General features: G+C 40.4%; 14 protein-coding genes and 5 non-coding genes across 37 annotated transcripts; 13 read left to right on the top strand and 6 right to left on the bottom strand.

Annotated features, from left to right (window-relative positions):
* The first annotated feature begins 1,478 nt into the window (after window positions 1-1,478).
* On the top strand, window positions 1,479-21,300 carry eif4g1a (eukaryotic translation initiation factor 4 gamma, 1a). Of its 6 annotated transcripts, none has more exons than XM_074688185.1 (33): window positions 1,479-1,931; window positions 3,672-3,799; window positions 3,878-3,964; window positions 4,217-4,249; window positions 4,786-4,806; window positions 5,124-5,300; window positions 6,190-6,289; window positions 7,031-7,141; window positions 7,819-7,970; window positions 8,216-8,308; window positions 8,786-8,861; window positions 8,936-9,856; window positions 9,954-10,042; window positions 10,695-10,896; window positions 11,061-11,194; window positions 11,305-11,424; window positions 11,688-12,077; window positions 12,300-12,446; window positions 12,552-12,785; window positions 13,003-13,107; window positions 13,252-13,542; window positions 13,753-13,870; window positions 13,955-14,057; window positions 14,345-14,694; window positions 14,821-14,942; window positions 15,073-15,245; window positions 15,404-15,529; window positions 16,226-16,307; window positions 16,428-16,526; window positions 17,064-17,207; window positions 17,301-17,382; window positions 17,788-17,928; window positions 19,874-21,300. In XM_074688185.1, the coding sequence occupies exons 2-33, from the start codon at window positions 3,725-3,727 to the stop codon at window positions 20,053-20,055; spliced, it is 5,280 nt and encodes a 1,759-aa protein (XP_074544286.1). In that variant the 5' UTR covers window positions 1,479-1,931; window positions 3,672-3,724; the 3' UTR covers window positions 20,056-21,300. The 6 variants fall into 6 exon arrangements, with proteins under 6 accessions (XP_074544286.1, XP_074544288.1, XP_074544290.1 ...); XM_074688186.1 differs by lacking the exon at window positions 1,479-1,931 and adding an exon at window positions 2,443-2,523; XM_074688187.1 differs by lacking the exon at window positions 4,786-4,806.
* On the top strand, window positions 12,122-12,198 carry LOC141804949 (small nucleolar RNA SNORD66). The gene has a single exon (XR_012599670.1). It is a non-coding gene; the product is annotated as a small nucleolar RNA SNORD66 (small nucleolar RNA).
* Window positions 12,840-12,915, top strand: LOC141804950 (small nucleolar RNA SNORD66). Its single transcript, XR_012599671.1, has one exon. It is a non-coding gene; the product is annotated as a small nucleolar RNA SNORD66 (small nucleolar RNA).
* A 2,195-nt stretch (window positions 21,301-23,495) lies between the features above and the next one.
* On the top strand, window positions 23,496-31,094 carry fam131aa (family with sequence similarity 131 member Aa). Of its 2 annotated transcripts, none has more exons than XM_074688372.1 (5): window positions 23,496-23,802; window positions 26,262-26,373; window positions 26,483-26,665; window positions 29,610-29,747; window positions 29,912-31,094. In XM_074688372.1, exons 2-5 carry the CDS (start codon window positions 26,283-26,285, stop codon window positions 30,451-30,453), a joined length of 954 nt encoding a protein of 317 aa, XP_074544473.1. In that variant the 5' UTR covers window positions 23,496-23,802; window positions 26,262-26,282; the 3' UTR covers window positions 30,454-31,094. The 2 variants fall into 2 exon arrangements, with proteins under 2 accessions (XP_074544473.1, XP_074544472.1); XM_074688371.1 differs by lacking the exon at window positions 23,496-23,802 and adding an exon at window positions 25,754-25,982.
* Window positions 31,095-31,421: 327 nt separating this feature from the next.
* clcn2a (chloride channel, voltage-sensitive 2a) lies at window positions 31,422-100,949 on the bottom strand. Of its 7 annotated transcripts, none has more exons than XM_074688366.1 (25): window positions 100,137-100,949; window positions 77,058-77,226; window positions 64,540-64,671; window positions 60,832-60,960; window positions 60,322-60,455; window positions 59,932-60,012; window positions 56,727-56,750; window positions 56,089-56,167; window positions 53,580-53,705; window positions 53,364-53,448; window positions 52,920-53,021; window positions 51,066-51,168; window positions 48,036-48,191; window positions 47,889-47,958; window positions 47,695-47,805; window positions 46,846-47,059; window positions 46,589-46,722; window positions 44,576-44,814; window positions 44,093-44,204; window positions 43,929-43,975; window positions 41,517-41,585; window positions 40,625-40,663; window positions 40,435-40,539; window positions 37,643-37,729; window positions 31,422-37,470 (listed from the first exon to the last, which is right to left on the bottom strand). In XM_074688366.1, exons 2-25 carry the CDS (start codon window positions 77,224-77,226, stop codon window positions 36,955-36,957), a joined length of 3,063 nt encoding a protein of 1,020 aa, XP_074544467.1. In that variant the 5' UTR covers window positions 100,137-100,949; the 3' UTR covers window positions 31,422-36,954. The 7 variants fall into 7 exon arrangements, with proteins under 7 accessions (XP_074544467.1, XP_074544463.1, XP_074544464.1 ...); XM_074688362.1 differs by lacking the exon at window positions 100,137-100,949 and adding an exon at window positions 93,557-93,942; XM_074688363.1 differs by lacking the exon at window positions 100,137-100,949 and adding an exon at window positions 93,557-93,942 and having other exon boundaries at window positions 44,591-44,814.
* Window positions 79,035-81,848, top strand: LOC141804767 (zona pellucida sperm-binding protein 4-like). Its single transcript, XM_074689382.1, has 8 exons — window positions 79,035-79,386; window positions 79,485-79,672; window positions 79,960-80,057; window positions 80,147-80,304; window positions 80,371-80,563; window positions 80,640-80,787; window positions 80,870-80,945; window positions 81,683-81,848. The coding sequence occupies exons 1-8, from the start codon at window positions 79,098-79,100 to the stop codon at window positions 81,796-81,798; spliced, it is 1,266 nt and encodes a 421-aa protein (XP_074545483.1). The 5' UTR covers window positions 79,035-79,097; the 3' UTR covers window positions 81,799-81,848.
* Window positions 100,533-105,678, top strand: thpo (thrombopoietin). Its single transcript, XM_074688592.1, is given in 9 exon segments — window positions 100,533-100,620; window positions 101,041-101,136; window positions 101,812-101,828; window positions 101,830-101,885; window positions 101,887-101,951; window positions 102,069-102,193; window positions 102,350-102,436; window positions 102,574-102,738; window positions 103,578-105,678. Coding segments are annotated over 9 exon segments (846 nt in total). The 3' UTR covers window positions 103,725-105,678.
* A 237-nt stretch (window positions 105,679-105,915) lies between these two features.
* Window positions 105,916-112,743, top strand: LOC141804101 (solute carrier family 12 member 9-like). Its single transcript, XM_074688370.1, has 14 exons — window positions 105,916-106,356; window positions 106,939-107,073; window positions 107,210-107,347; window positions 107,514-107,611; window positions 107,746-107,947; window positions 108,182-108,289; window positions 108,469-108,580; window positions 108,685-108,842; window positions 109,393-109,475; window positions 110,245-110,369; window positions 110,492-110,684; window positions 110,782-110,956; window positions 111,330-111,476; window positions 111,566-112,743. Exons 1-14 carry the CDS (start codon window positions 106,152-106,154, stop codon window positions 112,507-112,509), a joined length of 2,823 nt encoding a protein of 940 aa, XP_074544471.1. The 5' UTR covers window positions 105,916-106,151; the 3' UTR covers window positions 112,510-112,743.
* Window positions 112,744-122,295: 9,552 nt separating this feature from the next.
* per2 (period circadian clock 2) lies at window positions 122,296-153,733 on the top strand. Of its 4 annotated transcripts, none has more exons than XM_074688293.1 (24): window positions 122,296-122,549; window positions 127,883-128,448; window positions 138,169-138,261; window positions 138,488-138,642; window positions 138,780-138,901; window positions 139,002-139,203; window positions 140,041-140,092; window positions 140,621-140,763; window positions 140,901-140,979; window positions 141,074-141,180; window positions 141,274-141,427; window positions 141,793-141,907; window positions 142,069-142,218; window positions 142,411-142,501; window positions 142,594-142,771; window positions 142,905-143,029; window positions 143,163-143,369; window positions 145,287-145,550; window positions 145,855-146,771; window positions 147,150-147,266; window positions 147,897-148,134; window positions 150,494-150,701; window positions 151,654-151,804; window positions 151,933-153,733. In XM_074688293.1, the coding sequence occupies exons 2-24, from the start codon at window positions 128,000-128,002 to the stop codon at window positions 152,131-152,133; spliced, it is 4,518 nt and encodes a 1,505-aa protein (XP_074544394.1). In that variant the 5' UTR covers window positions 122,296-122,549; window positions 127,883-127,999; the 3' UTR covers window positions 152,134-153,733. The 4 variants fall into 4 exon arrangements, with proteins under 4 accessions (XP_074544394.1, XP_074544395.1, XP_074544393.1 ...); XM_074688294.1 differs by having other exon boundaries at window positions 142,591-142,771; window positions 150,494-150,620; XM_074688292.1 differs by having other exon boundaries at window positions 142,591-142,771.
* Window positions 153,734-155,961: 2,228 nt separating this feature from the next.
* Window positions 155,962-157,688, bottom strand: hes6 (hes family bHLH transcription factor 6). The gene is made up of 4 exons (XM_074688338.1): window positions 157,555-157,688; window positions 157,374-157,460; window positions 157,157-157,238; window positions 155,962-156,850 (listed from the first exon to the last, which is right to left on the bottom strand). Exons 1-4 carry the CDS (start codon window positions 157,627-157,629, stop codon window positions 156,432-156,434), a joined length of 663 nt encoding a protein of 220 aa, XP_074544439.1. The 5' UTR covers window positions 157,630-157,688; the 3' UTR covers window positions 155,962-156,431.
* itm2cb (integral membrane protein 2Cb) lies at window positions 157,006-164,015 on the top strand. 3 transcript variants are annotated; one of them, XM_074688336.1, is made up of 7 exons: window positions 157,006-157,140; window positions 159,522-159,769; window positions 161,548-161,685; window positions 161,820-162,011; window positions 162,105-162,215; window positions 162,320-162,470; window positions 163,098-164,015. In XM_074688336.1, exons 2-7 carry the CDS (start codon window positions 159,683-159,685, stop codon window positions 163,187-163,189), a joined length of 771 nt encoding a protein of 256 aa, XP_074544437.1. In that variant the 5' UTR covers window positions 157,006-157,140; window positions 159,522-159,682; the 3' UTR covers window positions 163,190-164,015. The 3 variants fall into 3 exon arrangements, with proteins under 3 accessions (XP_074544437.1, XP_074544438.1, XP_074544436.1); XM_074688337.1 differs by lacking the exon at window positions 157,006-157,140 and adding an exon at window positions 157,707-157,803 and having other exon boundaries at window positions 161,823-162,011; XM_074688335.1 differs by lacking the exon at window positions 157,006-157,140 and adding an exon at window positions 157,707-157,803.
* Window positions 164,016-166,096: 2,081 nt separating this feature from the next.
* Window positions 166,097-170,799, bottom strand: LOC141804085 (G-protein coupled receptor 55). Its single transcript, XM_074688334.1, has 3 exons — window positions 170,749-170,799; window positions 169,378-170,122; window positions 166,097-167,060 (listed from the first exon to the last, which is right to left on the bottom strand). The coding sequence occupies exons 2-3, from the start codon at window positions 170,104-170,106 to the stop codon at window positions 166,854-166,856; spliced, it is 936 nt and encodes a 311-aa protein (XP_074544435.1). The 5' UTR covers window positions 170,107-170,122; window positions 170,749-170,799; the 3' UTR covers window positions 166,097-166,853.
* Window positions 170,800-173,438: 2,639 nt separating this feature from the next.
* snorc (secondary ossification center associated regulator of chondrocyte maturation) lies at window positions 173,439-180,198 on the bottom strand. Its single transcript, XM_074689456.1, has 3 exons — window positions 180,027-180,198; window positions 174,840-174,998; window positions 173,439-174,763 (listed from the first exon to the last, which is right to left on the bottom strand). The coding sequence occupies exons 1-3, from the start codon at window positions 180,100-180,102 to the stop codon at window positions 174,654-174,656; spliced, it is 345 nt and encodes a 114-aa protein (XP_074545557.1). The 5' UTR covers window positions 180,103-180,198; the 3' UTR covers window positions 173,439-174,653.
* A 2,736-nt stretch (window positions 180,199-182,934) lies between these two features.
* gigyf2 (GRB10 interacting GYF protein 2) lies at window positions 182,935-199,532 on the bottom strand. Of its 2 annotated transcripts, none has more exons than XM_074688356.1 (29): window positions 199,418-199,532; window positions 197,395-197,446; window positions 197,049-197,211; window positions 196,806-196,901; window positions 196,003-196,111; window positions 195,388-195,493; window positions 195,250-195,290; window positions 195,120-195,152; window positions 194,815-194,991; window positions 194,467-194,678; window positions 194,227-194,365; window positions 193,435-193,686; window positions 193,164-193,336; window positions 192,928-193,081; window positions 192,645-192,811; window positions 192,202-192,296; window positions 191,882-192,010; window positions 190,617-190,747; window positions 190,434-190,534; window positions 190,210-190,350; window positions 189,957-190,115; window positions 189,628-189,876; window positions 189,422-189,544; window positions 189,047-189,292; window positions 186,252-186,454; window positions 185,995-186,146; window positions 185,697-185,890; window positions 183,833-183,980; window positions 182,935-183,743 (listed from the first exon to the last, which is right to left on the bottom strand). In XM_074688356.1, the coding sequence occupies exons 2-29, from the start codon at window positions 197,430-197,432 to the stop codon at window positions 183,676-183,678; spliced, it is 3,999 nt and encodes a 1,332-aa protein (XP_074544457.1). In that variant the 5' UTR covers window positions 197,433-197,446; window positions 199,418-199,532; the 3' UTR covers window positions 182,935-183,675. The 2 variants fall into 2 exon arrangements, with proteins under 2 accessions (XP_074544457.1, XP_074544456.1); XM_074688355.1 differs by having other exon boundaries at window positions 182,936-183,743; window positions 192,928-193,084.
* A 1,825-nt stretch (window positions 199,533-201,357) lies between these two features.
* trnaw-cca (transfer RNA tryptophan (anticodon CCA)) lies at window positions 201,358-201,429 on the bottom strand. The gene has a single exon. It is a non-coding gene; the product is annotated as a tRNA-Trp (tRNA).
* Window positions 201,430-202,809: 1,380 nt separating this feature from the next.
* On the top strand, window positions 202,810-202,883 carry trnai-aau (transfer RNA isoleucine (anticodon AAU)). Its single transcript has one exon. It is a non-coding gene; the product is annotated as a tRNA-Ile (tRNA).
* Window positions 202,884-203,177: 294 nt separating this feature from the next.
* trnag-ucc (transfer RNA glycine (anticodon UCC)) lies at window positions 203,178-203,249 on the top strand. Its single transcript has one exon. It is a non-coding gene; the product is annotated as a tRNA-Gly (tRNA).
* Window positions 203,250-204,187: 938 nt separating this feature from the next.
* On the top strand, window positions 204,188-211,396 carry kncn (kinocilin). Its single transcript, XM_074689426.1, has 5 exons — window positions 204,188-204,562; window positions 206,019-206,087; window positions 207,395-207,466; window positions 207,993-208,086; window positions 211,220-211,396. Exons 1-5 carry the CDS (start codon window positions 204,415-204,417, stop codon window positions 211,293-211,295), a joined length of 459 nt encoding a protein of 152 aa, XP_074545527.1. The 5' UTR covers window positions 204,188-204,414; the 3' UTR covers window positions 211,296-211,396.
* Window positions 211,397-215,924: 4,528 nt separating this feature from the next.
* Window positions 215,925-222,132, top strand: tmem275a (transmembrane protein 275a). Its single transcript, XM_074689529.1, has 2 exons — window positions 215,925-216,452; window positions 217,391-222,132. The coding sequence occupies exon 2, from the start codon at window positions 217,507-217,509 to the stop codon at window positions 218,122-218,124; it is 618 nt and encodes a 205-aa protein (XP_074545630.1). The 5' UTR covers window positions 215,925-216,452; window positions 217,391-217,506; the 3' UTR covers window positions 218,125-222,132.
* Window positions 222,133-243,827: the final 21,695 nt, after the last annotated feature.

Genomic DNA, 243,827 nt, shown 5'->3' with positions numbered 1-243,827 from the left:
TTTTTCCTGCTATGTACATATTCACGCTTTATTATTTAAAGGAGAGAATCATGGTTTAGGTTTGTATTTGCTGCATCAGACATCAGAGCGTAAAAAAAGAAAGATCTGGTAAATAAACAGTGACGACTTGGGCAGTCTGCAGGAGCCTCCAAGAATGCTACATCTGATATAAATGGAATGGAAAATCTCACTTGGACGTCTGGCAAACAACAGAAATGAGATCTATAACCAGGGAAGTTAACACTGTACATTGACCCTATCTGGATCATTAATTGACAGTGCAAGAACTTAAGCAATGAACAAACATTTGCTCATTGACTGATGATATTGCCATGGCCAAAACAAACCTGATACGAGGCCACAAGGCAAAAATTAACTTTGGGCCCTTATTGAACTGCATTTTTTTTCTGACAAACTATTTTGTGACCACTTCACCTCATAAATCAAGTGATGACCCCATTCTCTAGAGTAAAACCTCACTTTTCATATACCTATACATGCTACCTGAAAACCAAACATTTTAAATGATCAAAGATGTGGGCAAGTGAGTGTCCTAAAACACGGTCACATGACTATGAGCATGTGAAATGGTATATATGGCCTTTGACTCTTGTTAGATTAAATGATATTTGATGAGATTTACCTTAAGACAGAAAAAATATTTTGCATACTGCAAAAATCTTTTTAAAGCCTTTTACTTTTTTTTACAAAACAAAACAGTAATTATAAGATATGATAAGATCTACATTATTAATCCCTAAGAAATTACGGAAGTAGTTGGGGTCACTAGTGAGCCCCTACTGATCCATTAATTGTTTTAACCCTTCAAAACTTAACACAGGATAAACAGGTCTATTAAAAGAAATATTAATATTGCAGATTTAAAAAATCTATTTGACAGTTTTCAAAGCAGAAAATGACTGTTTTGTAAAGGTTTTCCAATAATTTTCCCTTTTATTGGTCACTAAAAAAAGCAGATGAAGAAAGGCTTTTTGGGGATTTGGGGAGCTTAATTTTTTCCCCCCTTGAGTCTCTTTGAATTACACTTTTAAATGAAAATTAATGACATATGACAATTAAAAAAAAAAAAAGTAACTACTGTCATTTTTTTTTATATTGTTCTTTTGTGGACTTGAACAGATTGTAGTAACTTTTGTTTGTATCATATTTGCATTAAAAACATTTTAAGCTTAAATTTGATGAAAATTAATTTCATAAACACAGTTCTTCTCTCCTGCTTCTGGTTAATGGAGAAAAAACTAAGACTGTTAGATAGTTTATATTGTATTTTGGTGGGCCAATGTTTTTAAAAAAACGAGTATATTTACATATTATATAACATTTCTGAGGTTAATTTTTAATATTTTTTTCAGATAATATCTTGAATTGATAACTGAACGACAATGGAGTGCATACTACAGCGGACTTCAGCTCCTGTATCATGTGATCAAGGAGCCGGCATCACATTTTGATTTTCCCGGAAGTTACCCATGCGACTCTGAGGCGCACCGGCTCCATAGAGCAGAAACATCATCGCATTATGGCCTCTCTCTGAGCCTCCTGATGTCACAGCTGTGTACCCTAACCGGCAATCCGTCACCATCGACGCCTTGATCATGGACCTCCGGTCCAGAGGCTTTTTTCGGGGCCATCGGAGTTGTCAGTAGTACTCCTAAAGTACTATATTATTTGATTTTGGGCACTGTCACTTTTGCATGCCCAAGGATTTAAAGCGAAGTGACAGAAGTAGTACTCACCCCATCTGCCGGGCAGCTAACAAGCTAGCTCACTAAGTCAGTAGCCAAGAAGGGCATCACTTTTTTGGAGTAAAGGACAAGGAAACTACAACAGCACTATCTTCTGTAACAGAAGACTGATCAGAGGCCGATTCCCCGAGTTATCACCTGCAACACAATCTCTATTGATTCCTGGTAAGAATTCAAACTGACGGCGTTTCAGCTAGCTTAAGTGCACCGAGCCTCGGTTCAGATCTGTCGACACGCTAGGTGGCTAACTTTAGCTGGTTTCACGGGCCCAGCCGGCAGTCAAGCCACACTAGGACAGCTAACCAGCTAATCGCGGCCAGTACTCGATAACGTATGCAATAAAATCTATCCAAGTATATTGAACCCGCGTAGAAGTGTTTTGTGGATAAAATTTAATTTAGAGCCAAAGCCATTCCACTGTTTGCTCAAATGACAGCCCGGGTATACGGCTCTCGTGGCTAATCTTCATTCGGTCAACATCGTCGTTGTCAACGGAGGCTTCATGAGGTTACGCTCGGTACCCTTGACGCTTTATGTTTCGCTGTCTAAATATCAAATTTTACTTTGTTTTCAACAAAGCCCTGAAGTAAACATAAGGACACTTCACTTCATATTTACTGGCTTGTTTTTATGGTGCAGATTGAAATGAAGCATGAGGTTAAATGTCGGGCCTGTAGGTGAATACATCTAGCAAGGATAGGGCAGGGCTAAACCGCTAACATTAACCAACAATAGCTCAACTGTAATCTAAAGGGTGGTAAGTTTTCCACATAATTTCATTCATCTTCAATTCAACAGCATTTTAGCATTAATAATGGAACACATCATCTTCAGACTCCGTAAAATGACCAAATTTAGCTTTGTGTTGGTTAAGGTTAAATGTGGATCAGCCACGTAGCGTATTCAAGCAAAGTGTCTGTGATAGTGGGACACGTAACACTAGCCGGCAGTCTGCTAACGAGTTAACCTTCTTCGGCCGGGAATACCGCGTCGCTAGCAGGCCATGCAATATCTTTCTTCCTATGAAAAGTCTGTAAGGCAAAGAAAAACTTTCCTAACATTGTCATATCTAATAAATGCTCATAATTTTGTTAGCCCTTGGTGCTGGCAGAGCCATATGGTAGCCTATTACATGCTCTGTCTGAAAGAAGCATGGCACTAGCTAGCAGCTAACGACAGTTCCCGTGTCAGCAGGTGGATGTTGTATGACACGTCTGCTCATACTGCTTGTTTCATAGTTTGTGTATTTCAGCGTGCTTTTTCTGTCCCTGTATCTACTCAATCGTAGGTTTGCTTGTTGAGAAAACTGTAGTCAGCTTCTAAATTGATATCAGATGGTCGTCAGACTGAATGAATCATCTGCACATGTAGCCAGCACAACCAGGGGGCATTGAAGCCACTGTTAACAGAGTGAATGAACTTTGACCTGAGGTATCCATTTTCTGCATTCACTCATACTTGGCCATATCCAGGTGATGTTGTGGTAGTAATAAGTAAGTTACAAGTAAATCTCCAAATGTTTGTATTTGATGCCCATTTTACATGTTTTTCTCCTTTATGTCCTAGATGTACTGTATGGCAAAGTAATAATTATAAAAATATATATTTCTTATTAGTCACAGACAGCTCAGTCAATTTCCAGTTGTCATTAAATATTCGTAATGCATTTGCTGCTATAAGTGAACTACATTGTGAAAGCTGGTGATGTTATCATAGGCGCAACCACAGGCCACACCCTCCCTGCACAGTCAGATGTTGCTACATTTGAAGTTTAGTGCACCTACATGTTTCATGGTATTTTATCCTCTCTTGCTGCTTTTATTTATTTATACTTAATGAAATCATGATGAATTTCAGTCTTGGCTTATTGTTCTTTGTAACATATCTTGTTCCTCTCTTCTTCAGAAAAGGTTGGCAACACAACGCCACCCTAATGCAGAACCATAAAAGAACGTGAAATGAACAAACCACCACAGCCTATAACGGGACCCACCTCTGTCCCAAACCCTGCCCCATCCCCTGGACTAACACAGGTGAGTACAAATAATCTTTTAAAATGTAAAGATAATATATTGAATTATGATTGATGATAAGTCTTCTTTCCTCTCAAGGCTGCCTACGGCCCTGGACAGCCTCCCTCTCTTGTTTTTGCCACCCCACCACCTCCACAAATGAACTCTGCACCACAGCCAAGACAGGTATTGTTAAGAGCATGCTTCTTTTAGGAGAATTCTGTGTTAAGGCATACGACTGTATATTACATTACTTAGAGAACCTCCCTTTTATACTCTGTCCCAAAGATATCTGACATGGCTTCCCCTGCTTCAAGGCTTCAGCTTGTTGTGTGTTTGTGTGCCTGTGTGCCTGTGAGTGTTGTAGCCTATTTGCAGTCTTTCTCTACTTCGTATGTCAATCTTGACTTCTTTCCTTTTTCTCTGCTGTCCTCCCAGTTTGCTGCAGGCCCCCGTACTTTACACCAACAGGTACTAACACCTCTCAGTGTTCCTTACAACCCCTCTGTCTCCTTCGTTTAATGCATGCTTTCAGTTCTACATGTTAGAGCATCGATTAAGAACAACACAGTTAAGAGTCTGCTAAGCTGACTTCTGTGTTTCACCAACAGGGATTTTATGGCACCTCTTAACAATGCTAACGTACATAAACACTGGCAATCCCAAACTCATATTCAGCTTACAGTTTTATAATTAAATCATCTAACTTTTAAAACCTGCAGTGGTCGTACTTTGTCTATGTGCATCTGTCTATGCACATCTGCTGTCCCCCTGGTCCCATAACTGGGACCAGGAGGACAGCAGGGTCCCCTTACTTTACAAAGTGTCATATGTAGCCCTAGTTCTCCAGTTTAATTGTTCATGTCTTGGAGATACTTTTCTGCTGCTTCTCGTGCGCTTCCTGCTTGCACCTTGTATTCTCAATCTTCCGCATTGTCTCATGTCCACTTTTTCACCTTAATCTCACTCCCTCTCTTGCTTTCTGCTCATGTGTTGCGCGGCTGAAGGGTGGATACAGAGCGTTACAGGTAACAGCCTCTCTCTCTCTCTCGTCCCCCTCCTTTTACTCGGGCTAACCTCAGTCTAGCAGAGAGACTTGACATTCAGTACGATTGAGACTCAGTGTAACCCAAGAACTGAACTTGCTGTACACATTGGCAGTTGCTGAGAGTACACTGCTACCAGCTGAGGTCAGGGTGTGCTGAACATACACACAAGCTGAACATTTTTATACTCAAGACAGGAATATCACAATCAAGATGCAAAATGGACACATGGTAAAACAGGTTCATTTGTGCTTTGATACACTTTAACCCCCTCCTCTTCTTCCTCATCTGTTCTCCAGAGCTACTATCAGAACCGACCGGCCATGGCCACCAGTGCTCCAAGGGTACAAACGAGTAGTGGCCCACGACCCGTCGGACCTCATGTGTACCCGTCGAGCTCCCAGATGATGATGATTTCCCAGCAGCAGCTGTCTTTCGCTGGCTCTCCTCAAAGCTACTTCATCCCCTCTGGACAGGTTGGTTCAGCACTTTTTTACAATGTCACATTAGCAACATGCCTACCCAACAAATTGTGCATACAATACCAAGTTTTTGGTCATGATGTATTGCTCAAGACACAATGTAGTACTTTGTACAGACACTGAGTGTTGCATTATAGGTCATTTGTAGTCTTCATCGCTTTGTGAGCAACTATTTTGATATCAGTTTTGCTTTCAATTTTTTTAATGTGGATTTTATTTTTGTATGGTTCTCAGCTAACGAAGTGTGACAGGTCAGATTGATGTACCTGTGTAGTTGCGTTTTGTGATAAGCTAAATATCACTAGGGACAGGTGCCTTTCACATTTGAAACGATACAGTACCGATGCCTGGTACCTGGCAATTGGTATCGGTACTCAATAGTACTAATTTCCAGTACTTTTGTGTGTTTGTGTGGTAATAAATATTGATTATTTTAACAATAAAATTTCAAAGTTTTTTTTAATTTAACACATTTATTTCTCAGTATATAAATTTGCAATGCTGTGTTCATGCCCAGCATGGAAAATCACCTATTCTTCTACTCCCTCACAGTCACAAGGATGCTTTCAGGTATCTCAACATGGTACCTTTCGATTTTATGTGAATCAGTACTTTGTGCTACAGACAGAATTTGGTCGGTACCTGTAAAAGTACCTTATTCAGTACCCACTCCTAAATATGACTGAGGTTTGAAGAATACCAGACAAAAGTCTTTTAATTGAGGTGGAAAGGAGAAAATGAAACAAAGTAGGAACTTCTCTTAGAAAGGGAAGAGAGTCATCTTCCAGTCTGTTACAGTTAAGGTGACAAGAGCAACAAAGCTCCCACACTGAATTGTTCCATCTACTGTTATTGTTTCTGACTCTTTATGTTGTTTCTGCAGTACCGGCCCCCATATATGCCTCCCACTCAGCAGTATCCTGTTACCAGCGGTACAGCAGGATTCTATCCTGGAACTAGCCCTGCTGAATACTCAGCTTATGGTAAGGGGTTTAGCCTAAAACCAACAACAACCAAGCCCAACCAATAACACGAAGAGTTATCACTTTAAGGGAGGGCATTTCAAACAACTTAAGCACAGATTTTATGAAGAGAACATCCAGGTTCCTCTCCAAACATCCACACACCTCTGCCAGGACGATCTGTCTCTGGGTGTGTTGTGGTTTTGCTTGGCTTGTTGGTGTGTTTTATGGGTTTTGTACACGTTGAAGTGCCAGTTGCATGTGGTCTGGCTTGATTCTGCTTTGGCCTGTGGTCTTTCTATCTGCAGTCTCACCTGACGCTGCCTTTTAGGTTCCATGAAATGACTGCAAAACAAAGATGCTATTCTCATGTTGAGTTCTTGTCAGAGGAATCATCTCTGAATAGGATTTGGCTCAAAGAAGGGATTGAACTGGACTGAGAAATGACAAATTAAAACTCAGGAGTATTTAAAGAAAATCAACTCCAAAAATTGAATGAACTGAATTTTATTTTCCACTAAGTCCAAGAACAAGATTCTAACTTTAGAAGAGTACAGATATGAAATTATGCAGCTCTTTAAAAAGAAGATGTAGTATAAAAAGATGAACGATATTGGTCATTTCATGGGATCTTTTTAACACCCTGCTCCCTCTGGATCCTCTCATTAACTCATTCTGCATCTGTCTCTTCCTGCCCTCTTCTCCTTCTTTCCTCCCTCTCCCGTCCCTAACTCCCTCCTCTCGTTTGCTGCGTTGGTTCAGAGCCCTCTCTTGCTGCGAGGGAGAGGCGGGGTGGCGGGGGGAGAGGGGGCGGGCGAGAGAACGGCCGTCTCTCTCTCCACGGTGCTCCTCTCACCTCCCAGCGCTACCCTGGTGAGTAGTGTGTGTGCTTGTGTGTCGGCCAGCGGGCTTTAGTGGCAAAACTCTCTGTGGCACTTTCTGTCTCTGAAAGTGTTGAATGTTTTATTTTTTTTCTCTGTTTCTCACACTTGCATACTTATATGTTCAAATGATTCACGGACTTAAGGTCGCTTATATCTATTAACTGATTTCATTAGGAATATTTAACAATAATACTGCGGCAGTGTCATTAAAATCCACACCAGAACTCAACCCTGTCAGTGGAACAGGGTCAAACAGGATGTCAGCTGGAAGTAGTGCTGTTGAAGAGTTAAAATGTTGGTGTGCTTCTGTGTCGCACAGTTTTTATTGTTGGAATCCTTCCAGTTTGGTTTTTGTCTGGTTTTAATGAATGACATGTTCAGTAAGTTCTCTATCGGAGAATTAATGAAATGCATGCTCAGTGAATTGTAATCAATAACTTTTGGAATTCACTCAGGCTTCCTCCTGTTGTTAGGCAAAATATCCGTGGGTCACATAGTTCAGTTCAACTTCACAGCATCAAATAAACGCACTTCTGAAGAGTCTATACAAAGACCAAAGCCAGCAGATCAGTTTGTTGAAATCTTGGTGTATCATGAAGCTGCATTGGGGGCTTAAAGTGTGGTTTCCTCTGCATTTATACTCTTCTTTTTTTTCTCACCCTCCAGCCGGGGCGTACTATCCAGCTCAGCCGCAGTACTCACCATCTGTCCAGCCCGCGCCAGTCATGATCAACCCCGCACAGCAGCAGCAACAAGCCCCGCCCCCTCAGCAACCACCTGCACAGTCGCAAGGCCCACCAAAGAGGGAACGCAAACCGGTAGTGTGTCACAACAAAAGAGCTGCACGCCTCATATCTGAGGTCAAAAAAAAAAACTGAATGGGCAGAAGTGTTTTGTCTGTTCAATGTGGAACATTCTCTTTTACCTGAAAATAACAATAGTTCTTGCTATCCCAGCTGGCAGCTGTAGACCAGCAGCAAAAGGAATTTTTTCACACTGTTTGTGCTTTTATTGGTCTAAATATTTTGATGAAACTGAACTTCTGTTCATTTTTCTGTTTTAGATAAGAATACGAGACCCTAACCAAGGCGGGCGGGATATCACAGAAGAGATCATGTCAGGGGGAAGGTCCACAACCACACCAACTCCCCCACAGGTGAGCAGGGTTTGATCTCTGTTGACTGATTCAAAAGCTTTAAGACTCAAGACTTTGGTTACAAGAGAGAATTCAAGTATGTTGAATACCAAGGAATTAATAAGTAGTTGAAACAGAAGCAGAAAAGTAAGAGTAAGAGAATTTTCTTGCCTTCTAAAGCTTTCAACGTACATTTATGACAAACATTTTACAGAAAAAGAAAAGACAAACTAGAATTTTGTTGATTTGTCTGAACAAAGGGCACATTGTCAGAGAAAACAATGCTCTGCTTAAGGGTTTTTCACAGAGGTGATTGTACGTTTTCACCTTCTTTGTGTTAACACCTCATTATCCAACCGGCAAAAATGTAGTGACCGCGAGCTTCGACTGAAAAATATGCACTAATTCCTCTGAACTGTGATCATAGTTTTTGTCTGGTTTAGTTTTTTGAATTAAAAGAGCAGTTAAAGAACACCGAATACATTTTTATTTCTGCAGGCTTCAACAGCAGATGGAAGTCCTGCACAGACCAACGGCGAAGTGATTCAGCCTGTTACTACAGCCACAAGAAGAGGTGAGTGTGGTTTCGGTTTGGTTCTGAATTCATTGAATTCTTCTCGATCTCATATTTTTTGTTTCTCCACACAGATGATAGTATTGAGCCTCCCTCCAGTGCTGACACCCCACCGCCCCCTGCCACAGAAAACACAGAGCTAATGACTGAGGCTGAAGAGGAAGTGGACAACCAGATTTCACCCCCTGCGGCGTTAGCGTCACAAACTGTAGCCCCTGGTGCTCCTACTGAGATACCACAACCACCTGTAAAAGACCAGCAGTCTTCCTCTTCAGTCCCTCCTGCAGCAGCATCTACGACCCCTCCTGCTGAGGGTGCAGATAAAGTTGATACTCAAGTTGGAGACACAGTAGACGCTCCTGTTGTCCCCTCAGTGCCGCCAACAGCACAAGAGGCACCTGCCAAAATGGAGGCCCCACAGGCCAGTCCAGCTCCAGCTGAGAAAGCCTTAGAAATAGAGGAAGAGAAAACTGATGAGGTAGGAAAACTGGAAAAAGAAGAGCAGGTGGTCAGCGCTGTAGAGGAAGCTGCAGCTGAGGTTGTATCCGCTACTCCTGTCAGTGAAGAAAAAACAGAGACAGCAGCTAAAGCAGAGACGGAAGTTTCTCAGCCTGCACCCTCTGAACAGGACCCTGCTGCTCCACTGACTCAGAGTGAGGCCCCAGTCCTCGCCTCTGCTCCTGAACCCTCACCTGCCCCAGAACCTGAACCTGCAGTCGAACTCAAACCAGCTGAAAAGACAGAGGCTCTCCTCTCCAACGGCCTTCCTCAGGACACTGAAGAGCTGTCTGAGGAATTGTCGTTTTCAGACACTAAACCTGCTGACAAGCCAGATGCTTCTCCATCTCAGGAACCCACACCTGTGGCTAAAACAGCAACGCCAGCCCAGGAGGCAACAGAAGAGGAGAAGGACAAGCAAGAGGAAGAGAGCAAGGAAAAAAGTGAAGATGTCTCACCCAAACCTGTCCCCACAGAGGAATCTACTACTATGCAAGGTAAGATGGAGTAAATTCACAGCCATTGGTGGTTGTCATTCGTCGATGCTGGTCTTGAATGTGATTTTAATGTCAGTACTGTGTGCTTGTCTTTAAGCTGCTATGTCTGTGCCAAAGAAGAGGAAGAACATGAAGGAGTTCAACAAGAAGGAGGCCATAGGAGACCTCCTGGATGCCTTCACAGAGGTGGGTATCAGACCAGATGACGGCTAGTAAGAACTAGAAAAGCACTCAGAGCACAGACCTCCGCCAAGCATAATGTGATTGTCACGCAACACTTTAGTCCTACTTTAATGTTATACTCCCTTTCAGCAGACTGTCTGCTTCAATTTGGTGCTAGTTGCAGGTTTGTACAATGATTTGTTACCTGACAGTGTTAAAAATTAGGATGAGCCAGTACATATTTCATATTCTGGATTTCAGTTTCCAGAATGTTGCCAGGATCTGGATCGTACTTTTACATCTGCCAGAAATTATGGCGACCGTGTCTTGTATTGTTTTGTAAAGCAATCCAACCATTTATTGTTGAGTTATATACACACATGGTGAAAACGGCCCTATCTCACAATGATAAAGAATCCTTTAAAAAAGTCCTGGATCCAGACGGTGATCCGGATCACCTCCAAAATCGAATCACTTATTCCTTTTCCCATTTTGAACATTTCCTGAAAATTTAATCAAGATCTGTTTGTTACTTTTTGAGTTGTGTTGTTCACAGACAAACAGACAAAATCTCCCGAAAACCTCCTTGGCGGAGGTAAAGAACGCAGGCTTGCATCAGAAGGATATTTGTTTCCGCGAACAACTGAATCATTGTTAAACTCATTCATCTCTGCAGGAGCAGGGTGCCAAACCTGCATCTGAACCCTCGTCTACTCAGCCCGACCCTGTCCCTATTGCCCCAGCTGTTGCTGCACCTGAACCTCCTGCTGAGGTTGCTGACGAGACCTGGGAGGAGAAAGAGGACAAGCAGAATGCAGAGCCCGAAAAGACTAAAGCCACACCTGAGCCAAGTGGGCAGAAATACCAGTACAAAGAAGGTAAGCTGGGACCAGAAGTGGTAGCCAAACTGCAGGCAGTGATATTGATATTCCACCTGTAAGTGGTTTTAGGTGCGGAGGTATTAAGTTTAGAGTCAAGAGGTCAGGGAGGTTTTCTCTAGACCCCAGACATTTAATGTTAATATGACTCTCCCGTCTCCCAGAACAATGGAAGCCAATTGATCCAGAGGAGAAGAAGCGGTATGACAGAGAGTTCCTCCTGGGCTTCCAGTTTATCAGTGCCAGTATGCACAAACCTGAGGGCCTTCCTCTTATCAGTGATGTGGTCCTGGACAAGGTACACTCAAGATTTCTGTCTTTTGGCTGTTCATGACAACAGATAAGGAAACCTGACAGCCTGCATTTGTGCTAACTATTTGTTTTTCCTTTTTTTTTTTTTAATCACAGGCAAACAAGACTCCTCTGCGGCCTGCTGATCCAACACGACTGATGAATGTTGGTCCTGATTTTACTCCCTCATATTTGGGGAACCTTGGGAGCAGATCAGTGGGAGGACCACGAGGCCCGGTGAGCGAAATTTGTTTCTCTACTTTCTGAGTTTGTTAATTGTGAAGAAAGAACCACTTTTTTGTCATATCCTGTTGTCATTATGACTTAAGTTTGTCAAAAACAGATTTTTGTAGTTAACTCCAGAGCTTGTTCTTGTGTTTTATAATGTAATAAACTGGGATTAAGTTTTCTATGTGTGAACCTACATCAATCACTTAACTGTGAAGGTGAAGGTGTTCTGTCCAGCTTTTTATAAACATGCCTTCCTCCCTCCCCTTCAGCCTCCTGGGCCGCGTCGATCCCAGCAGGGTCAGAGAAAAGAGCCAAGGAAAATCATCAGCAGCATGTCCCTCAGTGATGACGTGCAGCTCAACAAGGCAGAGAAGGCCTGGAAGCCCAGCACAAAGAAGGCAGCTCGTGGCCGGGGTGGGGATGACGATGAAGAGGATGATCCTGAAGCTGCCAAGACTCAGGAGCTGTTCAAGCGCCTGCGCAGTATTCTCAACAAGCTGACCCCTCAGAAGTTCCAGGAGTTGATGAAACAGGTGACAGATCTGATGATAGACACCGAGGAGAGGCTGAAGGGAGCCATCGACCTCATCTTTGAGAAGGCCATCTCGGAGCCTAACTTCTCTGTGGCCTACGCCAACATGTGCCGCTGCCTTATGGGGGTAAGTAACACACAAGTGCCTGGATGTACTGCTTCTGTCTTTCGCTCCTGTGATGACTTCTGTTATGAGCCACGTGTCTGGGCCACTGAGTGTTTGTGATGGTGTTGAGGAACTGATGGAGCAAACTTTCAATTGTTTTATTTTTCAGTATTTAACCATCAAGTTTCTATTTCTGAGCTTTAAATGTGTAACCAGAAGCTTTGTCATTGATTTTTCCTCCAGTTGAAAGTCCCCACCTCAGACAAGCCAGGACAAACTGTGAACTTTCGCAAACTGCTGCTCAACCGCTGCCAGAAAGAGTTTGAGAAGGACCAGGATGATGATGAGATCTTTGAGAAGAAGCAAAAAGAGATGGAAGCTGCAAAGGAGGTATGACCCATAATCTTAGGCCTTCACTGCCCAAACAGTTGAAGTACCACAAGATTTGGCCGCTGATTTGACCTTGTTGCTTAACCCATCTGTATCTGCCTTCAGGATGAGCGAGAACGTATGAGAGTGGAGCTGGAGGAGGCTAAAGACAAGGCCCGTCGCCGCTCTCTGGGAAACATTAAGTTCATAGGAGAGCTGTTCAAGCTGAAGATGCTGACAGAGGCCATCATGCACGATTGTGTAGTGAAACTACTGAAGAACCATGATGAAGAGTCTCTAGAGTGTCTCTGCAGGCTGCTCTCTACCATCGGGAAAGACTTGGACTTTGAGAAGGCCAAGGTTGGAAAACTTTCACACAAACTGTCGGACATTTGTTTTTCACGCTGTATTTGTCTCTAATGATGACTCTCTTTACGTGCCACGTGTCTGGGCCACTGATTAGTAGTGATGGGAATGAGGATCTGATGAGACAGCTTGACATAAAAGCTATTCACCAGCCACATTTCTTAACCATCTTAAATTAAAGCTCATCTTTTTTTTTCTGTGTCCCTTTTAGCCTCGTATGGATCAGTATTTCAATCAGATGGACAAGATCATCAAAGAGAGAAAGACCTCATCCAGAATCCGCTTCATGCTGCAAGATGTCATAGACCTCAGAAAGGTAAATAGAAATTTCTACCCAACAAGATATTACAATAACAGTACATGTGTTTTTACAGCAGTGAAAGTGTTAATCAAATGACCTAAAAGACGAATTCTAAATGAGAATTTTTTTTCTTAACCACCGAACATTTTTGATCCACAGAATAACTGGGTTCCTCGTAGAGGGGATCAGGGTCCCAAAACAATCGACCAGATTCACAAAGAGGCTGAGATGGAGGAGCACAGAGAGCAGATCAAAGTCCAGCAGCAGCTCATGTCCAAGAAAGAGGGAGGAGGAGGAGGAGGAGGAGGCAGGATGGGGGGAGGCATGGGAGGCCGAGGCCCTCACACACCAGGCGGCAGGAGCAGCCAGCCTCAGGATGAAGGGTGGAACACGGTGCCCATCTCCAAGAACAGACCCATCGATACCACCCGTCTTAGCAAGATTACTAAGGTAGAGCCAGAGTCTAATGCAAATATTTAAGCCTCGCCTTCAGGTCTGTCAGTGGAGTCACATTTTTTTCTTGGTTTCTGTTTTATTTCACTTTTATTTTTGAAGTTTGGGTTATTTCAATGCTTAACAAGATATGAGAAAAACACTTATAATCCAACACTGGTTTGAATGGAGAGTTGAAAAGAAGATATTCCTTTTTTCCTCCATCAGCCCGGTGCTCTGGACTTCAACAATCAGCTGTTGGCTCCAGGAGGAAAAGGCATGTGGGGCAGCTGGGGCAAAGGCAGCAGCGGAGGCACCGGCGCTAAACCAGCCAGTGGAGAGCAGGGTAAAACCTCATTCAAACAGACTGGCAGCGTTTTAAGTTTCTCGTCAGTGGTCATTGTGTTAATCTGTTCTCCTGCGTTTTTAGAGTCTGGTCGTCCCGCTACCAGCACCCTCAACCGCTTCTCAGCCCTGCAGCAGTCTGGATCGTTGGTGTCTTCATCAGAGTCTGACCGGAGAGTTCCTCAGAGGTATTTTGCTTCTGTCGATTTATTTTTTATTTTTTTATTTTTTTTCCAAAAGATCCTCTCTTTATTGTGTCTCTTATTGGATATTTGGCTTTGACTGAGGAGCTTTTCAGAGACTTTTTAATTAATGAATAAACCCTCAATTTGGTTTCTTTATAAATCAAGATACTTCTATGGATCTTCAAACAGTCATTTTTTTGGTATTAAAATATTTCTGAGATTTCAACGCAGGCTTCTGTTCAACGAACATTATTTTAACCTTGAGCCTTCATCTCGCTTCTGTTCTTCAGGTTGAGCTCCAGCCGTGAGCGCGGCGGTGATAGAGACCGTGGTGATCGCGACAGGGATCGGTATGAGCGCTTTGAGGGGCGGGAAGGGCGCGACGACAGGTACCAAATCACCAAGAGAAGCTTCAGCAGAGAGTCCCAGGAGCGTGGCGGCAGGGGTGGAGAAAGCAGGGCCACAAATGAGCCTGTGCGTCGCGTTGCTAGCATGACCGACGATAGGGATCGAGGAAGCCGGGACAGAGGAAGTAAAGACAGAGGAAGCAGAGATAGAGGAAGCAGAGACAGGGGAAGCAGAGACCATGGAAGCAAAGATAGAGGAAGCCGGGACAGAGCTCCAAGCAAAGATCTTACAGGTAAAACACCAACACAAAAGGAACAGTTTGGAAAGCATTGGCATTAAGTTTTGAGATATATTTGTTGATTTGAGCTTTCAAAAGATTTTTTATGTCACAGCTAAAATGATTAACTTCTCCTTGCAGCTAAACGTGAGAGCGCCCCCACTCCTCCTCCCTCTCTTCAGAAGCCTTCCCTGACAGAGGAGGAGGTGGAGAAGAAGTCTAAAGCCATCGTTGAAGAGTACCTCCATATCAACGACTTGAAGGTACAATCAGGCCTCAGTAGCACTGTCTGCCTTTCACTCAGTGAACTGCATTTGAATGTGCAAAAACCAGTTCATGTTTGAGCTGTGGAAGGGCTCTGATGCTCAGCATCTTTTTCTTCTGGTGCTGTAGGAAGCGTTGCAGTGCGTGGCAGAACTCAACTGTCCCTCGCTGCTCTTTGTGTTCGTGCGGAACTGCGTGGAGTCGACACTTGAAAGAAGCACAATTGCGAGAGAGCACGTGGGGTTGCTGCTTCACCAGCTTGTCAAGGCAGGGTCTTTGCCTCCTGCGCAGTACTACAAAGGGTAAGCTTTAAGGGCTGAAAGAACATGATCACATTGTGTGAGAAACACCTGTAAAGTTTAACTTTATAGTATGATAGTTTGCTTTTAATATTTGGTTGAAATAACCTGTGTGGGACTGAGGGATTGAGTAGTGTGTGTGTGTGTGTTTTGGACTGTAGGCTGGAAGAGACCCTGGAGGCAGCAGAAGACACAGCCATAGATATACCTCACATCTGGCTCTACCTGGCTGAACTCATCACCCCCATGCTCCATGAAGGAGGCATCCCAATGGGTCAGCTCTTCAGGTGAGCAGCAGTGCAGGAAATGTACATCAACAATTTTATCAAGGAAAGCTCCCGACAACTTCCCTTTGAGTCTTCATTAACCAGTAAACTAAACACGTTTCCTCATTTCTCACAATATTTGAACCAGACTCTAGTGAAGAGTCACTTAGACGACGGCTGGCTACATTGTCAGTAGCCTATTGTTCCAGAGAAAGATTGCCCAGGACCACAACCTTTTTTTTTTTTCCTGCATTCTGAACTATTTTAATTCATAAAATTTTGTCTTTTCCTGCAAAGTTTCATAATTTTGATCTAGTCTTTTGTTCTGTCTCGGGTCTTTTTAAACTGTTTGTAACCACATTTTGACATCAGGATAATAAAATTGATTTAGATCTGCCAACATTAAAACCCATTTGAGCCAGCAAGAAAAATTCAAACAGCTCCTGAAAGAAGAAAAGTCGAGCTTTATGGTGATATATCCGTGGTATTGCGGTCCTGCATAGGAATCCACATAAAATAAAGATCCAGTCACAGGCAACAATTGTAACAAGCTGTTGTCATTTTGCAAGTGTTTACATTTCAAGCCCACAATGTACATAAAGACATCAAACTAGGAAGCATGAGAACTGGCACCGTTTTTCTCATCTTCTTATGCTTCTTTTAATTTAGCATCCAAAAAAGAGTTGAAATTTGAATTGGTCTTGATTTTGTTTGCAGGGAGATCTCAAAGCCTCTTGTGCCTCTGGAGAAAGCTGGCGTGCTGCTGGTACAGATCCTCAAGTTACTCTGCAAAGGAATGGTGCGTCTTCAAACTGTCTATCTCTCTTCTTGTTCACAATATAGTCTCCATATTTTAAGTTTCACCTTTTGTAGCTTTATTGGTTTGGATGTTGATGTGTGATTTTTATTAATCCTTCAGACCCCAAAGAAGGTCGGCGCCATGTGGACGGAAGCTGGCCTGAGTTGGAGCGAATTCCTGCCTGAGGATGAAGACGTCAACAAATTTGTGACTGAACAGGTCTGTGTGATAGCGTTAAGCAAGGAACAGTAAGAAAAGCTCCAGTCTTAGGCAACAAGTGTTTATTTCTGCTGTCTGTCTGAAGTGTTTAGAAAGGAAAATGTTTTTATAGCTGCAATTTACAAACTCCAATAGGGACATGATGGGAATAAATATCCACTCATTAAGTGATGTACATTCAAACCCAAATCTCTGTTGAAGGAAGATTGAGCAAGTAAAAGCTTTTTTTGATAAGTATTTAAGAAACAAAGCATTCAAATTATTAATTTCTGTTGGGATAAGAGGACAATTGAATTCTCTTTAAAAGAGTAACACAAACGACTTGCACATCAATCCTTCAATTAATATTAAATTTAGAAAAAAAAAAATTAACCCCACATTTTTTTTTTACGTTATTTTCTGGTTTTGATCTTATTTTGGTAATTAAGAAAGAAAGAGATACGCAAAGCATTAGGAGTGAAAGGCTTAAGAATAGATAATTTACCAGAGCAACTTAAGTGAACTCTTATTTCTTTTTTGTTTGTTTTTTGTTTTCAGAAAGTTGAGTTCACCACGGGAGAGGAGATGGAGTCAAAGGAAGAAGGTAAGAAGAACATCATGAGCCCAGAGGAGCTCAGCAAACAGCTGGACAGACTTCTGCAGGACAAAGCCAACAACCAGCGGATCAGAGACTGGGTGGAGGTGAGTTTAATTCAGCTGATTTTCTTCAGTTAATGAGCTTGATGTTCTTCACTCTTACTGAGAACATTTGAATGATTTTCCTCCATATTTCAGGCTAACTTGGACGAACAGCAGAGTTCATCTAACCAGTTTGTACGAGCGTTGATGACATCAGTGTGTCAGTCTGCCATCATATGTAAGTATGAGGTTGAACACAGAAAATCTTATGTGAATCTTCTACTGCCAGTCATTATGTTTACAAGCAGCTTGAGAAAATGGAGTATAACTCAGTGAGCACAAGATCAGACTGTGTGAAGTGCATGTAAACAGCATAGTCAGACTGAGAACAGACTTGGCATTGCTGGATCAACACATGTAGACAATGCAACTGCTATTGGACTGTACACAGACCAGACTAGATCCCCTGCTGTGATTTTACGGTGGTTGGACTGCTTTGTGCATGTAAATGTACTGAATCTTAATATTTCACATCACAAGAATCATCTTGTAGACCTGGAAGCTGTTTGTGTTTTTTCCTGCACATAATGTTATGTCTCCTCCCTCATTGAACTAAAGTTTTTTTTTCCTCTCATCATCTTAGGCGACAATCCATACAGAGTGGATGCAAAGCAGATAGGCCAGAGAGCCAGTCTGCTGCAGAGATACCTGCATGATGAGCAGAAAGAGCTGCAGGCGCTGTACGCTCTCCAGGCGCTGATGGTGCACATGGAGCAGCCAGCAAGTGAGTGTCCAAAACTCCTTTTGCTACTAGGATTTCACTTCCATTAAGTTGAGTTTTTCTCCAAGAAATGTTTGTTTTTGCAGTCATGCTAAACTGTAGTTTACATTACACCTATAATCAGTGCACTTGCTGAGTAACCAGTCACCACTAGGGGTCACCAAAGCACCAGAGTTTTTTCCTCTGCGGGGACCATAAAAGCATCATGTGAGCCTGTTTCTGCCAGGTTAAAAAACAGTGAAACTTTACCTAAATATGTGATGCTAAATTGAAATTATAACCAGTTTAATTAAAGTTCCTCTGCCTCCTTTTTCTTTTTTTAACCTGTCAGGAATGGGCAAAAAAAAACCTATCTTACAAAAAAAAAAGTAAATTGGGATGATGAAGCCCGTTTTTTGTTTTGGCACAACATGTGTAAATTAATCAAGTTTGCAACAAGGATATTTTTTGGCTATACATCTAAGTCAGGGGTCTGCAACCTGTGGCTCTGGAGCCTCATGCGGCTCTTTGACTCCTTTGCAGTGGCTCCTTGTAGCTTTGAAATATTAAAATACAGGGTCTTTTTATTTTTTTACAGAGGGTATTTATGAAAATGACACAGAAACTAAGTATAATTATGATTAAACATTTTGTACTAAAAATGCATCACCCCTTGAAATAAAGCTTTTCATTTTTTTGTGATTTTTTTTTTGCAATTTTTTGAGATTTTTTTAATATATATATATTTTTATTTCCATTTTCTGACATTTTTGCAGATTATGAAAAAAAATCCCCTTTTTTGGAGATTCAACAATTTTTTGATTTTTTTTTTCATATAAATACCCTTTTTTTTCAATTTTAGAAAGTTTTACATTTTTTAGAAACTAAGCAAAATTTTGAAAATGCATTATTCAGGTTTTTTTTTCTTGCAAATTTATGACATTTCAGCATTTTTTTTTTGAAATAGCAAAATTTTGACCATTTTTAATTTTATTTTTTGTCAGCTAATTGAATTTTCATAAATTTAGCATATTTATGAAATCTATCACATTACAAATTTCTTTTTTTCCTTAAATTTGCAAAATTTTTTGAAAATAAAAAACTTAAAATTTACATGTACAATTTTATTAAAACAAAAGCTTATATGATTAATAGATTACAAACTTTTTTGTCTTAATGTGAAGATGAAGTAGATTTTTTGGCTCCTGAATGACTTTCACTCGAGTGAGCTGACGCAAAACGGCTCTTTGCAAAGTAAAGGTTGCAGACCCCTGATCTAAGTCATCACTTTTCTTCTTACCAACCCGCTCCTCTTTGGCAGTTGTTTCTGTCTTGTCAACATTTGGCTGTTGGCTCTGTGAAAGAAAAGTGAATTGATTTTGGCACAAAATGAGCTGTATTGATCAATTTATCTTTAAAACATGTGCTTTTTTGAAGCTAGAGCACAGCACCAGGTATGAGGGACTGTCGCCTGAACACTGAAATACAGGAAAGAAGAACATCAATGAAAACTTCTGTGTGATAGACACATTTGTAAATAAGACTTTATGGATTAAAGTGAGAACCGCTGCACAGTTATACATCGACCTTGGTTTAGAGATCAATCCAAATGAGACACTTTAGAAGAGGGGACTTAAACCCTCGAGGACTGAATGGAGCTCTGAGACAGAACAAAAGAGATGTCTGCTGTTTGGCTGTGATTCACTGTTATTCAGTTGCCTTATCCAATTTTGAGCATTCACATAACTGTACTATCTTAAAGTGATGTTATATGAGCACTACACTGCTGTACAAATTCAGCAGCCCGACCTCATATTGACTGCAGGGCTGTACTTTTGTATGCTTGTGTTATCAGCTCTCTCCTTCTGCAGCACACTGTGCATGCTGTTAAACCCACTGCAGCAGAATAAGCAGTCTGTCTCTTCTTCCATTCAGTCAGTATTGATCTCTCTGTATTGTGTCCCTGCAGACCTGCTGCGGATGTTCTTCGACCCCTTGTACGACGAGGATGTCATTAAAGAGGAGGCCTTCTACAAATGGGAGTCCAGCAAAGACCCCGCAGAGCAAACGGGCAAAGGTGTGGCCTTGAAATCAGTCACCGCCTTCTTTACCTGGCTCCGTGAGGCCGAGGAGGAGTCTGACAAGGAATAGACTGAACTGAAATCTGCCGCCTCCCTGTGGTGAAGCAGGGGCTATGCAGGCGGCTCCTGAGATCCATGGACAATATTGCCAGAGGCAGACTCAAATCAATCCTCAATGAGGATAAATCTTTATTGTTTTCTTTTCTAAGAGAGATGGACTCAAAGAAACAATCATTTCTCTCTACCCTCCTTCTCTTGCTTCCTCATAATTTCCCCACCTGCTTCTGACAGCAAGTGTCCTCGACAAATAAACTTGAAAACTGATTGAGCAGGATTGCTTGTTAACGAGGTGTGTAGTATGCCACATCACTACAAAAACCTTTTCATTTTTTACTTTGGTCACAATAACACAAAACCAAACTGGCTGCTTTTTTATGGTTCTAGATAATTTTGCCTATCATCTTCTCTGATGTGCGAGAACAGAACGCGGGGTGTGTGGTGTTATGGGTTCCCTGATACATTGGTATCATCATGTGTGTTCATCCAAACTCAGCTCTTATGTCTTTGTCCCTTACTGGAGTGCACAGCATGACTGAAGTGTGTCTATTACTGAAAACCGTGGACGAAATGTTGATAGACAAATGTTCATGAACTAATTCTAATTTGATAGATGGAATTTTTAAAACATAGGTCACCTAATTTCTCTCCCCGTTTGCCCATAATGAACTCTGAGGCATATACACGGAGGACTGATACTGACCGTTGATCCTGACTACTAGGGGGTGGTCTTAATGCTTCCTCCAAGCCATCCTCTCCATCCCTAGTAGTGAACCACACTGACTCTTCATCTTTACCTCTTCTATACTTAAACCTGAACTGTCGTAGAGGACACTTAATGATCCAATCACCGTTGAAACTTGAAATCTACAGAAAATTGACTTGATGAAATATATAAAGAAAAAAAAAAATCGCAGAAATGATCCGAAAGCCTTTTCTACTGTAAGTGGAAACTTATTTCAGGAGCGTTCTGTAAATATATAATAACAATTACAAAACTTTTTTCTTCAGTTTTATTTTTCAGAAATGATAAATTGCTGATGTAATTGCAGTGTCCTTTTCCAACTGAAGCCACAGTTGTCCAGATGCAGAGAGGTGCTTTAGATAATCCATTGATTATTATTATTAGTTGTATTGGAATTTTGTAAATATTTTTTTTTTGCTTTCTTTATTTAAGAAATTATCGCTTCTTTTGCATCGGAAACTGGAAAGATGAGGTTACAGAGCATTGCAAATAAAGGACTTACTAAGTTGCAGAGCAGTTTTCTAGTAGTATGTTTGAAATGTGCCTGATGAAATGGTGTTTTTATGGATGTATAACAGAATTGTTTTATGGCTGATTTTATTTATTATGGGGGTACCGTTAACATTGTCGCTTTAACGTTTGATCTCCATTCATTCAGGGGCTATTTTAACATGCAGTCAGTATTCCGGTCTCTGAAACATCTTGACGCACAAAGAACGCCATGACACAATGGGCGTCATTTCCGCTTTTTCTTCCTGTATCTATAGCAACAGCAGCAGCAACAACAGCAGCAGTCTGCAGACTTCCTGTCCTCAAAAGACCGAGGTTCCTTGTAAACAGAACATGTGCAGAACACAAATGAATGTTCCTTTGGATGGGGATATCCTGATAGGCGTATATATGACCAAATATTTGGGTAAGAAAAGGAATAACCCAGGGGTAATATTTCGAATTTGAGAGGGTTAATGGCTGATTGTAAATGTTGCCTTTGTCTGCAAAGTAGCAGCCCCTGGTTCCATGTGTGTGAGAGAAATTTCACAGTGGTATGATTTAAAATTAAATCATCCCAGTCAAAGTCTTCATAACGATAGGTAAAATAATATTTGTATGATAAAGTCAGCACCAAGTATGCACAGGTTAAAGATCCTATTAACAGAGTCCCAACAACTACAACCAACCGTACAAGTTTGTTGGTGAAACTCTCTAAAAGTTGCTGCATTTGTAGCACAATATTGTCGAGTCACAACAACAGAGGATAACTAGAGTGTCTGTCAGTGAAAGAAGTGGTGAGAAGGAGTCCCAACATTGATACCACAATCAGAACAAGTGTGTCTGGAATGATACACAATCAATTAATCAAAAGGATTCTGACTCCTCTGTTTGAAGTCCAAACCAGCGGAAGCCTAAAGGTAGGGCCCTAAGAACAGAGGAAAAACCAGTTTGACTTGAAGTCCCTTTTTTTAACCAGTTTGTAAGTCAACAAAAGTAAGAGTCCCCACAAGGGTTCATGAACAAAAAGTGTTTGTTGAAATCGCAATAATATCACAAATTTTAGTTATCGAAGTCATTTCAACACCAAGACAACAGGGTTTCTACATAACTCCCAATTTCTAATTTGGGGATATGAAAATTATTGAAGCTGCTGTTTTATTTGATTTATTTTTATTCATTTCCAAGGAGAGTGGAAAACATATTTTTACATCACCAGTGGAGAACTGTTAGGTTTGCTTAACACAGTTCCATCTGTTCTCTGGTTACTTGTTGACTGTTTGTACAACCAAAGTGCACAGTGGTAGAAAAAAAAAAGAGCACAAACAAGAAAGAAGACACAAGGGGAAACTAAAAAGGTGTGTCTTTTTTGTGTTTGCATTTTCCTTTTGTTTTAGCAATTCTCTTTTTTTATTGTCATGTTTCTTTAGTTGATGCATTTTCTTTCTTGTTTTTTTTTAAACATTTTTTTTAGCATTTTTTTATTTTTGTTGTTTTTGTGTTTTCTTTCTTATTCACTTTTTTGTTTTTGTTTCATCATATTTTTACACTTCAGGGCCACCATAAAAGTGGGTAGCTCACTATTTTAAAGTTGGCTGAACTATAACCTTACCCCCAGGTTACCCAGACATTACGATCTTCAATTAATGTAAACAGAAAGTCTAGAGGGCTTCTAGGAAACATCCTGTTGTATGTTGTTGACTGAAGGCTAACGCAAGAAATTGAATGACATGGTTTTCTAGAAGATTCTGGCGAAATTTGAATGCAACGCTAGCTGGCTCAAAAAAAAAAAAAAAAATTAATCTATTATTTCTTTTCCCATGCGTTGATCTGACTTCATCATTTGTAGGACTTAAATAGAAATAATGGATTTAATTGTATTTTTCCTTATCCCCCCTTTCATGTCTTAGTGCTTTGTGTGCCTGACATCAGTGTTTCTCAGTTGGTTGACATGTTATTTATACAACGTGGCTTTTTCAACACCAAACGACCACCGCCACCTCAAAGACAAAAACAACAACAACAACAAAACAGGTTTTGATGTGACAGTGCAATAAATGTATCCCCGTAACATCTTAACCTAACATGTTAATTTATCATCACATGAGCTATCTTCGGTTTTTGAATATCAAACTTGGAGACAGACTGAAATAAAAACAAGCTGCTGGGCTTTACAGGGCCAGCAGCAGGTTTCTGCCTCTTGATCTTGGCTTCATGCGGAGGAGGAGAAGGGGGAGGACCGAGGAGGGGGTGAGAAGGGATGTGACACCGCCTTGCATTGATGACGCTTGTCATCGTAGACATTTGGACAGCCTGTGTAACCCATACACCGACCGAGCAACAAATGGTGTGTCTGTGGCGGAGACCCAATGCTGGAGTCAAGGAGATGTTCCCGCCGACTGCGTGGCATTGATGCTGCTGTGCTGCAGAGGCTGCAGGGGGAGGACACACCGCGCGGTGTCATCTGTTGATCGGATTGGAGACAATTGAGCGTATTATCATGAGCCGCCACGGTCACACTTACAGGTAGGTGCTGAGAGTGGTTGTTGTTGACAGATTGATAATACACACGCGTGGTTCGAGCTGCGACGATGAATGTTAAAAAAAGGGCAGGGAGCTCTCGGTGTTTACCCGGTGCAGGTATGGAGCTATTGGTATGCAGATGGAGACTTCTGAGGTTGCCAGGAGACACGCTGCTGCATCGCGCCTCTGCGTGCCTTCTTCCCCCTGTAATTGCAGGCTACAGGCCTGTACACATCAATGGCGGGGTGATATGTTATTCAACCACCGGCGTGTTGCTTCTGCTGCTTGAAATAAAACCAGAGAATCCACATCAGCACTGCGGCTCGCTAAAGATAATTGGCTGAAGTCATATACTGGCTTAACTTAATCCCACTTGTTGGCCCTGTAAGTGACATCATGGGCTCCTCTCAGGGTGTCAGACAAGCATGTTGTCAGGGAGATGAACACCAGTGTGCTCCCTCTGGAAGATGGAGAAGAATCCATTAAAACGGCATCATAAGATGTTTACTTGCATAAATTGTTGTTTCATTAACTCATATTAGCAGCATCTGTCAGAGGCCATGTACTCAGGATGCTGGGTGAGAAATCACACAAACAGAAGCTCCGCAGAGGTAATCATGCTAGAAAAAAAAAACAAAAAAAACAATAACACAATGTAGTAGCAAAAAAAAAAAAAAAAAGCAAACAAAACTAAAATTTACTTAAATTATTAGGTCATTTCTGAAAAAAAAATGTCTTGGTTAAAATCTATTTATAAATGTAAGGAAGTAGCACAAATCTCAAGATGTTTGGGGGATTGCTGAAAATGACATATTAAAGATTTTCAGTTCACAGTGACAACAGAGGAAAAAATAGGTCACTGGGACGGTTCAGTATTCACCACATTAATGTCTAATTAGATTTTTAAAAACCAATAGTTTTTAATTTTTTTGTTGTCTTTTTAAATCAACAAAACAGGTGACTAGACCCATAGATGCAGAAATAGAGTTAGAACCAAACATCACTGACGTGACCTACATGCAATCTACAGCTGTGATTCTCAACCAAAGGGTCATGACCCCTTTATTGGGTCACGAGATTAACCTGAGAGGTCACGTGATGATTAATCAGAGAGGGAAAAAACAGACTTTCTCACGTTTATGTTTCTATTTTATTTTATTTTCAAGATATTCCTACTAAAATTAAAACAACCAGTGTTTGAAGGCAGAAATCTGTGTTTGAGAAACAAATATACCTTGACACTGCTTTGTATTTTGGAGCTATGCAATAAGGTCACTGTGTGTATACTTGCATAAGATTAAATATGGTGACTTACATTGTTTTGAGGCTTGACGTGATTCAAAAGCTGATCTTTCTGCTTTGAAATCCTCACATGTGGGTTTCCTGATGCTGAGCAGGAGGTGTGTTTACCACTGATGAGCTGGAGTGACATCTGCACCGCTGACAGGTGTGCTCTGGTCGCTGGAAGCTGTTTACACGACACATCCCCTCCCTGCACGTGTGCCACTGACATACATTAGCTGTCACTTTTGACTTTACCTTATAAGCCTTTGAGTCAGGAGCCTCTTCTTACTTCTCTCTTAGCTGCTTTGGGAGCCAATCCTCTTAAGGATATTTGTCAAGTCATGCACGTGCAGACAGAGGGAGAAAGAGTTGAGTTCAGGCAATGTGTTCCCTGCATGTTAAAAGACTCACCTGCTTTAAAAACAAGACACACACACATCTGCTTCCTCGTGCTGCAGGCAGGCAGGCACAGATTTGTCTGACCCACTAAGCGCAGCCAGCCCTGTATTTATTCTGGATGTGGGCTTGGTTAGGTAGCACTATCATTTTTAATAGGGATCAGCAGCTTTGGGGGGTGAGCGGGCCTGTCTAGAGCTGCTTACCAGAGCTGGTCACGCGCCATATGTCTGCATAGAGAGACAGTCAGCACTGCCCTCAACTCCCTCAGCGCCAGCCATTCAAACCGGGTTCGCCGGCTTACCATGGCTTTAGCATCTGTGCAGTAAATGTAGGGCATAGCTGTTTGCTCGTCTGCCTGCTGCTTTAAAGGAATAAACCCCAGCCGTGACTTTTAGTTGTGTTGGTTTGCTGCGCTGTGTCAACATCTCTGCATGTCCATCATGAGGCTGAGGTCCAGGAGTAGAGAGAGAAGCGAGGAGCAAATGGAAGAGGATGTGGAGGTAGAAATGTTTGTTTATATTTTCCTTTTGATCAGAGATTTATTTTGACATTCAGGCCGCCGCTGTGTGTTTGTCAGTCTGTGCTGTGATTTATACTTGACTCAGGGCTCTTTAAACAGAGATGGAAATGTTGTTTCTAACTAAGAATGCTGCATATATTCATGCAAAGGAAAAAAAATCTATATAATTTGGAATAGTGAAATAGTTTGAGCTGGGTGTGATTTTAAAGAGCTTATTTTTTCAGCGTAAAGATCTGGTTAAACCTTTATTAAATTTCAGGTGAAATTCGAGGAGACTGAAATGATTCCAAAGGCAGGAAAATCTCCAGCAGACTCAAGGAAAAGTGTCGGCATCCAAGAGTTTGCAGCACTGGCCAGATCCTCCTTAAATGGTAAAAAGACATTTTTTTTTAATTTCTTGTATTTTTTTTTTACTCTGAGGTTCAGAGGTGTTAAAGCCATGACCGTGTCTTCTTTCCCTCCTCCTCCCTTTGTGTCCAGGTATCTCTCAGGCTGTCAGGGATCATGTGACTAAGCCCACCTCTCTGGCTCAGGGTCGGGTCGCCCACCTGATCGAGTGGAAGGGTTGGCCCAAACCTGCAAACCCACCCCCGGCCGCCCACTCCCACTTCAGCTCGTACAGCCACCTGACAGAAGGAGAGAAGGAGGCGCGCTTTGCTGCAGGTATTCATGTCTGTGGATGATCTGTTTCCAGCTGCAGCAGTGTAACTAGCTGTGCGGGGGCATCCTCTTACTTAGCCTTGTTGAGCTCCAACATCATCTCCCCACCTTCTGTCACTCACTTAATCCCTTAAAACTTCTGTATGTCGGCGGCCGTTCCTGCCCTGCCCAGCCCAGCCCCACTCACCGCGGTGTCTCTTGGGTAGCGGCTTGTCTTGGCAGCAGATGGTGGCCTATTAGACACTCTCCCAGAACACTTCACTGCCCACCAATGGTACAACGGCGCCTGTTGTTTTGCTGTGACTCATCCTCTCTGCTGGTACTGTCCACATCGGCGTGGTTTGAGCAAAAGGGAGAATGAGATGGAGGGAGAGGAACGCAGCGTGCAGAGTGATCATACATCATGTACTGCGTATAATCTTCTTTCTCTACACGAATCAATCAGTTCTTGACATCTGAGGATCATCTTGACTGCTTTGTCATTTTTATGAGCGCATTCAGTGGAATCAGTCAGCACAAGGAAAAATTATTGGAATTATTGAAAGAAATGAACAAAATCTTTTTGAGGAACTTCTTAAAAACATTTGTTGAAGCTGAGCATCTTTAGATTTCTTGCAGTTTGGACTATCAGCATGACAAAACAAGCAGACGGAAATTTTAATTTTTGCTCAGGGGAAATTGCTTTTTCTGTCTAATAGATGAGGGGTTTTCTCATTTTTATCAGCCTGAGACCACTATTGATTATAGATAGACTAATGATTAGAGATAGACCGACATGTGTTTTTGGGGGCCGATACTGGTTGTTAGAAGGCAAGGAGGCCGATAACCGATATTTGAAGCCGATATTAATTTGCAGTTAAAGTGAAAATATTGGTGTAAAAATTTTGAACAATACAAACTCCAATACTTAACTGCAATCAAATGCTCTCAAGCACATTTTTTTTAAACAGCTTTCAGGCTTAGCAGCATGTTTTATAAAGTTAACTGAAAACTTAAATAAAAATAAATAGCTAAAGTTTTTTATAGACAATAAAGTTTTCCAAAATTCCAATGTTACTTCAATAAAACTGGACAGAATTGAGTAGAGCCGAATCGATTCCTCGAATGATTCGAGGTACTCGATTACAAAAAAGTACTTGAGTAATTTTTTCCGCCTTGAGAAATCGTGTCAATTTAAAAAAAAGATCAAAGAGTGGTATTTCAAATAGAGCTGAGGCCATATTAAGAGAGTTTTCAGACCCCTCAAGCTACCTCTTATACAAAATAGCAACTAGCAACAAATCTAGCTTCTTTTCTGGAGTTTGGAGACTAATGGGTCATTCTATGAAACGGGTGCCATTTGGGTCCGCAACATTTGATGACAAAGCACAAAAAATGTGCCAAAGTGTGTTTACAAATTTTGGAGCTACCAAAGCAAGTGCTCTTATTGACATGCTGTATCAGAAAATTCTATTTCTTAAAGAGAAAAATTTTCATTAGAAAAATAACTGCTCTTTAACTAAACAAAAATGTATTTTATCCGATTACTCGATTAATCGATGGGATTTTCAATAGAATACTCGAATACTAAAATACTTGGTAGCTGCAGCCCTAGAATTGAGTTTGTTCTGTCTTTCACAGGCATGTAATGCAGTTGAATTAATTTTCTGTTTGGTTTTACATGACTGATTTTAAATTTTTTGACCATCTAGGGCTTCCATAGTGTAGACAGGGAGAAATTCTGTGCAGAGAAGCATCAGCAAGCAGCTCCTGAATATCTGCAGTTTAAAACATTTCTTAGCATTTTTATGAGACAGAAAAACGTATTGCAAACATATAAAAAACAAACATAAAAAACATATTGACTGCAGACAGCGGCGCGGCTGCATCAGAGCCGAAACAACAGTTTTGAATTGGTTCATATCGGCTGTCAGATAAAAAAAAGGCCAATGCCGACATGCCCCAAAATGCCAAATATCGGCCCCGATAATCGGCTGGATGCTTAATTAAACTCATCCGAAGCTGATTAGAAAATTAAATGGCCTATGTGCACTTACTGTAAAATTAATAATCTGCCACTGACACTGTTGCTTTTCTGACTTAGTCACCTGAAGGGTCTTGTAGCAGAAATGAAATGTAGAGGTTTAGGTGCCTAAACACATCCTAGCACATATATGGAGAAATAAACATGTTAAATTGAAATAGTTTGAGATTTTATCATCAAATGAATAAATATTTATTACCGAATAAACACACTAAAGTACCAAAAATTGGTACAGATACCGATAGCCTATCAGTGTTTAATGAGCATACAGGCGAATGTTTGACTGACGACATAGCGTGATGTATAACTCAAGTGTGAGGAATCAAGCTTGTGTTGTTTAATCGATCATGATGTCAAAAAACGTATCAATTTAATGTTAATCTATTCTGCGCTTCGTTTCTAAAACAGTGTAAAGCGCCCATGTTGAATAATTATATTAGTGAGGAAATATTTTCCCAGGCAGTGAGTCATATGTCAGGTAGTGAAAATAATTCAAGGTTTTCAATCATTTCTTTGGTGTAGTTAAAAAGCTGTGAGGTAAATTGTAAAATTAGTGTTAAGAAATGAAAACAGCTCAGTCTGTTTTGACTCTGAGAGATATGACTGACATTTACCTCCTGTTTCCATATCACAGCTTTTAGCTCCACTGCAAAACAACTCTTCACCTGAGGTTTCTGACCCAGGTCTCACTTTGTTAGGCAAATCAATTCAGTGGTTTCTGCTCGTTTAAAGACTCACATGAAAAACCTGAGGCCTCATGAGGTCACCTGAGGGATGGAGTTTCCTGTAAATAACAGCATTGCATTGATTTAGAATCCATAAAACCACATTTTGACACATGAAATCATTCATCCACTTATTCCTCTAAGCCTGGTAATAAATCCACCGCTGGGTTATTTCACCGGGTGTGTGTGTTTGTGACAGGAGTGGCTGAGCAGTTTGCCATCGCGGAGGCTAAGCTGCGTGCCTGGGCATCCATGGATGACGATGAGGAGGACGACTCTAACGATGAGGACTCGCACACCAACGGACAGACAAGCATCTTCACCAGTCAGAGCTCAGGTACTGTCACTGCTGCTGCTTTAGTCAAGTCACCTCATGTTCATCTTCTCATCTTCTCATCTTCTCATCTTCATCATCACTGACAAAACGCTTCATTTTCCCATCCCCACACCCAAATTATCCATCCAATCCCCAGGTGTTCTGACTTTTTGCTCCTCCCTCAGACGTCGCCACGTCCAGTCCTATCAGCGGACAGCCATGCCAGCCTGAGATTGACATGGGCGGCGAGGCCCCGCCCCCTGACAGTCCTCTGGGCCCGAGCAGTGACAGCCTATTCTGTGACAGGCCTGTTTCTCACAATGACCCACATTCATCCCAGACCAATTCACCTACTTTACCCAGCAACTGCACGAGCCCCTTCTTGGAGGAAGAGGAGGAGGACGAGGGGAGGCTGGATGGTCTGGAGGGGAAGCAGGTCCCTCTGCAGGAGCAGCGCAGCGAGGTCTGCATCCACCACAAGCCTGAGTGGAGGCCTCGGGCCAGGAGCAGCAGGTTCGACTCCTGCTACTCCACCTCTCACTCCGAGTCTCCCGGAGAGGAGGATGAAGAGGACGAGGAGGAGGAAGGCAGCGTGTTCCACGATGTCCGTGTGTGGCACTGCAGCCCGAGGAGCTTCTTCTCTGACAGGGCTTCATCTGGAGTGGCGTCATTCGAGGAGGAAGAGGAGAGGGATGAAGTAGAGGAGAAGAAAGAGTTTTTGATGTGATGTGCTGTCTAACTTTCTGTCTCTTTGGGTCTGTGTTGATTCTGAATATGACGTCATCTATTCTGCTTTCATCATTAACCTTTCCTCTTCACACTTCCCTCCTTCCCTTCTGATCACTTCCACTCGCTGCCTTCTGTCTCTCATCCTCTGAGCTTTTCATGCACTGATCTCGCTCCACTGTTAACCGCTGCTGTGAACTGTAAACATGTCGGAGAGCTCCACCAGAATGTAAAGCTGTCGTTCAAACTGAGTTTCTGTAAATTTTAGTGCAGAGTCATGTGTTGCTGTTGTGTTTGTTTTTCTATTAATACTTTGTAGTGTTGTTTTCTCCAGGTCATGCTGTGTCATGTGGGTCGGGTAATGTTTGATACTGAATGTCCTGCGTATATAAATATGATTTTTTTTGAAGGAAAACTGTTGTTTTTCTCTCCTCCTCCTTCAGACACACAAATAGAGCAAACATGATTGAAAGAAGTCTCTTTTTTGTTATTTAATCATTCACTCATGTACAAAAACAATTTAATGTCCTCTGAAAAATAACAATGGCTGTCGGATTTTAAATGCATAATTCTCCTATGTACAAAAGCATGTATGTAGATCTCATCCGTGTATGTTCATATGTACAAAGCATGTACAGGCCAGTGCCATATAAAGGGAGATACTACAGACTTATTGCTTAACTAGATACGCTGCAAATTAGCTTATACACTCTCTACATTGACCTCCTTAGACGTTACCTTATATGGCGAGCACTATTTCACATTCTATATGCAAACAAAATGATCAAGACAAAAATAAATGTTAACACGGACAAAAAGGATGCAGCAATGCCATCACAGAAGATCCAAACAAGGCTCATGAAGCTAAAATACTTACATCCATTGAAAGCTGGAACAAGGACTCACACACACTTTTGCTCTACAACAGTTTTTGAACTTGTTTGTGCGTGTGCGTATGTGTGTGTGTGTGTGTGTGTGTGTGTGTGTGTGTGTGTGTGTGTGTGTGTGTGTGTGTGTGTGTGTGTGTGTGTGTGTGTGTGTGTGTGTGTGTGTGTGCCACTGTGCTTCATACAGAAGTTACATCCTTATACATTGCATTGGAGGCCAGGCTGGATTAAGGTACATATGAGATATCATGTTGTTAATATCTACAGGCCGCATTCAATACATGTGTGCACATAACAGCTTTTGTGTGTGTATGTGTGTGTGTGTGTGTGTGTGTGTGTGTGTGTGTGTGTGTGCTCTGTACATCATCCAGTGTCTTCCTTTCACCCAGAACTCAAGTTTAGTCCCCTTGTCATGCTATAAATACATTAAAAACATTAAATACTCACATAGCAGAACTCATAGAGGCATTTCAAGTGACAAGACTGAGAGTCTAAGTTGCCCTTATTGAAACAGCCCCGAGGAAGCCAAACCAGGCTAAGTGTTTCATAAATTATACTCATGGTAATTACAATGTGCTTCATTATTTATTTGGAGCCCTGTGCTAAGCTTGTGGACCTTTGGAAGCTGCCTTGGTAACTGTGTGGACAGTAGTGGGTGGGAATATTTGGTAATAAATACAAAAACACTGAGGATGAACTGCTGTGATGTGAAGCTCTGCAAACACCACAGTGTTGTAAACAAGTGAATCTGGGAAACTAATGAGAACAGTGGTGCTCTTAAATCAGCCTTTACTGCATTATTACTGTTTGTTTATTGCATATCAGCCAACACTGAACCAACACTACCATGTGTTTGTATATCAAGCTGTTACCCCTCTGATGTCCAGGTCCAGTGCTGGTGGATAGGTAGTTTAAATTCATACCATCACTGTGCTCGGAATAATTTCCCCGTCTTTCTGTGCTTTCTTCAGGATTATTTACTCCTTTCCCCCACCTCCTCCTACCCTGTTTGTGCGTGGCTTATTTTATTCTTTGTGGTGTTTGTCGTGAAACTAAAAGGATGTTGTTTTGGCATGAAGACTCACTTATGATCATGAGTCCACACAGAGGAAAAAAAGTGTCTCACATACATATTCACACACAAGCAAAACCACATTCATGTTATAGATGAAGCTGGTTACAATTCAACATTTCTCTCAACAACAAATCCAATGACAGACCTAGGTAGTGTTGTAGAAGATGGCTCATATTTCATTAATATCCAAATCTCTCAATCAGTGAGTCTATAGCTCTGCCCTCCACAGTCCTTCAGTCCTTTCAGTCAGAGGGAAGAGGTTTGTATAGTGCTGAGTCTTAAAGAAACAGCAGCTCAATCAGAGGCTGAAAGCAAGGTTATAATAGTTTTGGATTTGTCATTATAGTTTAGTTTTAGTTAGTTTTGACATTTATTTTTTTCCCATTACAGTTTAATCCCTAATTAGTTTTAGAGTGGGCATTCTAGTTTTTATTTAGTTTTGATTTTAGCAACAAGTCTTAGTTTTAGTTTAGTTTTAGTTTTTTCATATCTTATTAACCAGGTGCAGGATTCAAAATGGTCAGAGTAAATATTTTGTCATACTGTTTATTTTCCAGTCCAACATAGTGCTCACTGCTCAGTCAATGCTGATACCGAAATGTTGGCTGCCGCCTTAAACACATGAAAATAATATAAACTTAATATAAAAAATATTAATATAAATTACATAAAATAATGTTGACATAAATTACATAAAAATAATATTGACATAAATTATAAAAAAACAATTTAATATGAGCTTCAATAAATAAAAACTTGGACTCTGTAACAATAAAGGCAGACTCAAATACAGTAAATTCTTGGACTCTGTAACAATTAAACCATTACAGATGCTCTGATTCATTGCTACACTATGTTTCGTCGCAGCACAGCGCACAGCGCACAGCTTGTCAGTGCAGTAAACAAGCACGTCCCAGTACGTCACTATGATGGTGCTGTGTGGCACTGACAACTGCCGAAAACTGTCGTAAAATTGGTTGGGAAAATGTGTCGGATTAATTCAAATCCTAAAGGCTATTAGTATTGTCAAAAAATATAACTAAGGGAATTTTGTCTATCATTTTAGTTAGTTTCAGTTAGTTTTGTGAACACAAGATACAGTTTTAGTTTAATTATCATTTTTGTTTTCTTTTCTAGTTTTTATTAGTTTGAGTTAACTGCAATGTGTTTAAAATTTTAGTTTTCCTTTTTAGTTTCATTTTAGTTAACTATTACAACCTTGGCTGAAAGAAGGGTTTGCTAAAACACTAGCATGAGGAAAGATACTTTTTAAGCTGTAAATCCTGTTAAGCCACTATAGGGACACAAGACGTCTTTGAGTTAATGTTTTACAGTGAAGGAGCATCACTGGTGCTGGAAGTGGAGTAGATCCATCTATGTAGAGAGGAAGCAATAATGACTGACTTTGAATGGCCGTGTTTGAGTCCATTATACAACAACGACCTGAAATGTAATAATAGAAATATAAGAAAACAAAGTAATAAAACCTGAAACATTAACTGGTCGATAATGTAACAAAAGTGCGGAGCCTGAAATGTAATTAAAAAGTGTTATAAAACCCAAAATGTAATTACTGCCCCAAAATTTAACATAATGCCGGGGCCAAAATGTAACAACTTGTTACAGTTTGGGCCTTATTACATTTTCTCTTATCATATTTCATGTTGTTGTTACAAATGGGGCTTTAACAGGCTTCAAACAAAGTTCTGACAAGTATTTGACGAATCCCTGCCACAAAGCGTTAAAACATACAGAGTAAACCAAAACAATTGATTTGTATGTTCTACAGATTGTATTTCCTTGGCTGTTGTCTATGTTACCCACAATGTTACTTTACTGCCATCAGTTTTGTAGGAGGTCACTGTGTCCTATGCAAGTAATGGCTGATGTAGCTCAAGCAACATGCCTCAGAAACTAAAGGAACTGTGAGGACTGTCTGAAGTGGACTGCAGCATCACTTTTGGTCGAAATCTTGCAAACTGTCGTGATGACATGACTCTTAACAAAGTGTGTGTTTGTTTTGCGGTTCAGTTCAGTCTGTCTCAGTATGGCACACATTTTGTGGCATTTTCTTTGACTAAAACCAGGACAGGCCTCCTGATTACCGACCTGTACCGTCTGACTTTTGGAACCCTCCTAATGGGGTGCCAAACATACTGATCTGACCCCAGAAGGTGGAGCTAGAAAACACTGCAGTCCACTGATTGGTCGAAAGAATCATCGCTTCCTGTGCTCCCTGTGCTACAGCAGTAACAAAGAACAACACATAACCCTGCCGTGTTTAAATCTCCAGTGGACCTTCTGATGAAAATACTTGAGGGTGAGTAACCATAGATATGAAGCACATGCAAGACAAACAGAAAACTACACTGAGTAAATTTTCAAATCATGCAAGGCATGCAAAGAAACAACAGAATAACACAAGGTACAAAGCCATGCAAGTTACACACAGAGCACATCAAGGTATTATTAATAAAGGACACTGGACAGCTCTATACTAAAGCATATGATTAATAAAACGAAGCATGCATAAGCATGTTGAGCACCATTAGTTAGGTCATAGTACAATAATACAGTACACATGCAATTAGTATTGTAAAGGAAAGAAAAGTAAAAACAAAAACAGAAAAAAAATAAATAAATAAACGCAGCACAGGAAAGGAGCACCATAAACAGTCAGTGCTAGCATGCAACAGTTGTTTGTACAACACAAGGCAAATTCACAGAAGGCAGACACAAGGTGGCAGGGACAGGGGGAACGGTTTTAGTGCTGACAGATTTGATCGTTAATGAGTCACTATTTTAAATAAGACCTGAATGGCTGATATGTGTTGAGCTCTCTGACAAAAGGTGGTAAATTGTTCCCTTTTCAAGAGGTTTGGACGGAGAAGACTGACTGAAAGTACTTCTTCAAAGAGGGATAATGCAGTATCCTTTTGTGACTCCTCTCTTGTCGTGTACAAAGATCGAAGTGGTTATTTGACCAGCCTGGGACTTAGACAGCAGGTCATGTGAAAAAATACTGAATACATGTACTTCTTGGCTGCTTCAGTGGACATGGAGTTCCTGATAAATCTGAAGTTTTCAAAGTTAAATTTCACCTGTTTACAGCCTTTTTGTACATATTGCCTTAATTTTAGAATGAAAATAGGGTTAATACCCAGGTATTTAAATTCTTTTACAATCTGTAGCTTTTCATCTGACACAAAAATAGCAGGGTCTTCCGAATTAGTTACCTTTTTTAAGTAAGAAAATTCCAACTATTTTAGACAAATTTAGTTGGAGACAGCACTAATTGAGCCATGCTGTGATTCTAACTATTGCATCGATGAGTTTTGGAGCTACTTCTGCGTTGGTCAAACCATATACATACAAAACAGTATCATCCGCATACATTTGAATGTGAACATCTGGACACACAGATGGCAAGTCACTGATGTAAAAAACAGAATAAGAGTGGGCCCAATATAGAACCCTGTGGAACACCAATAGACAAGCAGAAGGGATCAGACTGATGATTTACTGATATCAAACTGTGCAAATACATAAAGAGATATGATTCTACCCACTTAAGGGCATCAGCAGAAAAATTAAAGGTGGATAACTTGGATAAAAGAACCCTATGATTGACAGTGTTGAAGGCTTTTCTGAGGTCCAAAAAACAGCACTGACAAAGCCCTGACTGCCAAGTGGTGACTTGATTCTTTCAATAAGGAAGCAATTTGCTGTCTCGGTTGAGTGGTTAGATCTGAAGCCAGACTGTATTGAATGCAGACGAAAATAACTGTCGTTCAGGTGGTGTATAATGCCCTCAGCTGCCCATTTCTCTGCAACTTTGGACAATGTCAGTAGACGACTGATAGGCCTATAATTATAGATTTGTAAATTGGTGTGACAACTGCTGATTTCCATACTGTTGCATATTTTTGCAGATATAGGGAGGTTGACTATATTAGTGATATTTTTGAGTGTTGGAATAAGTTTTTTAAACATGGTTGAATCCATCCCAAACACATCTTTTGCCTTGTATGATTTGAGAGGTTTGATGATTTCTGAGCTCTTTGAATGATCAACATTTTCGAAACTAAAAGGTAGCTCCATTGTGTTTACTGTGTGCCCACTTATGAGGTTTGTTAAAAATCTTTTTGCAACACCACAGAATCAGCAAAGAACTGATTAAGAGCTCCTGCTACCTTCAGATGAAGTGAGGAACACAAAGTGCAAAAACAGGGAGAAATTGTTATAAGAAGGAAAGAGAGCCAAAGACAAAGCAGTGAAGTCAGAGCGAGACGAGCCTATTGTCTGTTTCTGTCTGTTCATGGGATTTGTTAGAAAAACAACAAATTGAATAAAACCAGCTTTATCCACACATTTACACAGTCGGGAACACGACACTGAACGTCACGCTCACACTCATGCTCGCTCCTGTCACAACCACATTAGAAACACTGGTGTCTAGGCTGGACTTTGAGGTGAGAGCGACCTCGAGAAGTTTAAGAAATATTAACATTCATGAGGCGACGACATGGATCCTCGCTGATTACTCCGATTGATCCCCAGAGTGGGCGTGGCTACCCTCACCCTCAGGTTCTGATTGGTCCTTATTTGGAGACGGACTCCCCTGTTTTTGCTCCGTTTCATCCGGCTCAGGAGTTTGGCTGGGGGGTTCATAGTCACAGGCCAGGTCTGTTTCCTCAGTGTGGGAGGGGCTGCAGTCAAAAGTAAAATCTGATTGGTCCTCAGCAAATGAGGGACTGTCCTGGAGTGCCAGCTCCGCTGAATCGTTTGTCACGTCCCCTGGGCTGGTTTCAAACTGCAAATCTGATTGGTCCAAGAAGTTGACAGGGATCTCTTTGTAACTGAGATCTGGCTGATCCTCCACGTCTGGAAGGTTTGGTTCCCGTGGTAAAGAGAGCCCTCTGTGGCGGATGCACAGCTTGTGTAGTTCTGTTACCTCGGATACATTCGTGGTGTTCCCAGAGTCACGGAAACTGGCCAGTGGGGGGCGCACTTTAACTCCAGTCACTGTCACTGAGCCCTCGATGGCCTTACGCAGCTGGATAGAGCAAGAAAGCAGGAAAAGAAAGCCAACAGCCCAAGGCAGTGAAACAAGAGGGGAAGAAAGAGAGTGGGTAACAGGGAGAAAAAAAGTGAGCATTAATTATTGTTGATGAAATCATTTCTCATCTAGAAGCTTTGATGACTGGAGTTAATTCAAACATGCACACCTCTTTGAGAGAAACCACTCCAACCAGGCGTCCCATGCTGGTCACATAGGCGTGATCCAGACCCAGCAGAGAGAAGATGGTGTGAGTCTGTTGGAGAAGAGATGGATGAAGGCTTCAAAACTTACTGTAAGTGTGGTGGGTTTATTTGCATTTTGTGGCAAGATTATCAAAATCTTCTATCTGGATGAGACAACGTGATTTTCCTCTTCTGACTCAGTGACACATTAGTTAAGCTCTCAGTTAAGTTCTCTCATGTCCCTCTGCATAGCTGTTAAAGAGGTCAAATGTGTGCTGATTACACTCATGTGCAGACCTGGTTAGTTTTGATACTAAGAGGGAAAAAAAACAATTTGCATAAACTTTTACAAGCCCCCTCTTAACACAGTTGTGCACAGTTTTTGACTGAACTTGAATTCCCAAAACACGAGACAACCTACTTATCTCCAAGGCTACCAAGGCACTACACCTCTATTCTATTCTATCTATTTCTAGGATGATCAAAATCAGCATTTCCAACATGACCCGTATATTGGACTCCAAAATGTCTCACTAGAAACCAATGGGATTCCTTCAATGCACCACGGTTAATATACAGCAAAAGCTGAAATCTGACGTTCTGACTGAAATCTAATAGACTTAATACGAACCACTTTTGCCAGACCAGAAAAATGTCAAGAAACTTTCTACATTTCTTTTCAGGAAAATGAACATCAGCCAATAAGGCGGGAAAATACACAGTTTAGAAGTTTACTGAAACAGGAATAATGTCTTAATACAAGAATCAGAGTTAACATTGTTGTCACATCATTGGCAGTCTCTTTTACTCCTTATGATACAGCCACACCAGACGCGAATTTGCATCGAAATTACAGACAAAGTCAATGCGAAGACACGTTTGGATGCCGATTCGCCCCGGGCGACGCGTTGGATGCGTTTGGGGTGTTGGCGCGTCAGATGCCTCTACGCTCAAGTTGAAAATATTGACCTTTCAGCGCAAATTTGCGTGAGGCTGTGCCGCGGCAGCCAATCAACAATGACATTCCTCTACAACGTCATTGATTCGATGACGTTGGGGGGTTTTGGTGAAAGTTGCTGAGGAGACAGATTTTGAAGGTAAGTTCTGTAAATATTCATTTCCAGCTGGATTTGCCTGCATGGGTCATCACCGAGTCCGACTGTGTTTTTCTCAGTTGAGTCTTGTCATAAAAGTTGGAAGAGCCTGATAGAGAGGAGGACGGAGCGGGGCAAGGGCAGAGCCAGGGAAAAGATGGAAGTTCTCTGCGGTCCTCTCTTTCCTCGACCCCTTCATTATCCCCAGGGAGACCTCTGGGAACATGGGTTGGGGATCAAGGATGAGGTCGCAGGGAACAGCCAGGTAGGGCCAGTGGAGGTGGATTACCAGGGAGAGGCAGCAGGCCTTGATTGTGATCTCCAGAGCTTTCACACACTCTCCTGTCACGCTTTTCAAACCACAGCTCATTGTTTTTCAGATGCTTTTTTGGGCTTTCTGTCTTTAAACGAGCGGGCTCTCTACTCCGCCTGCACAGTGACGCACGTCAACCCCTCAGCTCGTCAAAATAGTCCAGCGTCCAGACTCGGGCGTTCACGCGAAATTGTGTCCGGTGTGGCTGGGGCATGACTAGCAACTTAGTCGTCATTCTTTTCTTTAAGTGTCTTGACATGAGAAATTTTTCCTGAATTTGTCAAGTGAAGTCGAAGACGATTTATACAAAAAGTAAAGTTAAACACATGTCTAGACATCCATTCTTGCAGCGTACAGTCTGTCACTTGATCATGGAAATCCAAAAAGTAGAACCAAGGTTAATTACTTCGTAGAGGACATCACAGTTGGGCTTTAACAGGTTAAATTTTTCTCCTCTCTGTGTGCCATCTTTTATCCTACTTACTGGCCACTCCATGTCCTTTTCCTCCAGGTTGAGGTGGACACACGTTAGAGTTACAGTTCTAGGTTTAGCATCCACTTCATTGTCCCATTTTTAAATGTAAAAATCACTAATTGAGTTTAATCATTACCTAGAGGCATATCGTTTCAGGCAAGCTCTTTCTCTGTGTCTAAGTTTTAACAACGATCCATATTTTTATGTAGGCCGATGCATAAAAACAACAATCTGGATCAGTGTTTTACTAAAAGCTCCTGCATAAAATTTATGACCCTATGATTTTATCACAAGCACTTCACTGAAGAAACGCTCTGTGTGGGAAGAATACTCCCTCATACACACTGAAAATAATAAGAACAGCTGATTTCATGTGCACTGGGTCAATGAAAACGTGTAGCGGGGAAGGCTAAACACCACAGCAGTAGTAACAGAGCGTAAACAGTTCCAGCGTCTATAATCCCTGCTCCTGGTAAATAAATAAAGAATTGCTCCAGCTCTGACACACATTTTCTGTGTCATTAGAGGACAGGACTGCATTTACTACGTCTATCAAGAGGGATAACAACATCCAGAAGGTAACCAGTGAGGATCAGCCACTCATCAGATTGAGATGGCTGCAGCTGAACTCAGCGTCCGTCTGACAGAGAAACAAAGCTGAAGTTGTCAAAAATATGACAGAAATCAAGCAGTCGTGCTGGTGTTGTGAGTCATCCCCCATGCTGCATCAGTTGTCATCCAGAGTGACGCACAACCAGATCCAAAAAGGAAATAAAGTTCAAATGTGTTGTTTACCAGACAACTTCCGTTTTCAGGCGACTGACAGGAACAGACATGTTTAAAAGCTTCCAGTTTGATCCAAAGTGTGGTGAAAGCTCTTTGTTGATGTTGTACCTTGTGCAGAGACGTTCGCTCCACCAGCTGGAAGGGGGCAGGATCAATCTTGCAGTTCTTAAAATCGACTGGTTCATCAAGCTGCTGCTCCTCCCACTCTGCAATCTGCAACGCCAAGAATGATCAGAAACTTTCACTACTACACATCCTGAAAGTCAACTTTGAGAAGTTTTTGTTGATTTGGTCTCACCTCAGATGGGGTCATACAGTCTTCCACTTCAGTAGAGTCCTACAAAAGGACAAAAGAAAAATGAGACAGAATGAGAAATGCAACTTACATGTAAGTGTAGACAAAAGTAAAGGCCTTCACCCTAATCATTAAATCTGTCACAATATACAGACTGCAAGCAATCTGAAGGAACAGAATCAGAGTCAGCTTTATTGGCTGGGCATGTGTACACATCAGAGGAATAAGCTTCACTTTTTAGCTATCGATGTGCCACACAGATCCAATTAAAATAATAATGGTACAGATTAGATCAAGTACAACAAAGCTCAACCAAGAAAGGTCAAAATAAACATGGAGCAGTCAAAGAAGAAAAACAGAAATCAACAAAATACAATGTCCAAAACAAAGCAGGCTTTGGTGACACACAATCAAAGAAAGAAGAGAGAGAAGTAAGTCAACAAAAGGTTTTGTTTGTTGGTGTCAGTGCAGCATGTTGGACTCAGAGGAGCTGAGATTGGAGTTGGAGGATGGTGGTTTGATTTAGTGCTCAAACAGAGCAACGGGGATCCAGAATACCAGAAAACAATACTGACAACACCAATGACACCATTAACTCTAATGAACTTAAAACCAAACACACAACAATGTCCCGCACAATCCCAACACACACCAAATGATGCCACACATCAGTAAAACGTTTGCTTCAGACTCATTAAAAAGGCAATCAAACCTTTCACCACTTCAAGCAAATTGCCTCGTCTCTCTCATCCACACAGTTGCTCTCGCTAACTCTGCTTAGCTAATCCAAAGCTTTAGTCTTTGCACCACCAATGTTTTGGTCCAGCACTCACTACGTGTGTGCCGCAAGGCAACGGTTACTAGGCAACAGTCTCTAGGCGGCAGACAATCTTACCGCCATGGAGATCCTCACTCGTTTGGACTTGGGCTTTCTTTTTTCAGGAGGAGCCGGCCCAGCCGGGCTCTTCCAGGTAGGGAGAGAAGGCATCAACACAGCATAACATTAACACAGCATCAGCACAAACCGGACAGTTTTAGCCCCTTCCAGGTTTTTACGGCAACATTGGATCCCAGTCTGACTTCTGCTGGGAGAAGTGGCTGAGATACGGGCACAATGTTGCTGAAAGGGTATAACTACTACACCACTAATGAAGATGGGGGCACTACGTCTGAACAAGGAACCAATGTTAATGCAACACTGGATGATAGATCCACTGCCAGAAGATTTTCAAACATGTTGCATTTAAGCATTTGTGTCCAGCACTAAAGCCCTGTGCGTGCATTTTCCTTCAAATGATCATATAACTTTCCGAAAGATAAAAAGAAGCATTTACACCTATGGAGGACAATTTTACAAATGATTTTTTTTATCCTCTCCTTCAAATCCCAGAATATAAGTGGCTCAGACACAAGGTTAGAGGAAAGAGCATTTGTTATTTAACTTTCAGAGAAGAGCCTAAATTTTAAGATACATTGACATGAACGTTTGTTTTCCTTTATGACAAAATTTATTATTTCTCATCTTTTGACCATTTATTAAAAGAGAATCATTGGGTTAAGCTCTAATTTCAGCAGGATGTGTGTTTGTTTTGGAATTGAATGGATGTTGGTTTGAAACAAATTTCTTTGTTCAAGACAACTTTTTACTGGATACAACGCACTGAGGTAAGGTATTTATCAGTACAGTTATGTAGCGCTATGGTTTGAAACAGGACATCAAGCAACTGTTGTATTAGCCTGCTATATGTAGCATTACTGGCAGCCCAGTGCCCCAACATATGCGCAGGGTTACACGATAAATAGCGAAGTGTCAGTTCATACAGTAGTTTAGTAGCCATCCATATTAGCCATATTAAGTGCTGCTGACAGCCCGGTGTTCTGAGACATGTCTGTGATGTGTAACGTTAGTGAATCCTGGTTATGTCCTCCCAGTCATCTACCAAGCAGAGCTAACGTAACCGCACTCTTCATTTCACTGACAGGCTCTCAAGTTTGAACAGACCACTGCAGAATAACTGCTGCAAGTGGGTTGGAATGAAAAATATCAAAAACAGTTTAGCCCCTGTGTTAGCCTTTAGCTTGAGCTGTAGGCTTAGGCTCCTGTGTCCACCACCACTACACAATTAATCACAGAAATTGTTTTCAGCAGAGAAAAACACAGATCTCTGTGTTTTATCTCTTCTTACTACTAAATTTTGTCAGCTGGAGTGGTTTTGTCATAAGGACCTAGATGTGCTGTAAATCAATCCAGTCCTGCTTGACCCAAGCTAAGAAGTAGCAATTTAAAATAACCTGTAACCAGCAATGTTGGAGCTGATGATCTCATTTCAAAGTGTGGATTTCAATCAGGTATATATCTAAAAGGGTGCCTTTTTCAGGACTACTTTCAAACTCCTCACAGACCCTTCAAATATGAAACTAATAAATATCAAAGTCCAGGTTAAAGCTTCATTATTGCATGTTGACAATGCAAGACCCTCATAATAATAGAAACACTTCAGGTGCTACACATACTGGAAAAGAAGTTAGGTAGGTCTGAAGAAGCCAGTAGGTTTTTTTTTCTCAATTCCAACCAGTTTTCATTTTGAAATGAGTGCATCAAGGCCTTAAGCAACTGACTTGTTTGGTTTGAGTGTTTGTTTTGAGTTCAACCTATACGACAGCTCAAGTCCATCTGTGGAGAACAATTAAGCTCATGTTACTGATAACGTAATTCAGTCAACTTTCAACAGGGATTGACTTAATATTGTTATTGTGCTTATTCTTTTTAATATTAATATGGTTTTGGCAATTAAAGAATGGTATGAAAAAATATCTAAGAACCAAAAGAACAATGAGTATATAATTCGCACATGACTACATATTTTGTAGCTGCATTACTCTAACAAATGGAAATATATTCATTAATTAGAATTCAGATACATTTCTGACAAACGAGAAGTTTACAATAACAAGTGGTCAAGTCTATTTTTATTTTCCTGGCACCAGCACATATTGCTTAACCAGAAATGCTTAAATGTGGGATGTTCAAAAGGCTTTGACTGGCAGCGAATGTGTTGTGTGGCGAGGGGGCAATGACTCACAGAATTTGTAAAGCAAAACTCAAAGACCACAGCATGAGATCCCACAGGAAAACCCCGCTGCCTGTAGGAGGATCCTGCCCGTACGCAGGAGGAGCAGGAAGACGAGGTGGGCGGCTTATGCGTGGACTTGGAGAGAGAGCACACACCCACGCATACCAAACGTGTCGCATTCATACAGCACACTTGCACCCACACGAACATCACTTCCTTCATTACTTTCTCACCTCCAGCAGCTCCTTGTCTTGGTCTGCGCAGGAGAGGGTCTGAGAGCCTCAGGGAGGGAAAAAAAAATCAATTTCTATTCAATTTAGTCAGGAAGTATTACATTTTTCAATCAGTTTGTGTCTTTTCCTCTGTGTGTGTACTTGCTGCGGTGTAAGGTACATACTATTTGGTGTTTCTGTGTCACTGATGGCGGACACTGTTTTCAAGGCAGATTTCAAAGGAAGCTGGACATTGGACACCACTGGGCTGAAGGAGGAAGACTCCTCTGTGGATATCTACAGGGAAAATGTGTAAACAGAGAAAGCCAGACACAAGCGCGCACACACACATAAACAAATAGTCACCAGCAGACAACGCAAAGAAGACAAATACGGGCACATGCATGTAAACAAACGGGACAGCACAGGTAAGGGCACAGACGACAGAGACACAGAAGACATTTGTTAACAGGTGGACTAAGAAAAAAACTTTTTTCAAACACATTTCAAAGACTTACCATGACAGACGTCCAAAAAATAACCCCATCTGTGCCTTTACCTACTGTTACATGCTCCACACATGCTGTCCTCTTTGTTCTACAGCTACAACCCAACCCAATCCAGACTTTGCCCAGCCCAGCCCTGGCGCCCCCGGACGCCTCTCACACCTGTTGGGTGCTCACCAGGAAGCGGACCACTTGGCGAGTGTTGGGGGTGGCGTTGCTGTGGGTGTGGGCACAAGGGGAGCTAGGGGTGCTGTCAGAAGTCAGGCTGGGTAGGTGATCATTGGTGCCGTTGTCCTGGGCCAGCTGGCGAAGGTACTCCAGTCTCCTCTGGCGGCCCAGCTGGAGGGCCAACAGAGACTGGAGCTGTAGTCGTTCGATGGAGCCCAGCAGGATCATTGACTCTGAGGGGAAGAAAGGGGGGTCAAAGGTGATGGGAACTTGAAAGGGGGGCAATGTATTATTTAGTCTAAACAAAGTTAGTTGTTGGTATTAATATGACTCTGACTGTATAAGACATGGACGGCACATGACTCTCCCAAGGTGAAGCCAAAACTCTTGGGGTGTATTCCCACGCCATTTTTCTGAAACAGTGAGAAGCCCTCTCAAAACCACGCATATGTGAGAACAGCAATCGTGCTTGCATGTGGGACAAAACAAGCGGGTCGAAATTGCCAAAAATAGGTGGTCTCGGCTCACTTCCATTTGAGCCCTGTAGCTGTTCCTTTGCTGTGAGAACAAAACTGGCACAACTGACTCATAACTGTGGCTCACACTGTTGTGATGGGGGCAGTAATGAGCCCAGTGGACAACTGTACAGTCAAAACAGTAGAAGAAGAAGGAGGAGAAGAATCAACCACAGCAGCAGAAGAAGAGAAAACCAAAGAACTGAAGAAAATGAGTCGTGGGCTAACGTGGAGTGGAAAAAAAATAAAGTGCCTTATCGAAGTCGGGACTCTTAAAAACTACATATGTTGGTCATATATCGCACACTGGCTCATGAGCCAGATAAAAGCTAACAAACTAGCCACGCACATTGTCGATGCTCCATGCCTGTTCTTCCCTGTGGAAAGTGCGTAAGAACATGAATGATTGAATGAATGAAGATAAGGAAACTCCCCTTCTAGGTATGATTTCTGACCAATGAGAGAAAAAAAAAACGATCACATGTGGCATTCGTTTACAACTTTGGACTGCAAGAGACTTTTGCCATGTGAACACAAACGAACCAAGTGACAACCGCTACAGCTGCATCATTTTTGCCCCTGAATCAGAACAAAGCAAATGAGCCACAGGTGTGAATACACCCTTAGATTAACTGAGTGTTGGTTGTTAAGCTTGTCCTCTTCAATGCAACAAACCAAACATGGGCCAAAACAGAAAATTGAAACACATGTTGCATAAATCTTCCTCTAACATGCTTTCTGTCTTTGTGAAGAAGTTTGGTTTAACCTCTTAAGACCTGAACTTTTGTCTGGTGTGCATTTTTTAATTCACTTTGCTATTTTGGAAAGGTAAGACCTAATAAGTAAAATAACTAAATTTGGTCTTTGTACGGGAAGTTGGATTATTTGTGTTATGATTTCTCTGTTAGTTGTTTAATAGTTTTATTGTACTTAAACGTATTGTTGTTTTCACTAAAATGGGTGTAATGTTGTGATTTCACTAAAAGATGATGCGAGCAGTGTCCCTTAATGTGGCTAATAGGTTTTAAAACATGAAGTATCATGGGTCTGAGAGGCAGAAATGTAGTGTCCACATATGTGGACACTGGGTCTTAAGAGGTTAAATTTGTGAATTCATGTTTAAAAAAGGGTAAGCTGTCATGATGTGTCGCTCCATTGATAAATGTGGGCTCCTACAACGTTTTTGACTGGATTAGCAAAGTACAGTGAGGGAAAATGTGACCAACACTTTACCGTAATCACTGAACATTCCATAACAGCGAGTCTCTTCCTAAAACCAACCTGTATCAATCTGTTCTGCTTGGACCACACTGATAAGAGATGTTTGATGTCTTATTGGTAAGTTAGTTTTGTGATTTGGTTAACAAGAGATGTGTGATGCCACAGCCTTCCAACACATACAGTGTTGAAGTTAACACTCTAAAGCCTCCCTTAGCTCTTTCTAGGAGACCCTTAGGAAATTCTGAGTGACTGTTTTTTGCCCAGTGCTCACCTCTAGATTCAACCAGGGCCAGTGTTTTGAGCTGACCAGTCAGTAGCACCTCCTGCAGATCTCGATAGGAAGCACTGAGCGTAATGAAGCGCACATCCCTGACCATGATGTCCTCTACACGGATGTTATACTTCCTATAAGATGTAAAGGTAAAGATAGAAAAGAGGGTTAAGACCTGAAAAAGACATGGGATTAAAATGAGCTCAAACTTTTGAACAAACATGCACATCCTGCAAGGGTTGCAAACAAAGACTCACTCGTGATGGCCCATGCCCAGCTCAGGCAGATAGGGAAGTTTCTTGATGCGGATGATGGAGTCGTACAGCGATGGTTGGAGGGATTGGGCCACGGCGTTGGCTAAAATCACAGCAATCATCACAGGCAGGATGTGGGAGATCTGACCAGTCAGCTCAAACACTATGACCGCTGTGGATACAGTGTGGGTGACTGCTCCAGACAACGCAGCAGCACCTATGTGGGAGGAATTAAAGAAACATTTTTCTGTCTGGTCACTTAAAATCTATTGACATTCAGCAAGTAAAGGGTTGATGACTCAGGTTTTTTATGCCTTTATTTAGAGAGGACAAGGCCGTGAAGAGCGAAGGAAACGGTGAGAGTGGGGGAAGGAGGCTGCGGGTTGGATCAGAGACTGGGGTGCACAACTGAACCATCAAGTCATACTGGTTTCTTAAACACAAAATCTTTTTATTAATGTGGAAAAACTCAGCAATATTAATCAGAAGTCTCTACGGTGAAACAGTGAATCATAGTAAAAGATTTCCAGCAGAATGTCACTCCAATTCATAACATTTAGCACACTCCTGTCACACTAAGCAGTGAGTCACATCCATGAAGGTTTTGTATTCAACGACTTCTTTTTTTAGACCTCAACTTCAGTGGAACCAATTTTCATCAGTCACATTTTTGAGCTGGTAGAAAGTGATGAAAATGGCTGCAGGTTGGCAGCAGCGACAACTTCAGTCACAATGGAGAGAGCAGGAGGAGGCTTAGGACAGCAATATGGAGACAAGTGACATCAAATTTCTGAAATTAGAGGACAGTATGTGAAGATATGCCCGTCTAAATAAAGGAATAAAGCAGCTCACCTACGACAGCATAACCACCGGGGACTATGGGATACACGGTGCCGTCAGCATGTATTCCATCTGGAAACATGGCTGCCATGATCTCTCCAACAAGTCTGCCAAATGCTGCCCCTGTCAATCACACATAACGACGAGAAGTTATTTTTAGGTGACTATGACTGTTGCTAAAGGAGAAAAAAGGAGGCTGGACTCACCGATGAGAAAAACTGGCATGAAAGCTCCGCATGGAACAGGCATGGTGGTGGCCACAGCAGACATCCAAAACTGAGGAGAGAATAGTGCATTCATCAGGAAGAAAACATCCTCGCTTCCTCTAGATCTAAACATATATGAAAACTTACCTTCATAATGATGAAGAGGATGAGTGTGATGAAGACGTTGACTTGTGGGTGTTTCCAGGCATGGTGGTGGCTGATGTAGTCAAACTCTTCAGCCACGCCTTGACGGCACCATGTGCGGTTGTCAAAAAGTGCGACCAGAGACTCGTGTTGTGTCAGCTGATGAATCAATACACAAACAAAAAACCTTAAAGGTCTTTTCCCAGATCACCCCACAGACAGTTTAAGAAGGCCTTTACTGTCACACAGGGTCAACAGCAGAAAACAGAGGACACAGGGTTTAATATGATTGGTTGTCAAATGAATTCTAACTATTTTTCTGTCTTTGATTTCTCATACTGTTTCAAGGACAAACTCTGTGAAAATACAGTAGATACTGAGTAGAAAACCTGAGAAAGGTCTCCAGCTTGACATCTTTTAATTTTGCTATAAGCTTTTTCTCCCTACAGCCAAAGCCTGAGGGTTTAACAGATTTTAAATATTTTTGAAGCAAACTCAGGCCTGACCATATGAGTCTGGTTTTGACTCTAGGGTTACTATTCTACTGATTAATCAATATCGGCCAAAATGTAGCCAATTAAATAAAAAAATGTATAGGCATTGTATAAAAACTTGTTTTTCTACTGTGTTTAAAGTTTGACTTATTTATTTAAGGTGTTTACTTTTATATTCTGTATTTATTATTTGTGTTTACAGCTTGTTCTTATTTATCATTAGTTTACACTACAGTTCTTATGTTGACAGTTTTATAATTTAAGTTCCTTGTTTTAATTTAATAGTGTTCTGTCTCTGTCTTGAATCATATGGGAATTATAATAATTTGTGTTTATATACAGTATAAATCCTGTGTATATCAATAAATTTGTTATATGTATCAGCCAACGTATCAGATATCGGTCAATATATCTGATATCAGCCGATAAATCGGATATCTGCTTTTTTTTTGCCCACAGTATCGGTATCAGCATCCGCCCCAAAAATCCCACATCGGTCGGGCTCTAATTTATTTCATATATTGTACTTACGTAAAGTTTTGGTCTATCTTATAAGTCTTATTAAAAGTCTGTCTCATTTTAGTTTATTATAGATATATATATACCAAACACACACACACACACACACACACACACACACACACACACACACACACACACACACACACACACACACACACACACACATATATATATATACACATATATATATACACACATATATACACATATATATATCCTTTTTGAATAACTTCCTATTTTTTTATTTTTTTAATCTCATCTTGTTGAGGGCTGATTTTGGAAAAAAATCTAGTTGGGATATTTTTAGTATGTAATGTTGGCAGTGCGATTCAGAATGCAATTTTCTTTTTCTTTTTTTTTGGTGGTGGGGAGGGGGCATTTATCTCCTACATTTTTCACTTAACCTTATAAATCATTAATACATTATTAATAAATCATCAATAAATCATTCTAAGGTATGAACAACATTACAAAGGATACAATTATCATATAAAGAATTCTTTTTCTGCACTTTTAACTAGAAAAGCAGAAGAAACACTGTGGAATTTTACTGACCTTCAGTTGTAAGAGTAACAAACCATACAGAATGGAGTGAATAAGGGCTTTGGCACAGCCAGCTATAATCATTCTACTGGATGGATCTCTGTAGCTCACAGAGTTTTTGCCAGAAAAACCAGCATATTGACTTTTTCCAGTTTCAAGGACGTAGGAGTACAAGTTAATATGTTCCCTCCAGGCCTGTGTACATTTTTTTTTTTTTAATTGCAGCCTTTTGGGTTTGGAAATTGCTTTCTATTACATAACAATGTCAGTTCCAATTCGATTAATTGTTCAGTCTTAATCTTGTTCCAGTGACTTCTATGGATAATCTCCCTGCATTTAACAACTTTTTTCTATTTTACTTTGTTGTACTCATTTGTAACTTTCAACTTTATTTCAACTTTATTTTATTTGTATGGCACTTTTCATGCACTTGTGCAACACAAAGTGCCTCACAGAGGATAAAAACAAAAGGCAAAACCAAACAAGAGAAAAAAAAAGAAGAAGAAGAAGAAAAGTGTTGCATCTTATTCTGCTTTAATAGCTAAATCTTTGAGTCATTTCTTTTCTCATTTATTTCGTTCTTATCCTGAGTTTTAATGTTTTAATTTACCTCCAGGGGTTCCTCATTCAGATCTAATGATCTAAGTTTGTCAGTACTGTTTGTGTGTGTGTGTAAGGGGGTTTATTGTTTGGACAATTTATTTTATTCATATTTTATAATTGTTTTGTCTATATATAGCACTTTGTTGCTTTATGAAGAAAGTCAGATCAAAGAATTATTACTGAATAGGACAGTTTGAAAGTTTGGGTTGGTGTTTTTTTAATCTCTGGCTGTCAAAACTTTTGGGCTTTTGGTTTCTATGTCACAGTGAGAGCAGAAAGGAGACAGACTCAGAAGTGGAGAGTTTGAAATATCACATCCTCCTCAAGATGTGCTGTTAAGCTCCCAGAGATTATCATTATCGTTTGATTTTCTTAGAGTGGAGTAAAGGATCCACTATCAGGGTGAGATTATTCAGTCTTTTCCTGGAACCTGCACAGAAATCAGTATGATTCTTTTTTTTCTGCAGTTTTTTTTCTTTAAAGAAACTTCTTTGATTCAAGAGAAAGGAGAGCTGAGGACAGAGAATGGAAGATTTTTTTTTCTTGTGTTTTGGCTTGAATAAAAATAAACGGCTTGTTATGCTGGGTTAAAATCTATGCTAGCAATTAGCAAGTTTTTGATTCAGCTCCCCTCTCTTACCACCTATGGATTGAGAATCTTGGTATAAAATCCCGCTAATAGAAGACACAAACATTGTGACAACAAACTTCACCTCTCTGTCGTAAACATTACAGCTATGAGATGGATTCTTCAACCATAGAAGAAGAGCACAAATGACCCTCAACCTGACATCAGGTCTCACTTCAAATCACCATCAATCCTCTAACAGCTCGCGTTCATACTGACATAAGTGTGAAAGTATTTTCTCACCTGTCCAGCCATGAACTGTCCAAAACCCGGAGGGAACGTGAGAGTGGAGACCAGCAGGGTGACGAGAGCCGGATACACCAAACGCCTGACAGGAAGAGATGGACTGTGGGGTCATTAATAGGTGTGTCTGTCACACTGTTCTGTTCTTGGTTTTAAGTTGGTGAAGAGGAACGAGCTAAAGATAGTGAGGCTGACCCAGATGATACAACAAATTTACCTACATTTCCCAAAACTCCATTAACACTGACACAAGACATCAAGCAGAGATTAAACACAAGTAAAGGGGCATATGAGCTGGGCTTCGAGCTTGCTCAGGTTTATTTACAGTTTGACTGGTTAAAGGGGGCTTTTATATGCAGCTTGAATATTTCTCAAAAGTCAAAGCCAAAAAGTGCAACTTAAAAAAACCCACTTAAATCTTAAGGATGTTATGAGGATGATCTGTTTTAATTGGACTGCCTCGCCACTTTCTGGCCAGGAGTCTCAACACACTGTTGTGAAGACGTACAGATATTTAAGACAACCCTTAACTAAATGTGACAACAAGCAAACGTAAGTTAGCACCATAGTTAAGAAGCTGGCAATATTTAGCGCAGCTGGCAACCCGATGCTCTAAGACATGTCTGTAATGTATAACGTTACTGAATCCTGGTTATGTCCTGCCAGTCACCTACCAAGCAGAGCTAACGTAACCTCACTCTTCATTTTATTGATAGACTCTTAAGTTTGAACAGACCACTGCAGAATAACTGCTGCATGTGGGTTGGAGTAAACATTATCACAAACAGCTTAGCCCTTGTGTTATAGAGTGATACAGCCCAAGCTAAAGGCTAATTAGCCTTTATCTCAGGCTGCATCACTCTCCAGTTTAGCTTTCTTCTTCTCTTTTTCTGTCTGACAGTTAGGTTCCTGTGTCCACCATCACTACAAAATTAGTCATAGAAATCGATTGTAGCAGAGAAAACACAGATATGTGTTTTATCTCTTCTCACAACTAAACTTTGTCAGCTGTATGTCATAGAGACTTAGGACGCGGTCACACTGGCCAATCGTGCTGTGCCTAAGCACGCTTCAGCCGTAAAGCACGTTTGGAAAGGCCACTTCAACTGTGCCGTGCTTAAGCACAATTCCCTTCCGCGCTTCGGCACGCTTCGAAGAGGTGGGCTTCGGCACGTTTACTTCATGCACGAGCACAAGCACGCGGACAGCGCGTGCGATCCATTAGGTATAATCACTGCGAGCGCATCTCTCAACAATCATTTTAAACAAAGCGAGAGTGTTAGAGGGCTGTGACGGGCGAAAATGACTTAATATAAGTCCTAATGTCTCTAAAGTTGTAGCAGTACTCTCTGTGTCTCATTGTGCTGACTCTGATGAGATCGCGCTTCATGTAAACAGACGCTTCACGATGACGAAGGCGGGCCGTGCGTGTGTCTGATACCCGCTTAAGTCTGGTTCATATTTGGGTAGTGTGACCGCCTGCCGTACTCTCCAGCTGGGGAACAGCGCTGCAGGGGGGCAATCGTGCTTAGGGCACGTTTTGGATGGCCAGTGTGACCGCGCTCTTAGATGTGCTATAAACCAATCTGGTCCTGGTCGACCCAAACTGGGAGCTAAGAAGCAGCAATTTAAAATAACCTGTAACCAGCAATACTGGTGCTGGTAATCTCATTTTAAAATGTGTGAATTACGATCAGGCATTTACCTTTTTCAAGATCACCTTTAAACTCCTCACAGTACATTTTAAAGTACCCAGAAAAAAAACAAGAGTGATATATTTGCTTGGTTTCTACAATTCATCAGTAAAATACTGAGAACGTTTCAAAAATTCACAGTCAAGGAAAAGATACTCACTTCCGTAACAAAAACTTGTTAATGGTCTTCTGTTTCCTCATGCACTCCACAATCAGCCGGTTCAGGTAGACAAACAGTGCTCCACCAAAACCACAGGCAATCCTTCAGAGAGAAAAAAACCCATGAGCAGTCTGCTGAAGGACAAAAAGCACCCTGGGACAAAAGGAAATCATAACAGCTACACTCAGGAAAAATGGTGGTTTGTAATAATGATTATGTATTGTTTTTGCCTTTTCATATGCTCTGGATACAACCTTGTGTTGTAATCAGCAGAGTAAAAAGTTAATTTCATGCCCCGTTCATCAAGTACAAGTCAACCTTCAGACTCTCAGTAAGAGGCCGCAGAGGAGAACAGGGCTTTATTAGAGCTCAGATCTCTCGTGTAACTCGGTTGACAAACTGCTCTGGGATCAGTTTAATGTGGAACAAACGATACACACTCACCCGAGGATGGCGAACGCAGGCAGCTCCTGAAGGTCAAACGGGAAGTCAAGGCGGAACCGGGTCTTAAAGAGAGCAGTGATGGTCTCTGAAGGAAAGAGGAGCATTTTCACTCTGTGCAGACTGTACTCCAATACATCAGCTACAGGTGTTCACTGTATGGTTGAATATATTTTAAGGCAGAAAATGTTTCTTTAGAAGTGGATAAATGACTTTTACCTTCCTCTTGGTTCCACACAGCTAGCACTCTGAATATGAAGGCACTGAAGGTGGCAGCAAAAAAGCCCCTCCAGTAGTTTCTCACAGCGAAAAAAGTTGAAGTGACTTCAATACTGAACAGCACCCCTAAATAACACAAACACCTTTGTGAGGCTTTGTTTCAGATAGACTCTGCTTTAAGAAGGATTTAAACAGCTTCATTACTTTGTTTTTAAAAAGATTTCACATTTTCGAGCACTTCTCTGTCATCATCTTTAAACAAATCACAGGGATTCACATAAAAACAAAGAAGTCACACAGTTTACAGTCTAAAATCTTTCTGGATGTCATAGGATTGGAAAACACAGGGCTTTTATCTCTTTTTAATCTCTGCAGATTATGACAAACTACTCCAAAAACACCATATGATTTCATTCCAAATGATAATTTTGATGTTTTAGAAACAAAAACAAGCATAATGAAAGCTTCAGAGGAATAACGACCAAATTCATTAAGATTCACTACCGTATTTTAGCGCTAAACATCTACACTTCAAAAACAAGAGGTGAATATTTTGTGTAGCAGATCGAAAACTGGGGATAGGTCCTTGATTGAAATGGCATCATGAATCTAAAGGCCAAAGTTTTCAGTACCTGTCTTTCTACGGGGCAACCACACCAACCACTGCACAGCCAGAAGTCAAACAATTGTAGTCTTTGACTCTGAATTGGTCCTTCCTAATTCTATTTTTTATTTCCTAGGCATTTTTTGGCTGCATATAAAAAGAAAGCTGACAACTGGCGGGAAATTTAGAGAAGAGAAGGGGGTGACATTCAGTAAACGGTCAAAGGTCAGACTCAAAACCATAGACTGTATATAGAGTGGACAGTGTGGCTCCGCCATTTATCATTGAAGCCAAAATTCCCCCGTCACAGGCGCAGCCATTGGCAGCAATTGCAGCCAGAGTCTGGGCAGTAGAGATGATGAGGGATTCTGGGAGAATCTGAGTGGAGCTTGGTGACAAAAATAATAATTGTTTTTTTTTTCTTTCAAGAGTCTAATCACTTCTTGACTCTACCCACCAACATATTTTACAACCCCTGAAAAAAAAACACGAGAACGGCAGCTGTCAATCATCGTTTAACGTTGCATAAAACCTTGTTTTCAACATCGTATAACTAATGAAAACGAAAATTTTCAGAAAAAAGAGGACTTGGATACAAGACAGCCAAATGATATCTTCAAATCATCACAACAATCGGACTTGAGAAACATATCTACGAGGTGTAATAATTTGTTAAAGTTTGACCACAGCCCATCTGGATTGGCTGGAAAGCTGGATTTTTTTTACCTATCCTGCAGCCAGCCACCAGGGGGAGCAGTTTTTGTGGAGACCTCACTTCGAGCTGAGCAAGATGATGTCCATTTTTTTACAGTCTATGGTCAAAACTAGAGGTGTCCCAGTCCGATATTAATATCGGATATCGGCCCGATATCAGCAAAAAAACAAATATTGGTATCGTATCGGGATGCATCTAAAATCTCAGATATAAGCGGTCCATTCCAGACTCCGCTCCTGCTGTTTTTATTTGATTTATTTAGGTTATTTTCTGGGTTTTCTAATTTATTCTTTATTTTATTCAATTACTAGTGTTTTTTATGTTTAATGTTAAAATTTCTATTACCCATTGGTTAATAATAAATGGGTCAATTTTTTCCTCATACCTACTGTTGCTGATTACTGTTCTTTGTTTGAATAATATCACTTAATCAAGCCTTTTCTAGCATGACAGACATACTACAAAATAAGTAATAATAGTATGCATGTTTAATGCTGATATCGTATCGGATTAATATCGGTATCGGCCAATACTCAATGCTGCAGTATCGGTATCGTATCGGAAGTGAAAATGTAATACCGGGACATCCCTAGTCAAAACAGGTGTGACTGCGTTGACAACTGTAGCTTGAGTATAGCGCGTCTTCTCTACAATCGAGCCATGCCTTTGCCTCATCCCTCTTCACTTCTTGGGAAAATAAATTGTTCCTAATTGTCTTTATTAACCACTTTATTCCTGAGTTAGTCGCCAAGTGTCTCTGTCTGCTACTTTGTGCTGAGGAAGTTCGGTGTAAAGAAAATTTTTCAGGCCTTTTGGTTGAAAACAGAACCAAAAAAAAGTTGCTCTGGATAAAGCAGACACTTGAGGGATAAACTAAATTCTATTTCACTCTGTGAGGCACATGAGATTGTTTTGACCTAAGAGTGGTGCTAAAGGGAAAGACACAGGGTTACCTAAAAAAGAGTGGAATATCCTTGGAGATATATTGGTGCAAAATTTAACACCAGGGTTGGCCAAAAGTGGCTCGGACACAGTTTTCTGCTCTGAATCAAAGAGTCAGATGGATGACTGATCAAGAGTGGCACCCACTTTCCTGCCTGAGGGGTAAATATTCTGGTCTAATTAGATCCCATAACAACCAAACACAATTAGACAACATTCAATCAGAGTGTGTCACCACGTCTCCTTACCTCCAATCGGGGCAGCGAAGCAGCAGCCAACACCCACTGCACAGGCAGCCGACAGCATCTCTGTGTTTCTCAGCTCATTCTGTCCAACAAGAACCACACAAATACACACACACACACACACACACACACACACACACACACACACACACACACACACACACACACACACACACACACACACACACACACATTCAAGCAAACACACATACACACACACCCCCAAAAGCCAACAGATGTGCAGTACATATACGTGCAAATGCCACAGACACACATTAAGAGAAACGTATATCTCATGAAAAACAAAGTCAGCAACTGTTTACAAATGCATCAGTTTCACTGTAAAAGTTGCAGCTGTATTTCTTTTTCACATCTATCAGGGTTGCATTTATGATCGTCGGGATGTGGGAAGCAATAATTGAAAAGCTAGGATTGAGTGTTGCAATCATGACATGAGGTGTTTGCACAGGAGCAAAGGCAGCATGGATCAATGCCTCGCTGTGACAGTTCACTGAACCGTATCAAACAGCACACACAAATGGGAATGCATCAATCCATCGCAGCTTCTGAAATGGACAGCATGGATTATTGATGATGATGGAATTGGCAATAAAGAAGCTATCTGATACGTGCAATCGTACCTTGCTTCCCTCAAAGGGCTCTTCCTTTAGCAGTGAAGGTGAAGAAAAAACACAAAAGGAAGAAATATGTGTGAGTGTGATCTGTGCAGATGTTGAGGTTACCTTTTGTTTTTTGATACTGGAAGTCATCCAACTTATTATCCAGACCACACAAAGTCAAACAAGCAGAGAGAGCTTCAGCAACTACAGTCTTGATTCCACTGTGAGCTGGTTTAACTGTTTTTCAGAGTAATTGTGTTTAACGGCCATATTGTTTGGACCACTCCTAACAAAGCTGACAGTCACTGCAGTCTATCCTCTTCCTACTGGTGCTGGTGCTGGTCTGTCGGTTCATGGAGGAGAAACACAAAGGCCAAAGTCCAGAGCGGGAATAAAGAGATGGCCAGGGTGAGGTCTCACATGAGTGGAGGTGAGAGTGTCAGTCCTAGAAATGGCAGAGAGTCAAGGAAACATCAAAAGCTATAAAAATGTTAAAAAAAAAAAAAAATCAAAAAACATTTGTGATTATTTGTGCCTACCAAAATCAAAGTAAGAGACCAAAAGATCAAGAAAAACCCATTGTTGGAAGAATTCGTGATGCCTCTTACTTTTTGGCAGCCATTAAAACCTGAGGAGTAAGTCACTGTCTGCTGCTGGACGTTTGAACTTTTGCCTCATGAATCTGGAAAATCTGGTTTGTCTTCAGAAATGATGCATTCAGGCATCCCGAAGCATAGCACCCCCCAAACAGTTAGTCTATAACCTCTCAGTGGCCTTTCAGCGCAAGCAGCAACCGCAGGGGGTTAAAAAATGAAAAACAACCTGGTATCAAAAAACAGTTTTGGTGTTAACGGTTAATTTTGGTATTTGTACAAATTGGACAGGAAGTGAATTTCTAAAAAACACTTTTGTTTTTAACAACAACAACAACAACAAAAAAACCCTCAGAGATCAGAGCTTGGTATGATATCAAATACATGTTGACTGGGTCCCAGTTAAAAGTATAAAACAAAGTTGAAAAGTTGATTAGCCATTAGCTCCTATAAGCATCATTAGCCAACACAAGCTGCTAATAAGTCAATGGCCCAGTTTCGCAGACAAGACTTAAGCCTCGTCCAAGACTAAAATGTAGTTTAAGCTGGCTTAACTTTAAGTCACTTGCAGAGATTAATCTTAAAATAGTCATATATTTTGTCTGTTCTGGATTAAACAAAGACAATTGCAAGAGGGTGGATTAGAGCTACTCCAGGACTAAATTGAATTTATATTAATCCTGCAAACACGCAGGTTTAACCCAAGCTTAGTGCCTTTAGTTCCCTTAGTTTGTGAAAGGGAGCACACCAATGGTTTGGGAGCATGGAGTATTTGGAATATTGAAATGAAGACTATTATCCGCTGCAGAGGCCAGCCAGACGAGCACTTGTGGATTGGAGTAATCCACTGAATCAGTTTGATGAAAATGACCTCCGAGACCACTTTTTTCGAGAGGACGTATTGGAGAAAATCACTTTGCTTGAGCCTAGACTTTCCTCCATGTCTCAAAGAGGAAGGTCTGCACCCCGTTCTCTCCAAGTTCTGATCGCTTTGAGGTTCTTGGCATCCCAAGCACTCCTCTTTTCGTGTTCAATGGCAGTAGTATGACCTTTACTTTTAACAACAGCATGTTTTCCCACAATTTGTTTAAGTAGAGTTTTTTCAAACTCTGTAAAGTTCTCTAAACGTATTCTTCTGGTATCACTCATGTTTGGTGTCAAAATTCCCTCCAGCAAAGCTGCCTTCAGTTCCATTCCAGGTTTTTATAATCACTGTAAGGCTGATGGGCTGTGCTCCCACTTAGGCTGATGAGAATTGATTCCTGAAGCTTACTCCAGGACTTCATAGTCTGGGACTAACTAAAACAAATGTAAGCTACTTAAATGACCCAGCTTTACTAGTCTGACTTAGGCCTACTCCTGGCTTTATATAAGCCTTAATATAACCGGGCTAATATGTAATAATTTATGGATGAAAGGAAAATGAAAACATGTCCATGAATAGAACTTGTACAAAAAGCGTGATTGATTTCTGTTTCAAACAAGAATAACTTGTTGATAAACACTGTTAAAAGTACAGTTTTGCATTTTTATGTTTTTACTGTAGACTCAAGGTGCAGCCAACTTAAACTTTGAGCTTGGAGTAACTTAAGTTCATCAGAGTCTCAGAGTCAAAACTTAGATGACTGGGATCATCAGGCAACCTGTTTGGAGAAACGAAATAAAAAGAGACACGGCCAGCTTAATCGACAAGTGGACACAGTGTAGCTGTAAGAAAGCTAAAGGCCCATCTCTGCTCTCTATCTTTGGCTCTTGTTAGGCTAGAGTTGGTAGGATGGAGTTCATAAATGTCAGGTTTACAAAAGAAATCTGTCTTCTGGGTTTCTTATTCTGAAAGAACAGAAAGGAGAATTTTGACTTTTTTCAACATTTTTTAAGAATAGAGTCAAATTCTGGCATTAAATCCAGAATTAAGAGAAAAAAAAATCTGCGTAAAAAGTTGGAATTCCCTAAAAAAGATCAGACCCCACCACACACACACTAAACACCCTTTTGGTGTCCCTTATCCTTTTCTGTATATGTCACTGACTCCATGTTAAATACAGTCAGTTTTTTAGAGCATCAAAATGTGTGACACAGGAGACTTTAAAGTCCAAATCATCCCACTGTCTAGAAGTTAGAATACAGTTTGTCAGGACAGGATAGTGTATTCATTATTTATTTATTGTTTGTGGTGTAAACTACATTTCAGTTTGAAGCAACAAACATTTTGCAAAACTACAAATCTGCACCACAAAATCAAGGTCCTGACTTTCACTACTTTGAGGTACATGGCCTGACAATGAACCAGAGAGACAAGAAGTCAGTTATTGTATTTCTGTGGTTCAGCTTCCCTGACCTATCACCACTTATGGACTCACACATTTTATGCATAATACTCTGTCTTGAATATGACACTTACAAACCTGGAGCATCATTTATTTCAATCTTAAATCTGTGATTCCTTAAAATTTTGTATGTAAATTAAAGTTGCATTACTTCATGGAGAGGTATGATAAAAAAGGCATATAGTCAGAGCACCACCACCTTGTTCCAATGTTGAAGAGTTGAATAATGTTTGAAGTCCACGGAGATTTAAAACTCAAAACTGTTTAAATTTGTACATCAATGTGCTCAAAAATCTGCATCCTCACCATGTAAATCCCTCCAAAAAGAGCAGCCATGAATTTGCTGAGGAGGGCAGCGCACAGGCTGGCAACATGAACAAAGGGCCCCTGAATGACAGGATAGAGAGATATCAGCATGTGTTAGCAGACAGGATGTGTCTGAAAGAACCTTTCAGCTCAGAGCAGAGCATGGAGTATTGAAGTTAAGATTTATCTTTTAAAATATAACTCAGTTTTAGATGAAACAACTATACTGCCCCTAAAAATAGGAAACGTTATCATCAGTTAAAAAAAAATGAAATAAGAGCCATGACTTTCACAAGACAAAGAAGAAGCAAGATTAATAGAACACAACAAGCAGTGCAATCCATCGTTTTTACTCTGATGGGTAAAGATAAATGGAAAAACACTGTGTACCTCCTTCCCCAGAGGCATCCCACTGCCGAGAGCACAGGTCAGGCCGATAACTTTGGCCACAAACGTCTTAAAAGTCAGGTACTCCTTCAGGACCACCCCCCTCAGTATGGTCTTCATCTCTGGAATACCTGAACCTGGGCAGTGAAAAGAAAGAGGTGACAGGTGGGATGATGGAGGGACAGGAAAAGAGGGGTTGAAAGGAAGTCATTTCAGAGAAGGATGAGGAGAATAAATTAAGAGCGGGGGGTGGGGGTCTAATTGATATTCATATAGGTTTCTGTATGCACATCCCTTTAAAAGGTATATTTTATTAACGTCCTGCAGAAGTGACCAGAGAGACTTACAGTGTATGTCCTTGGCATTATGCAGCCGATTACAATATTCAAACAAAGAAATGTGATAATGAATTACAGAAATGTACACATACATATTTGCATAATACATCTTAGAGTGTGTGTTTGTTCATGTGTGTGTGTGTGTGTGTGTGTGTGTGTGTGTGTGCCTTTTTACCAACAGCCTGAGGAGACAGTATCTGTGTGAATCCCGCTGAGAAAGTGATGAGCACTACGGGGTAGGTGACCCAGGCGATGTACTGCAGGAGCAAGTTACTGTCCAGTCCACCGTACATCCACTTCTGTGCTGCACACATGCACACACACGCACACACACACACATACAGACACACACACAGGTAACTTTCTCTCAGTACAATGCAATAGAAAAGTGATCCATTCTAGCAGATTTTTTTCCAGTTCCATTAAAATTCATCTGATGCAAAACAGATTCACCTGATTCCTAATTACCTCGACCGCCTTTTGACCTTCTCTCATTTTCTTTTATCCACCCCTGCTTTATTCATGCACTTTTCTTCTCTACCAGCCAAGTGACCTCCTCATCCTTATTCATCATTAAGCTCTTTCACTGTACTGTTTTGGTTTCAATTACTGTTTATTTTTATTTCACGGAGCACAGCAGAGCAGTTGTTCTAGGATCAAGAGAAAATATCTGTCCTGAAATGCATCACATTTTACAACACCAGGAGTTTTTTTCTTTTTTTTGCCGTTGTTGTTTTGTTTTTGTTATTTTCTTAACAACACTTTCTCAATGATAAATACATTTCTAGACCTCAGAGGTCCTCTGCCTTTATGGTTTCGTAAAGAGCTGCTACACAATGTGGGAGTAACAGATAATGTGGAGTTCTCCTGTATTATACTAACACTAAAGGTATGATGTGCTTACTCTTAAAATATAAATGGCATCAAAAGGTGGTTAGTGAACTGTCGTTTTCACTCTGTTGCCTGAAAAGGCATCAATTTAAAGTGGCCCCAGCTTTCATCAGTCTAGGTATAATATATCAGCATTACATTTTTGCTGCAAAATGAAAATTTAATCTGAAGACTCCTATATGAAAAGAAAAAGTAAGCCAGTTGTAACTCTTTGGAGGAGACAGGTAACTGTTAGCATAATAAAAGAAACTGTCAGAATGGGTTAAAGCTTTGCAACAGCCTTGTGGATAGCACATGGATTAATACATAATACAGATTCAGCACAGAATTCAGACATGTACATTACTTGTGGTTTTATTAATTTTTATTCTATTAAATAAAATGTATTTTCACCAATAAATTCAATAGTGTAAAAAATCGAACTGTTACATTTCAATGCTGGTATCTGTACACTCAGCTTAAACCCTGAAAATCTCTCACAGTCACAGATATCTAGTCGGTGTTAGAGGCTGTTTTCCAAACCGCATACTACAAACTACATGTGAATGTAGTATGTATTAGGCACTACATATTACCTACTGCTTTTGCTTGTATGTAGTATGACTGTTCTGTTGGGTCTGTTTTGTAGTATACTACTCTGATCTCCAGACAGATGATGAAGGTTTTTTTTGCCTTTAATACAAATATACAAAACAAGCAATTGGCAGATCTTGGCATTTGGTTATTTTGTTAATCATATCAAACAGAATAATCATTCTTGGTTTCTAATCTTACACCAAAATTTATATCTCTTACTGAAAATAAATCTGAAAGGGATTTTTATTTTTTTACAGCTGATGAAAAAACCACTTCTATATCCACATATTGTTTAGTTAGTTATTCTTTATTCCAGACCCTTAGGTCCATATAAATACAACAAATAGTCAATAATAATAATAAAAAGAAATTAAAAAAGAAAAACACAGTTCGTATGTTGACAGTGTTTAAAAAGTGAATTAGTGATTTATGTGGGCTAATGAATTTGTAAAAGTAAACACCTCTTCTACGACTGGAAGTGGCAAGATCTACAAGTGTTTCTTTGCATCACTTTACATCTATCTCATGGATTGTCTAACGTTAGTGTTGTGTTGTAATTATAATGTTAATTAATTCCAGTAGATGGCAGTAATTCACCAAAACCTGCCACCCATATTGACAAACAGCATTAGCGCTGTGCATTGTAGGAAACAGTATGCCAGGTAGACTGGTCCATTGCACACTGAGAAATTTTCCTGGATCATTAGGACGTCCGTGGATTTTTTAGTTTTTTTTAGTTTTTTAGTTTACTGCAGATTTTGCAAGTTTTCCCATACTACCTACTTCATACTGAATTTCAGCCCAAATAGTAGGCACTGCTCGTCTATAAGGCGGTTTGGAAAACAGCCAGAGTATTTTGGAAGCAGACAGCTAACGCTAGCTAGCAAGCCATAAACTGGCTTCAGTCAACAACAGTAGTTTCTTTCTAACATTAGCAGATCAAGCAAGGACGTGTATCGGATGAGTTCATGAGTAAGATATTTAATATTGTCAACATTAGACAGAAACTCGCTATGTCAGTAAAGCAACAGTTAGCAACAGTTAGCAAGCTAGCTTACAAACAACCCAAGTATTTTCATTTAGCCATTAAAGCAACAGTTAGCAACAGTGAGCAAGCTAGCTTAAAAACAACCTAAGTATTTTCATTTAGCCATTAGTGGCTTCATAAAATGGGATGTATAATGTATAGCTTCTGTGCTTGGACACAGGCAGGTCATCTGTGTGGTTAACACGGCTTGTTTGTTGTCTGATACTTCTGGAAGAAAGCTGTAACTCTACTGCAGCATTTTGGAAAATGCAGATGACAACAAGCCTATTAAACATAACGCAGCAGGTCCTGTAAGTATGATTAGTTGAGCTAGCTAAGCAACAGCCACACACCAAAACTGATTGACAGGCATACAGACAAATCTGCACTGAACTTTTTCACAAGCTTTTGGGTTGTGTTTTTCTCTTTTCATCAGTAATTTAGTAACAGCCTAAAAACGACTTTGATTGACACAGAGACAAATAGGTGCTGTAAGCATAGTGCCTTGTTTTGGTGTTTCACTTTGTTAAACCAGGGCAGAAATTAATCAAAACTTGGATTTATTTGAAAAGACACAGGACCCATTGCTTGAAAACAGGATGAAAACAGCACCATGGTGCACACCCAACAATAAATCCTATCTAGCAGCAGCTGTTTAGTGAGAAATAATTCCTCCTTATGTGTAATATGTAAATATTTCATATTTTCACCACAGTGACTGAATTTCTCTTTTTGCTGCATAACAGAAATGGATAAATATGTGGGTGGGAATGATTAAATAATGACTTTGGCTGCATTTCAGCACAGTGAAGCTATTACAGAAGGACAAATGCTAAAATTGAGTAGAATAACCTTCTGTCAGACGTTAGCTGGGATAGATGGTAACGTTTTGTGCTTATGTTTTAGGACTTGGTCAGTGTTAAATAAATAATATGCTCATGGTTTGCAATAAAAAAAATCCTTAGAAGGAAAATTCTGTTGTAAGTTTACCACCTTCTGTCTTTAAAAACTAGTTTTAGTAAAATCTTAAAAACTGAATGTTACAATTTAAAAATAGTATAAAGCTGCTACTTGGTCATTCATTCAGATGTCCAGGCGAATTTAAAGCAAATTCTGAGAACAAATCATTTTTTACTGAGCTTTTAAATTTTGACGACAGCCAATTTTTTGCTAGATCAATAAAACTTGATGGCAGAATGCCAGTCAATCTGTATTAATAATTAATTATTATTCCTCCTCTGGTACCATGACTGTGCCTGTTCGCTCTTCATTATAAATTAATTGTTTCTTCACAACTTGGCTGCCTCCGTGAGAACAGTCTGTTACTTCACTCTCCTTCTGTCCCTACAACTCTCTCCCTCTCTTTGTGGCTTTCTGTCTCTTTCCTACCTTCTTGGCAGAAAGCGATGGCGTAGTCCATGACCCAGCTGACCAGAGCCATGAGCAGGCCCAGCAAAATGAGGAAGATCCAGTCCTCCCCCACCCGAGAGATCAGGAACTTCTGACAGCGAGAGGCACACGCTGAGGGCACAGAGATAGAGAGGGGCAGAGAGGACAGTGGATGTAAAAATCTGAAGAGTTATTTATGGAAGCCTGGGGGGAGAGACGACAAATGAGAGGAAAAATAAAAGGCAACAAGAGGAAAGAGGGTAGGAAAGCAAAATATACTCAGAGCAGAAGTAAACTGTACTTTTTATTTAACAAAACAAACAATTACAGAAATAAAACCACGAATAAAACATAAAAACTTACACACACAACCCCCATATCAATAAAGTTAATTCGATAGACTGTATATAGAGTGGACAGTGTGGCTTCGCTATTTATCATTGTATGGTTTGGAAGCCAAAAAAAACCCGTCACTGGCACAGCCATTGTAGCAGTTGTGCAGCCAGAGTCTGCGCAGTAGAGATGATTAGAGATTCTGGGAGAATCTGAGTGGAGCTGGGTGACAAAAATAATGATTGTTTTTTTTTCTTCAAGAGTCTAATCACTTCCTGACTTTACCTCCCAACATATTTTGAAATACCTGAAAAAAAATACACAAGAACGGCAGCTGTCAATCATCGTTAAACGTTACGTGAAACCTAATTTTTAACCTCGTACAACTAATAAAGACGAAACTTTTCAGAAAAAAAGAGGACTTGAATACAAGACAGCCTTCAAATCACCACAACAATTGGACACAAGAAACATTTTTACGAGGAGTATTCATTTTTTAAAGTTTGACCACAGCCCATCTGGAATGGCAGGAAAGCCGAATTTTTTAACCTATACTGCAGCCAGCCACCAGGGGGAGCAGTTTTTGTGGAGACCTCACTTCAAGCCGAGCAAGCGGACGTCCTTTTTTTTTTATTATTTATTTATTTATTACAGTCTATGAGTAATTCTCATTGACAAAAGCAACACCAGGTCCAACCTGACAGTGCAGGAGGTGTGGCACATTAACCTCTGCCTGTTGACACTGAGGCAAAAGAAACGTTACTTTTCTCCAGGATTTTAAATTTACAAACATTCACAACTGTGAAACAAAGATCACGAGAATCATCTCTGATAGAAAAAAGAGATGCTGTAATCCAGGCAGCAGAAGCAGAACTGGTGAAAGAATTGGTTATTTGTTGGTAGCTTTTAAGTCACCTCAACCATAAGTTGGAGTGATCGCACGACAGTGTTAAAAATTGGGACATTCATATTTATATAAAGACAAAGGGAGAGCTGAAGGTTTTCAATAAGCAGTTTTACTTTTTTTGTGGGAAGACCTGTCTTAATGATGCTAAATGGCATCTGTGTGAGAGAAAAATAAACTTAAAGGCAAAAGAGAAGATTTCAATCAAAACAGTGACTTCTAAAGTCTAATCACAATAAGAAAGTTAAAAAAATTCACAAATTCAGCCTTTACTGAATTGTGACATTTCATCTGAGCACTGTGTTTGCATTTTCAACTGCTGTGAGGTAGACAGCTAGCTACCATCAGGCTAATACTGCTTGCTGAACATTTTACTCTTGCACCACTGTGCACTAGGACAGTCAGCTAAATGTAAGAATAGAAACATGGCACAAGAAATATACATGACTTCAACATTAACAGGCATAGTGCTAACAAGGTCATTTCACACATTAATGACTTACTGTTGGTTACATCCCAATACGCCCAATACGTTTGGCAGAATGATGAATTAGTCAGAGCACTTTTTAACCTCCAGAGTTAAAGTAAGTACTCAGATTTTAAAGTAAGTTTCAAATTTAGTAACTTAAAATAAACAAGTCATGCAAGTGTGAGTTTTACATTCACTCAGTGAGATTTGATCCAAGTTACATTTATCTTATTAAATTATTGAGTACTCTGTCCATCATAGTCTTAGAGAGGAAATACCAATATAAATATGTCCACAGAAGCCCTCTTCATAATGTTGAGCATTGGCTTCGATGGAAATGTTCAGTGTGATATAACTCATAATAATCGTGCACGCTAACTTTTGGACTATGAGACACTGGCACGGTCGCATTGATTTCTACATCCCAACATAGACTGTCTTCACATATGCAGTGCTGACTCATCCTCACTTTTTGGTCAATCTAGCATAAGTCAAAAATGCAGAGTTGAGGCAGGTCTTTAACCTCCTCACTTAAAGGATGCCACCTGTAAGTCAAGACAGCTATACTTTTTTTTGCCAAAATCTTTTGGTTAAAATTTTGGCAGACAGTGAAAAAGATTCCACATTTGAATAACTCAAAGTCTCTGCATAGAGTAAGCTATGCTTCTAATGGTGCAAAACTTACATTCAAAATATTTTCTTAACCAATGACGTCTGCATTTTTCTTCCCTTAATGTGCATGCAAAGAGAAATGAACTATTTCAGACCATAATCTTTTTTGAATGGGGCTCTAACACGTTTATTTTTGCTGTGAGTATTGGCTTTTTAGGGGTGTTGAAGGGGGTCTCCTTGGCTTTTGAAGCGTTTCTCAAGTGTTCACTCGAGAGACGACAGTTTTTAGCACTTAGACACGACTGGCTCAGTTTCTTAAGATGAGAGGATACCACTTGGCTGTAAGTTGCCCAAGGGGCTGATAATTATCTGAAGTGTTAGCAAACCATGGAATTTGTTGCTGCATAACTTAATAATTTCAGGCCAATAAAATAATCCTTAGGTGAGTATTTTGTGGAAACTTGTTTGTCTTGGTTGGCAACCACGTAATAAGTGAGTTCATGTGTCGTGAACAGGTGATCACGAGAAATATAGTCCCCTCAGAAAAGGAGAAATCTCTCCACTTCCCGTTTGTGTATTCATAAATACTCACTTATACTATACTATGTGTGAGTGTAACAGCATGCTTTCCAACATTAACAGCCAGTGAAGGTTCAAGTTGAGTCAAATTTCAATGTTACTATAACTGGAGCTTAGCTTTTCGATGTAACTCGTGGATGTGTACGCTGGCAAGGATCCTGTGAGTCACACTCAATCAGCTCGTGCTAATTGACATCTTGCACTCAGAGAGCAATAAGCTTTATGTCTGTTGTTACTGCCTTGGTAATAAATTTTTATTCATCTGGGAAGTTGGTTCAGCAGCGTGCCGTATGCTCAAAAAGGGCTAAGAGTTTAATGATTGTTGTAAAATTCAGAGTAGAATGTATTATGATCTTAAACTACTGTATATACTTTCGTCTTTTGTCTTTCATTTTTTGCTCTCTTGTTTTGCCTTTGTTTTTGTAGCTTTTCTATATTCTTATTGTTCTTAGCTTTTTAAGTCCACCCTCTTTTATTTATATGTGTTTATTTAATATATTTTATTTTTACATTATTGTAAATACCTTCTACTCATCCTGATTTTACCTAACTTATGATTCACACTTGTTTCACTTAACATTTTCACTTATACCCTTTAGGCCTTTATTTTCTTTATCTTTTGCTCATATCTTTGCTTAATTAAAATGATTCTTTCATTATTTTGTTCATATTTATTTTAATTTTATATATTTATATTTGATGTTCCAATTTTGTCTGTAACTACCTTTTATTGCCCTTTCCATTGCCTTTTCCTTCATTCTCTTGCTGAGTTTTATATTTTTAGCTTTTATTTCTGTCCTCATGGTCTCATTTTATTTGTATGGTTCTTGTCTGTGTCCCTGACTTTGTTTCAGGATGTCTTCATGCATATTGTCATTCTGCTCGAGTGCCTCTTAGAACTGTGTGTTTTGTTTTGTTTTTGTGTTTCTGTGCTTTTTTGTCGTTTGTTAAAGCAGTTTGTAAACTTTTGTTTTTAAAAGATGCTATACAAATAAACATATTATTTTTATTTTTATTTATTATTATTATTATTATTATTATTATTATTATTATTATTATTATTATTATTATTATTATTATTATTATATTGAAAGATAAATGGACCAGAAAATTTAATGTACTTTAATGTGCCTCTACTATACTCAAGCAGGATCAGTGTCTATGCTGGTGTTTGGTGGAAATAAAAGTATTGAAACTTTCTGTCTGACACAAACAAAGAAAAATAAATGACTCCAGCACTGTGTGGATAAAAGCTTCAGCATCACCTAAGAAAAGAGAAACTGATGAGACTGAATTCAAATCAAAGCTAGGTCACAGTTATAAATTCTACCATTATATCTTAATCTATAACTCTTAGCTGGGTCGGCTAAAAGAAGCGTCCCTGGACTCATTTCTTCATTTTTGTCTACGGACATTGGCAAAGCCTGGATTTTATGTCCAAATCCAGAGCATTCATAGATGTGCTCGTCCCTGGAGATGCTGAAATTGTGCTACTAACACATTTACCAGATCCATATTCCAGGAAAATACAACTGTTGTCACAGACGCTCATTCACTGAGCTTAACTACAAAGAAAATGACTTATAAATGAATTCTAAGAGAAGCAGACGGAGCAACAGGTCTGTGAGTGACAGCAAGGCCGAGGAACAGACAGGAAGAGGGACAGAGGAGAGAGACGTGTTCGGAAAGAGAGTTTGGTGTAATATTTCTCATTGTTGGAGAGTGACAATAGCCAGATGGGAAGCAGGGACTTGTAATTATTTTCATCATTTCTCCAAATTATTTTCCTCCTTCATCAAACAGTGAAAAATTTCTGTCCCTTTTTTCTGTTATCAGATATAATTCTCTAATTATTCCCATCTATTTTGTGCTGAGAAATTACACAAAGCAACAAATTGTTTTGGAGAAGTTGGGAATTTCTTGTCAATGACTTATCTGCTGGTTGAGTTCTTCTATGCTTCAACTGATTAACTAATCCTCGTAATACAAGTGGCCTTTATCACAACAAATATGAGCAACCAAGTGAGTGGATCCCAGACAAATCTGCCATAAAAGCCCTCGAGTTGAACAAACATTAATCTGCCTCTATAAATACCCCCTCAGTAAACACATTTTCTGTTTCCCAAATATTATTTTAAGCCCTTGAATGAATGGGTCCCAGCCTCATAGTATTAACAAATAGATTTACACACTCAAGGGCTTTTTCCATTGGATCATTCAGCTGTAAGAGCTGGTTGCTGCTGCCAACTTGTCACATTTAATGATTTTTTAACACTGTGCTGCTGCTGCCTCAGCCAGGGTTTCCTTGAAAGAATTATCTTGTAATTTTAATGGTAGCCTTGTGGTTTCCAAGTAACATTTCTGTACATTTATTAAGAGGAACCAAAACAGAGTCAAATTCAGTGCAAGTGCTACTTGGCAAATAAGCCCATTCATGAGTAGCATAAAGTGTTAGTATGAGAGTGGACTGAACCTAATGTAACTGGCTTTACAAAGGAGAGTTGACAGGATTATGTTCAACAAAACAGTAACATGCAAATAATCACCATCACTGTTTGTAAGATGCATTAAAGATTAGACAAATCCAAAACCAGAGACTCTAGTCCTGGTAAGGATACAGGTTCAGGGATGAGTGTATGTCCCTGTAGCATTCAGTATAGATGCTACAGCGGTTTGATGGTGGGAAAAAGTCAAACGTGGTATCTGAGGTGTCAAACAAACAGGAGCAAGCAGAGTGGTACTGTGTGTGTGTGGATGTGTGTGAATCTGAAGCTGTGTGTTTACCTCTCATGCTTCTGAAACTGAAAAACAAAATATGAGATCACACACTGGGATAGGGATGCACTAATCCGATCCAGGCATTGGTTCCAATACAGACTCAAAAGGTAAGATCATTTATTTGATAAGGGGCTGATCCAAAGAGCAGATCTATTCAGCTCAGTTCTATGCTCCTCTGCCTGTGGATTTGTGTGAGGCAGAGCTAAAACATCACAAAGGAAGATAACTAAACCAAGGCAGTATTTTTATGTCTGGTGAGTCAACAACTGACAGCAGCTTGCAATATGTGCGCGTTTGATTCCTCATTTATCCACTACTTCGGTTTACAGTCATATTGTATTGTCTGTTAGTAAAGGGTAAAGCATGATTTTGACCATAGTACAATAAAAATATGCCTGGATTGTAGTCAATATTCTTAATATTCAATACCTATTCACAACGGTCAGTTACTTTTAACCATAGACTGTATTAAACATGGACGTAGTCTCGCCGACGTCACCTGTCTGTTTCTGTTTCAGCTATAGCGGCCATATTGGTAGTGGCAAGGGCTTCGCGTACAGCCATAGGGCGTCTGTCGGTCACGTGACCCTCAGCTGTGCCTCTTATTGGAGGAGCATGCGATCTTAATATCCTCTGAACGGACGAGTTAGAAAAAAAATCACCCCCTGTACAGTGGGTGCCAGTAGTAAGATTAGCAACTCAGACAGGAGACGTTTTTTGAACCAGGCTGTAAATACTTTTATTTTTCCCGCATTGTCTCATATTCTTAGACCGGAGGTTGCCGCTTGCTTTTAACGCATAAGTGAGCTCTACATTTATCCTCTGCCTGTTGACACTGTGGCAAAAACTATAAAATACTGTTTTAGGCTGGTCTTCAGTCGGGAGAGAGTAAAAGTTTCTGGGCACAGATGTGAGAGCAGCCTGAGCAGCTGGTGGGTTTCAACCATCTCTAACAGGACAAGATGAAGCAAGAGTCTGCTTTGTGTCAGGACTGAATGGCACAACCACCAGTTCAGTGTAAAGTGTTTCTTAAATATTAAAAGCCTTAGCAATGTCTAAGAGGTTTAAATCTTTACACACTGCTATCCCCCTTTCTTTGGCTGTTTTTTCAACAGCTCGTCCACTGAGAGTTGACTTGTTTAATCCTGCAGATTCATGGAAGATGTCACGTTTTAAGTTACTGTGTGGAGGACTTTGAAAAATCTAATTTCCCTCAGCATAAAATTCTGTATGACAGAGGAGCATCCAAACTGATTTGTCTTTCATTTGAAAGTGAAGACAGAAGAAATTGTAAATCAAAAGGAAAGAAGTCAGACATTGCAGTTGTCTGTCTGGTTCAGGATTCAGGTCACAGGGGGAGGCTGAACAACCAGAGGGAGGCGGGGCTCAACTGTGTGCATGGTGGGGTAAGCTGCCCGGCCTCCAGGCCACCTGCTGGATGGCAAGTTTCCAACAGAGGACGCAGAAACACCACACAAGCACAGTCATATGAATCCACGTGTTACCCAGAAACATCCAAAGTAAATCCATGCTGGTTATCAGCCCACCATTCACCTGGACGCATTTCTATTTAAGATCATTTAGTGTTGTCCAAGAAGCTGAGGATCTACTATTCTTACAGCTTCACCCACCCTCTCTCAGAAACACACACACAATACTTTTCGCCTGGAACCTGCAAAGCTACCGTGTGCATCTTGGCTTGTGCTCACATCCGCAGGCTCAGCGGTGTCCACAGATGTCTGCTTTTGATCTTGTAATGAAAATCTCACCCATACCAGACATTTTTTGCACCTCTGGTAGCCCTGCATTGCAACACCTGAAGCTAACAAGCTGTGGTTGGAAATAAATAATAATGAATAGTAAGAATACAAAAGAATATTTTATCAGTAAACAATATTTTTAAAGCCAAATAGGAAAAATAGTTAATGCTGGCCCATGGTGCAACTGAAAGATAAGAAGTCTGGGTAACATTTCAGCTTAAAAACTGCAGAAAGATTTACTCTGGGAGTCAAAATAAACACAGTGAGCCAGTACTTTTTTTGCTCTCCACCATGACCGTCAGCAGAGCCTTTGGCAGCGTGTGTAGGCTGTCTTGTTCAAAAGCTGCGGCTCCTGTTACAGAGCTGAAACACTCGTAGTCCATCACCCACAAAGATGATGCTCCCACACAGATACTGTGGATACATGTGACGAAAAACACACAGAAAAACTCCCACTGCCAAACCAAACTGAGGGTTCTCTCTTTACACATTACCTAACAACAACAGCAGAGCCTGTCCAGCCTGAGTGTCTATCTAAAGACGAGTCTAAAAATACAAACACCTCTTGATCTACGAGCGCACACCGCACGCAGACGGCCAGCACACAAATCACTCCGGCTGGCTCCTGATCTGAGAGTGATTGTTTTAAATGGCTCCCATTACAGCCAGCAAGAGAGCCGGGCCGGGCCAATATAGTGTGGCTTTCACCTATGGTGCAATTTATCGAGCTTTAATCAGATCACTAGTCACAAGGGCAAAGAGGCAGAGACTGAGCCTGGAAAGCAGCCACACCGGCTCACTTGTACAAACACGTGTGGGGACAGTTGCTCAGCACTTCACGTTTTTTTTTTTTTTTTTTCTAGCAGGCAGTATTTATTCTGTCTGTAAGACTTTATGTGCTGATTCTTGACTCTCAGGAGAGTCAGCTGTGAGTGTCACAGGGACTACATTCATTACCAGATAGACAGTCTGATCAGTGTCTAGATGATGTTAAAACAGGTTACTTTCACTGTGAGGTTGAATTGTTTTAATCATGTGTTGATTCACATTCTGGAGCTGAATCTGATATCAAATGTTCTGAATACAGCTGCACTTTGCACCACCATCAATGTTAGGCGTGTGCATTGGCAAGAGCAGCATGATACAATATGCATCGGGATACCTGGGTCACAATACAATTAGGGCAGCAGCTATTGAATATTTTAGTATTCGAGTATTCTACTGAAAATCCCATCGATTCATCGAGTAATCAGATAAAATACATTTTTGTTTAGTTAAAGAGCAGTTATTTTTCAAATGAAAATTTTTCTCTTTAAGAAATAGAATTTTCTGATACAGCATGTCAATAAGAGCACTTGCTTTGGTAGCTCCAAAATTTGTAAACAGACTTTGACACATTTTTTGTGCCTTGTACATCTCATCAAATGTTGCGGACCCAAATGGCACCCGTTTCATAGAATGACCCATTAGTCTCCAAAATCCAGAAAAGAAGCTAAATTTGTTGCTAGTTGCTATTTTGTATAAGAGGTAGCTTGATGGGTCTGAAAACTCTCTTAATATGGCCTCAGCTCTATTTGGAATACCACTCTTTGATCTTTTTTAAAATTAAACGATTCCTCAAGGCGGAGAAAATTACTCAAGTTTTTTTTGTAATCGAGTACCTCGAATCATTCGAAGAATCGTTTCAGCTCTACATACACTAGTATCAAGATGTCACAATACGGTGATATTTCTACACAATTGACAAAGAAAAACACATAAAGTTCATGTAAATCACACACAGTGTTTCCCATTAATTAATGAGACTGTGGCGGCCCGCCACAGTCTCATTTGGCCCCGCCACAGTCTCATATGGAGACAAAAATACGATCCGTCACTCGGTCAGACCATTACACAGCTGTACTTTCCTACCGCACGTAAACAAGAGAACAAGAGTGCGCGCGCACTGGTCACACTCGTAGACGTCACTCTTTACCTGTTACGTTTGGCGCGAACCAGATTCCAGCGAAGTTAGAGCGGGGCGTCTGACTCTGAGGTACGTGTAACTTCTTTTTTGGGCATTAGCGACCATGCTAACTGCGGCCGTGGACACAGTATCTCACTGCGCTGTCTGCCTCCCTTCTTGGGAAGACGAACGGCTGCACCGCGCACGTCTCTGTTCAAGAGTTTCATTATCACAGCGCATTCAGAGTCAGTGTCAGGCACACAGTACAATTACCTGTACGATACCAACGAGCTGACGCGGGTTATTATTTCATAGTCTCCTCTCCTGGGGCCTACATTTATTACAGCGAAGTCCTCTTAAGTTTCACTTACGACGAAAAGGCAAAACGTGGATACGACCAACACTCTTTTCAGATCTATCAAACTCTGCATACACACGGCTGCACGCTATTCCCTGTGATAAATCACACTGCGACGAGAAAAGCTTGAATGTGGTGAGCACGCCTCCTTTCCCACCTTCAGCGTGCCCGAACGTAACCATATATGGTCAATGCAAATCAGTACGTGCATATTAAGTAGCCATGGGCTACTGCGATTTTTGTACTGACGTCAGCGTAAGACGGTGAACACCACAGACGGAGAGAGCATGGAGGAAGATGAATTTCTCTCAAAGTCAGATACACAGAAATATCAGGAAATAGTCAGAAAATGATCTTGCATTGATTTAGGCTACATTTTGTGATGAAGTGGGCCGCAGCAAATTTAGGAATCTTTATTCATTTAGACTATTTTCAGCAGTCACTATAGAAAAAAAACAGAATGAAAACACTACACTCCCAAATCCAAATAAGGGAGCAGAGAGAAGAAGAATCGTAATCAGACCCTTTATCCCAAAAAATATTTTTTTAAGATGTTAAAACAATATAAGGGGTTTCTACTTTGCTTCCCTTTCACCTACTCATATCCTGGTGCTCTCTTTTCTTCATCAGCTTCAAACACACACCTCGTTAACTCAGGTGAGAGAATAAGGGTAGGCTACAGTCTCAGTAGCCTGATAACGGATCACAGATCATGGAAATAGTGTAAATAACCTGTTGTTGAAATGTTGTTCAGTAAATTGTTCAAAATATTGTGAGAGAGTGAGTTTTTGGTTTTGTTTCTGAATCAAATTGAAAATATTTCTGATATGCCTTTGTAAGTTCTTATTTATCAGTGTACGTTCATGTCCATGGTCCCACACTGCACTTACTGTAAGGGCGATACATCGCGCTTAAAAACGTACACACACATTAAAACCGCCGAGGGTCAGAGACTCCCCCACCACAGTCTCCTAAAATCCTGTGGGAAACACTGACACAATATTACTTGAAATTAAAAGGAAAAATTAGGTCAAAACTACCTGATTAAAAAACATCTTTTCTATTTTATTATTTTTGAACTAAATGTCAAATGCAAAGTTATATAAACTGAACTTGAAAATATAACATGCATTCATTTTGTCACTCAAATTACTGTAACATTGGATTAATATTGCAAAGAAACTATTGAGTAAAAGATAAGGTCAGTTGGTGAAACTGATTAATGTAAATTGGTGTAAACAATCTTCTCATACAAAATCTGATATTGCATAAAAAAATTACTATGATTATGATTTCTTAAACCAACTGACCCCAAAATAGGAAGAAAAAATTCACGTATACAGCAACAAAACCATATCATAAAGTTTAGTAATAAGATATTTTTTATATACTTTGAGGTAATATTTATTATACAGTCTATGAGCAACATACAGCATAGTAGCTCAGCGCCATCTACTGTAGTGGAGGTGCAGAAGTTGGATTTTACTTCCAACTCAGCTAAAATATGTATTTTTTTAAACAAAAATATCAATATTCACAGTTGAAATATTGACATTGTATCAGAGGTCAAAGTATTGCGATATATTGCTGTATCAATATTTTTTTCACACTTGTTGTCGGTGTACAGAGTAACTATTCCTGAAATGCTTTGATGCTAAGGTGGTGACCTCTATCACAATGTGCATGTTAATCATAATTAACAGCCAAAACCTTCAAAATATTTTTCTTTAATATCATGAAAAACAAAAAAAAACAAAAAAAAAAAGAAAATTCTGTCATTCAGAAAGATGGACCGTGTTATTTTATTTTCTTTGTAAAATGAAATTAAAATGAAAAAAACTATAAACACCTAGCATTTTAATAACAGTTAATGTCCTTCTAAAGGTTTGGATTGCAGGAGCTAATGCTGTTTAGATGCACTGAAATTGTTAACAGACAGAAGCCCTAATCCAAAGGGGAGAAAAAACTTTGTTTATACAATGTAACGCTGGAAAATGACATTGTGATGAGCATTTCACACTCACACTGTCCTTGCTACTGAGGATAATCCCCAGACGTCAGCGTAAAAGGATTTTTTTTTGTACACAGGCCATTTCTACAGCAGAAACAAGCTCTGATCTTTCAGTATGGATGAATGATCCTTTGAGAGTGCTGCTGCTGTTTTGACTCCAAGAAAAACAAACTTATTTCTGCAACGCGCAAAAATGAAGGTTAGGGCTGAGGGTGAATAAGAATGAGTACATTTCGGGGATTCAGACACACACTCTCGCAGAGTAAGACTTCTTGTTGTTGTTGATCACATCAGTCTGAAGGAGAGCTCTTTTCTGGTGCCACTCTCTTATCTGCACTCATCTAGGAGGACTAGACATAAAATAATCTGACAGTTCAGATCAGAGATTGGCTCACACAGACTCCTCTCAGACATGGTGGGCCACTGGCAGCCAGCAGAGGGGGCTGTGTTAGCCTGACATTGAGGCAGCCCTCGTTGGCTGCAGGTCATTGCTCAGCTCAGACAGATTTAACTGTTTTTACATCCTCTCCCTCGTGTCAGGAATCTGCTGTGCTGTACTTCAAGAAATCAATGTTTTCACACAACTTTCACACTTAGTGGAGCACTGCAATCTGCCACAAAACACACAACCACAGGAACCACTTAGCCTCCAAGCACTGAGGCCTCCTCTGTATGACCTTCACATCATTTTGAAACACAACACTGTCTGCAAATGTTGTCCTGCCAGCTCTGGAGAAGACTTAGAGCTTGTTGTATGAACATCACTTACACTGGCACTTTGCACAGGGGTCTTTCTCGTACTCCAGCAGATCTGCAGCACGGCTACGGACGCTGGTGTTCCTCCGCAGTCCTCCGCCATCCCGTGCTCCTCCATCCCGTAGGCGGGCTGCTTCCTCTTTGGCATACACCCCCAGCTCCTGGGTGTAGCGCCCATACATCTGTTTGTAAAGGAAAGACAGGAAAGAAGACTTTTATACATAAGGTGCAAGTGGGGATGGGTACCTTTCAAATTTGAAACGATACGGTACTGATGCCTGGTACCTGGTAATCGGTACCAGTGCCCAATGGTACCACTTTTCGGTACTTTTTTGGCTGTATGAGGTAAAAAATATCTTTTTTTTTTTTGCATATAAATTTTATTAGCATTTTCACCTTTTATACCTCCACCAGTAAATAACGAAAATATAAACACACAAACCAGTACACTGCCAAACTCCCACCCAAAGACCCTCCAACAAACAACAAAACTATCTATGAAAAAGACAGAGTTGTTTTACGACAATTCCAAAAGTAGAGAAAGAAAAGAGAAGTTAAATAATAAAAACTCAAAATACAGCAATACTGAGCAAATAAACAAACAACAACAAAAAAACAAAAATAAAAAATAAAATAGATAAAATAAAATAAAATAAATAGAAAAAAATAAAAAAAACAAACATGAAAATTCAAGAACAGCATTTTAAACCAAAACATACATGTAGGTTCATACAGTCCTTTTGTGCTGACAGGAGTCTATAAAATGCAGATTTGTCATAAACTAACAACCATTGCTAATCCAGGGTTAAGTTCATGGAGTACAGTAGATACATGGCAATTTTAAGCTTTACTGTCTCTACAAGTTCCCTTTTTGGTTTTCCGTTTCCCCCAGGTACGTCCTTTAGGTTTTAGTTGATAAATTTTCCAGGCAGGTTGCTGAAGGGAGCCAAAGGTCTTGAAAAATGTACCCCCGATTATTTTTTTCTAAAGTCAGTCTCTCTAAAGGTAGAAATTCAGAAATCTTCCCAAGAAACATCTTAAAAGTCGGGGGGAATTCATTTTTCCAATATAAAAGAATACACTTTTTGGCAAAATATGTTATAGTTATTAATAATCTGCTTTTTTCTGATCAAACTGAAAAACTGGTTTATCTAATAAATACACACTGGGTATTTGATCAAATTCTGTTTTTAATACTTTTTTTTGTGAAAAAAATGAATTGAATTCCAAAAACTTTTCAACAAACCACAATACCAGAAGAGGTGCATAAATGTTCCTTCTTTAGCTTTACATCTTGGACAGTTTGGAGAGATATCTTTGGATATTTTATGCATCCTTACTGGAGTTAAATAGAGACGGTAAATTAATTTAAAATTTGCTTCTTTAATTTTGCTTCTTGTAAATGGAAAATATGTGTTCTCAAAAATGTATTGCCATGTATTTTCAAAAAATATCATTTTTTTTTTATCATGAATTTTTTTTTTTTTTCAATTTAACAAATTTCTTTTTCAGTGTATAACCTTGCAATGCTGTGTTAATGTCCAACATGGAAAATTGCCCACTCTTCCACTCCCTCAAAGTCTTTTCACAGAATTTGGTCAGTACCTTTAAAAGTACCTAATTCAGTACCCATCCCTCGGTGCAAGTGAGAGATATTTAAAAAAATTTAACAGGTTGCTGTATAGGTGACACACATCCAGAGGTTGTCCCCAGTAAGAATTTCATCAGTGTTTAAACTCAGAGAGAAACAGATTACATGATAAGATGTACAAAAAATTCTTTGTAACTCCACATCAATCTTTGGAGGGAAACAAATCAACTCAGCTCTGACTCAACAGTCATGTGCTGATTTGTTTTCAGATGGATGAGCAGACAATAAGCTCCACCTGTCAGCTCCCAGCTGATTAACTCAGCAGGGCTGCCATACTATTGACTGCTAACGACGGGAGGCGGAGTTCTTAGCAAACCATACATAATCAATCATGTATAAAGCCTTCTCCTTAGCTGTGGATGCTGTTTTCGCAGAGTGGCCCAGTGTGTTGTTACAAACACCATGATGGAGTGGTTTAGGTGTCTGTTTGGTGTTGTGGTGGTTGCAGTTTTGGTTTGTAACGTTACTCCCCAGCATCACTGGGCAATGCCTCAACAGCAACATCAACCTCCTCTTCCTCCTCAGCAGCCCCAGCAACAATCCAATGTCCTTCCACCTCCAGCTCCCTTTGATAAGTGCCAGGTTGAAGAGGGGGAGAAGATCCAGTGTGGTGCTCGAGATATCACCACTGAGCAGTGTGAAAACATAAACTGCTGCTATGACGGGCAGCAGTGCTACTATGGGAAAGCAGGTATCTGTACTCTGATGTAGTTTCTCATGCCTCTTCTTCATGATGAGTCAAATATCTGAGAAAATGCAAATAAAATTCATCTCTCATTTCTCTCCCAGTGACGGTGCAGTGTACCAGGGATGGCCAGTTCGTAGTGGTCTTGGCTAGAGATGCCACACTTCCGCCCATAGATGTGGAGTCAGTCAGCCTGTTGGAAACTAATGACCCCCTGTGTTCACCTGTTGACTACACCTCTATGTTTGCCATTTTCCAGTTCCCAGTGACTGCATGTGGAACGACAATCAAGGTGATGAGTCCCTAGTTTGACTGCCTCATGAGAACTTCAACTTATGAAGTCTGACTGATTAATTCATGATAAATTAAAAATCATACACACAAGTTTACCCAGCTGGTGATGACTCAGTGTACCTCAGATCCAAAAGATCCACTGGCAATTGTATGATTGTTGAAAATGCAAATTCTCACATTTGCAAATCTGATGTGAATTTTTCATCTTTAAGCTTCATTTCTGATGCATTGTCTAAATTCCTTACAGACAAACTCATTTGCATTCAATTTGTTGCCTCCCCACAGGAGGAGGGGGGTTATGTGGTGTATGAGAACCACATGTCCTCCTCATACGAGGTGGGAATTGGACCCAGAGGATCAATCACCAGGGACAGCCATTTTGAGTAAGCGTGCTAAATCGATCCTCCTTTATTGCATTTGTGACCCTGCGAGGTCTCCCGAGCTGTAAAGCCCTCTGCTCTTTTTCCTGCAGATTATTATTCCAGTGTAAGTATTCTGGTAAGGCTGTGGAGGCTCTCGTCATGGAGGTGAATGCCGTTCCTCCACCAGTGCCTGTGGCGGCTGCGGGACCCCTCAGAGTGGAACTGAAACTGGGGAATGGAGTGTGTCACGCGAAGGGCTGTGCGGAGGGTGAGTGGCTCCACAGTGTGAAAACCATGCAGGACTCTGTGAGCTGAAGCTGTTTTCTGTTTGCAGAGGAGGTAGCGTATAGCTCCTTCTACACTCCAGCAGACTACCCGGTTACCAAAGTGCTGCGGGAACCAGTCTACGTGGAGGTGAGCATTGTCGAGAGATCTGACCCCAACATCATCCTCAACCTGGAGCACTGCTGGGCCACTTCAACCCCTGACCCTCAAAGCCTGCCACAGTGGGACCTCCTAATTAACGGGTATAAAACAGAAACAATTGTTTTCTTCTTTGTTTTTTAATCTTTCCCATTAAGATTTTGACTCTGTTGCCTCCAGCTGTCCCTACCATGATGACCGGTACTTGACCAGAGTGGTGCCAGTGGACGACCGCTCTGGATATCATTACCCCACGCACCACAAACGTTTCATTGTGAAAATGTTTACGTTTGTGGATCAAAACAGTTTCACTCCTCAGAAAGACACGGTACACTTTATCATGCAGCATTACTCAACAATTACGTTAAGATTTAACTGAACCCACTTTAGTAAAAGTACACTCTTTCCAGGTATTCATCCATTGTGCTACTGCAGTGTGTTACCCCAGCAGCACTAATTCCTGTGAACAGTTGTGCCACAGACAACGTGAGTAGATGTTAAGCATTTTATCTGCCTTTGCTGTCTTGGACACCCGGGTTAGATGTTTTTTCCATATCAGAACTTGGTGTTTGAGGATCGAAAGACTTTCACGAAAGTTTCTTATGCCAATTGACTTTATTATAGATTTACAATAAAGTTTGAATTTAAAGAAACAAAAATTTACCTGATTATAAATCTGCACACAGCAGAAAATCAGAAGCAGCCACTTCACTGCCAAACTGCAAAAACCTGAAATCTTATCAAGTGTCTTAATTTACGTTAAAATTTCCTCATTCCTATATTTTTTTATTAAACTTTGTAAGAACCACATTCACCAGGCCAGTCCAGAGAAATGTCTTGTTTCATGTTATTTAAAGATAAAAATGAGGTCTAAATTGCTTGTAATGGGTACAACTGGGATACGAAAAATGTGCTTGTCAAGTTTCTTGAAATTAGAATGTCTTTGTTCAAATAACTTTTCTCTTATGCCATCGGCTGATTACTTTTCTTGTTACAAGCAATTAAGGCCTCATCTTTGTCTTTAAATAACTTGAAATAAGAAATTTGTATTGACTAGTCAGGTGAATGTGGCTCATTAAGCTTGAAAAGACGTTTTTTTTTTTACTCTAAATAAGACAAACACTAAGATTTCAGTTTTTTTTTTTTTTCAGTGACCACTAGAAGGATTAATTCCGAACTCAGAAAATCAAAGATTATGGCTGCATCTTCTGTTTCTCTTTCAGGAAGAGCTGCAGTGAGGACAGTTTCCTCAAGTCAGAAGGCTCTTGTGTCGAGTGGTGAGGTGATCCTGACTGAGCAGAGGAGTAAATCTGCTCCAAACACCAAATCAAAGAGATGACAATCCAGCGACAGTCTCATCTGAACTTTTAATAAACACTTGTGAAAAAAGCACGATTACAACTGGCGCTGTATTAATTTATCTTTGAAGGTCACTTCCTGAGCCTTTTTTTGCTGAGATGGCTTTTGTGCAGAGGCGATGTATTTGCAAAGTAATGCTACACCCTCAAACTGTGCTGAGAAATCACAAGGTCGCATTACAACTGGATACACAGCACAGAGATGTGAAAATGACTGGTTTGGCATGCATAAACCAGTTCCCAGCTGTGAAAATGAGCAGAAGGTTTTGCTGAGATGTTACCTCCTGACTGTTAAGGGAAAAAAAAGCAGTTTAACAATACTGGATGCATGACCATGATTCAAAGCTTTTTCACCTTCCCTTTCAAACACTGATCTGTTTCTGCCACATTAAGATGAGCATCACGACTCCTGCAGGCTCACTGCTGTTCTCCGTCTCCCCCTCTTTATTTTTTGATAACAGTCCCTCCAGGTTTCTGGGTATGGCTACAACTCACAACATTGCTCCTATACTGATCTGCACACCACCTCCCTTTTCTGTCCCACTCGCACTCCTCCACCCCACCACCACCACCCTCCTCATTGAGATGGGCATCACGACTCCTCCAGACTCGCTCTTTCTGCTCGCATGAACAGGCAGTGCAGAGGGAAAGCAGAGCGGCGGTATAGTTTCTGTCGAGAACAGAGGGGAGCCATGCCGTCATAGCCCTCCACCGTAACCTCCAACCCGCTGGAAAGCGTTTAAGGAAGACACCGCTATACATCACATTTAGACAGCAGCAGGGCCCAATCTATACGCTGCATCCCAGAGGAATCAGCTGACGAAAACCAGCAGCTCCTGGACATGCAGAAACATATCAAGAGAGGAAAACGGAAATAGATTTTGGCAATGGTTAAAAAAGCTATTAATGCAAATGTGTAAATGTAGACTGAGCTAGGGACTGTAAAAATCTGATTCAATGCAGACCTAACTCCTTTAAACTGCCATCTATACTTCAATCTAAAATATAAACACTGCCGTAATATTAGCTGTGATTTTTTTTTGTTTTTAATGTGACAGCTCAGAAGATTTCACACCACTGTTTTAAATGTGTTTCCTTTAACTCTAATGCATTCAGGTGTGCCTGCAGCATGACATCTGGTGTTTCTAATTTCAGGAAGAAAAAAGCTAATTCAGTACAAAGATCCACCTTATGATACAGCAAATACACAAAACTCCAAACGACATTAGTTCTGGAGGCACCTCAACCTTCTCGAACCACCCAAAAAGAGTCATTGAAACTGTGTTAGACTACAACAACCATCATCAACCTTTAAGGATCTTAACCAATCAACTAATTCGTGAAAAGGACGACGGATGGCATCCCTGCCACACTAGGGCAGTCGAGTACACTGACATTAAATTTTAACTTTCTAGCTTTCTAGCTGACTCTTTGGTCTTGGCATTTTTTCATGCACCCACACATACAGTATAGACACAGAACTCACTATCAGCACCAGACAAACACCCACAGGGAGCATAAACGGGCCGGGTTAATGTTTCTTTCTTTGGTCTGTGTGAAAGGAGTCACCAGCCATCTGGAGCACGGCCCCCTGGGTAAGCAGCAGGTGGCACCTTGTGGGTTAAATGAGCTGTTTTCTGTAACCAGTTCACCTCCCATGTGACCGACTTCTGTACCTTCATTAGTCAGTTCACCTCCTACATCACAAGTATGAACACCAGTTCAGCTTTGGCTTTGAAGCAGGTTGCAACTAGCTTGTTTTGTGCGGTGAGAACTGCAGGAAGTAGTTTCCAAATTACTTTCACAGGGGCAAAAAATGTGTTTTTACACAATCAGGGAGATAATTGTAAGACGAGTCTTAATTTGGACGAGGATGGTAGCCTGAGAGCCAGCAGCATCACGGATGACTGTTACACACTGAGTCACTCATCAATCATTTAAACTTGGCTCACACATTATTCTCATCTTTAATAGTTCAAGAAAATAACTAATCAATCAATGAGTTAAAGTTGTTGATACTGTATATATATTTGTCAATTTCTCACCTCTAATTTTATTCCGTTTAAGCTCTGTCAGAAAACTGTTGATGTCCTTTAAGTTCTATTATTCTTAAATTAATCCTTCTCCTGCTCTGTTTTTGTGGGAGGGTGATGGTGTTCATCTCCATCTTTTGCCTTCCCCTGGTAAAGGTTTCTTTCGTAAGTTTACTTTGAAGACATCTGTCATACCATTTAAAGGCTCTATTACCCCTTTTCCACCAAGCTGGTTCCAGGGCTGGTGCTGGTGCTGGTGCTAGAGCCGGTTCGCAGTTGGTTCAAGTGAATGAACCAGTCAAGAACCGTTTGCTTTTCCACTAACGGGTGCCAGCCAGAGAGCTACGTCATCACGTTCTTCTGTTGTTTCCTTTACCCTAAACTTGTCTTTTTAAAAATGGCACTCTTCCATGTTTTTATTCTGCTTTGGTTGGTCAATAATCCCGCCCCCCACACCCCCTGACGTAAGCCCGTAGCCCCGGACATAACGTGGTTCTTTCTGCTGGCCCAGCAAAGAGTTGGTGCTTATTTGAGAGCCAGCAACCAGTGCTTAGTCTGTGGAAAACCAAAGAACTGGTGCTAAGTCTGGCTCTAGCTCTGAACCACCTTGGTGAAAAGGGGTATGTGAGGACGATGCAGGAAAGCTGGTGTTTCTCCAGGATAAAGACTCCAGTTCCCATAAGCACTATTACCACTGTGAGGATGTAACTCTTATAAAGACGTGTTTTTGTTTTGAAGCACATGAATGAAGACTGGATCTTCTTTTCAACACTACTTTTCTTTGTCTGAGACAACTTTTTGCCAGATGAAAAAAGGACATGTTTTTATTTATAGTTATGTATTGGTATTGTTTGAAACTAGGGATGCACGATATTGGATTTTTGCCGATATCCGATATGCCGATATATCGAAACCCCTTTTGGCCGATACTGATACCGATAATCACAAGTTTGTTTGTTTTTTTCACTGTAAAGAAAGCTAAGTCTATCCTGTACTGGAATTTATATGTTACTCTTATTGTGACGGTCTTATTTGTTTAAGAAACACACATAAAACAAGACAGAAAACATTTGATTTTACCATAAATAAGAAATGTATTATTTTTTCAAACTCAAGACATTCAGTATTGAAATACAGAAAAATAATTTCTTTAGATCACATGAACTTTTAATGTACAATGCATTTTTAAACATAACCAAGTTGCATTTGATTATTTTAGAGCTACTGTAACAACCTGGTGACAGACACAGAGCTCTGCAGTGCAAATAAATGAAGTGCTACATTTTATTCAAGGAGCTTATTTTTCAGATTGAAAATAATAATAATCCTAACTGAATAGCATCTTATCGGCTGTGCATATTGACAGAAATTTTCATATCTGCCGATACTGATAAACGTGTTTTTTAAGCTTTTATCAGCCGATACCGATATTGTGCCGATAATATCGTGCATCCCTATTTGAAACTTGACAACAAGCAAACTTTGTAAACTCAGTTCATACTGTAGAGTAGTATCAGGCTCTCTAAGATGAGTACATAACCTGTAATGTTAGTAAATCTTCATTGCGTGCCATAAATCAATCCAGACCTGGATGACCAGGACAAGGAAACTGAGAAATACCATTTCAAAACCACTTTGTTCTGATAATCTAATTTTAAATCGTGGATTACACAGAAGTGTAACTTTTTAAAGATCACTGAATAAATCCTCACATGTACTTCAAAAAACAACTTCCCCCTGTGTAGATGTTAGGCAACTGTCTGAAAAAAAAAATCAAGCAACACAGCTAAATTAAAGACATTTTTTGGTTATTTAATTAGGAAAAGTTTTACAGATGGCCTGAAAAGACAGCTTTAAGTTAAAATCCAAGAAGTTTCTCTAGATTTCATATCCAATTAACTTTAGTCAAGCTAATGGCAGAATTCAATGAATTCTTATATTTCATTATCTTGCAAACATAACTAATACTAACTGATTTCTCATATTCAAGGAGGTTCCAACAGATGAGACAAAACAGCTGACAGTACAATTCAGACAATTTCATTACAATCAGCTGGCAAACTGCTAGCTGGCTTAATGCTAGCTTTAGTTTCACACCTCTGAGGATGTGCTAAAATTACACAGTGTTAGCATCTTACTGAAATATAGTTTTAGTTGGAATTCATTTCCCTTCAAATTCTACATTGTTTTTGTCTTGACTGTTGTTTTTTTTAATATTTCTAGTAGCATTAATGCAAAATGCTACCTGATATGAATGCACAAAAGTAGACCCCATCACCCCATCCAGCTATTCAATTCATGGTCTTCATCAGAATCACCTTTAAATCAGTGTAGAAGTGTTGAGCAAAGACTGTCTCAACATTACCCAAAGGAGCTCGGTATTCAGCTCTGATGGATAACGTGGCTCCCTTTACATTTTGGCTATTTTTAGCACAAGTTACAGCAGACAGACTGAGCAGGTCTCAGGTAATTTTGGAAAAGTGCCTCTATCACACAGTTTTCCTGAAAGTAAAGGATAATGAATTACTTTATTAAATAATAAAATGTCCTTCTCTGTTTGTATCTTGTTCAGAAAAAAAGAAAAAAGAGAAAACTGTGACAGATCCATCCAAACTTTCTAATGTGTCACCCTCCCCTGCCCTGCCCTTACTGCCACATCACTCACTGTGCCACCTTGCTCTAAGTCAAGCCATGTGCAAGCTTTGCACAATAGACAAGAAAAAAGTTCTTTATTATTCAGCAAGTCCAAGGGCTCCGTGGGATAATTTATTCATTGTAAAGATACAGCAAGGACAAATATTTGACACCCTAATGATGAAGGCTTAAACATCTAAAACTTTTGTCCTTGCTGTTTTTTATTAATAAATATTCATAAGAAGATTTTAATCTCTTCTTTTTTGCAGTACGTGACAGTGAAAGGACCCATCATCACTGCAGAGACAAAGATTGATGCTTCAGACCTTTAACTCCTACATATTGCTGAGGAGGTGTGATTACTTAAATGAGCCGAGGGTGTATTGATGAGACCACCAGGGTAAAGACAGGAAGACTCCAGTGCTTTGACTAACCTGAGTCCCGAATCCTTGAAGGAAAAAAGATTGAAAATTAAATTAGAGGACAAAGTGACAAATTTGACTCATCCTGCTGTCTTCATTTACATTAGTAAATTATATTCATTATATGTTGGTGAGGCTGCTTCTAGAGCAGTTCACCAAAGCTGGATCTCACAGGATGAAAAAACGTGAAAAACCTTGATGCTGTCAAGTAGACTGCTGCACACAAGTGGATACCAAACACAAGCACTCTTATACAAGAAAGCAGCACAAAGTGTAGGGGGTGTTGGGGGGAGTCACTCTCAGCTTGATCCTTCAGGAAGACTGAAGGATCAAGCTGAGAGGGTGACATCTTTTCAGAGAAAGATTTGGGAGGAGGGGGGGCTGGTTGTGTTTGGACAAATAAATGTTGGCAATAGGTTTAAAATAAGAAGGATCTGAACTTTAAAGAAAGCGTGAAAGGTCCATATGTGGTTTTGTGAATGCAAAGCAGACATGCTTTCAAAGATTTGCCAAGACCTTATTTCCCTTGAGGCTTCAGCTAAAGTCAACAAAAAACATTTCCTTAATAACTTCTAAAATTACTGCAGCTCGGTGGTTATTGATGTCGTTAGATCATCCAGAGTATTTCCAACAAACGTAGAAAAATCTCAAATTTTTTAACGTAATTGTGCGTTTTGATTGGTGGACATTTTTTAGGCAAAGTGAAAATCACTTATTTTATCAGTGGCACAACCTGATACATAATCAGAGTAAAGTAACAAACAAGCGTGTGAAGTCTTATTAGCATTAACCTTGCAAAACATTTATTTAATTTAGAGGGATCAATTTTTGACACGGAAGACATCAGATATGATTTGTGTTGATAAAATGAAGTCATTTTCAGAAGATATCAGCTAGGGGTAATGCCATGTGAAATCAAAAGAGTTGTTTATGTTAATCTTTTGAACAGTATCTAAAGCGTCAGATAATCAGGCATTGGCCTAAACTATCCAATGCGTTACATTTTGTTGATAGAAAAGCCCCGTTTCCAACAAATGGTCTGGTTTGGATTAGTACAGTTTGGTAGGGGTTGGGACGGTAAAGCCTGATCCACAGCCAACCGTGCCCGCTCTTGGTAGGGGGTATGTTACCCAGATGCCAATAGCTGCACTAGCGTGAGGCCATGGCAGCGTGACACAGTGTACTCGGCTAATAAATCCAACAAAGAAAAATTAGGCAACACTAAACAAAGAGAAACGATGGAAGACATCCAGCAATCCGTTCTCTTTGTGATTGTTTCTAAGTAGACTACTCAGATGGTACAGGTCTGTAATTTAGGGATCTGTCCCAGGATAAGTCAATGGAAATGCCACAAAACGCGTGCCATACCAAGACGAACTGAACTCAGACGCTCTGTGAAAACAAGGCTCATTTCAAATAACTTCTCGCTACCAGCTTTCAGCAAGCCTTTGAAGTGTCAACCAACCCGACTTCCTGATCTATCAATCAATCAATCAATCAGTCTTAATTTGTATAGCGCCAAATCATACCAAACATTATCTCAAGACACTTTACAAGACCATTCACAGGTCTGGACCCGTAAATGTTAATAAAATTTTCTTAACAGAATCCCAACATTAAGACAAGATAAGGAGTCCTATCTCATCTTAATCCACCATGAGTGCAGGACTTTGCAGCATTTAGCACTACTGTAGGGCTTTAAAGGCACAGGAAATCATCCTAACTCCTAAGGTAATTTAAAGTCGTTATTGGAAGTTGTGCTTAAAACAAAACAAAATAAAAAAAAAAAAAAATCAAAATTAAGAATCTCATAACGCCTCAATGATTCCATGGTTAAAATAAAATTTGAATGGCTTAGCACTTGCAATGGCACATACAACAATCAGGGTTTGCTGCCCCCCGCTGTTAGAGTCAGAATCAGAGAAGGAGGCAGACCCCATGCAATACAAAAAAAAAGTTCATTTTAACTAGTTGCTGGAGGTTGAGTGCCAAAATGGATTTTATTTAAGCGGTGGCCACAGTCCCCTTTGGATCAAAAAATGAACCTGATGTGAACGTCTTAAACCTTATTTCTTTTCGAAGGCCAGCAGGGGAGTCTCAACTGGTTTCAAATTTAAGTCTGATCTCATAAAACCAGAAAAGAAAGATGCTCAGTCAACTGATAACCTGATGAATGTTTCTCTGGGGAGTTTATGATGTAGCTTAACACCATTAAAGGTAGTCTGCAGGATTTTCCTATATAATAGAATATCAACTTTTACAAGAATAATCCTTCTCAATCATTACTTCTGGGCCTCTGTAAATGTGTGTCAATGTCTGTGTCTGCCTCAAACCCTCTCCTCTGCCTCTATGTTGACATTCTGGTTGTATCGGGATGTTTCTGGGCAGACAGTAAAGGTGGTTATCTCATGCAATCCCAGTGCGCGAGTGACTTAGGGTGTTGATTAGCAAGTGGAAGAAGCTATCCCAGAGCAGCTACGATAGTGGAGAGCAGCATGGAATGAAGAGCGACGCTAGTTGCCAAGTCAGGTGCACGGCTCTCGAGTCTCTCCCACATAGTAACGCGATGCTACAGGTGGTGGATCAGGTAGTGAGTGTGTTCACGTAGTCACGGTCAGAAGCTGTGGGTGTGTGCTGCCGCTGGCCCTGAGCCAAGGAAGAAGAGCCCAGTTTAAATATATATTTACCTTTAACATCTCTAATGTAGAATTTCTATTTTGTAGATAACAGCCCCATTTAGAGTTTAACACAGGAAATGCAGCAATGAAAAAATTTACTTGTACATGTTCATGAATCTCTATAAGTCAGGTCTATTTAGAAGACCATTTTACAAAGAGCAAAGAAAACAACAAAGCATGAGACTTTTATTTCATTGAATAGTTTCAATACTTTTTTCACCACTGTAAATTTCACTATGCCACCCATTCACTGAAAGATGTCAGTGATGTGTTTCAATCCCAAACAGCAGCTATGCTTTTTTTTTCAATGAAAGTTGCTGGATGTGTGATCACACTGTACCGTACAGCAGGCATGGTCTATTTTAGTAGTCAAACGAATTAAGATAGATTTTCTGCGTCTGCAGTTTCGGCAGGATACCCTTCAGTGGTGTGCAGGTAACAGCTCTTTGGAAGTGACAGGACCTTAAATGGACCTGAGCCAGCTTCTGTTTGTGAGAACAGACAGAATGCTGACTATGAGGAACCAAACCCCCCGAAGAGACCTCACTTTTGTGTGTGTGTGTGCGCGTGTGTGTGTGTGTGACAGCGACAGAGGGAGAGAAAGATGCTGAGATACACAAAGATTTGTGTGATAGCTGAATTCTGGTCACATATCTAAGTTTCCTTCATAAAGCACAAGGACTCTCTTCGTTATAGCTGCACCAAATGGCAATGAGATGTACAGTTAGCACACTTTAATCCTTGAAAGTAATGGCAGTAAAACTGCTGACAGCATGCTCATATTTACCAACCCAAATGGTCGGTGACACATTACACCAAACAATACAAAAGAGAGGAGAGAGACAACAGATCTCACAGAACAGTTTTCTGTGCAAAGCGTGCTTTCTCACTGCTGTTCAGGAGACAATCTGTGTCCGAATGCTGCATTATGCAAGATAACAGCACGCAAATATACAAAGATGCACAAGTTTATGAAGAAAAAATGATTCAGGCAAAGTTACTTGGTATCGTTCTTTTAGACATTTTTGTGTTTTTACCAGGAACAAGAATTTTTTTAAAAAAGTCTCAGTTAAAATCAGCTGAGAGAGGAGATATGGATTGTGTTAGCCTCTCCTCATATGTAGGGAAGAGGCACACAGCAGAGCAGATTTATTCTGAGTGGCATGTCCTTATGCTGAAAAACAAACACACACATACATCAGAAAATGCAGCAGATTGTTAACTATATGTAATATCTTGCGCTGCTGCAGTGCCTGTGTTAAGGTAGGGGGTGGGGCTGGTGTGAGGGGGCAGCTTTTCCTGTTCAGGTGGATCATGACTTTGATGCCTGCCGCAGTCAAAATCTCAAACCCCCTGCCACTGGAAGGGCATGAACATGCCTCCTCTAACATCTGTTATGACAGAAACTTCGCACACACATACATAGATACACACGCACACACACACTCACTCATTTAGCCTTTTGTGTGTTGCCAGGTGTACATGCGAAGATGCTGTAAACGACTACCTCCAGCTCAACACACACACGCGCGCACGCATACATATAGGAAATAACTGTACATGCCTAGACCTATAGTGTAGGCTTGCCCACACGCTTCTGACAGGAGAAAACCTGCACATGAAAAAATGCCTGTGACACATTCAGACCTCCCACATCGCTGAATGATGGAAGATTGCAACACTTCAACAAGTCAACACAACAGCTTCTGTTCCAGCCTCCCTTTCAGTCCACAAGCTGTCTTCTCCTCTTTACCTGCTCCATTCTCAAATGATGCCATGGCTGTAGACCACTGCTGCCTTGCTGTCCCAGCATGCACCACTCCTGACAGCAGCTGTGGAAGCAATGCACCAGAGCCTGGCTGCTTTCTGACAGTCATTACTCGAAGGATCCAGCATCTTAACACAGAATCCAGAAAACAACACCTTCAGTCTGAAACAAAGGGTCATTACACCCTTTTTATTTATTGATGGTTATAAATAGCTTGTTTGTTTACTGTTACTATTCCATAATGGCTTCAGAGGGGTTAGAGTGTAAAATGCTTTACAGGAAATCTGTTTGCTGCAGTGGTGAAGAGTATAACAACATTACTGCTGTAAAAAATATTAATTGATGTCATTAACACATTAAATGATTGTTTTTGTTCTTAATTACTTTCCTCAAATGGAAATGTAATCATGGCCTCTTCCTTAATTAATCAATCATTTAGTCGCATATGATGCCCACCACATTTTATCTTAATGAGTTGTCACTGTAGAGCTCACTGATTGTAAAATCCAAGCACCAAGAGGAGTCATTCATCTATTTCTTCCATTTCCTTGTCAAACACCATGGTCATCCACCTTAATCTATAATAAAATTACATTATTGCCTGTAATGTGCTATATCAGAGTGGGAAAGACATTTTTAGCCCAGCAGCTTGGAATAAAGAAAGTGCCATTTTTGTTCTGAAGAAGTTATTACAAAGATCTCTATTTTTCTCTATGTGCTCCGTGTCCTATACACAGTCCTGCTGCAGCACAAGTGACTCTGTGCTGCTGAAAATTCAAACAATCACATGACCAGAAATCTTCTGAATCTTGCTGAAGGCAAACAATAAAACACGGAGGATCCCTTTGTCAACATTAGAATCCAATTTTAGAGCGCAGCTACGATGGCGAGACACGCAGAGAGCCTTCGCTTATCTGATTTATCTCTACATGTCATTCAGTTTTCCAAGAGGAAAACACAGATGCTTTCTTTGGCCTGTGGGAGGGTAATTGGCGAATAGTGCTGCCACTTTGCTCCTTCAGAAGTATCAGGACATGAGCAGCACAATTGCTTGCATGTGCAAGAACACAGGGACACACATGCATCTATTTTTGGGATAATGGACTGGTACACAGGGAGTGGATAATAAAGCCATTGATCTAAGAGCAACGGTCAAAGAGACAAAGGGAGGGAGGTAGACAGCACGTTCCAATCCTTAGAGACTCCGACTGCCATTTTACATTACTATTGATCTTTTACTCCGAGACACGCGACTTGGCATTGATCTTCACACCAATGAGAGCAGAAAAACACCTCTGTACCATTCAGGCCCATCGCAACTGCAAGAAGATGAAGCAATAAATTGAGTGCATGTGAAAGTACACACATGCATGGAAACAGAGGGAAAAGAGAGAAGAGGGCACTTGAAATCTGCACGCATATCTGTCCCTTTATCTGACTATAGATCTCCCACAATGGTGCTTCAGGGTATCACTGTCAGTCCTGCAATGACATTAGCAAGAAAAACTGGTGCATGAGGCACTTAATATTCAGAGACACTTCATTTTTGGTTCATATGTAGATGAAGGGACACTCAACCAAACAGGAGGGGCTGGGGGGGTATGTAAGAGGTGGTTGGTGTGAGCAAGGGGTGCAAGATCTGCAGGAGAAACAGATGAGATAGCATAGACACTGGGTGTGAGCAAAATATATGAGAGCTGGGGGGGGGCAAAGTGTGACTCTAATCTTGTATTTAGAGGTTATTAACCCAAAATAAAGATCCATTAGTCTGTACATAAAGTGATCAAAGATTGCCATACATACGCTTCCTCAAGCTGAACAAATTAATCTGGCATGGTTTAGTGAATTTGAATTTGATAAGAATTAATTATTAAGGTGGGATAGGCTGAGGCTCAGAGTGATGCAACACCTGTGGATCAGTGTGGAGAAAAAAAAGGAAAAGCAGGGACAGGGAGAAGCAGACCAGAAGACCCACTAATAAGCCAGAAAAGTCTAACAGGATTTGTTGTTAGGGGATATTCATTAGAGGGGTTGAAATAATGCAAAAAGCTGCAGACGGTTTCCTTCTGTTCTCATACAGGACCCAGTTGTATAGCCAGCAGATGTGTCTCTATCCTCGGGCCGACCAGGCACCCGTAGGCTATATTTATTACATGTCTGACACTTAACGCAAAACACCATCCATGACCTCGTGCGCAACTCACCAAAGTTTGCTGATACTGAAGCGTCCGGTCTTCGGCCTTGTCCTTCACCATTGTCGCAATATCCTCATTAAGACACCAAAACCGAGTCTTCGAGGAGCGCAGGTCGCCCGCTACTTAAACTGAGGATGGAAAGGAGGGAGAGGAGGAAGAGAGGAGGAGGGGGACTCGGCGGCGCAGCAACCGGCCATCACATGAGCAGAGAGTAACAGGTTTCTGAGCACGAGCTCTCCTGCGTGCTGCAAAGCGCCGCCGCCGCTGTGTGTGCGTTAGTGTGTGTGTGTGCGTGTGTGTGTGTGCCAGATGAGAGCGGTATGAGCAGCGCTGTTGCGGTTTGACTGCAAAACACCGCCTCCCTCCTCCTCCTCCTCCTCCACTCTCACCGTGCTGCCGTGCCTCTCTGTGGAGTTATCGGACTTGATGCTCTTTTTTATTGTGAGCTCTCGCGCGGAGGCATGTGCAGATGCTGGGATTGTTCGGACAAACTGTCGTGTTCTTTTTTTTCCCTGCGCGGTCATTATGAAGGACTCAGCTGTCCTTTGCTAAAGATTTGAGTCATCACTGGCCCGATCGACTGTGATGAGTAATTCATAGGGTGAGACTCATGATAGGCGGATATATAGCTTTGTCAATGTCAGGAAATTGTCCATGCAGTTTCTAAAATATATAAACCCTGTTAATGGGGTGTTCAGATTGTTTGTATTCCTTCACCTGAATAAAACACTGTTTTACTCACTTGTATTTCTATATGTACTTCTTTAAGCTCAGTATCTGATCTTGTATCACTTTCATTCACCACAGCACACAGATAAAGGAATAATGTGCAACCAACATGGACTTTAATGAGTAGGTCTTATTTCATATTTCTGAATGACATTACATCATTTTCAGCCTCTTGTTTTCCCAGTGAGTTGATCTTAAAGGGACAATCCAGATATTTTCTTCCCCAGCTCTATAAGTTTGGGAATGTTACACAAGTTTAAAGAGTCCCAGTAGTTCCAACTGCGTATCCCTTTCATCACAATGGGAATTGAGCCAGCTTTTTTGAGTGAGAGGGTACTCGTCCAAGATGTCCATGAGAGACAGGGACATTAACCCTGTCAAAATAGTGAAATGATGTACAGTGTGGCCCAGACATCAGCACCACAAATCTTACTCAAAGATAGACTATGCAGGGTCACCCAGGCAGCAGACATCGTGACCCCCCTAAGTCCTAAGTGGCACACCTATGGCCTCAAATAGCCGATGCATGCTCCAGTCGCTGATGAGGCATGAATCTCACTTACACCTTTTGCTGACACCAATGTTCTAACAAAAAGGTCTGAAGGCCCAAAAAGCTGTGGCAAAAAAATCCTTTGCCAAGACTTGGCCCACGAGGAAACTCTGAAAACCTGTGGGGCGGCTTTCATCTTTTTATAGAGGAACCGCTCCAACAAACTGGAGCACCAGCATCAGACACTACAGTATGGCTATCTACCCAAGGATACATTGTCAGAACTGTGGTAAGTGGTTGGTGAACTTGTTAATAGGTGGCCCTTTTGCAAAATATAAGACCACTCAAAGCCCTTTCACACCACTTATCACATTCACTCATTAATACATTCATATCAGAAGAGAAAGGCTGCAAATCAATCCAGTTATGACTGATAGACCACCTGGAGCAATTCAGGGCATAGTGTTCTTCCCACTTTGGCATGCGACAACAAGAGCTGGAGAGCCCAATAAGCTTCTGATTGGGAGACAAACATCCCAACCATTGAGCCACAGCTGGACCAATAGTAACAGAGACCCCTACAGAAGAAGCAAAGAGCTTATTACCCAATAAAGACAACAAAAGCAGTAGTGTTACTGGCTTAAGGGAAGTTTTGGGCATTTTGGTTTTGGCTTGTTCATGCCTGAAAGAATGGCCCTTGAGGGTCATATGTAGTCCTTTTGCATATGACGTCACAACATCCACCTGCCCTTGTCTGGACGGCAAAAGGGACATATTATGTACTGGATGGTGGGGCGAAACGAATGTCTATTGTTCAAAAATCCCAGCAGTAGACTGTTGGTATTTTTGACCATGTTTATATCCTGAAACAAGGCAGAAGTGGACCATAACCAAACATTTGTCAGCAGTCACTGTTGCCGTACTAGCTCCTATGCCAACTGCTTTTGGTAATCTAGTGGTTGTTAAGTTTTCAACATGGGTTACCATCTGCTTCAGTCAAGATTTTTCACACCTTCATAAATGTATTATCAAGAGTTATGCAGGTCTCATCTTTGTCAGCAAAAAAAGAATAAGGGAGTGGTGAATCAAAGTCACTGATGAAAAAGTTAAATGTGTGAAAATAAAGTATTTCAAAACACAAGGCGAAAAACGCACACAAGGAAAACACAACAAGTAGGTGTGATCTACTGTGTTACTTTCATAAGCCACATCAGGCGGATAAATCATACATTTAAGACTTCTAAATGCATTTCAAATAATTGTGGTCTAAAATGCATGCTAAACTAATGTCAGCCACTGTCGCAGGTGACATCACCAAAACAACATGGTTGGAAGTGATCAATATTGCAGCAGGAGTCCCAAGTTCAGATTTAAGAAGAGACTCCCAGGTGTGATAAGAAGTCCCTCCCCTTGGACTCACTATAGCCCCATTTCCACCAAGTTGGTTCGTCTAGGTATGGCATGCATTTTGTGGCATTTCCTTTGACTAAAACTGGTACAGGTCCCCAAACAACCAACCCGTCCCATCCAACTTTTTAGTACCCTTCTGTTGGGGTGACAGACATACTGACCTGACCCCAGAAGGTGGAACTAGAAACACTGCTGTCCTTTCGTAAGAGCCATATTCATGTATCTTTTAGGTCAAGCTGTATTCATGTTTATGCCACTGGGTGTCGCTGTTTTATTGCTTAGGTATAAGGGTATACAAGAACGTCACTTTCAAGCTAGGGTGTGTGTGTTTAAACCCTTGGATGGTGCCACTGCTTACACGCCACCTACCAAGAAGGGCATGGCTGGCCGTGGAAACACAAACAGCGTCAGGCTTTACCCATCCAACCTGTACAAAACTGTACTGATCCATACAGGAGCCAATGTATTGTCAAAAACCAGGGCCTTGTTGACTAGTTCGGGGAAAACCAGAAGAAGTTTGGGGTTGCCTTCCTGGACTCTTTGCATTGCCATTACCACAAGTAGAAATAGTAGAATGATATACAGGATGCCTGGCCATCAAATTCAGTGCCCCCTTGATGGCTAGCATGATAAACAGTGGAATTGGGGTCAGACCTAACAGAAGCAAGCCTGACCCCCCAATAAGGCAGGAATTTGTTGAGTAACCAATGTACACCCCCCAGGCACATTTGCTTGTGTGAACAAAACAAAATAAGTCTCTCGAGGTGGATTCTGAATCTATGACTGTCATGTTGATATTTTGTTTCCAAGAACAGCAGAGTTGCATCACATCAATGTAGCCACCCAAAGCTTTAAGAGAATTTTGTTTTCTTGTCATGACTGACAATCAAACAGACGGGGTTATATCGCTCAGTTAGGAACCCATTGGCCGACTGCAACATCATCACAACATAGCTTACGGATTGTGTGTGACAAAGAGAGTCTCTACCTATGTTGCCTCTTTATCCTGGTTGCTAGAAGGTTGCCTGTGATGCACCACTGCATCCTTAGACTGTGAGCAAGATGGCTCAAGATTTCAGCGAGTAAACAAAAGATCAAGACACAAAGGAGCTGTTCTCAGCCACCAAGTAAACATGTTATATAAGTCTGGTATTCAAAACTCATATCAAATGAAGCGCTTTGGTTAAAAAAAGAAAAAAAAAATTAAACTCTGGTAAGCGTTCACAGCTAAATTTCCACACTTAAATAAAATTATTCTGCATTCAAAGCGAAATTACTCATCAGGTGGAACTTTTCAATTTGATCAAACACGACTAAGCGACTAACACTCACCAAAAGCAGTAACCCAGCTGCAAAAAGTGAAAACCCTTCATGTACTTCAACATGAGAAAATGTCAAACAGGCTTCCTTCACCAACCTTGTCCATTCTTTTATGACAGCAATATGACAAACTGATACATAGGACGCATAACATAAGTGACACTTCATCAAACTTAAAAAGAGATCCAAAACAGACTTCTTTTTCTCTTACTGTAATGTGAGGTGCTGGTATGACATTGCAATCAGTGGAAACTATGGGCAAGACAGGAATAAACTTTAAAGAAGACCCAGAAGCACACTCCCTCTGGATACCGTTTCTCTTGAGTATTTCTTGCAAAATCACAGCAATGTGGCAATAGTTGTGGCAAGAGTTGAGCTGTGATTGTCTTAGCAGTCCTTTGAGGATGCACCACTCCAGCTGGGAAGACAAAGCACAACTTGTAGCAGACTCTTTCTTATACTTCTTTTGAGAATAACTTGCAAGAAGACTGAAGGAGCACGCAAGCCCTGACAGTAGCCCACTGACCATGCAAGAAATGCATCATATCCAGTGCTGAAGCACCACCTCTGGTGGTTTGAAAGAGATAGAACAGCTGTGTGTGCATGTGTGTGTGTGTTTGCAAAAGCACTTCACAGAAGAGATCGTACATGACACTGAAAGCTCACACATGAAGGATTTTGCCACTTTCAAATCTTTTCCTCAGATGACACATGTATTATAATACCGTGAGCTCATCTCGCTGGGCTTTCACTAAAACCTTTTAGGAGGTGCTACTCACTGGCAGCTAGATTCATTGCACTGAAAGAAGTGGTGCCAAGTGAGACTCACACCTGAGAGATAACCACTGTTCCAAAGATTCACTGCTGCTTCTCAGGAGCCAGATGTCATGTTTGCCAAGATCCCTACAGTTGGATGGGAAATTCAGGGAGTTCAGATTATTAAGAGCAACAATTAAAGCAAATGAGTTTCAATGCAGTGTGTAAAACGCTAGAAATAAATCATTTTTTTAAATGTCCTAACAAAAAAGCAAAGCAATAAAGCTTTAAACTGGTGGCATTACATTCAACAAATGTGGTCACAGGCCAGTTCACAATTGAATATTAAACTCACTGCTGTTTAACAGGTTAAAGGACTTCATACCTCTGGGAGTCAAAGCCTCTAACTGTCTGTCAAATAAAGTCCTGCACATGATGCACCTGATTGGCTGTTGGCAAGGCAACCGGTTCAAAGCACAGTGCTGGGCCACAGGCACCAGAACGAGCCTGGTCCTCTGAGACCACTCAGTGATATAGGAGAGACAGGAGAGGTTATAGGAGAGGTTTCACTCAGGGGCCCACACTCACAAACGTGATATATATTCATTCACAAATTTAAACTCTGAACCAAAAAAACTTTTGTGTGGTGTTGAGAGATTTGTTGACCTTGATAATTTGTCTAGAAAGAAAACTACATTTATGGTATTTGTAAATCAAAGGGAAATCAATGTTGATAGTTTGCTTTATAATGATATGTATTAAAGGTATCAAAAGGCAATGTATTTATACATTTTAGCCAAATTTTGGAATGGCGCAAGTATAAATGTGAAAACTTGTGATTTACTTTAGATTTTCTAAAACAATGATTTGTAAACATATGTTTGAAGCTTGTAAGGCTAAATGATTTTTCTGTTTTTCCTTTTTTCACACTTTTGTAGCTGGTAGCTTAATTAGATTAAAATGTAGTGGGGAGTCTTAAACGACCGTTTGCTCCTGTGAATGCATCACAACCTGTCTTTAGTTTTTTCTCCTCTAACCAAAGTTAAAGATGGTCACCAACTTTTTTCTATTCTTGAGATTGCAGGCAAGGCTGATGTGGCCCCTCAGCAGAGGAATTAGGTGCTCTGCAGCCCCAAGCCCAAACACACTGACCCACATCTCTGTCTACAACACAGGAGTCTTTAGAAATACACCAGCCACCACACCAAGGCCAGATTAGAACTAAAACACTTGAGAGTAAACATGTACCATTTCTTTCGTGAAAGTAAGGAAAAAATAAAGTGTATACCTGTGGATAATTTAAAGTCCATGTCTGGAAAGCATCAGGGAATCAACACAGGACTACATTATCAAATTTCTGACCGCACTTATCATAAATAACAATTAAATTAACTTCCGAAAAGCCAAAAAAAAACTCAGTTAAATCATAGTTCATGTAATTTGTTTGTCTTCAGTAGAGTAGAGATCAGAAGTGACTTCAGACAAATTCTTACCCTTTTTAATTCTGTTTCTTTCTGTCAGAAGTTACACTAAAATACTCTTTACTGGCACAATATTTGTACACGTGTGCCTACTAAAATATATCTACAGCTTAACAATGTCCTTGAGTCTCTGATGCACATCATTAAAACATGTCATTGGATTTTTGTGGCAAGCTTCTAAATGAATAGATATGACCCTCATTAATGAAAATGTGTGTTAAAACTGAGTGCAATAACCACGAAACGATGCCAGAAAAAATAGGAGTTACTGCACAACCCAATCAGACCTTCAATTACCATTTGCCCTTGAGCCAATTATGGTCAAAAGTTCAGGAGACATGCAGATATGACACTGTGGAGAGAGAATAGAGACAGAGATCCATCTTGGACGCAGCATACTTACGGTTTCCCCTGAGCCTGCTTTACTCCCTTTATCTTCTCTCCTCCTCGGGCTACGGATTCAAAACCGTCAGCTGTGTCCCTCCATAGCGGAACAACGACAGGAAAAGAGAGGCACGGAGCTACAGGTTGCAGCGCAAGGCTTAATCAAGATGTGACCTGGGAGAGGATGACTCCCGGTGATCAGACATCACTCCAACGGAGAGAAATCTCAATAGATCCAGGAGACCGGCCTGTTGCTGATGCTGCACCGAACCAAAGTTGTCAACACGGCGCGTAATTACCGGTTTTGCGCCTCCGGAGCAGCGCACTGTGGGACAGGCTGCAGCTGCTTTGCTTTAACAGCCAGGAGCGGCCGTCTGAGAACGCGCAGTATGGGACTGTGAAACTCTATAATAAGATGCTACAGTCTCCTCGTCGGCTCAAGTGGAGGTGGGAGGGAGACAGCGGGGTACCGGGTGTGATGTCCGTGATGCAATGCGGGTACCGTGAGTGCCATGGCCCGCAGTTTTCTCCTTGCGTGCTGGATTCCAGGCACTCCGGTCATTATCCGCGGAGCACCCATTCGTCTTAATTAGCGGCGCTATGGATTGTCTGCAGGGACACGAGGAGGCTTGGAGGGAGAAAAGACAAACATGTGTTAAGTGTTCATGCTCTCCCTCCCTCTCTCTCTCTTTGCGTCTCTATCTCTCTCTCGTGTGTGTGTGCGTGTGTGTGTGATAAAACACACACTCTTGGGGTCTAATATTAGACGTCATACGACTTGATGAAGGTGCGCAGAAAGAGCTTGGGTGCAAATAGAAGAGTGCAGGGGCTCGGTCAATGTCCGTGCCGATGTGATCAGGATGGCACGTGGGTCCAAATGAGGATGGATGGTGCATACCCTCATGTTTTCTTTTCTCTCTCAGATAACGTCTCGCGCTCTCTCGAGGCAATTCAATTGGAGCGTCACCGCGTCTTCCAGCTGCGCCCCGCAGACATTACAACCCGATGGGTGATTGCATGTACACTGAACACCGCTCGTTTACTTCTCGTCCTGGGTGATAAATACAAGGAGAGTGGCTATCAAACTACACTCGGATGGATAATCTCGTTTGCTGTGATTTAATCATGTCCATGTAAACGTTATATTTACGTGTAAAAGAGGCTGCTTAGAGCTGTGTCAAAAGTTACAAATTTAATATCTTGCAATAATGTTGGCATGTTTTACATAAAAGTGAAAAAAACCTGTATGGAATTGTTGGTGCTTGAAAAACACTTGTACAAGTTATGTGAGTGCATAATATCAGACACCACAAACAGGCAGTAGCTTACTCACACCCACACAGTGCGTGGTTTGTGTAGGTCCCTCTGACATCACTTTTGTGAATTATGAACTAAACCGCTGCTTCCATTGGCCAGAGCAAACTTAGAATACACCCTCCTACTAAAAAAGACAGAATTTGATCAGCTGTGTAAATTAAGTCTTTCGCAATAATAAAACATTAACCTTTCTCTGCACGCATGATGTATCCTGAACTTTCTAAGAGTCGACCCCACCAAAAGATTAGTACCGGTATATCAATGAAATGCCATTTTCAGTCCATTGCTTCTTGTTGTGCTGCGCAGCAGGAAAGTTGGAGCGCTTCCTGCTCTCAGGCTAGATAACACTCTCGCACTTCCCACTCCTGAATGAGAAGGTGGGAAATTAAATGGTTGAGAAGACAAAAAGGACACACAACTCTTCTACAGTGGACACAGGGCATTTTCCACCCAACATTTCTTAATGGAACAAATGTGGACTCATCGGGAGTGTCCAAGCTGGGCATGGCTTTAGGCAGTGAGTAGTGAATCTGAAAACTCAGACTTACGGTCAGATACTTATTGTAAGCTGAATATTGCAATTGTTGTTCTGTAAACTTAAGCTCAGCTTCAGTATGTATTTATATTTGTTCAGGACTCCTGCTGCTCTGTTTGGTAGCCTTTGAGGTCTGGGATGCTGAAACGAAACCCATAAAATTTGTGTGTGATCAAAGCACCAGGAGGGCTTTTAGCAGAGTGGCAGAGTTGGAAAGCGCTTTGGTGAGGATGTGAAGTTGTCTCATAGCCTTCTGAATGACAAACATTTCTCAATCACTCTTTTTCCTGCTGAATGTGTCAGTGTGCTGTTACCTGCAGTCTCCTTTCAATCTGCTTCTCTGTAATGCACCTGCTTTTCATGCGTCTCCTCCTTCGCAGAGTAACTGTAATGGCTCTTCCCCGCTCTCTGCACCGGTTTGGCTCCCCTGTGTTGAGCTCCATGTTGCATCTTGGGAAATCAAATCAGTATGTCACCACATGTATGAGTCATTCTCAAATTCACAGTAGATTTCTCCTTACTTCTTCTTCTCAAATACCTCTAAAAATCTATGATTACTGTTTTTTTTTTATACCTGCATGGTTGTGTTTGTATTGTATCACAGCAACAAGAGAAGAGAGGAGACATAGTTGCATCGCTGAAGCTTCTTGTTGAAGGCGTGGAGGTAGCGAGGGCTCTCAGCCAGATAGAATGTGCCACTTCACTTCTGCAGTCTCTGGAAAAAAGAATCAAGAACTACCTGCTCATCATGGGAAACCTTCAGCTGAGAGTAAGGGGACAATTGTTTAAAAAAATCATGCAAAAAAATTAACCTATAAGCACTGGTTTGAGTGGTTGCACCTATCCAGTGTCCAGGTATCCAGTGTACATTTTAAGTTAAAACTAATGAATGTTTTGCATGGTTTCTACATTCAATAGACACATATTTAATTGCAGTTTTTCTACATTTAAAAGTCCTGATTAAATCAATATGTATAAAATATTGTAAAAAGAATCTTCTCTATTTCACTTCTGGATGCCTTCTAACCTGTAAATCATCAAATTAAATCTAACTGGGCTCAGTCTGTCTTCATCGCCCACACTGAAAAACATCACGAAAAACCTTGCCAAGATCATTTTATCAGTGTGTTGGTGAACATTCACACAAATAGAGTGAAAACGTGTTGATGGGCCTCTCTCACTGGTTTGCATCTGATTAAGCGGCATTATCAGTTCTTTCTGGTGTGGAAATACCCTGGGTTTCCAAAAATCTTGAGAGTTTCTGGAATATTTGCACCCTGTGAGTGATGATGTTATGTCGTGTGACCTCAAGCCTTCCTTCCTCAGGACAAGAGGAAGATAGCAATGCATACTTTTCAAGTGAGACAGAGAGCAAAATGTATTTCCTGTGATCATCCTGAAAGTTAGTTTGTGAGTTTCTTATGTGAAGACTCAATCTTTTAAGCACTTCTGAAAGTAAAAGGTAGCATTTTTTATTTTTGATAGGTTTCAAAGTCATCTTTTTATCACTCAACGTGCAGTGTCTCCTTATCACTTTTCTGTTTTCTCTTTTTTTCTGCATTTATTTTCTCACTCACTAAATGTTGTTGTATTCTCTCTTTGAACCAGCAGGAGGCAACAATGAGTCTGACACTGTCCTGTGTTCCTCGAAGCACCCATAGTCTCAGCACAGTCCTGCAGCACTACAAACACCTGATCAATGGGAAACTGGAGCGTTTCATGGTTAGCCTAGACGACAGATGCACAACCCAGTGATACAAAAATTGCTTAATTCTCTGTTTTTCACAAATATGGAGATGCTCAACTCCAAGAACGGATAAACAAAAACAAAAGAGCAAAAACTGGTGACAGGTTACATGTTCAAAGTTTTCATTGTAGACTTTCAGTATCAAGTGTTTTATTACTTTTACATTTGTATTTTGGTCATACACTTTATACATTTACAACACAAACAGGTGTACATAAGTATGTAAATGCAGATCTTTGCCCAAATGTGTTCCCAGAAATTTGTCAATATGTTTAAAAATATGTTTCATCTATTGAGTTATTATCCAGCACTGCACATTGCTCCTTGCAAATTGGTTGTTTTGGGTTGCAAATTCTTTGGGATTTATTTTATTGCACTTTAAAAAATCATACTTTTGTTTACATTTGTTTTTTTTTTTTTAACTTTATTCTCTTGCTGTTATTTCACTGTTATTTCATCACTGTCTTTTCATAGCCTCTTTTGCACATTTCTCTGCAGCTTCTTTTCCTTTTATTCCCATGTGAACTGGCATTCACAGAAACATTAAAATGAGGCCCATTATTTCAATTCTATACAGCCTGCTGATTTTTTTTAACAAAATGTCTGCTCTGCTTTCTTAGACATCATGTTTTATACTCATTAGTGATGAACTGGAAACTTAACATTATTGCTTTATGTGGTACTACTCTCTCTCTCTCTCTATGCACTGTGTTGCTGAAAGAGTTATCACTACTCATTTACACGGCCATTTCACAACTTAGGAAACTTGTTTACTTGTCTTATGCTGAATTCTGGTACTGTTGACGCCTCTCTGATTTTATTGTGTTCTTTGATGCATCAGTATAAACCCTTTTAAAGCTAGAGAGTCAAATCAAATATGAGCTCAAGAAGTATCCAAGGAAGCAAAACTGGGAGAGTTTATTTTCAATTATCAATTTTAAACATTTTGTCTCATTATGAAATTTTAAGGTGACTTATTTACTCTTTTCTTAATTCAAAAGGAAGTTCTACCTGCAGAGTCAATGTAGTTCTCATAGCACCTTTAAACCTGATGGTGAATGATATTTTAGGGACTAGCTAACTGCAGACACAAACACCACTCTATTTCGCGGCAGTTTTTTCTGAACCCCAAATCACTTCCTACCAGTTATCTCAATATATTCAACATATGCATTTGTCTATTACTTAGTGCAAAGAAGCCTTTTTTTCAGTGATCCTGAAGTGCAAAACACTGTAGAAAAAAATAATAATAACACAGAACCAAAAAAAGGGAACGCAACACTGTTTCTTTTAAACCAGTTAGTGACTTGCACCAATTATTTTTGGTATTGTGAAAAGTTGATAACATATCTAGTATGGCATTGCATGAATGCCCTGAATCAAAATATCCTCTGGAAGTACAGACAAAGCTTGTACCACCCGCTGTACTAATGTTGCGTGGAAAAATCCACAATGGACACCTCATCTCCTTCCAGATAAATAGACAAACAGTTAGGTTCCTCCAATTAGAGTCAGAACAGGTACCTTCCTTTTTTTTCTTTGTTTTGTTTTGTGTTTTGTTTCACTGTTGTTCTCCTGTTTTGCACTTCAAGGCCACCGTACTTTCATCATACCACATAAACTCGAACACTTCGACCCTCTCAAATATTTAGTTTTATGTTTTAGTTTTTATAAATACTGTTGACATTTAAAATGGCTTGATTACATAAAAACTGTATGAACAATATGTGGATTTCTATTATATGGACATATAATGTATATAATGAGTTTTCGGAAGTGCTAACTTATATTGAGGATGTTTTGTTTGTTGTCGTGATTTTTATGTAAAAGGGGGTTACTATTACCCATGAATTCACATTGTTTCCATGAATAATGACAGCGGGTTCTAAGTTATAATTTAGTATTGCATCTGATTTGTATTGTTTGCACTCACATGCTTAATTTGTTAAGGTACTGTAGCAGTACAGTTTGGTTTTCATATTAGCCTACTTGTTGGATTTGGTTGTTGTTGTTTGTTATTTCTTTATTTCCTTTTGTTTTCTGTTTTTTAAGTCTGAGATAAATAAATGAATAAAAAATAAATAAATAAAAAACTTCCAGCAATGTTTTACCTGGAGAAGAACGCTGATACTGACTGACTGGACGCGTTTTTAAACCGGTCTATTTATCAAAAGAAACTTCAAAGAACCAATCACAGGAAGCGACGTCACAGTTTCATAATTACATTCATTACCTGCAGCAGGTGTGTGGATGCAGGGCTCTGTGTGGAAGACGTGCGTAGCTGAATGGCGGTCGTTCAAGCAGTTAGCTCGACGTTGCTTGGGCCGTTAGATGACGTGATGGCGGACAAACACTGAGCGCGTGCGGTTCAAACTGTCAAGCAGCTTCGCCATCGTGTACTACAAGGGGATCGTATTCACCGTCCGTAACCAACAATGTCTGAAAAGGCTCCTCTTCTACATTACCGACTCACCACTAGCGCCACGCCGGACAAGAAAGATGCCGCTAATCCCGGGGCGAAGACGAGCAAAAGTGGCAGACGGTCCAAAAACAAATCAACCCGGAAGCTCGGCGTGGTGTTTGGCGTGGTCATACCAACTCTGCTGTCCATGTTTAGTGTCGTGGTCTTCTTACGTATCGGTAATCAGTGGAGGAAGCACATATTACTTGTAAAACTCTCGTAAAAGACAGTTCTGACTAAAATACGTTCTCAAGCTACATCTGAATACCCCACCATTAAAAGATACTACAGATCAATGGCGGGAAATTTCTCCTCTGTTTATGGGATTGAAGCTATGTCAAGCAGCGGCGGAAAAGGCACCTCAATTAGCCTATATTCAGTTTCTCTGATGATTTTGATTTAATTTTTGATTATTTCTTTTCTTAAATAAATATGTATGCCCTCCAATCAGTAAGAATTGAAAAAGGTTGAGCATATCATTTTACAAATCCTTTAACAATTTTAATTCAACTAATTAATGAATTAATTAATAATGATTATAATAACAACAATAATAATGGTGGCAATTGTGGCAGCCACTTCAAAGTTGTATCTCCTGACCTTTGCTACTCTGACTACTTGAAACACCATCATCCAGCCTTTCTTTTCTGCTTCCTTCCATTTCATTATTATGATGCCAACAACAGAAAAAGGTTACAGAAAAAAATGTTTGCAATTACTTGGATTGTTCTACCTTTTGTGATTTCCTCCTCTTCCTGTAGGATTTGTTGTGGGTCAAGCTGGGCTCTACCAATCTATTGCCATGTTCCTTGTGGCCTATTTCATCATCACCATGACTGTGCTTTCTGTGTGTGCCATTTCCACCAATGGTGCTTTGGATGCTGGAGGTGCCTATTGTATCCTTGGCTGCTTGTATTGTAGCCTAAAGACTGACTTTGCAGGCTGTCTGTTATTATAGTTTTTAAAGTTTGATGAACACTTTTTTTCTATCAGAAACCAGAGAGTTTATATTTCCCCAACTTGGATATCCAGACATGATTAGCAGAGCCCTAGGTCCAGAGTTTGGGGGCAGCATTGGGATCATGTTTTTCTTTGCAAATGTGTGTGGCAGTGCCCTCTATATTTTGGGTCTGGTTGAGGCTGTCATGACCTCCTTTGGAATCCCAGAAGGTATGGTTTGTCAGTGTGAGCCATGGGTGAGTAGGGCTGCAATTTGGTTTCAATTAATGTAACTGATATTGCATGTCCTGCGATGTGTACAGATTGTTTTATCACAATTGCAGCAGTCAAACAAAATATTGCTTTATTACTTTAAATCTGCTTCACTGTCCATCAGAGGGCGCTGCTGGTCCCCATCAGGTGCTGCCTTCAGGATACTGGTGGTCTCTGCTTTATGGCACTAACCTGCTCTTCTTGTGTTTAATTGTCTGCTTAGTGAGTCCTTTTGTTATATTATAACTGCTTTGTAAAGAAATGTTTTGAAATTCTGTGTGCATGGCTGTGCTGGGTATATATATAAATATACTCTTGGTCAGTTATCCCCAATATTTGTTTTGCTTTAATTACAGGTGGGAGCCCAAATCTATGCCAAAGCTACTTTTATGATCCTCATCATAGTCACAACAGTCCTGGCTTCTATCTTCTCCAGTTTTTTCATTGTTGGGCCTGTTGTGGTGATTCTGCCTGATGCATCTGTTATAAACGGCACCAGTCGGATTGTAGCCAATTTTACTGGCTTCAAGCTCCGCACATTTGAGGATAACTTATTGCGTAAGTGTTAGACATGATGCAAGATGTGATGGTTTGGTATTCCAGACACTGTAACAATTCTCCACAAAGTAAGATTCTTGTTATTGCTCTAATTCTGCAAGTCCAGACTTTTGACTGTTTTAAGCAGAAGATACAGGTCACAATCTTTTAACCTGTACTACTGAAGGTCAGTGCTGTATTTATTAGCTATCCTTGATGTGTTAGAGTGATCCAGCCTTCTGTCCATCTCTGTAGCCAGTTACACAGTAGACTACACCACAGGTACCATGATGAATTTTGCCACAGTGTTTGCTGTCATGTTCAACGGCTGCACAGGAATCATGGCAGGCTCCAACATGTCAGGTAAGATGACACTGAAATAACTTTGGCATTTGAATTGTTAAGGGGCAAATACCTTTGAATTGATTCAAGCTTTTTGAAGTACACTGTGCCCATTACGGGATGGGCTGTCTGTCTGTATCCTATCGTCTATTTTATGTTATCTATCTATCCATGTATCACAGTTGTCGTGTATTCTCCAGGTGACCTGAAAAACCCCAGCTATTCCATTCCCAGAGGAACACTTGCAGCTGTTATTATAACTTTCATCACTTATAATCTTCTTAGTCTGCTGTCTGCATTGACCTGTGACCGGTAAGATATACAAAAACATAGAGAAAGTACTGGAAAAACATCAAAGATCCAGAATATTGTGGCTTAGATACTAAGCAGTTGCAATCCGTATCATCTTTCCTTAGTCACCTTCTCCAAAGGGACTACAGTTTCCTGGGAGACATCAATATATGGCCACCTATGGTGACTATTGGAATCTACTCCTCCACTATGTCAGCTGCTATGAGTAATCTTATCGGAGCATCAAGGATCCTGTATGCGTTGGCAAAAGACAATCTCTTTGGTGAGATACATGAACATGTGTCCTGCTCTTGTTTCCCTCTTGTCTCTTAAAGTTCCAATAATGTGATGAGGGGAGTACATGTCTATCTCTGTATGGAAGGACCTTTAATTTTATCAGTGCAGCCTTTGACCACTTCTGTAATGAGATAGAATTAAATCACTGATCTTATTTGTTAGGAGTAAAGATCAGGGCAAAGTAGTTGATCAAGACTACATGACAGCATTTCCAGTGCCAGCTGGTCGTCTTTAATGCTGAGTCAACATTTTAATAATCAGCCATCTGTTTCAATAGGCCTCCATATCAAATGTGAGAAATTGTCACTTGTTATTAATTTCATTAAGTCTCGTTTTCCTAGTGAAGGCCTGTTAATTTGGAAAGCATCGTTTGACAACAGATGGCCTGAAGTGTTGACTTTCTCAGAAGAAAAAAAATCCTCTCATTGTGTCTTTGGCTTAAGGACCAGTGCATAATGACTCAGTTGTTTATCTGACTTAGGGTATGAGCAATAACAGAGTGACTTTGCTTCAGTTGATGGTACAAATCTCTACAGGTGGTGTCCTGGCTCTGGCAAGAAAAACATCTCGCAGTGGAAACCCCTGGGCCTCTGTGCTTGTGTCCTGGCTGCTTGTACAGGTAGATAAAACCATGTTTTTACAAGGTGGTGTTTGGTTCTTCCTCTAAAATGTATAAATAATGTACTCTCAGCCCTTATTTAGTTTCATAGGCTTTGACTAGCCTGAATTGCTGCTCCTTAAACTTGGCCACTCTCCACATTTCAAAGTGAGTGGAGTTCGTTTTTAAAGTGTTGGACACAGAACAGTCTTAAGGTGAAGGTAAAAAGCAAAGCAAAGGCAGAGTTTCAATGGAGGCAGATGCATTAACAGCAGACCATCTTAAAGGAGAACTGGATTTGGATGTATGACCTTTCACCATTGTCTGAGAACTGGCTTAACAATTGAGGAATAAGAAGTTTTTGGAAGCTTGGAGGGAATGCCAGGGAAACTGGTCAGGGTTTGGTCCTTTGAGTTAATAAGTGAACTCTTCATTCCTCTTACCTGTTACCAAACCTCAGCATATTCACCTGAGGCAAGGTTATACTTCTTCAAGGTGTGTTATGTAAGGGGTTGACCAGTTGGAGAGTTATTATGTATGAACCACACAGCTAAGGTAATGAATGTGCAGAACCAGCCTATTTTTAATGAGATAGACTAAGTGATATACAGTCATATAATAATCAGTTTAAAACGTGCACCCCAGCTCTAAAAAAACAAATAGCAAAATATTAATATGACATATGTTACTTTCTTGAACAGATGTTTTTTCTGTTTTATAATACTTTTTTTTCTCCAAGGGTATTTAAAACACAATGTAAACAAAATCTCTTCCCCATCCCGTCCATTAGGTGGTGTTGTTTGCTGGTAAATTGAACACCATCGCTGGTATTGTGACTATTTTCTTCCTGTTGGTCTATGCTGCTGTGAACCTGGCCTGTCTGGCTCTGGAATGGGCTTCTGCACCAAACTTTAGGTACATGGTTGGACTTTTCACTGAGTTGTGGCAATATTTTTGATTTTTTTTGTACATGAATCACTGAAAGGGTCATTGTCATTCATAATCTGTCACCCTCCCCCCTCTTTTTTTAAATTTAGACCATCGTTCCGTTGTTTTACCTGGCACACCTGCACTCTGGGCATTCTTGGATGCCTGGTCATGATGTTTCTGATCAATGCCATTTATGCATTTGCCAGCATAGCCTTTATGCTGCTGCTGTTGATGCTGATCCACTACCTTGGTCCCATGAGCAACTGGGGCTACATTAGCCAGGCTCTCATCTTCCACCAGGTGCTAATTTGTCTTTCTAGTTTAGGCAACAAGATGGTAAAAATTCAAATGAGTTACTGCAACTGAGTTTCAACTAACTGTTTTCTGTTTTGCTTAGGTGCGCAAATTCCTGTTACGGTTGGATGTGCGTAAGGACCATGTTAAGTTTTGGAGGCCCCAGCTGCTGTTGATGGTTGCAAATCCTCGAAGCTGTATTAGTCTTATGACTTTTATGAATGACCTGAAGAAGAGTGGCCTCTATGTGCTGGGACATGTAAAATTGGGTGTCCTGGGTAAGCATTATGTAGGAGGAGGACCCATGTGAAGATACTGAAACAAAAAAGAGCTGGAGTTTAACTTCTAAGACCATAAATCAACAAATGCAGCTGTTGAACTGTAGATTATTGTGAATGACAGCCTGGGTTATCTTGTTTTTATCTGACTTTGAATTCAGTTTGAACAGTGAGGGTTAAGTGTAAAAACCAACCTGATTAGCCCTGCTATTCTGAAGCCTTTGGTGTAAAAAAAAGAAGCTGTTTACTTTGAGAAATTGCATCAAACACATATGCTGTCCTTGAAGAAATGAGAAGACTTTCTCACACACACACACACACACACACACACACACACATTTGATATGTTGTGTGTCTGTGCACATTTCTGCAGATGAGTTGCCCTCTGATCCTCTGCAGAGCCAGTATGACTCCTGGCTGTCTCTGGTGGACCATCTAAACATCAAAGCATTTGTTAATCTTACCTTGGCTGACTCAGTGCGACATGGAGTTCAAAACCTGCTTTTCATTACAGGCTTTGGTAAACAACTTTATGTTGTATGATTAAGATTAACTTCACTCATATAGCTCTTAACTAAACCCACAATGATAATATCTCTCTGCTTCAAGGTGGAATGAGGCCAAACACTCTTGTCTTGGGTTTCTACGATGACTTCACTCCACAAGACCACCTTCAAGGTAAAGTCCTGCAGTCCACAGGCCATGGATTGGATGCAATGAGGCCGTCCATAGACCCACGCGAGCAAAGAACACCCTTCTTTTCTAATGTGCGGAGCCCTGATGATCCTAAAGACATTCAGGAAGAGGAATATGTTTCAGTGATTGCTGATGCTGTAAAAATGGGAAAGAATGTGACATTAGCACGCTATTTCAACCAGTTCAACCGTGAAGAGGTCTTAGCATCAGGAAAAAAGCTTGGAGCCAAGCGAAGCAAATCAGCGGTGTTTGTTGACGTGTGGCCTCTGAATCTACTGAGACCTGACAGCCATGGTTACGTCGACACCTGCTCACTGTTCCTGTTGCAGCTGGCCTGCGTGCTACAGGAAACCCGTGCATGGAGCCAGGCAAGACTCCGCCTCTTCCTGTGCATGGAAGACGGCTGCAGACTGAAGGAGGCGGAAGAGACAAAGCTACAGGCCATGCTGAGGGAGCTCAGGATCTCAGCTCAGGTGCAGATGGTTGCGTGGGACCAGGTAGTGGCACTGCACTGGCAGAGACAAGGAAGTATAAATGGAAGGAATGTGATGGAGTCGGCACAAAATGAGGAGATGATGGAGAGACAAGTGGAGGAGGGGGATTCAGAGGAGTCTCCCATCCAGAAGTTTCCAAACAATGCCGCCCAGCTGACTGATGATTATATCCGTGCTGTCAACAGCCTGATTCGGAGACACGAGGCTCCTCAGCCTGCTGTGCGTTTCCTGTACCTGCCGCGTCCTCCAGCAGACACAAGTCGTTACCGTGCCTACCTGCACCACCTGGACCTGTTGAGTCAGGGCCTGGGCCCTACGTTGTTGATTCATGGCGTCACACCTGTAGTCACTACTGACCTCTAAAATGTTACCATGCAACACGTGCTTAATGCCACTGATTGGTAAATCTAAATTGCATGTTGTCAACCACAACGTCATTAGTGATACTGCATCAGACCAGATATAAAGTAAATTATTTTCCAATTATGGCTCATTTTCTTTCCCCTTATGTGAGTGCACAAGAAAAATTGGTTTAATGACCCTGAATTTACTCTAGCATTGGAGTGGCATACAAACTTTTTACATATTAAAAGAAAATAAAATGAATTATTTGTATGACTTCAGAATTCTGACCCTTTTTTCAGAGAAGTCTCTTTTAACCTTTCACTTATAAAGCGCCAAATCATAACGGACATCATCTCAAGACACTTTCCAAAAACACTAACAGGACTAGACCTATTAAAGTGAAGCTACATAAACTCGACATCAAGAAAAATTAAGAGGTCTCATCTTGACCCACCACTAGTACAGCACTGCAGCATTTAATCATGTTCCAGATTTATTGGTGTCCAGCAGTTCTGAAATCTGCTGATCAATTAGGGCTTTTAAAGCACTTGCAAGGATTTCTTGAGTCTTGCCTGCAGATGGCAGTATATACCCATTTTCACATGCTAAAGCCTGCTGCCATGCCTTCCCTGCGAAGATTAAGGCTTAGTGTGGCAGTAGTGGTGTTTATTTAGAATGAGGAATAAATATTTGCACGAGTTTACATCTAAATTTTGAACACGTAGTCGTAGCACAGTAGTATTTTTTATCCCTACTTGTAGCCTTACTGTTAGTAACCACTGGTTGGCCTGTTGCTGACTTCAGTTAGTGTGTGTCATACATGAAACAAAAGTTTTTTACATTGAAACTATTTTTTTAAGCAAAAGACTAAAGTATTCAAGCTAGATTCACAAATGCAGTGTAAATATATAAGTAAACAAGACTTACCAATTGTTGTCATGTCACAAAAAAGTCTGATCATGTTTTAACTCTTAGAAAAACTAAAGACAGGTGTTTAACTGTTGCAGAATATAGGATCATGTTCATTATGCACAGAGAATTATCTGATTGGCTCAGCATGTCACCTGGAACAGGAACTGTCTGGTAGGTAACACTGACATTGTGCCTACTTAACAAGAGCCACATCCATCTGTTGAACTGTCACATTTTATCAAAGAATCACGTGGGTTTGTAGAGTGGGGCATCACCACCTACCTACGCATCAGTCACACACACACAGGCAGGGGGGAAAGGGCTCTTGATGGAGACAAATTGGCCCCCAAGTCATCATTAGGAATGCTGCATTACAGTCAGACAGCAAACATGAACATCTGGGACTGATGGTTGTTGTCTTTTCCGTCATAACCACGGTAATAAAGAAAAACCTTTATTTGGAAATTTTGGTATGCAACACTTTTGGTTTCAGATGTTATTAAGGGTTGATATTCTTTTCCGCAGAAGCCAGCAGGTGGAGAAATGGAAGGACTGAATCACTACTTTGCGATTGGTTGACTGAGCAGGAGCTGGTGAGTTGCTGTGGATGAAAAACCATAAGGTGTAAAAACTTTATATCTTTAGTCCTTTTAGGACTCTGCTTTAGTCTCGGATTAAATAGCTAATGTTAGGTAGTAATTTAAAAATCTGTTGAGAGAAGTTGTTTGAAGTAAAAGCAGATTCATGACATTTTCTTGCAGTAGCTGATCAGAAAGTCAAACGTAGTGCAAAAAGGAATCGCTATAAAACTAAAGTAATTTATAGACAAAGGACAGTTTTACTAAACACACAGCCTCTTGTATAATTTAGTGCTACAGCACACTTTGAGGGACGACATTTTTGAAATTAGCCTTAGAGTTACCGATTTCAACTTCATTGTATTGTTAATTTTAAGGCTTATAATTGCATGGGCATGATTAGTATTGACCTGGACCACCCTGTTACGTCAATTATATTAAAAAAAAAAAAAGTCTTAGAAACAGCTTTGTTGATTAACTTTAGTGGAAATATTGAGGAAATAACTGTACTGATACTTTAGGTATCACAGCAGCATATTTAATCCCCTGTAATATATTTGAAAGGGCTGAGCCAGTATTTTTATTTATAAATCTGAAGGTAAAAGTCTTAAACATTGTTCTGTTTGCTAAAAGGAAGCTGTGTTGTACTCACCCTTGCCACCAAAACCCTGATCCTTTGCGTCTGCCTTCATTTTGGGATTCTTAACTGTTATCAACTGGGTAAGCTTAATGCTAGACCACATACTTCCCAGTCCAGACTCAACATTCTCTGATACTTTCTAATACATCAGCTGTCACCTTGGTTTGTTTGGCACGGTAGTAACCTCACTGATTAGATTTAACATTGGCATCCAGAAATGGAGGTGGTGAGAAACAGCTAGAATTTACCCTTTGGCAAATAGACAACACCATCTGGGTGATTCGTCACGTTTGTGGCTGAATTCCATGATATCTCACGCAGGAGTGCTGACACCCGCCTACACGTCAGTGACAAGCTGTGTGTGGGTGGGAGTGTGTTCACAAGCTCAGGCAGATTGGTCTCCTGGGACTATAATGGGATACCACATTCATAGTCAGACACCTGCTGAATTATGGAGGGTTTAAACAGTCCCACACCCCTTCTTCCAACTTCCTGGCCCAAAAAAATGTCTGTACTGATGAAATGATTCTGGACACACCATGGCAGCAGTTTTGAGGGCGATCTATGGCACTCCCAAACTAAAGGAACTGAGTCACTTCCGCCTGAGTGGCGGTGGGATGGAGAGTTTTTAATGTGTGATGAGCATAAAGACCTGTCAAGAAGACAAACTGTGGACCTTAAATAGGCTGATACTTGTTTTCAAAGGTAGAGAACACTGGTGACAGTATTTGATGGGAATGCGTTAGTGCCCATTTGACAGAGAGTGGGTGATGATGTGTTTATAAAATGCTTAAAAGAAACTCTATTGATTGCCATTTTCCATTTATTACCCTGTCGTCTTTCTTCATAACACTTGCGCTGAATTCTTGATTATGATTGGTCAAAATCTGATCACAGTGATGTTTTATTTTGAAAATCAATGTTTCCTTTCTTCCTTCCTTTCTTTTCTTTCTTTCTTGTTTTCTTTTCTTTCTTTCTTTCTTTCTTTCTTTCTTTCTTTCTTTCTTTCTTTCTTTCTTTCTTTCTTTCTTTCTTTCTTTCTATCTTTCTTTCTTTCTTTCCTTCCTCACTTCCTTCCTTCCTTCTTCCTTCCTTCTTTCTTTCTTTCCTTCTTTCTTTCTTTCTTTCTTTCTTTCTTTCTTTCTTTCTTTCTTTCTTTCTTTCTTCCTTCCTTCTTTCTTTCTTTCCTTCTTTCTTTTTCTTTCTTTCTTTCTTTCTTTCTTTTTCTTTTATTCTTTCTTTCTTTTTTTCTTTCTTTCTTTTTTTCTTTCTTTTTTCTTTTTTTCTTTCTTTCTTTTTTTCTTTCTTTCTTTCTTTCTTTTTTATTTTTTCTTCTTTCGTTCTTCCCATCTTTCCTTATTTCCTCCCTTCATTCCTTCCTTCTTTCTTTCTTTTTTCCCTTTTCTCTTTCTTTCTTTCTTTCTTTCTTTCTTTTCTTTCTTATTTTCTTTCTTTCTTTCTTTCTTCCTTCAATTTCTTGCTCCCTTCTTTCCTCCCTCGCTCCCTCTCTCCCTTCCTTCCTTCTTTGTTTCTTTCTTTCCTTTTTCTTTCTTTCATTCTTTCTCTTTTTCTTTCTTTCTTGCTTCATTCCTTCCTTCTTTCTTTCATATCTGCCTATCTTATGTCCTATCTCCCTTCCTTCCTTCTTTCTTTCTTTCTTTCTTTCTTTCTTTCTTTCTTTCTTTCTTTCTTTCTTTATTTCCTGCCAATATTTGTAAATGTCAGCGCACAGTTTTTTTTAAACACTCTCCCCTTTCTCCTAATTACCTCAAAAGAAATTAAAACATCATTTTGTTCACCCCACCTCCAGTTTCCACCTCAAAACAGTTATGTAGAAAAGCAACCAAGTCTTATAGTTGTGAACTCTCTTTATAAGAACTAACCAGGTTAAATAAAGTCTCTCCATGACATTCGAACCTGGAGTTGGTCGGTCATTAACGATCTACCCTTCTCTGTAGTATCATCTGTTGTGTAGTATCAGCAGTTGTCCTGAATTAACTAGAAGTAACTTTCAAAGTCAGTCATTGTCTCATATGTTGTGTCATTTATTGTTTTTAGTAAACTACTTTAGTAACTAGTGTTATAGTTAAATTTCTTAATATGTAAAATAAAATGTTTAAGAGCCGGCAGAAGACAATCCCCTACTTCTTCAAATATATGCTTCTTGCATCTTCTGGCAGCAGTATCTGAATCTCCACCTGTGACGCACTTCTTTCTGCTGTTACTGTGGAAATAGCTCCACTTGGTGTTAAAGTGGGAGGAAGACTGCAGGCTTTGTTATCCTGTGGGAATTAATTATTCTTTCTCCTACTTAACACAACCCATCTTTATAAGTTTTTTTGTTTTTTGGACTCCTCACCAAAGACATCATTGTCTCTCTATATTTGTCATTCATGTTATGTCTAGAATTTAGCACCTTGCATGTTTTTACATTTTTGGTTAAGGGATATCCTGTGTAATGGAAATCCCCCAAAATATACTGTCTGATTGTTTTATCTGAATCAAAAAGTTTAAAATGTTTTGATAATAAGCCTGTTGAATTAATGCCAAGTAAGTATTTTCCTTTAATTTATGATTTGTATTCAGCATATCTACAAAAAACTTTGGATTATGAAATATTTAATGCTGTCAATAATGGTCTTGTTTTTGGATATAGAATATAGGCATCAGTATTTATTTTAGTGTTTTTCATAATCATCTTTTAAAAAAAGAAACAATCAAAATAATAAGACTTTTCTTCTTCTTCATTTTTCCTTTCTTAGGGTTTTTTTCAACAAAATTTTCCCGGTTGATCCTTTAAAAAAAAACAAAAAAAAACTTTTACATACTGTTTAACTGTGTTTTCTTATTAAAGACATATCTTAAACTCTGGAGTTATTACCCTTTACATGTGAAAACATTGGAAAAAGCTCTTTGAAGCTTCTGGTTCTGAAAAAGACCTTACTGACCTGAATTATTATATGACATCACTTTCCAGACGACCATATGAGGGACTGTGTAGTTTTTCAGCAAGCCTGTTAAGATGTGAGCTACAGTGATAAAGATGATCCTGAACCAAGTGTGTCTCACTCCACCCACTCCTTCAGGGGATATCCATGTTATGTGATGGGTTCTGAAGAGACAAGGACTGCTGAGCTGATTTGCGTCACTCACACTTTTCACTTTCAGGCACCAAATAAGGAAACAGCTTATGTTCCGTCACTGCTTCTCATCAAGCTTTTGAGTCATCATTGTTTTTGGTTCATTATTAATCCAAGTTCTGTAACATATTGGGCTGTCTGCGTCAGGACTGGGGGTGGATAAGGCTTGTTTCCAGTGTCACTTGACACACTTAAATATATTGACTGTCTGAAAAATTTCAGACTTCAAAGCAAACAGTTTTGATCTACTTTTTTTCTTTCCTTTAGCTGAGTTTCAACAAAAGATTAAAGACAAAAAAGCTCCAGTTACAATTCCTGCTATTGCAAAAGTTTTCATTAATGAAATGTTAAGAAGTTGTTTGAAAATATTACTTATCGCGACTGTTTTTGAAGTAAAAAAAAAAAACATAGTCAAATGAAATTTAGATTTACATCTGAACATCCATCTGATCCAGTTTTCTCAGTAAATCTTCACATTCCTGTATTTATCACGTTGGCATATGTGTGATCAGAAGAGGATATGCAGGAAGATACATATGTGCATTCTTCTTGTCTTTGAGGCTTCACATGCTTGGCATGATCAAACACTTTTCTCACCTCTTCACTTTGCATTGGCTCAGCCCTACACGGAGCACCAGGCAACCAGCAGTCACGACCGGCTGGCTCTTTGTGCCATCTGGTGCTCTGCTCCATATGTGGAGACTTGTTTTTCTGTGCAAGTATCCTACTTCAGGCTCCTCATGATCAATCTTTGGGACCAGAGAATGATAAAAACAACTAACATTTTAACTTACTCTGTTTTTTAAATGAGTTTTTGTAAACACAGGCTAGTTTTGATGATAAAAATCCTTCAATGCACCCTTCTTGGACCTGAAGGTTTTTTACATTTTTACATTTGATGTTTTTTTTGTTTGTTTGTTTGTTTTTCCTGTGGCCCCTCTCCAAAATTTGTAACGTTATTCATCCCAACACAGTATCTAAACCAGTTTTCTTCTGGTCTTTTTATCAGTGTTGAAAGGATGTCCACCTCTTAGTCATGTCACTGTTGCACTTTTTTTTCCTCCACTTAATGATGATTGTCTTCACTGTGCTCCATGGTATATCTGATGCTTTGGAAAAGCTGTTGTAGTCCTCCACTGGCCAATACCTTTCAACAGTATCATCTGATGCTTTGGAAGCTTTCTGCAGACCATAGCTTTTGCTGTAAGCCATGACTTAGAAAATGTCAGGAAAAGCCTTAAAGAGCAGTCCAACACACTCTGAATGATGGTCGGCAACTACGTTATTTTATTTTTTTTTATTTTGGTATTTTTTACCCACAACTTTTTATTAAGTTGTACAGGTCACATTAAAGTTGGAAAAAGTTCAAAAATAATTTAACTTTGTCTCACTTTTTACATCACAGAAACCTCATATCATAAAGGGTGTGTAGACTTTTTATATCGACCATATGTCACATTTGTTTAAAAAAAAATCCCAGAAAATTTCTTTCCTGTTCAAAATATGTGCAAGTTAATATTTTCAGTGTTCAATGCCGATGAAAAAGAAAAAATATAATTCCTGGTAATTTTCCAACACCAGCCTGTTTTCCAGTTTTTGTCTGTTCTTCATGTTTTTATCAAATCATGTCTGTCCAGAGGAGCAGATGGTTTCACTTAGTGTGCCAGGAACCTTAAATGTCTGAATGGAGGTCAGCGATCCACTATGAGAAATGTCCCAATGTTTTTTCTCAATGCGTCCGACTGGTAAAGGTCAAGCTTGCTGATAACAAGATACAGGTCACACTTTTTACATCCTAAGTATTTGAGCATTTTAAGATCTCTTTATGAGTTTATGAATTTAAAATGCATTGTTCATAGGGCTGTGGGAAGCATTTTATATTGAAGATTATTTAAATCAGCTGGACAGCATTTTTCCTGAAATGTGTCTCCCTTTAAGTCTAAGGGGTTTCCCTGTGTTCAGCTGTGGGTTTTGAATAGATAAATTTATTCATCGTTGAAGGTTGCAGAGGTAGAGTTCTTTTCATTCCACTTTTATTCCAGTGGCAAAAAGCTCATTTAATGGTGCGCATCACTACAGATATGTGAACAAAAGAATGTGGATGTGAAAAGCCACTGATTCCTTTTTTTAACTTACCTTTGCAGGATGGATGAATGAACTGGCACTGAGCAGCATTCAGAGCAATAAGCGGGTTTTGTAAAGCAGCTTCTTTACTGCAGCCTCTGTTAGGAGCAGATAATAAGAACACTGCAGATAAAATTACAACCACACAACAAAGTAAACTGACTGATTCAAACACAGAAAGGCCACTGTACACCTACTATAACATTTTCCCCCAACCTTTTTTTTTTTTTTTTTTTGGCAAAACCAGTTCATAGATTCACCCCTGACAGGTGGGTGGACTAGCAGCTGAATGGGTCCAAATCCAGTCACTAGGGGCAGCAGTGTGACTGACTTGCTCCTCATTTCCCAATGATAGCGCTGCTGTAGGGGAGACTAGTCTCACCAAATCTTTACATATTAAACCTACATCTGTCTGCTAAATGCCCATACCATTTAAAGATGGCTACATATAACATATTAATCACAAGATTCTTTTGAATAGAGGAATTCAGACGTTGCAACTGACCCCAAACCTGGGGACAGTTGCAACACAGATCAGGGACGGTTGCAACATATAAAAAACAAACATTAATTTTTCACTAATTATCCTCAGTGTTTTGTCTAAATAGGACAAATACGAATGTTATGACCCAGAGTGGGCTCAAATTCAATTTTCCTTTCTGTACAAATTTAAGGTATATCTAATTTGTTTTGTTTTGTTTAAAACATGGGCCTACCTTGAGTCAATGTGCAGATGTTACAGAAGCTATAAAAACTCAATATTGCATTTTGGGACAAAAAGAATGGAATAACTTGCAATATTATGTTTTGATGCTGTGCTTGCAAGATTTTTTTTTCTTGTGGAACCTGAACAATGTGGTGTGGCATATTTCAAAGGCCTTGGCCACTGCCCTCAATTGTAATAATATCTGAGGCTTGTTCCAAAATACTGAGGGGAACCCCTCTGTTAGTGACTCTCTTCCTCACTCTTGGCATACTGAAAATAAACAGAATACAGTTTCTCTATTTAGATGATTCATTCACTCTATGACAAGTTTATATGACACATACAACATACAACAATAACTAAGTGCTAATTTTTGCTTAACAAGTTATTTGGGAAATTATTCTGTTTATCATTAGCATTAGTTTCTCCATATGATTGCAAGTTCTGTTCATCATGAGCAATAAGATATATTAATTTTGCCTATTTTGAACTAAAAATCTTAAAAAATATGGTTGTGTGGTCTCTTCTAATATGACTATCCTAATAGCATGGGGACAGTTGCAACAGTTGCAACTGTTGCAACTGTCCCCATGGTACCAGTCATGACAAAACGCCATGTGCTAGCTAGCCACATTGACATTGACACATGCTCACCATGTCATTTAACAGTCAACAAACAGTGATTCAAACTAGACAGGTTTGGATTCATTCATACATAAGGTCAGGACAGTATGACAAAAAAAAACAGCTCATGAAAAAAGCTACTTTCATACCTCCAAAACAACTCTACTTGATAGAAGCAGGACCAGATGCTCAATATGGCCTCTCTCTTCTTGGTGGGTAGAGGGTCCAACTGAGCATGTGCAGTGTGAGTGTCATCACTCTAGCATGTTTCTGATTGGAGAAATAAGGCTTGTTGCAACTGTCCCCAGTCTCCCCTATATAATGTTTGAATAAAAATGATGTGTATTCATGTATTTTACAATTTTAAAAAGAAAACTAGTTAAATTGGATAAATCCAAAAATGGTGTGTTGAACATTTGTCTTTGTCTATAGTACCATTTGTATATTGAGCGAACTGTTTATTCCTTAAACCACTCATTTGTAGTTATAGTCGGATAGTTCTGTAATTTATATTGTAGCATGTGGAGATCACTTTCGCCGCTTTAGTCAAAGTAAAAATTGTTTCATAACGTTTCTGTGTATTTCATAACGTATCAGAGTATTCCCCCTAAAAAAAGTTACCTTGACTTCATCCTTGAAACATCGCTCCATTTTTATGTAAGAAAGCCTTATAAGTTAGATAACAGCGCTGATCAGAGACACCTTGGCTTATTTCACCTTTTATACGAGTCCAGAAACTTTTTTTATGCTTACGCGAATGATTGCGCATCAAACAGTTCAACCACATTGGCCACACACACACTTGTATAACCGTTTAGATAACAGTCGGGCTTGCTGAGCCGCAGTGAGCCAACCATCGGCACTATTTCATTCACCGGCCGCTGCGACGTAGTGATTTGCTCTCGCCGCTCTCACGCCTGAGCTTGCCGTGGGATCCCACGTGAAAGCGGTGACACCCTTATGTAAAAGGAGTGGCAGCGCCTTTAGCCAATCACAGCGCGGAGCGGCACTGAAAGCGACTGCCCACTAAAAGGCGTGCAACTCCAACTGGTGGAGATTACGGATAGTCGGAGACGAGCAGCTCTGTGGACCAGTTGCGTTAAGCAGGGGGCGCGGCTTCTAGGGGAGCTTGGAATGAGGTCACTATCAGAGCTCGAGATGCAGGGCAGAGAGCCGGTGTGCCTGGAAACCCGAACTTAACAGAGCAGCCTGTGAGACCAGCCCAGGACATTCGGTACCCCTTTGCTCTAGTTTGGATTCAAATACAACGGGCTCAGAAAACGGCGCCTTATTTCACGGACAGCACGCTCAGGAGAGGATTTGCGCCTTGTGAGGTCGGTGCAGTTACGCTATTGAGTGCGCGTGATGTATCGATTGTGCTGTAAGCTCGTGGTGCTTTAAATGTAACACATTAATATATCAGGGCTGCTAATGCTGCTTGCTTTTGTCGTGAAATTACAGTGCAAGTGTGAATCGTCAAAGTTGCATAACTGTGTCAGTGTGAGGGTCAATCCCGGTCAGCAGGCCAGCAGACCTGCCCACATGACAGCGGGACAGGAGTCCACTGGTGTCAGGATAACCTTGTGTCGGTGTTGCTGTTAAAATGCCAACAGTGGCGTCCTTACGAACGAGTAAAACTAAAGTAACTAACTCGCTTGATTGTTACCTAAGCACGTCTCTGTGCTCAGTGTGCGCTCAGAGCAAAGAAAAGTCTCTGTGGAGTCTGTTGTGGTGCATGTTGACATGCTTGTGCTGTCACATGAAAACTTCGGCATCACGCCTTACATAAAGTCTGCTGCAGCAGCACATGGCAGAAGTTCATACGCAGCACTGGGGATCTGCGAGATGCGAGCCGCTCCTGGATGTTTGAGTCAGGCAGACTGCGTGGTTTGCTTACATAAATGATACCTTACCCATTTAAAGAATGCGTAAATTGTACGTTGTACTGACCATAATATTCTACCTTTGTATGTCAGAGACTGGGATAGGAAGACACGATTTGTTATTGTTCAACTAGAAAACTAGTGAATGTGAAATAGGTTACACATAGATGTACAAGTTTGGTGTTAAAATTCTATTATGGTTATTTTTAAGACTACACATTACTGCACATTAAACATACAGCTTTGGCTCTTTTTAGCTTTAAAACAGTTAAAAAATCCACATTTTCACCCCAGTAACTCTAATTCATTCCTGACATTATATAAAGAGTTTTCATAACGGAGGTTGGAAAGTTTTCACAACTATGCAGCAGATCTTAAACCTGTAGGCAGGACAGCAGCCTCCAAACTTCAGATGGAAGATGTGCACTTCAGAGTGAAACTACTTTGCATTGTTGGACTTAAAATATCAACTGAAGTGCAAATAAATGATTATACTTGTGACACTCATATCTCATTTGGAGTTAAACTCTGATTGGTGGAGATGACTGGGTGGTCAGTGGTGGTGGGCGTATTTAAAATTCATGTAGGTGCAATCAGCAGAAGGTTTGGCATCACCCGCGCTGTATACCACAGCCAACTGGCACACAGTCAGAGCTTGCATGTGAGTTGATTTTCTCAAGGTGCACTGGGCCAATAACAATCCTCTGTAACTTTAGATCTGATAAAAAAAGACTTTGTGAATGAGGTAAATTGGTGGTGAAGAGGTTTAAATCATGACTTTCCTGCTGTAATGGAGCAGTTCTTACTGATCTGAACATTGAGACCTCTGTTTCTTTTCTAGTCACAGAGGAAATTTCCTTAACCTTGGGTGGTTGAGGACAGTACAGTACAGCATGTAGCGTACATTTTGAGTTTGATCCATTATATCTGTTTGAGAGATCACTAAAGATAGATGTAGGTCACCAAGTAACAGAGCAACTGCAAAGAGTTTTTTCAGCAAGTGAAAGAAATCACAGCATGTAAAGTAATGACTCTACCTGAAGAAAGAGGAATTCATAGAACTGAGAAGAGCTATACTCCAGTATACAAAACTCAGTGGTTGTTATTTTTTCCTGCTACATCTTTGTGAGGTTTGCCTGCTGGAACTTTTTATTTTGCAGAGTACATAAAGTTTAAGTATAAAAGTAAGAATTTCAGTGTTTTTACCTGAATTTTCTTTTTCTGAATAAACCAAAGGTGACACTAAAATATAAATTTTCCCATTAATTTTTCTTCTTCATCAAAACAGTTAGCTTTAAGATACATGTCAAAAATTGAATTGACTTAATTAGAGTAAAAGCAACCAAGATTGAAAAATGTCATATTCAAGCTTTTATCATTTAGGTGTAAAACCCAGCCTTAAAAACAGAGTTTAAAGCTATCATTGTAGTTTATGTGAAAAAAAAAAGCACGTGTGAATTGATCCAGTTCTTGCGTCGTCATGTGCCGCAGTTTTGGGGCAGTGGGCTCTTTCCAGTCTGCTTTACTGACTGCTAATATTCATTTTCTGATGATCAAATTGTCTTTTATTTTAAGAATGAACATGGCAAGTTCATAAAAGGATAAAAAAGAAATCAGTTGCAAAAACACAAGATAAACAAATGCAGAGAGCAGAAATCAAACATAAACACCCCATGGTCTTCTTTCTAGTGTTTTTCTTATTTTTTAATCTTTTTATTTTATCTACCTGTACAGCACTTTGTTTACAGCTGTGGTTGTTTTGAAAAGTGCTTAATAAATAAAGATGGTATGGTATGGTATGGTATGGTACGGTACGGTACGGTACGGTACGGTACGGTACGGTACGGTACGGTACGGTACGGTATGGTATGGTATGGTATGGTATAGTATGGTATGGTATGGTATGGTATAGTATAGTATGGTATAGTATGGTATGGTTTGGTATGGTATGGTATGGTATGGTATGGTATGGTATGGTATGGTATGGTATGGTAGGTCCTTTGACAGAACCATGTCCACAGGTTTGAGTTGTTTATTAGACATATGATCAGGGCACTGGGACTTAAACATTTTCATCAACAGACAAAAGCTAATGGGAATATTTGGTGATACTGAATTTTAAACCTTGTTTATATGAAACTTCAGTCTGTAGTTGTGGCAGATGTTTTAAGTCTTATCATTTGGATGGCTTGTTTTAAGAGATCAAGATGTAGTCTTCTTTCTTAAATTACAAAAACAATCTCTTACTTTAGTAGCTGTAAAAGCAACGGGCTAGAATATAAAGATGAGGCAGTTTATCCCGGGGAAGAAGAAGAAGAGCAGGACATTGGTCTCAAACTCTACAGCAGTAGCTAGACTAAACAAATAGAAAAATCATAATCACATTTTATTCCCTTCCCTTAATGTTTTTTAACCTCATCTAAATGAAGTGTTTTGTTCTTTTTTTTATCATCCCCTTCAAATGATCTCCAGAGACCCTCTCAGAAAGGTGAAGTAAGCAACGTGTTCCCAACACGTCACAAGCCTGTTTGGACGTCTGATAGCCTAGAATAATTTTTCACTCAAACATCCCTGAGGGTAAAAGAAGCGTTTTGTACAACCTGTAATCGTGTTATGTTTCTCATCTTACCTTGTTAGCAGACTGTGCCTCATTGGACCCACCTCAGTGATGGGTGTAACTGCTTTTTAGATCCGCCTTGACTAAGTGGACAAAAGGTCCATAACTGACGTCTGAATGCGTCACGGCATGTGTGCACGGATGCTGTAAAATCAGGGAAAGTTGATGACCTAATGGGCGAGGCGTATTGAAGGCCTCTTTATCTGCTTTCTCTGAATGTCGGTTGATATCAACTCAACTGCTCTGACATGATAATGAGCTCATGAGGTGAATGTTTAAGCTGTTACTGTAATAGATAGTAATCTGAACTCGCAGGCTTTTTAAACTCGGTCACATTGACTGATGGCAGTCACTGCGGTGGTTAGTGAAGACGCTGCAATGACTGCTGATATCACTGCTAACTCCTCATTTTGGTGTATCTTACCTAGAAATCCCCCAGGTATAAAACTTTGGCCCACCTCTTTCTTCTGAATGTCTCAGTTTTTCTGAATGTTGACCCAGTTCACACAGAAAAGTCCTCCAACAGATCAGATCAGTGGTCTACAGAGAGATGACTGTGAACATGTAGCTCTCTGTCGAACAGATTTGATGAATGTTGCTGGAAATGTTTCACCACTTTTGCCAGAATCATGACCCCTGTTTCATTTTGCAAATGAGGATGAGGATGAGCATCTCCAATTTCAGAACCAGTACATGGGGTTGAAGCCTCTGGGGGCAGATGCCAAGAGAAAGTTCGCAGAAAAAGTTTCCTTTGCAGAATAGAGAGAAAGGCATGCCACTGCCTTGTTCCCCCTTAGACACGCCAGGCTGTGGGTTTTGTACTGACAATTAGGATAGATGCCTCCATGTGACCATGACATGTTGCCCAGAAACCGGATTATGTAAGTGATAAGGTATTTTGTCCTGTGGTCTAATGCTGTAGAGCTTTCTGAGTAACAGGTCTGATGTCTGCATCACTTAGTGATTTCAGTGTGGTGATGTCAGAGTAAAGACACCCAGACAAATACAGAAGAACTTCACAGAAAGACGTTTGTGAAAATTATAGCCTGTGCAACTTCACTGAGGTACAGTTAGCAGAAAGAATATATCATTATGGGATGAACTGCTCATGCAAACGACTTCAGGCTTTGGCAGATGGAAAAAAATGTCTCTCTGTACAGTTAGAATAGAGTAACATTTAACATTCTCCTTCATTGTTCTTTGTTTAATATCAGTAAGAGGTGTGGACTCAGAGATATTTTGTTATTTCAAACTGATTGATACTTTCCTTATAAATGAAATCTATGAAAGTTTGACTTCTTCTCCCTAAAATCATGGTTACTTTAGAGTTTTCCTTTTATCCCAAGCAGTAGATCCTCCTTTAAAGACTAGTAAGTGAGGGGAACCCTTTGCTTACAACAAGAGACATCTATTACTCTAAGGGCAGAGTTTGAAGTTAGCTAAATAAATAAATAAATTTAAGGGGAAGAAGGAAAAAAAAAAGAAACAGGAAAAGCCAAAGTATCATCATTATTCAGCAACCAATGGTGCCATTTAAATAAATACTCTCTGGATAACCCTTTGAAAGAGCTGAAGGGCTCTGATGGGATAGATCTGAAAGGCCACAGTGTGTGTACAAGAGAGCATTTTCCAATGAACATCAAAGAAACACCTGCAGAGCTCTCCAGAGGTCAGGGGTTTAACCCTGCCGGGCTCTAATACCACACCAGTTAAAGGTAAACAGAAACCTTTTGAAATGATGGTGAAGCATTGATTAATGTCTCACAGAGGTGTGTTTACCTGAACGAGGATGTGCAGAGTCGTAAAGGAAGAAATGGTTGTGTTGAAGAAACCTGGCTATGTTTTTGCAGACTTTGAAGAATGTGATAAAATTCATCCCAATTTTGAATTTTGAAGACCATAGAAATCAGCATTTCTGATTCTGTGTTAATCTTGGGGGCAGTCAGTGATTCAAAATGAGGTTGATAAGGTGGAAAAAATGCATTCTTACAATTCAGGAGAAGATGCACACCTATAAAATTGCATCACATTTTTTCTACCCGTACACTGATTATTAATCATCTGTCGCACTGCTCTTTATTTTTTTTTGTTTGTTTGGACTTTTAAAAATCAGCCAAACCAGATTATTAATTAATGACTTACATGTATGATTCCTTTCTTTCAACAGATCAGTCCGACTCCTGTGTGATTCTGTCCGGTAACACCCTTGTGAACATGGGGTGACTGCACTCTTTCATCATCCATTTACATAACCTGGAACAAGCCCAGGGCAGCACTCCTCCTGATGTCAGAAGATTCAGACTCCAAGCCCTACGACTTCCCAGTGCTGGAGGATGAGGATGGAGCCCCAGGGTGTAGAGCGTCCACCTCCTGCAGCCCAATGCCAAGAGGGGCCACAGGGTGCAGCTCCATGGCTCAGTTGCGTAGGATGGGCAGCTACAGCCAAGGCGGACCCGACCTTGGCCTCCCATCAGAGGGCAGCGACAGCAGCGGGCAGGACCCCTCTGCCTCGCCGTGCAACCATCGCAAGAACACTTGCTCTAGATTGCTCCCTGAGGAAGACGTAGAGATGAAGAGCAGCGGGTCCAGCGGGAGCGGGACTGAATCGCACGGCAATGAAAGCCATGGCAATGAGAGTCATGGCAACGAAAGCCATGGCCATGAGTCGACCGGCAGCTCTAATGGCAACAGTAAAGACTCGGCTCTGCTGGAGTCCTCTGAGAGCAACAAGAGGTGAGTGATGGATGCAGTAATCATAAAGTCATTGGTTATCCTGCTTTTTTCAGACATGGCACTGAGTGGAGGCAGAGTGATTTTACTGTCAGGGGCATAGCTACAATTAGGCAAACACAGGCAGTTGCCTGGGGCCCTAAGATTCCCAGGGGCCCCCAAAGCATCTCTTAAAAACTGATTTATGAAGTTCTCTTCAATTGAAAGCATTTATTTTTTCTAAATCTTACTTCACATGCTTCAAAATACATCAAAAGGCTCAATCTTTAAGAATCGTTTTGGGTACTCCCCCTCCCTTCTTATTCAATGGGCTATTTCATGTTACAACACATCTGAAAATTTGAGGAAGAAAGTGGTAAAAAACACTTTTTCCCATTTTTTTCTTATTTTCAACCAAGTCGGAAATAAAAACAATGTTGCTCTGAGGTCTGAAATAAACATATAAGACTTTTAGGATTTTAAGGACTTTATCTAGCCCAGGAAACAGGATCATTTTCTCAAAATCAAACTTTTTGAGTTGGTGATAAACATTATTGTACAAAATCTCTTTTTTGGATACATAACTCACTGGACAGGGGGTCAAATAAAAATACATTAACTTGAAAACAATAGCACCAAAAAGTATGGTAACTGTAAATATCACCTCTTTCAGTAGATTTTTTTCCAGTTTTATGTTGTGCTTGATATTTGCATATTTTTTCTTTACTAAATTATTTTTTTCAATATTAACCTATTGTAATGTTTTTCACTACATACTTTATTGTTTGTTACTGTCACTCTGTAAATTCCCCACTGTGGGACAAATAAGCTGTCCATTGACTATAAAAGATTTCAAATCCAGGACAAAGTGGACTAAATTATGTATTCACTTTTTTCAAAATCAAACTAAAGTACAGAACTTGAGGAAATGCATTTAGTTGCGTTAAATTACCATGTACAAGATTAGCACAGTCTCATGCCTTGATTCTCGGAAAGAGACAGTGGACCCAGGGAAGGCCAGTCTAGCTCTGAGGAAGATGAGTTACAAGGACATGGAGGGCCCCATTGACTGGGTTTGCATTGGGCCCCCAAACCACTAAATACGCCCCTGGTTACTGTCCCTGCTAACTCTAAAAAAAAAAAATGTCAATTTCAGAGGGTTAACAAAAACCAAACCATTGGCGAGTGGAAAAGTAAAGATGAAGGGGTGAGCAGCTGTAGTTAGTGAATGAGGTGATGAAAAAAAAACGATGCATGTAGAATCATCCATGTTTGACTCATACAAGTAAAAAACAGCCCTCACAATATTCAGAGGCTTCAGGCCCCCAGTTATAGGATCAATATCTGGTCCCTGCATGGTTTAGATGATGTAATTCCCATACTCTCTCAAGCTGTCCCACCAAAAGAAAGGCAAAAAGCAATAAAAAAGTAAACTGGACTTCCTTTGGCCCTCATTTCTAGTCATAACATATTTATACAGACTGACATTTGGTGATAAATGATTCAAATATACTTGTCATCCTGTACGTCTATTGCACAGATAGACTGTAACTAAAGCCGCCATCAGCTCTGTATATGTGCGTCACAGATGACAGATGTCAGTAGTTTAGTGAGCCTGAGCTGTAGTGCTGGTCATCCGGAAGCTTTCTTAAAACATGAATGAACCAGCCCCCATCACTTTCCTCTGACCGCCCCAGAGCTGTCATGCTAACGTACACCGTTAATAGATTTTGATTTGAGTAACTACTCCCAAACACATTGTTTCCTGCCAGCTGAGCACTGAGTCTGTCCGACAGACATGTTATTTGTCATGTTTTATTTTTGGACCTTAGCTTGGGGAGGATTAATGGAACATCATTCCATTTTACCACAGCAGCATTATCACTTCCTGAAGTCACGTCTCATCTCAGCTCAAATAACATTTTATTTTTTGCGCCCTTCTCAAAACAAAACGAAGAACATACACACCTCATGTGATGCAGTCTTACTTTTCATATGGAGCTGGGTGATGTTTTCATTAGAGGACTGCTCTGTCAAAAGGAACTTTATGATATTTCTTTACCCAGTGCAAAAATCTCTCCATAAATGAAAATGAACCAGTGCATGATAAGAGTTGGATTAGGCAGGGTAATTCTGACCACCATTTGAACTTTTTTTCTAGTATTTGTGGAAAAAGTATATTATTAGGGATGCATGATATTTGGATTTTTGCCGATATCCGATATGCCGATATATATCGAAACCCCTTTTGGCCGATACTGATACCGATACCGATAATCACAAGTTTGTTTGTTTTTTTCACTGTAAAGAAAGCTAAGTCTATCCTGTACTGGAATTTATATGTTACTCTTATTGTGACACTCTTATTTGTTTAAGAAACACACATAAAACAAGACAAAAAACATTTGATTTTACCATAAATAAGAAATGTATTATTTTTTCAAACTCAAGACATTCAGTATTGAAATACAGAAAAATAATTTCTTTAGATCACATGAACTTTAAATGTACAATGCATTTTTAAACATAACCAAGTTGCATTTGATTATTTTAGAGCTACTGTAACAACCTGGTGACAGACACAGAGCTCTGCAGTGGAAATAAATGAAGTGCTACATTTTATTCAAGGAGCTTATTTTTCAGATGGAAAATAATAATAATCCTCACTGAATAGCACCTTATCGGCTGTGCCTATCAGCAGAAATTTTCATATCTGCTGATACCGATAAACGTGTTTTTAAAGTTTTATCAGCCGATACTGATATTGTGCCGATAATATCGTGCATCCCTATATTTCATCTATGCATCTGAGAAAATCTCTTTTTTTATTTATACAAGAAAGAAAGGAAATAAGAGGCCTTGCTTTGAAAGTCTACAGTCCTACTTAAGTGACAACCTGTGGAGATGAACTCATGAAGTTATTGCTGAAGAACTAAATACTGCAGTTCTTTGAGCTACCGCTGCAGAAACCATGGTAACATTCTAACATCAACAGCAATCAAGTATAAAAGCATTTTGTTGGTATGAAGCCAGTTTCTTTATTCACACACACAATACAGGGGGTGGCTGTGTTTATAAAACACATCCAGCATAAGCTTAGAGTTAATCTTTAAATTTTAAGGCTAGTGGTGTGGCTGAGTTCCCTGTCAGGTGGGTGTGTTGCTGCTGTGTGTCAGGTAGATAAAAGCCTCAGTCTGCCTCTTGGTCTGTGTTAAGGCCGATTGTAATTTGGGCTGAGTCAGCGTTTTCTGTGAGGCGTCTGGGCTTAAAAACTTCCATTCATGTGTCCTACAGTCTCTGGTCCTACTTCAGAAAAATCTTCAGAATGAGAAAAGTTATGAAGATGCAGCATCAGAGCTTCCTTAGTGTGTTTCTTCTCCCTTTGCAATAAGCGTTCTGGTGGTGCTGGTGTTTTTACCTTTAACGCACAATCAACTTGACTGAGCTTGGATTAATCCTTATTGAGCATTGATTAAGTGTTCTTGGTTCCTGGATGACTTGTTAGTGACAGAGTTATTCTTAAGTTAACTCCACTGTGCTCAACATGTGCTGGCCAGCTCGTTACAGCACAGTCCTCTACAGTGGGGGTCAGCTCGACTCGTAATGATTTCTGAAGTTCTCCAAAACCGGCAGGACGTGACCACAGCATGTCCAAAAGTAGATTGTGACGTGACCGTCTGCCCACAAGACGACTGGGGCTCCCAGTTAGAGGACTGGATTGATGTCATTCAGGACTCTGCAGGCTGGCTTCACTTTTAATGCCAGATGGGTTGTGTCACGCTGTGTAGCTCCTTGTTAGTGCCATGGCAACAAATTTGTCTGTATTTATCACAGGGTGGTGGAAGTAGAGTTGTGTCTCTCCTCCCACTTCCTGCTCTGCCTCACCAACCTTATTTGACCTGACTCACCAGGGTTTCCTTTTTTTTTGGCCACACCTTTTTCCTGTGTATGTTGGTCTCACACACTTCGGCAGTTCCCTGACTCATTCACTGATTGAAGTTCATTAATAAGTTTTTGCTTAAGATCTCACTTTGTTTCTCTCTGGTATTTTTTGTCCATCTTCATACCTCTTTTGGTTACTAACCTTTTAATGCCAACCTATACAGTGGGACACATTGAGGCTTATGTAATCAAAACTTTTCCAAATTCAGGATGTGAGAGTGACAGTGTTTGATCTTTTTAGTGTTATTAGCATGCCACCATGTGGTGTACTTAGTTTTGGTTAACTTTGTTTACTTCTGCTACTAAAAGCCGGATCATCCACCACAAGCCCTTACTGAATCTTCTGCAGCTCCCAGCTGTGCTGTAGTATGAGGAGGAAAAGAGTAAAACATCAGTTTAGTTTAGTGTCTAAACATCACAAGCCCAAAGAAACAATCCTCAATATTGTGAGTAATCAGTTATTTGCCATCACTTTTCGAGTCACATGAGCTGATTTCTCATAATATTTTTCAGTGCTTTCATCAAAGAGAAATGCCTGGGGCGAATTTTACTCAATATGGAAAGTCTACAAAAACAAGTTAACAACCGTTTTATCTATTTTCTTTTCTAACATTGAGCCTCAGTGGGAATTAGAAGAAGAATATGTGACTGAGTTCAATGGAAATTCCAGCAAAAAACCCATCAGCTTGAAATAAAAAATTAAAGCAGACACTTGAATTTCTGATATTTTTAAATGATCATTCAGACAGAAGAATACTTTTTTTTTCTTTTTTTTTCTTTTTTTACAAATAATGAAAAAGCACTTAAAAAGAGTAATGAAATATGAGATTAAATCCTGTTGCTCCACCATTAGTCACTGATTTATGATGACTGATTACTAATTGATTAACAGTTGATTAAAAGTTGCAGCAACAAAACCACAAAAACAGGAACAACATTGCTTGCTCCAGAGGCCTTATTTCATAACAGACAGTATTAGAAAAAGCTACCAGTTAATATTGATGTCAACAATTACATGCACCCTCTCCAGACTAACCTCCCGCTGGTTGCCCCATTAGTCATAACTCTAATTAAAAGAAATTGACTATGGACTTGGCAATTGTCCTTATTTGTGTTAGAAGGCTCGTTCAGGGGAAGAAGATGCTTTGATGAGACCAGAAATTAGCTTTTTGGCAGTTCACCAAATGCTTTATTTTGGTGTTTGCCAAATTCTGCATGATGCCCGAGGCCCAGCATCCACTGAACATGCTAGTTGTAGCAGAAGCAAATTGCTCATTACTCGCTTTTAAGTAGAAAGCAAAAATGAATGCAGTACAATCAGCTGCATCCTGCTGCAGAAGAGAGAACTGGATGTTTTGTTTTTATTTTCCAGTCAGCAGTGATAGAAAAGACAAAGCAAATCTAAGACAAGGATGTTAAAACAAATGTTTAACTTAGTGACCACATTTACTTGAAGACCTGTTACCTTGTTTAAACTGGTTTTAGAGAACAAACAGAAAACTTCTCAGGAACATCTCATTGAGAATAGAGTGGCAACATTTCTGTGGAATAGAGCAGACAGTAGTTGGAAATTTTACCACCTTATCATTGTAGCTTTAGTGAGTGCAACATGTCTAAACATTCTTTGGGGGCACGTAGAACTTTAGCCTTTACAACATGTTAGCCATCTGCAGAGGTGCGGGCATCTGAATTATAAAAAGTATCATAATTTAAGTTACATGCCACTATTGCTTTTTTTGACTGAGTTTAAAAAGATGGACAACATGACAGCTCTGCAAAATTACAGCCAAAAACTGTTGGAGCTTCTGCTGCCTGGCTGCAGTATAGCAAATTAACCCTGCCTTCTTCCTGTGAACAGATCGGAGATGGTTCAAACCAGAATTTAGGGTCAAATATGATTTCTTGAACTTAGTTTTTGCAGTTCTTGTCAAAAAGATGTGTAACGTACACGGTCCTTCAAAGGATTGATGTGATGTTAAAAAGAGGGGATGTGGCACCACAGTAACATCTCTGTTGACTGGTGGAGCTCTATGTGCTCCTCCAATAAGCTTGTTGGCTGATGCAGGGAGCCAAACAGTTGCTGAGCTGTACTCTTTTATTAAAATGTGAAAACAGACTTCCCTTAGCAGATTTTGAAAGGTCTTAAGTTGTGAATAAAATGCCTATTTGTTAAAATTTTCCCTCAAACAGTGTTTTTCTGTTAAAGTACCTCCATCATGTTCCACTCACACTCAGAGTCAGGTTTCTGTTGTAGTCAAATGAGGAGACCAGCTTCATATCCACAGACTTCCTGGACCAAATAATGAAAATAAACACTGAGAATGAAAAATACTTTGTCAGCTCAACCAGTAAATAAGGAAATGAAAACCCTCCGTCACTCGAGAGACCCGACCATTCATACAGTTTTATTATGAGTTTTTTCTCATTTTATACTGTATCATTACTAGTCATTACATGGAATGGAAAAACACACCAGATTGTAAGCCGTCTGCCTGGAGCTCTTCTTTTCCTCACCTCATATATATGCATTTGATTCCCTGTGTTATTCCTGTCTCTGCAATGTAATGAGATATCCACATACACCTGATGAGGAAAGGGGTCAGATGTTCACACAGCTTGTCTGTGGAAGGTTTTTCAGTCAAACAAAGCCACCTTGCCCTTATCTTCACCTTGAGCTTCTAAACAGAGACTCCTCTGTCTCTTTTAGCAACATGTTTCCAAGACGTACCGACTTAGCACTTTCACATAAATTAACCCACTGATCACTAATGTAAGTTAAGACTGGGCAATCTAAAACCAGCTGTTGCACTGGCCAGCACTGAGGTGAGCCACTTGCCTGTGCTATTTGTAAAAGCTTTTTATTCCCGGCCAGGTAAGTAGGTTATAAATAGTAACCGGAGATGTAACCCAGGTGAGCCAGTCACTCACCGCTGTTGATAGTCTTAAATTAAGCTTGTTAATCTAACTTGGTTTTATTTCTCCCACACAAAGTTAGTGGGATTCTCTGGTGACTCTGTGGAAGCTGAAGTGACATCGAACTGAAACAAGATTACCGAAGTTCACCTGTACAGCCATAAAAGTCAGATAGAATAATTAATCTTTTGGACTGAAATTAATTTTTGTACTTAAAGAAAACTTTGCCACCCTTCTTTTTGGTGGCTGTAGTTTGTCTTATGACCTTTTTTGATGTGTACTGACAAATGGCTGAAAACATATGTGAGAGATTCATTAGCTATTGCTTTTATTTTCCTGGGGTTGTGCTAATTGGTCATTAATGTGCTTTACTGTTCACACTGCCAGGAAATGGTTCAGTGCGTGCTTACACATTTGTTAATTTGTTCTTCATTACTTGAATCAAACATCTCAAAGGGAAAACAAATATGTTCCCAATTAAAGTTAAGTCATGTTGTGATTTCCCTCAAGCCGTCTACTCACCATCTGCACATATTAGTTTATTTGCTTTGCAGCTTGATTTAACTCATTAGTTTTATTTGGAATATATCAGCCTCACACTTGGATTTAATAACACATACAAGGTGCTTTTCAACTGCAGGAACTTTCCCTAAGAACTAGGGTGATTTTGAGGAACTATGAAGCAGGAACCAGGGACTAACCTTACCAACTAACCAGGGTAGTTAATCTCCCAATGAGAGACCCATACTCATGGGGTAGTGCTTTCCGAAGGTCCAGGAACTTTAAGGACCAGGACTTGCAATGCTGTCATGCCCACTTGATTCAATGAGTCTTTGACAGTCATTGTCTTTGGGCCTGATACAGTGAATAAATCTCTGTCTGCTCCTGTTGTTATAATTTTAAGAGTCACCCAGTGTTAAACTGTTAAAACACAGGAGCAGTCTATGGGAACGCATCCCAGTTTAGTTATTAAAGTCAAAATATACTCATCAGATCAGTAGTCAGTGATAAACGACAGCCTTTTATGACAGATGCATTATTGATAGGGTCGCTCTTTAAACCATATCACCGGTTGATCGCTGCCATGGCTTTGAATATCCGTGTTCTTTCTTTAAGATAAGCATGTGGGGCATTTTTGGATTTCACTTTGCCACTAGTGCCTGTTTCCTTCCAAGTGCTGATTCAACAAATCCATTCGAAATGTAACAAAGCTTGTTGTGTCGCACAATGAGGATGCTGGCCCACCCTTTGCCTTATATGGCATCATATTTGTTGTTGGGCCCTGTTTAGCTTCCCGGCAGAAGACCTGGAACCAAAAGTTCCTGGTTCTCTTTTTTTTTTTTTTTTTCACAGTGTAAAAGTACCAAACTACTGCTAAGTAACAAACTATGAAAGATTCAACAACATAAACAAGTTTTTCTGCTGACAAAGGGACTCTAACCTTGGACAGACATCCAGAGGATTGCACACAGCCTTTTACCTCCATCGATTAACCTACTGTACTCAACTGTTTCTAAATACAGCTCTAATACTTGTTAAATCCGTCTGGTCTAAAAGTGGCTGCTGTATTCTGAGGACTACATTTAAAGACTTCTAAACTTGATTGTGCTTTGAGAAGCTATTTGTAAAGGTTTGTTCTATTCTTGGCCTTGTAAGCTGGTTATACTTAGTAACCTGGGATGTGGTCAGTCATTGTCTCTGTAGGACTCTCATGTATTAGTGTAGCGCTAATCTTGTAGGTTAATGCAGTGGATCTGACACACAGCATGTACACACTCACACTCACACTCTCAGTCTCTCCTTATCTTACACACATATTGTTTAACATATTACACAGACTCTGTAAATCCAAGTTCCAGGTAGTAACTGATTAACAATGGGCTTGGCATGGCTGGCATTGCTTGTTGATGATGGAACAGGTGGCTAACTGTATGTGAAACCAACAGCAGACCCTTGTTAGAACAGGACAACAGGATTTGGTATCCAAGTTTTCCATTAGCATCATCAGTAGTCAGAATAATATTGTCCACTTGCATTTTAGCGTGTATTTGCTCAGTGCAAGACAACCACCTGACAGCCATCAGCTGCTTTAATTGATTTCTATGAAGAGAAATCTGGACGTTAGTACAGCTAACTACCTGCTCTGAGCTGCTGTCACTCAACTCCATTTTCCATGAAGCACGGGATGCTAAAGTTGTCTAGATGCTGTCGTCATCAGATGATAACTAATGAAGTGATGAGTTAGTCATATTCTAACCTTAAACTTGAAGGAGGGTCGGGGTAAACCATACATTTATTTTGTCCTTAACAGTTTTTGCAGCATTTAATGGCTGAGAGGGCTCGGAGTTGTACAGACAGTCATTTCAGATCATTACTGTGTATCAAGAGAGCTGTCTTGAGATCCCCAAAAATGTCTCCCCGTGTCCTGCTCCTCATTGTCCTCCAGCCCCTGACTCTCACTGTTAGCGCCCTCCTGCTGTGCACCCTTTGAGCTGCTGTCGCACTCAGGGGTCCTCAGGGAGGTAAGAGTGACCTCAAAGTTGGAGCGTGCTTCCTTTGTATCCTTGCTGCTAAAAGAGAGGTGAAGCTTCGTGCACGTTGTCCTCACTCATTTCCACCAAAGCCTGGATCCTCTTGTCTTTTTTAGGTTCATTTTAGCAGCACCCCACGTTGAGAGATGGAGCAACTCTGTAATGTGTTTTTGAGCACTTTAGTAACGTCAGGTGTGTCTGTCAGGTGAGAAGGAGCTGCTTTAGGGAAATTGGTGTTTCAGGAGTATAACGAACTAAAATAATAATGTCATCTTAGCAAAGACTTCATATCAATTTCTGTATTTTTTGGCTCTTTATTGTGACTAAATCTTCAATACTCCCTCTTGTCCCTCGACAGCTTAAACTCCCACAGTCCGTCTCCTCCCAGCAGCTCAAACGCCTTCAGTCTGCTGAGCTCAGAGCAGGACAACCCCTCGACCAGCGGCTGCAGGTTAGCACACCGCCCAGTAACACAGAAAAACACTTATTTCTTCAAAGTATAAGCAGAAAGTCTTAATGTTGTTCCACTTTTATCAAAGAAAGTGGCTTCTACAAAAGTTGCCTTTTTTTTCTTTTATTTGATCTGCATTCAAGATCGTTTCTTATTTCTATTTCTGACTCGCCCCTGTGCCACATGTTTGTCCGTGTGTGTGTCTCTTTGTGTGTGCAACTTGCAGTAGTCAGGAGTCGGCCAAAGCCAAGACCCAGAAGGAGGTGTTAAAAACCCTAAAAGAGCTGAAGCTTCACCTCCCTGCCGAGAAGAGACACAATAATAAGTCCAGCACATTGAACACCCTGAAGTACGCGCTGCGCTGTGTCAAACAGGTTGAAGGTAGGAACAAGCTTAACAGAGAACTTTTGTTTTTTTCTTCATGTTCATTATGAAAATTTTAACTTTTTCTCACACAGATATATTTATGTCTACTCCAGAGAGCTCTTTTTCTTCTTATTTATTATTGTATTTTGCAGCTAATGAAGAGTATTACCAGCTGCTGATGACCAATGACAGTCAGCCTTCAGGCCTGGATGTTTCCTCTTACACTATCGAGGAGATAGACAGCATAACTTCTGAATACACTCTGAAAAACAACGTGAGTCACAGTCTTATCTTTACAACAATCCATTAATTACTGTTTTTTCTGTCCTATACTGATGTATTTTCTCATTTGTCTAATTTGGTTCCCTCTACAGGACATTTTTGCAGTGGCAGTGTCCCTCAACACAGGAAGGATTGTCTACATCTCGGATCAGGCCGCCTCCATCCTGAACTGCAAACGAGATGTGTTCAAGAACACTAAGTTTGTTGAGTTCCTCACGCCGCAGGATGTCAGCGTGTTTTATAGCTTCACCACGCCGTACAGGCTTCCCTCTTGGAGCATGTGCACTGGAGCAGGTACGGGTGAAACACCTGCATAGCTTCTACACACACAGAGTTGAAAATACTCAGCGAGCAACATTTGTTGGAGGAGGGATCCTCTCAACAGCCTACACGTATAACTAAAGGTATTTTGCAGGACACCGTCTCAGCAGAGCAAGTGCACATTTATACAGAGCAGCTGTCAAATGAGCATGGACTTGTTTATTTTACTATTTTTTTAGCCTCTAAATATTCATGTAAAAAGGGACCAGCTGGAATTAAATGACCCATCGACTGCTGGGCCAGCAGCTGGTGTTGTGGAAACCTGTGTGGATCCCTGAAAATCAAGTGCTTTTTGATGACTCAGTGCAGTACTGTCTGTCATCCATGTGAGGCTGCTATTTGAAAATGACCTGACCCTTCATAAAAAAGATGTTTTTCCATTTTGTCTGAGCAGGACAGAACAGATTGATCTCTCTCAGACCTAAAGGCAAAAATAGGCAACAAGATTTCCCATTGAATCATATGAAAGCTTCTCCTTTTGGAAGTTTTGGGGAAAAATCAAAACTGAAACTTCCCCAGACACGACAAGAGTGCTTTCATTTCACTTAAGGATACTCAAAAAACTTACTTTTTCTGTTGTGGTGTGTTCCACATATGCCTGCAAGTGTTTTGACTTGGAGATAGAATTTAGACTTTCTCTGTACTCAGTCCCACTTCTTGACATATAGCAAACCGCAGAGCTGCTCTCCTGAGTGATGTATTTATTGAAATAATCAAAGCTTGATCATCTGCTTTTAGCCGAGACCTTGACCAGGACACGGTGGGATTGTGTTACTTCTGAATTAAAACCTTTCTCCTTTACCCTTTCAGAGACCTCCCCGTCCGACTGTATGCAGGAGCGGTCCTTCTTTTGCCGTATCAGGTGGGTGATTGTAAGGTCAAACACAGTGACAGGCCATCTGCTGCCTCTACCTCTAGGTAGTTTTTATTCATGCTTTCATTCCACTCTAGATGTTTTTCAATTAGCTTGTGACATCATATGCTTGTGAACTGTAATCAGACGCTTTTTCCAGTCCAGGGTCATACATACTACAGTAGATACACACACCCACACACACTACTGTAGATGTACTTTTTTTTTTTTTTTTTTTTTAATAAAATGTAAGTGACCTTTGCTGGGCTGTTTTTGATTGGTCAGATAGTGTCATAATATTTTGCTTGTCACAGTTGAGATTTAAAGCCAAAGTAACTGAAAGGTCACACTCAAAAAACTTCTAAACATAAAATGTAATAAAAAAATGTCATGGTTGGAAAAATAGTTCAATACTGCCCCCTTGTGTTCACCCACATAAAACTTAAAATCCACAGTTTCAGACACAGATAATTCATGATGAGTGATTAAATAACTGATTTAACGAAGCATTTTTTTTTCTCTAACCTGAATTTCCAGTGGTGGTAAAGAGTGTGAGGGGGATCTACAGTACTATCCATTCCGCATGACGCCCTACCTAATGAAGGTCCAAGACACAGTTCATGCTGAAGACCAATTCTGCTGCCTCCTGCTGGCCGAGAGAGTTCACTCTGGTTATGATGGTAAGAACCAGTCTGCAGGTTAGACAAGCCAATCTTTCCACGTCATTACTGCTCATAACATGTGTAACATAGACACAGTCTCATTTCTATACATCAGTGCAAGATACTTAATATAATAAAACCTTTCATCTTTAAAGCTCCAAGAATTCCTACAGACAAGCGTATCTTCACCACCACACACACTCCAAGTTGTGTGTTTCAAGATGTGGATGAGAGGTAAGCAACATCCCGACTATTCGCTTAAAAATGGACCAAGTTTCAAAACGATGCTGAGGTAGGTGACTGATTCATCCCATTCATTGTGTTTTAGAGCTGTTCCTCTCCTTGGGTACCTCCCCCAAGACCTCATCGGAACACCAGTCCTCCTACACCTGCATCCCAATGACCGACCCATCATGCTGGCCATCCACAGAAAGAGTGAGTCAGCAGTATTAGACAAATGTTGACAGAACTTCTTACGTCTGCTCAGAAAGTCACGCTCTAACGGCGTCATTTTGTCCTCCTCTGCAGTTCTTCAATATGCAGGCCAGCCGTTTGACCACTCGTCCATCCGGTTCTGTGCGCGAAATGGAGAGTACATCATCCTCGACACCAGCTGGTCCAGTTTTGTAAACCCTTGGAGCCGAAAGGTCTCTTTTGTTATTGGGAGGCACAAAGTACGGATGTGAGTAATACCTGAGATGATGTCAGCTGATTTTTAAACAAAGAGGGGTCACAGCACTCTGTAGAAAGACATGGTTTCTGTTTTAAAGAGGCCTGGGCTACTAGCAACACCCTTATTCAACAGCTGACTGACCACTGACCCCAACACGTGATTGTAAAGAAGATAGCTTCCTTCATTAGTCTTTTTGAACTATCAGGTGTCTAGGTGAAAAGAAAGTTCACCTCCTGCTCACATTAAGTAATTAAATCCTCAACCATGCTACCATCCATGGCTGTGTTCAACTCTGGACATTATTATTTGTGTGTTTTTGTAGTATATAAACACCAATACAGTTTACTGGAGTGTTTTTCTTGTTTGTGTATCAGGGGTCCAGTGAATGAGGATGTTTTCATGGCCCCGGCTTCCTCTGTCGGAGAAATGAAAGCCATGGACTCTGACATTCAGGAGGTGACTGAACAGATCCATCGGCTGCTGCTTCAGGTGAGAGTGAATGACTTGTAAACATGGAGGAACACATTTAAGCTTTGATCCAGTTTTCAAAACAAAGCTAAAGATCTTACGTGCATTATTTGAGGCTGAAAAACATCCTGCTTTATTACTTATTTACATTCTTAATTTAATCTCTCTCCATCTTGAATTAGCCTGTTCATAACAGTGGATCCAGTGGCTATGGTAGTTTGACCAGAAATGACCATCTTTTGAGTATGGCCTCCTCTAATGAGAGCCTTCATGAGGGTGGATGCAAACTGCAACTAGAGGAGGAGGCGGACATGAGCAGCAAAGTCAGACCTGTGAGTAATCTTGGATTGAGTCCAAATTACTCACGCATCAAAACAAATATTACCATGAAGAATTTGGTCTTATTACTGCAAAGATATTACTGTTTTTTTTTTTTAACAAAAATGGTTTTCAGTGTTTTAAGAATAAGACAGAACAGAAAAGTGACTCAGATGCCGTGCTGATTTTGTTTCTTCCTTTCAAAGCGAACATTTCAGGAAATCTGTAAAGACATTCATCTCCAGAAGAGTCAGGAGCAGCAGACTCTCAAAGCAGAAAACAAGAAAAGCAATAGCAGTAAGTTCAGTTGATAACTTGACTGTCTGTGGAAAATTACCGAGATAGTAACTTGTTAACTTGCAAACTAACTCGTGTACTCCTTCTAGTAGAGTCTGTACAGAAGAGCCTACCAGCAGTTAGGCCTAAAGACATGGCAGCTTCTCTCAACTGTAAGGAGACAGCATTTAGTACGGAGACCTCCAGGTCCTGTTTTCAGGAGGAGATGGCCTTCAATGACCAGACCCTCTACTCCTACCAGCAGATCAGCTGTCTGGACAGTGTTGTCAGGTAACAGAAAGAGACTGACTTAATGTGGAGAATGAACGCCTGTGTAAGACCACATGTCAACATTAATATTCTATATTTTCAGCATTTTCTTCTCCTGCTGACAGCAAGCACTGTGTTGTTATGGTTCCTAAAGGTACTTGGAGAGCTGCAATGTTCCCGTCACCATGAAGAGGAAGTGCCAGTCTTCCTCTAACACCACCTCATCCAACTCAGATGATGGCAAACAGAAAGAGCCTAACAACTTGCAGACGCCTGGAGGTATGGAAACAATATCACTTGATTATATTCACCTCATCATACATAGCTAAAGCCTTTTGGAGGCCTTCACACTCTGCCCTTTAAATTCTGCCAGCTCCTTGTCAGAATATCTACTTCTCTGTTCTCTTGGCAGAACCAGCCTTGTTGAAGGATCAGTCTGGTCTCTCCGCTTTGGATGATCAAGGCAAAAAGTCCAGTGACGCAGCCACAGCCGTAGTGGGCACCTCGCTGCCCCTACCTGTACCTAACAAGCCAGAAAGTGTGATGTCCATAACCAGCCAGTGTAGCTACAGTAGCACTATAGTGCATGTTGGGGACAAGAAACCTCAGCCGGAGTCAGGTACAGTGCTGTGAAAAAGTGTTTGCTCTCAGCCAGATTTCTTTAAAGCTGCATATTTGTTATCTGGGATAGTTAAGAAAATTAGCTCTGTTATCCACAGGTTTCCCTTCAAACATATTGATTAGATTACTTAATATGAGAGCTACCTTCAAAACTACACCAAGTGTGTAGAAGGTATTAGAAGTTTCAAGAAAATAGGCAGAATAGACTTTATTTAAGTAATATTTATTTTTTAATCTTTTATTTTGATGATCTGAACATCTCAGTGTGACGAATATGCAGAAATAGAAGAATTTTGGAAGAAGCAAATGGTTTTTCACAGCACTGTAAATGCTATTTTCAACCTGTTTGTGTGTACATAATGCTTCTTTCTCTGTGTCTGTGTCTGTCTCAAGCACTGTAATTGTCTAAATGGATGCCGGACAATTTGTTTCTTAAACACAGAAAACACGATCTTTTCACTCTGTAAAGTAGTTGTACTCAGTTTGCACAGAGCTTGTGCAAATTTCTTTAGATTTACTCTAAAAACTTAACAAAATAGCAGCAGCTACGGAAGCGTATTGCATTCACTTGAAGAAAAAAAAAAACAACTCCGGTTTTTCGGAGTAATTTATTCTTTGGTTTGTTTTTTGTTATAATTTTTTTCTCTTTTTATTAGTAATTTTTTTGTGGTAATTAATTTTGTTTTTCTGATTAATATTTTTTTATTGGTTTGTTTTCTGTTATAATTTTTCTGTTTTTATGAGTAAATTTTTTGTGGTAATTAATTTTGATTTTCTGATTAATATTTTTTTATTGGTTTGTTTTTTGTTATAATTTTTTCTGTTTTTATGAGTAATTTTTTTCCTCCTGTTTTTAGGAGTAATTTTTTTCCTGAAGTATCGAGCTTCTTCGAAATCCCGTGAGAACCTCCAACCTGCAGACGACTCCCGTGGATGTGTGGTGGCTCCTGTGTCCTGCACGGATCAGAGATCCTGTTCGACACATATATGCCTTATCCTTAACTTTCTACCGGCTTTCTAGTGTAGAAGCAATGCATTTTTTAATGCCACATCTTCGTCTATTCCTTAAGTATTACATTGAACAATAAGCTTATATAAAATATAAGGATAAGGTCGAAAGTAAGTAGAAAGTTAAGGATAAGGCATATAGCCTATGTGCGGGACACAGAAGCCACCACACATCCACGGGAGTGTCTGCAGATTGGAGGTTCTCACGGGATTTCGAAGAAGCTCGATACTTCGGAAAAAAAATTACTCCTAAAAACAGGAGGAAAAAATTTCCACGAAAAACAGAAAAAAATTATAACAAAAAACAAACCAATAAAAAAATATTAATCAGAAAAACAAAATTAATTACCACAAAAAAACAAACCAAAGAATCAAAATGAAAACCAAGGTGGTGTTACATCTGTGTTATCTCAAGTATGTAGAGAATCATGCAGGCATATTGCTCTATGAGCTCTGCACTTTAGACCAATTCCTTAAAGGGATTAAAAAATCATTTTGTTCGTACCGTATCATACAACAAAGCATTATCTCATATGGTTTGGTATCCTGTCATATGGTGCAGTACTTTACCATGCAGTATGGTGTGGTATGATATTTTATTTTATTGTGCACAATAGCCATGAACACAGACAGTTAATGTAGTTCTCATATCATGTTTATTATACATTTATGGCAAAGTATCCCAGGCCCACAGCTTGGTTTTTAGACATGATGCACCAGACATTAGTGAGTGTCACCAAAGCTCAGTTTACGTTTTCAGTGGAAATTGTGATTGTTATCCTTTTATGTTCTCTGTTCACCTGCATTGCTTTTGTTGTGGTCACTGTAAATGCTAAAACAATGTGTAACTCAATCTTTTGTTGATTTAAAAGATGTTAAATATGTGTCCCTGCTGTCATCCAAACAGAGATAATCGAAGACGTCCCAGTCACAGGAGAAACCGCAGAGTCCAGCCAAAACAATGGGGGTCCTGCTTCCACTATTTCCCTGCCCTGTCAGGAGAGGGAGTCCTACAAAAAGCTTGGGCTGACCAAGCAGGTTTTGGCAGCTCATACTCAGAAGGAGGAGCAGGTTTTTCTGTATCGCTTCAGGGAGCTTCGCAAACTCACAGCACTCAAAGCAAACTGCTCGAAGTACCTGGAGCGCCAGAGGGAACAGATCGCCAGTAATGGTAATATGTCCACCTCACTGATGGATCATTATACACGCCTTGAAAGGATGAAAAGAGTTGCTGTAGAGTTGTTGAATGCTGATGCTAAATAGTTAACAGGAGCCACATCATCACAAAGACACCCGACAGAGAAAGATGTCAGATAGCCACACAAGTTTCAAACATACAGTTGGAAGTTTGAGCAGAATAAGTAGCAGGTTTGGATAAGGCAGGATATCTATAAAGTTATCAGATTATAGATGATAATCCCTTTTTCAAACTACTGAACCTGAACGTTCTTCTTATCATCCTCTCTTATCTGCAGCTCTACCTGCTGCCCCCTTAAGTAAGCAGATGGGACCGGGTGCAGAGCCCACCACTCGGCGGGGCACGCGGAATAAGAAGACCAAGTCAAAGCGAGCAAAGCAGGTGGAGTCTTCAGACAGCACAGTGTCCCATCGCAGACAGCAGCACCTGCGGCCTCCTCTTCTAAATCATGGCCTCAACCCCACCTCCTGGTCTCGCTCCGACACCTCACAGTCAACATTCCCGATGCTTTACCCTCCTGTCATGCCGGGGTACCCGCTACAGGTTTACCCCAGACCGGGCTCAGTCGCTCCTACTCGTGCAGATGCAGCTCAACAAGGATTTGAGGTCAACCAGTGCACCCAGGCCCCTCCCTGTCCCTCAGCCATGCCCTCTGCACCCTACAGTGCCCCAATGATCAGCCCCGTCGTGGCTCTAGTGCTGCCCCACTATGTGTACCCTCCAATGGCCCCTGGGGTACCACCACCGCCAACTCAGCCCATGTACCACCCAGGACCTGGTAGCTTCCCCCTGCAAACACAGCCTTTCTGTCAAGCTGCCTTTCCAGGCCAGGTCCCCTTCACAGGTCCAACCTCTTTTATTACCCAGAACCAGCTCAACTCCCAGAACCAATACACTCCTCAAGCGGGCCAGTTTGCCTCGACTCTCTTCTGTCCCCCGTCCTCGGAAACTCCACAGGCCGCCCAGGAGGGACAGTCTCGCTCCTCCACTCCACAGTCAGCAGGAGGTGGAGGTCCAGCATCTCCGCCCCTGTTCCAGTCTCGCTGCAGCTCACCACTCAATCTGCTGGAGCTGGAGCTGTCTGTGGACAGGCAGGACAACACGGTGCTGCCCTCTGGAGGACAAGGGACTAACATGACTGAAAGGGAGAAAGGAGCAGTTGCCAGCCAGGCCATGGAGAGAGAGCTGAAGCAGGTAAACAAGGAAGCAAACCGCCTGTTGATTCTTCTGCTGTCCTTTACCTCCAAGTCTCCGAAGAAGAAATGTGTTATTCTTCCCCTGTTTAGCTCTGAAACAGTGTTAGTGAAATGTTAATCTCTTAACTTAATCAATGTGGGTTGTCGGGACTTCGATAGGCAGGCATGTTTCTCTGAGACATTCACTCAGATGTCTCTTCAACCCTCCCCGGTTTGAATGCCACATCACAGTGACTCCTCAGTGTGGGAGACAGTAGTAAAATGCATTGTTATTGTTTTGTCATGCCATGTATAAAGACAAGTCAGTCTAGATTCCTGTGATAAAATGTGGCCAGGGGTGTTAACACATGATGTTATTATCCCTTACACCCTATAGCCATCTCTCAGTCTCCTTGGTCCACCAGGACCCTTGTATTACGAGGGCACGCCCTGTGTCTGTGAGCGTTTGTCTTGGGATAAAGTGTGCTCTAGACTGAGGGCTTGCAACAAAGAGGTAGGCAAATCATCAGATAACCTCCACACTTCTCCAATCACAATCCTCCCTGATTCCATTTTTCAGTTACAACTGTAACTTTTCCTTTTCATGACTGAGAATCAGCGTGTTAAATCTTGTGATGTATGAGACTGAGGAGTTTGACGGGAGACAGTTTTTAAAAAATGATGTGACTTAAGAATGTCTTTAAAAAACGTATTAACAAGAATAAAACCCTTATTCTTGTACACAACTGTACTGTACTGTATGTATGCATGCATGCATACATACTCTTGATTTTGCATGGCACTTTTATTGTACATGCTCTTGAATGAGTTGCCCTGCTTTGATAGGCTGCAGAAGGATCAGGATCACTGATGTGTTTCTCACTATACTCAGCCTTAAGATGTACCTCTAGTAATCAGATGGTATTTTGTCCCAAGTGATTTGGTCCATGGACAATTTTTTGATATTCACCGAAGCAATATTCTTCCAGCTGAGTCTAAAAAGGCAGACGCAGCACAGCCAATGATACTGCTCCTGCTTTCTTTATGAAACACTGGAGATGAAGGGAGAACAAAATACGGTCTGCAAGAGCTGAGAGGTCACGCTCCTCTTTAACCGCACTGCTTTTATATTTTGTGTTTGCAGGCAAGTTCACGTGGAGACGGCAACAACAGCGACGTTAACTCTTCATCCAGCGACATGTTAGACATCATACTCCATGAAGACTCCTGTTCAGGCACCGGCTCAGCCACCTCAGGGTCCATGGGCTCCGGGTCCAATGGCTGTGGAACTTCAGCCAGCGGGACATCCAACAGCAGGACGTCTAAGAGCAGGACATCAGCCAGCGGAGCCTCAGCAAGTGGGACCTCTGGCAGCGGAACAGGTCTGTTGCAAATCTCATGGGAATAACAAGAAATGTTTTCCTTTGACATCCTCCAGGGTCAGTGCCATCATATATGTAGAGAAGACAAAAACGAACAAGAGGGGTCTGTTTTTATTTTAAAAATTGTGTCTTTGTGGTTGGCTTATCACTCTAACAGTATATATTAGGGATGCACCAATCACAATTGTCTTGCCGATCACCGATCTTTAATAAGTCTGACCTGCCAATGCTGATTTGGACCAGTACCGATTTTTACTTTTTTATTTTTTTATAACTGACAGCATATGCCTTCAATGTTGCAATCTTATTTTATTGAAAACCATTGAAAAATACCTGTGAAACAATAGAATCTTTACGTTTTAACTTAAACAACCAATAAAGTGTCCTGAGTTTTAGGTCTCAGAGCACAAAGCAACAAAGGCTGGCTGTCAGACCTTCCCAGAGGTATACAAGATCAGTTTCATATGTATAGATGGGCTGATCACCAACCTCTGTTCTCTGATCACTGATCCCCCAAAATTAAGGAAATTGGCACCAATCAATCGGTGCATGTCTAGTATATATTTATAAAGTGCCATTTCATGACTACATTTTTCCAGCAGTAATCAACAAAAACAAAAAAGGCTAAAGAGCTGAAGTAGAACTGGGAAATATACAAAAATTAGTAACATTCACTAAACCTGGAGCATCACAAATAGAGCTCATCCAAACCTGAGTCAGCTGTAAAGTAAGAAAAGTTTTTCACTCCCCTCACAAAAGTGGAGAGGGCGCCCCAAACTGATTGATGACTCAACAAACAGAAGGCCTGACAACTGAAGGCGCTGCCAGCCATACTGCTTAATGTTGGCTGTCCTTGAAATTTATTTGTTGAGAAAGTTTATGGACACATTCTGGTGAACAGAAACATCAGAAATAGAAATTCTAGAGTCATACAGGTGATGCTTGATGTCAGGCTGATGACATCTAGAAAAGCTTTATCATGAGATGGTGTGTCAGGTGATGGGAACTGAGCAAGGAAGTTCAATTTGGTCTTTAATTTGAAGAGAAGAGTGCAAGTCATTCAGATATTGTTTTGCCATTAGCCAGCTGTAGCTGTATAAGGGACAAAAATTACTTGACTATTAATATATAAAATAAAATTAATAAATGAATGAATACTTGAATAAATAAATGCAGCAGCATTATATACATAAATTAATTGTTAAATGCTTATATTTTGTTTGTGAGTTTTTATTATCATTTTTATATTTAGTTTTCCAAGTCCTTAATTATGCATGCCTTTTGTAATGTATATATTAACTTATCTATTTTTTTGTGAACTCATAGATTTTATTTTTTTTGTATCCCTGCATTTCTACACTTCATTATTTTTGCATTTATTTATGTATTTTTGTATTTCCACAAGTATTTATTTTAGGGCTGAACAATTAATCGAAATTAAAACTGACATTGCAATGTAATAGAATGTAATTTTCAATTTTCAAATTGCAAAGGCTGCAATTTAATAAAAATTCATGAACACAGACCTGGAGGAAAAAAAGCAACTTGTACTCCTTTCTTAAACCCAGCAAAAGTCATTATGCTGGTTTTTCTGGCAAAAATTAATCTTTATTTTTCACATTACTGTTCATATAATGCCTGTTGTTCTAGAGTGCTTTGTTCCTTTCTCTGATTTTATTTGAGGTAGTTAATGCTAGTTATAGTGTATGTCAACAAGACTTCAAGTTAAATCAATCAGTCAATATTCCACTGTGATTGTAATAAATAAAGATATGTTATTTGTATCTTTTCAAACATCAACTCATGTATCAGTTCATTCTATTTCATCATAACATCTAGGCCTGGCCTACAGGAAAGAACTGTTTATATGTTAACAGTATCCTTTGTCATGTTGGTCATACTAAAGAATGATTTATTGCTTGTGTTTAGTGAACAATGCAGAAGATAAACGTCCCCCCACAAAAACCGCATGCTAAATCGCAATCGCAATATTGGTCCAAAAAAATTGCACGTAGATTATTTTCCAAAATCATTCAGCCCTAATTTATTTATGTATTCCTTGTTCATTTTGTTATTGGAAAAGTGTAGATGTAAATTGAGTGGGCAGCTCTTGGTCAAAGCTAAACACACCCTGCAGTAATTTGTGACTAACCTTGTTGTCTCTTTTAATACCTCACGATTACATGTCCACACTTTAATCAGACAATGCACTTAAAGATACAAAGTTATAAAAATGTGTTTGTGAACTGCTGTGCAGAAAAGCTTCCCAGAAACCACTTGTGCAGATTTTTTTAAAATCACTGTTTTTAGAAAATCTTGATGTCTGATGTTTCCTTTTGTGCTCTTTGGATGTTGATAGGAAGCAACAACAGCAGTAATTACTTTGGCAGCGTGGACTCGTCCCAAAACAGCCAGAAGGTCAACAGCCTCTTGAGCAGCAGCAATGGACGGCCATCGGAGATGGAGCAGGGCGAAAACTTCATCAAGTATGTACTACAGGACCCGCTGTGGCTGCTCACGGCCAACACTGATGACAATGTCATGATGACCTATCAGCTCCCCTCGCGGTGAGTAGGAGGACAGTAGCTCAGCCAGTAGAGAGGAGGATAGTGGCCCTTGGGCTTGTTAGTTTAGCAACCTTGTTTTTGTTGTAGAGAGCAAAGGTTGAGCACGCATCCAGGTGTCTACTATCCCCTATTTATGAAGCAGGACTTGTGTCTGGATAGTTGCAAATGTAACTAGGCAGCAGAAAACCTCAGACAGATGATAGAAATGTGAACGTTTAGCAATATCTAGCAGTCTAATTCTAGATTTAAACACTCCCTTGCTCAATTCCCCAATCAGGGAAATTTCAGGAGTTACCATGGGCTCAAAGTACAGGAAACTCCTGTGATGCATGATAGGATTCTCCATCTGATAAGTGTTTCTATCACAAACTGCTTGGTACAGATTATTTTGAACATGATAGCCTTGGGAGGGTAGGAGGAGGAGAGCTCCTCTTGTTGATATTAAATGCTTATTCTAGGTCATCAGACTAACTCAAATACCTGCAAATTATTCAAGGCTGCCTTCCATTAAGCTGTACACACTGCAGCTTTAACTGTGCACAAGTCCCTTAATGCCTGTTATACAGCCCTTTTTGCTGGAAGGGAAGATAATCAAGTACATCTTGACTCCACTCACTGGATGTTTCCTCCCTGCTGGCCACTCTTCTGTCTCAAGCAGGCTGTAGAATATGTGATCATAGCACTTCAGTATAGTTTCTAACAAAGATTAGTGTACTCCCTGCAGTCACATTTTATGACCACTAGGTGGCACTTTAGCATTAACAGAGATACCAGTAGATGGTTGGCAACACTGTGAGAAGAAGTTTACAGACCATCTCAGAGATCAGAGCTGTGACATTTTAACAAACCAGTGATCATCCATTACACTCATTACTAACCCTCATAAAAGGTTGTTGGAGGAGGCTACTGATAGAGTTTTGAGCAAGGCTATTTGTGTTTGCTTTTCCTGCAGTGACATTGAGAGAGTGCTTAGAGAAGACAGAGAGAAGCTGAAGCTGCTGCAGAAGAATCAGCCACGCTTTTCAGAGGAACAGAAGAAAGAGCTGATTGAGGTCCACCCCTGGATGAAGAAGGGAGGACTGCCAAAAGCAGTAGATGTTAAGGTAGAATGATACCGTTTTAAAGATCCTGTTCTGTTCTTGATTGGGATTCACCTGTAAATATGTGAAAGCTGAAAAATCATGACTTTGAATGTCCCTCTCTTCTCCTCACTGAATTCTGTATTGTCAAGGTGTGCCTCTGCTGTGACGACGACTCTCAGGCAGCAGCAGCAGTCGCAGCGAATGAGGATCAGCCAGATCTGGAAATCGCCGATACAGATTCGGGGGAAGTCGGCTGTCAGCGAAGGACTAAGGAAGAACCTTTAAACACTGTTCTCATTTCCTGCCACGGTCCGTCCACTGGCCCTCAGACACAACAAGCCCAGCCTTGAACTGATCAAGACTCTCTGAGAGTCTTTTGTTACCCATCAGCCTCTTGCTGTGCAAAACTGTGAATAGGGACATGAGTTAAATGAAGCATCATCAGACAGACCCTTTACTCTCTGCATACAGCTCCTCATTACTTTTGTTGTCTTTCTATTGATTTTGTCCATGAGTTGTGCCTGTGTAGACGTCAAAGCTGGCTCAAGCAGTTGAGGCTTGTTTAGAATGTGAATATTCAAATTAAACTATAGTTTATTGTGAAATACTTTTTAAAGTGCACCAGAGGGATGTTTTTCATGTTATCTGAGAATGCGAGCATTCCTTTATTTCTGTGTAGCATTTATCATTTTGTAGAAGCCTTTGTGCACTGAAGAAGAGTTGCAGAGCCCAAGAAGGGAATTGAATGAAGTTTTCATTCTCTGGGCAACAGGTCAAACAAACACAAGCTATCTGAGGGCTGTCAGGAAGTGGCTCTGTGGCATTCTGTTGCAGATAATGAATAAATTCAGTATTTTGTGACGTCGGTTTCTCAACACTGCTACGTCTGCATGTGGTGAGAACAGGTGGAGACATGCATAACCATCAAGCAGGGAACGAAGTTCATGTTGTGGGCTGCTCTGGAAGAAGAACATGCATTAATGACTCTGCTGTGTGTCTGCTCTATTCCCTACACCAACATATAACAGGTTTTCATCACCTCACACTAGTGGTACTTGGTGATTTACACAGCATTTTGTGGCTATCCAAAGCTTGAGCACTTTCATCTTGTTTCACTTCTTTTGGTTTATTTCCAGACAGTTTATCATACTGTGTCTGATACAAAACTTTTGCTCCCTCTGAAATGTTGGTAGAAGATGTGTGAGGAAGCTTAAAATAGGATTATTCAAACTCTCCTGTTACTGATCGTCCCTCCAGGATGGAGGTGGTGAAAACACTGGTGTAAAAGACAATCAGGAGCAGCACAAACTGTGAGCCACAACAACTCTCTAACCCATCATGTTTTATCATAAAATTAATTTAAAGCGGCCCGTGTGCAGCACTTTCATTTAAAATGAGCTGTGAAACTTTCTCTAACCTTGATTTTATATTTGCCTCTCATTTAGTTCAAGAAACACTTTATTTAACTAATTTTGATGCTTTTATGAATGTTTGAAGCATATATATATTTTTACATGCAATGTTTTTTTCTGTTTGAAGAGATTTGAGAATTAAATTTATGACAGACTATCCAGCTTTAACAGGAAGTAGGACCAAGATGGAGGAGAATGGGAGTTTTTTTTATGGTTGGATTCTGCTAGAACGGGGAGGATAGTGTGATTGTGTGCCACATGACACCTAAAATAGTCTGATGTTGGTCCTCATAAATACAGAAAAGAGGATGCTGTGGAAGTAAATGAAGCTCATTGCTGTTGAGAACAAACAGTGTGGTCACTTCAGAAGTCAGAGTTTAGGGTTATTGCACTGGTATAAAGCAGCTCACACAGATGTCAGGAGACTGTGTTGATGGCTTTGAAGCCTCTGCTGTGATGTGAGATGAAACATTGCTTTTCGACTTGAACTTTTCCTGAATTTCTTATCAGTTTTTCTGTCATTTGAACAGACACTGGCAAAAAAATGCACATTTGTTTTTGTTTTTTTCTTTTTTACTTTAATTCTAATTATTTTCAAGCTGTTTTGTTTATCTTTGTTGTTTGTAAAAAAAAAAAAAAAAAGAAGAAGAAGAAGAAGAAGAACTTTCTCTAAATAAATTGTTGCCTAATTCACATTTAGGTAAGGTGTGTGTTCAGTATTTCTCTCCTTTGAAAAAGGCTTAATGATGTTTGTGAGTCTGTTTGCTCAGCTGACAACACCACGTTGGCCTTAATTCGACAAATAGTGAACTCGTTGAGAAAAGTAGCTGTTAATGGGCTGATGATCATTTGATGAAAGACTTTTTAAGAGTATTAAGTCTTAACAGCAGATAGGAGTTAGGAAGCGTTTTAGAATTATTGCAGAATAGTTAAGGATAAAATAAAAAAATAAAAAAAAACATCATTTGAGCAAGGATTAATAATTAAGAAATGACCAGTAAATTAAACTAATATAAGTAAATGAGTATTTTCTCGTGTTAGTTTAAGCTGAAGACCTTCCATAAAGATCAAGTGGATCAGAGAAAAGGCAAACAAGAATAATTGTTGAACAGAGATAAATACAGTTTCATTTTCTCCTCGCTGGAGTCATGAAATCCACTGTCTCATCACAATCGGATGTCTAGCCGACTTCAGACACAATAGTTTGCTCTCTGCAGACAGACCACGACTCAGCAGGCTGATCAAAGCGACCCCGGCTCCTCCTCTTACTCCGCCGTTCACACCTTCAGATTTAAATCAAGCTGAGGACGAGGTGCGAAAATCAACACAGGGCCCTCCTGCGGCGGCCCTTCGCACCTCTGCGGACCTGCGAATCCGGTCTAGTCTACACGGAAACATAGGAGTCTGGCTGTCAGTTATACTTTCTTTCCTTTTTTTTTTTTTTTTTTTTGGTAATAAAAAAAGTTTACATTTCTCTACCTGATCTTGTTATTAATGATTACATGTACATAATGTAACAAATTCTGAAAGGCAAAAAAAAAAATCATCTCAATGTAAATTGTCCCCTTCCAAAATTCATGAATCAGTCTCCTGACTTATGAGAACTCAGTGTAGGCCAACAAAATCCTGGGAGACATTTTATTTGTTACTTAAAAGTAAGTCAATAGTCAAACTTAAGTGTAAATAAAAATATTTGTGTCTAAATATACTACAATAAGAACTCAGTTTATATATGTTTGAGCTGTCAAAGAAGTGCAGCTGTTGGTAAACTGAAGCTTGAGCTCTGTCTCAAAAGTTGGTGATGTTTTCAAATATTTATGACAACCTGTGGCTGTGACAGAAAAATGAGATGGATGCATATGGATCCATACTCCCCAAGTTTGAAGCCATTAAATACAAAAGTCCATCCTTCAAAATGTTTTCAATCATTCTACAAAACCTGAGTATTTCTGCAACTGTCAGCCAGGATCTGTTGCCAAACTTAGGCTAAGACTTGCTTTGTTAATCTTTTTCCTCTCTCACTAAGGGAGGATGGTGTAAGAACGAACACTTGAGAGTGGGCATCACAGGAACACTGGAGGAGAGATCTGACTAGACAAGGATTAAGCCTGCTTCCTTTTCTTATTCATACGTGGTTGTAACAGCTGATGGTGCAGAGAAAGAACAGTGTCTGGAGCCCCCACCAGGAGCACAGAGGGCATGTCTGAGGGGGTAAACACAAGACCTCAAACTGGCAATCACCATTGGGGGAATCAAGATTTGACACAAACTCTTTGAACTAACCATTCAGTGTTTCCACTTTCAATATGTCTGTCGTGTATGATAGTGGAAGGTCTTTAAATTCTAAAGCTCGTTCTGGACTTAAATCAAAGTCCCACTCACAATACAGTACAACACTACAAAATGAGAATCAAACAATAAACCCACAGAATGGGTTGATAACATGAGTGCTAAACAATGCCGTTTAGGAGCCCTGTTCCATGACTGAGCAAGTTCCCATGTTATTTTTAACTGTACCATCAAAAGAGTTATAAAACCCATTTGTCAAGCCCTCAACTACGCCTATATAAGGAGTGAGTGGATTACTCATTTCACACCTCACAAATGCCTACGACGTGCTAAGGGATCTTGGAGAGGGAGAACACACAAATGGTCCACAATTGCAGAGTAATAACTAATATCTTGCAAACAGCAGTGGGTGGGTGGATAGTGGGATCTTAGTGTGTGAAATACGACTTCCTTGCTGCACGAATAGAGTTCAACACATGCCATTTGTTGAAAAGAAATTTATTGAAAAGTTGAAATGTATCACTTGATTTAGCTTACTGACAACCACTAATAAATACACAATAAGAGACATCCTACTGTAAGAATAATTTACATACCACTAACAATTAACTTCTAATGTGACAGCTAGTGTACTTTCTTTACAGCTCAGTCATTTTTAACAAGGAAATATTTACAAACGCATTTAGCCTTTCACTAAAGGCAGGCCAATACAAGGCCAACACTCTTCAAAATGAAGACCCAAGGGTCAAATTACATACTTTATTTTTTAAATACATTTCTGGCAATAGCTGTCTCCTAATAATTACAAAGAGCTTCTCAGATGCCTTTCTCAAGCTTCAAATGTCACCCCAGAAGTGATTCTGTCATTTACTGAGGCCTATCCAGCACAAACAAACTAAAATAAAGCACTGACTCCTCTACTGTGGTTTCAACAAGCGTCATATTATCTACCATGGCCTCCACACAGACTTGGAGTATGTTACAGGAGGCAGACTCAACACATCCTGGTCGCTGGCCTCCTCTGAAGACGACACATTACTTTGATCTGAGTCCGTCTCATCCAGGTCGGAACAGAGGTCATCGCTTGAGGTGGAAGGGGCAGGGGACACCAGAGATGTGTACATGCTCTCAGACAAGGCCCAAGTGCTGTTGCTGCCGGGATACTCCGCTGCTGTGTCCGGCAGCGTCACCCGGAGGCGGTCTTCGTCGTTGAGGGGCATGCTCTCCAGGAGGTGGTTCAACAGCTCGGCAGCGATTGTGGGGTCAATTCCAGGACAGCTGGACACAAAAGTATGCACGTCATGCATGCACTGGATGTAGCCAGCCGCAAAGCGCTCACAGGCCTCCCGGTTCACAGCGTCCACTTCTACAGAGAGAGGGAATACAGTTAGTCAACAAACGCAGCAAAGCAATAAGATGAAAACATCACAATGCCTCTCCTGATTGGCTGAACTGTAGGAGAGGCTCACGCGCACCTGTGTCCGCAGTACAATTAATAGAGATATCCCTGCGCCAACCGTTATGTCCACATTTGTGCAAAGTTAATGGGACTATAATGTTCGGCGGAAGACTGCAATGTATTTGGATGCCGGCATGATTTTGTGAAACTTTGAGTATTCAATGAAACATTGCTAAATGGCGCTCTTGGAAGACACTGTAAGTATTTGTTTACCTTGTGCCCTGTTTTGTAAGATGCTCTCCACACGCTTTACAGTCATCTCCAGCACTTCGGCATTCTCCATCTTTGATTGTAACTGCAGCGAGTGACAAGAAAAGCATAAGCAACAAGCTCTGGTAGCAGAAGCTAGCTGGAAAAGAGAAGCTAGGTTTATCTTAATGACCAAGTCTACAAAGACCAGAGGCCTTGTCGTAGAGGAACAAACACTCACGTCTGCATCAGCGATGAGAACTCTGAGTTCTTGTAAACTTTCATTGATGCGAGCTCTCCTTTTCTTCTCGACCAGAGGTTTCCTCATCTGCCAAAACAGAACAAGCACAATGGAGTCACTTTTCAGTTATCAGCCAAGCTGAAACAGAAACGTAGGTCTAACTATAAACGTTTGCCTTTACCTTTCTGTCAGATTTGACTCCATTGCAGTTTTCACCTCTGTCCATTCCGTTGGTGGTGTTACGGATGGGGGCCATGTTGTTGAAGTTTAACCCAGGCACTGCCAGAAGTCCACTGGACAGGAAGTTGGTGTGTAATCCAAAGAGCCGTTACAGCTTGTCAATGGGACAGATGGCCAGGCAGTCCCAGCGGCCAACAAAGCTTGCAGGAGGCTGGGCTCTTCAGTGCTGCTCCGACAGGGCATGTACTAGGTATATATGACGGTTAATTTACATGTGAATGGATGAACACACTACACAACGAGGGCGCGCAACGCTCGTACCCGCCAATCAGTGGTCATGTCAGCTTTTGTCCTCAACCCTAGCCCTTCAGTGCAGACAGGTTTGAATTATGATCTGGTCCAAGATAGTCTAACAGAAAAGGGCTTAGAATTGGTAAAAGCAGCTAAAAAATACAGATGAAACTAAGAATACAACAGAAAGTAAAGTACTTTCATAAAAACGTCCATTATCTTAAAAATGCATGGCAGCACTGAAAACTGATTTAATATGAAATTTAAATAGTCCTGAGTAAATTGTAGTGATATGAAATATGTGCATTCAGCCCCATCAGTTCAAAAATGAGTCTTTATTCTCTGAAGTTTAGTCTTTAATCAAAGCTTTTGTGAAGCACTCTCATTTAATGTGTCACTGTTGGCCATATATCCCTTTTCTCACATCAGATCATTAGTAAGATAGGCCCATTTAATGCTTTAATATGAGCCATCAGTTCATGGATGGGGATAAGGTTAGAAGATCACTCCCCTCTTAGAAATTAAGGGTCTAATGTGAACTAAACTGAGCTGTCTCATCAAGTGTTAGTGCCTTTGTGTATAATGTAAAAACACTGTAGCCAGACATGGCATTAAGTAATGATGCTAAGCTTTGTTGTCCTCTGTGGTCATGGACATATAGTACAAAAAGTCTCCCTGTGTATGATAGGCTTCACAGCACTTGTCTTTGTCCCGATCTGTCAAATACTGTGGCTGTGGTTTTCATTTGCTTAAATCTGAAATTAGATTCTTACATGGCCCATATTAAGCCATGTAGATTATATCTGTTTTGAGTCATCAGTGTTCACCATCATGACTTCACATATGCAAGGGCTGCGTGCTTATCTGTGCAAATATGCATATGTTGTGCTATTTGCATTTTGTGTAGAGGCATGCGCCAGCAAATCTGGTTTTGTTTGTAGTGATTTTTCTTATTGCGTCACAAAGATGGATTTTATCAGCAGCTGACCATGAAATTCAAAGTTGTAATCCTAAAAGTATCACATTTTATACTTGAAATAAGACATTAAATTTCTGGAGAAATCATACATCTTCTCTCCGCTGTGTAAAATGTCTGTCCTTGTAATTTAAGAATGTGTTTGCCAGTCATGTCTGGACTAATTCTGATCCATTGCAATTGGTTATCCTTGAGTGTATAATGCATATGCTTAACCAAAGGAATAATTCACAGACAGGACACGATGTACTGTTAGAGTACTGTGCAACATCTCTTTTTGAGTTTTATAAGTGAAGGGTTCATCAAAATTGTTTAACTACTATTATAGTCATCATGATCAGCTCAAGTGACCCCATTCTTAGTTTACTGCCGTGAAAAAGCTGACAGGGAGTCCTGAACATTCCCACATTTCCGGATAATAGTGTTAGGAACATGGTTGGGAAGAGAACATGCAGCTTTAAATAAAATACGGAAAGCATTGCCATATTGGGCACGTGGTTTCAGAATAAGGGCACGGCGTAAGGGAAAATGAACAAACGGGAATTAAACAGATTTTTTTCACTCTCAACGGATCCAAAACGTCTAAGTATGCGTATATTTTTACAGAGCCGACTAAAAAATGCATAGTTTGTAGGAAGTCTAGATACTGTAGCCGGACTTGGACTCTTATTTTGACAATGACGAGGCGGCTTTTCCCTCAGACCCACACAACGCTCGTTCGTCAGAGAAGACGCTCTTCTGATGTCACTGAGTCCCGGGGGCGAGACCGGTCTGCCGCTATATAATCTTCACTGCTCGGTGGATGAAGGCATCGCACTGAAGCAGAAAAGAGATACAGAGAGCAAACAGCGAACAAACAAACATGGTGAAGATCACTTTCCATGCAGTTTCGGCGCAGAAGCCTGAAAAAGAGAACGATGAGGACAAGATCATTATACCTCAGGCTCACGTGAGTTTGCACTCTTTGTTTTTCATTTTATGTGCAGGGGTATTGTCTTTTGTGTCTCTGCAGCTTTCACATGTAAAATTTTTGAGTTTTTTAGTTGCTACTATTTTAAATGCTTGATGCATTAAAATATCTGTTCTTTGGTTTGATTTTATGTTTGAACTCACTGGTTTATTTAATCATGCAGCATAGGTTCAGTAAAGCATCTTGCATTTTGTGTCATGCAGTTTAAGGTGCCATTATTAACTGAAGTTTTTTAAGCTATATTATTTCTGAAGAAGCCATTAATTTCTTAAAGACGCTGGGCTTATTTGTTAGAATAATGGCAGTGACCAACCCAGGCTGGGGATGTTGACATTACATCACCCTGTTTGGCTACTGCATGGGCAGAGTGGCTCTCCTGACTTAGTCTTTCTTTAAATTATGACATGCGCATTTTTAATGAGTATAAGCTTTCTAAAACCCAATTACTCTTGTACGGGTGGCAGTCTAGCAAAGTGTCCACTGATATGGTAAAACAATAGATCTGTCAGATGCAGTCACTGCACCAGTCAGTGACGTCACAAGCTGTAATGCTACGTGAATCCTGCAGGTAGTGCCAGAGAGTATGTGCTTTTGGGGGTAACATTGGGAATCAGAATAGTGTTAAGGTGCTGTTCTTATATCTACTGTATCACTGTGTGCCATCTCATACTGAGTACTGTAGTGTAAGTTGTTCTTGTTGCATTTAAAAAGTTATCAAGTAGATTTCAGTTCAGCTGGAAGGCCTGAAGTCCACAAAAAGAGGAAAGAAATCTGTAAAGAAATTCTCAAACTTGGATTTTTTGAATTAAAAAAACTATGCAACTGTGCTTTAAAAAATATTTATAATTCTAGCTAAGGCCTGACCTAAACCTGAATAAATAGTTTGAACACTAGTGTGTGATGTGAAGCCAGGTCCCCATAGCCTCTTTTTTTTTCTGGACTGCCTCCCTGGAGTTGAAATTTAATTAGATAGCTGGTACAGTATGGATGTAACCTTTTCTAATCCCCATCTTCCCTCCAGACATACTGTGCATTTGGTGACATAGCAGACAGATTTCCAAAAAACATGATCTGGAAAGCTGTTTGGAATTATAGACTGTCTGAGAAATTTGGCCAGGCATCAGAGCCCATGTGTGTAGATCTATAAATATGTGCAACTCTGCTGAGGGACTCCAGGCTCCACGTAATTGCTCTCATTTCGACTCCCTCTGAGGGTGCAAGCTAACTGCAAATATGGAGCATGGAAATAGGCCTCTAAGAATAGACCCAGACGGCCACGTGCCAGCATCTTCGTCAGCGCCTGGCACAATCTGTTCCCCCTGCTTCCGCTCGCCATGGCAACGGTAGTATGGAGAGGCAGCAGATTGATTGAGAGACTGTGGGTGGGCGTCTGGCATGCCTTAGTCCTGTACATCCTACGTCTCCCAGATCTCCTCAGCTGACTAACTGAGTTGGCAAACGCTCCTTGTCAGAGTAAATTTGAATTTTGTGATTTAAGAAGACATGTCCACTAACAGTTCATCATGGAACAAAAAAAAGAGAAACACAAGTTAACTCAAATCTGTTTTAAATACTTCAATATTCTAACCCTGAGGAGGACATCTTTTTTTCTGGGCTGCAGCATTATGTAAAATAGTTTTCTTTACTTTGAAAAAAAATTATGTTCAAAACGCTTGAATTGGTTCATTTTATAGAAAATAAAATTAGCATTCTTTTTCTAGACTTCTCTCCTAACTAAACTGCTACTTCCTTTGCAGGAGCAGCTGGTTCTTCCTGTCACATCCAAGAAGCCTTTTCCAACTGTCCTCTGCTGCCTCATCTTTGGCCTGGTGGTCTTTTTGTCAGGACTGGTTCTGGCCTCCATCTACGTCTATCGCTACTACTTTATACCTCAGGTCAGTTTGCTTTAACACAATATCATGAATCTAGGAGCACAAAACAATAATGAACACAAATACTTTAACAAAAGAAGACTGCATGTCCTGAAGTCTACATCTAATGCTAACTCAGCTCTAATGCGTCCCATTAGCAGATCCCAGAGGACAGCTTGTTCCACTGCCGGGTCATTTACGAGGACTCTGTGTATGCCCCTTTGAGGGGCCGCCATGAACTGGAGGAGAATGTGGGCATCTACCTTGATGATAACTATGAACAGATCAGCGTACCTGTGCCACACTTCGGAGGTAGCGACCCTGCAGATATCATCCATGACTTTCAAAGGGTAGGTTGAGTTTCAGTTATGCTTCCTTTTACATAATATTTAATGTCAAAATATTTATCAGGTCAAGTAATAACACCTTCTGTTTTATTCCAGGGCCTTACAGCTTATTACGACATTGCTCTGGACAAATGCTACATCACTGAGCTGAACACCACCCTGGTGATGCCTCCCAGGAACCTGTGGGAGTTGCTTGTTAATGTCAAGGTGAGTTGCAAACTACGACTGCTGCCATGAGAGCATTGTCAAAGATGAATGGCTGCCTAAGAGGCACATCACCTGAGTAATTCCTGTGTGTCTCTTTGCAACAGAGAGGGACGTACCTTCCTCAGACTTACATCGTCCAGGAGGAGATGGTGGTGACAGGGAGGGTGAGGAGCATGAGGCAGCTGGGGCCCTTCATCCACAGGCTCTGCTATGGCAAAGAAACCTACCGCCTCAGACGCCGTAACCAGCGCAGACGTGAGTACACACATCTACTTCTCCCATCTTAAGGATTTGATATGAGTTTGATATGAGTGCAGCGTCACTTCCACCAGTTTCTCACCCTATGTGCCACCGACTCCTGTGAGATGTCGAGTCATTTGACACGTGAGGGTCACTGTAATCTCCTGAAATGAAGCAGGGTAGTAATTCCTCGGCTGAGTCAAAGGGAATCTGCTGGGTGTAGGAGTGATCTGAGTGTATGCCTGGGCAGAAACCAAAAACAATCAATACCAAATAGGGGCTTCCTTGTGAGGATCTCAGACAGTGTGTTCGCAGTGTGAAATCCTCCTATTAAAGCCTTATTACGGTGTGAGTGTGCTTGTATGTGGGCGAGCTTGGGAACTTCCTGCTATGTGAGTCACTCGTAGTGCAGGAGATACGTCCACACACTACGGGGGAGGTAGTGATGCACATGAGTGAGATCAGTGTTTTCTGCCTATGATTGGAGTGAGAGCTTGAGAAATGACGCAACACTGACTACATATATAGCAGCGACTTTGCCTGGTAGTCATGGTAGCAGCAGAAGTGTTATTATTATCAGCACAGATCTCCCCCTTTGAGCCCTGAACAGATTTACTGAGTGTGCTCTCTTTTCTCTTCCAGGTATTGAGAGGCGGGAGACGAAGAAGTGTCACAGCATTCGTCACTTCGAGAACACGTTCGTGGTTGAGACAGTCATCTGTGACAGAGTCTGAATCTGAAGTGGAAATCACAGCCATCCCACACTGGAGCCAACTCGAACCATACCTCTTGAATTCTTTAGGCTTTCAAATGCACTTTAAAACCAACAGTTTTAGTTGCTGTTGTTTGTCTTTTAGTTGTTTTTTTTGTCTCAAGTTCAAAACAGTCTGTAATTGTTTGCGTACAATGTCAGTGTCTTTTTTTATTAAGCTTGTCTGTATATTTGGATGTTGTTTTAATTGTGTGAATATATATGTAGACTGTCAAGTGTGCTTAAGATTTTATTGTTCAAGTGTGTCTGAGCCTTTTTCTTGGCTAAAATGGATTTAAAAGTTTTGTTTTCTATTTGAAATCTGTTGTTCGATGCTCTTTAGCTGAAGCTATTTGCACTCTGCAAACACATTCCTTTTTTTCCTTGTTAGTATTTTGTTTTGAATGTCAGGAAATGGCAAAGCATACCTCATGTAGTTTAGATGTTTCTTTGCTGGTTTCTTTCATTACTGGACCGTGTACATAACTGAAATTGTTCCAAAGCAATATCTACTGTAAATTAATTTTGAACACACTACTACATGCATAGATTTTTATCTGAAATTGACTCGTTTGGGGATGTTGATTTCTTCATGGTTTGTCTCCTTACTTCCCTGTGCGCCCCATTTGACTTCTCGTTGTATATCACGGCTTTAGACTGTAATTAGTAGCAGCTTTAGAAGGACACAAGGAACCAAAGTCTGTGGTCAGAAATGCTATGCTTACAGTCAAGGATATATGAATTATTTAGAAAGACTGCTTTTTACTGTAGATGAAATCAAAGGCTGAACTCATTTCTTCTCCCTCTTCTTCTTCATTTATCGCCTCACCCAGATTTGGCTGTTGTCTTTAGCTATATCGCCTTTTCTAGATCCTTCTATCTTGGCATTATAATCTCTTTATCAATGGTGAGTCATCCCAGCTGAAAGAAATGAAAGGCTTGGGGTGTTCTTGTGTGAAACTGGGAGCAAATAAGTCTCTGTTGAGAGAGACCTGTGTTCTGTGCTCATATTCATTGTCCTGGAACTCCTATTCTGATGTACAGTCAATTTTTCTTGTAATATCTTGCTGCTTTAAAAATAAAGGAGGAAACCAGTTATTTCTTCTGCGTGTATATCAGAGTCATTTTCAGTCAAGTTTCTGTTTCTATTGTGCCAACATAAAATAATCTAAAGAGGCAGCCAGTGATGCTGAAAGAGAAACAAAACCTTCATCTTTCTTTATGAACTTTCTCATAGACTTCATGTCACTCAGACAAGCCTTTTTGGACACACTAACCATCCTTAATAAGCAGCTTCAATCAGTGTTTATCTTAACTGCATCAGACTGCAGCCTCAGCAAAGTTAATGTGACTAACATCAGATGAATATCTTGTGGTTTCCTACCTTTACTCTCAGAACAGTAGAGGAAGATCGGGTTTCAGAAGTTATGCCTTGCAGTTTGTGATGTGCTTGTAAGTTTCAGAGCAGAAGTAAATCAGAGGTTTAGTTAGGACTATAAGGCATAGGCTTTAGTATAAACACAGTAACATCCTTTTCACAAGGCCTTAACTATGTTCAATGTGTGATTTAATTACATAATTGGCTTTGAAAATCAAATGAAAAAAAGTTTTTAAAAAAGTAAGTAATTCAACAAAATATATGCAAAGAGGTCGAAAGTGCAAAATGAAAGTATATTCAGTAATGCATGAAGATCTCAAAAACACAACACCTGTCTGTCTTTTTTCAGTTTACAGAGAAGAGTTTTACAGTTTCCATTCTGTACTGTGAAAACAGCAAATTATACAGTAGATAACATTAACAGTAACTAACATCAAAAGCTGCATTGAATGTTGACATCTCACTGTTTCCACAAAGTGACTGTTCACCATGAGATAAATAATTACAGGTCTGGCATGCTTACTGCAGCAGTCCTTCAGCATTTCTTTGTAAACACATTTTTTGTCACTGTGTTTTTAGCATTTTTGGATTAAATGTTTTTGTGTAAACTGGGCCTAAGACAGCAAAGCTGAAACTTCTGCATGCACAACTTTTTCCAGGGGCTCAGGGTTGACGGCACTTTCATCGTACGCCCAGAGTTCTCCTGTTAAAACAATGTAAATAAACTCAACTGTCGTGTAGTTTAAAAGTCAGGCTGGTGTCATGATCTACTTTTACACCTTTAACAGTATTATTACATTTATTAAAGCCTTATTTAAGTATCAAACAAACAGTATCATTAAAAGATATAATTTTTGAAATAAATAAAAATTATAAACTCAAATACACAAAATGTGTCAGTACATATTTTAGAGAAGTAACAACAAAAAAATACTTAATTTGCATTGATAAATCTTTCTTTAACATTTCCACTTATGTTTGCCCTCATTTAGATAGAAACTGCAACAAGAACTGGATTTAATGACCCCAAAATTATTAAAGTTAAATATGAAAAGCAAAGAAAAAGATACAATTCTACTGATATTAAACATTTTTGCCCTTCTGCAGTATTTATTTAACTATTTAGAGGGTGTATGCATTATTTTACTTCTCTTCACATCCCCCTCTGAAGGATAACACTGTCAAAGCACCCCAATTTATGAGATCAATGAACACATAAACATATATATACTATATCTACATATATTTGTATAACTTTACACACATTTTGATGATTCTGCATTCCTTTATTACTCAATGTAAAGGTTAAGTTATTTGAATTGCAACTAAATAATTTTTTACATCACTGTGTGCTGAAGTAGGAAACCAAGAAAACATTATGTCCACATACTGAATATATATATATATATATATATATATATATATATATATATATATATATATATATATATATATATATATATATATATATATATATATATATATATATATATATATATCAGTATCATTTATTCAAAAAAGTGTCTGTTTTAAATGTACATAAAAATAGTATTAATCATTTACAGTGGAGAACTACAACAGTTATTTACAGTTTATTACAGTTGTTTACAGTAACTTTTATTTTTAATATACTAACCAGTCTGACTCCTTTTACCTTTGATTTACTCTTGAATTGCTTTGTTCTTGTTCTAATAAAAGCTTCTTTCACAACATTAAATTCTGTTCATTTAAGGGTATAGATCCAAAACACCTTGTAGAAGTCAAAACAAGATGTTTCTCGTTCAGCTGTTGTATCTTGTCAGTCTCTCTGTTCTGTGAAGTATCTCAGACTGCAGCTATCTCCCCCGACTTTATCTGTGGCCTGACTTCTTCAAGCGCACACAGTGGCGCGTAAAGCTCCATATCAAGACCAGATTGGTTTTCAGATAGCACCCGAGTGCAGGACCTAATGTGCCTCTGACCTGCTTTTCTGTTACCCAGTGACTTGATGGTTGGTTTTCACTTCTCTCTCTTCTTGTCGGGTATCACTGCTCATTGGGTTTGGAGGTCCTGCCAGCTTCCTGCCATTGGACCGTATCATGAATCTGTACCCATTTTGTCTTTCCTCTGAAAGTACATTTCAGCTCTACTCTTGGCGTTGTGGTTAACGCAGATTGCACTCTAACCTGCTTCTTTTCACCTGCTACTCTTGGTGCAAACCACATTTATTTCTCAGCTGATGGAAACAGTACCGCCTTTAACTTCCTTTAACTTGCGCCGTCTTCAATGTTCAGACCTCTGAAGTGCTGAAGGTGGCTCTTCTTGGGCCTATCACTGAGAGCCTGAAGGTGTTTTTGGTGCTCCTCACCTCGTGAGCGATGAAGTAGTAGCACAGGGCGTCCAGACAGCAGGTGATGTTGGAGAGGCACATGGCTGTCTGTATGAACAGGCTGATACTGGTCCTGCTTTTACAGTCCTCGATCACTCCTTGATGCACCTGCAGTTATATGAAAGGTGACACATTGAGGACAGTGGAACAATAATCTATCATTCTGTCCATTTACTGCACATGAAAACCATTTAGTCTCACAGTAACACTGCTGCAGCGTATACTATGTGTCAAAGTAAAGGTTGATTTTTAAACTCCAGTTTGCACAGTGGATCCCACTACATCTTGTTAAAGGGAACAGAGTACTTTTTTCTCCATTTTTTTTTATCAAATCAAATAATACTAAAGGATTTGAATCACTTGGATGAGAATCTAAAATTTTCTTGAATAAGCTCATTGTGCCATTTTCCAACTTAACTATGCAAATCATCCACAACAGATGTTTGTACTCCAATAATCCCAGCTGCAGTCTTGCCCTGGTGGTGTACCAACTTCTCCATTCCGGGTTTGCTACATTCTGGTCAAAATCTTCTGACCTCTTTGTGCAGCATATGATAAAACTATCATTCCTCATCCTCCCTTGGCCCTGTTTGATACTCCCTTGCAGACTATTATCTCCACAGGCATGTGGACTGTTCTTGCCTTTACCACCCTCTTAGCCAGGAGAATCATTCTCCTTAACTGGAAACACCATACACCTCCATCTCACAGCAGGTGGGTGAAGGAGCTACTGCTTTCCATTAAACTTGAACAGCTTAGATCCTCCCTTAATGGCTCCTTAAACTCATTTGAAAGGACTTGCAGACTTCCTCTAATACATAAAGAATCTTTGGCCTCTATATCTGATTGTGACGACTGAGACTTTCTCTTTCTTTTTCCCCTTTTTTTCTTTTTATTTCCTTTTGTGTGTGGTTGCTTAATTTTTCTACCGTAGTGCATGCGTTTTGTTTTGAATAGATTGTTGCAAGGAGAGGGTTAAGGATTGGGGAGAAAAATGTGAGACTGGATGTTCTCTTATATTTCACTTTAGTATTGTCACTTGTAAAGAATTACATCCCATTTGGAAAGTTATAAAATAGTTGGTCAACTTGCTTTATTTATAAAATTTGGAGGCAATGATACAGATTTGAGCTACAGTAATTTGCACTTGATGTTCACCCCAAAAATATTTTATTTTATTTATTTATTTTTTTGTCATTAATTAATTTTGAACTAACTTGTGATTATATTTCCAGTCTTTTTGGGCTGCATTAAAGGGATAATTTGATTTAATTTCATATTGTTTGATTGTCTGCCATACAAGGTTATAATAGTTTTGAATTTGTCATTATAGTTAAGTTTTAGTTAGTTTTGACATTTTATTTTCTATTACAGTTTAGTTTTAATTAGTTTTAGAGCGGACATTCTAGTTTTTATTTAGTTTTGATTTTTGCAACAAGGCTTAGTTTTAGTTGAGTTTTAGTTTAGTTTAAGTTTAGTTTTAGTTTAGTTTTAGTTTAGTTTTAGTTTTTTCATACCTTATTAACCAGGTGCAGGATTCAAAAAGGTCAGAGTAAATATTTTGTCATACTGTTTATTTTCCAGTCCAACATAGTGCTCACTGCTCAGTCAATGCTGACACTGAAATGTTGGCTGCTGCCTTAAACACATGAGAATAATAAAAACTTAGTATAAAAAATATAGGCATCAATAATATAAAATAATGTTGACATAAATTACATAAAAATAATATTAACATAAATGATAAAAAAAACTATATAATATGAGCTTCAATAAATGAAATCTTGGACTCTGTAACAATAAAGGCAGAGTCACATACAATAAAAACTTGGACTCTGTAACAATTAAACTATTACAGATGCTCTAATTCATTGCTCCACCACGTTTTGTCGCAGCACAGAGCACAGCCATTCAGCGCAGTAAACAAGCTTGTCCCTATACGCCGCTATGATGGTGCTGTGCGGCACTGACAACTGCCTAAAACTGTCGTAAATTGGTTGGGAAAATGTGTCGGATTAATTTAAATCCTAAAGGCTATTAACATTGTCAAAAACTACAACTAAGAGAATTTTGTCTATCTTTTTAGTTAGTGTCAGTTAGTTTTGAGAACACAAGATACAGTTTTAGTTTACTTATCGTTTTTTTTTTTTTCTAGTTTTTATTAGTTTGAGTTAACTGCAATGTATTTTAAATTTCAGTTTTCGTTTTTAGTTTCGTTTTAGTTAACTATTATAACCTTGTTACCATAACCCAATGTTATCCCTTTGTGATTTTTTTTGCATGTCGATATAAAATATTCTGTAATGACACCTCTTTTTTTGTCCCTTAAAAGATGAGAAGTTTTCATGATGAAGATACTACAAATTTGAGCATTCCCCGACTCATGGGTTGAGTTAACTTGGGATAAACTCTCAGTTGATCTCACCAGGAACTGAAGCAGGATGGCCAAGTGGCTGGGGGTGAAGGGCAGCAGGAAGGCGCTCAGACTGCTGTAGATGATCTTGACGCAGGCCCGACTCTGTGAGCTGAGCCTTCCAGACTGCTTCAGAGCACAGATGGTTTGAACCGAACAGTACACCACCAGCAGCGCTGGCAACAGGAACCCAAACACCTGCAGACAGATGATCACTGAGGGGCTCCAGCCTTTCTCTGAAAACTGGTGGAAACAGTGGAAGTCTGTCTGCCCAGCCTCTCTGAAGCGATAAGTGGTTGGAGAGATCACAGCCACCACCAGCACCCAGACACCTACGCAGGTTCCCAGAGCTGTTTTAGGCGATCGCAGTTGTTTGGCTTTGAAGGGGTGACAAATGGCCACCCATCGATCCACAGCTATGCACATGATGGTGTAGACGCTGCCGTATATCCCAACAAAGTACAGGACTTCCAAAACAGAACACAGAGGTTGGAGGTTTGCACGCCAGCGGTGATTGGTGGAGTGCATTTTGAATGGAAGGGGGAGAAGAAGGAGCAGATCCATGAGAGCCAGGCTGGTCATGTAAATTGTTGACTCCGTCCATTTCCGTAGAACACCACAGAACACAAAAAGAGCGATAACATTAAGAATCAGACCAATGACGAATATGGGGATGTAGAAGACCAGCTCCAAATGTTTCATCAGGTGATCCACATCCTCAAATGAACAGTTGTCCATCATGGTGTGAGTGATGATGCTGAAGGGGGAAAAGTTTGATTTGGTTTAATGTCAACATCTCTGTGTCTGTCAAAATTTTATATCAAGGTTTAAATAGTCTCTAACAGCATAAACTATCTCTTTCTTACTGTTTTCCCACGCTGAACATATGTGGTGTGCTTTAATGCCAAGCCACATGAAACCTGTCAGCTGTGTGGGTTTAACAGCTCTGAACATGAAACTTCTCTGAGATGCAAAGGCTAAAAACCGAAGAAGAAGGGACAAAGTGCAAATTTAAATACTTTAAATTCTCAATTGAATTTTAGATCCTTGTCAGATATAGTTACAAATTAAAAAGAAATATCTAAATTCTGTCTTGTGAGTTTCAAAACCGGGGAAATGGCACAGAACGTGGGTGTTTGACCTTTTCTGTGTGCTATTTTAAATAAAAACTGAAAACCTGAAATCAGATCAAATCAGTATTAGTCTCATTAAGTCTGAATTTGTTTGAATCTCTCAACTTTTTCTCTTTTCTCTTAAAGTCTCACCTCAGAGATGAACTTGTGCAACAGAAGTGCCACACTTATTTACAAATCTGAACAAGTCTACCGTGACAATGTTTAGATATCAGTGTATTTACAGTGAAGAATCTAGTTGTGCTCTTACCTTTGGGATGTCGGTGTCTCTGCTTGAACATTTACAGTGTCTGTCTGGCTTTCAGCTTTGTGCCAGACACACTTCTGCTTTCTCTAACTTTGTTGTGTCATCACCACTTCCTGACTTATGCCAGCCAACATACAAGTGTTCTGTATTCAGATATGTTTTATAGATAACTAAGATCAAATTAACTTTTTTTATACTTTCATCTACTTTTTAAAGCCAAGGTCCCATCATCACTGCAAACCGTTATAAATGTATTACTTACTCAGTGTTAGTCCTTATGAAATAAGATTCTTTTGGTCTTTCTGTGTATTTTACAGCATTGTAGATATAAAAAATAACATTTGAAGACCTCACAGGCATCTTTAAATTTTTGCTTTTCATGGACTCAATAACTAAGGGCCTGTGTCCACTGAAAGCCTCTTTGCAGTGACATTGCCAGTAAACCTGCGCCTGTTACTGAGCTACAAAAGTTGTCCCAACTTCTTCATGGAAGTCCTCTGCTTCCATGATCATTAAGTCTATGTTTAACTGGTCTCTTTACTTAACCTTTGCTGCTTTTAAAGGAGTTTGTTACAAAAACAAATGGAAAAAGGATTATGTTCTGGCGTTCACAGCAATTTTGACCGGGTACCATACCTTTGAAAAAAAAGAGTAGTTCGTGTCCCCTCTGTCTTGCTGTTGACTAAGTTTATGATAAAGACCCTGCCCCTAGTTGGCTTTTGTTCAAAACTGTACCAAAATTTGAACTTATTTTCAAAAACACTGTCAATAGACACAGGCCCTTCTAATCTGATCAACAACTCACCTTCAAACTAATCAGTAATGACTTACTCATAGTTGTGGTTCGGATATTAATAAAGCATAAAGTAGAGGCTGTAACTAGACACAGTGGTGCTTAAGCAGAAAGCTAAAATCTTTAGCTAATGTGTTGACATCTACAATAAGTGCTCATTTTCTAAATTCAGCAACTATTTAGTGAATGGCATTTAACATTTTATCAGTGAATCCACACTAGTATCTTTAAGTCATTGACCAAATTAGAGAACAAAAAGGGACTTTGACCTGACTGTGTGGCCAGAAGAAAAGTCAGTAACTCAAAGTGTTAATCCAACCAAATGACCAACAAGGTCAGTTGGTTGGCTTAACCCCAACCAACCTCTACACCCCTGTGTAGAAAAAGTTTACATGAAAAGACCAGAGTTCCAACCATCTAGGAAAAAAAAAAAAAACAGAATTAGAAGGAAAAATTAAAGCACTGTCTAACACTCAGGGTTTCTCATGAGAAACGGTGTGGTATCGTACTTCCCCAGACTGATATTTCCATGTCTTTACAAAGTCTGCAGTTTCATAAGTCGTGGTTGTTTACTGTGTCTCGTGAATGTTAATCACTTGACTCTGTGTGGGTTTATGATGGTTATTTTTACTTTCCAATCCTCAACTCATATTTTGAAATGTAAAAAATAAAAAAATCTGTGGCCTGATGCTTTGGTCTCTTGTTTGTTATGACTTGTACAGGGCTTTTTAGGTTAAGTTCGAAGGTTTTACTCTTTCAAGTGTGTGAGAAAATGCAGACGAAGACTTTGATTAAGTTTTGTGGTTTTCCTGGTTTCACATACTGTCATGACTTGATTTAAAGTGTGTGAGAGCTTTTCCTCTACCTCAGAAGTGAAATGACAGATTAGTTTATAAATGTTTTATTGTGAAGAATGATGATATAAACTTGAATCCTAAATATCAGCTAGCATTAAAAATGTGTAAGTGTAAGCAATAAATATTTAATTTAATCAACTGACAAAAAATGGTCTTGTATTGTTAGGGTCATAAAGCCTTCATCCATACTGCCACCTGCTGTTGGCTGAAGTGAGGGCAGTGGTTTTTGAAGGTGAACCCTACCCCACTCTTATGGCTACTTTGTATATAAAAAAAAAATGCAAAAAGCAGATATTGCAGTAAATAAAGACCCCAAAACATGATGGGAGTGTTTTGATTGTTAAAGTGATGACAACAAATAAGAATTGTGAATATCCTGGGTTGGCTCAGCAGTCATGTGTTAAAAACCTCACACATTAGTCACAGATGTTGACACATAATTTATGAGAATTTTTCATTCAGCTCCAGTCCCAAATATTATTTGGCATTGACGTTACAATGACAATGTCAGAGTGAAGTGTGGTGTACAGAGGGCTCTTATGTGCGCAGAAAAATACACAATGACTGGACTAGTAAAATCTGAACCCATACTTTTATTAAAGATTTATTTATTTTGTGTGGTTTTTTTTTAATTCATGTATTCCCTTGTTTTGTTTTCATTCCTTTTCATTAATTAGATTATTTTCTTTTCTTTTTTGATCTTGTATTTAATACATTTTATAATAAAAGCTTATGTAGTGCTAATGTCATATTCCTTTAAAGCTGTTAATATATAATTTTTTTTAAAAAAATTTTTACTCTGTAAAGCACTTTGAGATGCTTTATGTATGCATGAAAATAACTTGCCTTGCCAAAATTTTTTAGACAAAACAAAATACTCAACTACAATGTTTACAATCATCATTTCTTTATATTTGGACTCTTTTAATGTTTGCAAATGGGGAAACAAAAACTCAAAAACTTGTACATGTTGACACCAAGGTGTTTCTTAAGAAGTTATTCTGGCTCAAAGAAAAAAGGTTTACACAAAGACACTCTGGGACGTGAGTGAAAAGAAAAAGTATATCACTGGCAAACAGACATTTTCATTAACGAAAGCAAAAACATAAAGAATGCAACATCTAACAGTCATCAGGTAACACACAGTCAGAAAACCTTAAAATCCTTTAAGAGCAGGAATTTAAAAGTTAAAAATAGAAAGCTGAAATAATGAGGAACATTAAAATAGACATGCTATGATTTCCACTGGAAGAGCCAGCCAGTTTCTAACATACGTTTACTAACCAGTGAATACATTGGAAAACAATCCTGCACTTTTTACAGCGGCCATTTTTCTCTTGTGTCACACATAGGGGAGAGGGAAATGCTACAATAACTCTATCACACATTACAAATCATAACATCATTAGACATAATTTTGGGCTGCAGAGTTAAGTAGCAACTGAGTACAAGTAGGGGGGAAAAAGAAAATGCTGAGTCATCACGCAAACAGCCGCGTTAGCTCGGCAGTGGATTGATACACTGGCCAAGAATTTCACCTCTTTTTTTACAAATAAAAGACAAGGTAAAATCAAACTGTGAGGATACTTTGAGGCACACTATATTTGGTATCAACAGCAAGCATTCAAGCACTTTTTAGCTAGCGTAACTGTTACCTGGGAAGTGTCTATGCTAGCATAACTGTTAGCTAGAAATGTAAGCTGAGCCTGTTGTATTGTCCTCACATCCCATTCCACTGAAGTCAGTCAATTAGACTAGCAGTGAGACTGGGTGCTCTTAACACGGTAAATTAACGCTACAATGAAATAGTTGACCTGTCATGGCACCAAAGCAAACAGTAACAAAGTCTCAAACAAAAAACAGAATAAGGTTCACAGCAGTTTGTCTTTGGTCATGTGTAGAAATTGACAAGATGTCAAGATCATGCAGTTGAACTCATTTTTGGCTCCGCATTGTGAGTATCAAAAGATCTAGCCCTCAGCAGGAAACAGGAACAACAGGGGAAAAAATGGCAGCTGTTTGAATGTACGTAGTAAAGGGTGAAGGACAACATGTCTCCTGGAGAAATCCTGCAAAATAGTCTGTCAAGGGACCTGCCGCACAGCAAAGCGCGAGAAATAACTCGTCTATAAAGGAAGAGGATTGTGAGACTGAGAAGAGAAAATGTTGACACACAACCACTCAAGGCCTACAAAAATGCACACACACACACACTCTCACACGCACAGTCACACACACAAGATGGGCTGTATTCACTCTTAGGAGGCTGTGAACTTCCTGAGTGTGATGACAATGAGGGCAAGGAGGACCGATGCTCCCAGGAAGACTGCTATGACGATGGCTGTGATGGCCCCAGGCCCCAGCACTCCTGAGCACAGAGAGAGTTCATTTAACAAAAACTGAACACAACAGATAAGCTGATCTGAATGCTTTCTGAATTTTACCTTCCTCGTCCTCCCCAGGCTGTGGGGGGTTTTCATAATCGAAGGTGAAGGATTGCTGCGTCACGTCATGGAAAGGGTTATCGGTAGTGACATCACTGGGCAGGTCTCCAGATGTGTCCTGGTTATCTCTGGTTGTTAAAGCAGGGTCTGCAACCGTATCTGCAAAAAAAAAAAGACTACTCACAACTTGTGCTTTTTTTTAACACATCAAATGTAGAAACCCAATCCCTGAGCTGACAAAGACTGAGTGCTGTGCAGTATTGACGTACCACATGTTTTCTTAAAGCTGTAATTTCACCGATGAGGCGCGCAGCTTTGGCTAATGGCTCTGTTTAATTTTCTGTTGCAGCCTTGAGCTTGAGCACACATGGCTCCGTCTGTAATGACTCCAACAGCCTCTCTGTCTCCACGGGTTAACGGCTCAGTCCTCTGCATAAGGATGCCTTTGTGGAGGATAAACATTTTGTCCCTTTGAGCTTTGAGCCTCTTAACATCTTCCTCTTCTACCAAGCTTGTTGTTGACAAAAAAAAAAAAAGCTTCAGTTGGTTATTTTGTTGGAGTAGATATTCTTGCTGTCCCTCTTTTGTCTTTCCATCTGAAATAGCCTTCTGACATTTCTCTCAACCAAGCATAGAGTTACCCTGAGACTTTTCACAACTTGAAAGCAGCCAAAGTCTCCCCCGGCCCACTTTCTTGTTTCTGAACAAACTTGTAAAGCTTGATCTGTAGAAACACTCAGCAGAAGATTATCACCAACACAAGTTAGATAAGTGTTTCTGCTGTCCCAAAATAAATAGCTATTTTTTTCTTTTTTTTTAATCTGAAGAAAAGTAGGGACATTTTTGATCTTCACTTCCCATGAGTAAACAGACTCTTCACATACAAGCCCACCCACTCACTGATTCACTTATCCTGTCCTCAGCTCCACACATACCAATAAAACCAAACGCCAAACATATTTGCACTCAAGTTATTTAATGCTGCATATTTACTTTGTAGCCTCTGACGCCCTCAGTAAACTCCTTCACCCTGTTTTACATCTCTGATGATCTCTCGAGGAGGCCTGGTGTCATTCTGCCCGACAGATCAGAAAGCATTTTGTGTGTGTGATTTAATCCCAGGACTTTATTATTAGCTCGTAAGCTCTGATGTCTTGTAAATTGTGATGTGTTATTCTGATGCTGCTGTGTTGACTCTGAGTGGTGTGCAGCTTCCTGTCCTGAAGCTGGCTGGAGGTTTGGAGGCCCGGGCCTCCGTCCAGCTCAGCCATCAATGAGGCCTTCAGCACAGGGCACAAAAGGCAGCTTGTGCGGTCACGCAGGGCGGCAGGCTGCAACCAGTAACAACCGGCTAGGCCCAAAGCAGGCAGCGGCTGGGCACTGGATGTCAAACAAACTTGTTTATTAAACAGTCCCTGTGTGTAAAAGGCTGTGCCTTCTGGACAGCTTGATTTAATAAGAAGGCGAAAAATAAAAACATAATGTTTTCCGTTGGTGTTTATTTCCACAAGGAGGAGTTTACTCAAGCTTGAAATTTTCTGTTTAATGGAATTAACATCATTGAAGCCTCTGAAAAAACATACAGTTTCTGTGCTGACGGTTAGCTGTTCCTGACCTGTGTTATCTGATGCACTCTCATACATTCCCCCATAGCTCCATTAGACTAACCCAACTCATACATTATCTCTTAATATGTTTTAGAAAACTGTGAGCTTACTATCTATCTGTTGAACTTACCCTTCGTGAGCTGTCATCTCTTTAATGATGTTAATTTGAGCTTATTATTGAAGCTTCTTGTCAACTTGTCAAACAATTACTTTGATGTAATGTTAAATACAAGAACCATCTTAATATACCTTTGAGAAACTCATAACTTTTATACCTACACTAGCTCACTCACTCACTCACTCACTCACTCACTCACTCACTCACTCACTCACTCACTCACTCACTCACTCACTCACTCACTCACTCACTCACTCTATATCAAACAAACTAACTATTAAACTAACCAACTAATTATCTAGGTCACTCACTCCCTAACTGGACAACTAACTAACTAGCCAACTAGATCACCCATTCACTCAGTTACTCCCTAACTAGACAACAAACAAACTAGAAAATTAACTAACTCATTCACTCACAACTATACAACTAACTAGACATCTAATGAACTAACCAACTAACTAGAAAATTAACTGATTAACTATTAACTCACTAACTCACTCACAGCTATATAACTAACTAGACAATTTACTAATTAACTTCACAACTAACTTGACAACTAACATACCAACTGGCTCCCTCACATCTATACAACTAACTAACTTAACAATTAACAAACTAGAAAATTTACTAACCTGACATTTCACTAACCAACTAACTGGAAATTAACCGATTAACTATTAACTCACTAACTCACTTACAGCTATATAACTAAGTAGACAATTTACTAATTAACAAACTGACTACACAATTAACATACTAACTAACTTAACAACTATAAAACTAACTAACTAGACAATTTACTAATTAACTTCACAACTAACTTGACAACTAACATACCAACTTACTCACTCACTCACTCACTCACATCAATACAACTAACAAACTTAACAATTAACAAAATATACAATTTACTAACGAACCTGACAGTTCACTAACCAACTCACTAGAAAATTAACTGAATAACTATTAACTCACTTATTCATAGCTCACTAGACAATTTACTAATTAACTAATTGACTCACATCTATACAATGAACTAACTTGACAATTAACAAACTAGACAATTTACTAACTAACCTGACAACTAACTTACTGACTTGACACATAACTAACTGATTAGAAAACTAACATACTAAGTGACTAACTAGAAAACCAATTAACTTACTAGTTAACTAAACTAACAACACAATCAACTTGCATACCAGCTGACTGAGTGACTAACTAATTAGAAAATAGATAATGTAACTTAACAACTAAAAAACTTACCAGCAAACTCTTTAAACTTTGCGTCTATAATTCCTTTCTGTTTGGGGTTTTAATTACCCTAAACATTCTTTCCTTTTTGTTAATTTTCTTAAAACTTTTGTTGTTTAAACCTACTTTTGATGAAGAACTGATGCATCAGGAAATAACTACTCTCTTGGCTTTTTTTATTGGCTTGCTTGTTTTTATGTAGGCATGAAAGGAACAAATAAAGTGTATGGACTCAGTTTATTCTACTTTTTCATCTGGTATCCATTTAGATTAAAGATATTCTTGCTTGCCAATCCTTCATTTACTCCCAGAGTTTTCAGACCCTCTTCATGTCAGTCAAGCTCCTCTGACTCTTCCATCAACCCCAGGCTCATTAAAAAGGCTGACACACTACTGAAGGATCATTTCAGACTCCAAAACACAGAAGGCCATTTGTTGGTTCATCAGGCCTCTTCAGTGAGGATTTCACACCAGCCAGAGAGATGACAGAGCGCATGGACGCTTGTGTGTGAAAAGCAACCTGGCTGAGCATCCAAAACTGTGGGTGACGCAGCCCTGACGAGACAGAGGTGCTGCTCTGTGTCCCTGCTTCACCCTCTCTTGGTGGCCACTGTATCAGAGCACAATAGTAAACTGACTGGTGTGTTGTGGATTTTAGTCTGACATGAGGAGAACAGGAAGAGGGTTAAGTGGCCTAAACTGATCTCTAGGGCCCAGCTGTTTAATATGAGTCAAATTTAAATCATGATAGATAAATAAAAATCACCTAGGATCAGGTCTCCTACTTTATTTATGTATGTTTTTCCCCTAAAGTAAAATAATTATATCAACCTAAACCAGACACAAACTATTGAAAGATTACAGAAACCTGGACTACATACTACATCCACAGTGGGCGCCAGAATCTATACAACTTAAAGAGTCCAACAGCAGAAACAGGATCAGTTAACTTCTGAAAAACTTCCTGTTTCAGCACGAGAAGCCATGAGCCTGTGTGAGTAATTCTCACATCGTGTTGCTCAAGCTTGGGCTGTTGGCTTCATGCTGAGTCAAGCTTTGGGGCTGCTTGTCACACTGGTCCAGTCACTCAGCTTGTGTTGTGGTCATGACTGGTGGTACTACTCAAAAACATCACATACTCTAAATAATGAGGACACATCAGATAGTCAGTGTAAGCCCAGCAGGGCACCACGTCCTCACAGAGGACACTTTCTTGGTTTTTCTATTTGCTGAGATGAAAGTATCTCCTCTTGGGTTAAACTCTCGTAAAGCGTAATCCTACGCTCTGTGAGGCATTCAAATAGTTACGTTCAGAGAGCTTCAGGCCTGTCATAGCACCTGAGTGACAGAAGCCCTGAGTCAGCGTTTGGCTCAGTGACACTTTTTCTATCACTGAAGGTTTGGCGCTCGAAGTTAAAGGTGACATCTCCTTTTCTTTACAGGACAGAGAGGACACTGTTGGCTTAACTGTGTCACCCAGCTAACCTCTTGACCTTTGACCTCTGTGTCCAGAGCTGTTATTCAGAAACAGCACAAAGCAGTACAAAGAGGTAAGTGAAAGGTGGACCAGGGAGTGTATTTGTCAAAGTAGCAGCTCTCATAGAAGTGAATAGTTGCTAAAGTGCTTAAAAGTCTTCTTCCTTACATCCATCTTTGATTTCTCACCACAAATACTGAATAAATCAAGCACAGAATCATGCAGATGAAAGGGCAGTGGGTAGTCAGCTTAATGTGAGGCATCATGAAAGCGTGTGAGTCATCCTGTTTGTCAAAGAGCAGCTTTCACAGCTCTCAACAACTGCATCATTTACATCAGGCTGCAGGCTCACACATCCTCACACACTCATACCTCCTGGCCTGTGGATGTACGTGCGTGGAGAAAGTGGGGCAAAACGAACACGTATGCACTCATATCTAATTTGAATACCTGCATGAAAAACTTCAACTTATCTTTTGAGAAATGTTTCACAAATTTTAAGACAGAGGAATCCACGCTGAATGACTTTTGATCACAATGATTGGCGATCAGCTGATATATTTAAATACACTTCCTATTACATCACACCTTTCACAACTGGACTCAAACACTACATGATTTTTCGTTCTGCATTCCCTGTAACATTTCCAACCATGTGAACTGTGATAACACTGGCAATGCCGTTAATGAGACAAAAAAAAAAAAACATTAAAACTTCAGAGGTTTACCTGTGTGTACGAAGACCACCATGAGGCTTAGGAGCGCCAGGAGGAGGAATCTGCAGATCCAGCTGCTGTGCACCATGGTGGCTGTGAGGGACAAAAAGCTGCAGACGGAGCAAAGCTAAGAAGTCTTGAAGCAGTAACTTTACCAGAGTAACTGACCCCTGAAGAGGAGCGGGAGAAGAGTTAGAGGTCAGTGCAAAAAGGGAGAGGGAAAGAGGTAGGCAGCCGAGGGGTGAGAGAAGGGGTGGGACTGGGTGTGCACAGGACTGTCTGGACAGTGTGGACTTTGTGAGGACATCATCGCAGGGCAACACCCTCTCCAAACTTCAGTAGCCACACAGCGCTGTGTGAGGGGGGAACATGAGTTAGCTACTGACCTGAGTCTCAGTTTGATGCTGGTGTGTCTGCATGATCCAAAAAGACAAGTTTGATGACTTCTTTATCATTCAGAAAGGTTTTTCAAATAAAAGCTACTTCTAATTTTCTGTCACTTGATTGCACTGAAATTTAAGGGAGCAGAGTGAGCTCTTTTACTACATGTTTGTGAAAAAGTGAGCAAACATGCTGCTCTGTCCATGCTGCCAAAATTCACACAGAATTGGAGTTGCATCATTAACAGCAAGACTGAGCTCAGAAAAATATGCACTTCACATCACAAATGACTGAATTACTGATAAATCAGTGCACCACCAGCATTATAACTAACACCTTTTTTTGTTTTACAGCCAAGAAAGCCTGACTTGTCTCACTAAGCATGATTATAAGTAGACTGTGAAGTAGCTTTAGCTGTGTTTTCCTCTATGATTAAAAAAATGTGTTAGTTTGTAATGTTTCATTTCCCTTAAAGCAGCCACAAAGCTCAAGTCTTCATCTTTGTAACTCATCACCAACATTTTCAAGCCAGTTTTCGTAGATGTGTTTTGTAAATGATGAAGCCATCCCACTGAGCCTCCAACAGGCCTGAACCACTTCTTTTGTGAAGTCTGGACCTGCTGTGTTTTGTCTTTTGGTGTTAATGCACTCTTTTTCATCTTTCCATCTTTGAAGTTGTTGTGGACATATGCATGTGTTATGATAGTTGCACTGCACCACTTTCTCCTGAAGGAGATTCTCCACACTGTTGCAGATCATTTGCCCTAGTCAGCTGTATATACATTGGGTGTCCATAAAGCAGTGGTCCCCAAACTATGGCCCTGGGGCCGGATACGGCCTGCCTCCACATTTTTCCCAGCCCCCTGAACAATACCAGAGGTGCATTACGATTTTTTTTTTTTCCAGTCTGGTCGCGTGATCAAGACTTATACATGCATAGAATGTAACTTTCTATTCCATCCTTCTGCAGTTTGTGCCCTATCTAAAGTTAATGAGTGAGCTGCAAACAGTGGTGTCTGCAAGAAAGTTAATATTTCATGTTTTTTTTTTGTGGAAAACCTGAAAAGGGTTATTTGGTTATTATTTACATCATAAATAGTTTTATATATTTCATTAATAGTGGTATTATTTATTTTCTGATACTTTTTCCTGTCAAGATCCCAGAAAGGGTTATTGATATTTGGTTATGTGTGGCTTTCTGGGAAGCAAATATATACGTTTGGACACCTCTGCAATCGTCACACTTTTTTTTCACAAGCTGACCCTGGCCCCCCCATCAGAGAAGGGAAAAGTTGTTTGGCCCTGATGGGAAAAAGTTTGGGGACCCCTGTCATAAAGTCTCTCTACACTTTGAAAGATATATTACAAAGGAGACTGGTAAGATATCTTAATCAGAAATGTGTTATGTACTCAGTAGTTAACATTTTTAATTACACTGCATTTGTGTATTTCAAGTATCCTGTTGATAAAAGATGTACAGTTAAGATTAAGCCTTAAAAATGGCTACTCCTCATTAAAAGGCACAATGTGTGTCGTGGTTTATTGAAACAAAATCAGATTCGCAGACTCAGCAAAACTAAGTATGGAAGAGCTCCACTGTCACATATGTCAATTTGTGCATGGCACAAGAAGTTTATGGAGACAGGGACAGTGTTGGATTAAAGGAGTGGACAACCAAGAACATCTGAGAAAAAAAAACTGATCATAAGAAAACAACAGAACTCCTAGATCTTCTCCTAAATTTGTAAGAATTTCCACGGATCTCTACATTCATTTGCTTCTTAACACATTTTTTAAATTGTAGAGACATTATGAACACCCTGTGTATCAAATGAGGTCAACTGTTGATGTGAAACTGCTGTATACCCCTGGAGTCTGGAGGGACTCATGCAGACTGTCAACGGTGTGAAAGTGGTGCAGATGACGTGTAGTTTTTTTTTCCAACAGTTTAGTCACCTAGTTGGTCAACCTTGGTTGTTTTTAAATGTGCTATATAAATAAACGTGATTGATTAATTGATAAACAGTTAGATACAGCTGGACAAATATATAGCACAAATTTTGAGTGACGTGAAAGAATTTACTAAGATTACTTATTAAGTACCAACTACTCATTACTGGCAGACTTTGACAAGAGCGGAAAATGGCTTTCTATTGATCTGAAAATCGTGTTATGAAGTGAGAAGTTGGACCACGAAAAAGCTTCATGAGGCATTTTTGGAGGAAGTACTGATACTATTTCACCTGAAATGCATTTCCACCTTTCTGTGAAAAGATTTGAATACTTCCTTCATCCTAAAGCAAATACCTCTCAATCTCAGTCAAATTGTTTTTTAAGCCTTTAAACACCAACATGGCTTCATTAATATCAACCTTAACAGATACTTTTGTCCCATCCCAGTGAAATGTGATTTGGTGTGACCAGCTGAATGCATGTGAATCAGATGAATTCATCACATTGGTGTTGTTTCTCAATACTTCCGACACAGCTGTGAACAGCCCACACATCAGACTGTTTTATTTCATACTGCAATAAAAAAGTATGACTCCAGCAGATCATTTTTATATATTATAATACAGATGCAGAATTGAAAGTTTATTCTTTAAACAGCCTAGTATTTTACAAGAAATAGATAACTACTTGGAACTTTTGAACATGTCCTTAAAACAGGACATAAGTGGGCACGAATCCTTGGGCTCTACATTGCCATCCTTATCCATGAACACCCAGCAGAAAACAGGGAGGGGGAAGAGAAAGAGGGAGGGGTAAAAGTGTGAAGAAGAAAAAATTCAATAAATAAAACAAAAACAATGGATATAATCTCTCTCACCTTTTCCCATAATGCCCCAACCACCCCACCCATATATCCACACTTAAAAAATCCTGTTCAAAAGAGGCCAAATTTGAAATCCATCGTCAGTGAATTTCTGCAACAGGACATAATACTGCTGACACTGACCAGCATCAAAGCCTCCGCGGACTTTTCCTGAAACTGTGGTCCATCGGGTAGTTGCTCTCTTAGCTCGCTGATGGTTTCACGAGTTGTTTTTCTCCAGTACATTTTGTCTCGCCGGTTTTCATCGCACTATGGGTCAGTGAGCAACACCACCTTCCTCTGAGATTTTTAAAATTTGAGAGGGATGACCAGCGTTAGTCTGAAAATCAGAGAACTGAAATTAAAGGATGTGGAAGCAGTCAGAGGGTTGTGAGAAGGGTTCAGGTAAAACAGCTGCTGTTCAAATTGGATACAGTCAGTTTGGGTTTGCTTGGCAGCAGTCCCTTAAAAGTCCTCCAGAGTCTCTATCTCTCCCATATTCAATCTCTCAGAAGATGCATTCACAGAGAAACCTGGGGGAAGAAAACAGAGAGTTATGATTAGTGGCAAAGATGTAGAAATCTGTGATATGATTTTGGAGCTGATGAGAGTTTGGTCTCACCTAGAAGGCTGGGGTCAGCGCGGACCATCTTCTGCTTCTTTTTCTTCTTCCCTGAGGTGACGGTCTCGAAGCGCTGCTGCTGCTGCTGGACACTTGTATGATTGGACTGGTAGAGCGAAGATGATCCTGTTCCACCCCATACAGAGTCCTGAAGAGTTTAAAACATCAAAAAAAAAATGTTATCACTGCATTAAATATGGTTCATGACACCTTGACCCTTTCCGATTGAAATGAGCTTCAACTTGGGAATAGTTAGTAACTAAGGAGGGCGTCAGTATTTTTAATCCTGTGCTAAAGAAAGAATTCTAGGGCAAATCATCGACCATATTTCAAGATACACATAGGTCCTCTGATAACATTAATCATGAGTAATGTCAAGTTATTTATTCCGTGCAAATGTGCCACACCAAAAAGTGACTTCAGGAGTTAACTCTAAAACAGCCAGAGGTTCCCAAGTAAAACTAAACCTGAGCGAACAGGGCTTTTGACAACATCAAATACTGTATTGACCTGAATATAAGACACTTTTTTTCTGTAGAAAAATAATGCAAAAATCAGGGAGGTTGTTTTATTATCGGGGTCAAACCATTGACACGTGGTGATAGTTGTCCAGGGTCGCTACACGACCGCAACAGCAGAGAGTGCCAGCTTTTTGTAAAGCCAGTGACCTCACTGTGGCTGCAGTGATCGCAGTGACAGGGGATGTGACGTAGAGAGGTCCAGAGAAAAGTGGACCAAAAGTCGTGCAAGTTAACAGACCACTGCGGCAGAGTTGTGATGCTAATGTTAAAGCTGCATTTCCACCAAGCAGTACAGGTTGGTTCAGTACGGTTTAGCACGGTTTGGTACAGTTAAGCCTGATCCCGTTTGTGTTTCCACAGTAAAACTGTGCCCTCTCGTGGTGGGAGGCGTGTAACAGCCGCAGCCGTTAAACAATAGCATGACGGTGTAGCAGCGCGGCACAGTTTACCCTGCTAATAAATCCAACGAAGAAGAAAAACGTGGCTTAGGATAATGATGGTCAATACAGCAGAGATGTTTAACAATTGTCAGGCAGACACAAAATATGGCCTTATGGAGTGTAATGTTTGAAGATTGCGCATCCATAAAGACCGTTTGAAAAATGCAAACTGTATAAGAAAAGCTTATCGTGGTACTCAAAGTGGCTGTTACCAAGAGACTGAAAAGAGGGTATGAGAAATGTAATGAAGGCATGCCCATTTCCAGAGCTGTCATCAGAATTACACATGAAACACAGATCTTAGTGATTGTATTTAGAGCCAGAAATGAAAGCAGCCTCTAAATATTATTTCAATGACTGTCTCAGAATTTCAATAAAAATAGTTACAAACTACATTTTTGGTTACCAGTCTTTTCTGAAGATTGGTCTTGGAAAGAGGGGGTCACTTTTAAAAGGGGTGGTCCTGTATTTGTGTCAATACGGTGTGGCTTTTTAAAGTCATCATAACGATCATTATGTAGAAGGAGGGCAAGACTAAAGGCACAAATGACACTCTGCTCTGTGTATGGTTCTGGTTTGGACAAACAACCTGATGAAAACTACATTTACAGATTGATGAAGAGCATAAATAACCAGAGTATTCATATCCCCAGAGGGAACTGCACAGGTGCTGTTCACACCAATACACAGGAGATACTAAGCACACCAAGTATCTATGCTTAGAATCATATCTGTTGGCTCCATCTGCTCACCCTCATCCTTCTCCTCCACCTGCTTAAGAAATGTGAAAGTGCTGTCAATATAACAAAAACCTAAACTAAAATCTGGCGTCACACTGTTGGACAGATTTCAGCTTCACTCTCCAGGTCTTTAAGTCACTGGTTCCACTTCGGCCCTGCTCACCTGCTGCTGTTTGAGGGCTTGTTGTTGGTTCTGCGGAGCTGCCTTCTGTTGGTTAGCGTTCTGTTTGGCACGACGTTCCAGGAACTGCTTGGCAAAGTCCTTGGCCTCGGGAGTGTCCCCCAGATAGGCCCTGACATAGTCGTGCACCTCGTACGGAGAGTCCACTTCTTTCAGGAAGGATGCAAATGTTGGAACTGGCAAGGAGACAGATGGAGAGGAACATTTTTGAGTTTCCAGAAATGTTTCATCAATATTTGTGGGTGGCATGCCTTAGCAGAACTTATTTTTGCAGTCTCACCATCCAGGTTGTTGGCTGTGTTGAGGGTGTGCAGGGTTTGCTCACACCATTGCATGAAGGTGTCCTGCTTGCTCTTGCTGACCCCTTGAAATAACTTTAGCAGCTTCTCCTCCTCTTCTACCTTCTTATTGGCTCGCCCACTCGTAGAGTTACTTTACATGGACAAACATAAACAGGAGGAAGACAAAAACTAAGTCAAGACTTGAGTCTTCCACACAGCTTTATTAAGAGGCATTTTTAGCAGTGTGAAGAAATACCTCAGGTTGGCGTTGCCTTTGTTGTTCTTTTGCGTGTTGGCCTTCTTGGTTGGAGGAGGTTGCTGGACTGCTTCCTTCACAGCTTCGTCCCAGAAGCCCATGTTGGAGTTGTGGGTGTCGCCCCAAATACTGCTGGAGTCTGAGCCCCAGTTGGTGCAGCTGCTGGTGTTCACAGAGCCCCAGACTGAGTTGCTCAGGGAAGTCTATGACAAGAAAGAGAGACAGTCATTTATGGTGCTGACAGTCACGATCTATTCCAACACTGATGCATCAGCCTTTGGTTTTTGATTCACCAGTATTGAGATCATTTAAGAGCTCAGTTTGATGTCAAATAACAGGAAAGTGATGGCTCTCACGACTGGAAAGCTTGAAACAGGGTGATGTTTCAGTCATTAGTCCTACTTTGAAATGACTGCTTGTTTTTGGAAGTGATGAAATACAATGAGAACAGTTGGCCACTGTGAACAAGTGTGAAGACCGAGTTGTGACAAAACAATGTGTAAGACCCCTCTTTCTAAAACTAAGAAGAGCCCAAATTAAATGCTAACTGTATCAAACAAAACTTTAAGACTGCAATGACTATCTTATTTCTTTAGGGTCTTTTAGGATGATGTGCTGCAAATTGCCAGAGGGGGTGTTAGGAACTACAGGTCCTGCACAGTACACACTGTAAGATTATAACTGGACCTAATTTACCTCTTTCAGCACAAGTCAGTAAAGAAGCTTTTTAAGGATGAAGCTATAAATGATTTGGTTAGATTCTCCTGTGGTGTGAGGTGTGTTAACTCATTGGCTGCCATTGATGTCTATGGATGTAAGTTTGAATACAACAGTTTCCAGCGTTTATAGTAGGGATGGGCAATGATTTTCAAATGATCAAATAGATCACCATCAAAAAAATTGGGCAGTTAATGTGACGATTGTAGTTTTATCCAAGATGCCAGAACTTTGGTGCGTCTATTTCACACAATAAGAAAACGAAAAAAAGTAAAACCGGTCGACAGGAACAGGAAGTTGTGCACGGAAACCACCTAAAATGACTTCCAAAATAAAACACGCCATGTCAAAACCAGAGTGGATTTAACTTGAAAACATCAATAAACTGAAATACTGAACAAAGCCAGACCAGGAGTCAACAGATTGGAGGATTTACAGTCAAAACAAGAAGAAAGAGACGTTTAAAATGGACTGGAAAGTTCAGAAACTCCTTCGAAAAAATTATCGAAAATGAGGTGCAGTGCTAACTCTGCAAGGCTAGTCTAGCATCTCACAAGTTGTCAACAACTATGCACAGCCATGTGAGAGCATAACCTGACACACCAGACGGACAATTTCATATATCCGCCACGGGAACATTTCACTCGTCCATCTGGGTAGCAGCTTTTCGGATTTGTTTTCAGAGGTGGGACGTTCAAAAAAATCAGCAGCTGGTGATTGGACGACCATTCTGATTGACACACACACCACAAACCAATCCACGGTGTGGTGCAGCTTATGTGTGCCGCTGCTGAGAAACAACAGACGAACAACTACAGGAACACGAGAAACAGTTGAGATAATGGCGGTAAACGACTGCTGCCGTTTTAGTAAAGTTAACTTAAGAATCAAAGGAACGCTGACAGGTACGAAAGTCTGCTGACGTCACGTCTGCTCGTCACTTCCGCTGCTCCCACAGCTCCCGCCTCTCTTCCCTGATTGGGCCGGTCAGAATTTAGCCGAGTGAAATCGTTGGTCAGTGGAGCCTGGCAAGATGGATCTGCAGGATTTCAGAAACTGAATCAGGCAGGTCCGTCTGCTCTGCAAGGTTAGTGAGAGCGAGCCATGCAGCAGAAAGTGCGGCGCTGTCCACAGACCAACATTCAGAGGTAAGCTTTGTCACCCAAAGAAGTAAGTTTGATGATCGATGTGCAGAGGATAACAGCGCTCTTCATCTTTGTCAAAGTGTGATGTTGGCAGATATGTATATGTGGGTGGGCAGCGGTGGCGACAGCAGCTTGCGAAGGGGGGGTTATTACTTGAAAAAAATTTCAAATATTGCGAATATTGAATAGTTCTTTTGCATGTAATGCCCATCCCTAGTCAACAAAGTCAATCATGCTTCTTAGTGGGAAGAGGCAGGGTCTGGCAAAGCTTTTCAATCAATATCAGGCGCATAAACTACTGTGGGTGAGAGCCATGCTCTCTCTGGATGAGAGATCAGCATCGATATGAGGAGATGTGAAATGATACCCTCCTGGGTAGTTTTGGTGTTTACATGGTCAAAGAGAAACAATATTATCAGGGTCTTGAAAGATTGGTCAAAATGTTCTGAAAACGGCCGGCAGCCAATGAGAGTTGGAGTGATTCTCCCTCTGATCAGGAATTCTGGTGTACGTTGAGAATGACATCCAATGATCAGGAAACAATCTGAATGACGAAGGAAGCACAAAAAAATTCCTGCCATGGCAACAAAAGCAACTGCAAAGCATAACTCACACCAAGGTCAGAAATAGAGAACTGACTCTTTGATCTGTGAGTATGTTTTTGATAAAATAAAACCACAACTGAACTGAGCTGAAGAGGAGATGAATGTACTGGAAAGCTTAGCAGCTAGGGATAACTGGTCCGTGTTTGTTTCCTCTAAAGTCTCATTTGTTTGCGAGAGATATGTTTTTCAGAATCTCTAAGAGATTCTTTTTGTGCATAAAGTGCTGTGTTGGCCTGGCACACACAGAAGGAACAAAACGGCTTCATCTGTCAATATTTGTGGTTATGTGCCAGTAGTCACTGAACATATCATAACATGGGTCACATACAGTTCTGGTTTGAGAGCGTATCTGCTGGGAGACAGGGTGTTGTTGTGGTGGCGGCTGCTGCTGCTGCTGATCCTTCCGCTGTTTCATCAGCTGGGCTTCTTCCCTTTGAATCTCCAACAAAGATTTGGTAATAACTGGCTGCTTGGCCACACTCCCCCACCCGGACAGCTTCGCCTGGGGCTGCTGAGCCTGCTGTAAGGCCTGCTGCTGCTGAAGCTTCAAGAGCTCCTGTTGCTGACGTCGCTGCTGTGGGGGTGAGGAGGATGACATTATTGGAATTAGTCAACAATAACTACTCGAGAGTCACTAAAACATGACAGCTGATGTAACACCCAGCTGTCTTGGAAATGTGTTTCCGGTGCTCCCTGCCTTTACCTCCTCCCGCGCTTGTCTTTCTCTCTCCTCTTCCAGTTTCTGGATCTCAGCCAGCGACAGGGCATTCTGATTCTGGTTTATGGCGTTGGCTGACTGCTGGCCCCACTTGGAGGAAGATGGAAGCTGAAGAAGGAGCATAAGGTGTTTTTTGCATCTTCATAAATAAGAATTTTCTACTTTTGCCGACTCATGGTGGGAGCCCTCACCTTCATCTGTGCGAGCTGCTGCTGCTGCTGTTGTTGCTGAAGTCTCCTGAGAGCCTCCTGTTGCTGCTGCCTCTGTCTCTGCAGCTCCTGCTGTCTTTGGGCCTCCAGCTCTCTCCTCTTTTGCTCCTCCTCTTGTTGCTGAGCCAGAGCAGCAGCTGCCGCAGCAGCTGCCGCCTCCTCCTCTGCTCGCTTCTCCTCTTCACGCCTCCTTAATACTTCAAGTTCCTCTTGCTTCCTGCGCTCCTCCTCCTGGTGAAGTAGTAAAGATTAGAGATAGCTCTAACCAGTCCAGGGGGATGGGGGGTATATGTCATGTTTAGTCAGCTCACCTGTTTGCGAAGGAACTCTTCCCGTTTCTTTCTCTCCTCTTCCTCCCTCCTCCTCTCCTCTAGTCTTCGGAGAGCTTCTTCTTGTGCCAGTCTTTCCTCTTCCTCTTTTTGTCTGCGCTGTGCTTCTTCAAGCTCTCGTTGTCGTCTTAATGCCTCCTCCTAAAGAATTACCACATCTGATCAGTCACAGTTTTATATACTTTGATACAGCTAAGAACACATTTCTCAGATGGTTCAAGTTTCAGTGCTTTACCTGCTTTTGCCGTGCCAGCTCCTCTTCTTCCAAGCGTTTGCGCTCCTCCTCTTGCCGAGCTCTCAGGGCCTCCTCCAGTCGTTTCCTCTCCTCTTCCTCCCTTTTGGCCCTCATTTCTGCCTCACGTCTCTCCAGCTCCAACTGTGAAACAAGAAAATAAAACAAAAACTGAGACTTTTAGAGGCACTTTGAGTCCAAAAAGAAAATGCAGGAACGGGGTTTACCTTTGCAGCCTTTGACTTCTCTAACTGTTGCATTTGCTCGATGGTTGGAGCCTGTGCCATGGAGTCTATGGGTAAGTCCCACACGCTGCTGCCATCCCATGCTTTGGAGTGAGTTTAAAATGATGCATTAAGATTTTTTCAGCAAATATAATTCAAAAGGGGAACAACTCAGTAGAGACTTACTGCTTGGGGCAGCTTGTTGGAGGTTTGGTGTACAGGAGGCCTGAGAGGACGGGTTCTGCATTTCCCACACAGAACCAGAGTCCGGTACAGACAAGGACCGGGTTACAGGAGGTAGGAGGCTCTCAGACGCTCTAAAAGATATTTGATAAAATTAGTGTTGTCAGGTGATTAAAAAAAATAAATCTAATTCATTACAGGGTTTGTAATTAATTAATCTAATTAATCATATTTTAATCTCATATCTGCATAAGGTCCCAAAATTAAGAATTTGAATTCCAGGACATTAAAATTACATTAAAAGACATTAAAAAACATTAAAAAATAAGGTGGGAATATATACAACACATTTTTAGGTACCCTGATGCATAAGGAACACATGAAAACAGTTTTATGGTTCTATCTTTACAAAATCTACACAGTCCTGCACCTATGATAAGCTGATTTTGCTTCTGTCACATTTTTACTGATTTGATTTTTAGGATGGTTTTTGCTTCTGTCACATTTTTACTCAATGTGGACTCAATTTTCACTGCAATATGAACTTCTATACTTCTATGAGGTCAGGAGAACCAGGGCTAAAGGCTAAAACGGTGAGGAACTATGTACAAAACACTTTATTCAAGTCTTGGATCAAAGAAAAGTGAAGTATTTTCATTTTTACATGCTCTGAACACACAAACTGTTGCAGAGCAGCCCCAAGCTGAAACATGACACAAGGAAGATGGAAGGAAATTTTCAAAGAATTCTTTAGATTTAAAAACAGGACAAATATTGATCATTCGGGGCTTTTTTCATGCAGTAAAGAGTGTAGAATTATCTGTTTTTTACAGAATTGAGCTAGAGCAAACAGTTGATTTTCTGCAGATTTTCAAAAAAGGACGTGTGAATAAACCAAATGTGGACAGCAGTCCCCCAAGAATCACTCTCGCTTCCCCCCGGTTTAAAGCATGTTGCTGATGTCATATGTGATACATTAAGGGACCGTCGGTAATTTGAGAATCTGATGATAACGCCGCTTTTTCCAAGTAGGACATACGGTTTGTAAATGCCAGACATTTGAAAATAAGTGCGTCTTTGAACGCCCCGCGGGTTTGGGATCCAGATTAATCTGCGTAAATTTTTATAACGCGTTAATTTGGGATGTAATTAATTAATCTAATTAATGCGACAGCCCTAGATAAAATACATCTTCAAGAACTCTTCAGTCCTTTCATGTCCATATACAGTCATTATGCCATACATGTATTGGTGTGTATGATACTGACCTTAGCTTGAGGGCCTGGTATTGCTGTAGAAGCAGGTTGATCTGCTGTTGGTGTTGCTGCTGCTGCTGTAGAGGAGCGGAGTTAAGAGCTGCAGCTTTCTGCTGGGCCAGAGCCTGAGCATACTGCTGCCTGAAGGGAAGGAACAAAGGAAGAAAAAAGAAGAGAGGGAGTCAGTGGACCATTTGTGTCACTCTGAACAGGATTCATATGATTCACTGTGTTTTGATGATTGCTTTGACAATTCTGTGGTTGAGATAAAACTCAAGGTGAACCGGCTGCAGAGTCAGAGAAAATAAGAACGGCTGATGGAGCAGACATACCTGAGGAGGTACTGATACTGGAGCTGCTGTAACTGGTATAGATTGAGAGCGGTGAGCTCTTGCTGCCTCTTCAACCTCTCTTGATCACCATCCCCCTGCATTATGGAGAACACTCATGATAAATCTCAACAAAGACATGGTAACTGTGATGACACCAAGCAAGGACTTGGATTTCTGGACTGAAATCCCTAGAAGTGTCTTTAGCAACAAAAAAAAACACATGTAAAAGGGTTTTCTGCAGACAGCAGAGGCTGCAATTAACACTGAAAGGTGCCTCTTCTGCTCATGAAAATATTACATGAGGGATCCCTCTGAAAGCATCTTACTGGTAAAAGAGTGGACAGGCACACCACCTAGAGGCCAGAATTAGTAATAGCGACTGGCGCTGATTGTACAGCAAACATTTAAATAGTCTTACACAGGTTACTGAAACAAACACACACCTGTAGTGGTGGAGGTGCAGGGCCTGGAGTGAATGGTACCCTCCCCCATATCTTCATAATCTCTCCAAGCGCCTGAAACACTTCATCGCAGCCTCTTTTGACAAGGAGAGACATTGTGAAGTAACCCGCCTGGAACCACTCCGCCATCTCCTGGTTACTGAACGGACCTGTGAGGGGAACAAAGAGAGGATGAGTAAATTCAGGCCCAACACTAGTGTTCAAAATATATAAAAAAGAAATCTTGGGGTTATTTTTGGGCATGTGGGACATCTCTGAGACTCACCCTGTATTTCCCCTTGGGGGTCTTTGTAAAACCACTTGAGAGCAGCCTCATGGGTGAGTGGCAGGCCTGCAGGTTTAGGTTTCTCTGAAGCCTTTAATGTGAGCCTTTCATCGTCCACCACACCATCCTGAAGGTACGCCACCATTTTCTCTGCCTCCTGTGTCAAAGATAAAGAGAGCTGAAGAGAGGTTTTCCTCTCCCAGAGAGATTTTGGTGGTCAAAGTGAAGTCATTTACCTGCTCAAAGTGTTTCAATCCCTCATCTTCATCGGGGTCATGTGGCACAGCTGTGGGCCTGCCAATTGGTGCCAGAATACCAGAAGAGAAGGGTAGAGGATTGTTCATCGCTACAGGAACCTCCATGGGCTTTGGCTGTGGTAGCTGGACAGCAGGCGAGGGAGCAGACACTTCTGTAGATCACAAGATTTCCATGAGCACATACAGGGCATGCAGAAACCTGCTGGCTAAAAACTCTGATTAACAGGAAAATGGGACACAGAAGCCCCACCTGTTCGTGTGGTTGAAATGTGTGACATGGGTAGGCTCTCGAGCATGCTGTTCGACATGGGGATGTGCAGGGGGACTTTGCAGGGCTCTGGTGGTAGCTCCAGGGGTGGCTGCCGTTCAGCTGGCCTTTCAGGTTCTTCTGTTCGGCTGGGTTGGCTTTGGGAATGAGACTGTGCAGGAGCTGGGGGTTCTGAGACTTGGGGAGCAACAGGTGCAGGGACAGCTGGGGCCTCCTCTGAACTTCTGAGCAGCTCTTAAAAAAAAACAGATAACATTCATGAGAATGCCCTTGGCTGGAAGACCCACGGTCCTGACTTAGGTGATTGGCAAGTTCTATTATCATGCAGATTTCAAACGATGCCTAAAGCTCATTTTACAAATAACATCTTGAAAGGCTAAATTTGGGAGTCCTCTTGCATACAAACACTTGTGTCACCAGCTCGTTTTAAATCAAAATCACGGGAATTTGAAAAATTTTTACAACCATGATCTCAAAATGAAAAGTTGTGACTCGAGTGTCACTGGGCAGGAAACTAAATTAGCGTCAGTGCTGCTTTTCTGTAGAAAAACTATCAATCAGATCAAACAGTTCAGTGGCAGATTTAGATATTAAACAAGAAAGAAAATCTCTAAAAAGACTTAAAATTTGTGTTCAAGCACTAAGTTAATTTGATAAATACATGTACACGATAAAAATAAGTATGATTACTTCTAGTTCAATAATGAGTGCGACAAAGAGAAAATAACAATAATGAGTCAGTAACAAAAACTGACAACCGTTATAGCGACTGACCTTTTCGTTCAGCATCTGTCTCCATTTCTTTGGTCTCCTTGGGTAGATTGTCCTCCTCTTCCTCCAGGCCCTCTTCACACTCTTCCAATGGTTTGAAGTCGAGCTCTGCCTCCTCCAGGATTGGCTCCTTGGAGGCTTTCTGCATTTATAACAAAGCACACATTTAGAATGACGCAAGGATTAATTATTTAATTTTAAAGATTTTTGGAAATATTTTTTTTTCCAAAGACTTTGCCTCACCTTGAGTGATAGAAAGGCTCCTGATGAGTCAAAGGTGCCCGCCTCTTCGTCTGCATCCTCCAAACACCACTCTGGCAGGGCGTCCCTCTCGTCCTCCAGGCTGCCACTACCCGACCGCGGCCTCCTGTAGCCCCGCTCATCTTCTCTTGCGTCAAATGGGAATCGACGGCGCTGATCTGGGTGTTCCCGCCACCCTGCTGACCGAGGTCCATCTGGGGAAAACAGGAAGCATTCTCTGTAACTTGTAGAAAAAGGCTGTACAAAAGTCCTGACTGGACACCACTCACACCTTCATCAGAAATTATTCATAGACAGATGTTCTGCTAATGTTTTCAGTGCACTGCCAACCTGGGCTTGGAGGGCACCACCGATCACCGTCCCGTCGAGAACCTGCCAGGCGCCAGCCCCCGTCATCATCCTCCCCATTTTGATCGTCACGAGAAGAACGCCAGTTCTCACTCTCTGAGCGTATGAAGTCATGCTTCCTGGGTACGCCTGTCCCCACGTCCTCATAGTTGCCACGAACTGCAAAGAGTACAGGTCGGGGGTTAAACATCACTGACGTAAAACACAGATAAGCAAACTTGATGGTGTCAGTTGACTAAAACCTAGTCCACTTTTCAATCATTGATTTTCTGATAAAACCCACTTACTGTGATTCATCTGAAAATGTCCAGGAGCAGGCTCTAGAAGAGTCACAGAGCAACAAGTCGATAAGTCAGAGAATCAGCTGATTAATACTTCACGTATTGATTATTTGAGCATACACATTTTAACACCTACCTGGCTCTTTTCGACCTGGCTTTTCAAACCTTCTGTCTCCCCTGGTGAGATAACCCCATGTTGTGTTAAGGTGGGACACAAAGCTGAGTAAATTGCTCAATTGAAATATTTCAAAAGCAGCTTTTATATTTCTTCTACCTTTCTTCCCAACTTTGGGAGCGATGCATCTCCCTTACTCCACGACCAAAACCTTCCACATCATCGAAACTTCTTTGGTAAAACCCTCCGTCTCCTCTTCCCCGGCCTGAAAGGAATCACAAGTTTAAAAAATGACTCAAGAGGTCTGCATGCTTAAAGTGGTGTTAGGTGGGATATCTTTCTTTTGAAGACAAGTAACTAAATGAGGCAGAAACATCTGCAGAGAGTTGCACAAAACATTTGAGATTTTCAAATTTATATAATCAGCAAGTCACAACCCATTGGAGCAGCAACCAAAAAACAAACTCTAATTCTCAAAAAGATTATTTGACTATCTGCAAATTGAGTGACTTGGTAAAAGTCTGCCCGAGACTTTTTTGGTGGTAGAAGAGGAGAGAGAAATGAGAAGAAACTTTGGACCATTAAGTTGTCCGCTTCCTCACATGTTCATGCATTACTGCATTACCTGCTTATATGAAAAGCATGGTCCAGTTCACACCACCACGCTGCAGTTTCATTTACCTGTCAAGTCCTGGTTGCTGTTTTGGATCTGGCATTTGGGCTTAAAATTAAGAGGAAACATGAAATAAACTGAAATTCTTGCTCATTTCCTACCTCGACCTCTTGAGGTACTTCGGCCTCTTGCTGCCCCTGCTATCGGACCGGCTCCTCGCCCTGTCAGCCGGAGTACAGCTGCACTGTTTACAGACATGGAAAAATTTCTCTGCAAATACAAACAGGAGAAAGGGAGGGAGGGATAAGGGGCCAAAAAGCACTGTCAGCTCTTTTGTTGCACTAACAATTTATTTGGTAGTATTTTAAAACAGTTATGATTAAATATCAAAAACATTTTAAATTAATGTCACACTTATTGTTGAAATTTACTTCGGTATGGTTGATATATTAGATTTTCTGATTTTGTAACTTCTTAAGATAAAGACGGGATATGACCAAGCGGCAACCTGCGGTCTCAGAATATGAGACAATGCGGAAGCGCTAAAATCTGCTGTTCGTCGAGTGTTCGCTTGAGGCTGGCTCCGGAAGTAGTGGAAGTCACATTCACACCAAGCCAAAAAAGCCATTTTCAAAGCAGAAATAAACCTATCTACAGCCAGGTTCAAAAAACGTCTCCTGTCTGAGTCGCTAATTTTACTACCAGCACCCACTGTACGGGGGGTGAATTTTTTTTCAAACTCGGCCGTTCAGATGATATTAAGATCGCGAGCTCCCCCAATAAGAGGCACAGCTGAGGGTCATGTGATGGCAGGAGCCCTATGGCTGTAGGCGAAGCCCTTGCCACGACCAATATGGCCTCTATAGCCAATGTGCTTCATTTTCTGTTTCAGAAACAGACGGGTGACGTCGGCGAGACTACGTCCATGTTTTACACAGTCTATGGATATGACACAAATTTCTACCTGTTCCTCCTCTGTAAAAGACACGAGTGCCAGAGGCGGCAAGGGCTCCTCTTGCAATATGGGCAGGAACTCCTTATCATGTAGGTCTATAGGTATCTAAAGGACAGAAATATACAAAAACAAGTGTTGCTGTTATTGTGCATGAGACTTAATGAAGAAAAAAAGATAAAAATAACAGTTGGTGTGCAAATCATAATGACTACAAGGGAGTGTTACAGATGCAGATATTACAGGCCTACAAACCTTGTTATCCTTTACATAAAGTGCTAACATTTCTTCTCTCCCGTAGCGATAGTCTGCAAGTTTATACTTTGGCAACGCAGGTGAGAGGGGTGGAGAGGCAACAGCACAGCTGCTTCCACCACCACCACTGCTGCCGCCACCACCTCCAGACAGGGCGCGGAGCCTGGAGAAAGAAAGGACAGTATTAGCATAGAAGCAGAATGGGGGGACAACAGTGAAGACAAGGTAGCAAGTGGCACGTCCCAACATGTATGGAAAAGATACACGGAGCCACAACACAAAACCAGTACCACAACCTACAAAGTAACTCATCAGCTTAATCTTTAATTTATGTCAGTTTATTTACCATTCTGGTCCAAAGTTAAGTGTCTGGGTTTCAGCCATTCTTCCTTGAAGTTCTACAAGTATGAAAAAGTAGTTAGAGTACAACAGTGCTTCTGCTTAAGATCACAGTCAGAAACAGATGAGTGGACAACACAACAATAAAATTAAACAGAAATGTCAAATCAGATTTGTTTTTTTCTCTGTGTAGGTTCATTCAGAAATACTTCACAGATGTAATATTTTTATTTTGTTCTTACATTACTGACCCAACTTTTAGCTCTATTGCGGTACATATTTAAATAGCGCTATAGTGTGTGTGTTTTGATTGTGAAAACACCATAAGCTTTTGAAATATCTACCAGTATGTCTCACAAGAATACATGTCTAAAGATACCAGGACTGGGGGCATTGACTTTTTTTACCAGTTCAACCATTTCGTCAATCCTAACACCTAATTAATCAGTTTATATCTAAAAAGACACTATTCATTAGTTTTGTTTGCACATACTTTAAGTAGGCAACAACTTGGAAAATATACTCTTAGTTTTGTGAAATGCTTCAATGAATTCCTACTCCAGATGATATACAGCCCATCCCATAACCTCACAGCCAGTGTACAATTTCAATCTGCTTAAGCTATTTTAGGAAGTCTCCCAGCCTTCAAGCAGGGTATGTCAGACACCTGTAATTGACAACGGAGGTTGACTTTACTTCGGCAGCTAAACATAAATAAACATCCCTGGCCACTCAACGGTTGCAGTTTGTTTTTAAGACTTTCCTACTCTCAATACTTCCTCTAACACCAAAGCCAAAAAGAAAGGACTAACTTCGTTGAAAGCGCCCTCGAATACGGCCACAAAGGGCGACAGTACGCTCACAATACCACTGACCATATGGGAGCAGGGTAAAGCCACGTGTAAGTGTGTAGTTCACAGCGCAATATATACAAGATAGCCATGTTTGAGGAAACTGTCCTGCACGGAATCCAATGGAAACTAAACGACGGAAATGAGTCGACATTAAGTTATGACAACTTTGAAATGACCATGTAGATAAAATCACGTCATTCTGCATTAATTTATACACCTCATATTTGAGTTTTTCACGCGAGTGAAATGAATTATTTGAGCTGAAGAAAAAAAAACCTGTACATTATGCCCCTGTTAAGTTGTCTGGGCAGTCCTATGATACATTTGGTCCAAAGTGTTGCGTTATCATAAATCTATCAGAAAATCAAAAGAAAAAAGCCAACTACATATAACCAATCGACCCTGCGTGTTATTGTAAATAACGCTTGAACCCTGCATGAGTTCTCAAAGTGTTTCGTTTAAAAGTTTGAAAGTAGCTCACACAATTGGCAGTTACCAACATTAAATAAGCTAAGGTATCAGAGTAACCAGTCAAATTAACAAACGAAGTGTTTAAGCCAGTAATGTTAATATAACAGTTAACGTCAACTGACGCAGTACCGATCATTTTTGATATAAACAGTTGAGCTTTGGATGTGCTAATACATGGCAGCAGAGTTGTGGTTAGTTAAAGTACCTTTTGCTACACACTGGGAGATGATCAGGTAGCCAACGGTGGCTTTGCTAGCGCGTTAGCTAGCTAACAGCGTTGAACACAAACGTTGCTAAATCGTGCCTGTCACGCTTGGACATACACCTACATATAATTCGACGCTAACAGATTATATTAAAATAAAAGACACATTGTCACATATTATTCATAACAAGTGAAACAGCCCCCTGGCATAAGTTAATCCCTAGCCTCAACACTTGTGGCTAACACGCTAACAGGTTGGCTAACTAGCTACATGCGGCCTTCTAGCAGCCGCAACAAAATTTCCTGTCAACACGCCCCGCATTTCACACGCCCGGGCCCGCACACAGAGACACGAGAGTCCGATGCTTTAAGGCCGAATAAACATGGTGGTTTAACAACTGTCTCAGCACCCAGCTCTTCAGAATAAAGCTCCCCGACGTGGCACTTTGCTTAAACGTGCCATTTTTCTTGGCTAGTGTATTAAACTTTGGCTGTCTTACCTCTGCTTGTTCTGACAGCACAAGGTTTGTATGCGAGTTGTGTGGCTCTCTCTGGGCTCTCTCTCTCTCTCTCCGTTTTCCACAAGATGGCTGAGAGTGGGTCATGTGACTACAGATAAAACCCGTATGAATACCGTACAAAGATATGCTGACTAGTACATTTTCACTTACTGAGTTTACTATAACAACCAGATAAGGTGAGCCTGTTTTATACCTTAAATTAGAGCATATGGGTGATGCCACGTTGACTGGTTTTTATTGCAATCAGTTTTTATTTTTACTGTAACTTCTGACACCGACTTTAGGAGGCTGACACGGGCCTTTACACCACTTCTCCACTTCTACCATTGCACGGTAACATTCGCATTCAGGTCTCGTTAAAATAATTTGAAAATGAAACTTTAATTGTGAAACCAAGACAAGATAATCCTTAATTGATCCCAAATGAGGAAATTTACAATATTACAACAGCAAAGTGTATGCAAACAATATTACCATAAGAGTACATTAAAATTTATATGAAACAATAAGTGTAACCTTGAAAAAAAACAACAACTTTTAATTACAAAAAATGTGTAAAATACTCATAAGTGAAATTACTAATTACGAAACAAGGCTAAAATGTGTATGATACTGTAAGATGGTGAATGTTTGTTGCCCATGAGGTTTGGGCCATCATAATAATTGAACCAATCATAAAAACAACTGTTGCACGTTTAGAACACAGAGGGTTGCATGATTTTCATCATTATTATTGACCAAACCTGGAAAGTTGGCATTTGTTATTTTATCATTAATCAACTAAAACTCTTCTAAAAAATTTCAAAGGCTGCTTGCCTTTACTTAATGTTACCTAATTTAGCTTTGAGTACTAAAGAGGGAAATTAAACATTAACTCATCAATATCAATATCTGGTATGGCTCCAACAAAAGTGATTTATTATGTAAATCCTGTGCATGTGCTAAAGCTAAACTGTCCTACATAATGCTATTTTGGGACATGTTAATTCCAAGATAGAGTCAGCTTTAGCAAACCTCTTTATGTATTTACCCCACAGTTTTTCAGGTAAATTACAGATTAAGTAGCAACAGGATGACAAGATTTTCTATAAAAAATAATCTTTTCAAGGGTCACAGGCTCGGCTGTAAGTAGCATGAATATTGTCAGACGTTTGGCCTGGTTAACTTCACATGACAGGTTCTGAAAATTGTTTGACACATCTTTTTCAATGATTTTTGATAACGTTGGGAAGTACTGGTAGTTCAAATGGTTAAATTAAGCGTCCCCATCAAAATACCACTGCAAATGCCACCACCAATAGTTTTTATTTGATTGTATCTCTTTGTGTTAGATCATTCAACACAATGACTAAACCTCCATGTCATTTTTTTTATGTCATAACAACATGTCAGCAACACATCAAGACTGCTGTTCCAGGATCAAAGCTTGACTACCCTTGTGTTGTTGCATTGTTTATAGTTTGGGTAAGAGTAATGGTTGAAGGAAGACACTAAAAATGGTTGCACACTAGAAATGGTCAGGTTAAATAGGATGCTTAAAATTTCCAGCACCCTAGGTGTTGCTATTGCAATAGTCTTAGTATTGCAGTCTCATAACGTGGTATGAATCTGCCCTGTTGTCAGCAAAAACGGATATGTAAAAGGGTTATGAGATTGATGATAGAGTCAACTTTAGCAAGCCGGAAGGTATCTACTGATCCCTCATGGTGAGTGGCATTCCAAAGCAGTGATTGTTCTCAGAAGACAGCGATGATGAGAATGATCAGAGAAACAGGGAGACTAAACCACTCTGTTCAACTCTATTCTGCCCCACTTGGTAATTGATTAATGAACACCTATGCCCTGGTGTAAACAAATCCATTGACGGAGGAAAAACGTGTGTAATATGTATATGAATTCATATATAGGACTCAAAAGATTGACCCCGACGTGATTTGAACACGCAACCTTCTGATCTGGAGTCAGACGCGCTACCGTTGCGCCACGAGGTCCGCGATTACCTTTGTGGACCCGATAAGATAATCAACATAATAATAGCGTATTGCCATTAGTAACTCTTTTCAGTTTAGACACAGGCTTTATTTGAAATAGAATAAAATAGAACATATCATACTAAGTCCCTGAGGGGAAGTTCAGGAGTCACGTCAACAACTGCGGTCAAGCCAGCCCTCACTTGATTTTTCGATGCGCGTATATCCTAGGTATTGCGGTAAAATGGTAGGTCTGACGGAACTTCAAAATAAAACTCATACCAAAGTTTGCCAATCAGTTTGTCAGTGAGTAACGCAACATTAAATGACGACTGTATGCGATTTCAAAATTAAACCTTTTCGAAAAACCTGGAACTGTGCAAATCTGCTCTCATATTCATACTAGGATAAATGGTCTATTAAAACTAATCATTCAACCACTTCACTTCAGGAAGCTTGGAGTCCCTCTTAGGATAACGTTCAGCACAAATGATACGATTCTGATGCTTCATTTCAAGATAAGACCCCCTAAAAGTAAGAGAAAAAAAAGAAGCTAAATTTTTGCTATTTCAGAATAGCCTAAAAAGGTCAAAACAAATAGTCAATCAACCATTCCACTTCATGTGATGGCAGACCTTGTGAGGAAGACACCCAGTGAAAATGATCAAATTCTGATGTATAATTTTTTATAAAAAGAGCCTTTTAAATTCTTCTACTGAGCCAATTTCTTGCTACTTCAGAATGGCATAAAAAGGTCAAAGCAAATAATCAATCAACTGCCCAATCAAGTCGATAAAGAGTGTAGATGATGACAGTTTGCCCATAATTCTCCAGTCAGACAGCCTCCACCTCCACAGGGTCCAGGACTTAGCTTCTTCAGCAATCTGTTCAGTCTCTCTCCTGTATCCTGTCTGCTTAGGAGGTGAAGTTCTTCCAATATGGCGCTGGTGTCTGGTGTCAGCTCTGTTAGCCATATCTGTGAATAGCATGATGCTACTCTGCCCTTTGGTATTCCCTCCGTTGCTAGGTTAGCACTACTGGCTTTTCCATCTTATTGGGGATTAATCTTGCGTTCCCAATAACACTGGATGGAGGGACAGGTAAGTGTTGTCACTTCTAAGCTCTAACCTCAGTACCATCACCTCCCTCTCCTCACCTTGTGGGGAAACGTCAGGCCTTGCACCAGTTAGCATTGACATGCTGCAGGCTGCTAACAGCTGATCTCATATGTAAACAATGCGCTCATGGTTACATGTAGGGTCTCCAGACAAACACAGGAGCACAAATAGTGTAAATATCACTAGAGACATACACAAATATCATTTTTTTCCCCTGATAGTGCCTCCATATCCCGCATTGGATGCCCATCATAACCAAATAGTGAATTGTATGAATGCTATCGGCCGGTTAGCTCAATTGGTTAGAGCGTGGTGCTAATAACGCCAAGGTCGCGGGTTCGATCCCCGTACGGGCCATCGTTCTTTTTTTCTCCCAGGATCCAAGGACATAACGAATCGTCCTGTGTGTGTTAAACACTAATTGATGAGGTCAGGAGTAATACCGATTACCATAACACCTTATTTTTGGTTTACAATTTCTCCCAGGAAAGAAAATACTTTTCAGAATTCCCTACCTCAGTGAAACAGTAATATTCAATAGACATAAGAGCTCAAAGGGCTCCTCAAATGAGTAGCATCTAACACTCTATGTAAGTGAGAAGCCGGGGTCGGCCTGAGATGATAGAAATAGATAACCGAGGTACATGTCAAGCGTTGGTGGTATAGTGGTTAGCATAGCTGCCTTCCAAGCAGTTGACCCGGGTTCGATTCCCGGCCAACGCATTCCTTTTCCTCTTCATTTTACTTCCACCTGTCAATTAATGTAAGTCATTTCATTTACTGATTTCATCTGAGTACTCGGAAAGCACTTTGAATATTTCTTATACTTCATACTTAATTCAGTAATTCCTTCTTTTTGTATCCATTGAAGTTGTCCTCTATCTTAGGTTCTTTTCTCTCTCTATTCCATGAGTATCAACTTTGTGGAACTTCTGCACTAAGACCCCAAAGGTGTTTGAGACACAGTAACAGCTTATATGTGTGGTTTTTGCTTTATGTGTAATGAATCATTAAGCCTCCCACACAGATAGTTTTAGGTGTGGTTGAGGATTTAGTAAATTCATTCTTGAAAAACATTTAAGACATGCTTCAGTGTAACACACCTAGCCACACAACTATCAGCAGCATGTATTAATTAGTAATGCAGACATGTGGCTTCAGCGTCAGATAGAGTTTACCCACTGTACAGGAAATGTGTCGCTGTTTTTCCTTTGAGCAACAAGTTCATTTGCTATCCTATTTGCTGTGTTTATCCTGCTTACCCCCATTTTTTTCCTCTGTTGCCATGGATATGCTATTCCTATGGCAACTGCAGGCCTTTATGGATGGCCTCGAGCCCCCTCCGTTGAGGACTCTCTGAACCTTTCATTACACATTCCCTTCAAGCTCGCAGACAAATCACACAAGTAGCACATAATCTGACTCTGTCTCTCTCTGACCTCCCCCTCGTTCTTTCAGCCAGCTCTGCTGCTGCCCCTGTGCTTGTACAGCTGCATCTGACTTTCTAGTCCTTCAAATGTCCAAAAAAGCAGACAGCTGTATTCGTGTTATGCTCTTTTTTATCTTAGCTATTCTCCAGGCATTCATTATTCACCTTACTCTAGATTTCAGTACTTGTAGTAAGGGGCCTGTGATCAGATTGAAGCATGAATACCACTGTCATAAGAGTCAGCGCCGCAAGCTTTCTAATTTTTCAGCAGTGATGGAAACCAGAGTGTAGTCTTTAAACATGTATGAGACATCTAGAGATGGAGGCTCTGCCAAGGAAAGTGTTTCTCTGTAAGGGAGAGTGAAAAAAGAGGGAGGGCCCGGGCTTGGGCAGATGGGAGTAAAAGTTGTCAGTAGCAGTAGTGAGTTGCTGGGCAGGCGGGGGGCCTCCACCTGTTGAATGAACCCCGTTAGTGTCGGGGAGTACCACGGGCTGCGGGTGGGCTCAGCACTGGTCAGTATTGTGGCAGGCTGCATCATCATTGGGGTGTCCAGGGAGTGTGATGCTGATGCTGTTGGAGGGATCTTCCTGGGAGCTGGGGGGCTTGGTGAGTGTGTGTCTGTAATAATTAAAAGTTGCCAGGTGAGATTGTAAACATATGTATTGATGGAATAACCTTAATGTTCTGTTTAGGGTTCATGAGATCCCTATCCCTCATAAAAATCTACACAACATACTTAATTTGTTCACTCTGATTCTTAGCAGCTTATCTTTTATTATTGTAGACTGGATTTTTGTGGTTAGGATTGAAACTGTACTTCCTTACCCATCCAAAATCAGTCTTGGCATTTATAATAATTTTTATTTTTAAAACACTTTGCTCTTCAAAATTACTATTTTTATCAAATGTTTGATTTTTGGTTATGGCAATGGCTGCCAATACATGCAAAATCTAGAACTGAGGACATTTTTTTGTGTGTGTCAACAAAAAGGTACCATTTTGGTCAGGCGTATTTATAAAATAAGAAGGCTATTTAGATAAAAGATCCATGGCTTTTGACATTTTCCATTCACTGTTCATGAGAAACACGCCATGTGCCCATTTGATCTGACAGCGTAACTGGAACTGTCTGAACTGCTTTCCTGGAGAGAAAGAGCGAAGGGCAGCTCTTCTGATCCGGGGACGACAACATCAGCATGCATTGTTAATGTGAAATGTACTCTCACTGATGATTATATCAGCTCTGCATTATTCATTTGTGTCTTTGAGGAATTAGCAAATCAAAACTGTACAGCCACCTGATGGATACGCTGGCTGAAACAGAACTGAGGAGCAGACAAAGCTGTGTTTAGTTATGCTCCATGATGCTTTTTCCAACACACAGGCTGACTAATGAGCATAAGCAGAGTGTTATTTGCAGAATCGTTTTACTCCTTCTGCAGTTTTCATGGCATTTTGTGCACATGCACACTATCACTATCTCACAGCAACTCTTTAGACCAGCTGCAGTGCAATGCCAGCACTTCAGATGTGTGAGGGAAATCAATAACTGTGTGCAATTGGAGCAAGGTGTCACTGTGGGGCACAGAGGCCCTGTGGTTCAGATATTACTTTAGGCCTCACACTGCGTCTAGGGTACACTAAAAATAATCTGAAGACTGTTTCATAAAACAAGCCCACTGATTATGGTTCCTGTCTACAGAAAAAAAACAAAAACAAAACATGATTCTACCCTCTGTTAGTGGCTTGTGTGCTATGTTTTTAATTTAAAACTTTTATTGCAAACACTTGAGCAGATGAAACAATCAGTTTTTAATTTAGTTCAATATGAAAGTGATTACATTTGAGGGTCTTTTTGATCTCATAAAGAAAATTTATACTTCTTCATATGGCCTCGCTTAGCACAGAGCGGTGCACAGTTCTCTCCACTTTGGTTTATTTAGTCATAATTGCAAATCAAGATTGAAATTTGACAGCCTTTTTTAAGTCTAATTTGTGAAATATTCATAAAACCAGTGTTAAATGTCTGTTTATCATATTAACTAGTCTCCCTGTGTTTCAGGTCTGCTCATATCAATCTACCCCTTCATAAAAGCATGGCTCAACATCAACCATATCCTTCCATCCTTTGGTAAGCACGAGTGAAATTTGAAGTTTTGGGTGATAGAACCATATTCTAAATAATCTTGGAATGCTAGAAAACTCAATATGCACAAAAAAGTCATTGCTAAAGCACAGTGACACAGGATGGGACTAGTTTCCTTGTTGTTTATATTGACTTTTTTTTCATAATCTAAAATTAGGAGGACACTTAAAAAAAAAACAAATATTCACATTGGTTTTCTGAATGTGGCCTGCAGTAGGAGTGTTAGCACTACCAGTAAGATAACATGTTAGAAGTAGGGTCTGTGGTAATTTCATAACTTGTTTGTAAACACCACATTTAAACTGGGCTCCTCCTCCTTGGCTGTGGGTGCATGGCAGTGCACACCCACAGCCTCAAACCGTGACTACATGCTACATTCACTAGCCCAGCAACGAACTGCAGCATCGCATTTCTACGTGAGAAAGACTGGAGAGCCATGCACCTGACTTGGCATGTTGGCACAAGCTAATCCCTGGATTATTTGACACTAACCTGCTCAGCAGACAGCCACCTAACATTGCTCTTTTTCCCATGCTGCTCTCAAAGTGCTAATGAAAGTCAAGCCAAGTGCTGAGCCATGCGTTTTGTTTCACGTTAGTTGTTTTTTATCGTGCTCTGTGCTACAACCTCTGTTGTAGCCGCTCAGGATAGCTTCTCCCATTAGCTAATCAACACACAATGTCACTTGCACACTTGGCACGCTGTGATTGGCCAAGGTAAGCATGCTTTCTGTGCACTCTCTGCCTAGAAATGTCCCCATACAACAAAAACATCAACACACAGGCAGAGGAGAGGGTCCAAGGCAGATACAGACACTGACACACATGTATAGAGGCTGAGAAGGGAAAATTAAGCAGGATTATTCCTGTAAAAGTTGACATGTTATTTTCCAGTAAAATCCTTTGGACTCTTACATAAACTTTAGGCAGTAGAATATTATAGCTTTATAACATTAGCCATTAACTGGAGCTACTGCCCCTGGCTAGTGGTGTATGACTGTGCTCCACACCAAATAATGTAACGAAGTGTTTTACATGTAATTTATATCCACTCAAATGTAAACAGTATAAATTATTTTAGTGTCAGTAAACACAGAACTATTTTTCTTTGTTTAGAAATTGTCCAGAAACAAGAATAACTGCCACACTGACTCTACCTCCTGTTCAAATCCGACTATCTTTAGTGTCTGGTTGTTTTTGAAAAGAGTAAAAATATTCAGGTCCAAATGATGGACCGAAGGACAAAAGTGGAGTAATTTTTTTATCAGCACTAAAAATTTCTTGATATCCCAGGGAACTTCAGAGTGCACCCCACACCTGCCATCACGGCTCCTGATCCACCTGTGGAGACACTGAGAAGAGAAGGTGAGCAACAACTCAACTAGCAGAAAGCCATACACAGGTCTCAAATAACATTCAAACTTCACGGTGAAATTGAACATCCGAACCGGAGAACTAATAGTTAACGCCTTTAAGGGAGGTGTTAGTTAGCTTTCTCACATGCATCTTACAGGCTGCAGCTGTTAATTTAAAAAAGTGACATCTCTCTTCTTCTGTTACCTCTTTTTCCTTGCCTAGGTGTAAAACACTGTGATCCATTCAGTAAGAGAAGAGAGCAGAGAATTATTTATAACAAGAATTTGTCAGTGACATAAAAAAGATGCTTATTCAGATGCTGCAGCTGCGCAAACATATCTGCAACAGCTTTTATCTAATGCAGTTTAAACACTGGAGGCAGATAATCCTGTAAATACAGGTGAATACATATCAGACACAGAAGAGTACTTGTGCCAATCCTTACATGAGGATGCAGCTTGCAGATTTGCACTAATTGGTGAAACATGACGTAAATGATGAAGTTTGTTTATCTGCTCCTCTGTGCTCTTGGCAGGGACTCAAAGTCAACTAAACCTGGAACGCTCAAAAAGTCGGATGGGAACCTTTGTGGAGGGTGGAATGATGGCCGAGACCAATGCAGATGAGGGGTACAAGACTAACAATACATTGAGTGAACTGTGCAGTTAAAGGTCCCATATTATGCTTATTTTCTGCAGTTTAATATGGATCATTGATGTCTTCATGAAATGGTGGTAACATGTTTTGGTCCAAAAAGCCAATAAATCAAGCACAGCAGCATTGTTTCCAGGCTCTCATAGTCCCTCTGTTCAGAACGGTCTGATTTAGTGGGCGTGACCTTCATATGTAAATGAGCCACCGCTGATACCGCCCCGCTCTTCCGACTCACTGAGAGTGGCGCCACGAGCTCCGAGTGCACAATGTTTAGAAAACAGCAAAGCTCATTTACTGTAACATTACAGGCTAAAACAACAGGCTAACCGCAGGTAAAGTTAGCATCCTGAAGCTAACACAGAAACAGGGGGGAAACTGAGGAAAAGCTCTTACATCTGCTCCACAGCACACAGCATTTAAAATACTCACATTTCCAGGGTCAGAGGTTTGTTGGTGGATGGTCGGCAATGCACCTTGATTCAGGACCAGTCTATTTGCTAGCCCTCTGTTGCACTGTCCAAAGTTGGAAAAGCAGTGGGCTGTGAAGTGACTAGCACACACATGCTCAGTTTTACTGAGTGTAGCTGGCACATTTCCTTGAAAAATGAACTCTAGCCACTTAGTCTTGTCTTCTTCTGAGACGGGAAGCTTGTGTATGGAACTATGTGGCTGTTTACAGCCAAAAATAAAGCAGTGATGGCTTTTCAACTTTGGCATTCTCCCTCTCCTCCTGGGCGGGGAGGGGGTTTGGGGTTATCTGCGCCGGTGGACCAATCAGGTCAGACTTGCTCCTGAGTGGTCAAAAAAGGGAATAGCTGACGTCAGCAAATCACCAAAATCCAAACAGCTCGTTTTAGGTCAAGATTTTACATTCACTAGCACTACGAAGTGCAGGTTTTGTCATTAAATATCACATTTTGTGGGCTGAGAGGAAAGCCAAAGACCCACAAGTTTCACTTAAAGACATAATAAAGTGATTTTTCAAAAGTATGGGACCTTCAATGGATTTGTTATTTTTATTGAGAAACAAGAGCATGAGTAATGACTAATCTTAATGGGTGCACAAAAAACTTCAAGCCAAATGAGGTCACCCATAACATTAAAACATCAGCAGAAATTAACATTTCCTACACTAATGTGGAAGTGCTTTAATTCTTTGGGTGTATCTTCCGTTAATGAGGTTGTTAAGAACACAGCTAATGTTTGTACATCCAATGTTTGTGTTTTGTGGATGTACAAACAACCTTGAAAGCTTTCCATTTCACAAGAAGAAAAACACCCAATCCAAAATATCACACTTGAATTCTAAATCCATTGAGGAAACGGGATGGACTTGTGCCTCCAAACAAATAGATGACCCCTGAGATACATGCTGGAAATCATAAAGGGAAAGTATATCTGCAGATGTCAGTCCGACATAAACAGTGCATGGATGAGAGGTTTTTATGCCTTTCTGGAGGGTTCAAGGGGAGATTAACACAGGATTCTGTATGCACCATATGTTTTATGTTATATCCAGAAACTGATTTAGCTGAACCTAAATGATATTTAGAGATAGATATAATGTTGAGGAAGAATGCAGCACTGTTTTTGTATTGCTCTGACAGAACTAATCTTCCTTTTCAAAGCTAGTTGAAATGAATTATTTTTCACACCACCTTGTGGCTGTGTAATCTGATTTTATAAAGCCTTATTAGAATCAATGAGGTTCACATTTATGACAGTAAGATGTTACCAAAATGAAGGATTACTTGATTTAGCTGACATGAAGCCCAAGCACTGAATATAATCTTGTGGTTTTGGTGTTGGCTGCACTCTTGGATCTGTTGTTGATGACACAGTTATAATACCTTTAGCATTGTTCGATTTATACATTTTTCAAAAACAGTATGTAAAACTGCTAATAAAAATTTAACATGAGAGCACAATTTGTATCCATAGCCTATTTAAAAAAATCTTATGAAACAACATACTACAATAAGAACTACAAGCAAACAAAACATTCAATAAAATTTGACCATTGTCTTGCACTGTATGTGCGAAAATGAAAATAGGGTCCACAGGAAATTCTGTTACTTGTTTGTAAACACAACATTCAAATTGGGCTCCTCCTCCTAGGCTCAGTGCCAGGGGCAGCGCACACCCAAAGCCTCCAACCATGACTATGTGAACACATTCACTAGCCTAGCAACCACCTGTAGCATCGCATTTCTACCTAGAAGAGACCAGAGAGCTGTTCATGCACCTGACTTGACATGCTAGCACAAGCTAATCAAGAGTTATTTGACGCATACCTGCTCAGCAGAAAGCAAACTCACATCCTTCTTTGTCCTGTGCTGCTTTCCAAGTGCTCAAAAGTGAGTCAAAGTTGAGCCAAGCTTCACCCTTGTTTGGTAAAAAGCTTTATTTGTTTAACGTTTTGTTTCTTTTTGGTTGTGTTTCTCCTGCTCTGTGCTACGTCAACTGTAATAGCCACTCAGGATAGCTTCTTCCATCTGCTAATCAACACGCTAAGTCACTTACACGCTTTGATTGGATGAGGTAACGACACCTACTCTCCGCCAAGAAACCTCCCAGTACAACTAAAACATTAACATACAGGCTGAGGAGAGGGTCCAAGGCAGACACAGACACACACATATAGAGGTCGAGAAGTGACAATTGAGCAGGATTATTCCTGTAAAAGTTGATATCTTATTTTTCAGGAAAATCCTACAGACCCTACCTTTAAAATTATTCAAATCTCTCTCCAGGACAAACCTTTATTACAAACCTGTTTCAAACTGTAGATACAAATTTTTCATACTCTAGATACAAACTGTAATGCTTCATTAAGAAGCCTGGGTGGGTTCAAGATTACACAAACGTCTGCAAATCTTCAGGTTTAGACCTCAGCTGTTCAAAATTAATGAATACATTTTGTTTTCATTATCTAAGGGTTGTTGTTATGCATCAGACATACACCAGTACAGTAAGACTGTGTGCTTATCCAACATTATTTCAAGTTTGGGGTGACTTTAGGGAATAAAGTAATAAAGGCAGTCACAGACAGACAATATGCTTGCCCTTGTGAATGTGTGTGTTGAGTCATGCTGTAATTCCTTACAGGACTTCTTCGGATATGCCAGACGTCCTTTCAAGACGGAAACTTAAGCAGTCCCCTTCTGATCAAGACCTGCCATGATGTCATCTCATAAAGCTGAAAAACCCTCTATAAATTCCTTTGAAGTACGTGAAGAAGATGTTGGTTAGAATCTTTCTGATTATTCCTACCTCATGGTACTGTACCTAGAGATCTAATAAACATCTTTGAACATTAAATTGTAATTGTGAGAGAATTATTTCTTTATTTCCTGATACTGAGTGAAGCAAATTAAGCCCGGTAGTCTCGACTGTGTGCAGCTCGTCTCATCTCACAATGTTCTCAGCCTGCAATTAGGAAATCATTATGGCCGTTATGAGCTCAAGTTCCCATTGCTTGTGTTTGTCATAAGCAAAACTAATTGGAATACACACATGTGCACAAACACAAACACATACACTGAAAATGGCTATATCCATGGCCTGCATTCAGCAAACTGCTGACAAACATCATTGATATTCAGGGCAACACAGGACAAACGCTGTGCTCTGGAAAAAATTGTGGCATGCTGAGAGGCTGAATAATGCTGCCAACAGGAGCCCGAAGAGTTCACAGCACCTTGATGACATCCAGCAGTTCGATTGTCAGACCTTCAATCACCATGTAGCTCCTCAATCCTCTTCAGTATACCTCCTTCTTCCATAATAGTTACAGCAGGATGAAGGCCACTGTGAGTCCAGAGACTTTAACCCATCAGCTATCATCAGAAAACAGTTCACACTAGCATTCAGACTCTTCTTGGTTAGTATTTCTATTTGAGAACACTAAGGGCTCTAATTTTGTGGCGCAGCGCAGGGGGTGCTAGCCTGGCGCAACCCACGCAGTGTTAATTCCGTGTGGCGCACCAGCGTGCACTGCCAATTTGACAATTTGGTAGACCGTCTGCGCAGAGATGGGTGTGACTGCGCGGCAGGGAGAGTTGACGGCACACCAGGGGGAGGTGTCAGCAGATTCATGTTGGCGCAGTGACAATTTCGTGCCAAAAAAGTGCGCTGAAAGCTCGCCAGCTCCAATCTGGTCTATCCTCGGCGCAAAGCGGAGCGCACCCTCCGCAGCTGTAATTTGGTGACAGGCGCACATGTGCGCACATGTCAACAAAGTCTCAGAGGCAGGTTTCCAGAGTGTCAGGCACATTTTAATACAATAAACAATCACAGCAATCACTATTTAATGTAACTGTCTGAACCAGCATATACATTTATACCTAAATTAACTGTCCCGTCAAATCTGATGTCAGATTAAAGCCGTTTGTCATAATGGAAAGTTAACCTGACGGCAGCTGGAAGTTTGATGCACATCTTACAATTAAACAATAAACAGCCTTAACATCTGATACTGAGTATATATCTGGCTTCTCTCATTTTACTTAATTCAAAGAAAAGAGGGAGAGAAAAGACAAAGAAAAAAGAGACAAAATAAATGTTTGTCACTCAGGATTTATCCGTGATTTCCCATATTTCTCTGTTTTAGTATTTATTTTTAACGTGATCTAAAAAGATGGAGTACATTGTTGTAAGGAGGATGAGGTGGAGACACTGGGAAGTGTATACAGTATATCACCAAAGATTCTGCTATTTGGCAATGACGAAGCAGGAGTGTAGGTGGATCAAAAGTATTCTGAATAGATAAGCCAGCTGTGTAACTGTCTCTTCATTTTTTACTCCTATTAATGACAAGGAACAGATTACATCTGTCCCGGGAGCTGGCCCACACGGTGACGTGCTTCGTGTCCTCTGATGGGCCCTGCTGTCCATTCTCCTGCTGCAGGGACAGCGGCTCTGACCGTCTCCGCTACCGGGTCTTTCCAGCACACTGTTTCCGCAGTGCTGGGGATCACTCAGACCAATCAGACACTGCGCCTCGGCCGCAGGGTATTTAAAGGCGAGGAGAGGCGCTTATTTGATTGGTGAAAACAGCGCTCAGCTGTGTTAAACCCACTCATGGCTTTTCTCCTCCCTCTCTGCCATTTGGGCAGAGGAAGGCGTGGACACGCACCTCTGCACTCCCCTGCGCCTTGACTGCGCCTCTCTTGGCACTGCAGGAAACTTGCAAAGTGCGCCGGTCACACCCTGTTCGCGCGGCCAAGGCCGGGGCAGGGCAGGTGCACCTGCGCTTGCGCCTGGTCTACTAAATTAGAGCCCTAGATGTTAGCAGTCATATTGGACACATTATGAAGGATTTAAATGCTAGGATGGCTATGTATGGTTTGTTTGCTGTTGTAGTTTCATAGCCTTAGCAAAAAAAATAATGTCAGTTTCTTTTAATAAAGCCAAATTAAAATGTTTATTTTAACAGGGCATACTTTGATTGCACTAAAGTTGACACTACAGTTAATTTCAAGAGTATTTTTTAAAATACTCTTGAAGAACTTTTGAAGTACTTTTCATTAGCTCACTTGTACATAAGTGAGATTTCTCCAGAGGTGGGCAAAGTAAACCAGAACTTTAACTTCTGTTACCTGTCAATACATTAACAAAGACTGATTCATCAATCTCTTTCAAAATTAATGTTTAAAGTTGATTGTGCTGTAGTGCACTTTGATTTTCCAGCTTATTACTCAAAACTGTCAACAAGTTGAATGTGGAACACTGGACATGTCTTAGGGGGAATTCCAATTTCCCCCTTAACCCCCAATTTTAACCCTCAATCTCAAAAATGTGCGATCCCGTGCCGGTGCCAGTAAGTTAAGGGACAAGTTAGAGGGCTGTACGGCCCCTCAAATTGAGATTTTCTGGCACCAGTAAGGGCTACCCAGAATGCATTGCGTATTTTCACCAGCTTCACTGCAACCAACATGGCGTCCAAAGCGGCGAAAAGAACGAGCTACAAATTAAGTATTTTGGTCAATATATAACAGAAATATATTGCGAAAACCATTGTATTTTCTTATTTAAGCCATCTTCACCGATTATTGACCTCATAGTTGCATAACTTTCATTTTATTTGACAATGTTTGCCAGCCAGATTGGCGGTCCCGGTTTCAGTGCAGAGCTTCATTCATAACATAAAGTTACGGTAGCTGAGATGGATGGAACATTTCGTCCGTATTTTGCATGAAAATACAGCACATCTAACTATTACTGGCCGACGGACGAAACGGACGAACACACGTAGAATATGAATGGGCCCTGCACACTGTATAGCAATGGAGGACTGACGTATATTCTACTGTATTTGGCTAATTTAACTAAGATAAACAGAGCGGTCTTTTCCTCTCTGTCAGGCTACAAAAAACCCGCACACCTGTCGGTGATAGCTGTTTCTGGCTCATAATGAAACTGACAGGGTTAACATTGCTAATATGAAAAATAACAAACAATGTTGTCCCAATGTCATTTCAGGGACTACAGAAATGGCTTCTTCTTATTATTATTGTTTTCCTTCTTTATTTTTTTAAATTGTCAGACTGAATGCAGCTTGGGCAGAGTGCTGCCCCCACAGTCTGAAGACATAACTGCATTTAAGGGGTGTTCCATTTGTAAATCACAAAATAGCCCTTTGGTTTTGAGTGTCACTGAGATTGAGGGTTGAGAATGAGTGTTAAGGGAGGAATTGGAATTCACCCTTACTCTATAATAATCAACATCATGCAATCAATGAAAGCAGACCACCTGTGTGCCATCGTCATTTCCGGTAAGTGCAAAGTGGCAGTGTTTGATCTGAGACAACACTACCCTGTAATGAGATATACACTAATATATATATCCCTAATATATATATATATATATATATATATATATATATATATATATATATATATATAAATATATATATATACACATATTAGGGATGGGAATTTACAGTAATTCCTGTAATCAAATATTCTAAATACCTAATGAACGAATATTCGAATACTCGCAGATTATGATTATTTTTATTTTAACTATTGACAAAATTGGGTTCATTGGACATGGACCCCCCATAAATGAAGTCACTACAAACATCTTTTCCACTCTCATAGATATTCCCTGTTGCGGGGGCTTGTACTCCCGCTTGACAAACGCCATCAGCTCTCTGAAGCCTCCACCTTCCACAAAACTTATTGTGAGCTCACCTCCAGTTATTAGCAAGCTAATCTTCTCTGCTAAGGTTTCGTCAAAACGACGTGCTATCAGGCCTAGAAACTGACGCCCATGTGGTTAAGCACCGAACTAGTTATTATATCGCATGCAAGTTTAACGCATATATCTTGCACTGGACATTAACTCGACAAGTCTCAAATGTAGCACTTGTTGTGCTTTTGCTTTCAGTGTAATAACATGTTCCTAGAGGGCAGCCGTAAAACAGTTGAGAAGTCGTAAGTTGCCATACTGTTAAAAATTCTCCTATGTAGAAGCTTCGGTTAGGCAAAAACAAAATGCTGGGTCACACATGTGAAGCTGTGTGTGTTTAAGTCATGTCACCAAAAGCAGCACTTGCACAGGTGTGCGAATAACAAAATGTTACTCGAATACTCGGGGTTAATGACGAGTATTTGAGTACTCGATTACTCGTGCCTATCCCTAATATATAATATATAATATAATATATATATCGTTACAGAAATTTGTTAAAAAAAAAATTACGTTTATTTCTTGAATAGTTGATTAAAGTAAATCTGTGATCTGACACACATGCGTACACACACACACACACACACACACACACACACACACACACACACACACACGGTAGGCTGCACTGGCTCGGAGAGGAGGCGTTGAGTCGCCACCTGAGGGTTACAGATGAAGGGAGCTATCTCCTGTACATTAAACATGAGGTTTTGTGGAGAAATATGACGACTTCTCACCGACTGCAGCAGAGATGTCACGCGCATATCAACGTTTCTCCTCCATATTTGTTGCGGGATGACCTGTCAGGTGTTACGTGCGACTCGGTCCACATCAGAAGCAGCAGCGCATAGGGTTGCTTTCACGTGGTCACTCAGAAGAAATGCCATCTCACCTTTAGGTGATGTCTCCTCAGCTCCTTCTCTCGGACGTGATTTTGCTCGGCAGGTCGCACCGCCTCGCGTTGTGGCTCCTCTGATTGAATGGCTGTCATGACTTGTGCCCTCCGGACCGTGAAGCTACGAAAGCAGGAGGAAACCGCTCATTTGGCGCTTGTTTGTCCTTTCATCCTCTCCGTGTAATCAGAGTGGGCATCTGTGTGACAATCTGCGGATGGAACAATGGGAAAACCTGAACATCGACATAGAGGGTAAGATCATTTTTACGGGTTATTTTCTACAGGAATTCAACACGTCAGTGCCATAAAGACGTGTGAAACCACCAGAGCTTAATCCAAATTTCACCATTTTGTTGTTATCTCAAACTAGCTCGTTTATCAACTGATGTAAACGTTTCTGTAACAGTCATTTACCCACATCTGTACTCTGCATGCTGGAACGAAAGGGCTGATCTGAACTCAACACTGAAATGCTTCTCCATCCTGCACAAACAGCTGCAGTGCCTTTGCATACACAATTATAAAAGAGAGGATAATAAAAAAGTTATGATCAGTAATGTGAAATTATTGGTTTACCCACAGGACCAATTAAAAAAGTCATACTTGAGTAACAGGTTGTGGGCACCATGTTTAAATGGGGGCTTAGTTATCATCTATACAACAACAACAATAACAGAACCCTACATGATACTTTAAATAATTTGCATTTTGATTTTTTAGTCTTTGGCACCCTAAAAGGCTCAACCTGTGGTTTATGTTGGTTCCCAATTAAAGCAAAACCAGCAGTAAGGTTAAAGTCATTTTTTAAATATTTTATTTTTTTCAAGATTTTGTTGTTAGAGGGTCCGTCCACACTTGAGGGGCAGCCTCATAGTGTTATTCAAAAGACAACAGCTGTTCTGCAAGTGCACAGTCAAAGAACCCAACTTTAAATCCACCTTCCATGCAACAAAACAATATATTGTGCAGTCTTTTTGCACCCTCTGCAGATATTTGTAATCTAAAGAAGCAGCAGAGCTCCTTGATGGATTACACACCCCCTCTCAGCCAGGACACTTCATTGTACCAACCATGATAGTTAGAGATACGAGTGCACAGACCAAGGGCAGTGCAATGAGTGCACTTTTTATTGTGTGGAAACACATAATTATATTAAAAAACTCATTTCTGTAATTTATTTTATATTTCAGACATTTCCTGCTTGTGAATTTATGTGGGTGTTGCCATGGGGAACAGTTTGGATTAAATCACAGGAAGATTTGATCACACAGAGGGAAGAAAAGAACAAGAGTCTGAAGGTGAAGACATGGTCATCACTGACAGAAGCACCCCTGTACCTAAAAAGGAGCCCCAGAAGAAGATGAGGGTCAAGTCTCGCCCTCACGGCCTGCCCTCTCCTGCACTCTGCTGTGCCTGTGGCCTCTGCATCATGCTGGCTGGACTCAACATCACCCTGGTGGGGGCTTTCGCCTTCACTACGCTGGTGCCTTCTGCTAACCCCCCTATAATAATTGGACCTATCCTGCTGCTGGTGGCTTTCTCCTTCTTTGGGGCGTGCTGTGTGTGCAGCCGCCTCCCCCCTCCCCACAGCTCCAGGAGGTCAAAGGTAGGCGGTAGGGGCACAGGGCTGATGGGGCGTGGTGGGTTGGCGGGAGGGGCGGCGTTTGAAATAGAGACCAGTGAGCACACACTGCAGGACACCACAGCTGTGCAGCTCAGCCCCACCTCTTCCCCTGGATCCTCTCAGGCGTCCAGCCCAGAAAAAGAGGCTCCTGTCGAGGCCCTACCAGGGCCTTGCAAGCTGTTCACCATGGAGACCAACGGCCCATCTTCTGTTTCCGCCACCGCAGTCTACTTGACCTCCACAGCAGCAGGAGGAGGGGAGGTGAGGCTCAACCTGCCACGTGAAGAAGTGGTCACCTAGCAGCACAGAGACTCTTCCAAGGCCAGAGTGCTGGCAGTGTACATATTCTACCGGATCGAGGGCTTGCTGAGTGTGAATTTGTCCTCTAGTTTACGTGGTGCCATATTTCTGGTCGTGAACAGTATGCTTTTGATTTCCCCACTGTGCAGCCAACTGGTTATCAGCATGCAATGTCAAGAAAACATTCAAGTATTTATGGATCTTGGGTTTTGGAATTCAAATTCCTACCTCTCTTGTGCTGTTTTCTGACAAGCCTTTGTTTTCAACTTTGGGCATTATGAACAGCTCTCATGTACAGAAAGTTTTCTGTTTCGCTGTTTCTCTGGTTTGTGGAGATCTCACCTGTCTGCAGTGATCCCTGAGGGCTCTTCTGAAACAAATGATTGTTGACTCATTCTCAGAATTAAAGATTAGTTGTGAAAGGGCAGCATGAGAACCTGAGTTGAACAGTTCAGTTAAGTTTTTGTGGCATTTGGCATTTTGTGTGACATATACAGTCCTGAATTTGTCTTGGGGGCATCAAATATCACAGGTCACAGAGGTCCCAAGGCAATATCCTCTTCACCTAAGTTTCAGTTCTTTGGCATTTACAGTTATTTCCACAGGTAATTTGACAGAGCTGGTTTATGGCCATTAAACTGATCAGGAATAGTCATTCATACAAAGCAGTGTTACTGCATATGCTCGTTACTGTGAACAGTTTTAAGGAGGCATTACTTAAGGGGATGCACCGATCTGATCCTGATATGGGGAACCAGTTCCGATACCAGCTCAAGTATCAGGACAAGGGCTGATCCATAGGAGAGGTCTATGCAACTCATTCCTATGCTGTTTAGTGTTCACCAACACAGGTAGCTCTGTGTCATTTTGCTTTTCAGAGCCAAAGAAGCATAAAGGAAGATAACTACAGCAGCAAAGCAGCTTGGAGGTATTTCAGGCTTGTTTAGTCCACCACGCTTAAGTAGGGATCGGTACCATTAGGTAGTTTTATAGGTACTGATGAAGTTCTGTCTGTGGTACCAAGTACTGCTTCACATAGGGTCAAACCATGTTTTGTACTTAAACTAGGGCTGGGCAACGATTAAAACTTTTAATTGTAATTAATCGCATGATTTCCCTGATTAATCATAATTAATCGCATTGTGAAAGTGCCGTAACATCTGTCATGCAAACACATTAATCAGTGCGTGTTATACAGTAATAGTTAAATCACATATTTAGTGCAAATCAAATTTACAAAATGTAAATACAAAATTAAAGCTTATTGCCACTGTTAGGGCATTAAAGTGATTCTGCGGGATGGAACAAGTTGGGTCCTATCACAAGGTTTAGGGCAGAAATTACCCCTACAGCAGTGTTTTTGTGCAGCAGAAGCCCAGAGCGCTCGCACCAAACAACCCCTCCCTGCTCCTCTGCCGGTTTCCTATGCACTCAGACGGGGCCATATTTTACTTGACCAAAAACACAAATAAACGGACTCACACTGAAAAACTCTGATATCGGTCTGCATTCACGCTTATCTAGAGAATTTTCAGCGTGTTACTTTCACACAAAAACACCGCTAAATAAGGCTCTAGTTCTCATCGTGTCTCTTCGTCCTGGCAGACTACCTGGGATTGTTTAAATCTGGCACGCCATGCGCGCGGACTGATACACTAAGCGGTGAGAGCCTTTAAGTTCCATGGCGTTGCCACTCTTCTCCATGCTTGTTTTGGTTACTCATCGTGTTTTTCCGCCAATTTCACTTCCGGTTCCACCGCGGTCAGCAACAGACATTTACAAAATAAAAGCATGTGAGCAAAATGCACTAATATATTAGTGCATGTCATAACTAAAATATTCAACGGCGTTAATAGATTGACGGGTTAACGCGAAAATAATGCGTTAACTTGCCCAGCACTAACTTAAACACATCCTTGTGACTGTGAGAGGGTGGAAGAGTAGGCCATTTTTTCATGCTAGACATGAACACAGCATTGCAAGTTTATATAATGAGAAATAAATCGGAATACCTTATTGATTCCTGAGAGGAAATTTCCTATCAGTTACATCTTTATTAAACAAATTATTAATTACCACACCCATTAAATGCACACAAAGTACTGAAAATTGTTACCTTGAGTACCAATACCGGTTGCCAGGTATCGAGCACCTGTACCGTATCATTTCAAATTATGAAAACTATTCAGTCATACTCTGGAAGCGGCATGCAATTTGCGGAGGTTTAATTTCTAACTTATCTTCTGCTGAGGTTCACAGTTTAATTGTCATGCCCATTAGTACAGGAGATTTACCCACCACACGTTTGCACCTTTATAATCCCATGTTATAATAATCCATTGAGTTTAACATTTTTTTTTTTTTTTGTTTCACAAAGTTAGAAAAGTTGCCAAGTTGGTTAGTTAGCTCCCAGTTTTCCAATATGTTAATGAATTTAAGTTAATTCTGGTGTTGGATCGGATAGGCATCATCATCAGCCAGTACGAAAGCCCAGGTATTGGTATCTGGACATCAGAAGTCAGATCGGTGTATCCCTAATTACTCCCATGGTTTCAGATCCTCTGATATTACACTAACACTGTTTCTAAAGTTTGTTTCTCACTGTGCTCTTACCGATTTCCATTTGAAATGGCAGTCCAAACTCAACTCTTCTGTTACCGGTCATGCACTTGTTTTATGTGTTCTAGCAGTTGTTTCTAGTTCCCCTTTATTTACAGACACATTTCAGTTGTACCTGATTCACAACCATCCATATGATCATGGATTAGTTTTAGCTCTGTAAAATCTTCTATAACATCAGTATTAAACAATTTATGTAATTCACAATTATCAGGCTTACCTTTGAAAACAAGTAATGCTCAGCATCTCTTCTGTTGATACCAAGCCATAAGAACTGGCAGTTAGGATCAGCTTCCTGTTAATGGTTTAATGCTTTTGGTTTGTTGTGTTTGTCTGTGCCCCTCATATAGCACACCAGGGAGGCGGAAAAGGTACCGAAAGGTTTTAGAGATTCATTTTAATGTCAGGCTTTGCTTTAAGTTCAGACTGAATTTATCAGTAACTCATGCACGGTGTAACGCAGTTTAGATCCAGGTGGAATCTGGACTTACCTTGCTGTAAGGTAAAACAAAAGGTATCATAATGATAGTTTTCTCATCAGAAATTTAAATGTACATTGGGTCACCACACAAAGAACATGTGTTGCAAATCTCATCATGTATTAACCTGTCTTTTTAAAGTATGATATTTAAAGAAACCTCAAACAGCAAAAATAGCAAAACAACAAACATCTTCAGCCAAGAAGTCTGGTAGAGTTTTGATTTTCAGATAGCATAAAAACTACCTGCTCCCCGTCACTGTGATGTCTCTTTGTCGGTCATGAATTTGACTGGACAGCAGAGATATTTGAACCCTGATTTCCTTGAAAGGAAAGTTGCCTTAGACTGAGATATCAGGATTAAACTAATGAGGGCTATAATTAAAGTGCACCACAGCATTTTTGTCCAGCAAGCCTTTGTTTGACTCTGAATTTCTACTCAATGTTGTGAAAACATAACCACCCACTTTCTGTTTATCTCATTAATTGATTTATGTTTGCGAATGTAATAAATATCTACAGATGGCTTAAATGTTCTATTTCAGGGATGTATTAAAGGGAGTTATATTGAAAGTAAACATCCACTTAGAGGCACACAGTCCAGTGACCGGATCCGTGTTTACTTGGGTAATCTGTGACCCAGCTCCTCAAAGGGACCAGTATCCATGTCAGAGTGCTCTCTCGCTCTGCTAAGGCCAGAGTGCAGAGCTCATATTTTTGCATGTACAGGATCATGGAAAATGCAAACATCTCTGTGAAGTGTTGGTGTTGTGTGTGTGTTCTTTAATTTTGTGTAGCACTCATAAGAAAGAAGTCTAGAATCTGTAAAGTCTTAATATTTTTGTGAAGATTATAATTTCTTTATTTAAAAAGTACATTATCAAAATGTGAATCCTCAAAAAGATGTTAAAATAAAGACGACTCTTTCAGTAGAACATGATGCTACTCTTTATGTATGTCATGACACAATTTTCTTGTTGCATTGCATTTTGTGCTACCATGAGGAGACTGGACATGTCCAAATGATTTATAATCTTGTTGGATAATGTCTTTTTTTTTTGAAGACCCCTACTCAAGCTATTTGCAGAGAGATGAGTTAATGGACTCTTTCACAGAATTTCCACATGTGCCAGATGCCATTTACCTTTGAGTTAGTTTTTATATTCAAGCCAAACCATATAGGGTGACAATCAACACTAGAGAAGTTGCATTTCCTTGCAGCAAATGCGTTGAAATGCTGAAGCTGGAAAAGTTTGAATAAAAGTGGAAAAAACTGAAAATGTAAAATAAAGGAAAAAAAAAATGTTAAGAGAAATGAGGAAAAGACAATGAGTGGATAAAGAAAGTGGATACAGTGGAAATGTAAATCAGCCTACAAAAGTTAAAATAATTAAATAAAAAGAGAGAGAAACCAAACAGTGAAATCTTAAAAATGTAGAAGAAAGCAGAAATCTATGATTAATGTGTAAATGAGATGAGGAGAATTAGGACCAGTTTAATGTGTGAACAGAGTCTCGAGTCAAAGTCTGCAAAAGGTAGAAGCAGTTGAAGTTGAAGGAGTAGCAGCCTTTTTTGTTTGATTTGAGTCAAGTTTGAGAATTTTATGGCAGGTTAATCGGCAGTTTTTTTCAGTAGCAGCAGCTGCTTCTCTCAGTCAAATTGAAAACATTCCGCCCTCTGAGAGCAGGAGGAGAGGTGAAAAGAGTGAAAAGTTTGTGTCGCTTATACAGTGAAATCTCAAAAACAGTTGAAGATATTAAAAAAGTTATTACAGATATCAGTAGTGGAAAGATCAGTGAACATTTGAAAGCAAAAATGAAGTCTGTAAGTGGGAGTAAGCTGAAGTTAGAGCTTGTTGAAGTTGAAGCAGATTTTAGTCAGAGGAGCTGAAATTTCCCATCTGTTTAACATAGAGAAATTTTTTTGGAAAAAGCTGAATAAATAAAAAAGTTTAATAGTTAGAAAAGTGAAAAGATATAGCACACTATTCCTAAACAAGCTGAATAGTTTAAAAGTTGAACGGTGAAAATCGGACAAAATTTGAAGGCTGTGAAAAGGTCCAAAAAACGTACGGAAGAATAAGAAGAAGAAGAAGAAGTGGAACTAGAGAAGTTGCATTTCCTTGCAGCAAATGCGTTGAAATGCTGAAGCTGGAAAAGTTTGAATAAAAGTGGAAAAAACTGAAAATGTAAAATAAAGGAAAAAAAAAATGTTAAGAGAAATGAGGAAAAGACAATGAGTGGATAAAGAAAGTGGATACAGTGGAAATGTAAATCAGCCTACAAAAGTTAAAATAATTAAATAAAAAGAGAGAGAAACCAAACAGTGAAATCTCAAAAATGTAGAAGAAAGCAGAAATCTATGATTAATGTGTAAATGAGATGAGGAGAATAGGACCAGTTTAATGTGTGAACAGAGTCTCGAGTCAAAGTCTGCAAAAGGTAGAAGCAGTTGAAGTTGAAGGAGTAGCAGCCTTTTTTGTTTGATTTGAGTCAAGTTTGAGAATTTTATGGCAGGTTAATCGGCAGTTTTTTTCAGTAGCAGCAGCTGCTTCTCTCAGTCAAATTGAAAACATTCCGCCCTCTGAGAGCAGGAGGAGAGGTGAAAAGAGTGAAAAGTTTGTGTCGCTTAGACAGTGAAATCTCAAAAACAGTTGAAGATATTAAAAACGTTATTACAGATATCAGTAGTGGAAAGATCAGTGAACATTTTAAAGCAAAAATGAAGTCTTTAAGTGGGAGTAAGCTGAAGTTAGAGCTTGTTGAAGTTGAAGCAGATTTTAGTCAGAGGAGCTGAAATTTCCCATCTGTTTAACATAGAGAAATTTTTTTGGAAAAAGCTGAATAAATCAAAAAGTTTAATAGTTAGAAAAGTGAAAAGATATAGCACACTATTCCTAAACAAGCTGAATAGTTTAAAAGTTGAACGGTGAAAATCGGACAAAATTTGAAGGCTGTGAAAAGAGCCAAAAAACGTACGGAAGAATAAGAAGAAGAAGAAGAAGAAGTGGAATAAAGTCACAGGATAACAATATGTTGAAATGCTGACTCAGCATTTCAACATAATAAAGTCACAGGATAACAATATGTTGAAATGCTGAGTCAGCATTTCAACATAATTACTGTTCTTTATTGATACATTATTTGATTTAAAACAACTGAAAGTGATTTAGAACTGCCTGAATTTAGCAACGCTATGAGGAGGATCTGTTTTAATTGGACTGCCTCGCCACCTTCTGGCCCAGAGTGTTGCACACACTGTTGTAACGATGTGACTTTTAACCAGGGGTGTGTTTGTTTTGGAACAAATTTTCAGAAAGACAACTTTCTAGCAAATACAACGCAATGAGGTAAGATATTTATCAGTGCAGTTACATAGCATCATGGTTTGAAATAGGACAACAAGCAAACCTTGAAAGTTTGTACTGTATACCAGCTATTTGTAGCACTGCTAGCAGCGCAGTGCTCTGATGTACCCATAGGCTAACATGACAACAATTTAAGTTTGTCATTTAGTAAGTAGTCTAGTAGCTACCCATATATAGTGCTACTGACAGCCTAGAACTGTGAGAAGTGTTGGTAATGTGTAATATTAGTGAATCCTCCTGCCAGCACTTATCTAGCAAGCAAAGCTAACATAACCTCACTCTTTGTTTTATTGATAGTCTTAAACTCGGCTGTATCACTCTCCCGTTCAGCTTTCTTCTGCTCTTCTGTCCTTATTCTGTCCGACGGTAATTCTCCTGTGTCGCTACATAATTGATCACAGAAATGATTTTCAGCAGAGAACTTTGTCAGTTGGTCTGGTGTTGTCATAGAGACTTAGACGTGCTGTAAATCAATCCAGTCCTCCTCAACCCAACTGACAAGCTACAAAGTAGCATTTTGAAATGGTGTTGATAATCCCATTTTAAAGTGTGGATTATGATCAGGCATATTTTAAGAAGAGATAATTTTTAGGATCATGCAGAAAATCCTCACAACCCCTTTAATTTAGAGGCAGTATTTAAAACAAAAATGTGATTGGCTGTTCAAATAAATGCCTAATCGTCCTCAGTTATGTCACAGTCTCTCCTGAAGCTCTCTGCTTCTCAATTTAGCCTCAACAAGCAAACAGGAAATTCTTCACCCCTGTAACACATCACACTGAGATGGCCTTGAGTAAAGAACACAATGAGCTCCATCTGGTTCTTTCTCAATGGTTCATGTGTGTTTAAGGTGACGCCACTAGGGGGCGCCACGGTCGCATCCTTGAGTTTCAGTGAGGTTACATAAACTGTGGCGTGTCAAATCAAACCGGTAGATGTCAGTGCATCATAGGTGAACTCCTGGCGACTGCTGAGGCCGTCAGAGAAGAAATGATGCAGCAGATTGCATGTTATTGCACTTTGGTGACATTTTAAGCTAAATATTGATTAACAGTGTGCTCAATTACTGCCATAGGTTTGTTTTTTGCACAAGACTTTCAAAAAGTTTGCAAGATAATCCTGTAGATTTTTTCTCTCTCTCGTATCAATATAGTGGAACACAAGAGTTAAGTGTTAATCTCAGGAGATAACAAAAATTACATCAGTGTCACGACAGTGGAGTCTCACACTGCTGATTAAGCTCCTCTGTGCTCATGAGACGATGAAGACACAGATCTGGAGTGTCCTACTTTCTCAGGCAGCTCATAGATGTCAAAAACGGGCTCAGGGACTCCATCATAGACGCTCTGCAAAGCTACTGATATGCACAGTTACAGTATAAATTCAGAGTTCCTGTTTAGTGACAGAAACAGGAGCCTGCAGTGATTGAGGGGATGCAGTTTACATCATGTTACAGTAACAATGAGGTTTAAAAAAAAAAAAAAAAACTGTCAGCGAGTGTTTGAAGCAGCAGATGGTGAGTTGAAGCTGGTCACAGTTTGTTCCAGGCTGAAAACTCAGCCAAAGCACTGAGGCTATCATTTATCAGTAGCACGTAATGGGATTTTCTGAGAACAGCCCTCCCCCCAGAAGAGTTCATATTTTGGAGAAAGATAAAAACAACTGAAATGATATTCCTCCTTTCAACTTTATCCAGGTTTATGTCGCATCAGACAGAACATTTCCTGTCAAATATGCTGACTTCCTGCATCTTCTGCCTGAAGAGTTTCATAAAACAGATAAAATGTTCAGTCAGCTGGAGGTTGGAAGTTTTATTGTTTTAGGGATGAGCACAGGTTTGTGCTTTCGAAGAGCAAAGGTCAGCGAGAGAGGTAATGGATTAATGCAGACCGCTCACAAAATAGTGACTGAACAGGCATCACCCTTTGACCTTTTGAGCCTCCGCATCTGATAGCACCCCCTGATTTCTTTTAAGTTATTTTTGAATAAGAATCTTGAGTAAGAAAGACTTTGATTCTTACTAAGACAATGCCCTACATACCTAGCACTACTTGGCCCTACTCCCCCTGTTACGAGAGTTTGATGGCTGTTTTACAGCTCAAAAGTACAAGATTGCAGACTTCCTTATTGCCAAAATTAAGTTGTATAATTGATTTCACGCCAAATGATGGGTAATGATAAATGTAATCCAGAGCCACACTGTCTAAGACTCTGACCTGGATTTTTCTTGTGTCACAGCGGTGATCAGATGAACTCTTTTGTAGCAAAATGTTGACTTTTGATGTCCAGCAAACACTCAAAAAATGCTTTATGTTCAATTCACCTGGTGTAAATACATCCTACATGTCTGATGCACACTGTGAAGAAGCAGTTTCTCCTCTTTCATAACACTCTTTAATCCATATTGATGAATTGCATGGTCGCTTCTAGTGTCAGCAGTCTCATTTCAGCATCAAAAACCTCTGACAAGGCTGTTTAGTCTACATATCAGAGCAGATTGTGACTCTGCAAATGTGTTAAGATATGAAGCAGCAGACTAACTGAGTCTTAAGATACAGTGAGGACAACTGGGAGGATCTGGGTTTTTAAAGACGTCAGGTTTGTCAGTACACACAGCTCATGTCAGATATCTGTTCTTCTTCTTTGTCAATGATGAACAAAAGGCTGCTGCGACCACAACATGCACAAACACACACTCACACCTGCAATCTCCAGCATCCCATCCGCTCTAAACCGGAGTGTGGCGGATCCTGACACTCAGTTCATGTGGTCCTGCATGGTGTGGATGCGCATGTGTGTATATGTGTGTGTGTGTGTGTGTGTGTGAGAAAACTCTCATCTGAATGAGTCGGCAGAGGGGGGGAGGGGAGCATAGGGGGTGGAGGGTGTAATCAAGCTGAAAAGATTAGGGGAAGACGAGCTGCTGAGGATCTATGAGAGCAGACACTGGTTATATAACCCTAACCCAGTTCACTTCACTTCTAAAGCAGACTGGGGAGAGTGGGTGGGGAAGAGTGAACAGAGCTGGGGTGAATCCTTGTTTTAAGACTGAATGTGGATATTGTTTATCTGCTTGTACCAACCCAAAAACAACCAGTGTCTGATTCTTATGTAAATAACATCTTTTTTACATCAATTAAGAGTTAACAAAACTGCTGTTTCAGATTTCCACCCTTAAAATTGACTCCATTGCACCAAGAAAGCATCTTTTCCCAAGCCCTCCTTTGAATGACCGAGTGAAGTGTTTGCTCATGGTCCAAAGATAGATTCATTATAAGAGATCATAGGGTTGTTTCAGTTACCTATAGGCAGGATGAGAGTCTCATGACCAGGTCGTGTGTGTTGGTCTCAATCACAGGAGTGATTTGAGGGTGACATGGACAGGAAAGCCCCCCACAGATCAAGGGGCAAAGATACAGCTGAATCTGGTCAAGGGTCCTAATAGTATTGCTGCACCACTCGGCATACCAATGACAGTCAACAATGAGTCCCTCGCTGTTCTTAACTCCTCCATTCACCCTTAGTTAACGGCAGTTTATTCAAGTGGCAAGGCTGTTGCATAACCTTGCTTACAAGTCTATATGTGAGCCCTGGGAGACAGAAACATACACAGTGGTGTACACAAAGTTCTGGGTCTCAATACAAGTCTGGGGAAATGGGAAGCATTAGGACGCCTTGCAAAGAACAGTGTGACCACCAGGACAGAACCCAGTGTGAGCACATCAAATCAATCACTCTCTTCCGACGGCAGGCCTTTAACAAAGATCAATGCTGCAACAGTAACACTCTCAAACCATGCATGCTGAAGTTGGTCCCGTGCCACCTTAGCTCAACTCCGTGTCTTTGAACCTGCTTTGTTTAACTTAGAGGATCAATAACTGGACCTAAAATAGGATGCTAGTGTGCAGGTATTTCTGAGCAACTACTAATCAAACATCCAGTGTGAGAGCAAAAAAATATTTAGCCATGAGCAGGCTGTGTTGTGGACACGTGGGTTGTACATGTTTCGAGTGCTTTGTGAGGTCAGTATAATGTGTAAACCACAGCAATTTAAGGATTGTATTTAAAGAGGAGGCTTCATGCTACGGTTACAAAACACAAAAATGTGCCATGTGAATAAATACAGTATCAGGATGTCCTGCAGTTTCACAGGGTTGGTAAACAACATGTGGTACCACTTTATTCCAGCAGAGGCCCCCAGTTTTTCAAAGAAGCACATCCAGGGACAATGAATGAAAAACACTTCCACTAGCAGACTGCTTCAGACCGGTTTCTGTGCTCCACATTTAAGGGTTGTAATACTCGGAAACTGAACTGAGCCGTCAGCTGTTTTCTGTGCCGTCATCTCACTGCACCACCGTAAGATAGGCATGCCGATCATTTACCAATCTGCAATTGAATGACCTCTGATTGTTTTATGTGCGGCACATACACTTGCATAAAGGGAACTCCCATGATGTGTTTTTGCAGCCAAAGCAATCTTCTGTCATTACAATCCAGTGCAAATATCTGCTTACGGAGCATTTGTTGCAGCATGCTTTGACGTCTCACTCTGTGGTTTTTTTAATGCCTTGATAACAGCGAGTCATTGCAGTATGATGGTTTTGTACTTACCTGTTCCCTCTCTCGTTCACCACTTAAATATATGCTACATATATACTGCATGGGGATAGTGATATGATCAGTAAAAGGAGACAGCTGAGGAATGAAGCTTGATTAAATTAAAGGCCTCATCTCAGAGCCATGTGCTGTGCATCAGGTACTGAATGAGTCTCCTTTAAATAATTAATGACAGGTTGGCCTTTCAGAGCACATGGCAGAATACCCTCCATTGCGACTCACTTCAAACAGCGACCAAAGTGACCAGAAGTTCTTTTCCTGTCATGAGAAAAGACCTGGTCTGGTAATTGATGGTAGACACAGGCCACCTGTAGATGAGAGGAAACCCTTCTCGTTGTGCATCAGGTCGCTTTTCTCGCAGTGACTCTCTTTGCCATGGCAGCAGCCATCAGCACACACGGCACTGTGGGGGTGGCCGGTCTGTGTCAGCACTCATTATCGTCCAACGCCTTGGTGGATGTCTCTTCCAGGAGTCCTTTAGAAAGAAATAAAAGAGGGATGCTTTACACTTTAATGACTTTCCCACAGTGGCTCTCCAAAACAACAGCACCCCTTAAATTGCTGCAGCCTGGCTGAGGCTAAAGGAGAGTCCCCACCGCTCAACAGAGGAAGGGAAATACTGAGTCCACTGTCTGTCCACTCGGCAAGGCCAGCCAAGAGGGGAGAGGAGGGGGGGATAATCAGGTCTTTATGTGGCATGGGGCCTACAGGGGACAGCCTCAGTATTGTCCCCAAACCCCCCTACGTTATTCCTGCTTGATTGTTTCTCCGGAGCCCACACATGGTCACGTTGTGACACCCCCTCAGCCCAAACCAGGTTTCGGCCCCAACAAGCTCTGAACCATTCGTGTCCCAATTCAAAGCTTTAAAATAAAGAGTTGTTCTCCCTCAAGTAAAGTGTTCCTGCAGGTACTCGATCTCCTTCAGATCATGGGGAAAGTCAAACCATGAACACACGGCCACCATGAGCTGTAGATTTGCCTGAGTGCTTGCAAATATCAGATGTGACACTGTTTTTTTCTCAATAGACATCGACAGATCTACATAAAGAGAACAAAAAAAGCCAGTTTGACAGTAGCTGCTCCCAGATTAACTAGTTAACAAACACATGACACATGTCTGCTCAAGGCTGATGTCAAAGCTAGTTATGTAATAGTAACCACTGAGTTGTGTGCAGCACATTGCAGACATGATTTCTGTCTTCAGCTTAAATAAACTGGGATAAATAAGCTAGTTGTTGCCAAAAACAGGCATTTTTAATTCTTAAAATAAGTTGAGTCCTTGGCCAGTACTCAATTTGATCCTGATTAAAATGTTTTCACATTTTCTCAAAATTATGCAAGGCTCTGTGTCAATCTTAATACTAGGAATCATTAGTAAATTTGATACAAGTTGATGGGTATATCAAGATGAACAAATGCTTATTCAGCTTCAATTCATAATACTGTCATTAAAATGTCATCATAACTGAGGCGTCCATGAAGGTTTCACAAGTTTACAGTTGTAATTTCAGCTGTGACTCGAGTGAATAATTCTCTCTTTCAACTTAGTGTTCTGTCAGTAAAATGTCAGCAAACACAGCTTCACTAAAGTGGATTGTAGCCTGTGATGACACGTGTAATAAAACATAATCCCTGCCGGAGCTGGAAATCCACCCTGAGTCTGCTGTGTGCGTCTCTTTGTATTACTATCAATCATGTCTGTATGTACGCTATATTACATCTTCTTTTTTCTGATAATCAGTGACAGCTTAAAAGAAGCCACTGGAGTGATAGTAATAACTTACTTAAGTATAAAGATGTGTCTGTTTCTGCTGCTGGGTCATTAAATCTTAGGATCCTCCTTTCAAGTGTGTTATCTAAAGACTTGAGGGATGGACAGGTCCAGGACATTGCCCTTTTAATTACTTACTGAATGGCAGATACGTCACCCAACAAAGATTTTCACTGAATGAAAGAAGCAGAATTAAAACATAACCATATAAATATGAGATAAACACATAATTTTATTTTATTTTATCATAATAAATAATAAAATCTTCTGGGATCTAAAGCATGTATCTTTTTGATTTGAATTTTTGTATAAATGTGAGTGAGGTGAAACAAAAAATGAATTCTTGACTTAGGTCAAAAAAAACCAACAACAACCTAATAAAGTGATCTGATTTTTTTGCCACCATAGTGCCACTGTAAAAGACAAGTTTTAGAGGTTTTTTTTTAATAGTTAAATAATTAATATTTATTTGTTAATATTATACTCAGCATACATTTAGAATTATTGTATTTCTTTCAAAAAACAATACAATACAATACATTATTACATACAGTAATTAATGTTTAATTTCAGTTTTTGGACTTATTTGTGTTACTGTAGCTTTAAGAGAGAACTCCATAAGCCTTACAGCTTTAACGCAGTAACGCAGGTCAGTTGGAAACTTCTCGCCAGTGGAGTCACACGGTTTTCATACCTGTATCCTGTCTGTATGTCTGTATCCAACCTTTATTTTTGGTTACACTGAAAGTAAAGACAATATTTTGAAGATTTACTGAGACAATCTTTGGGATTAACATGTTGTGTGTGCATGTGTGTGTGTGTTTTAACTTGCAATGACGTGAAGTGGATGGATGATACTAGGACTACCAGCTAGCCAAAATACTTCTGACTCCTAAAGCCACCATGACGTCATCGCCTTTAATTTACAGCCTACTATCACATCTAAAAACAGGGACTACATGAGTAGGGTTGTAATATTGTACAGTTTATTTCAGTCAGCTCAAAATATTTTTAGACATTAAATGAAAACTATCAGTTCAGTAACTACAGTTAGCATGCTAACACAAAACCAAGATGGTGAAGCCCTGAAATACAAATCTTCTGCGCATGGGGATGTTGTCTCAATTAACCGTGTTAGCATGGTAGCACTCCTTTAAAGATGCACATTGCTTCAGTTAAGTCTCACAAAACTGCAGGCTTTGTGACTCTTAGCTGTGTTATTACACTAAAGCAGACTGACATACAGGAAACTGTCTCAAAGAAACGCCAAGACTCAAGTGTCTCATAACACACCAGTTCTTGGTTTTTCAGTCAAAGTAATTTTTGTCACAGTCACAGTTGTCATGTTCATGTTAGCTGCACGCACTCAAGGAGAACGAGCAAAGCTGACCTACAGAAGAAATGAGTTGATAAGTTCATCTGGCTCTGAAATCAACGCCCCGTCCACACCAGTAATTATGATGTTCTTGCTCAAAATGGATTTGAATGGGTATTTAATAGAGAACAGATTCCCACCTGAACCTGAATAAAAGTCCACTCCTCCTCTCCAGCTGATCTGATTACATGTATTACCTGTTGTCCGAGCCAGAGAAAGGCTGAGGAAACAGAAATTCATGAAACTTAAAACCTTAATAGACCATTGTTGTTAGTCCTGGGTACTCAGGGTCAAACTGATTTCATGGCTGTTTTTTTTCTTCTCAGACATTTGATCACCCTTAGATAACAAATATCATTAAACATGGTGAGTGATTGACCTGTAGTTAAGACTACTGAGCCTGTAAGAGTTATAGCTTTTCTGCATCTCTTAAAGTCCACCAGGGTCACTGGTCCACAGTGGAAACTTTAAAGTCAGTCTACGTAAGGAAGCAGCCGTTTCCTTGACTTTCCCTGACTCATGGTCTTCCCTCAGCTGACTCATGAAGTACAAGGTAACCTCATTGCATCACACTCACATAATGCTTACTGAGGAGTCTGGGTCTCTACCATATGTGTTTTCTGATGGAATAACTTTTCAAACCAGGAATATGGTCAGACTGCCTGCAAATTGGAGTTGTAGTATTTGTTTGCAAATTTAAATAGCACACAAGAATTGATGAAGATATCCTACATAAATGTAAGCTGTTAAGTGAAGGTCACTTCTCGCACAACATATACTTTACTTTGTAGCCCAAACATAGTTAATGTTAGCTTCATGTAGGAGCTGATGAATAACAACAGAAAGTCGAGTCAAACATAGGGAGTATGTGGGTTCCAGTGTCATGACCAAAAGCTTATATGTTTTATTTGTAAACAGCACCTCCTCTCTTTCCTTAGCATCCACATAAGATAATCAGTTTAGAATCCAGAGACTCCTTCTCCATTAGTTTATTGGCAACCTCGGGAACATGACGGGTTTCATTAGCCACCTAGCTAGACACTGGTGAGCTTTCTTTCAGGAATGACCAGCGTTTTGTTAAGTTTAACTAACTTGGACTAAGCTAGCTTTTTTGGGCCTAAACAACCTTAAAAACAATTTGCTGGTTTATCAACAATACTATTATTGTTCTATATCATACTAATTGGAGAACAGGTTTATTTGGAGGGTTTGTGCAATTTTAAGGTTGAATAATTGAAACGTTTTCTTGCTGCTTTCTTTAGCTTGTTTTACTACAATAATCTGTCCGTATAAGGATTTATAAACTTTCCGGACTCTTTAGAATAGAATAAATAGAACAATAAAAGGCTCTCTGTTCAATGGACCCTGACTTTACAAAAGCTCAATTTAATTTTTCCATCACTTTAAATTGACAGTCTGAATAAATTCTAAATAAAAGCAATGATTAGTTGGAGTATCAACTTAGACAATCTTGATTTATTTGTCTCCAAGTCATAACAAATGTTAATTCGAGATGCTTCCCAACAACATTAGCCTAAATTGTTAAAAAAAAGACCCATCATCAAGAGACGTTGCGGAGTTCAACAGTTTGCAGTGGCAAGGAGGAAATTCCTTCCAACAGGCAGAAACCCTGAACAGAACCAGACTCATGTTAGACATCTGACTGGACTGGAAAGGTTAGGGTTGCCCCTAACCCTAACCCTTGGGATTACACTGTGTACATCTTGCCAAAGATAATTTCACGTGTAAGGAACCATTACACTAACAAATGACCTGAGACCTCCACTAAGACCTTGAGTAAAGGAAAACACCATCAGAAGGATGATGGCAACACGTCATTTATGTTCTTATGAGATGTAAACATAAAGCTCAGCCATTCAATCTTTAAACACATTATTTTTAAAAAATATTTTTATGACCCAAGTTATCTTTAAAAAAAAATCTTTCAAATAATACATTAAGTTCTTGATGGCACATAAAAAACATCTGAATTAGAAAATTGAATCTTTTCCAAGCACATTTAGTAACTTCAATTGTAGATTGATCCTCAAAATTTTGTCTTATTTTCCTTTTTTCAATTCTTGCTCTGAGTTCAAAGCCTTTGTGTGATGCAAGGATAATTGTGCCCGGTATCAGTGTCTCTTACCCTGTGACTGGCATATGTTGACCCATGTGACTCAGGCGGCATGACGGTGAGATCAGCGTAATCAAGAAGCCATAAAGAGACAATGCTGTCAAACAACCAGACAATGAATGGCTCCTGTCATTTAATCTTCAGATCTATGGCTTCGCTGGCAACTACCACAGGATCACTCATGAAGCAGCGTGGCAACACAAGACAAGCTGATCTCTCTTCAAAATCCATTTATAATTCTTATAAATTAGATGTATTCCTCTTTTCCCTGCAAATTAACTCAGACTGTTAACAAACCCAAAATTCCAACGTTTATTTTCTGGTTCCTGGCTTACCCCCTTAGGAACTGTGTCCTCTGGGCACCTAAATAGGATTGAATTGGCTGCTACAGACAAGCAAGAATCTTAACTTATTCTATTTTGAGTTTCTTGATCCTCCGGCAACAGTGGATGAAGATGGTGGGTAATGCCCTCCCTGTTCACAGCTCCACAGCAAAGCAACAGGCTTTGATCTGGTGTTTGTTCCAAATATTTCAGTCATATCCGTTTTTCTTTCTTTTCTTTTTTTCTTTCTTTTTTTTTTTAACCAGGATTTGAACACGCAATTTTCTAGTTGTTGATTACTGAGCTCACAGTGAGATCACAGTGCGCCACCTGGTTCAGTGTCTGCCAGTCCAGAGAGTACAGTCAAAGAGGCTTACAGCCATCCGCTCTTAATGAGGCTTTGCTCACTCCTGGCCCCCTGTCTAAAACAATGACCCAGCTGTGTATAGCCTTATTATATCGTACAGAAAGCTCTGTTAGAAGGTCAGTACAGGTTGTAATGAGCCCTTAGATGTTTTTCTGTATATTTCTATGATGTTTTGGTCATATGAGAGACACAACTGTATGCTATCTGATGTACAGTCTGCAATAGGAACACAGCATGCTCAGGTGTTTCATCAAGTGTTCATTACAGGTGAGGAACTGGCATTTCATTTTTGGACAGCTACACAGAACAAGCCTTATGTACTCTGATTGTCTCATTCTGCTGCATATGCAGAGTGATTACATTTCCCTTTTTGCAGATCACCAGGCCAGTGTGCCTCAGTAGGAGGCTGCTTATGTTTGAAGTTTGAAAGAGGCTTTAAGCACTCAATAATGGAGCCATTGAGATCCGATGGGGCTTTCGCACAAACTGAGCTCACTATGAATAAACAAGCCTGTCTTACATAAACAGCAAGCAAGGCCAACTCTAATTATCATACAGCCAAAAACAATGGGCTTCCGAGCTGAATTTCATGGTGTCAGAATTAGTTTGGACTTTGTCTTATGATGGGTTTGGACATTTTGTGACATCATCCTTTCTTTTTCTGCTGCAGAGTACAGTCATGAATACAAAGCTGGAAATGATGGCTCAGCAAAATATTCAAAGCCAATCACAGAGTTTTATTGATTTTATTTTCAAGCATTTCCAGTTTCAAAGGGTTGGAGGCAAATATGTGTGCTGCTGTACAGTTCAGTGACCTCACATAGATCACTCTTTCAGGTGATGCCCAGTCCATTAGTCCAGGGATAAAGTTATTGATTTGGTCTCTCATAAAACTGTCAACACTTTTTCATGTTTACCTGACCTTAACTTCTTGCTAGGTCAACCAGAATGCACACTGTCCACCCTTGACAAATGTTTGGCTAATATTTGTCTTGTTTTGTCCAAATATCCCAAAGCCAGAAATAGCTCAATGCCTTGACATACAAAGTTTCATTTCATAAAAAGTTGTATTTCTTTATTGAAGTTTAATCCTTTGCCAAATGTTGCTGTCATTGATCCTAGTGACAAATTTTAACAACCAAGGTTGGCATGCCGTTGTCATCAAAAACAGTCTTCAGACTCAACAGCCCAAACAAAAGTGGTTTAATTTAACTTATATGGTTGTTTTTTTTAGTATTGTCCCATTACCTACCCTTGTTCTTGAATTTTGACTATCTGGACAGCTGATATTATCATTAGGTTAGTCAGGTTTGCTAGCTGCTACCGAGTTTACTTTAAATTTGGATTGTTTTGCTATACTAACTAGCTAGCATGCTACAATTGTTGGGACTCCATGTTGTGGTCAGGAAGAGTTATTTGTTGTCCTATTGAGTATCAAACTTTAAGCTAGTTTGAGTCTCAATTGGCGCTTGTGGAGCTCCAAAAGGATGCATCAAGATACCATCAAGGGTTGTAAAGCACTTTATACTAAACTGATATTTATGTGGCAACTCCTTTGTAGTGCATTAAGATTTTTTGGCCAGCATCAGTTTATGATTGACTCTGGTCCAGCAACTTACTGTGGAGGTACTTAGAAAATCAAGATAAGACTAGAAACAGAGCACATTTTCTTTTTGTGATGTTTGAGAGAAGTAAATGCTGTGAAAACAACGTAAAGCAAGACTGTCTCACAGGGCACAGAGAAAGAATAAAAAAGATGTCATATTCCCATTTACAGATTAGTGCAGTGTCTTTGCTGCTAAAACTCCTCATTATTATCATCTAAAGAGTTATTAACTAATTTCTTCAGGCTGAATTTAACGATGCTATGAGAAGGATCTGTTCTAATTGGACTGCCTCGCCATCTTCTGTCAGGGGGTCCTACACATTCTGCCGTGAATACATGACTTTGTCTGACAGTTTGGCTCCTGTGTTCACCATTACTACAAAATTGATTGGTGAAATTATTTCAGCAGAAAAACACACAGATCTCACTTCTAAACGTTTTGGGTGGCCGGATGTTAGTGGTGATTGCTCTAAGACTACAAGGGATGCTCAGCTCCCCCCAATATGTCCTTTAAAAAAAAATGGTGATATGTTCTGCTGCGTGTACATTTTATTGACAAAATTTGCGCTAGAATTTCTTCATCTTTTGTTCAGAATGAGCTACCTATCACAGGTAACTGGCTCCACCTCCTTCTCATTCACCCCCCCAGCGTCTCAGCGCTTTAACACAGTTAAATGCTTGGCGTCTTCTGACTTCAGCTTGGAAGAGTTGAGTGGGTTGTTCCACTGTGGAAACTGGATGGTCATTGGATAAACTCTGGGCTTTGTCCCGCCCATCGGATGCTCAGCGTCTCTGGGGGTCTATGAGGCAGTGGGCTGGCCTGGACGCTGGGCTTCTGCATGATGATTGGATGATCTCTCTGAGGCCGAATCCCTTTTTGATTGACAGTGAAATGAGCCAGCCAGCGATCCTGAAGTATAACCCTCTACCGAAGAATCTTCTCAGTTGTTGTGGACCTTTATCGATCCCCAGCAAGTTTACCTTTCTTAAAAACGACAATCGTTGAGAGAACACTGGTAAAATCCCTGGAAAAAACACCTGGTTAGTACGACAGGGTCACAGATCATTTTCTTGAAAAGGAACGGAGGGTAGAATTTACGTTTAAATAAATAAACAAATTTATGATGTAGCCCGGAAAAAAAAATAGCTTCCACTCCTTGACTGACCAGCAGCTGCCACTGCCGGATGTGCCTTAAATCAATCCGGTCCCCCTCAACCCGATTAGGAAGCCAAGAAGTAGCATTTCCAAATAACCTATATTGGTGTTGATAATCTCATTTTAAAGTGTGGATTATGATTATGATTGTGGCATATATCTAGAAAGGAGACTTTTTCCAGATCTCTTAGAAACCCCTTTCAACCCCTTTAAGTAAGGTTAGTAGTTTCCCTTTACACTTCTACTGTATGAAAGAACAATCTTTTATCAGTACATTATGACTGCACTCCCACAGAGGGGATCCACAGTCTTACATTGTTGATGAAGCTGAAGTGTTCAAAGGTTGATGATCATCAAAATGAGCCATGGACAAATAAAAAAAGACACTGCCCTGAATTAAACCTTGCCCCATTATAAAACGTCATTCATTGTAAACTCCTGCTGCTCCATGCTCTGTTGTAGAGGGAAAGGTTTAAACTATTTTATAGGAACAGTGTCAAAAGTTCAACAGGAGTCAGGAGGTTGTTGTAAAGTCTAACAGAGTGATGAAAAGGTTGCTACTTACTGCTCTGGTTACATAAAGAGGCCATTTTTTTCCTTCATGTTTGAGCTTTAATTAAGATGACTCAGCAAAATGTATCTGTCAGTGTATGCATGCACTGCACTGTATTTGCAAAGATTGAATAACAGTGCCTCCAATCTGAACTCAGTGTTGCACCCCAGGGAGGGGAACAATAAGATGCTTCTAGCCTGACTCGGTTCGGGTCGAGTCGGGTGATGTTACACGAAAGCGCTGCTGAGTGCCAGCTAAATGAATTGGGTCCATGCTGAAGGACAATTCCTGTTTTATCCTGCTGTCCCTCTCCACAGCTCCTGTACCACAATGCACTGCACTCCACGGATACAGTTCCCACGGTACAGTGGGCATCCTGGGACACAAGGTGTTGTTAGTGGTGTAAGAGAGCACCAGTGGGTGATCACCTGAGTGTGAGTCCAGCAGCTTAGCATGTAAGGGAACTGATTTAATGATACCTGGAAAACAGAGCAGAGGAAACTGTACGGAGAATAGCAGACAAAACACCATTTAAAAGTGCTCCTATGGGAGTTTAAAGAATTGAAAAGCCTTTTGAAAGACCTGACCTTTTTGCTGAGCTATCGTGGAAACTTTTTTCAGCCTAGTAGATGTGAAAATGCTGCAGAGGAAGTTGAGCCAGACGCAGACAAAGAGAGAAAAGTGCATAAACGCTGAAACGTGTTGTTCCACATGTATGCTTTGAAGCTGTTTAAGTTTAGAGCATGACTAACTTTCCTTCAGGCAGCTTTATTGTGGAAGAATTTCCAAACCTTTCTAAGAATTTCCCTTCTTTTTAATTTCAGGGTTAGAAAACAAACTTGCATGAATCAACTCAAGTTTGCATGAAATATGATTAAATGTTCTGTTTGTTTGGCATCACATACACATTGAAATGGTTTTTGTTGCATAGGAACTGTACCAGAGAAATTTTCCAACAAAAGGATCCAGATGTGAGTAGTAAGCTTTTCCAGGGCTGCTGTTTCACATTATAACAAAGCAAAGACCTGACTATTGGTACAATATACTGTGCATGTCCTTCTTATGGTGACGCTAAATTAACTGCAAAGCTTCTGAGTTATTCAAAACATGAAAATGTAAACAATAAAAAAAATGTTAAAATTGATAAGGTGTTGGTTTGCTTCCTATTTTGACAAATCTTCTAATTCTGAAATGCAATAATTTTGCTCTACAAACTGCATGGCTGATCATACCTAACAAAGCATTGGTGGCATAATCCTCATGTCTCCTCTGTTATTAGAAAAACAAACAAAAACAAAAATAACCCTCTTCTCTGACCACTGGAGGGCAATCCCCAGCTTCAGAGTTTATACTGGTTGGACTGGGTGTTCATGTGCACCTCAGAGGTCAGGAAAAATAAAGCACTGAAATGAGAAATGCTATTAAAAGCTCCTGTCCAGAGTGTTTTCCTGTTATGACAGAGACTAAATAATCATATTGCTGCCTGTGAACAACCAACAAAAACAAAAGACAACATTGGTAAGACAACTTGTAGTTTTAATTTTTTTCTTACTTTTTATTTTAAATTCTGTGGCTGGGCATGTTTTAGATTATGCCAAAAATCCCATAAAGCAAACAGTAGCTTTAGGGAGAAAAGAGCATGATGGCATGGCCAAGTGAGCCCATCATAGAGCTCCTAAGCAGTAGTGGTGGAAACAAGACAAGTAACAGTTGTCTTAATGTTCACTTAATTCTCGAAAATTTAAATGCCAGAATTTTCTGTTTTCACTTGCTAAAATACACAAATGATTAGCTCCATTTACATGTAGGCAAGTACCCAAAGACACACTTATCAACACTAAATAGAGAAGTACGTACTTGCAAGTGCAACTAATTGCATGGCTGAAGTGACAGTTTTTGTTACAGCTCAACACATAATATGAACGTCCTACTCACTTCCCCCAAGTTAGCTCTGTTTTACTCAAATTGTCGATTAACAGTTCTAAATCTAGGGGCGGCACGGTGGCGCAACAGATAGCGCTGCAGCCTCACAGCAAGGTCACCGGTTCGATTCCCAGCTTGTTCCAGCCAGTTTGCATGCGTGGGTTCTCCTTGGGTCCACCTCCCATTGTCCAAAAACATGCTCATCGGGTTTATCGGTTACTCTAAATTGTCTGTAGGTGTGAGTGTGTGAGTGAATAGTTGTCTGTCTATATGTGTCAGCCCTGTGATCGATTGGTGACCAGTTCAGGGTGTACCCCCCGTCTCGCCCAATGACAGCTGGGATAGGATTCAGGATAAGCGGTTCAGAAAATGAATGAAGGGAGTTTTAACTCTGTATTTTCCAGATGAATGAACCACTGCTATAAGTCTTCACATCATATGTAACCATTCTTGTGACCCTAACCATTGGAAAACATACTAAAGTTCCTGCTTGAGAGTCAAAATGGCCCTTTTCCACTAGCACGCCTTGGCCCTACTCTACTCAGCCCTACTCAATTTGCAGCGTGTTTACACTGCCTGGTACCTCCTAAAACAAGCTAGTTTTAGTACCTACTCTGCTCTGGTTCCAAGTGAGCTGAGTCGATGCTAAAAGATGACGTCAACAATTGCCGCCTACTGATCGGTCAGACAATGTCATCATTGGTGAGTCCTGAGTGTGACGCCCAAAACAAGATGGGACATAAGAGGACGAGAGCCATCCGCCATTTATAAACAACTGCAACTTCTACTTCCCTCTTTCCTTCGGTTTGTGACTGCCTCCAAGTCCTTCATTCTTTGTGATTGTTGTGTCGCGCTCTAAATGACGTGGACATGGTGTCGCCCAGCTATTTTATGGTGACCCTGCCCCTAATGGTCAAAGAACCGGGCTGGGCCAAGGCATGCTAGTGGAAAAGGGTGAAAAATACATGCTACAGTATCCTCATGGGAGCCAAAACACACCAAACTGCCCTCTTGGGTCAGGTGGCAAAAACACGCCATACCTTTTTTATTGCAACACATATGATTCTCTCAAAATCATATTTTTTATCTCTCAGGAATAAATGATAATGACTAAAGCAAGCAGAATGTTGTGTTATTGCTTCCTTCATACTATTTGTGCTGCTCAAGACCTCATGTCTAATTGGGTCTTTACATTGACTTTACATTTGATTCACTAGCCAGAATGATTTCATTTGTGTCTGGTGTTAACATTACAGAGCTAAGATTGGATTACTGTGAGCTGGCAAAGCAGGCAGGGTTGAACAGCGTTGTGTATGTGCATGTGCAGCTCTAGCTCAGCGCTTGTTCTTCAGCAACACCGGAATACAGCCAGAAATGGTGCACGGGGACAGTGATCTCAGACCGTTGAGGAATACAAAGTCTCACCTCTGTAGAGATTATCACTTGTGTAGTTTAAACAAAAAACACCTGACAAACTGTGAGTGAGTAAACCTGTAACAGATCATTAAACAGTCATCGTGTTTGCAGAGTTTATTTGTTCTCCATTCAAAGTCTGTCTTTTGATCTTTGAGTAGTGTATGCAAAACTGTAGAGTCATCTCTGTCATGGAGGATATCAGGCTTCAGTCCAAAGTTGTGGCCAATTGCAACAAAAAGTTAAAAACTGATCTCATGCCCCTGTCCTTATCTTTGAGTGTAAGAAGCTTCTGTAGAAATGAATGTTTTAACAGAAAAATTACATAATCCAGCCACAGTTCATTACTCAGATATAAGATAACATTTTACTGTCATAAAACCTTAAATAGGCTTTAGGATTCTTGGGTTTCCCCTAAAGCAGTGGAGTCATTCATTCTTATCTTGTATAAGTATGTGATAATGCCTGACAGAGCAATGTGAACACAAAGTGGATGTCAGCTTGTTTGTTAGCTTGGGCTGCGTCCCTGTTACTAATTTTAGATAAAGGCTGACACATTGCCAGCACATTTATTTAGATCAGTGAGCAAATTGTTTACCACATCCACCACATAAGTGTCTGAATAAAAAGAACTTTGACACCTGTTAGCCAATCAGGATCCAGTGCGTACTCTGACCATGGTGTAGATATGAGTAAAGGGCACCCATGATGTGAAGGCCTTTGGAGACCCTGAAGTTTTCCGGAAAAATCTGAAAACATGTCATTTCAGCTTCTTATATATGCAGATATGTTAACACTTGAATTCAAGAATAGCACCAGAATGTAAATCTTTCATGCCTGATTTGGTACAACACAGGGGGCAGAATCCAATTTGAAAAAGGCATTTCAGAAATGCAAATCCCATTCAGTGTGCAAGCCTGTGGTTCTCTGTACAAGCCTTCCAACAAATGTTGTGGAAAGTTTTTCAGACGTCCTGGAGATAGATCAACAAACTAACAGGTGCAAAAACACGACCGCCTCGGGGTGAGGAAATACAAGAATCAACAAGCCCTCACACGTCTTTTCCTCAATCGCAAGACTGAAGAGTTCTTGAGCTTCATTCACATAAAAACATTTCGCAGTAAAAGGCTCTGCACTGTTGCAAGATGTACTAATGCCTGCATTATAAAGAGATACTGAGCTGTACGTCTTGTCTAGTCTCGTCAGTGCTGTTCTAGCTGCAACACGACAAACATCTGTGGTGAAGATTATTGTCCATCTCTCCATCATGTAATCTCACCAGGCTTATTTTGACTCTGCTGCTGACGTAGGTTGTCTTGTGGAGACAGCTGCTCTGCCGAACTTCTCACAGAGGGGTTATCAACGTGATGTGCAGTTTATTTGTAAAGACCCTGGCTTTGTACACCAAGTTCAGAGCAGCCTGGTGTTGTACTCTGAGATGTGATGAGTTATGAGTTTACAGTCACGTATCAGATGATGAGGAGGAGGAAGACTAACCACAGGAAGAAGAGGATGATGCTGAAAACTGAAGCTAAAAAAAATTGAGACATTATTAGCCAGTAGAGTTCAACTCTGCAGCTCGCAAAACAGGCATGCTACATTGTCACTATGAGAAAACCACTGTTACTCCCTCAAACAACATTTTCCTGATTAACTCTTGCACTGAATCATTGGTTTTAGCCTTCTTTAAGGTTGCGTGGTCTTTGTCTTTTGCCACCTTGCAATTGTTAAATTGCTTTTCATCCAATCTTCCTCTAAATGTTGTCACCTCTGGCTTTAAAAAACAGGACGTGGCAGCCACAGTTCAGACTCAAGATCAAGGATTCACAACTGTAGTCCACATAATGATGGTTAACATCACAGGGAAACTGCCACTTCCTCTTAAAAGTCCACAATTATGAAACTTTTAATGACAATAATTTGTCTTTATTTTTAGCATTACAACGTTTAGCTGGACAATTACTGCAGTAGTCAAATATATTTTTATCACATTGCA

The sequence above is a fragment of the Halichoeres trimaculatus genome, unplaced genomic scaffold (assembly GCF_033239565.1).
Source record: "Halichoeres trimaculatus isolate MK-OKI-2021-1 unplaced genomic scaffold, fHalTri1.1 fHalTri1_scaffold_15, whole genome shotgun sequence".
NCBI lineage: Eukaryota > Metazoa > Chordata > Actinopteri > Labriformes > Labridae > Halichoeres > Halichoeres trimaculatus.
The sequence above is the reverse complement of the archived record's forward strand: the minus strand, read 5'-3'. Positions and strand labels throughout refer to the sequence as shown.

Bases quoted from the DNA above. Each gene is read 5' to 3' on its own strand.
- eif4g1a (XM_074688185.1), top strand. From the start codon at position 3,725: ATGAACAAACCACCACAGCCTATAACGGGACCCACCTCTGTCCCAAAC. The intron at 4,250-4,785 runs GTACTAACACCT...GCGCGGCTGAAG, and splicing joins CCCGTACTTTACACCAACAG to GGTGGATACAGAGCGTTACA. The intron at 7,142-7,818 runs GTGAGTAGTGTG...CTCACCCTCCAG, and splicing joins CACCTCCCAGCGCTACCCTG to CCGGGGCGTACTATCCAGCT.
- fam131aa (XM_074688371.1), top strand. From the start codon at position 25,914: ATGTCCATCATGAGGCTGAGGTCCAGGAGTAGAGAGAGAAGCGAGGAG. The intron at 25,983-26,261 runs GTAGAAATGTTT...ATTAAATTTCAG, and splicing joins AAATGGAAGAGGATGTGGAG to GTGAAATTCGAGGAGACTGA. The intron at 29,748-29,911 runs GTACTGTCACTG...CTCCTCCCTCAG, and splicing joins CTTCACCAGTCAGAGCTCAG to ACGTCGCCACGTCCAGTCCT.
- LOC141804767 (XM_074689382.1), top strand. From the start codon at position 79,098: ATGATGGAGTGGTTTAGGTGTCTGTTTGGTGTTGTGGTGGTTGCAGTT. The intron at 79,387-79,484 runs GTATCTGTACTC...TTTCTCTCCCAG, and splicing joins GTGCTACTATGGGAAAGCAG to TGACGGTGCAGTGTACCAGG. The intron at 80,305-80,370 runs GTGAGTGGCTCC...TTCTGTTTGCAG, and splicing joins CGCGAAGGGCTGTGCGGAGG to AGGAGGTAGCGTATAGCTCC.
- clcn2a (XM_074688362.1), bottom strand. From the start codon at position 93,607: ATGGTGAAGGACAAGGCCGAAGACCGGACGCTTCAGTATCAGCAAACT. The intron at 44,815-46,588 runs GTGAGCACTGGG...TCTTCCCCTCAG, and splicing joins GGCCCTGGTTGAATCTAGAG to AGTCAATGATCCTGCTGGGC. The intron at 37,730-40,434 runs GTACAACATCAA...CTTCTCCAACAG, and splicing joins AGCGAACGTCTCTGCACAAG to ACTCACACCATCTTCTCTCT.
- LOC141804101 (XM_074688370.1), top strand. From the start codon at position 106,152: ATGTCTGAAAAGGCTCCTCTTCTACATTACCGACTCACCACTAGCGCC. The intron at 106,357-106,938 runs GTAATCAGTGGA...CTCTTCCTGTAG, and splicing joins CGTGGTCTTCTTACGTATCG to GATTTGTTGTGGGTCAAGCT. The intron at 107,074-107,209 runs GTATCCTTGGCT...TTGGATATCCAG, and splicing joins GGATGCTGGAGGTGCCTATT to ACATGATTAGCAGAGCCCTA.
- per2 (XM_074688292.1), top strand. From the start codon at position 128,000: ATGTCAGAAGATTCAGACTCCAAGCCCTACGACTTCCCAGTGCTGGAG. The intron at 139,204-140,040 runs GTACGGGTGAAA...TTACCCTTTCAG, and splicing joins GAGCATGTGCACTGGAGCAG to AGACCTCCCCGTCCGACTGT. The intron at 143,030-143,162 runs GTATGGAAACAA...TTCTCTTGGCAG, and splicing joins CAACTTGCAGACGCCTGGAG to AACCAGCCTTGTTGAAGGAT.
- hes6 (XM_074688338.1), bottom strand. From the start codon at position 157,629: ATGGCCCCCATCCGTAACACCACCAACGGAATGGACAGAGGTGAAAAC. The intron at 157,461-157,554 runs GTAAAGGCAAAC...CTGTTTTGGCAG, and splicing joins GAGTCAAATCTGACAGAAAG to ATGAGGAAACCTCTGGTCGA. The intron at 157,239-157,373 runs GTGAGTGTTTGT...CACTCGCTGCAG, and splicing joins TTCTCATCGCTGATGCAGAC to TTACAATCAAAGATGGAGAA.
- itm2cb (XM_074688336.1), top strand. From the start codon at position 159,683: ATGGTGAAGATCACTTTCCATGCAGTTTCGGCGCAGAAGCCTGAAAAA. The intron at 161,686-161,819 runs GTCAGTTTGCTT...GCGTCCCATTAG, and splicing joins GCTACTACTTTATACCTCAG to CAGATCCCAGAGGACAGCTT. The intron at 162,471-163,097 runs GTGAGTACACAC...TTTCTCTTCCAG, and splicing joins ACGCCGTAACCAGCGCAGAC to GTATTGAGAGGCGGGAGACG.
- LOC141804085 (XM_074688334.1), bottom strand. From the start codon at position 170,106: ATGATGGACAACTGTTCATTTGAGGATGTGGATCACCTGATGAAACAT. The intron at 167,061-169,377 runs GTGAGATCAACT...ATATAACTGCAG, and splicing joins CCATCCTGCTTCAGTTCCTG to GTGCATCAAGGAGTGATCGA.
- snorc (XM_074689456.1), bottom strand. From the start codon at position 180,102: ATGGTGCACAGCAGCTGGATCTGCAGATTCCTCCTCCTGGCGCTCCTA. The intron at 174,999-180,026 runs GTAAACCTCTGA...TTTTTTTTGCAG, and splicing joins GGTGGTCTTCGTACACACAG to ATACGGTTGCAGACCCTGCT. The intron at 174,764-174,839 runs GTAAAATTCAGA...CTCTGTGCTCAG, and splicing joins GCCTGGGGAGGACGAGGAAG to GAGTGCTGGGGCCTGGGGCC.
- gigyf2 (XM_074688355.1), bottom strand. From the start codon at position 197,432: ATGGCTGAAACCCAGACACTTAACTTTGGACCAGAATG. The intron at 195,494-196,002 runs GTAGGAAATGAG...GATTCCTTTCAG, and splicing joins AAGTACCTCAAGAGGTCGAG to GCCGGGGAAGAGGAGACGGA. The intron at 194,366-194,466 runs GTGAGGCAAAGT...TTATAAATGCAG, and splicing joins GAGCCTTTCTATCACTCAAG to AAAGCCTCCAAGGAGCCAAT.
- kncn (XM_074689426.1), top strand. From the start codon at position 204,415: ATGAACCCCGTTAGTGTCGGGGAGTACCACGGGCTGCGGGTGGGCTCA. The intron at 206,088-207,394 runs GTAAGCACGAGT...TTGATATCCCAG, and splicing joins CCATATCCTTCCATCCTTTG to GGAACTTCAGAGTGCACCCC. The intron at 208,087-211,219 runs GTACAAGACTAA...AATTCCTTACAG, and splicing joins GAGACCAATGCAGATGAGGG to GACTTCTTCGGATATGCCAG.
- tmem275a (XM_074689529.1), top strand. From the start codon at position 217,507: ATGGTCATCACTGACAGAAGCACCCCTGTACCTAAAAAGGAGCCCCAG.